Below are 255803 nucleotides of genomic sequence, written 5' to 3' on the forward strand. Positions count from 1 at the left end.
GTTACCTGTCCTTTGCTCTCTAGTTTAAGGACAGTTCCCTGATTGGGGGGGGGGGGGGCTCCTCCAGCACCAGATAGTTTCCCATCAGACGCAATGCCACCCTCGTTCCACTAAGTAGCGCGCCACTCGTTACAAGTTGTGGTGTGTAAGGATATTCAATATTTCACACATTAAAAAAAAACATCTGTTGATACGGTGTGTGTGGGGGTATGTATCGTGAGGCAGGGAAGGGGGGGCAGTGTACAGAGTGGTCCAGATTTATTGTGACCCACAATTAATTTACCTAACATTATTTTTTCCTGTGCATATTGAATTCTATTTTAAACTAACCTTACGTTAAATATATTATGTTTTTGATTATTAAATGGGGGGTCACAGGACATCTGGACCACGCTGTCGGTGTTGGAAGAACGTGTCTTCACGCATCGAGCAGCCCTCCTTTCTCACATGCCAACGTTGTCTCAACGTTTCCATGCTGATACAGCACTAGGACTTGTCTCCTCCCCAGTGGGGTGGCTTTTCCACCCAAGATTGGGGCATTAGTGTAGAGTAAATACTTGCATGAAGGTGCAGATACAGATAAACATTCACTATGTGAACAGTATTTAGTGCTGAAGGGACTTAATCCTTAATTTCTCCTTAACAGCTCATACAGTACCTGCCTAAGGCATGGAGCAATTACTTGGCCTGTGGCCCTAAGACCCGTGAAACCAGTTTCAGAGAGCATCTCGACTCAATGCTGACAATTCCATAAATTGAAGTGGAAGTTTTCACTGAGATATTAACAGAACCGGTCCATACTATTATTCCCACTCGGACGTATACTGCACTCCCCTTCATGTGTGAGGCAAATAAAAAAAAGCAACTCTTTAAACTTGTTTTTTTTATTACTGCTACTCTGAAACACACGCAGGCCTTCACCTCAAACGGGATTTGTGTTTTTCTCATGAAAATGAATAAAACAAAATTAGCTCACACCCATCTGCCGAGTGTATTCTTGTAAACACAGCCGTTAGGGGCATCGTTTTGCACGTAAGTTCAAAGCAGGATGTAAGGAGACGCAATGAGGAAGCGCGATTTCCCGTGCTCGTGGTTTCACTTTGATGGCCAAAGTTGTCAGCCCACACAAGAACATGTCATGACCACTACACCGATTCTGTACTAAAACATCCCCACGCCGCCGCCCGCTTTAATCGTAACAACTTCAGAGATTTGTTTTTTTTTTATCTCGTGCGTTTGCAACAACTCAACGTGGTCGAGGCGAGGTAAGTCGCTCACTTTCTTTAACTGCAGGTGTTTTATTTATTTAGTTCCTAAAGCGAACGTTCGCATCGCGGCTGCGTAACCTCCAAGCGACGCCTGCTTTGTTTATTTTCGGCGCCCACAAGTTCAGCGTTTGACCCCCACAAGTTCAGCGTTTGACCCCCACAAGTTCAGCGTTTGACCCCATCACCCGGGGCTCATCATCTCCGATCTCAAAAGCTAAGCGTGGTTTTTGTTTTTGAACCGATCTATTATGGGACGTTAATGCCTGCATGGGGGTTGGGTGGGGGGGTACGAAGGCAGTAAGCAGCAGAAAGCAGTGGAGCAAAGTGTAATGTTGTACTCCACATGTATTGCTCCCACCGCGCCTGCTCGTTCGCCTTCATTAAAACCCGAGCTGACCAGCGTGGTGAAGTATGGTTAAATTAGCCCCCCCCCCCCCCACCACTGTGACGCGTACCGCGTGGGAAGGGGCTCATCGAGCAGTGGACGCGCAAAGGGGGGGGGGTGGTGGGTGCAGGGTGCTCCAGATGTCTTGTGACCCACCATTTAATTATCTAGAACTTAATATATTGTTTTAAGGAAAACATAAATTAATCAACAATTTTCGGGGTCGATTAATTAGGGGTCACAGGACATCTGGACCACGCTGGACACGCACTTACGCCTGACAATGTATGCGCCACTGAAGCAAAGCCTCGCTCAACAAGGATTGTTGAGACACGGTGAGAATGATGGCTGGTGATTGTATTTACATAGAGCAATAACCTTATTCTTGTTTACATTTTAGTATATTATACAGCACCTACTATGGTAACGCACATCTGTTTAAACAACGCGTTTGGTTTCTCAGTAAAATGTAACAACAAGGGCTAAAGACAAATTGTACTAGTTTTTTTAATTCTTCTAAAAATAATCTTCCCTGTTTGTAAGGTTCAGCAATGTAAAGCGTATGAAAGTCCCGTTGATTCCTAACATACTTTGACAGTCCTTAATCCCATTCAAATGATAATTTAGCGCAGGAATTAATCTTTGAGTGGATTATGCTCATGACTCTTTTGTTCAAGGTGCCAGCAACATTTTAGACTGCAATTTTACTTTTTATACAAATGAGTACGAATACATTTGGATCACTGAAGGTCTGTCTGTTATTCTATTAATATGCCACCGTTCGTACTGCCATTGTAATCAAACTGTTGAGCAGGAAACTTTTTTTTAAATGTCATCAGCGCCTATGGATGCAGTCTCCAGCTCTCAATTGACCTACTGTCTCTCTGACTTCCATGTGCTGAAACGTTGACCATTATCTATTTTTACTTTAAAGGCACTTATTGACCAATTTGTTGAGTTGTTTTGTATCGTGTAAATGGTATGTTTTAACATAAATATAATAATGTTTTTTTATATATACCCGATGCTGTCAGTTAAGTACAAATTGTAAATAAAGTGTTGCCATCGTAAGCCCATACCATGGCATGCCAACAAAAACACAGGCCACGATGAAATACGTACAGTACTGTGATGCTGTCATTTAGTAACTATGAACGTACAACAATAATTATGCACATTTCAGTTTACGTTTGAGCTTTATATATCAAGAGGGAAATAAGCTTAAGCTCGGTGTCAGCTGTATGGGCACTTGCACAGCCATCAAGGCAATGTATTACTAAATCTTGAGGTGTCACGACATCAATCGGAGCACGACACTTAAAGACCTCTTGTCCGAGTTTGTACCAAAAATGTACAAATACTTTTAGAACTCGTTGAACGACATTGTTTAAACGCTCAGTGGCAGCGAGGAAGTTGCCGAATTCCATGAAGTGATTGGCGACACTCATAGTGAAACAGGGCCAACGTGGCACAACGTTGACACGTTTAAAGTGACGCCCCCCCCACCCCCCCACTTATAAGAGAAATACACTCCTCATGGTGCTAACATTCAGTATGAATGCGTTGTGATCCAAAGTGCCATATTGTACGTGTTTGTAAGGGCAAAGCTACGACTCAAAGTCAAAGCTCTTCTTAAAAAAATGAGCACAATAAGATGAGCAAAGGTCTGTGGGTATCTCTGTTGAACCAGAGAATTGCACACTCCTAAGCAGAGTGCCATTGTAAAATGTCCACTCCTCGGGCGACGGAGAGATAATCTACATTAGCCTTTCACCAACCTGCACTGACCAAGTGGTCAAATATAGCATAATAAGGAAGCCTTCACCCAATGTAAGTTTGGCAATCACATACAGTATATGCATTATACTTTGCGAAGCCTCACCGAGTCTCGGAATTATTGTTCAGGGTGGATCCTGCTGCAGTTGGGGCGTTTCGCTAATTGCAATAAAAACGAGTGTTTGGCTTGTAATAATATGAGCACGAATAACGATTGTTTGGCTTGTGTGAGAAAACCAGATCGTCCGGAGAAAACCGGAGTACCCGCAGAAAAACCTACTACGCACGGGAAGGGGGTGCTTCGCATATAAATATTTGAGAATCTTTCGATTTAAAGCTTTCGTGACTGCAAGGATTCATCTTCTTTGGTTCTTTCGGTAAAGTCACGTAGAATGAGAATAAAATAATAAATTGATAAAATAAAATAACACAATAAAATTCTCACGACGTTTCGGCCACAACACAAGCGGCCTTCATCAGGTGAAAGGACGAGACTGTCTGGAAGACAGCGCTGGAGCGAAAAAGCCAGGCTCTGATCGCGACCTTTAAGCTGTGTGAGAAGAAACAAAGCGCCTTGACAAAGGAATTAGCATAGAATTTAGCATTGAAATAGCTGAGTGATTAGCTTGTGACTGGTCACAAGCTAATTTTAATGCTAAATTCTCCTAGTTATTTCAATGCTAAATTCTCCTGTTTGATTTGTACTAGGTGCCTCTGTGAATGTGTATGCTCTGACTTTAACATAGCTATTTCTGCGACCAGTCACAAGCTAATCACTCAGCTATTTCAATGCTAAATTCTATGCTAATTCCTTTGTCAAGGCCCTTTGTTTCTTCTCACACAGCTTAAAGGTCGCGATCTGAGCGTGGGTTTTTCGCTCCAGTGCTGTCCTCCAGACAGTCTCGTCCCTTCACCTGATGAAGGCCGCTTGTGTTGTGGCCGAAACGCCGTGGGAATTTTATTGTGTTATTTTATTTTATCAATTTATTATTTTATTCTCATTCTATTTGAGAATCGATTGCTGTATTGTCCTTCAATCTCTTGGCCACCTCGGAGTCAGCTCCCGATCCAACAACATCTGCTATGTTGAAGCAGTCTTCAAGTATTAACCGGGTTCAACTCTGGCATTGTCAATAAAAAAAACTATGATCTGGGCTGGATAATAATACCACCCCCACTCACGGCAGGGGATGACAACTAAAGAGTGCAGCTCCAGGTAAATCCCCCATCTACCCCAGAGCACGTGCAGCCCGTTCCCACAGCGGCAGGCGACCAGAGTATCATTGTGGTATCATGCGGTGCTCATTTTCACAACCACGGAAAAAAATGATGGAGTTTTGTTAACCATACCTAGGGGGTTTGAAGGATTCGGTTGTGTTATAAATTGTTATCAGCATGCTTACACATATGGGTGGATTTGATGCGCGTTGTAATGTGCCTGCAATTTTTTCCGTGCGTTCTTCATAGATTAATGTTGGATCAACGCTGAAGAGGCTGGGAAGACATTTCAATACAGCTAATTCGCAAAGCAAGCAACATCATCATCATGGCTAGGCGATGCCACCTGTATGAGGAACTTGATATTCATGACATTGACCTTCACCTGGAGGTTCCCATTTATGAACTTCTGCAAGAACAGCTTAATGCCAAATTTGCAGGGCGAGTGGAATTTGTCATGAACCACAAGACGTCCAAGTTGAGAATGAAAGGAAGTGAAGATTACATTGGAAATGCAACACAGTACATTGCATCCAGCAATGAGCACATTGTCAAGAGCAGGTGTAAGGTTAATCATTTTCTCGAGGAATTTTTGCAGTCCACCGATCTCGCACAGTTTTCACAAAAGCATTTAAAAGAAAATGGGATCAGAGCAGTTTGTGCCAATGATGGTAACGGGGTGTACGTGTGGTCCCTAAAAGATCACCTCGAAAAAGCTGATGCCACGTTGAAAGAAGCCCTCAAAGCCTGGTCATTCCCACTTACAGAGGAGCATGCACGCATTGCAAGTGGTGAAGACTGGAGCAGATTTTTTAAACAATTGGAACACAAGTTTTCCGTGAGCCCAATGAGTTCGTGCAAATTCACTTTTGAGAAAAACAGTGATGAATCTTTCCCTTTTATATACATCGCTGGGAATACAACCGCTGTCTATGAAGCCGAAAGGGAGTTGGCCAACTTCTTTAAGCAGCACACCAATGGAGAAACAAACACTTTAAAGGACAAATCCCCATCTGTACAAGTGAACAACCATCTCGGACTCAACGATGGTGCAGAGTTTAACCAGTTACAAAGTGGCGTTATGGACAACAGCAGCCTGCACAATAATTATTTTCCCTTGTATGCAACAGTAAATAAACTTAAAGTACTAAAGGATGGTGCAGAGTTGATCGATTTCCAGGGTGGTTCTGTGGACGACGGCAGATTGAACGGTAATGATTACCCTTTATATGCAACAGTAAATAAACGCAAAGAACTAAAGGATGGTGAAGAGTTTGGTGAGTTACAGGTAAACAAACATCAAGGACCGAAAGACGGTGCACGATTCAAAGAGTTAGGAAACGGCTATGTGGAAATAGGTACGTTGAACTTGAACGAGGACCTTTTATATGCACAAGTAAACACACATTCAGGACAAAATGATGACAAGCAGTTTAGAGAGCTACAAAGTGACCCTGTGAAACCACACACAATTAAATATGAGCCACTGTATGAGTGCATTTCATTTTCAGGAAAAGACGAACATGAGGCTTCAAAAGAAAGTGAGGAGTTGAGTGATTTACAAATTGATGCTCTTCTCTCTCACATGAACCCCATTTTAAAGAATTCGTTACTGGTTACACATAAATTGCCAGGTGGCCGCTTCTTGCACTTGCACGTTGGAGACATGCTGACATTTCCTGTAGATGCCATGGTGAATGCAGCAAATGAAAATCTCGACCACATGGGAGGCTTAGCGAAAGCCCTGTCTGATGCCGCAGGCCCCAGCCTCCAGAGAGAAAGCAACGGTCACGTCAAGAGGCATGGCAAGGTCTCCTTTGGAGCAGTGGTCATAACTGGGCCGGGCCGATTGCCATGCAAGAAGGTGTTCCATGTCGTCGGGCCAAAGTGGACAATCCGAGAAAACAGCGCCAACAACGGACAACTGGGCATCAGTCGTCTGAACATGGCCATCGTGAGTGCTTTGAAAGCGGCTGACGAAGAGGGATTTAATTCCATTTCCCTCCCTGCAATAAGTAGTGGCATTTATGGATTTCCTGTGCCACTGTGTGCAAAAACAATTTACACAGCGATATTAGTGTACTGTGGGAAGACCAAGAACTTTCCGCACACTCTCAATAACATTCATGTCATCGATCTGGGGGATGAGTTTGTGATGGAAATGTTGAATCTCACGCAAGAAGACAATGATGATGTCATTCTGGCGCATGGCTTGTCCGACCACCTAGGTACAAAGCATGGTGATTCAAAAACCCAAGAACACAGAGGATTCATCGACAGTGGATTGCCGCAAAATCAGGGCTTTGTAAATGACGAAGAAAAACACAGAAGCTGGGTTGCTCCAAATACGTGCGAGAATGAGGAAAACACATTCATGACGAGTGAAGGAATAAAAGTAACAATTGCAACTGGTAATCTTGAAGACCAAAAGGTAAGTAGATTCCTTCGTCGTTTTGTTGGCTAACAACCAAGGATTGAATATCAAGGCTTTAAGATTGTGTTAAAGAGTGTGTGGGGTATAATCAGCTATAGTTTGTTTTTGGACTTCTGCAGAAAATGTCGCAGCTGTAATGTTTTGTAAAAGTGATTCCTCCAAAGTCATGTCACACCTGTCAACCCCTTGTCAGTGCCCTACCTTATTACAGACCAATTCGGACCTTATTGGACACACCGTGCCCTTATAAATCTCAACGTTCATCCTACAAAGTCCCATCACAAGAGAGAAACACAAACAAAGACTTTTCTTTTTGTTCCGGCCAGTTTGCCGGTTCGGTGCCCGTATTGAATCGGCTGTACGCCGTATGAACCTGAAAGCTCAATTTCCTTGTACAAGATTACGGGTAAACCGTATGTAATGTAGTGTTGTTGGGGTGTGCCAAACAGAGAACCATTTTACAGCCAATAATCAGCTAAGGGTAGGGCAAGTATGTCTTGCTGCTGGCGTTAATGTGTCAAGATGCTGGCTCCACCCACAGGCAGAGCTGACCAATCACGCTTTGATTCTTTCTTCCACGCACATGCTCGTGTGTCATTCGAATTTGCATGCAAAAGGGGCAAATACAGCAGACTTTGTTTTTATTTGCGAACGTGGATAAGTAGAGTCGTGCGTGAATGTGTGACTATTCTACACAACAGGCTGTTATCGCCTGCAGGGTTTCATGGTGGGCAGAGGGCAAATGCAGTAAAATCCATTACTGTATCGGCAAAGGATTGAGTCGACTCCCAACCAGAATTAATTTTTGTGCCTTTCAGTCGAGAGTCACGTCAACTCATTGCGCGTGATGAAGTTCATCCCTTTTTTTGTGATTTTCAGACGGACGTCATCGTGAACACGGTGTCCCCCAAGATGGATCTCAGCATGGGGAGAGTTTCATCTGCGCTCGCTCGCAAGGGCGGGCCGGACCTCCAGGCAGCCGTGAACAAAAAAAAGATATTACTTTTGCAAAACCATTTTGAGACAGAACCAACGGGTGATTTGTCCTGCAAGAGGGTTTACCACGTGATTCTTCAGCTTGCATACAGGGAAAACTGCCCTGAGGTAAAGTTTGCATTTTGGGTGTGATTAGCGTTGACGTGACATTATGCAGTAATTTACAGGTAAGTCGTGTTATCATTGTTAATAAACACAGGCACGGTTGGTGTTACAGGCACCATTTAACGTGTTTCTCCAGCAGAACTCCTCTTATCCATTCCCCTATTACCCGTGACTCCTATTATCCACGGTAGCTATAGGGTCAACGAGAACCCCTGTTAACTGTGGCCCACTTTTTCCTATTTGCGATTGCCACAATTTTGCTCAGTTCATAGCAAAGCTGCTTTGTTTTTACCCACAATTCTTTCCGCGGATGAATGGAGTCGCACCCCAAATTCATTTTATTACATCACATTTTCTCTCCGCAGATTTTCCTTCCACAACTAATGGTGATTTTGTTTTTGTATATTATGTCCTTTACACCGGGTAGTTTCAGAGCCCCAAAGCTCACTGTTAACATTTGAAAGGGCACCCCCAATGGCAGCTGCCTCTGTGGGCACAAGTTTGTCTGACTCACCACCTGACGTGCAAGCTTGCTGTAGCCTGCCAGTAGGGGAGATGATTGCCGTGTTTAATCACAACTGATGAGAGAGGCTCTATATGTATCTGTAGCTCTTTAGGATCTACAACCAAAACGCCTTATGCAGTGAGCTTGATCTCAAACGAAAGCTGGGTGCTACTTCCCAATCGTCCGAAATTTGCTGTTAACCTATTTAGTCTTGCTCATATATTGAGGCATTAAAATGGGCAGTCTCGGCATGATACGCAAATTAATGTTGCACGCTCGGTGAACTCGCGCTGCCATGTGTTAGCTGATATCAGCGGGGAGTGGTGTCCGAACCAGTTCTGAGTCCCCCCCACGAGCAGCATGCACTGACCAATATGGTGAAGTATGGTTAAACAACTACCAATGCTGACACGGTATGACCATTTGTATTTAGTACAAATAACCTCATCATAATAATGAGGATTTATAAGGCGCCCTTCTGCATGCTTCTCAGAGCACCTTGAGATTTCAGAGAAGGATAGTACTGTGTTACTAATGAAAACGTTTGTACTTTACATACAATATTAACTTGATAAAACCTTTTCTTACTTCAGGGGTTCAGAAACGGCAGTCGTCCACGTGGCACTGAAATAATAGTTGTCGCATACGATTATTGACTGATGACATTCTCCTGCTCCACTGCATAACAATTTTTTTCAGTTATCGATGATTACAGAAGATCTGACTGGGTAATCACCGCGCTTAGAATGCTCAACTCACAATCAAAAGTGTGTGAATTTAATTCCTGGTTAGTGACTAGGTCTGCTGTCCATCTGTGCTTGATCAAATTAATACCACTTTGGTGGGAAGTGGGTGGGTGGTGGTTCTATTGAAAAATTGACCCCTGCCAAGGGAAAGTGGAACCTCCTTAACTGGTTCAGGCATGCTCACGGCAACGCTCGCCATCCCATTGTTTACTAGGAAAACACTTTAATATCAACCAGTACTGTATTAACATGGAGATTTGAACGTGTGATTTTTCTGCACTCTTATAAGCTGAGGAAGACAGTGATTGGCTGCCTGAAGCGGGCACATAAGGCCAACATGAGGTCAATCTCCTTCCCGGTGATGGGCAGTGGCAAGCAGGGATACCGTCTGGAGGAGGTGGCAAAGTGCATGCTCCATGCTGCCATCTCATTCAGCGAGCAGCACAAGTTCTCCACGCTGCAGCTCATCCAGATTGTGACGCTCAGCACGGACAGCGCTGTCGTTCCCGTGAGTGCAATCTCACAGTTTGAGCTTGGGGAAAGCGCCGAGTTCAACTTTAATCTTAAGTGCCGAACAATTATGGCACTAAATGGAGGAATGTGAATGTTGCTATATCAATAGTACGGAAGATATAATAACATCGTCAAATGACGTCGCGAACGCTTATATACAATCCTTCACACTTGTGTTCAGTTAAACAGTGGCCCTGGAGAAGAATGAAAAGCCAAATGCTTCAGAGACTTATTTTATCTTAATGCTAAATGTTTATTTACCAACTTAGAAGGTGGTGCTGTGATTAAAAGCACTTAACTCAAAGTCACAATGTTGTGAGCTCAACTCATCCAGGGATCCTTCTAGAATCGATTTAATGAGCACAATATTGGGACATCAATGAGCATTGTGCCATGGTTTACTGATCCCCACCATATGAATGTGAAAAATCCACCACTCATAGAGATGAGAACTGCTGCACGCTTCGTTAACAGAGACACCTTGACTAGAAATTATCAATATTTTATTTCAAATTTTACCCCAAAGCTCACCATTAACAGTCGCTCGGCTGCGTGCGAGCCACTGTTGGTGAACTCGAGGCAGCGATGAGAGGGAGAGGCAGTATTGTAAACATTCGCCCAATACCACTCTTCCCCAGATCCATTGGCACAGATCGTGCTTTTTTTTTTGTAAATCAACAACCAGGGGAGCACAATTCAAGTGTAAGATCACGGCTGTCATGGTACAAGCATGCAGTGAAAGTCGAATTTGCGACCGGTGGTACATGAGAACAAAGCGCGGGGGTTGGGTTGCAGTAGTGCCGCTCCGAGATCGTTCGACTATGCTCGACGTGATGCAGACCACAATTCCCACACTGAAGGCGACATGGCTCCACTTAATACAAATGACTTGGAATAAAATAGTTTACGCTGATTCTAGGGGCTACATTTGTTTAGATTGCTAGCACTTGGCCCGGGCTGAAGGATGGGCCCCCCTACGTCTTGAGTATAATTACAGAATAGTAGAATTGTAACCATGTACCCATTAGCTCCTTGGTGCTTCCATGCATTTTGACAATTCTGGATCGCAATTCGATTCAGGAATACGGTCGATATATGTTTTAACATTGTGGTGAATGTGGGGGCATGACCGAATCGTAAGTTGAGTGCTCTTAAAAACAGTGCTGTCCTGGCTGGATTAATTAATATGTTAATACATTTGTTTCGGCAGATGTTCCAAAAGGAAATATTTTTCCTGAAGAATTCTTCACAAAGAAGCCCCCATCAGGCCCGACACTGGAAACTGTTTCCTTTCCTTTAATGAAGTGAGGAATTGCTTGACCAAGTAATTCACGCTGGAGGAAACAAATGGGGTGTACAAGCTAAGAGAAGCTGATTAATTTGATTTGCATATTTGTAGGTCATTAAACATACATATGCAGTATAAATCATCTGATCTTCAGCCTCGGTTCCTATTACCTCTTGGTCCTATTGGGTCCGTGTGTCTGCATTATTTTGTGTACCCCTATTCTTCGTATTATCCTCGTTCATCTTCTTCTTTGTGAATTTCCACGGATAAGTGGAGTTCATCAGAAAATTGTTATCAGTATCCATGTTTATCCACAAAAATTGTGTTCTGGATACGTTGAGTCAATTTTGCGGAGAAAATCATGGATAACAGAATGTGCAATGTTCAAAATAAGATTGACTCGAAATCTTAACTCAAACTATGTGTAGGCCATTGCAGAACGACTTCTGTGCTCTGGTCCCTGGTCCGTGTGTCGTGACATCACCCCGTGTAGTTGGTGGAGTTGATGGTTCGTGTAGTAGGTGGAGTTGATGGTTCGTGCATAGGTGGTGCTGCAACGTGAGTGAACCGCTCAAGGATGATGCTGATCTTCTTTTTGTTGCCGATTTACTTGTGTGGCATTTGGGAGTTTCCTCCTCAAAATGCGCGCGTTCTCTGCAGGCACTCTGGTCTTCAGCCCTCGTGTGAAATACTTAATAAGAAATGCATAAAGTGACCTGTGGTGGAAAAGTAGTTTTAATAATAAATTCGGATTGTGTTTTTTGTCAAAAGAAGTTATGAAGTTATGTTCCAAAGAGCATCACCATATTCTAATCAAGTAATGAATACTATTTTTTTCAACGAAAGTATAAGATCATATGATTATTTTTTTGCCTCTCTCTGTAAGATTCCAGTGACACCCACTTCTGACTAGATATTTTTTTACATATAAAAAACTAACACACTAAACTGTTAATTGAATCTTCTGCAAATAATTACACAGTATGTTTTATGACATCACAAAATATAATAAATGTATAGTATGTTCTTGTTGATGTTATAAATTTATGAAAATATTCCACAATATCTATCAATTCCGATTTCTGTATACTTCATAATTGGTGGTATTTCATTGAGACACTTTAAGATCCTTCGAATGTTAGTTTGGTATCTTGATAAACTCCCAAAAAAATTGCAGTGCTTTAGAAAAAAATGTGTTTGTTATGCTTGGTAGAAAATTAGTCACTTTTATTGAATCACTGCTCTTTGTAATCGCTTGTGATCTGGATGGAGTAGAGAAATTAAATTATGGGGATAAAAGTGACGAACATTTGCCTCATTCCTCAATGCACACACTGCCTTAAGATGGCCGATTGTTCACAGACGCATCCCCAGGATAAGCAATCGGACCACAAGTTCAAATCGCAGTCAGAGGGTACACTCAACTCATAAGCTAGCCCTCCAAGGGTCATTGAAATAAATACCACCTTGTGGGCAGTCAATAGTCGTCCTATGGGGAGACTTTGTCCCGTTAAAGGAATGTGGAATTCCTGCCGCTTTCTCAGGACCACCAACGAAGTCAAGTGCTGCCTGATTGAGCAGGAAGGCACACGTTGATGTGCCTTGCATCATTGGAAGATGCTGGCCAAGTGGGAATACCATGAAGACGAGGAAGGCTACATTAAAAAAAAAGGAATGCATAGTTTTTTTTGAATTAAGAAAATCGATGCCAGTTGTATGACGTGAAATTGCAATTGCGGAATATTTACTGCTGTGCCAAGCGTAGTCGGTCCGCATTGCTTGTAGTCGTATCGATTTATATTCTTGAGGCTACAATCAGCACTATTTGTTTGCTCGTGGGCTTTACACAAAGGGATTCTCCGCGTGTGGCTATTGCCGTGTCGGCCGTTGTCTTGTGTTGAGTTTGTGTTGAGTTTATTTCCATTGTACAGGGTCACAGCCTGGAACGCTTGGGTGAGGAAATGAGGGATCTCTATTTTAAGGAGTAATAAGCCACGAACGCAGCTCACTCAAACATCCAGGTATACACTCAGAGAGAGAGAGAGAGTCATCTGTGACACACGCAGATACATTCAGCCGTTTGCATACAACCCTTGAACCCAGGACTGAAGACCACTGCCAGTTAGGCATGTGTGAGTGTCCACCTCTGCAAGGACATGTGAAGTGGAATCAAGCTAGACAGGCATGGACAATAATTACATACATTGTGTGTGTGTGTTTTAGTTTATCGTACACTATGATACAATTTGTATTAATGTAGCATTTAAATGCGAATGTGTCTCAAGACGCCGTCCAAAATCATTTAATATGCATTATGGGGACCTTGAATCTTACGCAATATTTTTATGGTAAGGATGTGATTGAACACGCTTCATACAGAAAATAATCTAGGATGTACACTTGGTATTTCCAACATTCTTACAGCGCAAGGATATCACGAAAGCGCTGTTTCACAGTCACAACCTGTAGTAGTTTCACAGTCGGGGCAACATCGCTACGCGTAATCTCAACCGAGTAATTTCCAGGTAACCTTTTTAAGCTTGGCACACAATGGCCCACGACAAATGACATCGAGGGATATTTAATGTCCGCTGTGAAGCAGGCGGCGATACATTTTACGGTCGATACGCGGGGTCCAATGTCACCGAAAGCCCAAACGTAGAAGACATTAGAGGCAGAGGAGAATGGCAAAAGGGCTTCAGGACTGCCCGCGTGGAGGGAATTTCGAGACCACGGTGGCAGCAATGGGTTGGATATTTAACAGAAGAAGAACGAGACTTTGGTTTCTCGAGCAGAGAGAGGAAAGGTGTGACACAGTTTGTACTGAAAACGTGTTTAAAAGCGACTGCAGTTCCACAATCTTATACCATTCGTTATTTCAGTCGTGGAGAGAGATTGGTGAGTTTCACGGTGAAGTGGGAAGGTTAGAAAAGGCAGAGTGCTGGGGAATTAAGACGTTTTGTGTCTATGTTGTATGTTAAACTTCCATACTTGTCAAACCCATACGGTTTACCACACGTATTCTTGTACAAGGAAATTGAGTTTACAGGTCCATACGGCGTACAGCTGTTTCAATACGGGCAAAAACAATTGTCTATTTGTGTTTCTCCCTTGTGATGGGGCTTTGTAGGATGAACGTTGAGATTTATAAGGGCACGAGGTGACCAATAAGGTATAAATTGGCCTGTAATAAGGTAGGGCACTGATAAGGGGTTGACAGGTCTGACCTTCTTTGGCACCGTACGTAGCCAACCATATTCATCGGAGGTGCGATTATTTCCAAACAGCACACACAATCGTCCACCCAACCTTTGTGCAGTTTGTAAAAAAAAAACCCATTAGCAGTTCCAGCAGTTTCCTCGGGAACTGCTGATGGGGCGGGGGTGTTGCATAGCGCACAACGACTGCACGAGATTGCGTGTCGCTTGAGAATCGTGACAATACGGCTGCATCCACCATGGGGGGGGGGGGGGGGGGCTTCTTCCCAGGTCGATAGGGGGCGCTAGCTTTCCATTTTTTTAAATATGCAGAATTTTCACATTTGGTAGTACAGTACCAAAAGTATATATTCACAGATGGGATAAGTCGCTAAATTGACAAGACGAAGACGTACGAGCAAGTGGCTGAGAATGGTCAGTGACCTGGCAGAATGCGATCTAAACTATTATGAGCAGACAAGGCGATCGAAGATCGAACTCGTGGCGATAGCACGTGCAGAAACGCAGTTGTTATCTGATGAGGCCCTGGTAAGTCACACATTTGTATACCTAGGTCAGCTTTGCTGAAACGTTGGGTCATTACCTCAAAGGGAATACTCCAGATTCCCCATTGATTTTCACACATTTTGAATAGGGTTCACAGCAAAAGTTAAGTTTGGTACACCAATGCGAAATTGGCCAGCTTCCATTACCATTTAATTAGAAAAGTGGAGGCTATGTGGGTTTGAATATCAACTTAATATTTAACTTCCAATCAATTATACTACGGTGCATGCCCTGTAAAGTTGACTTGAACTTTCGATTATTGTTTGATATTCGCAACCATATCGCCTGGTCATTTCAAACCTCTACTCTTTCCTGTCCTCATCCTTAAAACATTAACCATCCTTCCCCTTCCTAACCTCGCCCCTCCGTTTTCCTTTCATCACCCTTCCCCTCCCCAACACTCAAATCCCATCTCTTTTCCCCATCAGCAAATAACTAATGTTCCATTTTTTATTATTGTAAAGCGCTTTGACAAAAGGTGTATAAAATTCCAGATAAGACGGTAAACTGAAGCTGACCGGTTGCGAATTATATCACAAATTAGTATTTTCTCATTCACATCAACTTGATAGAACCTGTGAGTAAACGGTTTTCTTTTTTCATGTCCACGTGTGTTTATGAGGGGCTTCACAAGCTAAGGTAAAGTTTATTAAATAATTCACAACTGTATGAAACATAATCATGTTTTACCCTTTTCCGGCAATAAAACAGGTGTTAAGATGTTCAAACACCAAATAGAAACCTTTTGCAAGGCATCAAGTCTGGTGTAGGCCAATCAGTTTCTAAGACAATGCAAACATTATCAGAGCATGTTTTGTTTGCATGTTCACCACAAGTACTCTGTGTGGTTAATGCAGTCACTCGATTCCTTGCAAAAGGTGTCTATTTGTTGTTTGAACACCTTAACAACTGTTTTGTTGCCAGAAAGGGTAAAACTTATTCTTATTTTTCATACTTTGATACCGGCTTAAAGGTCCCATGATAATTCACAACTGGTCAGCTTCAGACAACGGTTGGTGGATAAGTTGCAGGTGATGTGGTTTGCGAATGTCGAGTGAATATCAAAACTTCATACCAACTCTCACACGGTAGTCATTTGAGCGGGTTAATTCGCTCTAGTCTGTGAAGAGTGAAATCGATCAAAGAAAGGCACCTGTTTTAGTGCCAAATAAAATAACATTTAATGGAGAATTGCTGAGACCTCAAGGATGAAGCCTAAAGCCTATGATGTCTGGAGTGTTTTTTTTCTGCACTGCCATCTTCTGTCTACCATCATGCAGCCCTTACCACCTACAGGCTGGCACGGCACACAACTCACTGGTAAATATCAACAATAACAACCGCCATTCGCTACGAAGTGGCGGTGACTTTACCACGGCTCTAGCGCCAGGCCAGGTGTATTCTGAGGCCACGTGAAGTGTCGAAGGCTCGCTGACAGGAGGTCACGGGATAGATTCAGGTGCCATAGGTTGATTGAGATGACTGCCAGATGCACCAGCTGTGCCGCCTACTGTGCCAACACATACGAACACAATCATACAGTGGCAAGTTAAATGTGAAGCGATCCTGGCCACCTCCTTCACCAACCAGGATTGAGCAACCTGTTGAAGGTTATTGTTTAGAGAAGTGGTTCCCATTCTGTTGTCCAGGTAAGACCCACTGACCTATATGGCTCTTTTTCAGAACTCAACAAATTGGCTCATCATGTGGAAATTTATAGCAGCCAAATACTCTAAACGCATGTTAATTCTAATTGTGGAGGGGAAAACCGGAGGACCCTAAGAAAAATCCACGCGACCACATGGGAGAGAGACACGCAAACTCCAAATATACAGCAGGCGTCAGGGTTGGGATCGAACCCACGGCCAGACGAGAGAGTCAAATCTCGCCTGCCGCGACACCACTATGATTTAGAGGAGTTATGATGTCTAGAGATATGTTGTTTGACGCATGGTGGTCCACGAAAATATGAAAGGATTGACAGTGATCCTCGAGTTCACAAAGATTGGGAACAACAGAGAAGAGAGGTCAGAGAGTGCGTGGAGAGGAGCCGAATGAGACAAGAGGGGAGACGTAGGAGAGTGCGTGAGAGGGAGTAGGGTGAGATTGCATTTCTTGGCTACATTAAAGTTTGAAAAAGTTGGAGAGCCCTTGGTCTAGGGTTTATTTAGTAAACAGTAAATGCGGTCCTGTTCAAACAAGCAATGGGGCTGCAATGTGCTTCCCAGCCCAATTGGGTCTCAAGCTGTCTCATAATTATGTACCGTATTGCATAAACACTATCTCGTCATTTGTGTGAATCAAAAGAATCCCATTATCTATATTAATGTACTGTGGCTCAGTATCGCAACCCGGCATGTCGAAAATAACGTGCGTTTTACATTCACTGGTTGAGCCCTGTGTGAACTGTTGCCTGGCTGGGTCAAGCCACCCACGTGGACAGGTGTGGATTTCTGTGTGCGTCAGACAACGCATGGGGGTATGGATGACGAATGGCCGAGTTCACGAAACGCACGGGAAATTCCATCAACCCTCCGTGAATTGCAGTCGGCGTCCGATTGCGGCACTTAAGGGGGTCCACGTTTCACGCAACAAATACAACTTTGGTCGTGTCAATTATCGTTTGCCTGCAAATAAAACAAACACCGATTAACGGATGTGGCGATATCCCCCCGCCCCTCTACAATTATCAACAGTGTCACAATTCGCCGTCAACATTCATAATCGATCAATATAGGGATATAAATTCTTAAGATCGCAAAAAAAACATTGAAAAAAACATTGAATCATATATAATGGGTTCACTGACCTCCGGCAGCCACGAGAGGGGGAAGGATAACAAACTATTAGTCATTGAATATGATGTCCTATCAACTATTTACATTGTAAAGATTATGTGCCACATGTCAGTGTGAGTTTGGTAAAAAAGAAAAATGCATTATCAATGGAGAATAAATTAGGTACTCATGGTCAATGTATAAAATTTTTTTTATCATATTTTGCTGCGTGATAGCAAATGTATTACGTAATAAAATGTAGCAGCATCCTAGCACAACTGTTTGTTAGAAGAGCATCAAGCTGTGAATGTATTTTGTTCTCTGAGGGTGCAATGTGGTCACAGCTGTCTGACTTGCGGCATCATGGGTGCAATGGTTGCAATCAGGACGTCGGGATGTGTGGTGAAGAAAGTGAGTGGTATATTTTTCCACGCTTCGACTTCAGCCATTGTTGCTTTTGTTGAGATTCATTTTTGATGAGAGGCAAGTCGGCATGAAGCATACATCAGCAGACATAGGGATATATGTGGGAATAATGAATTCAATAGTTCATGGCGATAGTTTTGAAAAGTGCGTGCCCACTGGTTTCCAAAAGTGTTCATGATATAATCACAATGCAAACATAATTTGCATTTGTTCTGCCTAAGGCATATTCCTGTGTAAAGGAATTATTTTTTGTTGTCTTAATCAGCTATAAACATTGTCACGGTCCATGGTTTTTATTATATTTTAGCTTCAGAATGAAAACATATATACCAACCTTTTGCTGATCTGTCTGATTGTGCAAGGGCATTGCTAGTTTTTCTGATATGCTTGCCATGTCATGGCACAATCTGGAGATAAAAGATACTGCACGCAATTGCCAGAGAAGCGGCTCCATCATCTTGCTGTTTTGTTCTGAAATCTTACTGACATAAGTTGCAAAAGTATTAAAAGCCTCTTCAAGACGTTTTTTTGTGTATATGAAGGCCAATATTAACCTGGACTAAAATACCTCTGCACTCTTTAATCATTGCCATTTTTGACCGGGAAACTTTCTGCAGGAGCTCATGGCGACTCGGTTTCTTCCATTAGAGAGATTTGAACCTCGCAGCTTCGCTATCAGCGGTTCCATCATCCTGGAACTCGCTACTATTGCACGTTCGCGATTCTTCGCAGACATTTGACCATATCTGTATAAAATCCAAGACTGAACTTGTTAACACAGCTTACGCTGCGTAAACAGTGCACACTTGCGATAACCTGAATCGTAAGAGTTGCGTATTTATAAATGTTCTTCGTAGAAAAAAAAAACCACCCTATTTTAAACAATAAATATGGTTTCCGTTCTTCCCTCTCGCCATCGTAAAATTGCTTGTGTTTTATGGGCAAAACAGAAGCGACTGTGTGTGGTTTGTCTGGGGGAATCCTGTTGACCTACGGCACAACTTGAGACATTTAGAGTTCTGGTTTGGTGCAGCTTCAGACAGTGCCAGGATAGGAAGGAGCCTCTGTGAATAGTTGCTGGCAAGTTGGGGGATAATCCAGTTTTAGAAGTCTGTTTGAACACTTATGCTGTGCACAAGCAAACGTGTGGGAAAACGTTTATTCGTTTCGAAAACAATTGAGTTGAGTCTCTCGCTTGAGAGCATAACATCAATATTATGACCCGGGACTACGGTACCCACACTCCCAGTGTGCTTAAAGACAGACCGCGTGCAGCCAAGGAATAAGCAGAACGAGAGAAGAGCATCAGCAAAACTAACCGCATTTGACTCTCTGAGCTGTAGGCAAATCAAGTGAATCCTACAAAAATGCATTTAGAACAACAGTACTCGAATCAATTCATCACCACATATTGGACAGAAGTGTGAATTGAGATATAGAATACGTGGTTGTCTACACCATGGTTTATCTTTCACAGAATACATATGTACGTTAAACTTATTTTGCACCGTACATAGCCAACCGTGGGGGAAGGACAACAAACTAATCACAAAAAGCAGTTCTAAAGAAATCCGTTTTCAATGTAGATGATTAAAACGTGCATAGCATCGGTGTCTTCCAAATCTCGAAGGAAGGAAGAGCGTTCCAGACGGCCACAGAATCGCATCTGAAAAAAAAAACTAAAATCTTGGTCAGCTCAACACTAGTGGAAATAGCATGTTTAATGTTTTTTTTTACATTTAATCGATGGTAAAGTAGCCTTGTAGATGCGGAGCCAGAGCTGAAGGGCTGCTGAGGAGGGCTGTACACCACCAGACGTCTCTCGTTGTGGTAACCACCACGACAGCTCTACTGACACCCCCATCCTAGACGAGCTGGAGGTTGGCTTGAGTAGATGGCCCACTCACCCTTGTGAGGCAGTTTATTATTATTATCACGTATTATTTCACTTGTTTACGCAGGAAAACCTCATTGAGCCTCAAGACTCATTTTCAAGAGGGTCCTGCCAAGTTTTTCTTTCACGAGGGGGTTGATGTTGGGGGCCGTCTATGAAAGACGTCACGCACCTGGGGGGGGGGGGGGTCAGACATTTGTGACGATGTGTGACGAGAGGGGGGGGGGGTTGAGAAATGTGACGTCACATCAAAATGCGCAACTTTAAATAAATATAGAATATAACACTAACACGAATTGTTATAACAACACTCCTACAACATCAGTGTGCAGCGCCACATTCAATACTCACTACAATGACAATAGTTTAAAGCGATTTGAAGCATGTTTCATTTTCAAAATGGAAATATGGTTTGGGGGGGGGGGGCAGAGCTTTGTGACGTCATATTTGAGGGGGGGGTCTGACTTTTTGTGACGCCGTGTGACGAGGGGAGGGGGGGGGTCAAAAATCGTCTAAAATCGCGTGACGTCATTTATGGACGGCCCCTTGCTGCTATGTATAATCCCAATTGAGTAATTTGTATCCCAATCAGAATTGGGATATTTGGCCAGGATCAGATGCATTGTGTGTGTGTGTGGGTTTAGCCTTTGCGAGTAAAGCGGATAACCCAGAGGAAACGCACGTGGAGCATGGGGAGAACGTACAAACTGCATCCACGGATAGCACCCGAGTTGGGAATCAAGCCCAGGCTCCTCTTGCTGTACCACTACGCCACCCTAAAGCCCGAGCCGATGTTCATCTCCCTGTCGTGTGTAGCAAAATGGCCAAGGCGAATGGTCGCTGTAAACTAATGTTAAGAATTTGGGTCTATATTAGTTACGAATGTATGCTAATGTGTATTTGGCGCCATAGCGTCATTCTCTGACTTGTGTATCTTTAAAAAAAACGTGTATAATGCAGATATCTCTCCAAACCAAACGACAATTTCATCTTTTCAAAAAAAGAGATAATCAATGTCAATGTACTTTCACTAAGTGAAATAAAATACACTTATTTCCTTTATCTCAATAAGCCACGCCTGGTTCACTTGAGAGAGCACTGTATATAAAACAGGCTGGCTGTGCTTTTTGGCCCAAAAAACAGCCATGAAATGTGTCTCGGGAAAAAAAATCTACATTTGGGTGCATGATACAAGTACACAAGTGTTTATGCTTTCATTTGAGTTTTTTGTGGCTCTGTGTTCATAGTTCCTCCACGTGGTTTCTTGTCTTCGCGTCTGGTGATGGTGCCAATCTCTTATGGTTGTCTGGGCCTCAGGCATTTCCATTGAATCGACGGAATACGTTCATTGAAGGGAGTTTCGATTGCCATAAACTTTGCAAAAAATTATATAAAATGCTCTCACAGGGCAAGTGCAGTTATTGTCCACACATGCTGTCGTTTATTTTGTATGAATCTAAGAAAAAGCATCCCCCTGCTATAAACTAGTGTTAGGCAGTGAGCATCTCCACTGACAGCCTCGACACCACTGTTCTTCATTGCAAGGCCCGTGGGCTATTGACAGCCCCTGGTGGCCTTTAGTGTGGCCCACAACAATACACAAATTGTGTAAATACCCCCCCCCCCATCATCGTGCTGCTGTCAAACCCCAGTGGTTTCAAATGTGTGGCGGCCCTCAACACTGATGATGTCTTTATTGGCGAAAGTGGCCCCCTCTGAAATTTAGTAAAGAACACTGCCCGAGACAGTGCATAACGTATTTTCAACCTTTTGTATTTAATGGCTAAACATGTATCGTTCATTTGTTATTGCCGCTCGATCCAACTTTCATTGTGTAATATCGCCGTGTTTCACTGTAGCCGCTGTTGTAATTCTCGACTTGGGAGGTGGGGTTGTTGGCCCGCCACAAAGATTAAACGTGAAACATTCACCTGCAGGCCGGAAAGGTGGCTTCGAAAAGTGAAGTACCTGCGATTAGCACGGTTTGCTACGCAGGGTGCGAAGAGAAGGTCAACACACATGCATACAAGTACAGCAAGTAAGTTGTTGATGTATGTGCATTTGAGCGTGATTCCCCCTCATATGCACTGCATTTCCCGTTAATGGGTTGGTGCTTTGCAGGATAAATAAACGTTGTTTTTTTCTCAGTTACCATTGAGCACAACATATTTACATGCAAACTCACCAAATACCAATGAAGTACTCCTGAAGAGTAAAAATTATTTAACAAAATGAAATTAGCAAAACCTGTTCAAAACCCAAAGCATACGTGCATATACATCGTGAGTATTTCTATATTAGAGTTTATAATGTCATCATATACATCTTCATAAAAAAATAATGAAAATAATAACAGACCTACATCAAGACAGTGTACATTCGTTCATTGTATAATGATGGGGAAAGTTTGCCCGTTTCTCTGCACAGTACGTAATGTACGAGAGATACGGTCTTTGCATGGCCTTTGTAGAGTTTTCCCTGCAGTGGCTTTTGGATAACCATCGAACAAAGACGGTCACCGCATCGCGCGCTTTCAGATGCGCTTCTGCGGCCGTCTGGAACGCTCCTTCCGATATTAGGACACCACTAAAGCTGTGCACTTTTAAATAATCTAGATTGAAAACTAATATATTGAAAACTGCTTTTTGTGTTTCGTTTGTTGTCCTTCCCTCGCACCTCCGAGTAGCACGGTTGGCTACGTACGGTGCGAAAAAAAATCAATATACAGCACATGGGAGCTCTCGTTTTAAATCCATTGTTAATCCGTCTTGTAATGTTACAGCTAGGAACCCCCAAGGTCTTTTGAAGGATACGGTTCACGCCACAGTCCCAGCTTTGTGCCAATTATTTTGGATAATGTCTGGTGGATGATAACTAATTCTGAGTAAATTGTATATGTTTTACTCTTTGCAAAAAACATGTAATATTTGTTTTTATGCATGCAGTAGTTGGACACTGATCTGCAACTGAAGTCGTCTGATGGATATACCAAATAAAAGCCTTATTTTCAGCCCTATTCTCTCTGGAGAATGAATGAGGGTAGACGTCGTAGAGAATGAAACGTGAATGGTAATCAGATGGACGGACTACATTGTGTCTCAGAGATTAACAAAGTTATTCGCACTCTGCTTGGTAAGCTGAGTTACTATGGTAGTGGACTTGGTTGATCACATTTTCTCCGGGGGGGGGACCGTCGTTCAAGTTCTGGACTTTTCATACCACAGTACGGAATATTACTTTGACAAAAAAAAGTTTTGCTCGCTGGCTGGAGGGAGGGACGGACGGACTGGCGATCACGTCCAAAGGACGTGCGCGTTGCTCACGTTTATTTAAAGTCAAAGTGGTTCCCCACTCAATCGTGGGGCAGTGCTGAGATCATCTTTACCGCGTCGAGCGTGTCTCCATATGACCACTACCGTCGGCGTCGCACGAAGTTGCATTCCATCTACCCCACGCCCTGACCACGATTTCAAATTACAACCTTCCGACGATGAGCCGCAGCTCCAACCACACGCTCACCCATCTGGATCAACGTATCTGTATTTAAATAACGGAGGACCATATTTTGTCATATTTTGTCAATGTTAGGAATTCAAGTGAGAAAAATACTCGAGAGAGAAGTGAAAATGTGTCCTCTAATGAAAACGTTACAGAGCAAAGTATATCACAAAATTGGAATACATCCAAAGAAATTTAAATGTGCTTAGCGTTTGAATTTGCTCTGGTGTAGAAGATTTTCGTTGCAGTCTTGTACGTGTGTTTTATTGTTCCACATATTGTGTGGTTAAGTTAAAATGCAAGTACAGTGACCGTCCATTCTGCATTGGCAGCCGTTCACATTACTAATGAACGAAACATCGGGGCTGTTTTGAATGCCTGAGCTCTCTCTGTGGTTACTTTTACACTATGCAACCTCCAAGTACATACACAGCATTGCACTTGATAAATTATATAGTCACTCTGTATAGAAACACTTAGTAAATCGAGTCATTCAGTTTGTGTCGGGTAAGGCCAATTATGCTCAGAAACTCCTTCTGAATGACGACCCATTCAGCGTCACTCGGTGACCTGTTAAATAAAGTTGTATGCCATAATCAGAATATGTATTTATGCTGGATGAATCCGACGCACTATGCAGCGCTTTTTTCACAGATGTCCATCTTTCTTATGTAATGCATGTTAGCAATAGAAAGAGTCGTGTCTATTATAACATCACTCATCCTCACGGCTAGCACCCCACTGGACTAGAGGGCACCGTAGGCCTGGGCTCGGCATCCTGCGTCTCTTTAAGGAACTGTTTATTAAGGACCACCACGGTCTCGGCGTATTCACCACACAGTGCATTGCGGTACTTTACATTTTGAGATTTTTTTTAATCGAATTCGAAAAAAAATATCTCTTGTCATTTACATTGCCGACCACTGCTTTAGGCCAACACACAATCTTCTTCACGTTTTTGTTTAGGGGAAAATATGTAAGAACAAAGTATTTTTTTGCTCATTAAAACACGAAGTCGGAGTGAAAACGTTCATTGTGCGTGACCTGCAGATTTCGGATTTGTTTCCTGATGATAAACAGATCCCCTGGAAGAGAAAAAAAAACAAGAAAGGCTCCCCCCTGCTTGTAATCACAGCAGGTGTTTTTAATCACTCTCATGTCCACTGCCCAGACACCGCAAAGCTGTGCCGTGAGCTCATACGGGACGAGCAGGAACACACATTGCAAGCGTTACCGCTGAAGCGAAGCCCTTCTTAAAACAGCCGTAAATCTCGTATGCTGATAAATAAATAACGTCCCACCCCATGCCACATGCAACGCAGCTCTAACAAAACGTTATCTCGGGGTCCGGTGCTTTGTCAATTGGCGGACGCTTCTCTCGCTCTATGCGCCCTTGCCAGCTAGGCGGTGACCCACAACAATGCATCGATGCTAATGTAAACACGCAATTGCAGGACGGTCACAACTCTGCAACTACTTAAGCTTCCTTGTCCGCACGTGAAAATGCTCCAAAATAAAATTTGGTGTGACCTCCCGAATGCAGGGTGCTCTTGAAAATGTGCATCGAAGTAACATCGTTGTGGATATTGTAGTCGTTGGTTATAGAAATGCATAAAATAAAAAATAGGTGAACACTTATTCAGATAGTATGGCATTGAAAAACAAGGTCACAAATTACGAATACAATCTATCTCTACGAATTAGTTTTCATGAAAGCCAGGAATAAACTGCCAGTTGTGAGTTGCAGCGATGCCCTATGAATTGAAACCGGCATGCAATTTAAATCCTGGTGATAGTTTCGACTTCAAAATATCCGTCCGTCACAGTCATTATGTGATGGCTGGCAGTTTACAAAAAAAACAGTGAAGCAGCCAGCACTCAGAACTCGCATTAACCCTCAAACAGTGCCAATTATATAAGGGCCTATAAGAAACCACATTTTTGGAAACCACAGTTATTTGCACGTGTATATTGTATGTGGTAGCGTTGCTTCTCTCGCTTTACCACGAAGTTAGCTACGACCTTTATAGGCAAGTTAATAACATTTATAAAATTTCACACGTAGGCTTTCGCGAACAATATCCATGATAGAGGTTTTTTGGGGGTTAGATCGCGTAAATATGGAATGTGTCGTTAAACCCGCCACCACCCGACACAGCCGATTAGTGAGGTTTGTCACAAATCTGGCTGTCGCATCTGGCTGTCGCCTGATGAAGCTGGTTGTAAGCACTGGCGACATGTCGAACTCTAATTGTAATTGTTGTGGATTTACTCTCCAACACACCGGTGTGCTGTACTAGTAACGAATTGTCACGTTCTGTTTACGTGACAAACCTTACTAATTGGCGGTTTTGGGTGGTGGCGGGTTTAACGACACATTTTTATATTTACGCGATCTAGCCCAAAAAAACTCTTGTTTATATAATTTCCGGCTTTGTTCAGTTTATACTTTTCCTCCACCCTTTCTCGACCCCTTCCCCCGAAAAACACACACGTGATGAGCGCCCGTTACCACTGTTGAGTTCTGTTAATTAAGTTTTGTTGGCTTTTGTTCCTTTGAAAACGGATGGTCATTGTTCATTAACCAGAAGCACCTGATAACTATCACGAGCCGTGCACGTCACATCGCAGCGGCGGCGGCGTACGAGTTTCCACTTCGCATGAGCGTGGCTAGTCGGCCGGGGTCTTACAGCTGGTCTCAACAATTCACACCGAATGCTCACTACTCCCAGGAATACTCTGTTTGGGTAATACCTCTCACATTGCACGTAAAAGCATTTCCATTTTAACATCCAGAGCGTCAGCTAATAATATGTCGTGATGGCGTAGGGTCGTAAACGGGCATGACGTTGGTGCATGAATCCATCTCTCTCTCTCTCATCGTGAGCGCTGTTCGGGTGTCGACAAAGGGCAATAAAATCTGTGTGCAGATACAAATCAACTTTACGTAAAGCGTAGCCACCGTTGCCAGTCTGAACATTTTGTTGTTGTGATGGAGCTATAACTTTTTCCCTTTGTGTGCGAAGAAATTTGGAGATGAGATCTGAATTTTTTTTTAAAGATGCTACGTTTTCCGTGTCAAGTTTTCCACAAACAAATGAAAAAAAACATATCCTTTTTGCAAGATCTGCTTGGCACGATGGTTGGTGATGGGAAAAATGAACCACAGTTTTTCAATTCACAATTCCTTTTATGATTTTGATTTAAAGCTTTCGTGACTGCAGTAATTCATATTCTTAGTTTTTTCGGTAAAGTCACGTTGAAGAGAAACAACAAAAGAACAAAATATATATAAAACAATAAAAAATTCTCACGACGTTTCGACCATAACTCAAACGGTCATCATCAGGTGTGTCGGTTTGCATAAATTTATTTTGAAAACGGCATATTTATTTATTTATAAAAATAACGTTTGCGTCACGCGCAACGATTGGCTGTTTGCCAGGACTAGTCCATCTATTTTTTGAAAAGAGGAGGGGGGAGACGAAATTTGTTTTTATGTATGCTGTCTGAAAGCCACTGTAAGCGTGAACAATCAATCAAGAACTGAAATGATTTATCAAATCTTTCCAATGATTGCTAAGATAGAATCCATCTTCTCGGTTGAAATTGTCTCTGTGTTTGTATATGTGGATAGCCTCATGAACGAATCTCTCACGGAAGCCAGATGGCTTACAAAGAACCTCCGTCTTGGAAAAGTCAATGGCATGTGAGCCTACTGAATTAGAACAATGATCTGCTACGGCCGAGGTGTTGGTCCTACCGTGTTTAAGGTCTGCTTTATGTTCACGAATGCGGTCCGAGATATGGCGTTTGGTTTCTCCAATGTAACTACTACCACAGAGGCAACTTAGTTTGTAGACACCAGGGTATTGTATGTCCGGAATCACATCTTTTACAGACGGAACCAGATCACGGATTTTATGTAATGTGTTGAAACGGACCTGGATCTTGTGTTTATTCAAGATTTTGGAGATCTTTTTTGTGATCCCAGCAATGTAGGGTAAAGTGATGGTTTTGAAAGGCTCCTCAAGAGGGTTCTTCTTCATGGTTTGAGTGATAGCTTTGCGGATTGTATAGTCGGAGTAACCATTAGCCCTAAGAGCTTGGTGTACGTGCTTGAGTTCACTGCTTATGTGTTCCTGGTCGGATATGCATTGGGCTCTATGATACAGAGTCTTGATGAGCCATCTGGCTTCCATGAGAGATTCGTTCATGAGGCTATCCACATATACAAACACAGAGACAATTTCAACCGAGAAGATGGATTCTATCTTAGCAATCATTGGAAAGATTTGATAAATCATTTCAGTTCTTGATTGATTGTTCACGCTTACAGTGGCTTTCAGACAGCATACATAAAAACAAATTTCGTCTCCCCCCTCCTCTTTTCAAAAAATAGATGGACTAGTCCTGGCAAACTGCCATCGTTGCGCGTGACGCAAACGTTATTTTTATATATATAAATAAATATGCCGTTTTCAAAATAAATTTATGCAAACCGACACACCTGATGATGACCGTTTGAGTTATGGTCGAAACGTCGTGAGAATTTTTTATTGTTTTATATATATTTTGTTCTTTTGTTGTTTCTCTTCAACGTGACTTTACCGAAAAAACTAAGAATATCCTTTTATGATGTTAATAAGAATACGTGAGTTTCTACACACTGACACACGTGCGTGTACACAGCTGCGTCTCAGAGTTAATGTATCGATGTCAGCACTATGAATACATGTGTTTATTCACCCATTAATATAATATTTTACAAGTTGATCTCTTCCAACTGCAAACAAACCTCCCAGATTCAAATAGGTGATTGACATCCCTTCTGCCTTATTCGTGGGGTGGAGCGATGCCGTTGTGACGAGCTCATGACACTCATGAACTCAGCGATCTGAGTTCGATTTTCCAGATGCAGCTATCGCCATGTGTGTGGGATATCAGAACCCGTGCCGGCTACCACTTCATGAACCCACTCTGACCAGGGTGCAAAATATTGTTTAAAAAAAAACCCCGCGGATAAATATGACGTAGAGATGCCAATATACAGCAGTGGATGAACTCAGGGCTGTACATTCATTAATGAGTAGTAGTCTAAATTATAATACTGCATTTATGTACAGTATTACCAATTCTAACTTTTATTTAAAGAATACATGCTTGAGGAACGTGAGCTTGGAGATAAACCCTCACTTTCTATATGACTGCAGGCAGTCCCCTTGATAGAACAACCACTGATAACTGTAACATGAGCTGAGTCGACCCCATACCAGAACTTGAATACATAACCATCGTACTACGATGGCGGTTAAGTGTTCAAGTTCACATCAATAGCTGTACCTTAATATTGGAGCTAAGCCGAACATCAAAAGTGGCCCCGTTTTCTCAAACAAGCGTGAGTCACCGCCGAGCCCTCTCCATCAATTAATGTCACCGTATGAGGAGGTGATGTATGTCACCTGCCTACCCTTCGCGACTTTCCCACAACTCCACATGCATATGCAGTGTTGTAGGATGGTGGCGGTGGGGGGGGTTGGCCTGTGGCTTGGCAGGCACGTTGCTCACAACATGTGCTTGAGCGTTGCTTTTCAGCCCAGCCTCCACTCGTATGTCTCGAGCCCGTGTGTGTGTCTGTGTGTACTTTGGCCACCAAGCGTCTCCCCGGTGAAACTTTTTGACCAGACGCGCGCGAGAGCATTCCACGCCCTGCCGACTAAAGCCCGCTGCGCAGAAGGCACCGTGCAAGCGCCGGCGACGATAAATCGCGGGGCCACAGACGCACAATAAAAGTGGGAGAAAAAAATTGTGGTAAAAAGATGCCACTGCTTAAGTTATTAGGCGCTCTCGAATTGGCTGCGTGAAGGTGCGCCGGAGAATGCCAAAAAGCACTCTGCGAATGCTCATTGGTGAGCGCAAAAATGCAGTGGTGCAGTAATTGACGATTAGAGTGATTGTGGTGGTGGTGATGATGATGATGATAACGTTCGGTTGTAAAGGTTTCGATCGTCATTCTTATGGGGGTCAATGACACGAGTGCCACTTTATGGGAAGTCAACAGTGTCCATCCGGAGGAAAGACCTGGCCCCCACGAACGGAATGTTGAAATGTCACCGTTGACATAGGGGCTGCCATCACAGCTGAGAGCCACTCGACACCTGAATAAGCAGGGATACACTCTTGAATTGACTTAGACTTGACATGCCAATTGTTTATTTTTAAAGCTCCTTTTTTTTTCAAACGTATGTTTTTATTCAGCTCGCACATATATAATGCCTCTTGCCTCTTTAAGTGTCGCGTTTTCTTCACGTGTCTGTTCCTCTCTAACTTGCTCTCTCCCTCTGACTATCGCTCATAAAGTTCCAGAACTGAAGCTTTATGTAATCTCAAAGTAAACACATGTGTGAACAGAGGGAAATATAATAGGAATCCAAATGTTACGTAGCCTACCCATCCCAGTGTTCCGGATGCATGTGTAAAAATGTATGAAACATGTTTAAAGTTGCTTCCTATAACAGTCACATGGTTTATCTTTGTAACATCTGAATACCAATATTGTGTGGTATTGCATTGCAATGTTTTCTTTAGATTTCATAGGATTAAAGTGTAATATACTCTATTCAAATTTTCACAATGCTCAAAGGTATTGAATTGTTCACCAAAAGTGCATGGCGTGCATATAAAATAGTATCGCTCTTGTGTGAATGTATATAATAATGCATACTTGTAGCGTCCACAGTATTCGCTCACTCTTCAAAAGACAGAATGACTCACTTATCACAGACATGGGGAACCACAGACGAGCTGGAAGGCAGCCAGGCAGTGTGCCGGCACCAACAATCGCCAAAGCTCTGCAGCCCTCTATATATTCAGATGTTTTCGATCAAGTAATGACAGTTTACACATGTGGAAGAAACCGGGGCATTCTGTAGAAGGCCACGCATGCGAAGGGGCAACACTCAATCCCATACATATGGAACACCACCTTCTCCCGACGAGCCAGGGTATGACTACATTCGTGTGATCCACAGTACTGGATTACAGGCGTGCACCACCGCCTGGCTCAAATGATAATAATTTAGCATCGGTTAGGACAGCGAGAGGTTACCACATAGAGCACCGTTGAAATATACTAAAAATCATAAAGATGATAATAAATATAAAGAAAATAAATCACGACATTTCGATCACAACACAGTTACACTGCTGAATTATATTTTTTCCGTCCGGAGGACGACCGCTTGTGTTGCGATCGAAATGTCGTGATTTCTTTTATTTTATACCTACGTGACTTTACCGAAAGAACCAAAGAGTATGGATTCCTGCAGTCACGGAAGCTTCAAATCAAGATAAATATAAAGAGTTGCATTTCAAAGGAAGGTTTCAACCCACCATCTCTTTGGAGTCAACAAAACACGTAATATTACTGTGTGGAATTCTAGATTTGAAGCTTTCGTGACTGCAAGGATCCATACTCTTTGGTTCTATTCGCTAAAGTCACGTAGGTAAAAAATAAAATAAAACAACAAAAAATCACGACGTTTCGGCCACAACACAAGTGGCCTTCTTCAGGTGAAAGAACCGAACTCAGAACTGTCGGGACGACAGCACTTCAATGACCGCTGCTAAGATTCGCAGCGTCTTTTAAGCTCGGTGGGAGGAGCAGGGCGCCTTGACAAAGGAGTTTACACATCAAAAATAGCTGTGTTCAAGTGTTGAAGCAGCAGGGTGTTAAAGTCAGAAAATTAGCTGGGGGATTAGCATATTTTTGTATAGAGGATGCGGAGGATGGGTCACTGTGTGTGTGCAATAGAAACGGCAAGAATGTGCTGTGAGGGGAGAGTATAAAAAAAGGTTTAATAGAAAGTTCGGAAGGAATATGCTTGGTATACCATCACTTGAAATTGCTGTTAGAAATTAGTTGACGTTTGGTATTATTTAAAACGTCTTTCCAATGGTTGCTTAATTTGAAACCATCCTCTCGGTTTAAGTTATGTCTGTGTTTGTATATCTGAGTGGCTTCGTGGACAAATCTCTGGTGATAACCTGTAGGTTTACAGAGAAACTTGGTATCGGAGAAGACAATCTCATGATCACCCATAGCGTTGTAACAATGATCAGCCACAGCAGGTGAATTCGTTTTGCCGTGTTTCAGATCTGATTTGTGCTCGCGAATTCGGTCAGAGATATGTCGTTTCGTCTCCCCGATATAGCAATCACCGCAGGTACAACTCAATTTGTAAACTCCGGGGTACTGTAAGTCAGGGATGACATCTTTCACGGATGGGATCAGGTCACGGATTTTGTGTACTGTATTGAACCGGACCAGGATCTTGTGTTTGTTTAGAATTTTGGAGATCTTTTTAAGTAACGTCTGCTATATATGGTAGTGTGATGGTTTTGACCGGAGTATCAAGTGGTTGTTTCTGTATGGAGGGAGAAACAGCTTGGCGGATGGTACGGTCAGAGTATCCGTTTCTCTTGAGGGCCAAGTGTACATGTTTAAATTCACTGGTCAGGTGGTGTTGGTCCGAAATGCAATGAGCCCTGTGGTATAACGTTTTGATGAGAGAATTATTTTGAGCTGGGTGGTGGTGGGAATCAGGCTTCAAGTAGGAATCCGTGTGGGTGGGTTTCCTGTAGACAGAATGCCCCAATGAGCCATCAGGTCTCCTCTCAAACAGAACATCCAAGAATGGTAGCTTGCCATCTTTCTCCACTTCCATGGTGAATTTGATGGCGGGATGTCTGGAATTGATGTGGTGTAGGAAAAGGTTCAAAGCTGGGAGGCCATGTGGCCAAATGGCGAAAGTGTCATCCACATATCTCTTCCACAGGGAAGGTCTGAGGGTGGAAGTCTGGATGGCGTCTGATTCAAATTTCTCCATGAAAACATTGGCTATCACTGGTGATAAGGGAGAACCCAGGGGGGTACCCTCATTTTGTTTGTAGAAGGTGTCATTCCAAGTAAAGTATGTATTGGCGAGGCAGTGTCTAACCAGCGCAGGTGTATCGGGGTCTAGTCCGTGTTGTACCAAATTTTCAATTATTTCAATGGTATCAGGTACCGGGACCTTGGTGAACAGGGAGACCACATTGAAGCTGACAAGGATATCGTCAGGGGACAGTACAACGTCTTTGACCATAGAGACCAATTGGGCTGAGTTAAGTACTGCTGAGGAGGTCTTGCCAGTGAAAGGTAGCAAGGTATCTGACAGAAAACGTGCTAGCTTATAGGTAGGGGAGTTGATCGTGGATACGATGGGTCGTAGTGGAGTGCCTTCTTTATGAATCTTGAGGAGACCATAGAATCTAGGGGGTCTTGCAGCAGAAGGTTTTAGGGAGGGACGTTTAGTTGGTTCGATTAGGGAGGTCGAACTTGTGATGATCTTGTTGGTTTTTATAGTTAGGCTATTAGTAGGGTCATTTCTAATTTATTAGTAACTTCCATCGTTGAGTAGGTTCTGGATTTTGTTGTTGTACGAATCTTTATCCATAATTACAGTAGCGTTGCCTTTGTCGGCTGAGAGGATGACTATATCACTTCTGTTTTTTAAATTCGCGAGTTCAGAGCGTTCATTTTTGCTGATGTTGCTAATGGGTTTCTTAGCATTCTTAAGAATAGTGGCTATTTCAGCTCTCGCAACGTCTGCTTGGATGTGTCCTATGCCTTTGAGGGCTACATCGACTTGAGAGATGATATAATCTACAGGAATATGTTTTGGGGTGACAGCAAAATGTAGCCCTCTAGCCAGTACTGTTTTCAGATTGTCCGAAACCGGGGTGTTACTCTGATTAATGACGATTTTGTTAACGTCTAGTTTTGTTATATGTGGGACTGGGTTCTTCTTCGATAGGTGGTTGAATTTAGAAATCAGGTTAGCTTTGCATTTGACTGAAAGTGAATCAACAGAAGAAGCAGTCATGTTGTCTACGTGGTTCCAATCAGAAGGTGACATTTTTTGTGTTAACGTTAAATGAGATTGTAGGAGAGTCCTGTCTAAAGTATCGAGTTCAAAACGGAGTAGTCTTATCCTCTCTGAGATTAAAGATAGACTGGCCTTAAACAGAATCTGTTTAGAATTCGGTGAGGATACAGCAGCAGATGTGAGTGTGAAAGCGATGGTATTACCTTGTTGTCGCTGGCATCTTTTGAGGAAGGTCAGCGTCTCGATGAGATGTGACTTCTTGTCCCGTGGTCTGTTGAAAGCTCTAACAGATAGGTGAAAGCCCTCCCCGTAGAGGTTATCAATTCTAGATTTGAAGCTTTCGTGACTGCAAGGATCCATACTCTTTGGTTCTATTCGGTAAGGTCACTTGTTCCTGCCATACAAAAATGTGGAATTCTACAATGGTGTGGGTCACAGTTGCCAAGACAGAGAAGGCCTGCCCATTGAATAATTCCATGTGAATGAAAAACCAAACAAACACACTTCACACGACGTTCAGTCATCTTCGCAGCGACTTTTAGCTGTCCATTGAACAAAAATCGTTACCGCATCGCGCACTTTCAGATGCGCTTCTATGGCCATCTGGAACGCTCTTCCTACCGATGTTAGGAAGCCACTGGAGCTATGCACTTTAAAATCTAAATTAAAAAGTAATATCTTTAGAACTAATTTTTGTGTTTAGTTTGTTGTCCTTCCCCGCAACCTCCGATTGGCACGGTTGGTTACGTACGGTGCGAAAGAAGTTAAACGTACTTATATACATGCAAATAGCCGCCACAAGTATAGCCGTATCATCCTCCACCAAAACGTTTGTACCCGCACCACGTTGTGGGCACGTGGAGCGGGCTGCCTCAGGCGTCAGCTCGTCATCGCGCGTGCAGCCTGCAGGCAGCACCGTGCCGTCACCAAGCGCGCACCCAGAGGCTTCAAACAATTCCGTGCACTGCATTCCACAGAGCCGCACACACGCATGCAGACTTTTTTTTCGGGGGGAGGGCAAGTGCTGCTGGCGAGCACCCGAGGGGGGTGGATGGGTGTCCAGCACCACGCCCGGTCGTCTTTGTCTCCCTAATGGCGATGAGTTATTTTTTTTACACATTCTAACAAGTACTGGTTTGAGGCTGAGTCGACTTATGGGCGGCCCAGAATAATCATCACTGTTGTTGGTGGCCGTGAGCGGGAATCGAAATCGTGTCGGCAGGTTCGTAGCGCAGTGCGCTAACCCAACACACTGCCACTCCCCAACACACGTGCATCCACGCGTGCACACGCACACCAATGTGTCGTCGTCACACAAAACGCACATCAAACACCACACACACACAGAAAAAAAACACTCAGTGAGACAGTGGACGAGTAATGTTGGAAGCCAGTGGTGGCTCACAGATTCAATGTGGGAGGCATCAACATCTACTTTGGGTTTTCTCTTCTCAATTGATACATGCACAGGATTTAAAGAAAGGTCTGTCTCGCTTTTGATCTCATTGTGCTCTCACTTGGTTATGATTGCAGGTTATTTATCTCGATCTATTTATCGAGGTGAATCTCGACAATGGGAGCAGTGATTTCAACTCGATTTTTGTTTAAGTTCCTTTGAAGCTGTGGGGGTTGGTGGACTAGACAATGAAAGGGGCACGGTACCCGATTTTGCAATGTACTGGTCACGAGGCGCAACTGGTCGCCCGGTAGCTTGTGTGCAGAGTGGATGTTCAAGATGTCGTGCAGCTGTAAGGAGACCCTTAGAGGAGACTGAAATCCAATCCGTACAAAATACCAAAAAAACAGTAATAACTTACATAAAAAAGTATATTGAACATAAATTGTTTCTCCCAAAAGACTCGTAAATATATTTGCTTAGACTCCATTTCAATTTACTTAGAAGTAATGAAAGTGGATTTAATGAAAATGAGCTAGTGCTCTTGGTTGTGTGGGCGCGCACGCTATAACCGCTGGCGCTGTGCTGCTGCTGTTGGGTTCAATGCCTCACGCCTTTAGATGGCAGAGATTCGCGTGGTCAGAGCGGTGATTGGGCTGAGCGCGCAACGTGGGGTCGAACTTCGCTGCGGGTGAACACGTGCACGCCCGCGGGGCTCCGCAGTTTGGGACACGTGGCATCATCGCTGTCGACGCTTTGGTGTCGTTCAGAATTGACTCCGCTCTCACTTTGGAAGACGGGCGCGGTGCATGGATTTTTAAATGGATATCACCACGCGAGGCACTCCCAACATTTCAGGGCCACTAAGTCTTCAGTAGGAGGATGTACAGCAAGTAGTAGGTTGCTGACCGATCTGTACAGACATTTGCATGTTATGCTCTCATATGTGGAGTTTTTTTGGGGGAAAATCGTGTTCCCTGCCGTACGTAAAATGTTTTAAAGGAAATTCAACAAACAATTATAGTGCAAGAGCAGGAGGCTCCATGAGGTGTTCCTGTATAAACCATTATGATTAAGGATATATACACACACGCACACTGCATACTACATAATTATACATTGTACATGCCCAGGGTTCTCATATTTAGTTTTGAATGTTGGCAGTAAAGACTAAAAAGCATTGAAAAAAACATGTATTTATATTGCAGAGGAAAGAAATATTTTAAAGTAAATACCTGTGCACCTTACGTTAACGATTATACTGCAAATGGTGCAAGAGGCAGTGTCTGAATGATGGATGGTCTCTTTGAATCCGCACGCAGAACTTATGGGAGAGAATAAAAATCCACCATTGGAAGCGCCTCTGGTGTTCTGTTCAGGCAACGGTGAAGAGTTGCGTGTCCGGTCCAATATATTTGTTATGTTCAACACAGCATAACTCCATTAGGCTATAGAAGGTCTGTTCAAAAGGAACTGGTGGGGGGGGGGGGCTCTTGGCAGAGGAAAAAAAATTGCTGCGATCATCACACGCTATGCTGCACACTAGTGCAGCAGTAAATCACTGGCGGCACGGAAACTCTGGAATTGCGTGGGAAAGCTATTCCGGGGAAAATGTAAACGCCTCGGTTGTGTGTCGGCGCACGGCAAACGACCGAGAGACCGAGAGAGAGAGAGGGGCACTGCACGAACTGGGTTCTCTCGCGACTGCGAGGGTACACGGGGAGGTATTCGTTTGCATCTAACGAGACCGTTACAGGGAGGTTGGCACAATTCTACATTTGAAGCTTTCGCGACTGCAAGGATTCATACTCTTTGTTTTTTTCGGTATAGTCACGTAGATAAAATAAAATAAATTAAAACAACTAAATTGGCACAAGGTTCAGAGTATTTGGTTGCTATACATTTCCACGTGATAATCCGCCGTGTTGAGCTATTTAATTTGTCGCTTCTGAAAAAAGAGTTATACAGCTCAGTGGGCCTTTTGCTGGTGAAATATTTATATATATAGTTTTAGGTTTGGCGCTTGTATAGTACGTTGATCTTCTTTCGCACCGCACGTAGCCAACCGTGCTAATCGGAGGTGCAATGGCAGCACAACAAACTAAACACAAAAAGCCGTTCTAAAAAAAAAACACGAGTTGTTATTCTCGATTTAAAAGTGTATATAGCTCCAGCGGAGTGAAGTGGCCTCTCCTGCTGCTGGGTGTGGGAGTGGCGGAACTGCACCGGGGGGGGTCAACGAGCCGGATGGGCTCAATCGCCGGGCTGCCGAGAGAGAGAGAGGGGGGGAAGGGGGCGTTGGATGTGGCGGTCGACCAGGGGGAGGAGGGGAGCAATATTCACTCGTTGAACTGAGCGTTGTTGGAAGCGCTGGACAGTGTAGGAGGGTCGTGGTTAACACGCCTCTTCAATGTTGCATGGAAGGCGGGTAGGGTACCTCTGGATTGGCAAACTGAGGTTGTGGTTCCCATTTATTTTTTTTCAAAAGGGGACCAGAGGGTGTGCTCCAACTACAGAGGAACCACACTCCTCAGCGTCCCAGGTAAAGCTTGTGTCAGAGTGCTGGAGAGGAGGCTCCGCTCAGTGGTCGAGCCTCAGATGCAGGAGGAAGAATGCGGATTCCGTCAGGGTCGTGGAACAACGGACCAGCTTCTTTCCCTCTCACAGATATTTGAGGGGTCATGGGAGTACGCTTGACCAGTCTACCTTTGCTTTGTAGACTTGGAGAAAGCATATGACCGTGTTCCCCGCAATGTCTTGTGGGAGGTGCTGCGGGAGTACGATGTACCGGTGCTGCTTCTGTGCGCTATCCAGTCCCTCTATTCGCAGAGTGATAGCTGTGTCCGTATTCTTGGTGTTGAATCAAAGTCGTTCACTGTGGGTGTTGGACTCCGCCAAGGGTGCGTCTTGTATCCACTCCTGTTTGTGACTTTCATGGACAGGATATCAAGGCGCAGCCGAGGTATGGAGAGTATCCGGTCCGGGGACATGGAGGCGGCGTCGCTGCTTTTAGCAGACGACGTTGTCCTCTTTGCCTCGTCAGTCTGTGATCTCCAGCGTGCACTTGAGCGGTTTGATGCCGAGTGTGAAGCGGCTGGGATGAGGATCAGCACCCCCAAATCTGAGATCTTGGTTCACGCCCAGGAGATGGTGGAGTGTTCTCTCCAGGTGAGGGCCTTTCGTGGAGGAGTTTTAGTACCTCGGGGTCTCTTTCCCGACTGATGGCAAGTGGGAGAGGGAGATCAGCCGGCAGATCGGTGTGGCGTCCGCAGTGTTGAGGGTGCTGTACCGTTCCGTGGTAGTGATGCGTGAGCTGAGTTCTCCGACAAAGTGCGCGGTTTACAAGTCGATCTAGGATACCACCCTCACCTATGGTCATGAGCTTTGGGCAATGACTGAAAGGATGAGATCGCGGGTACAAGGGGCCGAAATGAGGGTTCTCCATAGGGTTTCCAGACTCACTCTCCATGATTGGGTGAAGAGCTCAGTAATCCGGTAAGCCTCAGAGTCGAGCTGCTGCTCCTCCGGATCAAGAGGAGCCAGTTGAGGTGGTTCGGGGACCTGGTAAGGATGCCCCCCCGGTAGACTCTCCCTGGAACGCTACCGGGCAGCACGTCCCACTATGCGAAGACCCGCGGGCCGGCCCAGAACACGCCGGCAGTGGAACAATGTAGCTCGGCTGGCCTGGGAACGCCTGGGAATTCCCCAGGAAGAGCTAGAGCCTGTCGCCAGGGCAAGGGAGGTCTGGACCGCCCTACTCAACATGCTGCCACCGCGACCCTCATCAAGGCAAGCGGACTGACAAACGAACGAACGAATGAACTGAGATTTGGTGCCAACTATGCTACGCCACTGCGGAGACAACATCACGGCACAGCGCAGATTATCGCAGTGTAATCACTTCATCAACGTGTGGCACGAGTCCATATCAGTAATAGGCCCGTGGCTTGCTAAACTGGTGGTGTAAATGATTTGAGCACTCTCTGCTGTATTTTATATTACAGAAAGCAAGTCCACTAGTGATTACATAATTCTCTCTGTCGTCCATATGTTACGTAACATATACCAGCATTTCATATGCTTGGCTTTAATCTGTCTGCCTCTGGGCGCATGCTAGCTAATGTAGCAGGGTTTGGGAATAAGGAATGTTCAAAGGTTTTTTATTTATTTTTTGATGAAATTAGTATCATGGCATTTATGGGATTAACATGTAAAACAAAGAGATATATAATTTATTTGCATTGCATATCAATTTGTGATGATACTTGCAGTTACTGATTTAAACATAATTTATCTATTCATCATCAACCATGTTTTATCTACTGCTGGATAAAGGTCTCTGCACGCCATCGTCTTCCCATAGTTTCGTGATGCACAATCCATCTCGCCCCTGCATATAGCCTATTTATCTCGATGGATTAGCAGACAATGTCTACTTCACATACTGTATCTGTCTCTGTACATACAAAAAATAATCTTTTACACAATACATCAGCCACACAGACGCCCATAAAGCCGTGGGCCAATAGCTTGTGTAAAATAAACTTTATTTTGTTTTATATATATGCAGAGACATGTATGGATAGCTTTCGTCTGCTTATCTAGTTTGTTCCCAATATTATGCACATGCATGGGTTTATCTGGGTGCTCCAGTTTCCTCCCATATGCAAACACATTAATTGGCCGATAGCACCTTAATATATAGAGGACCACAGAGCTTGGGAGAAATGTAATGTAACCACGACTGATATTTGTGTTACTTTCTCCAGACATAGCTCTTGTGACACCGCTGAATGAGCTGGTTGGCCGTATCGGGTGGTGAAGGGTTACGACACATTTATAAATTACGAGATCTAACCCAAAAACCTTTATTATGAATTGGCATATGAACTAAACTATTTTGTCTTAGCAAACCTTGAAGGTTAAACAAACATGTAACGGCGTATTCTTCTCTGTCTCGTGAAGACACTGAACTTAGCTCGTTCAGTTGGCGTGTTAACTTTGCAGAAGCATTGCGCTAAATTGGAAACACACCTTATTTATTCATCCAGAGTGAGTTCGTCTAATTCATTTTCCGATCAGGTGATGCACCGTGGTGGTGATGATGATGAGCTGTGTTTTGATGGCAGATGATCGCTGTGCTTGTGTAACATTGCATTACGGGCTGGTTGTGTATCGAGGTCATCTCAGGACTAGCTACAAAGTGTTGCCAATGTTTGTATACAGTAGTTGTGTATAACTTTTGGGTGCCTAAGATTGGTCGAGAGGTCAGACTCGCTGGCGCCCTCGGGCGAGTGTTGTACGCCTGGGGCAGGGGTGTCTGGAACTTACTCAAACAAAGGTCCTAAATGCAGGAGCGGCAAGGCCCCCCGTAGACAACAACACCAACACTGGACTGTATTCAGGAAGCCTGGGTTTACAACAAAGCGGGTGCCCGAGTACGCCACTGAATATTCACAGGCGGGGGGATTGTCAGGGATGTGACTCCACGGTGTTGAGATAAGAGCGTGCCCACGACACGGGCAAAAAATTAATAACGGGCCCTTTGGTATGCGTTTTTGTTGTTGTTAAGTGTGATGAATGACCGTGGCTGGCGTACACTCACATTAGTGCAGAGTATAGCAAGAACAATACCGTTAATATAGTGTCGAGGCCATGCTGTAAATATGCAGTACTGTAGTTCTGTAGATATGCTCTTCGCTCGCTCACCGTATTGCTCAGTTTTGTGTTTTGTTTTGGTCGATTTTTATTTGAAAGTAAAATTGATCAAATGCATCGTGGCAAAGTCTGGTATCTTTGCTTTTGCAAGATGTCGTTTAACAGTGAGATTGAATAACTTTACTTTTTTAAGTTTATGTTTGTTGGACTTTCTATAGGCTGGATAGGAATTATCTACTGATGGAAACATATTAATACGTCGATTCAAATGTGTCAATTGTCAACTTAAAGAAATTGTCTTAAATTTCCCAGGGCACCTTGGTGTCAAATGCTCTCTCCGAATGCAATCCAATCAATGTGTCCTCTTGTTCTGCTCAGGGGAAGGGCTATTTCCCAAGACGGTATTATTCTGGTACTGTATAACGCTGGTGAAGAAAGTGATAATTTTTATTATTGCATTATAATTTGGTTTGATATGTGAAGAGATTGTAGGGTGACATCATTTAATAGCCCTAAGTTAATGTTGGAAATTCCACATTCTCATGTATTGCAGGACATTCTCTGCATGGTATGGTGCACTGTGGACATCCCACGAAGTAGTATTCGTATTGCTGACTCCAGAAGGACGGTGGATGGAATGAGTACCCCTCACCAGGATTTATTTTTACAACCTTTCCATGGTGAATTAAACACCAAGTCCTTTTTTTAAAAATAAAGCTTAAAAATAAAGATTACTGCGCGTCCAAAAACCTGCAAACGTAAGTGGCCAAGAAGGAATGACACGTGCACTGGTTGAACAGGTGTGATTGGGGCAAAGCCGAATGTTTGGAATTCACCACTGAAGTTTCATCCCACGAGCTCTCCTCGTCACACCGAAGAGGGTTACGGGACGCCCCACCAGTGCCCGCTCCACGTTTTCCCACACGTGCTCAGTAAATCCCGCACATGTTTGATTTTACGCCTTTATTTCATTCTTTTTTTTTGCTTCGCTTATGTCTCAGCTATGTAGCGTTTTTAGGCTCCATGCCCAAGAATGGTTGGCAGCCCTGCGTGGCCAAGAGAGCAACGGCCTGCCAAGTGTAGCAACATCTTCAACATCGTCATCAGCTTCAGCAGCAGCAAGTGGCCGAAGCAGTAGCATGAAGCAAACGCAGCAGCATGTCGCGCTATAGTCATCGCACGCAGTGATCGCAGTCCAGTGTAGTACAACAGCATTTTGACACGTCTCTCACACACGCACGCACTTGCATAGACACACACACTTGCATACACACACGCAATGATGAGCTAAGGCAGAAGTAGTCCATTCGTCTACACAGCTGAGCCACAGCTGCAAGCCCCCCTACGCAATGCGTCAGACCACCTGAACCAAGACGGCCGGCAGGAACCCGGGCGCGCGAGCCCTCCAGGTGAGGGTGACGTTGGCCGTGACAGCTGTCACGGTTCAGGTGGGTGCCGTGCAGACCGCTGGGACTGTGATGCCACGGGGCAAGGGACACGGGGTCTGTCTGTGTGTGTGTCTGTAACACAGTGGCCTTTTACTGGTATTGTTGAGGTTACGGTCGGAATGAAAGCATGAAATGTGTGGCGTAATGTAAAACACGCATCTGCTCTAGTGAGTTGCACTGCAGTGTTTATGAAAGTTAAGCCTGAGTAATGTTGTTGTTTAAACCAGTCTCTGTTTGCCGTTGATATAATTATATATATATCAGAATCTACACAACGTTCCACGTGCACAATACATAGTATTGTATATATTTAATCCATATGCTGTACCCTTTGAAATGCATAAACGATTGCCGTATATGTATACAGCATTGTTACGTAATATAACAGAATATCAGCGACTGAAGTTGGCAACCCGTTATCTATTGGTAAAAAAAAGTCCACATTTCCATAACAGGATCCGATCTCTCCATCGGATGAAAAGGGATACATGATACAACATTTATACAGAATGTTGAAAATGCCTGGTTTAAATAAGGAGTTGTATCTATCCATGATCACTGGGCGTTAGTAGGTGTCTGCAGTCATGCTGTATAGGCCTCCGATGTGTTTTCAGGTTGTATCGGTACAACTTGAAAACTGAAAACACACGAAACAGCTATAATGATACGAATTCATCTTAGTAATGTGGAATTTCCATCTCTGGCTCATGACTGCCAATGGGAATGATTGACACCCTATTGATTGTTTGGGCATCGGGAGACTTGGATTTTCCTGTGTTAAGTATGTACTATACATTAATACATTTACCACGTGTGTATTACTTTATTACGTGTTGCAGTGTGGTTAGGCGGTCTGTGATTTATATTGGAGTATTGTGGTATCCATCGGTTGTATGAGAAATGTCGGAATTAATTTTTTCTACCAAGACTTTCACGCGAAAAACCCAGTAAGCCACGCCGCTCACCTAAATTAATTACATATGACTCGGCTAACTGTATCAGCATTTATTATCGAACGTTGTTGACCACAGCCATTTGAAATAGCTGCCAGGGTATTTTGACTCATGCTTAATTCTACCTCCTTAATTGCTATATTAAAGCTTAATTCAAGCTCCTTATTTTCTATATCAAAGCAATTAGAAACATGAGTGTGCCTTGCTCAAATGCGCGTAAGCTTCAGTCATTTGGTGACCATTCTACATTCCTATGGCCAGGAGAAGTCCTTAGGATAAACGCTGTTGGCTTCCCACTGCGTGGTGTGGCCTCGCCAGGTGGTGCTCATTTTTGCGAACCCAGGGAGGGACATTGGCAGGGATTTGAACTTGCACTCCCGTCGCTGTGATCCCTGCCAACTGACCAACTGAGCAAGAGTGCCGCCCTCACATGCGCAGCACACGAGACACAGAGTATAAAGTATATCCAGCAGTGTTATACAGATAGAGCATTCGGCCAGGCAGCGCTGTGGTTAGAGATAACACAAAATGAGCATTCGCGTCGTTGCGGAGAATATAAGTAACAAAGTCGATGAGCAGAAAATACGTCTCCCTCAAATATATGTCTCTCCACGTAAAATGTAAAAGTATTTTTTGTTACACAACCATCAGCCCCACGGCCTTCCGGGAAGTGAATCATTTCACATCGATGGTTCTAAACAAGCTAACTCTGGACCGTGTTCGACATACAGGTACATTGGTGAGACACTGAATGTAGAAGAAAATAGTCCAAAACGTGTCCTTAGTTTGCTTGGGTAGAATCAATGCCGCTGAAATTGTGCCCCCCACGGAAGTCCCAACACTACCAATGGAGATGAGCACTGCACCTTGGTAATTTGAGCAAGACACGCTGACTTCTATAATTTATTTTGTTGAGACACTGTCAAAACCAGTCCAAAGATTGTTTTTTGAGAATCGACGCTTCTTAAATTATACACTCCCATAAGGCTATGATGATTGTGTAAACAAAATCTTTTTTTTTGCTTGGAGAGACAGATATATAAAGGAGCCTCATTGTCAGGTTATCTATGTTGTGGTTAGAGAGGTTGATTTGCTGTGAGAAGGTTCCGAGTTCACGATGATGGGCATGCCCGGGTTAAGCTGCATTGTTGGGAGTTGGAGCCATTTCGAGTTCACCTTGGGGTGCGACAAGGATGTCCTCTGGCCCCTACAACTATTTAACATCTTTGAACCACCGAGTTTGAGTCGCCATGGCTGTACAGGAGGAATTAATTTCTGGTACAGATACAATGGGAGTCGGATCAATGCCTGGGTGTAGTCAAGGAATGGCTATCTATTGATCAACCTTGTTAAGTATGCTGATGACCTGGTAATTGCTGCTCACTCTGAGGAGTTGGAGATGCTGTTACTGAACCTAGAGCATGCTACAAAGAGTTACCATTAGTCCCACCAAAACTAAACACCTTCCTGTGTGTGTTATTTCATCAAACACTCCATCCCCTCAACTCTCCATGAGTGATGGGGCAGTTGTGGAGAGAGTAAACAAGTTTCCATACCTGGCTTGTATGATTATCACCAGCTTCACTTTGCTAGTGGAGAACTCACTCCGAATGAGTGAAGCAGCATTATCTTTTCACCAGCTGCATCATGCTTTGTGAAAGCTACATGGTCTATTGCTCCATACAAAGCTCCAGGTCTTCTCTGCCAGTTATGCGCTCCCTTCTCAATGCTTCCGATACTGTATATGTGGAGCCCTTTAAATGAATATTTGTGCCAATTTAGCACGTAGGCGAGATAGATCTAACCCAAAAACCTTTATTATGAATAACATTTGTGCCAGTTTGAAAAATTCAGGGTTGCCTGCTTACGATCCATCATGTGTTTAACCAGATTGGCTGAGGAGTTCATAGATCCTTGAAAGATCTGGAAACTGTCCCATCAGTGAGCTCCTCTGGCAGGCGAGGCAACTTTGGCTGGGTCATTTAGCCCGCATGCCCAAGCAACTTCTGTTTGGCTGGATAGATGGGGCAAATCGGGCATGGCACGAGTTCGAGAAGAGATGCACCGATGCGGTAAGAAGAATGTGTAGCTGAGTGGACTTGCAGATGACCGTCTCTTTGGAGGAGGCTCGTGAAGGACGCTGCTACTGGGCAGTGGGTGGCAGTCGCCCTCCAACAACAACGGAGGACAGAGGAGCGACGCTCACAACAACGAGCGGAGCGCCGGGCAGATAAAACGCGGCAAGCTGGCATAGTGGGGAGCACAGGTGGTGCATCTGCCAGTCATCTCAGTCGATCCACAAGCACCGAGGTCTGTCCCGTGACTTCCTGCCAGCAGAGAGCCTTTCACACTCCACGTGATGATTTAAAAGTACACCTAGCCTGGCACAAGCGCCTTGGTGACGTCACCGCCAACAACAACCGCTTCGTGGGCGCCAGCGGTTGTTGTTGTAATGCAGCTTGCTGTGTGCAGTGGTATAATGTGTACAGGCCAGCTGTGCTTTTGACTTGCCACAGTTGCCAGTGCATGTGTGACAGCCCTTACAGTATATGGCCATACAGTTTCCCATAAGGGTGATAAGTTTGAGATATATCCCAAAACGTGTAGCCCACGTACATGTCCAATGTTAACACATTGAATATTAACCACTACATTTTTGTGAGAAAAAAACCCGCCGTTTTTCACATTATTCGAGCATGATTCAATGCAACCGATGTAATGCCAAAGCACACTGTCACGACGGAGCTCGGGAAATCATTTAGAAGTGTGTTGCGGTGCTGTATAAGCTTATTAGAAATTCATACCAGGTTCGTGCAACATCCATTATCGCAAAGCATCACTCGCAGAGTGAGTTTAAGTTTCAGGAAGAAATGAAGAAAACCTCCATTTGCAGCGCTGTGGCCTCGTGGCTCCATTTTAGAGTGGGGCTCTTTCCCCTTCAAGGAGCCCACCGCAGCGGCTAACAAAGTGTTTTCTACTGCTCCAAGCTTGAACAAAGCTCATTAATATGAATTGCAAGCGTGCGCATTCAATAATTGTGCTTGCAGCTGCGTCTTTAGAGCTGAGAAATGCCAAACGATGGGGGTCTAAAACTTTTAAACACCTCCCACTTGTACCGCCGTTGACCATTCCAAATATACAAAAAGAAAGCAGCAAACTGCGGCGTTCTGGTGAAATGCGTTTTATGGCCACATGCTCACGAATGAGACTGGAGTCCATTTAGAAAGAGGGCTTTGGAGATGAATGGGCGAGAGAGATTTCAGCAGCCAGGAGCCTCGTCTGTGAAACATCATTCCATTCTTCCCCAGGACATGAACTCTCAATCGGTTGAGTCCTTTAGGTCCAATCTTAAAACACATTTGTTTTAACTTGCATACCACCCATCTGTTAAAGTTTACGTGACTTTTACTTTGAGTTGTTTTGTTTTATTCTGCTTAATTTGTTACGAATGTATGTGAAGCGATGAGAGGCTTTGTGTGAATGGTGCTGTATAATATCAAGTTTGATTTACAGATTATAATCTGTAATTATCACGAGGCGTCTTCAGGCTTCTGGATGCCCTTGTTGGCTACTGAGATCACGGACTCACACCCAGAAGGTTGCGAGTTTTTTTGTATTCTTGTCAGTGGTTGACTTAGCCCATCATTCCTAGTGGGTCCATAGATTAAATACTACTTTGTGGGAACGAATTTGTGGGCAATATTGGAGACATCAATTTGAGTGCAGACAGAAATGAGCGCCGCACAATCCACGTTTGAGCGGGGGGGAGATGTCTGTCATCATCGCTGCAGAAACCATGCGCAACTTGCAGCTGTAAAGCAACGGGCATTGTGACACAAAACATCGCACAGGGTTAGCTGGTAGGTGACAAGGACCCATTAAAAATTGCGACCACAAAAAGGAAAATTCTGCACTGTATCTCTTTCAAAACGGATTGCCGTGAGTGTTGCGTGGTTGGTGGATATTGGGGGAGGCAGACTCTTAATGAATAAGCGCAGATGTTTGCAGTGGGGATTTTTTTTTATCCGAGCATGTGCGTTGTGTTTATGGTTTACTTCAGCATCCTCGGTACAGTACTGCAGTTGCACCAGCCACCACACTTTAAAGTGGTGCAGTCCAAACTTAACCTCTCAGAAATATCGCGAGTATGCTCACTGCAGCCTTGCTGGCCCTGCTGGCAGTTGGCAATGTTCTCAGTTACAGTTCCTCGTCCCCAATCCTCCCCGATGGAGGCATCAATAATCCTAAACCCCACGATTCCTGGGAAAGTTGTCAAACTGTGACTCCAGCCTAACGGAGTCTGCCGTGTGTCGTATCCGTGTGTAATTACCCTCATACGTGCAGTACTGTCTCTAAAGTATCGTTCCCAGCGAGTATGATCTCATCCAGGTTACGGACGGCCAAATGTAAAAACTACTGCTTTCACCTGAAAGCATTAACCCACGCCCGACATGAATAATATTTCAATGCCAGCAGACGGTATTGTCTCCTGAAACACACGCACCCACAACTTTCAGGATGTTGAGATCTCATCACATATAATGACCAGGAGAGTGATTTATATCTCAACATTGAACAGATGACCAAAGAATAGATCACGATAAATTGGTTTTGATAAACCCCGCATGAAAAATAGATTTTTAAAAATGCAGGAAATAGCTAAAGGAGGCTTGCGGTGGCCAGCTGAGCTCAAGTATTGAGGCATTATCAGTGTCCCCCGGTGCTCTGCTTGGCCTGCTGCTGTTGCTGCTACTTTTTACGAGTACACATAGTGTTTTACTGTACTGTATTTAGGCTTTACATGACTTGTACATTATATAAAGACGGCATAAATATGTTTTTGTTTAATGTATTTGCGTGATCTTCACGGGTTTAGGGATTTTCCAATGTACCGTAAAAGGATGCCACTTAAAAGCGAGCAACATGTCTTTGTTAGTCTGAGGCCTCTTGGGATTGAGCAATGCCGATGTCAGCAGAAAGGCCTCAACTCTTTACAGGGCCACCATATTTTGTCTGCGTGCCTCCTGCAGTTTGTATTTTTTGCGCAGATCTTAAGCACCGATAGGACAGCTCTCTTCAGTCTCTGAGTGGTGCTCAGTTTGTTATTAAGAACATTGGCCTCGGCTTGTCCTGTAATGCCCTCTCCGCTAAGTTCAGTGCCGGGGATGGAAAGACGTTCTGAGATGGGTCCTGGGCGTTTGCGCGTTTTGTGGCAGTGTCCCACATGGCTGTCGCATTTCCAACTGGATCAGAACCCAACTTAAAGTGCACATTCAATGCACCAGACCTAGCGATACAACACGTTTCCATCGTGCGAATTTAGAATTTCAACCACTGGCTCAGGGCTGCCAACAGAGTTGAGGGACGCCTCAATTATTGTTTGAGCATGGAGCGACCTTGGCTTTGACCAGGTCGTACTATATTGCAGGAGCCAGCGTGCGAAAATTGAGATGCGACTTTGTAAATTAGTGTTGAGACCTCAAAAACAGACGGGCCACCACGCAGTGCCTGCGGCTACTGGGTGCAAACTAACTTCCACATTACTGTGAGTACTAACAGCTGCAATCTGAACTCTCTAATACCGGCTAATGTGTTCAACATTTGATACTTTTCCATAAACGAGTAACTTAGTAAGTTGTTCACCCCTTTTACTTGCGTACGCCAAGTTTCCTACTGTAAGCGATCAAACAAAGTGCCCTCTTAAAAGCACTCAACTTTACAAGTAACAGGTACATTTTGCCCGTGGGGTTGAAAGACGGCTACATCTTTTTCTCCAAAATGTGCCGCCTCTTTAGAGGCCACCATTCACAAGTGCTCCTCTGCTGCCATGCCCCCTCGCGTAGAGCAGCCAACCACAGCGCACAATCGGGTCACAATTCCCATTCATGCATCGGCAATGCCCACGAGGCACGCGCTGGTGAATCTCACTGGTGGACTGCGTTTACACTGGAATGGTGAATCTCACTGGTGAACCTGGATGGTGGACTGTATTTACACTGGAATGGTGAACCTAGTTGGTGAACCTAGCTGGTGGACTGTTTACACTGGAATGGTGAACCTCGCTGGTGGACTGTTTACACTGGAATGGTGAATCTGGCTGGTGAACCTGGATGGTGGACTGTGTTTACACTGGAATGGTGAACCTAGTTGGTGAACCTAGCTGGTGGACTGTTTACACTGGAATGGTGAACCTCGCTGGTGGACTGTTTACACTGGAATGGTGAATCTGGCTGGTGAACCTGGATGGTGGACTATTTACACTAGAATGGTGAACCTAGCTGGTGAACTAGGATGGTGGATTGTATTTACACTGGAATGGTGAATCTCGCTGGTGAATTGTGTTTACACTGGAATGATGCCAACTGCTTAATTAAATATTTTCAATAAAGACGTCATTATCCGTTGAAGGCACGCCGAGGTTCTGAAATACGTTTATTATGCCATTTATACAGTATAAACAAGGTGAACGAGTCCAGTATCCTTTTCCAGCCACGTTCCATATTTGTTAAAAAGGATAATTTGGTCGCTTTGTCAAATCAGGTTTTCAAAAAGCAGTACGATGTTTATGTGAAATATTTAGGTCATTGGTTTACGTAGGTAAAAGTGCAGTGGCTGAGTTGCTTTCTCATGCCAATGCTGGTGGAAGGACCTTCACTCGAGCAATTCGTCGAGTGCCACTCGAGAGGGAATTTGATCTACTCTCCCATGCCATCTTGATGTCTCGGAGATCAGGTAGGCTTACGCACACTTTACCCCCCCCCCCCCCCCCTACATGGAACCTGCCGATTCAACTAACTGTGCCGATCCCGTCTACACTGCTGAGTGGGCAGAGGCAGTGGGGAGGGAGATTTAAGAAACTAGCACAGTTGTTTCAACTGTCACACAAGGAGATTGACCCGACAACCTCTGGATTGCAAGCCCACTGTGCTAACCATTGCACCACGGGTTCCACCCCTTGCTTTCTTCTATGCGGTCCATTAAAAGCTTGGCTAGTGCAGGGTTGGAAATTGCCGTTTGGCTGCGTGTGTGGGTGCATATAATGCAGGCGGGGTTGGTTGATGTCGTGGAGATCATCATGGGAATCGCGCAACTGCAGGGAAAAAAAGCGCTGAATTTATTCATTATGATCCTGCCCCATGAATGTTTTGAGCAAGAAGACACTTCGGCTAAAATGCTACATGAATACCCAGTCCTCTTTTTTATACTACGAAATGAAATGCAAAGTTGTGACGTCCTCTTTAATCATAACTGATGAAGGAGCGCAGTTGGCACTCTGAAAACAAAAAGTGACCGATTACTGCAATTGATCTGCTACAAAATAGGCAAGGGTCTATTTAAAGCTTTCGTGACTGCAAGGATTCATCTTCTTTGGTTATTTCGGTAAAGTCACGTAGAATGAGAATAAAATAATAAAATAACACAATAAAATTCTCACGACGTTTCGGCCACAACGCAAGCGGCCGTCTTCAGGTGAAAGGTACAGACCTGTCGGGACGTCGGGATGACAGTTCTGCACCTTTCACCTGAAGACGGCCGCTTGCGTTGTGGCCGAAACGTCGTGATAATTTTATTGTGTTATTTTATTATTTTATTCTCATTCTACGTGGTGACTTTACCGAAAGAACCAAAGAAGGCAAGGGTCTGCTAAGAAAGTGCAACAGCCATCGGCAAGCAAACTGGAGGTGTCCCTTGGCCAGCCAAGAGATATGATACAAGCATATTGCAACTATGTTATCTTAAAGGCTGGGTTGATTGGAGTCTTCACCTAATAAGGCTTCACCCAATCTTACAAATGCTAGGTGATAGGGGGCGCACTTTGGTAGTTCGGACTCTCCCTACTAGCCAATGCTTCTTGGTGGTTAGTGGCTCCTGGTTAGATTACGAACATGATCTGTGACTTCAGCACTGAGCATGCTGTTCTTACCTTACTGCGTATTTCAGGATTCAGTTGTCAGAACAATCATAATTGGTCACATTGTCGAAGGGAGAAAAGCATAGACTCAAAAATACCATATTTGTACATTTTGTGTGCGTCTCTGAGTCACAGTGTGTGTCTGCTGCCAGAGGAGAGATGCAATGGCAGCGAAGTACAGTGTGGTAGTGGACATTTCGCCATTATTCAAGAGGGTCCCTGTACTAAATAAACAATCCATCAAGCTAAAACTAAGCAGAGTTATCACTGCTTAGGCGCACTGCCTAAATATGAAAGACTGTCATCCATGGAACCACTTGTAAGGCAGTCTTGATTTGATCTGGAGCGCTGATTGAAAGGACTCCTTGAAGAAAAACAGAACCCAAGCACTCCGGGACCGGTCCGTCTTCACGAAACAGTGGCTGCTCGTGATTATTGTTTAAAAAATGAGACTTAGGGTGTCTTCTCGTGATTTTTTGTGCGGTGGAGGGGGGATTTAGTTAAAATCCCGCTATATTTAAATAAGGGCAGACTTAAGTAAGACGAGGACGTGTTGGCGGGCTGCACTCCAAGTTCGCACAGCCAAACGTGAACGTGGCTCGCACGCTCACTGCGTGCTCACGGTTAAGGCCCCGTGGTCAGACTTGGGTTCTGTCCTGTTGGAAGTTGAACAACACCAGCATGCGCAACGGAGTGTTGTGTTCATGATGCTCGCACGCATTGAAAGTTGTATTTTTTTATATCCTTTTTTAATTAATTTAGTGTTTGGATTTTTATAGGGCGTTATATCGCAATGGTTTCTATAATGCTCGTGTCCTGCGATTAAGAAATTGCCTCACAGAACTTCGTCTCATATCCAGGGTCTCCTCTACTTACGAACGTTCGACTTACGAACTTTCAGAGATACGAACAAACCTGTTCGTATGTCCAGTTGCCTGTACGGAGCGAGAGTCGTAAGTTCAACCGTCGCGCAATCGACGGCGGTGGTTGCTCGTTGTCATTACCCAGCATTCCCAGCAGTTCTAACAAGGCAGCCACTATTGTTTGTTCTATTTCGGATTCATATAGCGGCCCTTTACCAGGGCGCTTTAAAATGCAAGCCGACGTCGTTTAGTAAGGGAGGTGACGGAATGGATGGAGCGACAGGGGCTGGGAACGGAGCCTCAACTACAACATTCCCTCTGTGTGCTGTTCACGAATATTATCATCCCCCATCATGTCTCAGAAGCGTCAGGGGTGGTGAAAGTATTGGGGGTGGTAGGAAGATGAACCAGTGGCGTGTACAGGAGATGATGCAACTTGTAAAGCCATTTCCCGTGTGTAGCGCACACGCCGTGCAACATGTTGGGAATTGACAGGAGTAAAGTTGTTGAACTAACGAACAAATCGACTGACGAACAGACCTCTGGAACCTAACTCGTTCCTAAGTAGAGGAGTCCCTTTAAATACACGTATCACTAAATACACGTATCACTAAATACACGTATCACTAAATACACGTATCACTAAATGCACGTATCACTAAATACACGTACCACTAAATACACGTATCAATAAATACACGTATCACTAAAAGACAATCGTGTCATTTACCGGGACCATTCCCTGACGAAAACACATGTAAACGTTTGGAAAATGTCAACAGCCTAGTAATAGTAACCCTCATGTCTGTAAACTTGGCGGGAGTATTTAAAATAATGCCTATTCCATTCATGCTAAATGTTTACACGTTCAAAGTTATATTTAGACTCACGTAAACGCTCCTTGCAATTTTAGAAAGGCAAGCATTGGCACAGTAATGCATTTAGGCTTATTGAAAGATAATTCATTGAAGGAGTCTGATTACAGCCATGGGAATGTGGAATTTCCACAAATGACTCAAGGCCACCAACGCAAATGAAGCATTGTCCCATCGTGCTCACTTCACCCTGAGCAACATCGTGGGTCAGTTTAACACGGAGTAGTAGCAGTAGGCTTTTGCGACGAATATTATCCATTATCGAGGTATTTTGGGTTAGATCGCGTAAATATATAAATGTGTCGTTAAACCCGCCACCACCCGACACAGTCAATTCGTTTGGTTTGTCGCGTAAACAAAACTTGCCAATTCGCAACTGGTACAGCACACCGGTGTGTTGGAGAGTAAATCCACAACATTTACAATTCGAGTACTGTGGGTGGCTCTCGAAAAGTAAAGTAATGGTAACAACAGCAACGAATTTAAAATATCCTGCTCTCAACCCATTTTGACTGTCCTTAATACTGTACTTGCACACACAGCAATGGAACACATCATGTTGAACAGCAGTCTGGGAGCTGTGAGCTTGTGATGAAGTAGGCACAAACACACCAGCTGTATGTCGGGATGGCCGCTGAGCCCTATGATTTATGTTTAACACGTAGGCTTTCGCGCTCAATATCCATAATTAAGGTTTTTTTTTTTTTGGGGGGGGGGTAGATCGCGTATATATACACAGCCAATTAGTGAGGCTTTGTCACGTAAACGTTAGTTACTACCCCTTCACCCCTCTAAACAAAATTATGGACCCCAAGTTGTAGGTTTTGCACGCAAGGGCGTGTGCCCTCTCTCTCTCTTTCTGCCCGAACACACAACACGCGACCACCACGGAGCAAAACCACAGCCAGGACCAGTGCCGTTGTTAAACGCAGCCTCTGAGGACAACGCTGCGAGTCGTCGAAGCAAACCTCCCGCTCGCTCTTTCGGAATCATACGATTTCAATTAATTGACTCTCGGGGCAACGGAATGCTTGGACAGCACATTGGCACGGTCAGCGTATTGTATGCTTGTTTTACATGGAGATTCATTCTCGAACATATAACAGCCATTTTTACTTTAATATTTTGTTCACGATTTTTTTTGTAAAAGTCATATCCCAATCACCAGCAAAAGATAATGCAACGTGTCCTTGCACCAGGATACACGTAATCATTTCCAACACAAACAATAATAGTGTCGTACTTGTACAGGAAATCCTCATTGAGCTGATTTGGATGTGTTGGCTCATGCATGTGGGAGGAAACTTGAGCATCTGGACAAAATACTCAAATACCCGTGCAAATATGCCATGAACACATTTGTTCTATTTCCATGAACTGACAATCTCCTAGATGTAGGGGTTAGGAGTCTCAATGATCACGATAATCTCTGCAATCATTAACCAAACCCACCTCCAAAGCACGTGATTGCAGGTACCACACACACACTATCACATTGGGCTACGTTACCTTTAAAGCTGTTTAGTTCTGTGTGACTGCATTTTTATAGCTAATTTAGAAACGAAATGTATGTACATTTGGGCAGAACTGGTCAAACACTGACCGGCCCTCCCAAAGGTCACCTGACTTTACCTTATTAGGTTAACCATAGGGTTGAGAAAAGACTATTGAAAGTTAACATGCACTCATGGGGCTGAGCCACACACGGACCTAAAATTGTAGGAGATCAGTGTATTGGCATGCGTGTGGAAAGTCTATGCAATTATTGTATGTAACACTGATCACTCAACATTAAGTATTCTCCTAACTGGCAATAGAGTTAAGAGTGCTCAACTTACAAGAATGTGTTTGAAATCCATATGACATTTGGGATCAGCTTCGTCCTTCATTCGTCCACGGTTGATAAAGTTAGTAAGAGAAGTCACACGTGGTTGTAATATCGTCCCATTACTTCATCTTATCGCACCTTGACGACTGCATCTCTCCTTTATAGACTCCTAAAATCCCTCATCGACAAAATAATCGTCAACTCCGGTGTCAACCTTCTTCTCTGCACCTGCAAACGATACCATATCACCCCAGGTACCACATCACCCCAGGTACCACATCACCCCAGGTATCACATCACCACAGGTACCACATCACCCCAGGTAACACATCACCCCAAGTACCACATCACCCCAGGTACCACATCACCCCAGGTACCACATCACCCCAGGTACCACATCACCCCAGGTACCACATCACCCCAGTCCTCACGTTCCAACACAGCGCCCAATCCTCATTTTCCACCACAATCAAATCCCAAGTCAACTAAAGGGTTGGCCTTACTACCATCAAGCTTCTCCGTGGATTCACACCTGCGTATGCCTACTCGTCTTCAAGAGTCTCATCAATCTGCTCCGTCCTATCTCGCCGGTCAGTGCCTACCGGCTTCAATAGACATCAAAGCGACTCCGACTACGATCCGCGGCTGGCGGCGACCTGCTGCTGCTGTACCCGCCGCGTGTGAACCTCGCGCGCGACGCGGCCTGCACTGTTTCGGGGTCTCCGGCCCAAAGACGCTGGAACACGCTGCCAGGTCATGCTCGGGATCCATCCCTGAGTCTGAGCCAGTTGTGCAAGAGACTGAAAAATGGTTGTTGTTGTTGTTGTTCTTTCAGAGAGCCCACTTCAACTTGTGATCGATGCGCATTCGTGATGGAGTGGACTCATAAGAGTGCACAATAACAGATGTTCTTACTTACTCACCTCGCTCTTCTCTGTATTGTTCTACTGACCATCAGTACTCTCGGCTCCAAAACATTCTTGTCTGGAATTCCCTTCCTAACCACACGCAGGTCCAGGCTCGATGCCTTTCCCTCTTGATCTCAGCCTTTCACTGTTTGTCTCTTCTCTGTGAAGTGTCTTCATTTGCACCTTATCGTAAAAAAATACCACATTTACCTCCATTTTTGTACTTCCTCGTGCACCGCATATGGCTATTTGTTTAATGTCTTGAGATGCACTTGTATGTAGATGCTATATATATCAATTTTATATCGTAGAGGAATGTGAAGTACAGTATTTATCACTAGGTCGGGTTTGCTACGGGAAATGATAACTGCCCCAATACTTCGAGTATGAGCAGGTGGACATTATTTTACTCGGCTAAAATTCAAGATCAGAACTTAAATTCAACATAAAAATAGAGAGCGAGTGACCTAAAGGGGGATGCGCATATTGGCGCACACCTGCGCAGTTCACCTGTGAGAGGTGATCCACGTGTGTGGGACGGCTACCACAGCCACGCCTGCTGCTTCACGTGCACCTGGTTGTAATTTGGCTATTCGGGAGTGAAAAATAGCTGCTTTGATGAAACGCAGTTGCCTGCTAGCCTGGTCTAAAAATAAACCACCCTCGCGGTGGCTGGCCACCCCACGCTGTGTCTCCGCATCCCATTGTGTAGCAGAGCAAGAGTCCAGTTTCCTCCCAGTATCCGCAGAGAAATGCCAGGCGCTGAATCTAAACCCCGTGAAAGGCGTGCATCCACCACCGGATGAGAGAAATGTTAAAGTTTCCGCGCAAAGTGTGCTTTCGGAGTGTCCCTTGATAGACGTCAGCCCACGTGTTTGGCGATTCCCATGAAGGGATGTGTTACGAATGCCATGCTGAAGCACATATTTATTATGCTTTTCAACTAAGGTTGAAACAGTATACGCTTTAGTCTTGTTCGTCCTTCTGTCTGTTGCACTGGGTCACAATAACTCACGTGAAATGATGCAGTTTAGGTGAGATTTTAGTTTAAGGTTGTATTGCTGTTAGGAATGTCCTGATAGAAAATCAGCTGCGTTGATTTGTTTGCCCAAAATATCGAAATTCGATTCTGTTATTGCATAGGACAATATGTTAAGGAGCTAAATGTCAATGTTGAGGTCTGCTATCCAGGAGAGGGCCTCATAGTTTTGGTTGCATGGTCAGAGTCGCACTGCTGTGGCTTGTCTTCAATTGCCCAGTGATGGAGGATGTGTGCGCATGTCGGCCTTTTGACGTTCTGATGCGGTTGATGGTTACACCGGTGTCTTCAAGAAATGTCAAAGCCAGGAGGTGCAATGTTTGGGTTTTCGTGAAAGAAAAAAATACTTCTGAGCACAAACTTATCTTGTAAACCTTTATAGCAATCTATACACATGCATGGTCTTTTGGCCCCTTGTCTTATATCTGGGGTCTAAAACAGGACTGCACTGCCTCTTGTTTTGCAATGCAGACCCTTTAATTAATTAAAATGTCATCCAAGCTCAACAATTATATTGTATTTGTCAAGTGCCTTGAGAGAAGGTGCTCCATAAATATTAATTAGATTAAAATACAATAAATGTGATACACATACATATACGTAAAAATCCCACCTGAATTATGTTAGGGCGAATAAAATGAGTACCACTGTGGGACATCAAGTGGTTGTCAAACGGAGGTACTGGCTGCAACCATAGTCATGTGGATTTCCCACCGCTCACTCACGCCTGAGCAGAGAGACAATGCACAGCACCTATTTACAAAGCCAGCTTTATTTAATCATATTTAATTTGTGTTATTCGTTGCTGGCATCGTTAAAGTAGAGATTTACCTCCGATTCATCGTGCACCGCCGGAGGGCAATGCAGGCTGGGATTTTTGAGTTGCTGGATTTAAATATCACTTCTCGTAGGGGAGCAGGCACTCTGCTTGGCACTCCCCCTGGCTAAAATGGGTGTCGATTAAACCATCACTGGTCACTGCTACAGACGTCGGGGCTGTGATCATTGCACGTAGCAGCCTAATGTTTGCGGGTTCCTGAGCTGACATTCAGCTAAGCCGCCGTGGTGACTCGGGTTCACGGCTGCACGGTAATTTCAGACGCGGGGGGGGGGGGGGGGATCCCCAGGGCGAGGGGGAATTACAGAAATAAGGAAAACGGTCATTATTTGGCTGTTTGGCTAAGCGCTCAAGGCAGAATGGTTACAGTGAATATGAATCCAACGAATATTTTACAAATCGTTAAAAAAATACTTAAAAACAGCTGTTATATAAACAATACACGCATATATTACAATGCCAGGGGAAAATTCTCTCTTTCTATTCATCTCCCCACAACGGCTTGATGTATAACAGACTTTCCTGATATGTAATTCCCAGAGCTTGCAGTGAATGCCTTTAAATTATAATACTTGATCCACGCAGTGGTACAAATGCATCTGCGTACATCGAGTACGACATTGTATCTACTGTCTACCTTAATCGATCGGCAGGTCGTGTGTGGTTGGGGTAAAGTGTGGGTACTTCTCCCTCTTCCAGCACGCCTGGCCTGCGTGGAGAGTCGGTGAATGTACCCTCTAGGCAGGGCCTTCCGCCAGCAGTGGTGTGAGTTGGTAATTGCGGCGCTGCACATTTACCTTACCGCTGTATGTCTGTATGCGTCAAGACAGCGGGTTTCTTCGGCAGCAACGATGAAGTTCCACCACTGTTTAGGATTGCCTTTAGAGGTGTGCACTTTCAAACATTTCTTTGACCAGGGACACAATTTGACTTGATTGGAATGTCTGATTAGTGTATCCATATATTGAATCCACAGTTAGTGAAGGTTGTATTGCACAGCACTGCATTCTACGTTATGGTTCAGTGGTAGAAATAGCGGCTCGCAATCGGAAGGTTATGAGTTCAAGTCCTGTTTGGGGGTTGACTCAGCCCATCATCCCTTCCTGGGAAATACAATACATACCACGTTGAGGTGATGTCAAAAGTGGTTGTCCTATGAATAGTCTCGGTAGGAAATCACTTGAACTTTGATTTATAAAATTGAATGATATTGCATAAATACGTGAAATATATTAAATAATGTAATGACAGTTTTTAAACAAAAGTTATTCGTACAAGATTGTATAAAGTATGTATATTCCCAATGACACAATTAGCAATAGTTATTTCTGAATGTATTTGAAAAGACTGCAAATAGAGAGTTCCACAAATTGGCTTTATACACAAACGTATATCTCAGTAATATAGCGTAAGGCTTCATAATCTAGCGCACCGCTTACCAATATAGCGTGCTGCTGATTAATACAGCGGGCTGCTTACTAAACAAAAACATCACCAAGTCGTCTCGGAACTGTGCACTTGACACAGATATTCTGCTGTGACTGTTCCACCTGAAGACGGAAGCTTGTGTTGCCTCCGAAACGTCGTGATTTAATTGTTTTATTTTATTTTACCTACGTGACTTTACCGAATAAAACCAAAGAGTATGAATCCTTGCAGTCACGAAAGCTTCAAATCTAGAAAAAAAATCACCGTGCCATTAGCTGCATACTTTTCACTGAGTCTTGCTCGACTTGTCAATTCTAAAGTTTTCTATTTGTTAATGAGCCCAATAACTTTTCTAATAAACAAGCGAAATAAAATACCATACCTTGCGTTTATAATAAATTGCATATACTACACTGTGAACATGGCTTACAGTGTTTATCAAATATAAAATGCTCAGCAGGTTCTGGATTTAATTTTGGAAATGGAACAATGAATGCCACCCATGGATGTCCCAGTCGAACTGCTGTTGGAAAAGCAATACAGTCTGATGTACAGTACTTTATGAATGTCAAGGTCTCTAATAAATTACCATGTGAGAGTCATGGTTAGGATCCTGTCCAAATGCAGCTCCTCTTTGACAAACGTGCAAACATTTTAAATGTGAATGCCAGGCGGAGTGGTCAGCGATCATGGCGTGCCTTGCCAATGAGCCCGTCATTCAGAGGTTTGATTATAGTCATTAACCATTCATTTATGTTGGAAATGACCAATTTCAGTTTTCAGTTTCATTTATGTGCTATAGCCCTGTGAGCGATTCGGCTCTTGAATCGGGTGCAACCGCAACAAACAAAAGACATGAACAAGAAAACATCTTAACCGAGCACAGAGCGGCAGCATCAGCAGACGGCACCTCGAGCCACCACGACGCGTCCACGAGAAGAGCCACGGTCCACGCTCACGAGGAATTGGCGCGCAACAACCCAGGGCATGTTGCTCCATTTAGAAATGTTCCTTCGTGAACGGTTTGGTAACACTGGCGAGCAGGCAGTTTTGAAGAGGTGTGCGTGCTGTCCACTGTAAAGTGAAGGTGACAGGCCCTGTGGCTTCAGGCACGAGGATATATTTACTGGGTGTTACTGTCATAGCCCAAAGCCAACATTTATCAATTACAATATTGTACGAAAATATCAATATCGTGATTATTCTCTCACTTGAGGCAATAAACTCGAAAAGGCTTTCACCCGATTCCATAAATGACATAGAATGGATTTCCAATACTGTACTTTATATGCTCGTAATACCAATGAAAAGGACAAAAATGATTATTTTGCACTGTAATTAAACCTAGATGATTTTTCATTAAAGGTTGCATCATGAGGGCACAGCGTTTGGCCATTGTCCTTGCCGTGATGTCTGGAGTTACTGTAGAGGAACAGGCCCTTGCATTATATCACCCCTTTTTGAGTTTGTGTAGGAACAGCCGCGTGAGGGAGAAGCACAGGCAGGCAATCGTTTACATGTTGCAGTAACTAATCGCAAACACGGAGAGAGAAACAACCTTCACCACTGCTGGAAAAAAAATCGTCTGCTTCGATCGTGCGGCTGTCCGACCAGACACTTCATGCTCGTCAGTTTGATGAAGGTCCACCAGCTGCTGGAACTAAATGAATGGACGGATTTTATTAAACACTACATTTTGTAAAAATATTTACCTTTTTTTAAAAAATGTAGTAGGCTAACACTTTGGGCAATTCTCCTTCTCTAAAGCAAGGTCAATTCAGCTAAATACGTTTTATTTTAGTTTACCGCAATGGCTAACAATTTATTTTCATCACCTTAAAAAAAACAAGAACATCCCCTTTACCCATATCACTGTAGTTATTCACGTGTAAATGTATCAGCAAAGTCTTTGCCGCAATGAAGTGACCGCTTTATACATAGTCTGCTCAAAAACATTGTAAAAACAAACACCAAATACATTCTTAGCAAAGGCCCTGAAGCTCATGTTCTGTCATCAGATATCTGAAGGATCAGAGCTAAGTTGATTTAATTGTTTTTTTTTTAAAGAAGTATTGAAAATGGTGAATTTTAGAGGCAGCCAGAGGTAATATTTACATTGAAATTTGAAACCATAGCTTTCATATTTTACATCGTTTTCTTTAACAAGCGGTTTTTTTGTGGAAACTGAGGCAGAATTGAGTGGTAAACGCGTACAACTGCAGAATACACCAACACACTTAGATGCTAATTTTGATTATTAATGTTGTTTTATAGTATTTTTTTACCTTTCTAAGATGCACAATTAAATATTACTTGAACAATGATCACTAATATTGATTTATGGAGTGTTTTGGGCCAAATATTACTCTTGTTTCTAGTGGCAATAAATACAATTAGACCACATTGTTCATAATAAAGGTTTTTGGGTTAGAGCGCGGCATTTATAAATGTGTCGTAACCCTCCACCACCCGACGCAAATAAAGTAGTGAACTATTTGTCTTTTGTCAACGTGACACTTTTTTGCTGATTGGCCGTGTCGGGTGGTGGAGGGTTACGACACATTTATAAATAACGTGATCTAACCCAAAAAAACCTTTATTATGAATAATATTGGTCGCGAAAGCCTACGTGTTAAACTAGACCACATTGCACGGAGGAAATGTAATTGATGCTTGCCAATATAAGCATTCCTTCTCAATAATGAACAATATTTTGCAGAGAGACATTGATGCCAAAGAAATCCATTAAATTATACAGGGGATCATGGGTCTGTTGTAAATTAATGCATTAAGTGAGGCTTAATGGTTTTATAATAATTAAACTTTGCAGTGCCAACTTACTTTCCTTGATATTGGTCACAGACAGGTGTGCAAAATATTTCAACAATAATTAGTGCGAAGTCATCACTCTTCATTACAGACATTACATCATGTAAAGAATGTGGAATTTCTGCCACCGACTTTGAACCACCAATATTTGAACGTGGAGGCCCTTTGACTTTAGATTGTATTGCCCTATACAGCATCACAGACGTTTGGGTATTTAAACGCACAGCATACAAAAATGGTGAAATACATTAGCGTCTTAGTGAAATAAATTGCGGTTAATGCCGTAACAACTCTCTCTTCCGACACAGACAACAACAACAACAACGTCAGCAGCAACCCGCCACGAGCCATCCGCATCTCAAGGACGCGGCAGCGGTGGCGGCGGGGGGTGGTGCTTGGTGGTTGTTGGCGACTTCAATTCCCGGCTCAGTAATTTCCCAGCGCCCTCGCCAAAGTGGGGGGCAAAGAACAGACGCCCCCCAGAGGCCGCCTCGGCGCCCTCACGCGCGAGACGTGGGCGGCATCGCCCGCACCATGCGGGAGGTCGCACCCGTCCTGCTGCTGCTCCTGGTGCTCTCCCTCGCGGCTGCGTCCGAGGCGGCCGAGGAACGGCCCGCGGTGGACGAGGGCCTACCACGCTTCATATGCAGCATCCCCGGTCCCCCCGGCCCTCCAGGCTTACTGGGGTCCCCTGGAATTCCGGGTCCCGCGGGGTCGGCGGGGATGCCGGGAAGGGATGGCAGAGACGGTGCCTTGGGAAGCAAGGGAGACCGGGGCCAGCCAGGTCAGTGGCACAAACACAAAAAAATAACCCGCCGTCATGAGCACTTGTTCTGCAGCAGGAAACCGGTGAGCCCTGAAGAAGGGTCATTACTCCGAACGTTAGGACTGGACATTTGTGAAAAAGAGCTTCATAGCTCATCGGATTCCTCCAGTCTAAATAAAGATTCTGATTCTGGAAAGTATATTACACGCTTTTGATGTTGTTGCGAGTCGTTCAAACGTTTCGCACTTGCAATGTGTTCGTGACCATGATGGCGAGTTTCTGTATTTTTGTTCACGACTGCCGATGGCAGTTCTTTAATTTGTGTTTCAATGTGATGCCCCTTGTAATGAGTGGCTGTCCTGTTTCACTCACAAGTGTTGTGTTCCGTCTTGTTGGAGGGCCTTAGGTTTGTTCCTGTCAGCTTTAATCTGTCAGAGAATTATGTCCGAATGGGATTTATTATAATTGTTGCTGTTCGCGCACTTTACATGAAACATGCTGCCTAATTTCAAATTGCTTTGGATCTTATCACCAACTTAATTGCATCACATTCAATCAATAAAATCGCTCGATTACACAGCTTGATTACACTGTGCCTATAACTAAATCAGACATCGGACGCTCAGCAGGTTTGAGCCTGGATAGAACTTGGATGGGCAACCACCATGCATAACAGGTGTTTTAGGCTATGTTGTGGGAAAACAGAGGACAGTGCAACAAATGTCATTGTTGTACTTCTATGCTCCCTTAACCATCCTTCCTACTTTCACCTCCCTGCACTGACCAGCGTGATGTATAATCAGAGATCCTCCATGACCCGCACTGTGTGGGGAGGCCCTCAACCCGCAGTGGATTGACAAAAGACTGCACCTGTACGTGCAACTTTGTGCATGCTATGGTAAATGGCGATTGCATCACAGTGGCTGACAAATGACACGAGCAACTTTCATTTCAGGCACAAATGGAAAGCCCGGTAAGCCGGGCCTTCAGGGACAGAAAGGACTGCGTGGAGCCTACGGCAAGGCCGGGCCCAGGGGCGTGAAGGGACCTCCGGGTACCGTGGGGCCCTCCGGCCCTGCGGGCCCTCTCGGGATGAAAGGGGTGCGCGGTGAGCGCGGGCCGCCCGGCAGCTGCAAGTGCAGCAACATCCCTCGCTCGGCCTTCACGGCCGCCATCACGGCCAGCTACCCGGAGGTGCGCACGCCCATCAAGTTCGACAAGGTGCTGTTTAACGAGGGCGGCCACTACAGCGGGCTGACTGGGAAATTCATCTGCGCCATCCCCGGTGTCTACTACTTCTCGTACGACGTGACGCTCGCCAACAAGCACCTGGCCATCGGGCTCATGCACAACGGGGTCTACCGCGTGCGCACATTCGACGCCAACACGGGCAACCACGACGTGGCGTCGGGCGCCACGCTCTTGCTGCTCAAGCCCGAGGACGAAGTGTGGCTCCAGATCTTCTACGCGGACCAAAACGGGCTCTTCTCTGACCCCAACTGGGCCGACAGCCTCTTCTCTGGGTTCCTGCTCTACCCCGACCCCGACTATATGGCTGACTACGATGAGTTATAACTGCACAGCGTGAGGAACTTGTTGGTAGGGACTGGTTTTGGGTTCGGGGAAAATGGTGCTAATTTCACTGATGGACTTATTGTGACCAGGCCTGTATGAGTTGTTGTGCTGGGAAAACTATGAAGCAAGGCTCAGCTCTCTGAGGTGACCACAGCAGCAAAGATTCAAGTCTTTGCCAGAGGTTTCTATGAGCAGGCCTTCATACTCAACTGTAAAGAACCCCATTAATCAGGGCCTGATTATCCAACAAATGGGGTAAGCAGCTGCCTTTGGAGCCATGAGGCTTAACGTTGGAAGTTGGAGAGATTGGAATTGATGGTAGAAAAGAGGCTTGGATCCAAAAACAAAATGAGGCAAAATATTATTTGGACTTAGTGTTCAGTGGATCCTCAATCCAGGTCTGATGAAGGCTCATTTCCACATCTTTGTCTATATACAGAGCCCCCAAATAATTGTTACATGCTATTTTAACCGTGTGTGCTGATACAGATTTCTGCAACTCAGGAATGAAGAGTTTTCAGAATTTGGCTATAGAATAAAGACAACTTGGAGTGTGGTGCTGTTAATTGCTTGCAAATGACACTAAATTCCAGTCATATATAGCAGGAGGACCGGTGATGTGGGTATTAACAGGACCATTCTCATATAGTGTAAACCTACAGTGAGTGGAGTGAGGGACTGGTGTTGTACACAGGCTGGTCCCACGAGGCATTAAATCCTTTCAAACCGTGTGTGGGGAAATAAAATATGTAAACCACGGAGTGAATATTAATAGCTCTGTATTGAATGTTTTCTTGTTCATCGTTCTTAAGGTAATGGAGAGAAAAAAAATGTGGTGAATGTGATAATCATTTGACTCTTCTGGTGAGAACATATTGCATTGTAGGTGCCAATCACCAGTTATAATCCACTCCATGTAAACCTGTTTTGATTTTGAGATATGGTATTGCAAACGTTTTCAGATCAACGCGTATCACCGCTCAAACAAGTGTGCGAGTGTTGGTGATGTTGAGCCCATTGTGGACTTCTACTTTTTTAACATTGAGGTTCCGTATATTCTTCGGACAACGACTGTTGGACTTTTCATGAAGTGGCACTTACTCTCTGAACACCCGAGGGGTTTGGGTTGAGCCACCCCCACCGCCCGCCCGACTGGAATTTGAACTTGAAACCTGCCACTGTGCCCTAGCCGTAGCATTACCAAGCCGTGTAAACTTTAATTTCAAAACTCTGTAAAGGTCATTTTCCAATATCTGACATCAGCCATAAATATATTGCGTAATGGACTTGGCTGGGCACTTGAGCTGGACTCGATGCATGACATAGATTATAAATGCCATGACCTGACCTGGATGGGCAAGATTGGTGCCCAGCACGGAATTGACTGTGTTGCTTAAATGGCATCGCGTAACAGTGCGCGACTTGTGTAATGCTAAGCCATTCCACATACACCATCAACTGAAAGCACAACAAGCCACTTGCACAAACATGGCATTTACGTTAAAGTAAGGATTTCATTGAGGGCCAGTTTTTTTTTATTAAAATGTGTTTTTGAAGAGTACAAAACAGTTTGATGTTAACATCAATTTATTTAGCTGTTGGTTATGGAACAGCTATAAAATAAAAAATATTTTCTCCAATTGTATTGATGTATTTTGTCTTAAGTGAAGTGATTCTGAAAATATTACCAGAGGGAATTGAATAAAGGGAACCCACATGTATGCACATGAATGAATGAATTAAATATAGACCCAATTTGGCAAAATCGTTTTTTTTAGAAAATGGTGAATTACCTAAAAATGTACCATTCTTTCTCAAATAGTTTGGCATTAAAAAATCCATAAATCAGGTCCTTGCATATACTGTACTGTATATCATACTCAACATAAATAAATAATCAACAAACAGGCAGGGCTGCGTTTTGATTCAAACATCCTATTTAAGTCCTGTCAATGTGCCTTTGGATGAAAGGGTTTTGCATTCGCTTCATCACGGTAACCCCCTCGACTGATTTCACTGCCTCTGGGCCTCATCAGTGGGTGTGGTCTGTTGATCAAACGATGTTGGGTTGCCTGCTGCTATAGGCAAGAACTATCCTGGAACAATGCGGTGTCCATCTAATGCAGTCCATAAACATTGTATCAGACTGTGTCGCTTACCAATGGGTAGTCAATAATTTAAGAGAGGGATATGAAAAAAAAAAATTAATACTCTGTTTTCCAACATAGTGACTCCCAACAGTATATGTTTTATATTGTATAAGGCTTCCAAATAACCATGACATAGCATGTTTGCAACATTATCCGTGTCTTATATAGTCATATATTTTTTAAGGAGTGTTGAGAGAGTGATTGAGGCGTCTAACCTGCTAAGGTTGACAGGTATTTAAAGACACATCCACCAAGTGCTGTAGTTAATTAAGAACACCTTTTGTTTCATGCCAAAAGCATTCCATCCCCAAGTCCTTTTAGACGGTGATCTCTGATCAGCCTGCCTGGATTCGGAGCAAACCAGCGGCAGGTCACGTCGCCTTCGCGTGGATCAACTTTGTTCACAAATTCCAAGGAAAATTCCACGCGCGTCTTGGGGCCTGTGGAACCTCATCACTCACCAGAATAAAAAAAAAACAAATGGTCTTCGCCAGTCACGACTCAGGCCGATCGAGGCATGTGTAGATTGGAGTTGGCCATGCTTGACTCCAAACCCACATGTACAGGAGTTTGATTCGTTTTGTATATTATTATTCTAATTGTGCTATTGATGCCATGTCATGAGGTAGAGCATTAGAATGCATGTATAGTTCGAAAGAAGTTCAACATACATGCGCAGTGAACTATAATTAAGAGCAGTACACATTAATGGAATGCCATTATTGTGTCCCTATAGTAAGGTTGATCTGTGGTTTTAATACAAAAACACGACGTTATTTTAAGAGCAAGTTGTAGCATTCATAACTGTTTATGAAAGATTTTGGGTACTGACTTAAGACAATTTATTAAGGCTGAAATATCCTCATTAAAACATGATCAATGAGAATGTCAAATGCTTATGTACTGTAAGTATGTACCATAGTATGGTTGCTGCTTTATAAAGCGCCTTTAAATGTACATTGTCAGGGATAGAGTGGTGATGCAATGGTTACCACACACTACACTATTAACCTGAGTTAGATTCACAAACCTGTCAACCCCTTATCAGTTCCTACCTTATTACAGACCAATTCAGACCTTATTGGTTACCCCGTGCCCTTATAAATCCCAACGTTCATCCTACAAAGTCCCATCACAAGGGAGACCACGCAAAAAAAATAGACAATTTTTTTACTCAATTTCCCTGTACAAGAATACGGGTAAACCGTATGGGTTGACAGCGATTGCTTCATGACGAGCATCAGTTGTGAGGCGATATCTGAACTGCTCCCGGGCCTCCCTTCACCAATCTTCACTGATGAGTCTGGTGAATTATGCTCAAACAACCCTCATGGCTGACACTGTGTGCTGATACCCTCATCTGGCAGTGGGTCTTTTAATCTCAATTAGCATTTCGTTGCACGGTGTCACAACACAGAGCAGTGGATCCGGAGTTCTATACCTCAGAGCTTTAGTCCCACCTTTCCATTTCAGTGGATTCAGAAAACTGCTCCAATAGAGTTAAAGGAATGTGTCAAACAGTATATGTAATGTACTGGAAAACAATCGATTAAAAAAAATCTAAATATCTACACAAAAAATACTTTTTTTTAAAGAAACTAAAATGATCTATGTTAAATGTTGCGATAAGAAAAGATACGAATTCAGGAAGTTCACACCAAGCCTCTCAGTTTTTCTGGAATTTTGGTCCGTGCAATTCTCCCTATTAGCAGCCAGCCCTCAGCAGGTGTCCCCACTGAAGCAATTTGCCCAAGAGCTGTTGGGCTCCATCAGATGCTGATGATTTTAGAATATGCTTTTGGATATCTAGGCTCTCGCCAATGCAACCTACATTCCACGTAAAGATACACGTGCCAGCATCACACACTAAGTCCATGTGCTCAGTGCACAATTGAAATTATTTACAACATAAAATAAATTTGCTACTTTGGATTTGGCAGTCAAACTCAAAGTGTCTGGCCAGGGTTTTATTTCATAGAACAATGTGGGCTTTGCCACTATTGGAAATATGATAATAATAATAATAGAAAATGCCTAATTACAAATGCAGATGACGGCTTGTGTCCAACCGGAGGGCAAAGGTGGCTTCTCACTGTTATGATATTAATTTTGACACAACACACTCCTCGCGCCGACGAATGTGATACTTTACTGCAAGGACATCTGAAAATATACAAAGGGAAAGTGTTAAACTTTGGTAGTCTGATGTGTATTCTACCTTTCTATTTTATGGGGTTAGCATGACTCTTATAACAGGTGTCCTTTGGCGTTAAGACGGGATTAGTATTTAGGTGATAACTGTCAACTGTAATATCTGTAATATATTTAAACTAATGGTTCACTCGAATGTACTACCTGGAATGTGTTGTAACAATGGGGCGTAGTACACACCAACAGTTATACAAGGCAAATATGTTAATATGCAAGTGACAGACATTCAGCACCACTAAATTAGGTGGTCCTATACATCTCATGCCATTGGGCCTTGAAGCAGCAGGGATTACGTTTTATACTCAAAAAAGAGATGTTTCAGCGTTCTTGGATGGATCATAACCTGACTGTGGAAACTGAAAAGACATTAAATTATAGTCACATTGGCAAACACATGCGTCATATTATGGCACATAAGACCAGTAGGCTTTCCATGGCCCCCTTTGAAGTGAGCCTTGGGTGTCTGTGCGTAAAATTGGCAGATTCCTACTAAAGGTGCTCGTACAACCCTGTGTTGAATTATGGGATAGCATTGCAGTGATGTCACAGCACTTCTTTATGGGAAAGTGGAAAAGTCATCACTATCAGCCACACATAACGTTTCAGTCACCACCATCACAAACTTGGCACTCACACATTTCCATTCCCATTATATAACATAGAGGATTGTTCTACGATATATTATCCTGTTACCCCTGTCACATTAGCTTCACAGCAGCTAGTTTGCAGTGTTGTCCTCATGAGTTATCCTAGTGCAGCATTGAGTAATATTCTTGGCTGCAGCATTGGCTATCCAACAGCTGCTGCTCATCTTCTTTGGTTCTTTCGGTAAAGTCACGTAGAATAAGAATAAAATAATAAATTGATAAAATAAAATTACACAATAATATTCTCACGACGTTTCGGCCACAACACAAGCGGCCTTCATCAGGTGAAGGGACGAGACTGTCTGGTAGGACAGCGCTGGAGTGAAAGAGCCACGTTCAGATCACGGCCTTTAAGCTGTGTGAGAGGAACAAAGCGCCTTGACAAAGGAATTAGCATATAATTTAGCATTGAAATGGCTGAATGATTAGCTTGTGACTGGTCACAGAAATAGTTATGTTAAAAGTTAAAGCATACACATCCGCAGAGGCACCCCTTGACAATGGAATTAGCATAGAATTTAGCATTGAAATAGCTAAGTTAAAGCATACACATCCGCAGAGGCACCCCTTGACAATGGAATTAGCATAGAATTTAGCATTGAAATAGCTGAGTGATTAGCTTGTAACTGGTCACAGAAATAGCTACGTTAAAGTTGCTGCTCAGTGCCCGTGTGCAGCTTCAAGTGAAATGTACTTTGCAATCTGTAATTTTTTGACTACAAAAAGGAGATCTCTACACCTGCAAGAACCTCGAGTATGTATTGCCATGGACAGTTGTTATTCCTTACCAACACTCACCTCTGATTAGCATGGTTGGCTACGTACGGTGCTATGGAAGTTAAACATACACTAATCTATTTTGAGCATTAAATAGTAAATCACGAACAAAATTACCCAAGTGTATTCAGTTATTTTTTGCATTTGTAAATATTTAATGTACAACATACGCAATTCAATTTATGTTATATACTGTATTTGTTTTGGTTAACTGGCATAATAATGCAGCATTAAAGTTTCCAATGAGTGTCTCCGGATCACACTAAAATGGACGCATAGCTATTCATCATGCGAGAGTCCTCAGAATAGACAATATGTGGTCTATTGTTACCTGCCTTAAAGAGAACGCAAAGCCACATGGTGGCTTGGGCGCTGATTGCAGGAGACATTTTAAGAATCACTATTACCACTCGACACCAGACGGAGATTAGGTGAGGTAGGAGAGCCACAGAACACTGTGTCTTACCACCAAGAAAACATGGAACACATTGCCCTCCCTCCTCCGGCATGGCTGGGCTCCATTTTCAATGTCAATACTCTTCGAGGTTGAGTTCATTTTGAAAACGCCAACACAAGTGATACATCAATTGAACCATGGAATTCAGTTATGCATTTTAAATACAACGAATGTCTGTTTTTAGGGCATTTATTTGTTAAAAGCCTGGATGTCTACACTGCCCAATTGTATATTCCCACGTGAGTCCACAACAACGATATCAATGTTCTACACTACGTGGAAAAATATGATAATTACATGGACAAGTAACGCATTAACAAAAATGTGAGAAAGTAATTGTGGGGGATAGGTATACAAATGAATAAGATGCAGCAAAATAATATATTTCCCAAAAAAGTTTGCAGCGTACTGTATATAACTGTGATGGCCATGTATGAATAGAATGGGCTTGAGTGTCAGATTTTAAGAGCTGTCACAGAGTCGCTTAACTGTCAAAATCACTACCCAAGGTCATGACTATTCAACACATGCAGATATGAGGGTTCTCAAAGCTGGAAATCTGTGAAAAAGAGCTTCATAGCGCATCGGATTCCTCCAGTCCAAATAGAGATTCTGATTCAGGTTAAAACTGCATTTTCTCTATGTTCAGCACCAAAAGTGGCCATTCATTCTGAGAATCGGCAAAGACCTTGGAGAATAAACTATAATCTCGTAAATAAATTTAACAGGACTATCACACAAGCACCCACTTATTCTCAATATCATCTTCAGCTCATTTTGATGCTATGCAGATGTCATGGGACAGCCTTCATACATCCCTCACTCGCATTGGAATTATGAGCCAGATTTTATAAAGATTTAAAACACAAACTAACCTTTAGGGTGCATTATTAAATGTTTTGTAGATGTGAGGATAGTTAAGGCAGTCTATGAATTTGAGTTTTATGCTTGCATTCTTATGTTGTAATCTAGTTATTAAAATTGCATTCGTGGCATGGTTGATGATTGTATTAAAACACGTTTATACAAACTTTGCTTTTTAATTCCTGGCATTATTATTTCTGGCACTAATCAATGATAGGGCAATTAATCAAATTAAACGTCCAACTTTATACACACATCCCATGTCACATTTCATACTGTAATAGGAGCCAACTGAATATTGAGTGTTTACTTTCACACACCAAAAAGTAGGTCAGTAACACTCTATTGCCAACCTGTGATAGCAATAACAACGCACAACTCTATGGAAAATGGGCAGTTGACCTGGGTGGAGTTGATAGGATCTCATCAATCTTCCATTAATACTGAAGCATCTTAAGTCTCTTTTTTAGGAAATCAACACGGGAACCTTTGGCAGAAACAACTGGTTTCATTGATTCAGAGCAGCTTTATTGATAACTTTGTTGACAAGGAGAGTAAGATAACGAAAGCAGGGTTTAAAATCTTGGGGAGTTAAAGTTAAAGAAAATTACAGCAGGAAATGATTTCCAGGTATTAAGCACTTGGTTTGTGTTGCTTGCTTTCCAAATCTTTCGACATGCTCTCTAATGCTTCACTAAAGCATATGCTATTCCTAACAGGGAACTTGCATGTGAAATATGAATACTTGATGAAGTCATCTGCTTAAACAGTTTAAGTCAAATGAATTAAAATAAAATGGAAACGTGTAAGATTCAGCGCCAATGTACAACAAAGATCTACATGGAATTGAAAATGTACTGAACCCAGGCCAAAGAACAGAATGGATATAACATTGAGAGGCTGTTGATATAATAATTCTGTATTTTTTTCAGTGATGTATCTCATGTTTTTACCTATAGTGGAGGGCCTTTAAATTAGTGTACAATTGGTGCTATATATGTAGTTGCGTATCTATAATCAGATCTATTTCAAAACAGCAAAATCATGGTAATAATTCGTTAATTAGTGTCTACCGAATAGAGTTCCAGTATTTCAGTCATGCAAAATAAAATATTGTCTAGCAGTACAAGATATTGCATTGTATAATTATCACCGTTTTGAATTATTGTTTAAACCTATATTTTATATTTAAAATGGTATTTTTTGAGAAACTGCCGAGCAGCGTCTTTCACGAGCCTCATCAGATGTCATCTTGGCACTGTTGGTGGTACAAGTCGTCAGAAAGTCCACACATCTCCAGGTCTACCTGCACCACATCAGCCCATCTCCTCTCTAGCCTGTGCAGTGCTCATTTAGCCCCCTCTATCCGGCAATATAGATCCTGCTTTGGCATGCAGTAGTTCGGCATTTAGGCTACATGACACGATTCAATCTGGAAACACCCATGATATAAAATTGTTGGTTTTTAATGCAAACATATATGAACATAGATCCATTTGGGTTTTGGAAAAAACACAACCAAATAATCTTCGAATTTATTGCGGATTAATTTATCTTTACGTGATGTGCTTCCCTCATAATCGATTTCTTTTTTAAAGATTAATGGAATATAGCAGCTAATTCTTTCTCTAAACTGTGGAACACTGTCAGCACAATGTTTTTGTGGATTATAGGTCAAACTGTGGTCTGTTTAATTTAACTTTTTTGGATATCCCTTGTACTTGTATATGCACAATCAACGATTGGTCTGTATGGATGTCTGTTGAAATATTAGGTGTGATTGCCAGAGTGATAATGAAGCCATATCTTGTTTCCAATTGAACCCGAGCTCATTACAGTTGATAATTTGCACAGGAGTGGTGGCCAAGTGTGGGGAGGATGTAGAACAAGAGGATGGTCATAAGCTCTTTAATATAACCAGAAACATCCCCTTCAGTGTTTTAGTATAACATGCTTAAGGACTGGACCATGCCATAAACATGTGAATTTACTCTACGCTTAGTAAGCCACGAATAGATCGTGGAAATAAGGAATGTGAAGTTGTTCAATCACTGTTTTAAACACGTTGACATGAATTTTAAGTTTACATGTTAAATCACTTGGCCCCCAAAGGGAATTTCCACTTTTGGCCCGGAACCTTTAAGGTTGGTTTTTGCAACACTGCATCCACTGTCATCAGTTTAATTCCGTTTGCCACTACGGTCCAACTTTAGTTTGGCGGTTTGAAACCTTCATTCAGCAGCAAAAAGATATTGGCTGATGATGATTTCCATTCGCCAAACATTTAATGATTGACACAACGAAAAATAGATGACCAAATACGTGTTTATTGTTTGCACTCAGTTTTGTTCATTGTTAGAATTATACAATTTACATAATCCAACAAAACATGATTGCAAAACAAAATTGCACCCAACCTATATGTTGAGCGTACGGAGTGGATTGCATTGAATTGCAATGGGTGAATAAGTTTGAGCTCTCCCACAGCGCAGCCACGGGTACGTGGGGATGCAGGAACAGCAGCGCTTCTACCAAGAGTGGAAATACAACAAAGCAGATCCAATAAAGACACTTCGTATCGGCCCCACGGCCTTTGACATGCAGTCTCTCATCAGTAGAGCCAGGCAGGCTTAAACCAACGCTGGGTGACCTGCCAGGTGGCTTTCGAGACAAGGACTGGTTTCAACATTCAGTGTCTCATCAGCAGAGCCAGGCAGGCTTGAATCAACGCTGGGTGACCTGCCAGGTGGCTTTAGAGGCATTGACTGGTTTCAACATTCAGTGTCTCATCAGCAGAGCCAGGCAGGCTTGAACCAACGCTGGGTGACCTGCCAGGTGGCTTTAGAGGCAAGGACTGGTTTCAACATTCAGTGTCTCATCAGCAGAGCCTGGCAGGCTTGAACCAACGCTGGGTGACCTGCCAGGTGGCTTTAGAGGCAAAGACTGGTTTCAACATTCAGTGTCTCATCAGCAGAGGCAGGCAGGCTTGAACCAACGCTGGGTGACCTGCCAGGGGGCTTTAGAAGCAAGGACTGGTTTCAACATTCAGTGTCTCATCAGCAGAGCCAGGCAGGCTTGAACCAACGCTGGGTGGCCTGCCAGGTGGCTTTAGGGGCAAGGACTGGTTTAAACATTCAGTGTCTCATCAGCAGAGCCAGGCAGGCTTGAACCAACGCTGGGTGACCTGGCAGGTGGCTTTTGGGGCAAGGACTGGTTTCAACATTCAGTGTCTCATCAGCAGAGCCTGGCAGGCTTGAACGTTGGGTGACCTGCCAGGTGGCTTTAGAGCAGTGGTTCTTAACCTGGGTTCGATCGAACCCCAGGGGTTCGGTGAGTCGATCTCAGGGGTTCGGCAGAGCCCCCGCCACGGAGGTCCGGACACACTTGAATTATTGTGTAAATTTGTGATGACACACACGGCCCGCTTGGCCATCACTGGCTGCAGATGATCATGCTACACTGCTTGGCCAATCAGCGCTGCGGGGAATTTAGTGCGTACTCAGTAGTCAACGTGTGACTGTTGTTGTCGTACGTCGTGTGATTTCTTTAATATTTTATCCATACTAACTATGTCGGGCAAAAGAAGAAAGTGGTCGGACGAATATGTACAACATGGATTCTCATGTATCACGGAACGTGATGGGAGTGAGCGTCCTATCTGCATGATTTGCAACGCCAAGTTGAGCAACTCTAGTCTTGCACCGGCAAAACTAAAGGAACACTTCTTGAAGCTGCATGGAGACGGGGAATACAAGAACACAACACTTGCTGAATTCAGGGTGAAGAGAGCCAGATTCGATGAAAGGGCCACTCTGCCTGCTCTTGGATTTGTACCTGTTAACAAACCGATCCTGACAGCATCGTACGAAGTTGCTTACCTGATCGCAAAGCAGGGCAAGCCACACACCATTGGTGAAACACTTGTGAAACCAGCTGCATTAAAGATGGCGAATCTGATACTCGGAACAGCGGCCGAAGGTAAATTATCCCAAATTCCCCTTTCAAATGACACCGTCAGTGACAGAATAGAAGACATGAGTAAAGACATCTTGGCTCAAGTAGTCGCGGATCTGATTTCAAGCCCGGCAAAATTCAGCCTTCAACTCGACGAAACCACAGACGTTTCTGATCTAAGCCAGCTTGCTGTTTTTGTACGCTATGTGAAAGACGACATGATAAAAGAAGAGTTTTTATTTTGTAAGCCTCTTACAACAACGAAGGCAGCCGATGTGAAGAAGCTTGTGGATGACTTCTTCAGAGACAACAATCTTTCATGGGATATGGTTTCTGCAGTTTGTACGGACGGAGCTCCAGTCATGCTAGGAAGAAAGTCTGGTTTTGGTGCGCTAGTAAAGGCCGATGCACCACACATCATTGTGACGCATTGTATTCTGCACAGGCATGCGTTGGCAACAAAAACCTTACCTCCAAAAATGGCAGAAGTATTAAAAACTGTGGTGGAATGTGTGAACTATGTGCGAAAAAGTGCTCTGAGGCACCGCATCTTCAGTGAGCTGTGTAAAGAAATGGGCTCTGAATTTGAGGTACTTCTGCTCCATTCTAATATTCGGTGGTTATCCCGGGGACAGGTGCTGAATCGTGTTTTTGCCATGCGTGTGGAATTAGCCCTGTTTTTGCAAGAGCACCAACACTGCCATGCAGATTGCTTCAAAAATCCTGAGTTCATTCTCATTTTAGCGTACATGGCTGATATATTCGCAGCTCTCAATCATCTCAATCAGCAGATGCAGGGTGGTGGAGTCAATATCATGGAAGCGGAAGAACACCTGAAGGTTTTTCAAAAAAAGCTACCGTTATGGAAACGACGAACAGAGAACAATAACTTCGCAAACTTCCCGCTTCTGGACGACTGTGCAAGTAAGATCGAAGATGTGTCTGGAATCGGAGATATTTCTGTATCCACGGAACTGAAGCAAACAATTGCTACGCACTTAGATGAGCTTGCAAAGTCTCTCGACGGATATTTCCCTACAAGAGAGTCATATCCAGCATGGGTGAGACAGCCGTTCACGTTTGCTGTTGAAACAGCAGATGTCAATGATGAATTCCTCGACGAAATCATTGAAATTCAGCAGAGCCAGGTTCAACAGCAACTCTTCAGAACAACAACGCTCTCAACGTTTTGGTGTCGACAAATGAACAAGTATCCAGTTATTGCTAAGAAAGCCCTGGATTTTTTATACCATTTGTTACAACATATCTTTGTGAGCAATCCTTTTCGAGGATGCTGGACATAAAAACGAAGAAAAGGAACAGACTTTGCTGTGAAAATGACATGAGAGTGGCACTTGCCAAGGTGAAGCCACGCATATCTGAACTGATCTCTCAAAGGCAACAGCAGAAGTCACATTGATTTCCAGGTATGTAATTTGTTGTGAGTTTATGCATTGTGTTGGTTTTATTCTTTGAACAAGGTAATGTTCATGCACGGCTCATTTTGTGTACCAGTAAAAAACATATCTATGTCTTGAATTTGAAAAAAATCACATTTTATTTTTCACTAAAGAGGGGTTCGGTGAATGCGCATATGAAACTGGTGGGGTTCGGTACCTCCAACAAGGTTAAGAACCACTGCTTTAGAGCCAAAGGTTTCGTTTCAATATTCAGAGCTGCCAGTCAACGGCTCCCCCCGGTCGCGGAGCGCTCTCTCGCCTCTCGTCGTTTACGTTTCCGATTACGACCCAACCGGCAGCGCTCGCGGAATTCTGGGAGCAAGATGCCCCACCCCCACCCGGAAGTGTCTCCATGGAGACGGCGTGCGGCTACTGCATGGGCGGCCCTCTTCGCCTTCTCTCCGCTGCTCTCTCCTCCCTCTGTCCCCTCTCGCTCTCCGCTGGCTCCGCTCGCTCCGCTTCTCTCGCCGTTGCTGTCTCTCGGTGGCTTCCTCGCGCGGCCGCCCGTCCGCGGTGAAGAGTGACGGCCCCGGGGCCTACGGAGCGCGCAGCTATGAGCTCGGAGTAGGTTGTCGAGCGGCCTCCTCGCGTCACGGTCGCCGTTTTAATTTTTGTTTTAAGGGGCCGGGTACAAATTATGTCACGCACCAAAGGGGGGGGGGGGGGGGTGAGAGATGTGACGTCACATCAAAATGCGCAACTTTAAATACATTTAGACAACACGTTCTAAATTTTGATTTAAAGCTTTCGTGACTGCAGTAATTAATATTCTTAGTTTTTTCGGTAAAGTCAGGTATGTAGAAATACCATAAAATTATATTAAAATAAATCAATCACGACGTTTCGACAGCAACGCAAGCGATCCTCATCAGGTGTAAAAAAAAACCAATCACGGAGGTAAATACAAGAAGATGAGAGACGAGAATTCAACAAACCTAAGAAAACATTGTGATGCACAACCAGTCAGGCCAACAACACAGCCACTTACCTGGCGGACCACGAATTTCAGAAGAGTGTTAAATTTCGTGTTCAACTGTTGGATTGCACATACCAGCATAGATAGAATGAAAAATACGAGGTACACGGTCAGTAGAAATACATATACAAGTCCACATACGTGACTTTACCGAAAAAAAAAACAAATGAGTATTTTTATGCAGTCACGAAAGCTTTAATACTTTATTATCACACTTCTACGGGGAAGTTACCGTTGTAATTATGTGTAAGATGTGCCCTTTTTTTGAGCTGCCGTTTTGTATTTACAAGAGGTGGTCCTTTTTTGAGCTGCCGTTTTGTATTTACAAGAGGTGGTCCTTTTTGAGCTGCCGTTTTGTATTTACAAGAGGTGGTCGGTCCTTTTTTGAGCTGCCGTTTTGTATTTACAAGAGGTGGTCCTTTTTTGAGCTGCCGTTTTGTATGTGTAAGATGTGCGTGGTTGAGCTTCCGCTCTCGCTCTGGCCCCTCCCCCCCCTCCAACTTTATTTCCTATTTAAGTTTCTGTTCATCCCTCCGGCCCCCCCTCTCTCTGCCTCCCTGTCCGTCTTTCCTCCCTCCTTACCTCTTGGTGGACTTGTATATGTATTTCTACTGACCGTGTACCTCGTATTTTTCATTCTATCTATGCTGGTATGTGCAATCCAAAGGTTGAACACGAAATTTAACACTCTTCTGAAATTCGTGGTCCGCCAGGAAGTGTCTAACTGTGTTGTTGGCCTGACTGGATGTGCTTCACATAATGTTTTTTCAGGTTTGTTGAAGTCTCGTCTCTCATCTTTTTGTTGTATTTACCTCCGTGATTTGTTCTTGACACCTGATGAAGATCGCTTGCGTTGTGATCGAAACATCGTGATTGTTTTGTTTTAATATAATTTAATTGTATTTCTACATACGTGACTTTACCGAAAAAACCAATGAGTAATTTTATGCAGTCACGAAAGCTTTAACACGTTCTACTTAATTAAGTAGACTTTGCAATAAATGTTTTCTCCTTCAACATCAGAGTGCAGCGCCATTTTAAATACGCACTACAATCAATTGTTTAAAGCGATTTTAAGCATGTTTTATTTTCAAAATGGAAATATGGTTTTTGGGGGGGGGGGGGCAGAGCTTTGTGACGTCATATTTGAGGGGGGTCTGACTATGTGACGCCGCGTGACGAGGGAGGGGGGGGTCAAAAATCGTCAAAAATCGCGTGACGTCATTTATGGACGGCCCCTAAGTTCCAAGCCACGTTTTGGTGCTAGACCAGAGGACGTCTCTGGTGTGGACAATCAGTTTCAAGGACAATGCATTTCTTATCAGAGTATGTTTTTTCGTTTGCATTTTGACCCACAGGTATTGTGGTTAATGTGCACATGATTCCTTGTAAAAAGGGGAAAACCCCTATTATTATAGCGTGCTCATACTTGCACCAATGTGAATATTGTTCACTGTCTTCTGCCAGAGAAGTTCGGGAGAGGTTGCGGCTGCGGCTGCGACAGAAAAACCTGCAGGGCGGTGGCCACGTGGCGAGTGCTGTGAACGCGGCCGACACCCAGGTGAGTGGGCAGGAAGTGAGTAGTCAGTCAGGCGAAGTCTCTCAAGAATTCCCACTTGTGTAGGTATCTCTCGGGGTTGTAGTGCGTCTTCGTTGTAGGACTTTATTACCGTCACAATGTTACATTGCTATCATGGTGCGGCTGGATAATTTATGCGAGTGAAATCGTTTTTGTCGTTTGGAGTTTTATTTATTCGTGGGACCGTCCAAAGTGAAATCAACATTTTCTCTCATAATAGCTATAGCGTGCGTTCCACCATTGTGGTTCATTGCTCAGTTATTTAATTTCGAAAGCAGAAAGATACAATTAAATGGCAGCAATTATTTATTCTGTAAAATGTAATGCATTTGCAATCATTAAAACCACTGCCTTTTTCTGATTTGAAGCGTTAGAATTTTAAAATATAATGGAACTGTTTATTGTTGCAGGTACAGGAATATGTGGAAGAAGAAACGGTGGAAAATCTGGCGGGCAAGGTTTGTATTTGTTTTGTTGTACAGACAGGTATTGTTGCTGTGCTCTAATGATTGCAAGTCACTGAATGAAGGGTAGCTCACAATGCGGCTTGTAAAAGTAGTGCTGCTAATGTGCCCATTTGCAGGATGACGAGGAGCAGGTGAACAAGCTAAAGCAGACCCTCGCTGCCAGGAGGCGGCAAAGAAAATCTCAGGTGAGGCCGTGCAATGGTTCACGTGGAACCTTTGGTAAGCGCTCGGCTCAATGTCTTATCTAAGCGAAAGGGCATGTGCTTATAAGCCTTTGTAACCTCTTCTCCGTGTTACAGCTTTTCACATGTGGACTGTGCAATGTCTAAATTGTATCTTCTTTGGTTCTTTCGGTAAAGTCACGTAGAATGAGAATAAAATAATAAATTAATAACATAAAATAACACAATAAAATTCTCACAACGTTTCGGCCACAACACAAGTGGCCTTCAGGTGAAGGGACGAGACTGTCTCGAGGACAGTGCTGGAGGGAACACAGCCAAGCTCAGACTGCGACCTTTAAGCTGTGTGAGAAGAAACCAAGCGCCTTGACAAAGGAATTAGCATAAAAAAATTAGCATTTAATTGGTGGACTTAGCATGATGAACGGTGTAGAGGGGGTTAACATGTGCAGACCGACGAGGGGGGGAGGGGGAGTTTACATATTGATGGTGTGAAAAGGGAATTTAAGCTGCTGCGAAAGTTTGGGATACCACTACTTGAAAAAATATACTGTACCATTGAAAATTAGTTTAATGTTTGGTTCGGATAATTTAGCATTGAAATAGCTGCGTGATTAGCTTGTGACTGGTCACAGAAATGGCTATGTTAAAGTGAAAGCCTACACATCCACAGCGGCACCTAGTACAAATCAAACAGGAGAATTTAGCATTGAAATATCTGAGTGATTACCTTGTGACTGGTCACAGAAATGGCTATGTTAAAGTCAAAGCCTACACATCCACAGAGGCACCTAGCACAAATCAAACAGGAGAATTTAGCATTGAAATAACTGAGGGATTAGCTTGTGACTGGTCATAGAAATGGCTATGTTAAAGTCAAAGCCTACACATTCACAGAGGCACCTAGTACAAATCAAACAGGAGAATTTAGCATTGAAATAGCTGAGTGATTAGCTTGTGACTGGTCACAGAAATGGCTATGTTAAAGTCAAAGCCTACACATTCACATATATAACGACTTATTGTTGGTAGCTTAGCTGATTGGAGAATATATAGAGTTTATTGATAACATTGAGGTAGTTTATATTTTAGTTTTTATTGGTTTACTATATGGTATTCATTATATAGTGTAGTGTATACCCAGTTACTGTTAATAGCTCAGCTTATTGAAGAATATATTGAGTACATTTATTATATTGATGTAATTTAGACTTAGGTTTTTTTCACATCGGTCAAGTACTAGGTGTCTCAGTAGATGTGTAGGCTTTGACTTTAACATAGCTATTTCTATGACCAGTCACAAGCTAATCCCTCAGTTATTTCAATGCTAAATTCTCATGTTTGATTTATACTAGGTGCCTCAGTGGATGTGTAGGCTTTGACTTTAACATAGCCATTTCTGTGACCAGTCACAAGCTACTCACTCAGCTATTTCAATGCTAAATTCTCCTGTTTGATTTGTACTAGGTGCCTCTGTGGATGTGTAGGCTTTGACTTTAACATAGCCATTTCTATGACCAGTCACAAGCTAATCCCTCAGTTATTTCAATGCTAAATTCTCCTGTTTGATTTGTACTAGGTGCCTCTGTGGATGTGTAGGCTTTGTCTTTAACATAGCCATTTCTGTGACCAGTCACAAGCTAATCACTCAGCTATTTCAATGCTAAATTCTCCTGTTTGATTTGTACTAGGTGCCTCTGTGGATGTGTAGGCTTTGACTTTAACATAGCCATTTCTGTGACCAGTCACAAGCTAATCACTCAGCTATTTCAATGCTAAATTCTCCTGTTTGATTTGTACTAGGTGCCTCTGTGGATGTGTAGGCGTTGACTTTAACATAGCTATTTCTATGAACAGTCATAAGCTAATCACTCAGTTATTCCAATGCTAAATTCTCCTGTATGATTTGTACTAGGTGCCTCTGTGGATGTGTAGGCTTTGACTTTAACATAGCTATTTCTACGACCAGTCACAAGCTAATCACGCAGCTATTTCAATGCTAAATTATCCGAACCAAACATTAAACTAATTTTCAATGGTACAGTATATTTTTTCAAGTAGTGGTATCCCAAACTTTCGCAGCAGCTTAAATTCCCTTTTCACACCATCAATATGTAAACTCCCCCTCCCCCCCTCGCCGGTCTGCACATGTTCACCCCCTCTACACCGTTCATCATGCTAAGTCCGCCAATTGAATGCTATTTTTTTATGCTAATTCCTTTGTCAAGGCGCTCTGTTTCTTCTCACACAGCTTAAAGGTCGCGGTCTGAGCTTGGCTGTGTTCCCTCCAGCACTGTCCTCGAGACAGTCTCGTCCCTTCACCTGATGAAGGCCACTTGTGTTGTGGCCGAAACGTGAGAATTTTATTGTGTTATTTTATTTCATTAATTTATTATTTTATTCTCATTCTACGTGACTTTACCGAAAGAACCAAAGAAGATGAATCCTTGCAGTCACGAAAGCTTTAAATCGAAAGTCTAAATTGTACTTTTGGTGTGGCCTGACAACACCCACAGCCATTGTTGTTTGAAATATTATCCAAATGCCACCAGGTCATGCAGTGTGGGAGTCCTCCTGCTCAGTGGTTTGTATTACACTCCATCAGGGCGGTCAAAATTCCTGGGCCTGTGCCCATAAGATGCTTCTTGAGGACATCTGTAGAGTGACCAAGTGGGTGCTGCTACATATCTTCAGGTGGAAGTTTAGGCTCGATGTCCTTGCATCTTCCTCGGCAGTTTAAGAGAGCCGGCATGCTGCTCCCTCCAACGCTGGTATGGTTTTGCCAGGGAAACCTAACAGTACAGTAAAGTGTGTCAGTGCTTCAGGTTATACAAAAATATAAGGTTTAGATAAAGATTGATTTTTGTAGGTGTTGACAACAATCTTTCTCCCCTCCCCATCCCTGCAGCGTACAGTAGTTAGGATTATGTTTCCCCTGTGTATGCCCGTGCAGACTTAGGCTGTGGGGTCGGGTCTTGTTGTAGATAGTTTGGTGGCCATATTGGGAGCGGATTTCCATAGTCTCGTCAAAACTACATCTGGTTTGCTGACATAGTACTCAGTGCTCCACAAGCTCAAGGACTCAGCTGGTTGTTATCCATGTCATATAACTTTGTATGGAAACCGAGTGAGGGAGAGCCCGAGCATCTTTATCGGTACATGTGGAGGTGGGACAGCCAACCAGAGAAGTTATCTCTCGAGTTTGGTAGCATCTGGAGAATATACCTGACAGTAAAAGCGGTAGGTGCGGCCAAGTCTATAAAATCCATCTTTACTTAAGAAATAAATCAGAGAAATAATTTTGAAAAATGGTAAACATGTGCCAGGCTAAAAGCACTGTTATTTATAGCCTGTGCTGTACAGAATTTCAAATGTGTTATCCGCTTGAAAGTCAACGATGCGTTTTTGTAATACCGCACAAATGCGTAAACTCGTGCAATGTCTGTCAATATCAGTCCCTGTGACATTTTTTTCCATATCAAGTTCATCTTATTGTCTACCAACTGATGGATACATGCTGCTATGCACTTGCATTACTGCATTTATCAACAGATATCTGATTTAGTTCACAGTGTGATTTTTTGTTTACAATAGGCTGGTGATGAGGCCATGTAGAAGAGTGAATGTAATAATAATGAGTGGATGTTTCTGGTCGGTGCAGTTTGTGGACCATGTAGAAGATTTGACCTCTAAGGAGGTTGTGGAAGAATCATCTTTTATGAAAACTCGGCCTGGTATGAATACCTCTTTATACATCAGGTTCAGGTTATAATAATTTTTAATACATTTTGAAGCGATCACGTGTGCCTTTTCATATACAATAGCTGCTCTGTAATATAATGACCAAAACAAATGTAATCTCAGCTGTTGCACCTTGTGTTTCTCCTTTTTAATCCTGCTATTGATTTAATGTTTAAACCATTCTTTTGAAATCTATACATTCATTATATTGTGGTATTTGTACCCATGTATATATAGTAGATAACTGCTTACTAAACTGACTAATATTAGCTCAAAGTCCAAGGATTGCGATATCTCTTTTTGTTTTTATTATTGACCTTTTTTCCAGTCCCTTCTCTCGAGAGTACTGCACTTGGTATGAGCATGAGGGAAAGGATGCGAGAGAAAATGATAGCAGCAAAGGTATGCAAGTTAGCATGCGTTAAGTTGACGTACACATTCGCAGTGGTAACAATTTATGACATCTGGCGTAAATTGTGACCGCTATGTTTAATTTGGTGAACATTGCATTTGTGCACAAACTCTATATCACAGATTATAGTAATTCCCTCTAACACACTCTTAATCAGCGCCATACACATTACTATCATCTAGCTCCTGATCGTGTTCAATACTTTTTGCTTACCATGTGTTTGAGGCAGACTGTCATTGGCTGCTTTGTGAGTAGCATTACCCAACTGTTCTGCATAGACGTGATGACTTTCAGAGTTAGGTGGCTTAAGAAGTAAGTGATGGATAACAACTGTACTATGAGTTATGATGCAACTTTTGATAAATATTCACCTTGAGCATATGACCAAACGTAATGCACCCAATCCCATCAGATCTCGGAAGCAATGTTGAGCCTGGATAGTGCCCGCATGGGTGCCCACCATGTACAACAAGTTTTTATTTGGCTGTCGAGCTACGTTGTGGGCAGCATGCTAATGTGTGGTCAAATAATCTCCATCCGCTCGGCATCGGGAAGCCCTCATCCAGCTGTGGATTGACAATAGGGTGCATGTACATCCATCTTGAACATGGCCATGTCTTGTTCGCTGTGGCTGTGAGTATGTTGTAATGAACGGGTGTTTGTGCGGCATCAGAGCAAGGCGGAGAGCTCGCTGAAGGATGAGGAGCGGCGAGCTTCCCTGGGGTCTCCTCCGGAACCAAGCCGCCGAAGGAAAACCCGGCTTGATTCCCAGGTACTGTTTATTTAAAACATATTGTGGATGTGTTTTAATGCTCACCATCCCAAAAAAGAGGGTTGTTCAGACCCCGTGGCAGTATATACACATGTGTGCATATATGTGTATGTGTATATATTGACAAAATAAGTAATCCATGGTTTTAAAATATTCTGCCAAAATTCACAGCTTGTTCTATATTTTGGGATCGACCGCCAAACTCATGTTTGGGAGCCAACACATTTGAGATTCTGCATTGGAAATGGCCAAAACATGGGAAATCACATTTGCTATTGTGAAATGTTTGAACTATTTATTTATTTGAAAAAGGCCACTCATTGAAAGTGTTTGAAGTAAACATATGAAATTAATAAATGTGAAAGCCACGTCTCCATTGCAGGAACCATCACATTTTCACATATTTACTTTTGGTTCGATTCAGGGAAATTGCTTAATATATCCATGTTTTTCTTTGCAAATGAGATATTGTTTTAATGCAATGGAGCAAAGACAGTGTTATAAGAGATAAAACAAGAAACAATATAAACAAGATAGTGCAGGCAAGACAAAAAGACAGTTCAATCTAGTCATGACCACAGTCACACTCCTTGAATACCTGGGAATGTAACATTTTTTATATCTCCAAAACTGTATGTGTGTGATGCTAATTGTGGGAAGCGGTGAGGGAGAGATTGTGGGCGGCTCGCTAAGTGGTATGTGAAGGATATCGTCACGCCCACCAGCTGTTCTGAGATGACAGGGATGTACCAAAAGAATGCTGGCTATTATACTGGCACAGCCTTCTCTTCCTAGAGACACATGAAGGAAATTAGTGCAACCAATTTGAGTAAACTTTCATATAAAAGCAGAATAAAATTGCACATTTATGAAAATATTGCACATTATAACCTTAAGAAGGTGTATTTTTTATAAATTGGTCAAACTGGGTGTTTTAAACCAATTTATATGATCATAATATGGTATATTCGAAAACGTTTTGCTATCTGGATTCATGCCCACCTGGCTTTATTTATGATGTGCGAGCAAGCGTGTTCACGGTGGTAACGTCATATCTGCGTGATGATGCATCGCGCTTCGCGTCATACCTCCCCTGTGTGCCACCCTCCACCCCAGCCATGCATCCTGTGCAAATGTGATAGAGGAGCAAGGTGAGGGAGGAAGAGATTGAGAGGGATGGGGAGAGAGTGAAAGAGCTTAAAACAAAGAGGAAAGGTAGAGAGAGTGAAATGGAAAGAGGAGAGCGAGGGAAAGCGACAAGCTGTGGGAGGGAGGATTAGGGAGATGTAAGGGAGATGGATACAGATAAGGGAGAGGTGGGAATAAGGAGACTGAGGGTGCGAGGTGAGAGATGAGAGAGAAACTGCGAGAGAGATAGGGAGAAGCAGGTGTGATACAGTGGAGGGAGGAGGGGAATACAGTATAGAGGGGGAGGGAGAAGAGGGGGCAGGAATAGAAAAACAGAAATTGAGACAAAACGATAAATAGAGATACTTTTGGACATACGGTACAGAAAAGGCAAGAGATATTGAGAGAGGCAGGGCTGTTATTAAGATTAAAAAAAAGTTTTGCTGACTGGGTGGGACAGATGGATGGTCACGTCCAAAGGAACTGCAGGTTGCTAGTCTAATTTAAAAAAAGTGCTTTTGTAGAGGCATGTAGTGATATCTTGGGTGGTCACAGATAACTTTCAGCTTCAATAGTGCTTGCATAATTGTAGTCGCTCAAGTTAAATTGTGCCTTGTCTTGTATAGTAGATTGGAAGATGTGAGTACAGTATTCGCAACAAACTCTTTGTCATTCGACTACCATTATACCACTCAACGTTCAAAGGAGAATGGATTGGAAACTTGCTCACACTTTTAGCCACGAATGAGAAACTCACACCCATTGCTCCTGGATGTTTAGCTTGCATGATAAGCACCACACCATGTTAGGATGAAGAGTCGCTTTAGTGTACTAAATAGCTTTATGATGGTAGATTTTGTTTTTATCAGCTCCAAAGGGAAAATGTCTCGAAGACTTGGTTATGTATTCATGATACAAAATGTATGTACATTGTGGTCATTGCATATGAGTCCGTTTAGAATAATGTTAATCAGTAAAACATGAGTCACAGGCTTGGCATGCATGCATCAGTTGAGACTTCATTGGCAAGGAATATGCTGTTGTTATAAAGTCCTCGAGGCTTTCATTTATAAAATAAACTTATTTATTTTCTCATATTTGTACCACACAGTTAAATAGTGGAATTGTCATATTCTTGGTTCTTTCGGTAAAGTAACGTAGAAGGGAAACAATAAAATAATAACAATATAAAACAATAATATTCTCACGACGTTTCGACTGCAACACAAGCAATCATCATCAGGTATTCACACCATCAGGTTTTCACACCTGATGATGATTGCTTGTGTTGCAGTCGAAACGAAGTGAGAATTTTATTGTTTTATATTTTTATGATTTTCTTGTTTCCCTTCTACGTGACTTTACCGAAAGAACCAAGAATATGAATCCCTGCAGTCACGAAAGCTTTAAATCAAAATTTAGTGGAATTGTCGTTCAGAGAATCTCAGCATAAGTTACTGTGAAGGTTAAGAACCTTGCTTTTGGCTGGTTAATGCACTAAATTATATTTCCAAAACAAATGCTGCACTGTCATTCAGTTGCATTGTCCCTTCTAAGTGTCAATTCCAATTTGCAGCTGATACAACACAAGGAGTTATTTATCCAACAGGAGATAGCGTGGCTAGTGATGGACAAGAACTTCAAATTGTTCGTGGATTGATTAGATTGGAGAGCTTCAAACTTAAAATATGGGACCATTTCACAGCAACCAAAGCAGAATGGGTTTCAGTAGTTCACCAGTGGCCTCCGTTAAGATCTTATAATCCCATTGATGGTGATGCTTTGGTTTAAAGTTATGGGTCAACAGGACACTCGAGTTTGTTGATATTCTGATCTGTTATTGTTTTCACACCATATATTTTATTTTTAAAAATCGATGGGATTGTTTGTGTTCACCTAAAACAGTGATATAAAAATCACGTAAAATCGTATTATCCATGCATTATCTAGGATAGTGGGGCTATGGTTATAAAATGTTGCTTTCTTCTGCCATCAAACATGACTGTATAGAAGAGCATTGTTACATTGTCCCCCATAGACTGAACCAAACTGCTTGATATGCTCATTAAAGATCCACCATCACTGATGACCCTTGAAGTGACTGGGTTTGTCTGATCCCCAGCGTGATGATGATGAAGATGAAGATGATCCTGCAGCTCAGATGAAGTTCCAGAACCTGGTCAGCAAGGTCAAAGCCAAGGTATTGCCTTGCTACAACCGAGGGATTGGATTGACGACGTATTCACTCTGATTATGTCTTCCCATTTGTTCTCCTTGTCATTAGCCCACTCTGCTAAAGACCAGCAGCCAAGGTTAAGTATGAAATTGATGGGACCATGGTGTTCTGCAGACAAGTTTTGGAGTGCCAGGCTTAAATGGCACAGATAAGAGCATGACCATTCTATACTTCTTGCCATGAGCTCTGAGTATGTTTAAGACCAGAAGTTAGCGTAGACTGTGGAAGTTATGGGACCATCAGATTGTGGGAACAAGTTTTGGACTGTCAGGCTCATATGGCACAAACCAGAGACCCAGTGAGTTGTTCTCACTTGAGGGCCCAACATTCCCTAATCGGGACATTCAGAAATCTATATTTCACGGTTTAATAGTGCAAGCTCCCCTGCATGTGGATTTCAAAGCTGACATAAGAGAGTTTACAAGCTGGGTCCCATATATTTGCAAGCTGGCATGGAAAACATTTACAAGATATTGCACATTTAGCAGCCAGTCTGCATGTCTGTTTCATATTAATGTTGTTATTAAGGGTTGGGAATTGTGCTGTGTCATACAGGTTTTGCATTAAGCTTCATACATAAGATATGCCCTTTGTTTAGCAATGAGCATCTGTCTTTTAGCACCCTTCATCAGGCCAAATCAGTACAATTATTTCCATTACAGGCAAGCAGATGGAATTAGAATCACAGCACATGAGTAGTGCTCCAATGTGTTATTGGTTAAAGAGGAATGCTCAGCATTGGTGAGTTTGATGAAAATGCAAATAATAGGACATCACTGTTACACGTATTGTGGACATTTAAAAAAATAAAGAAAAACAACAAATGACGTAATTGTTCAAGGCCATCCCTCAATATACCGATTTGCCCCTGGAAAGTTGTCCATAAGGTGAAATTCTACATCTCGAACCCTACCTTCCCATTTACTTCGATTATATAATTGGAGGTGCGTTCCTATGGAGCAAAGATCTGCCCGAAGATGTAATAAAATCACACTTAAGAATGCAGCAAACCTTTTTTCAAGCACATTTAATGGAAAATCGATCATTGTATCATAAAATACTTACAATACTCAAGATAGTTAGTGAAATAAAAATACTGCACACTACTTGCATCCAAGGTAATTGCTTTACAGTCTCTTTTTTGCGCTTCTGCTGTCACTTGCACTTGATGGCCTCTTTCCAGACATGTTGACTTACTTTTCCCTAAGTGAGACGATTGAAAAAGGGTGAAATCCTGCACAGTAACAGTACCATGCGTGATTCACTACAAAAAGCTGAACCAAAACGAGCCGAGCTTTGGTGGCATAAAGAGCATGGGAAGCCAGTACAGTGTAAACAGTGCACGCCGCAGACCACCTGGAGCAGCATGAAATGCACTCTAGGAGAAATGACAAACCCATGCATTGTTCCATTCTTCCCCCCCCCCCAAATTGTATAATTTAAAGATTAACAATTCCGTAAATACAAATTGAACGTTATATATTTCTAATTATTTCCCTCTTTGATAAGTTACGTTATCGCGACATTCTATATGGAATTGCTGGTATAATGAGGCATGGCTAATCTCATTGTTATTATTATTATTGAAACAATCACACTGAATTCATGCAACTTAAATTGAGATTAACACAGATTGATAAAAAAATTAGATGGTCCAAACATGCGTTTTCTGGTACAATTAATGATTTACTTAATGCTCTCAAAATCAGTGAACTCTTAAGAAGACTGAAGAGAATGGGATAGGATAGCAGTTGAAAAGTTACTGGTACAAATAACACTTTTTAGCTTAGAATGTGGGGGCAAATGATGTTGGCAATTGTTCAGACAAAACATGGCTACATGTACACCCACACAAAGTTAATTCACTTTTCATTACTGCCTTCACACAATTGCAAATATACTTTTACCTCTTAACTTCCCTAGAATGAGATTGCGATTAAAGAGGTCGTTATGGTCAGTTCCCTTTTAATACTATTTCCCTATCTCCTCTTCAAGATGCCATAGCTGTTGCAGAGTCACATCGAATCTGAAAGGTTCGCTCTTACAGTATCTCATCATATGGCTTCAATGACTGTTTCAAAAACCTGCCCTCTTCATCCTCCACAAGTGTCCCACACACCGTAAACTCCCTCTTCGTAATTATGTCTGCAATGCTTTCTTTCCACGTTGTATACTCACAAGGAGCATGTCAAATACATGTCTGAAAGAAGAAAGTTATAAAGCAATAAATTAGTGCATTACCGTGCGTTCTTTCTGAAAGACGAGCATGCATGGTAACAAGATCCCTCCCTGACACTGACGCGATCGAGTGCTCACAGAGCAAGAAGGCACAGCCGGTGGGGGAGGCTGCTGCGCCCAGCCGCGAGGAATCCTTCAACTTCTTCACGGCCACGTTCGAGGCGGAGCGGCCACCTCGTGACAGGGCTCGGGCACGGACCGAGGGGAGCGAAGGAGCTGCTGTGACCGAAAGAGAGGCTGCGGAGCAGGTTTTTCTCATTTTGTATAGGTTAAAACATTTACTGCTCAATTGTCTGCCTCCTCAAATGAGGAATGGGGCAGCAGTTATGTCCATCTGTGGCCCCTGACCTAGCAGTGGAAAAATTCCACATTCCCAGGGACCATTTTTTTCTGTATGATGATTTTTTTTGGTGACCATAAAGTGGTACTTATTTTATTGCTGATGGATGGATGATGGGCTGAGTTGATTCCTCACTACAATTTGAATGGGCAACCCTCCAAACGAGAGTTGAGTGCTATAACCAGTGCCACGTGGTCAGCTACACATATGTTATCTGCTAGAAGCAGGAAATCAACATTTTTTATCTTAAAATGCTCAACTCATTTAATTACATTATTTCCATTCACATGTAAAACTGCTTGACCTGTGTTCATAAGAACTTCCGCTCTCTCAGTTTTAGTGAGTGCAATTTAAAATGTAGTTTCCATCAAAACATGTATTGATGCACTTATTCTAGTTTTGGCTTCATTCCAATCATGCCGTTCGTCTTAAAAATTGCACCGTGACCAATGAGATTCACTCACATGCCACTCATTACACTCTTGTATCTCTGGCAGTGAGCTACTTTTGGCAAGAAATTAAGCCCACGTAAAATATTACTTTAGGTCACGCTCTAGTTGTTGACACATACATTTGACAGTTGGGCATGTGAACACGTTGACCTAAATCTGGTGAGTGTCAGTTCCTCTTTGTCTTTTAAACTGATTATTCGTGGAGAACATTAAGAATGGATAACATAACTTTGACAAAATGGTGATATAAATGCTGATGAAGGGTGCCTCTGTGGGTAAGTGCTGTGATTGAAGAAGGCCCCTTGTGCTTTAACTCTACTAAATATACTCTTTTGTTCTTTCAGTAAAGTCACGTCGGTAGAAAAAATAATAGATCACGATGTTTCGATCGCAACGCAAGTAATCGTCATCACCTGATGCCATCACCTGATGACGATTGCTTGCGTTGTGATGGAAACGTCGTGAGCTATTATTTTTTTCTACCTACCACGTGACTTTACCGAAAGAACCAAAGAGTATGGATTCCTGTAGTCACGAAGGCTTCAAATCAAGATTCTACTCAATTTAATCTTTCCTTTTGGGTTGATAAAGTTATAAACCACTCTGGGAAATCAACAGCGATCATCTTATTGAGAGACTGGATATCCATCAAGGTGAGCACTGCTCCATTGATTGGGCATTGGAGACACGCTATCTTGACTTGAGTTGCATAAAACATGATAACAGTGACATTTTACTTAATATATTATACTCTTTGTTTTTTTCGGTAAAGTCACGTAGGTAAAATACAATGAATTAAAATAAAATAAAACAATTAAATCACGACGTTTCGGAGGCAACACAAGCTTCCGTCTTCAGGTGGAACAGTCACAGCAAGATCGCTGCATCAAGTGGGGAGGCTCTGAGAGCCTCGAGCTTAAATACAGGTTAAGGGGGGAGGGAGGAGCCAAGTAGGGCACATTGATGTTGTGCGGAGCTAAGTTAATCCGTCTTTTGTTATGTTGAGGGTGCGGGGGATGCAGTGTGTCACTGCACGGAGGCAATGGAAAAATGTAAACAAAAATTGAAAAGTTCGGAAAGAATATGCTATGTGCTTATAAGGTAGCTAAAGTTTTGACTTGGTTTATGACATCTTTCCAGTGGTTGCTTAATTTAAAACCATCCTCTCGGTTGAAGTTGTCTATGTGTTTGTATATCTGGATGGCTTCGTGGACAAATCTTTGGTAATAACCGGGAGGTTTGCATAGTACTTTGGTATCGGAGAAAACAATCTCATGAGAACCCGCTGTGTTGAGACAGTGATCAGCTACGGCCGACGAATTCGTTCTGCCGTGTTTCAAATCTGATTTGTGCTCGCGAATTCGATCAGAAATATGTCGTTTTGTCTCCCCGATATAGCAGTCACCGCAGATACAACTCAATTTGTAAACACCGGGGTACTGTAAGTCAGGGATGACATCCTTTATGGATGGGATCAGATCACGGATTTTGTGTGCTGTATTGAATCGAAACTGGATCTTGTGTTTGTTTAGAATTTTGTAAATCTTTTTGGTAACGCCTGCTATGTATGGCAGTGTGATGATTTTGATCGGAGTGTCAAGTGGTTGTTTCTGTATGGTGGGAGAAACAGCTTGGCGGATGATACGGTCAGAGTAACCGTTCATCTTGAGGGATAGATGCACATGTTTTAACTTACTGGTCAGATGATGTTGGTCAGAAATGCAATGAGCTCTATGGTATAATGTTTTGATGGTGGTGGGAATCAGGCTTCAAGTAGGAATCTGTGTGGGTGGGCTTCCTGTAAACAGAATGTCCCAAAGACCCATCAATCCTCTCAAACAGAACATCCAAGAATGGCAGCTTGCCATCTTTCTCCACTTCCATGGTGAATTTGATGGATGGGTGTCTTGAATTGATGTGGTCTAGGAAATGGTTCAAAGCTGGGAGGCCATGTGGCCAAATGACGAAAGTGTCATCCACATATCTCTTCCCATAGGGAAGGACGGATGTCTGGATGGCATCTGATTCAAATTTCTCCATGAAAACATTGGCTATCACTGGTGACAAAAGACGGATTAACTTAGCTCCACACGACATCAATGTGCTCTACTTGGCTCCTCCCCCCCCTTTACCTGTATTTAAGTTCGAGGCTCTCAGAGCCTCCCCACTTGATGCAGCGATCTTGCTGTGACCGTTCCACCTGAAGACAGAAGCTTGTGTTGCCTCCGAAACGTCGTGATTTAATTGTTTTCTTTTATTTAAATTTATTTTATTTTACCTACGTGACTTTACCGAAAAAAACAGCATGAATCCTTGCAGTCACGAAAGCTTCAAATCTAGAATTAATTTATTATCTTCAGTTAAAGATAATGAAATTCTAATTTAAGGTATTTTATGGAACTAGCTATTGATATGTATTAAAAAAATTGTCTTGCATCTGAAATAATTTTGACCTTTTAAATTATTAAGATTTGACCATTATATTCGCAGTAAATAATCATTGAATACTGCACAATACGACATAGATATACGCACAAACACATACAAAAACAATTCTAGATTTAAAGCTCTTTTTCACATGCACACGTGAAAACATTCCCACACAAAGTAATACAAATAAGTGCGTGCGAACAATCACACATTACTTAACATGTGGAGCGATGATGTCACAGCAACCATGTTCCATTGCGACTTCAAGCTGGCCATTTTGCATGGGGGTTGTAATCTGGGCAGCGAATTGACTGGCTTGGCGACTACTGCCCTGTGCCCAGCTGTGCTATCTCGTTTAGAATATGCAAAATTACTCTCCATTTTATACGAGAAATCTCGGAGCCAATGACAGTCGCTGCCTGGCAGATTGTACATGCTTTTTTCTGTTCTTCGACCCCAGATATTGTATAATCATGATACCTTTGGGTGGCGTTCATCTAGCATGGAGCTGTGTAGATACTTAACATGTCCTATCCAGCCTCTTGCATCATGCAGCTTTCACATTGTACCCTTTAAGCTCTTACATGCAATACGCGTTTCTGGCCTCCACATGTTCAATGGTTCACGTGATCTAATTTCTGTTTCTTGTCCGGTTTACATGGGGAGCAGCCTGTGTCCCCAGAGACTCAAATCACTGGAGTCGTAACTAATGGGGAGACAGGGTAATGGGGATATGTGGCTATGGTCCGGGAGGGGGATATGGGGTCTTGTCTCCCACAGGTCGCAGTAGGGGCGGAAGTGCGAGTTTGGGAGAGTTGACTCATGAGAAGCAGACTCTCACTTGCAGCAGCTGTTGCCGTTTGGGTGAACTGGGAGCATTTCAGGGGATCTATGGCAGAGCCTGTTCTCCTTGACTGCCTGCTGGCATATTCTCTTACCGTTAATTTCTTTATACCGTTTAAGTAGTGGGAGGACTCCCACGGCCGGCTCTTGTGTTGTTTCCGCTGATGACCAATCTCCTTGGCTACTCATCATGGTGTGTGTGTATCTTACAAAGCGCCCCTGTCGAGCTGCCTGCCTCTGGTGTGCAATGTCTCGTCATGTTCTGATTTAGGATGATGTCCTTTTCACTAATGCTACAATGGCTTATTGGTTGAGATCCAGTTGGGAGTGTTGTCGGAGATATCTCTTTGAGGCTCAGTATTATTATTACTCTTGTTTACCCAGGAAAGCCTCGCCGCCGTCTGTAAACATTGCTGTGTGTAATCCACAATGAGTAATTTGTAGGTACATTTTATACGTTGGGATGTTTGGCCAATACCAGTTAAATCGTATGTTTCTTTTAGCTATGGCATGAAACCGGATGTGGGGATAACATGCAATCTCCACATAGAAGGGCCCTAGAGTCCAAAATCGAACCCAGGCCCTTCTTGCCGTGAGGCACAAGTGTTGCCACTGTACCACGCTACTACCCTGTATAATTACATTTATTACCAAATTACAATTTACCAGTTCAATCCCATTAAAAAATATATATTTTTATGTAAATGTGCTGTTATGCACTTTAGTAGAATACAAAAACAGATTTTATTGCCCAACCACAGGAATGTTTTTTGCCACAGCTAGTGCATAATCAGTGTCACACATGCAATGTCCTAATGTTTCCTCTTGTGCGTCGGACATGCAGGAAGAGGCGAGCGAGGAGAGGCCCCTGGTGGCCGAGAGGGCAGGAGATGAGGAAGAGGGGGAGGATGGAGACGAGGCCGAGGATATGGAGAAGCTGATCCTGGGCAACCTCTCTCCCTGGGAGGTTCTGGATGTGGTGCCTGCTGAGTACCAGAGCATCCAGAAGATCAGCGAGAACGAGCAGAAGATGCTTTACATCCCCAGCGCCATGGCAGGCACGCACACACACTCATCAACTTATCTACGACATGAGCTTGTGTTGGTGTTGATCTGACTGTACTGTGGCACAGGCTTTAGGGAAACACATTTGGACATCTGTTGGACCTCACTCACTGGAATCAATGTGTGGCTGATTAACAATCCTTAAAACCATAAACAGCACAGAGCATCTCAAGTTTAATATCTGGCTATGTTGGGCACTACTCTTTTCTTTGACCTATCGCTGAACATTCACAAATTTGCACAGCTTTGTTGTGCACCATCGCTAGCATTAGGTCCATGGTAATATAACCACCAGGATTTGCGGATAAGAGGATCGCAGGTAAGAGGATTCTCGTTGTGTCTTGTGTATATCTGCACAGTGCCTGTATCACAGAAGATGCCCCCGGATCAGGAAGTGCGGTACCTAGAGGATGAAGGTTTCTACGTCGGGCAGAGGCCCATGGTCACCCTCACCAACCAGAACATCATGGAGCACCGACTGCTCAAGATGCCCGGGGTCTGCGAACACTCGTGATCTCATGTCTGCATTACCCTGGCAGTCAGGGAGTCTCAGCCTCCAGTTGTACCGCCACGAACTGTGCTCCAAGCTACCTGTTTTAAATTATCATTGAAAAAACCCCATCTTCATAAGCTGTTTTTTGTAGCTAATAACCAGATTCATATGGTTTCATTTGTATTATAAAATTTCTGGTTTTGAATGAAATTGTGTATTTTATATTGTGGCAAATAATCTCATCGCTAGTGATCCATTATCATAGCCCTGCAGGTGGAATCCCTCAACCCTGCAAGCAAAGGCTGGTTTACTGGCAAGCACTGCCATAAAGGCAAAATAATACAAATACATCATAATGACTGTAAGAGTTATGTGTGTTACTGCATTGACTGTGTTAGACAAGTAAAGTTTCACTCCATCCCACACCCCAGTGAATCAATGGATGATCACAATCCACGGCCACTCAAATATATTACTTTGAGACTCCTTTGTCTCATTTGCATTGTTTTTCACTTGTTTGGGATGTTGCCTCCACGAACAAGTGCATGTCATGTGCATGCATCGTTGCATGACTACTGCCTCTCCGCCCATGCAGGGCAAAGATTGGTTCGGTGACGACGGCCGTGTCTTGGCTCTGCCGGATCCCCTGAAGCCGGAGGCGACGCGCCCACTCGATACGGAGTGGGAGGCGCGGGATCAGGGGCTGGAGCTCGTCTTCCAGAAGCCCGAGCTGCAGGAGGCCGACACCGGCGGTGTGACGGCGCCGGGAACTTGCGGCCGCTGCCAGCTCGACATGGACGTGTGTGGCGTCACGTTCCTGCACCACGCGCTCTTCAGCCGCGAGCACGCACTCGCCTCCCGCCTCAGCCAGCTGTACGCGCAGTACCTGGCGCGCCAGGAGGAGCGCCGCGCCGACATGCTCGGCGACAAGGTGTGGGCGCTGCGTCGTGGAGTTTTCGGGCACTGGTTTAATGATAATGACAAAACTTTCATTTCATATAGCATCATTCATGCCAACAACATCCCACAACACTGTACATTGGTTATATATAAGGACCAAATCCCATTTACGCGGTTGGCTATGCATGGTGTGGAAGAAGCCCAACACACACACATACGTACCAAGCAAATACAATTTTTAATTACCTGAGGATGCTTGGTGCAGTTTCAAACAAAACATCGCAACGAATTGCAAGTTTTTTTTATCTATAATAATTTTTTTACTTACCAGATCATTGTGGCCTCATACAAAAATTTATTACGAATCATAACAAAGAACATCGCCATTGATAGTTTAACTTATGATAACCTTCGTGTTAAATATTACTTAGATGTTTATCAGGACTTTACCTGGTAGGCCTTTGTTTCAGACACCCATTGTTAAACTAGCTTTTCAAGTATAGAGAGTTGATGGTCTAAGATTGGCAACCAATTATTGCATTCTTTGAATTCGATTTTAAACATTTAGCAAATTCCAAATCTAATAATGAAACAAATAGTTCAGACTGATGTTCGATGGATACTTTTTTCAGAGTACATGACAGATATGTTCTTCGTGTAAATAGAGGGACCTATTGAAGTGAGTTCAGAGAGGAGATCTGTGATGTTATCTTTTGAAGCTATGCTCTGACACAGGTTGGTGCACTGTGAGCTTGGAGAGTTCTGAATGGAAATATCGTCATCCCATCATGCCAATAGCATGATGAGAATATAGTTTTGGGAAAAAAAAGCTACATTTTTACATATAAAATATAAAATTTTATTGGTATCCATGCAGACATTGGACATGTGAATACTGTAAAACAGGTTAGTGCGTTTATAAATGTGCGTGAGCTCTGCTTACCATTTTTATGTTTCTTTGACTCCAACCCAAATTCTGATTGTCCCGCCACATGCAGCTGCGGGCCTTGCGGAGTGCAGTCAAGAACATCTCCACAAACATGGAGGTCCTGGTCCCAGCCACGCGCAAGAGGGTCCAGGAGTACACAAACGAGATCAGGTGTCGTCATCACCACAATTGCTGTCGTCACTGCCATTGAACCGCCTTCATCTCCACTCTCATCACCTTCATTGAGGTCTTTGTCATCCTCACCATCTTCGTTATGAAAATGTGCACCAGCGTTGTGAAGAGCTTATGATCAGTATTTTGTGCACACACTACAATGTTAATGATGTAAAATTATATCTTATGATATTGCATCACCTGTTTGCGCTTGGTAATTTTCTTGCCTGTGCATTTATAGCGAATACAAATCTATGCACATCCTCCCAAAAAGTGTATTATGATCAAATATGTCTTTGATTTTCAATTATGATTTCCATAGTGCCTTATGGATATAATGTTTTATTGTTGTCATCTCATACATCACAGGCAGACCCGGAGACTAAATGATATAGAGCTAGAGAAAGACCGAAACCTCTTAAAGAGCCTTTTGAAAACTTGGAAGGAGATCAAGAATTTGCGAGAATTTCAAAAATACACCAACACGCAGCTAAAGCTCTATATACGCAGGTAAGCACGCTCATACTAAGCCAGCGAAAAGGTCATGTTCCAAGTGAATGTTGCTTTCAGCATTTCCCTGTGCTCAAATCCCAATGACCTCGGTTGTTTACAATGAGGGGTGTGATGTTGTAATTGGTAAGCAGTGCTGTGTGTCCTGTGTCCTATTTATCACCCATATTACATATGCATAATTTAATCCATGTGAAAACAGCATTTGAATTGGCCACAGCTTCTTGGATCTTGCTGTGGTATGTCCTGTAGGTGTGGTGGAAATGGCCCTTGTGGACATGTATCTTGTGGTTATTAAAGCTGTCATAATTTGTATTCGGCAGTGCAATTTATTAGTGACCTGTTGATGTTGGTGTGATATGCTGTGCAGAGAGGAGAAGAGGCGGCAAGAAGATGAGTCACAATACGAGCAGGAGATCGCACATGAGGTGGATGAGATGGAGCAGGAGTTCCAGGAGGAGTTTGAGAAGCGGATGCATGAGTACCGGCTTCAGTGTGATGTGTGGAAGCTCTGGAGGAAAAAGCAGGTATCTCAAGAGTACATGTGTGCGACTTTTGTTTATAACTGTGGTTAGTGACATGTTGGTGTTCATATACTTAGGGAGCAGTGTTTAGGGTTGCCTTTTAACATGATCTTCTCTCTAGAAAGGTCAATTCAATTGGTGTCTGGCTGCGCCTCCTGTTGCCTCTCCTCACCTCTCCCAGGACCTACCCTTAACACACCCAAAGCCAAATTCAGATTTAATTTACATTGTCAGTGACGTGCATGGCCACGAATTGAACCTATGTTTTGGGGATCAAAGTACATTACTCTTGTCCTGTTTTTGTTGTCCTTCCCCTGCACCTCCGATTAGCATGGTTGGCTACGTACGGTGCGAAAGAAGTTCAACATACATATATTGCACCACTCGCCATATCACATGCAAATTCCTCTGCAACCCTCTGCTTGGCATAAATAACTACGTTGGTGCTGACTCCGTAACCTTATACCCTCACTCGCCCATCTTGCTACAGAGAGCACGTCTGAAGAAGAAGAAGAGCAAGAAGGGGCAGTCGCAGGGGGAGGATGACAGAGAGGGGCTGACAGGGGAAGATGATGAGGAGGAGGGCGGTGATGCAGGCGCTGAGCCCCTGGATGAGGAACCACCCAAACCCCAAAAGCCAGAAACGTTTGACCGCGCAGCTGCCGAGCAAATGGTCCGGGAAAAGGCCGCGCGCATCCGGCGCAAGCCTGGAGAGCCCCTTATCACACTCGAACTCTCCAACACCGCCACCGTGACACCTACCAACCAGTGCCCCCGGTAAAGAGCAAATGGATAGCTCAAGTTGTTGAACTTGTGCTGACAGAATCCTGCTGAGCGGTGCTGCCGTTAGAGTACACAACTCACTTCTTAAAGTTTGCTACTACAAATCGCAAGTTGACTCAACTTTTATTCATCCTCGATAAAATTAGTCTAACTTTTTAGGAAACCCACATTGGTTGCCGTAAATGCAGATGGGACTTCACCATTGGAATGTGGCACTCTTTCAGGGCTGTGCCACGCTTACTGAATTATTGAGACATTGACTTTGCCTTGATTCACTCACATGTGTGGGCTTTCTCTGAGGACTCCAGAAAATAAAATCCTAACGAAGGGCCCTCCTGAAAAAAAGATTTGAGGCTTTGCAAGGCTTTCCTGGGGCAATACATTTTCGTTATAGCGTTCCTCGTAATAACACGCTATTGTGCATATGCCATTGTAAATACATACTGACATGTGGCGAAGTATGGAGACTAGAATGTGATGCCTTGCCAGAGACCAATTAGCTTGTGCGGCCTTCTGTTTACGGTTGGTGCAAAGGCAGCGGTTAACACTCGCCTGGCGTCACCTTCCCCCGCCCCATCGTGCCTACTCAGCCCCGAGCAGCAGCGCCGGCAGGCACTGCAGAGGTACTCGCTGTTCGTGAAGGTCCTCTTCAACAACAAAGAGGTGTCGCGCACGACTAGTCGCCCCCTCAATGCCGACTTCTCCATTCACTTCGGGCAGATCTTCAACATCCAGATTGTGCACTGGCCTGAAAGCATCAAGCTGCTGGTGAGGGCTGCTCGTGGGTCTGTATCAGTACCTGGCCGCAAACAGTCCTGCCCAAGGATCACGGCTCTGATCTGGTTACTTAGGTGTTTAGTAGTAGAGTATTTGAACAAATATGCTCTCCTGTTTAATACATTTTTCAAATCAGTGCATTCAACCACATTGTCATTTAGGCGGCTGGGAGAATCTATATGTGGGAATTATGCGACGTAAGCCGTGTGAGAATTAGATGTTGAAATGTGTCTGAAACAACCACAGTTTAGCAGGTTATGCAATAGAATGTATTATAGTAAATGATAAATTCCTGAACATTAGCAGCCATCCCTCTTTTTAGTTAGCGCAAGATAAGTAAAGGTAGAAACAATAAATGTAATTTTGATTTAAAGCTTTCGTGACTGCAGGGATTCATATTCTTGGTTCTTTCGGTAAAGTCACGTAGAAGGGAAACAATAAAATAATAAAGGAACCAAGAAACCAAGAAAAATAAATGTTATATTGGTAATATATTTGGATTTAAATCTTGTTTAGCCTTTTCTTGTTGCTACAAATGTGCCAATAATATAGGTGGTATAGTTTACTTTTCCTTCTGTTTGCTTCTAGTATTGCATAGTGATTCCTTTCCTGTGATCCGTGAAGGTGTTCAGACTTATATTTACACTGATTGGTGCCATTGTACTGTTTTTATCAACGAAAAAAACTCAACAACAAGGAACATGTAACATCCGCAAGGCAGGCTGCAGATGAAAGTTGGTGCTAGATTTATTGGCATTCGAGATGGAAATGCATTTTATGCACCCCCCCCCCCACCCGATATTTTCCACCTTTGCAACCACCTTAGTGACTCACACGATCAATGCTGCAAACTGTACAAGTTATATTGCCTCACCTTATATTTCAAATCTTTTGCTTGCACAGCAGGGGATACAGTGCATAGTCACATAGTATGAATGTGATTGTGCCGAAACAATCACACACAATCACCAATGATTATTTAGCACTTGCACTTGTTACAGGTATGCGAGGATGATATTTACGTGTTGGTATATTTGTTTTAAAGAGTTCCTCTTCTAGTGCAGATATGCATATTCTTTCGGTAAAGTCACGTAGATAGATAGGTTCCTATCTATCACGTAGATAGGTTCCTAACATGTGACTTTACCAAAAGACCCAAAGAATATGAATTCCTGCAGTCACGAAAGCTTTAAGTCAAGATGTAGATATGCACTCAGGCTGTTTATCTTAGATTTAGTCAGGTGCATCATTACGGCACTTTAGTGATGTCACATACGTTTTAATACAATGTCATTGCACTGATGCCACTAGAGAACTATAAAAGAGCAATTGACTGATCTCAACAGTTTTTCTCATAAATAACCTTTCGTAATTGTGTTGAACAACCTGCCACACACACACAGCCTGGGTACATGCTTACGGATGCTAGTGTGTTTGTGTTGCGTTTTCCTTTAAGGAACATTGCACTGTGGGCAGCCTAAAACTTGACACTGTCCTTCGTTGCCCCATGCTGTGTTGTGCTGCAGCTGTTCGAGACTGTGGGAGTGTCGACCGTGCGGTTGGCAGAGATGTTCACTCGGCTCCCCGACTTGAACGTGGTGGCTGGGAACTGCCCCCTGCAGGAGCTGGAGTTTAGCAGCGAGCATCATGTTTCTTTCCCGCATGAGGGCATCGGCAGCAGTACGTCTCCTCACACAGCGGCCAAGGACTTAGCTCTCTCCACCTCTTAGCATGGTTAGGGTTGAGAGGCAAGCGTGCTAGCGACTAGATATGGCTGACATAGCACACGAAGGGGTGGTGGGACCAGCACCACACCCATCCAGTTTATTCTGTCTTATCAGCACCATAGTTGACACACAGACAAATTCCAGCTGCTCATGTTGTGCAGGGTTCACCTGGTGATGTCCATGTCAGACAAAATGATTGATTGTAACTGATTTCCATGGGCAGATCAACGGGACAGTTTGGCAGTGACTGCCAATGTTTATATGAACATAGAAACAGACATACATGTATTGAGGTCACCCACTGTTATAAATGATCATTGCTTAATGTTTAAAGCATACAAATGTATAATTACATTCATACCCAGTGTGATAGCCATGTGTCGCTATTATTATCAAGAGGGTGGTCTCACAAAGATAATTGACAGTAGCTGAATCATAATTTAGAAGTTACACTAGCACAAAAAGAGTAGTCAGTGGCAAGCTAACTTATTATTGACTCATCTTGAATATTTTCAATAGTTGGATGTGTTGTGCACTAAATTCTGGAGCAAATGAAGGTCACATGCCATCATGTGAAAGTCATTAAATGTTCACAATATGGAAGTCACAGTTTTCACTGATCATGCAACGGTTTGTTCATTGACCTAGTAAAATCAATCCATACACTGATGATACATGCAGAAAATTTCACGTGTGAAATAGATTACTGCATTTCTAATTTAAGTTAATTTGAAAATTATACGCTCATGGGGTGAATGAGACAACACAAAAAAATAGCGTCTGCGAGACCGAACACAGGCACGACCCACACAAAAAATGCAGTCTTGAATTCCCATTGTGATCTTGAATCCTGACACTTGGTCAAATCCAATGGGAGACGGTGAATCTTGACGTGCCTATTTGTTGCAACATCTTACAGACGTTCCGGTCACCCTGGGGGTGGACAAGGAGAGCACGGTGACGCTGCTCACGTCCGGAAAGTTGGCTTGCAGCGTGGCCTGGGGCGTAGGGAGCGACGGGATTCCACTGGCACCGGCACTCGCATCGCAGCATGGAGACGGCCTACACAGGTGAGCATGGTAGGCAATTGGCTAAAGGCAGCCTGGTGATTCTGGGACAAATTAGAGCCCTTGGTTGACAGCTGAGTAGAATTTTAGATTGGGAACCTTATAACCTTTAATAATAAAATAATAAAATATATATAAAATAATAAAATTCTCACGACGTTTCGACTGTAACACAAACAGTCATCATCAGGTGTGAAAACCAACGGCAAGAAACATTTGAAATAAGTGGCGGTTTGTATTTATTTATTTTTAAACGGTGTTTGCATTTTGATTTAAAGCTTTCGTGACTGCAGTAATGGTCGAAACGTCGTGAGAATTTTTATTGCTTTATATATATTTTATTATTTTATTGTTTCCCTTCAACGTGACTTTACCGAAAGAGCTAAGAATAGGTGTTTGCATTTATTTATTTTTAAGCGTTGGCACCATGGATAGCGATTTAACAATTTGTTTAGAAGGACGAGTCCATCTATGTTTGGAAAAGAGGAGGGGGGAGACGAAAATTTAATGTATGCTGTCTGAAAGCCACCGTAAGCGTGAAGAATCAATTAAGACCCGATATGGTTTATCAAATCCTTCCAATAATTGCTAAGCCAGAATCCATCTTCTCGGTTGAAATTGTCTCTGTGTTTGTATATGTGGATATCCTCATGAACTAATCTCTCATGGTAGCCCGATGGCTTGCAAAGAACCTCTGTTCTTTTATTGTTTTATATATTTTTTATTATTTTATTGTTTCCCTTCAACGTGACTTTACCGAAAGAACCAAGAATATGATATTTTCATTTTGTAAGATAGTTCAATGTAGATGGTAGTGAAGTTTTCGACTGCCTGTCAGCACCATTATCTGTGCCGGTAATTGAGATCAACATGCTCAACTCTGTTAGAAGGCTTCCCTGGCGTGCTTACCAGTGCAGTCATTATACAGTACTTTGTGTGATTTGCTCTGCAGCTGGTTTACCTGCCTAGTATGCTTATCTGTGCAGCTAGATTATTAGAATCCGTAATACTACTTTTGAAAAATTTGAAAAGTTACACAATATTTGAATGTAGCTCAGGAATTGAATAAAAATAAAAAATAAAAATATTTAACCCCGACTCCGCCACCACACGGCGAGCTGTCCAATAGCGTTGTCTTGTCGTCACTCTGCGTGATGTGCAAGTGCGGCGAATCAGGTGGATGCCATCGCGTCCATCGGGGCGTCCGCACTAACGGACGTCAACAAGCTGGCCGCGTGGGCCAAGGAGTCGCGGCTCGACCCCAACGACCCCAGCAATGCCGCCCTCATGCAGCTCATCACTGTGAGGGCAACGCCCGACAATCGCACTACCGCCATGGGTTTGTTGTTGCTCGTGATAACGCTGCCGCTTCGTGGGTAGAGGCAGCGTCTCACTGTTGGCCCCCACCGCAGGTTGTGACGAGCGGCGAAGTTGAGGTCACCGACTACTTCAGGTTGGAACAGCTGCAGGAGGAGTTCAACTTCGCAACGGAGGAGGAGATGTCAATGTCGCGCCGCCTGCACCTCCTTCAGATGCGTAGTCGCGAGGTTCCCGAGTTCCGGAACTATCGGCTGGTCCCACCACTGGACCGTGAGATCCCAGAGAAGGTGTTCCAGGTCGGCATGTGACAACTAATAAATACAAATGACCTTTGTTTATAAAGCGGCAACAACGAACTGAGAGCATAAGTCATATTTCAAAGGAGACCTGTATTTAAATAAATAATGAATCGCGCAAACGTATACGGGTATAAGGAATAAAAGGTGAATTAAATATAATAAAATATATTTCAATGTTCTGATGGAGTAGAAACATGTCAATGTTTTTGCCCAATGGGCTTTTTTTATGAACCATTGAAATATTAAATGTATTCAGAAGGATTGGCAGGGTTGGGGTTCATGCTGTTTGATAGTGCCAATTAAGACGGTGATGGGTGTTAAATTTATTGGAGATAATATGATCACACACATGAAATTACACCTTGAGATTTGAAAAATTTCCAAGCCATTCCAAAAAGAAATTGATTTATTGACATTGCCTCAATGAAGTGTAATGAGTCTTCAGGGCAGGAGGAATTCTCAAGGCATTCAAGAGGTTAACAATTGGGTTAATGCAGTGGCATCATTACTCTGGGTATGACTGACTTGCCATGAGACAAATTAATGCATATACAGATGCATTACACAACATTTGTATGCATATAGTACATACAACAATTTCACTGTTATCTTAAGGGACCATGTCACTTCTCATTATGCTTTTGAATAACAACAGGACATCATTGTGGTATTTGAAAACTGCTTTGCGAAGGTAGAGCCGATGATACAAACGTTATATATGTGTGGTCTCTCTTGCAGGAATATGAGAAGAAACAAAGGGAGAAGGATATCGTTGACACGACAGAGCAGTTGATCCGCTACAGGGCCATTGCTGCCATCTACATGAAAAAGGTACCATTTGTCACCTCGCTGTCTGTGCAGCAGAAGCAGCACTGTCCACTCATTAAAAATGGGGCAATATAGACCAGTGTATAAATGGTCCATATAGTGCAGTGCTATGTTTGTCTTTGCCTGGTGCCATTGGCTGGCTGCTGGATCATCAGCAGCACTCCAGACGAAATAAACAAAGTATTCTCAGCTCCCCCTGGCACATTTCCTGCACATATGCTGAATGGGCTTGCCAGCAAGCGTGAGTTCTTAATATCTGGGTGGGCTGTGTCTGCAGTAGGAAGGATGTAAATGTGAATTTGATTACTTTGTTTCTCTCACTTAATGCTGACTAATACATTACGTTGTCATAAACATTGCTGGTATATGTCACAATTATGTTAATTCTGTGCATTGTAGGATCTTGTATATAAAAAAAGATAACCGATCAATCTGGCCTTAAATTTCATTGCTAGGTCACGATCAGTTCTGGAAGGCTCACGATAAGTTGTATCAATCAGCACTGCCAAGGTCCAAATTAAAATTATTCTCTGTTTTGATTACTAATAATGCAGCTGTTCCTCTGAATAATACCAAATAACCCTATTACTCATATCCCTCTACTGGCTCTGCTGGCGGCTCAAAATCTAGCAATGGTTAGACAAACGCAGTCAGACAGGGTGCTAGCCCCACCTTTCTCGTGTACACTGCTGGTCTTAATGGGTCCTCACGATCATCTCAACAGAATATGAGGCTGACCCTTGCTTTTTGTGTCTGTGTGTATAGATTCGAGAGTCTGTGATGAGCCGTTTTGTGCTGGCGAGGCATCACTACGTGCTCTCCGACCTCGTCCTAGAAGAAGAGATGCCAAACATCGGGTAACCGCCTGTCCATCCTGTACCACTGTCCCTCCCTCACATCTGTCCTCGTCGTAGATAGTATGGAAAGATTGCTACTTTACAGCTAGGCCTGTCTCTGCCCCTAAACCCCCTCCTATGGTTTCTTTTGACCCTTGCCTGATCTAAAAATGTATTGTCTTAGCGCCAGAGTTGAGTGAGACCCACAATGCTCAGTTGATGATAGGTACTTGCTGACTTTTTGTTTTGTTGTCGTCACGGGAGCAGCACGCTGGGCCTGGGCCTCTTCAAGCTCACGGAGGCACGCCGCCCCCTCAAACCACAGCGCAAGGAGCGCAAGCGGGTGACCGCGCAGAACCTGACGGACGGGGACATTACGCTGCTCGTCAACATCGTGCGGGCCTACGACATCCCCATGCGCACGATGGCCACCAAGTAAGGTCCTCTTCAGGCGAGCCTCGCTTCCATATAATTGACTCACTGCCACCAGTTGCATTTGGAAGTAACTGTTTTTTGCGGTACGTGAGTCACAAGTGATGTAGAAGGTAGTGGCATGCAGTGACACTGGCAATTAATTAAAAATGCAAAACTAAAAATAATTATTTCTACATTATTGCATCGTCGAAACAACATCGATACAATGCAATTTGGCAGATGATATATCCTAAAAAAATATTCTGAATCGCATCTGAAATTGCAGTTCCCAGATCGGCTCCGAGATGACAGGAGTATGCCAGCCTATATTCGGTTAATATGCCCAGCTCTGACTACGGCCCATGCAGATCAGTGTTCTTCATTGCAAGGCCCGTGGGCCACTGACGGACCCTGATGGCCTTTAGTGCGGCCCCTGACAATACTCAAATGTGAAAACACCCCAACATGCTATTAAAACTAATGGTTTCCAATGTGTGGCGGTCCTCATACTGATATCTTATTGGCAAAAGTGGCCCCCCTCTGAAAATTAGTGAATAACACTGATGTAGATGGTGCGCTGGCTCCTTGTGCACCATGAGTGATGAGACCAGAGCAATGCTGCTCGATCGCACCATAGCAGCACTCCTGAAATTTACTTACATTTTCTTCTTATTAATGAATATTCAGACTCATTGTGGACAGCCCAAGAAATGTAAACTAAATATTTTGGCTGAAAATGCAAAGTAAAATGTGTTTTTTGAGGTGTCTGCCCTGGGCCCTCTTTGCTCATCCCCATGCTGTGTGTCTGCTCAGGCAAGCCGGCACCAGCAGGGCGAGAGCAGGCCGTGGAGCCCAGGACACGTTCAGCGCTGGGCAGGCCCACCACGACAACGAGGCCTTTTATAGCCAGGCAGGTCATGCGCCGCCCTGCTTGGGTAGTGGAAGCAACGTGTCAAGATGAACGGACTGTCAGATCCTCAAAGCGAAGTCGGATTGGACCAGGGCAATACCTGGATGGGCAACATGCTAGAAATATCTGTCAATCATACAACATCCCGCATAATTTCACTTATAGTTCAGGAATGTGAAGCTGTGTTGGATTCTACAAAATGTATGTTGTGTTGCCCTTCATAACATAATTATTCCAGCAACACCTATGCTGTGTTTGGCATGTGTGTGCCCTTTGAAATGATGTGTGAGCTCTATATGTTGTGTGCTGCGTATTGTGAGTAATATAACATTGATGTGCTTTGTATAGTGTATATATGGTGTGTACATGGTGTACCTCTCCTGTACACCGTGCATGGAATGCTCGAGCACCGGCATTTCGATTATTAGTATTGTACGTGCAATTTAAGCAGAAATTTTCTTGCAGTACTCCACTACCTCTTTAAGCCAAACCATATAAGTTATTATACCTTCGTGCATATATGTGTTTGTGTACACAAGTGTGGGCGTGGGGCTGGCAACCGACCTCTTCGTGTACCGTGCCGGCCTTCTTAGGTGCTCGCGAACAGCACTTGCCCCAACAGTCTATTAAGGCTACAGGGGGGGACCTTTGTCTTTGTATGTGTATGTATCTTAGGTGCTGGTGCGTCCATTCGTGGAGGTGTCCTTCCAGCGGGAGGTGCGCCGCACCACGACCGCCGACGGACCCAACCCCAACTGGAATGAAGAGCTGGTGTTGCCCTTCAAGTGGGCAGCAGAGAGCGTTGTCACAATATAACCCTTACACACATACGAGAAAATGCCATTGGTAGCCTGGCTAAACGGTTGGGACCAGTATTACCTGCTGTTCCATATTTATTCGGGTAGAGTTCTTTCATTGTTGTAGTAATAATACCACCTTTGTGTTACAATGCCTCTACCGGAAACCTGCTTAGGCTGAGTTGAACTAGAGGAGGTTTAGTCCATATATATTACAAGTTAGCATTGATGCATTGAAATGAATCAAAATACCACTCGGAAATGGACAGAAAATTTGCACTGCATGATAATCCAGTGAACTTTGAGAGAAAACAAGGAATTCATTAACATTGTCCCACGATCTTCTACATTCCTCAGAGCTTGCAATGGAGACTACAGCGCAGCTGGGCTGAATTCCACAAGAGATGACATTTTCATCAACATGTTTGACGAAATTGTGTATGACATCCAGGAGGTAAGTACCTTACTTGGAGTCAATTACCCCCATTGCACCTTCATAACTGCCCCCTATGGTCTAGATATTACACTCACCATTTATTTGCCAGTGTAGTGAATGTGGTGCTGCAGGCTCTATGTGTACCATTTACAAGAAATGGCAATATCTCCGTATATATAAAAGGCAAAGTTGTGATTATGTGTGTCTGTTCAAAATGTTTAGCGTACTTCCCGACATGCAACAAATTTGAAATTTGCCATGTGGGTACTTTCCAGACTGTACACCATGCAAAAATTATATAAATATACTTTTTTTATGGGGGGGGGGAGCTCAATAATGCATCTATTTTTGGCATGGCAAGTGAGCTGTGACGTCAAATCTGTCACATGACCAGCGCATGTGGAAACGTAACGCATTGTAGTGTAGCGGTAAGCGCAACCCGAGTTCGATTCCCGCTCACGGCCACCACCGGTGACGATTATTTTAACCGGTCCTGGGCCTCCGCTAGGTCGACTCAGCCTCAAACGAGTAACTGCTGTGGTGTGTGAACATCGCCACTGGGGAGCCAAAGGCGGCCGGGCGTGGTGGATCCAAGTCCCGGGGGAAGCCGGGTAGTACAGCTAGTATGAAATAAAAGGGAAATTATTCTTACACAGACAATTAGATGCCTTAATTGTGAGCTAAAGTGTGAATGCACCCGGAGCGTTTTCCCAATCGTGTGACTAACCCAGTGCGATGTGTGCATGCCATACGTGTCCAGAACGACCGGGAGGCCGGAAATGTGATCCACACACGCGTGGAGAGGAACTGGCTGGGCTCCATACGCATCCCCTTCACCACCATCTACTTCCAGTCCAGGGTCCGCTCACAACTCCCACTCTGAGTCCACATGCTCGACTGCTACTTCAGTATTTCACAATGACAAAAGAAGTTTGACTTTAACTGGATTTATTTGGATGAGACTAAAACATTGGCTGAATGTCTCTTCCGGCTCACTGATTTGCACTGAAGCACCCCTGCATGCGTTTTCTGCTTGCAGTGATGCATTCATAGTTCTTTTGCTGACAGAATCAGAGAGATTGGAGTTAATTTCCTGTTTATAATGACCTTTTACTCACTGCTTGTATTTGTGTCACAAAGCAAGCAGAAGTAATGTCACTCTCAAGGTTTATCTATACAAGCAGTGTCTCTCAACTACTTATTCTTTCTCACCTGCCATGTTCTCATATTTTTTACATTTTCCTGAACATGCTTCACATGTGTGGGGTAGGATTATATCTGTTTAAAAGTTGGAACTGAGCAAAAGTGAAATTTTAATTTGTTGACAGCGGGGGAATGGATGTTAGTCTGTAATGTTTGTAGATTTTGACTGCGAGCTTTGATTTGGCATGGTGGATCGGTGGTGTTTGAGAAGAGGTTTGAGATTTAAATTTTCTTGTTTTTGATAGAGAGAGAGGGTTGTTATGATTAGTTTGAGTCTACATAACTTTTGGTTTTAATGTAGGCATGTTTATTTTATTTTAGACATGATGGAAGAATTTGCTTGTTTTTTTTTTTATAAGCAGTGTGCTACATGTGGTGGTTTGGCGTGCCGCCGTTTGCCTGTCAGATTGATGGCACGTTCATGCTGGACTCGCCACCGGTGCTGCTGGGGTACAGCCACGAGAACGAGGGACGCTGGGACTCGATGGCTCCTCCCCTCGCCGCTGGAGATGCCACCTATCTCACCCTGTTCATCACTACTGAGCCTCAGCTTATCCCTGCAGAGCCTGTCAGAGAAAAGGTACCGCACGCGCCAATACTTGTTTTACAATTCCAGCAAAGTAACAAATTATCTCCCAGCTCAAACAAGCAATTTAGCAGCTCTCATTTCTACTCGCAATCCTGACTTGTGGACATCTCAGGGTGATGGCCATTCTCTCTGTAGGACAGCCACTGTGTATTCATATTTTCCTTGAATTACAAATCTACAATCATATTATTACAGGTCTCCATATGACCAAATCACCCAGGAAGCACCCAGCATCATAAAATATTGGAAGCTAAGCAAAATTGTGCCTAGTCAGTGCTTGAATGGGTTATGCAATGCACAAACAGGATGTTCTAGAGCTGCTTGGGATATGTGGTCGGCAGAAGAGCCCATTGTAGCAAAATCAATTGTTGTACCATCCTTCTATGCTTCTTCTAATCCCAACTCCAACGCACACTGACCATCATGGTGAAGTATGGTCAAATAACCCCCGCGATCTGCACAAGTGTGGGGAGGCCCTAATCCAGCAGTAGATTGACATCCACTGCTGGATTTGCTAATACACTTGACTTGCAATCATAATGATGGGAGTTCATACCCAGGTCGGGAGTCAGTTCGGTTTAGCATGTCTCCAAGGTTGATACAATGAGCGATTTTTATTAGAAAGTCAATGATGGTTGTCCTATGGAATGCATTAACCAAGGGCATGTAAAATGTCCACTTGGTTCAGGACCATCAGTAGAATGGAGTGCCATATCATTGATCATTCGAGCAAGGAGACAGTTTGACAGTTGTAAAATATTGCATTAATGTTGGTAATACGAATGTCGTGTATTATGCCTTTTAAAGTTTTGATTTACATATCGACATAGTATGTCAATTTTCCCTGATGTAAGAAAATTACATTTGTTTTTGTCAGTTACATAAGGGCTTATCACACAACTCGAGTTCATTAGTGTGTCCATCATAATGTCCGTAAAATGCAGTATTCATCAATTGTGGCAGTTTTACAACTTTATAACCACAGCTTTTACTGACAGTGAAGTTGATTAAATCTTCATTTGTCACAGACTTTTGAAGCCTTTCCTTTAAAATTAAAACAAAGTCAAAATGTCTCTATGCTCAAACCCGTGTGGACCAGTGCTCTCAACTCCATTGAATACCATGAGCGAATGATGGTAATTCCACATTCCTATGTTGGGGACCAGCCTCACTGTAGGAGAACCAATTGTCGAGTATTTACAAAGTGGTACTCCAGACGTATAAATAGCTGTGTGGACACCTGGCTGAGACCCATTGTGCATGCATATAATATCTGTCATATATGTGGCGTACTTCATACTTGATGCTTTCAATATGCTATTTGCAGTTTCAGTTACATTATTGTGCTGTTTGTGTTTTGTGTTTTCTTTGATCTTCTTTCGGCACCTCTGACCAGCTAACCAAGGTATTGAAGGTAACGGGGCATTCCCTCTAGTGTGAGTGGAATGTGCAGTGCAGCACTCTTCCAATTACTCCATGACCAGTAGTTGTTCGGTTGATTGAAATATATGTGAATAGGCACACAAGCTCTCATTATACATTACCATTAGGGATGTAGTGATGCATTTATTCATGTGTGAAATGGCTTTTTTATCCTCACGATAAATACATGAAATCATGTTTGTAAGGATCGATTACTTTCGTGTTGTATATTTCTTCATGTAGTTTGTTCATGTGATCTTTCACTACATTGTAAAAACAAAAAATATCCCAACAAATCATGACCTCGAATTGCGACAATTCATTGAATTGTAGAGCCTGCCCCTAATTGAATGTCAGGCAGGGAGCGGGGGTGAATCATGACATGCCTATTGACCACTCTAAGGCTGTGAGTAGTGGTTACAGAACTCTCAGGCTATCTCACATACTCCTCCTCTTCAGGTCCTCACTTTAGATTTTCCTCATCTCCTCTTTCCTCATTTCACTTTTTTTGCTGGATTTTACCGTATTGTTCTGTTCTACCCCCTAAATTATAACATCGGTGTAGAAATGTTCCCGCTCCTCTATTACTCTCCTTACCCGTTATTTAATTTCTTACCCCTATTATTAATGTAATTATATTTAGATGCTATATATATCCACATTGCGTTGAAATTAGTCGGTACATTTCTGCTGCTGTGTGCTTACTTGACTGTCTACCGTAGAGCTGCTCTTTCCTTGTAACATGGCACTCGTGTGGATGAGAGTGGAGTGGTAATGTGATCATGTACAACCTGCAAAGTTGTCTTCACAACACCTGGCATAGCAACCTATGGACACATCAGAATGTCCCCTGAAGCATACGGAGGTGTGCTTGCAATTGATGTGCGCGCAGAGCTGTATAGTCTACAAGGGAGTCCGAGTCATTGACTCTCAGGTCTCTTCGTCATCAAGTGCTGCCCTATAACCTCAACACTTTTGGGGTTCTCGAGCGGTTTTGTTGTTTTTAATTTGTTTAAATTTCATCAGATATTAACTTGTGAAGAAAGTGTTAAATCCCGTCAGAGAATCACGTTTCTGTTTGTGGTACTGTTCTAAAAATGTGTTTCAACATTATTCATTCTTATTTTGAGTGCCAATTTTATTTTCTTGTATATTCTTCATTAATATGATGTGAAATGCCTAACATATTGCAAACTAAAATTTTTTATACATTTTTTTTAAACGAGCAATTTCACCCTCTGTAAAATCGTGTCAGCCTATGCCAGGGTTATTTCCACTGTGTGGGTGGGCGTAGATTAGTCCCTTTTCATTTTGCACTCATTCTGGGTCATGTTTGTGCATGTGCCTTCCTGCAGTGATGGTCCACTAACCCTGCTGTGAAGCTGTGTTAAAAAAAAGTATTCCTGCGAGTGAGATTGTAAAAGCAGCCATGCTGGTGGGGATTAGTTAATATCTGTCCATCAACACAATGTGGATTTATACATAGCATCCATCTGGAGATGGACAGATATTTTTTTACGAGTGCGTACATTGGCTTTGTGCCGTTGCATGGCGACATCTCGCATGCAAACATCGCGTTCCCGTGAGAGTGGAGTGTGCACGTTTGCGTGGGTGCGGGTATACACGTGCTTTGTGTGCTGTGCATATCTCCCATGTGCTGTAGATAAGAAATATATGTATTCAGTTACTGTTCATTTCCGATTACTGACAATTATTGCAAAATTGCTCAAATTTCCCGTCTTGATTGTGCACCACGGCTAGGTGCACCAGTACTGAGCTGTGATGCAAGTCGAAACTTGACATGTTCAGATGATGATTATAATGATAGGCAATAGTCTCTAGTTCAGAGCCTCAACTTGTAGCATATACAGTGTGTTTTTAATTAAAAACAGAAAATTGTGGAGATTTTTTTGGAGTAATTTGAGCTATCCAGAGGTCAGCAAATGTTACACATGATCTCTTTGCCTTTTTTATTTGCTGCTCAGTAAGCCTGCATCATTAAGTATCACACTTGTTGGCGCAAATAGCCATCCAATTGCAAATATTTTAAAGATGCAGTCAGCTGTTAATTATCCAGGGTAATCAATACAGTTTGGATGGCCTGAATACAGCAAAAATACGGATAATGGAAAACATAAATGAAGCTTTAAAAACATGTGTTGTTGACTACATAGCATGGGGTGAAGGTGTTGAATATATCATCTGTTTTTTTGTTTTATAAAGTATGTGGGCACGGAGTTACTGTCCAGCATGAATTTAAAAGGTGGATATGAGCAAGGTTAAACCGCAACCCAGATAATCTGCCCACGGATAATGTACATGTCTTCCGTGTGCTGTAGATAAGAAATATATGTATACTTATGAGAGACTTTCCACCAGTGAAAAATTATATTATCAATATGAATCTGTTACACATAATTTGAAGGTAAAACCCTTGGTGTAGAGCAAAGAAATGCTTGTCATATATCGTATAGGCCCGTTGATCATCGACCATCATGTACAATCGCAGATATAGTACGTAAATGTCACAGAAACTAAAAAAAAACAACTTTAACACTTAATCGATCACTAATATTTCGAGTTCAGAATGCGAATAGGTTCTTGGAGCAGCATGTGGGCCCATTTGCAGACACGTGCGCCCGCAGTGGCTCGTGCGTGTTCGTGCACGTCGCATCTGTGCACACACCCAGCAGACAATCGCTTGTTGTTTGACACCTCTGCACTCGCTTCCCTATCCTGGTCACAGTTCGACTCGCAGGAGGATGAAAAGCTGCTCCGGATGGCTGACGCATTCGGTGCCCAGTGCCAGGCGGTATTCCCCACACGTCGGCTCGCCACGACTGTGGCCGACCTCAACGGCCAGGCCGTCTTCGTGTGCCGATTCATTCGTCCGATACAGCCGCCGGCCGAGCTCCTGCAGGCCAACCCTGGCAACCTGCAGCTCACGGCCGTAAGTCCACAGTCTTCCCTGGGGCCCAAAGTCGAAGTGGCACCCGTGAGCAGTGTTGATGGTGCTCGTCTCCATTAGGAACCCAAGGCAGTGGTGGAAGCTTCCATTGAACGACCTCTGCTGGGCCATATTATGCCCTCCTGTGCAGTAATAATTTTGTAGCGTGAGCATCATTGCCGCTGATGTGCAGACTAATGTAACTTAACCAGCTGCACATTCTAATCACACCAACCGCCAATGGATAGTATCACATGTAATTGGCATGTAATGCTGCTAGCCCTTAGGCAATCCAATTTCTTACGTCAAAGTTGGCACTGCTTGATTTGGGGCATTGGTTCAATGGCAGTGGTTGTTATTTGTGTGTAAGTACTGGGAGAATGTTGGTATAGTTATTAGCACATTTCCCTGTTAAAATGTATTTCTTGGCCATAATATACAACACCAGTGGCAAAGCTGTATCATCATGGCATGGGCCACATTAGCACAAATCAGCTTGAAATGAGTACACTGTGCGATGTGGTCTTCATTAGCCCTGGAGATAAGGCCATGTGGCATCCTTTTGTATTTCATGGGACCTCCTTTGCCAGTACCAAAATATGAGAAGAAGTTTTCCCCTTTTTTTCTGGCAATAAAGCAGGTGTCAAGATGTTAAAACACCAAACTGAACAGCTTTCTTTTGAGACTAGGCTCAAAATAAAGCTGTCTCTGGTGTGGACCAATCAGTTTCAAAGACAATGCATATATTATCACAGTACGTTCTTTGTTTGCATTCTGACCACAAGTATTGTGGTTTACACCATTGGAACCTCCTTTGCCAATAGCAAAATATGTGAATTGTTTTTTTACCCTTTTATCTGGCAACAGAACTGACATGATTCCTTGTAAAAGGTTTCAGTTTGGTGTTTTAACATCTTCACACAGCTGTTTTGTTGCCAGAAAAATAGGGAAAACCTCTTCTCATCGTTTTGTAATATGCCAGCTTTTATTATTGTTTTACTAACAGCACTTTTCCCTGTCATTTTATTTGGCTGAATGGGGGCACATTGATAGCTTTGTGCCAAGATACTTGTGTGGGTGTATGTGTGGGAAGCGGTAGTGTAGCAGTTAGCACGCTGCGCTACGAACCCGGCGACCCGAGTTCAATTCCCACTCACTGCCAACACCAGTGACGATTTTCTGAACTGGTCGTGGTCCTCCCCTGGTCGACTCAGCCTCAAATGAGTACTTGGTGTGGTGTGTAAACATCACCACTGGGAGGACAAAGGCGGCCGGGCGTGGTGCTGGCCACCCACCCCCTCGTGTGCTCTGTCGGCCTTCATAGGTGCTCGCTAACAGCACTTGCCCCAACAGTTTGTTATGGCTATACGGAGGATCTTTGTCTTGTGGTCTTTGTGCGTGCACAGGAGCTGCTGGCTCGCTACGTGTCCCTTATCCCCTTCATTCCGGACAGCGTGAGCTTCAGCGGCGTCTGTGACCTGTGGAGCACAAGTGATGTATGTCGGTCGCGTTGTCCCATTCTACTCTCGCACTCCGTCGAGTACACGTCACCTCAGGGATGATGGTCTTACAGGCGCACACACCCAAGCCACTTCTTGTTCTTTGGGAACAACTATGCTCCACATCCCATTGCAATGGTGACATTAACAAAGGCATTCTTTAAAAACAATCTGTTTTTACTGTGTTGATATATTGCGAAAGAGAAACAATGGACAGCCCAAGCTTTATTCTTTGTAGACTTAGGAATTTAAATACGGTCTTTTACCATTGAAGATATATAACCCACTCGAGGTTGTATTTTCTTATTTTTGGAAGGGGTGAAGAGAGTGAATTGCTCCACTGACTTGAGCCCCCATTATAATCAGGACGTTTTTTCTCTATTTTCATGGCTCGTGTTATTTAACTTTACTTGAGAAAGTGATATATGACAATACTTGTCAGAATTTAAATCAATATAATATAGTGGAGTTAAACTAAAGGTTTCAGGTTTGCATTAATTAATGTTTTCGATCATCATCATGATCGCCATCCTTTATAAGACATACCACATAATTAATCCCACGTCATGTCTGTGCATGGATTATGTCGACTTTCTCAATGTTATTCTTTGTTTTGGTCACTTTTTTTGTTTGTGCTTTTTGTTTTGGTGCCATTCCTTAATTTGTTTATTCATTTTATCTTGGCAGTAGGGTTGTCATTCGTGCCATGCAAAGCCAACTGCGTATATGGGATTTGGTCCTTATATATAATTAATGTACAGAGTTGTGGGATGTTGTTGGTATGAATTGTACTATATAAATGAAAGGATTATTGTTATTCTGGTGCAAGTTGCTATCCTGCAGCTGTATACATGTTCTGTGCGTGTCATTGTCCTTGCTGCATCAGCAATTCCTGGAGCTGCAGTGTGGGGACGAAGAGGAGCACGCTGTGCTACTGTGCAACTTCTTCTTGGCGCAGGGAATCAAGGCCTGGCTGCTGCTGGGCACTGCGGTGCCAGAGGTGAGCTCCCACCAACCGCTTCACTCTCTGCCACTCCCTGTCACAGCCCCTCACTGCGTGTACATTATTTTGTATTTTACCAGGTATGGCCCACTGAGCTATATAGCTCCTTTTTGAGAAGCGACCTGGCCATCATAAATAATAGCTCAACGAAGAGGCTTATCGCGTGGAAATTTATAGCGGCCAAATACTCTAAACGCATGTTGATTCTAAATTTGAAGGGAAAAACCGGAAGACCTGGGGAAAAAATCCACGCGACCACGGCGAGAACATGCAAACTTCAAGTGTACAGGCGTCAGGGTCGGGTCCAAACCCACGACCTCCTGTATACCAGGCGAGGTAGTTAACATCTCGCCACCATGCGCTGCTTCTATGTGTTCACTAACACCTCCTGATCATACACTTAATAAGGCTAAATGTTCGTGCTGCAAAACCTATCAATTTCAGTTTTTATTTCTGGCAATGGCTTACATCAATGGTGAGTGATATATGAACTTGTCCTGGACAAACCCCCGAGGTTGACTCAGCCATAATTGAGTATCTGGTGCAATGTGTACACATTAGAATTAGCGAGACAAAGGTTATTGGGTGTTGTACTGGTCACACCACTCACTCGCTGTGCCGGCCTCAATAGACGTTCGTTGAAAGCGCTTGCCATAACAATTTTGTTGTGGGGAGTAATGGTGTAGTTTTCACTCTAAGTTATAATTCTGGTGACCTGGATTTAATATCAGGTCATGAATAACATTAATGGAAAGTGGTATCTGAACCTAGATTGTCTCCTCTGAGTCACCTCAGCCTTAAAAATAATATATGGTGTCATCTGCAACTTAATACTTGGGGAGACAAAGGCATCTGGGTATAGCGTTGCTGATGCTGGTGTACTCACTAACGGCACTTGCGGTGTGTTTGTGTCAAGTATGTATGCTCAATATGTGTGTTGCCATGTAACCTGCAGGGTTCCACAGCCTATGTCCTGACCCAGGAGGAGGGCAGCTACAACCAGTTTGTGATCTGGAACCCAAGCACGGGGCGCAGCTACAATCAGCACGACCACTTCTGCCCTCTGCAAAGTGTGGGCTGCCTCATCAGTGCTGACAATGTGTGTGGTGACAGACTCCGCACCTCGTCCTGTGTAGCACGGAGCCAGTAGTGCAGCGGCTGCCCAGATATAAAAATAAAAAAAAAAGTTTTTTACTAGGTTAGGGCCACTGAGCTATATAGCTATTTTCCAGAAACAATCTGGCCACAAATGATAGGTCATCATGTGGAAATTTATAGTAGCCAAATCCTCTAAACGCATGTTTCTAAATGTGGAGGGAAAAACCGGAAGACCCGGACAAAAATCCACGCAACCACCGGGAGAACATGCAAACTCCAAATATATAGGTGTCAGGGTTGGGATCAAACCCACGACCTCCTGCATGCCAGGCAAGGGAGTTTACATCTCGCTAACAGATATGGCATGGATCAGGGTGCCATTAAATTTCAGCAATGGGAATCTTACGAATATGCAGGTAACAGTAAGATATTTACTCTTTAGGGTATTTGAAGTGTATTGTCAATGTTTGTAGAGCCATGTGTTTTCCCACTTTATTATTGATTGGATTATTTATGAAATTGCATTGCAATACTCCCCAGGAACAAGTGTCAATGACATGTATTCACGTGGGCTGGACTCACAAGAGGCTGAGAAGCCACCCATGAACATGACTACATACGGGCACAGCATCAGAATGAACCTTACAGAATTTGGTGTGACACTTTTTATACTTCAAGCAGTGGAAGTATAAAAATGGGAACAATGAAGGAGAATCATGATCTGTAGTTGAAATGGATCAAATACTGGTGGGCCCTCATCAGGTGCTAAATAAAGAATGCATGATTGTTTGGACTTTTGCTTTGTCAGAGAATAAAGTTATTATGGGATTTGTTTAAGAACGGGACTTACTGCATTCACAATGTGGACTGGCTGAGCCACTGGAGTAGAAATGGCACTATGTTTAGCATGGTCCTTCTTTCCCATAACTCCTGGCCAATTAACACTTGGATATGTCTCTTGAACACCACGTGTTGAGCACGTGAACCTGCTGGCGCACACCGAAACCTCCTCGCCTCTCGTCACCGCTTGCAGATCTGGTTCAACATCCAGCTGTACGACTTGCCCGCGCGCATGAACTTCGCCGTGAGCAACGCCAGCTTGTGGAAGCCCTTCTTCACGCGCAGCTTTCCGATCCCAAACCTGCCCAGTGTACAGGTGAGGCACAGTTACCAAATAACCATGAAAGGGGGCATAGGGACTGATGTACGTTGAACTTCTTTCGCACCGTGCATAGCAAACCGTGCTAATCCGAGGTGCGGGGGAAGGAATGGTACCTTCAAGCTTATGCAACCACTCAGCTTGAATGCCTCACCTCACATTACAGGCAGATGATCAGACAGCTGTGGGCAAAGGACACTTGCGTGTTTGTGTTCTTTGAATATATAGTTTCCATTCCAACTCTAATTACAAATTTGAAATGAATACTAGGGATGGGCCCTATGTTGTTTTATTGAAACATTTTTTCATATTTACCTTCATGTATTCAGTACAAACAATAGAGAAAACCATTTTGATAACTTATACAGTAAAAGGTTTCAGTTCATGATTGTTTTTATTACTGCTCAAACAACTGCAGAGCAGCAGTCATCTTCATTGGTGGCTCGGTGCTTGTGGTGGTAATTCCACTTTCTTGTGGATGCGGTCAGTCTCTCTATAGGTTGATCACTATTGTTAACCTCCCACAAAGTCGTACTTATTTCCTCAACCTTTACGTGGGTCAAACTCCAACCAGGATTTGAACAAACACCCTTCTGATTGCACTAAGCACAACACCACCTGCCCAGAAATTATCACTAATACTGCCGTGTTTTTGTTGCATGTTACATTTTAGCCAGCAGAGCTGAATCATGTGCCTCCAGACAAGACATCTGCGATGGAGCTGCAGGCTCGGTAAGACACATGCGGAATCAGCATCCCCGTGTATCCTCAATTCACTCCACACTTGTGGCCAGTGTGCGAAACCCACAAAGGCACGCCATTGTAGGCCACCTGAACAGCTGCGCTTTCTGCTGTATCCGCGCCACTTGCACCTATCATGAACGGCTGCCCCAGCTGTGAGAAAAGAGGCAGGTAGACGCACGCCTGCTCTGGGGGTTGAAGCTACAGCGGGAGTTGTGTGTGTGTGTGTGCGTGCGCAGCATTGAGAAGATCCTGAAGGAACGAATGATGGAGTGGCGGCCGCGGCAGCCGACGCGCTGGAACCGGCATGTGACGGCCGCGCTGCGCGATCTTTTGCCGGCACTCGAGCGCGGTATGGGCCGCGCCGTTGAGGAGCAGCACCGTGCCGAGCTCGCGCACACGCTCGCCGACTATCGGGTACACCATCTAATTGTGCTGCCTCAACACAAATGCTGCAGCATCATCATCGTCATCGCAATACCCCGCACTACCATTCGATATTGTGTAGGTTTCCAGCCAGTCACTTGTTCGCATGAATTCTATGAATTTGTGGGGAGCAGTGTTTAGAGCACTGTGTTATAACCTTTGAAGTGTCAGGTAGCTAATTATGTGTTATATTATGTAATATGTGTTTCTGTTAACTATTAATATATATCTTAATTGACAATTTGAAGAGAATGCATGATTATGTGATTTTGCTGGGCTACCACCAGACCCTTTTTTATGAGAAGCTACATGTGCCCATCTGGTGTGGAGGTTTCTGATGAATTGACTGCAATTGCATTCATTTTACTCAATTACTCCATCTGCGTGTTAGCTGAGATTTGAAAACGCGGAGTGGATATTGTTGCCTTCTAAAACAAATCCTGGGCCACATACATACAGTGAGGGGAAAAAAGTATTTGATCCCCTGCTGATTTTTTACCACTGACAAAGAAATGATCAGTCTATAATTTTAATGGTATATTTATTTGAACAGTGAGAGACATAATAACAACAAAAAAATCCAGAAGAACGCATGTCAAAAATGTTATAAATTGATTTGCATTTTAATGAGGGAAATAAGTATTTGACCCCTCTGCAAAACATGACTTCGTACTTGGTGGCAAAACCCTTGTTGGCAATCAAAGAGGTCAGACGTTTCTTGTAGTTGGCCACCAGGTTTGCACACATCTCAGGAGGGATTTTGTCCCACTCCTCTTTGCAGATCTTCTCCAAGTCATTAAGGTTTCGGGGCTGACGTTTGGCAACTCGAACCTTCAGCTCCCTCCACAGATTTTCTATGGGATTAAGGTCTGGAGACTGGCTAGGCCACTCCAGGACCTTAATGTGCTTCTTCTTGAGCCACTCCTTTGTTGCCTTGGCCGTGTGTTTTGAGTCATTGTCATGCTGGAATACCCATCCACGACCCATTTTCAATGCCCTGGCTGAGGGAAGGAGGTTCTCACCCAAGATTTGACGGTACATGGCCCCGTCCATCGTCCCTTTGATGCGGTGAAGTTGTCCTGTCCCCTTAGCAGAAAAACACCCCCAAGCATAATGTTTCCACCTCCATGTTTGATGGTGGGGATGGTGTTCTTGGGGTCATAGGCAGCATTCCTCCTCCTCCAAACACAGCGAGTTGAGTTGATGCCAAAGAGCTCCATTTTGGTATCATCTGACCACAACACTTTCACCCAGTTGTCCTCTGAATCATTCAGATGTTCATTGGCAAACTTCAGACGGGCATGTATATGTGCTTTCTTGAGCAGGGGGACCTTGTGAGCGCTGCAGGATTTCAGTCCTTCACGGCATAGTGTGTTACCAATTGTTTTCTTGGTGACTATGGTCCCAGCTGCCTTGAGATAATTGACAAGATCCTCCCGTGTAGTTCTGGGCTGATTCCTCACCGTTCTCATGATCATTGCAACCCCACGAGGTGAGATCTTGCATGTAGCCCCAGGCCAAGGGAGACTGACAGTTATTTTGTGTTTCTTCCATTTGCGAATAATCGCACCAACTGTTGTCACCTTCTCACCAAGCTGCTTGGCAATGGTCTTGTAGACCATTCCAGCCTTGTGTAGGTCTACAATCTTGTCCCTGACATCCTTGGAGAGCTCTTTGGTCTTGGCCATGGTGGAGAGTTTGGAATCTGATTGATTGATTGATTGCTTCTGTGGACAGGTGTCTTTTATACAGGTAACAAGCTGAGATTAGGAGCACTCCCTTTAACAGTGTGCTCCTAATCTCAGTTCGTTACCTGTATAAAAGACACCTGGGAGCCAGAAATCTTTCTGATTGAGAGGAGGTCAAATACTTATTTCCCTCATTAAAATGCAAATCAATAACATTTTTGACATGCGTTTTTCTGGATTTTGTTGTTATTCTGTCTCTCACTGTTCAAATAAACCTACCATTAAAATTATAGACTGACCATTTCTTTGTCAGTGGGCAAACGTACAAAATCAGCAGGGGATGAAATACTTTTTTCCCTCACTGTAAGCCACGAGATGACAAGTAGTATCTAGACCGGTCTTGGTCCATCTGAATGTCGATTTAGCCATGAATGAGTTCCTGTCTCAGTCCGTGCCTCTCGGTCTCTCCATCTCTTCCATTGTCCAGGTTTCGGGCTTCCCCATCCACATGGCATTCACGGAGCTGCAGCGTTTGGTGGAGGCTGTGTACGGCTCGGGTGTGCACAGCATTGACTTGCCGGGCACGGAGTTTGCGCTGGCTGTCTACGTGCACCCCTATGCTAACCACGTCATGTCTGTGTGGGTATACGTGGCTTCGCTGGTGCGAGTACGATAATCGTTCTGCCTAAGACCCCCCCCCCCTTGCTTGTACCGCCATCGCCTTTGGTGACTGAGGCCTCCTGCATTGAAGGTATCTGCTTGTCGCAGGCAAACTTGCTTAGTATAAAGCTTAGCTGTTTGACAGATTTTTTGTAGACTAATTTTTGGAAATATCTTTAACTTGCATATATTCTGTGATTCATGTGTTCCTCTTTCTGTCAGTATAATTCCAAGCATGCACCTCCCATTCTTTTTAGCAGACCTTTTAATCTTTTCCTCTATTTACTTTGAAAACATTATTAGTGGGCTTGGACAAGACATGGTTAAGACTAACAACATTCCGTCTAGGAGTTGCTAAATAGATTGTTGCATCGCAAGAGTGCGATATATGGCAATAGCTTTGGAAGGGATGAATCAAGCGGTGGGTATTTCATTGCTGATGATGATTTTGCGTCTGTATTTTTCGGGACTATCAGAGATGTTTGGCTGTGGAGTTCACTTTGGCAGAACTTCCAGGAGGCAGAATTCTGCAGTTATAATGCTAAGGTTTTCACCGTAGCCTATGATGCTCCAGAAATTAAATACATAACCTATTAGTATCATTGACTGGTTCCAGATTGCTTTGTTTAAATTGTCTGAACAATGAATGTCGGCATAGCTAGATACTTATGGTTCTTAAGTACAATGCATGCTTTTATTGGTTCAAACATATCGACTCTTCAGTCCATTTCTAAAGCTTCCAGTCCACAAATTATTGAGTCTTGCTCATGGGTTTAACAATAATGGCATTATTGACGGAATGATACCTTCATGATTCATTCAAATTCCAGAACTGCAATGTTTGCCCGTTTGGAGCTGTTAAAGTGCAGAACTAAATTTAATCTGGAACAATGAAATCAGTTCATATTTAAGGTATGGATTGTTGTAGTATCTGAATGATAATATCATAGGCTCTTGAGGGATGTGAGATGGAGCAAAGAGCACTTCATTAGCCAATAGTAGGGATGTAGCGATACATCGAGTCTTTCAGTTAACATCGCTTAGAGTGCATGATACGACAAATCATTGTTTTTAGATTTCTGAAAATTCTAGGGTACTAGATTGAACACATCTTGGAAAACATGACAGACAATTGCTGCTCTTTTTACAGGAACAGCAACTTCTGTATAAGCAGCGTTGAGCTGTATTTAAAAGCCACTTATTTTTATCTTCATTGTTTTTACTCAAGTAATCTCTCAAGAAGTATTCTTTGTGGAGATGCTGTTTTCCAACATAAGTATCAAATCACTGACGAGGAACTCTAGGGGGAGGTACCCTAGATGAATTTGTAATGCAATAAATGTAAATCTGTTCTACGGTGGCAGGAAGGGCATTGCAACAATGTTACACGAGTGAACAGTGTAAATCTAGCCTCAAGTGTTAGCCAGATATGATAAGTAGGCTTTCGTGACCTATATCATCCATAACACAGGTTTTTGTTGGGTTAGATCGTGTAAATTACAGGTTTTTTGGGTTAGATGGTGGAGATTACTCGATCTAACCCAAAAAACCTGTATTATGCTGATATGGTAAATGTAAATAGCATCTCTTTGATACAATATGTAAATACATTTTTAATTTATAATAAACACATTTATTTTCATATCTCTGTGTGGGTGTCATTTGTTGTAACCCAATTCCAATTTTCCAGGTGCACGGCACCTGCCTGTATTTGAGGTGAGCATTGAGAATAAATTATATACATCAGCTGGAATTTATCCCGGGCACATCACAAACCGTGATGCTATGGCCACGTGTAACAACATTGCTTTAAAAACATCCCAAAGCAATCCCAATGTAAAAACATGCTTTGAAATAACACTGGTAAAAAAAAATTGGCAGATGTTTTGTATTTTAACTGTAATGCTGCAATATAACAAACTCTCTAGCGCATTGTAGATATGTTTTCATTGGCGGCTGGTGTGCAGTGCATTCAAGAGTATTTAAAGCTGGTTTTGCAGTGGCCACTTTAACAAAGTGTACCCCAAAACCATGCCTGTTGTCCATGCTGTGTATAGAATGACTCATAGCTGAGTGTGTTAAATCACTGACGTTTACAAAATCAACCCGTCCCAAGTGTCAGATTGGTGGCTGTGGGCTATATTAATCCACTAACATAAATTACATACCATATAAAAAATTGCCGACGTCTAATGGTGAGCACACTGAACTTGCAATCCAGGTGTCACCGGTTTGATTCGATTTCCCTGAGCGGCAGTTGAAACAACGATGCAAGTTCCTTAAATCCCCCGTCTGTGTCCACGCACAAGTATAAATGGGTACACCGGGAGGGCCAAGTGTGGTGGGGTAGAGCGTGGGTAACTTGCATCTCTTTCAAGACGTCTGGTGAGCATGGAAGAATAGGCCAATGTACTCTACAATCGGCTCTTTTGAGTTCCCTCTTGTGGAGACCCTTCTGCCAACAGTGGCATGAGTAAGAAATTGCAGAGCTGCATCTTCACCTTTGACGAATCCTTCATCAAAATTATGTCAAATCTTGAAAAACCGAAAAAGTATGCAAGTAGTTGCCGTTGTGTAAAACAATATAACCGGCAAGGTAACATTGTTAAAGCCAAATAAAGTTCACAAAGAACGTGTTGGTTTGTGTGTGTGTGTATATACCGTTGGGCTGTATTGTACATTGCTGAAGGCCTCGTATTCAGCCAGCAAAGCAAGCCGTCCGCTTTCAGAATCCCATACATCCTCTAGATAAAAAAAACCCCTGAGAATATTAGAAATCCTCACGAGTGAAGTTGCAAATGTTTCCTTCATTTTCCTATATTAACGTAAATACTACCAGAATAGTCGTCTTTCTTTCGTATGGATTAATAGATTAAAGATGTAATTTTAGATTTCATAATACAGTGTTTTTTGGGTTAGATCGAGTAAATATATAAATGTGTCATTAAACCCGCCACCACCCGACACAGCCAATTAGTAAGGGGTTGTCATGTAAACAGAACATGCCAATTCGTCACTAGTACAGCACACCGGTGTGTTGGAGAGTCAAGCCACAACATTTACAATCTTGAGTACGACGTTTCGCCAGTAATTACAACTAGCTTCATCAGGCAACAGCCAGATGTAATTTTAGATTTTGTCGCCCACTCAATTGTCTGTCAAGACGCAGAGTGGATCTCGTCCATTCCTCCTTTAAAGGAATGAAGACGGCAGCAGCAGCGGCGGAGTGTTTACGATGTGGGTCGATGGTTTGGGATCCATGCCGTCACTCGCAGGCCGTCCAATCTTTGATGCGCCATTTGTGCATCAGGTGGCTGCATCGCCTTTGCCCGGTCCTGATTCGATCGATGGTCGAACATTGGCTGCGTCAAAAGTTGAAACCGGGAGGTTCGATGGTCGGGTCCTGTGTGAGATGTTTTTTTTTTATCTCGGCCGCAGTCCAGCCTTGCTTCCATCACCAGAATAGGACATCGTATCTGGGTTTTTTTGTGTGACTTCAACCGACATAAGGAATCTCGCGAATCTGCCTGACGTCCTCACAATTCAAGCACATTGAGCCTCACCATCCCTGAGCTGACCTCGGAGCCGCCTGGCCGCCCCGGCAATCTCACGATTATTTTGTGCTATGCATTGTGACGTTTAGCCTCGGACCCATATTAAACAGCGTGGGTTCTCGTCTATAACAAACATCTGGCAGTTCAGCAACATTTCGTTCAAGGGAGTGCAACTTTACCAATGGAACAATTAATGTCTAAACCGGTCCAGAGTTTGCTTGTGTTGAATCAATGCTGCTGAAATTACGCACTCCCAGAAGGCGCCACACGTGTGAGCCGTGTCGCTGATGGGATGTGCAGACGAAACACGTTTCATTTGCCACATCGAGGGACTTATATGTATGTGAAGCAGACGTACTATCTGCCGCTCTATGTTGTGACGACGTTCATTCCCCACGACCACGCTCATGATCGCCAAGTTGCGAGTTCATCTCGAGAACGGTTATAAAAAAAAAACATTCCCGGAATCTCTCAGAAGCCACAGCACTAGTGGGGGGGGGGTGGTGGGCGCACAGGTGGGGGCTGGCATCCCTTGTGACGTCACCGTCGCGGGTGGGGTGGGGGCAGGGAGCCGGACTTTGCGACCCTACATGGGCACGGCACGGGACGCGCGTGCGCCTCCCGAGTCGCTTCGCGTCTCCGGGACGCCCCAGAGGCAAGCGGCAGCGAATCGCTTCGCCTCGCCCGTTAGTCGCCCCGGGGGCGGAAGCACGCGCTTAGAGAGACAGTGGCAGGGAGGCCGAGTGGCGCCTTCACCCCGTCGACTTGGGGGAGCTCCTCGATAGGGGGGAGGGGACAGCCGCAGAGAGGCGAAGGCGCTGCCGCAGCCACCTTGGCCAGGGGACAAAGTTGCGCTCGCAAACTCCGGTGGGAGACCAATCAGTTTCAAAGGCAATGCCATTATGTAACATTATTTTCCAGAGCACGTTTTTTGTTTGTACGTTTACCAACAAGCACTGTGGTGTGTGGTTAACGCAGACGCGATTCCTTGCAAAAAAAAAGGTTTCTGTTTGGCGTTTTAACATCTCAACACCTCTCTCATTGCCAGAGAGGGTGGAACATTATTATACTTGGCGGACGAGCGCCGGGGGCACGCTTTCTGAAAACTTTGCCGCGTTCAGAAGTTCTCAGTGGAGCTGTTCACCAACCCCCCCTCCCCCCACCACACACCTCCCCCCCACCACACAATCACCCTCCCCCCACCACACACCACCCTCTCTCCACCACACACCTCCCCCCCACAACACAATCACCCCCCCACCACACAATCACCTCTCCACCACACAATCACCCCCCCACCACACACCACCCTCTCTCCACCACACACCTCCCCCCCACAACACAATCACCCCTCCACCACACAATCACCCCCCCACCACACAATCACCCTCCCCCCACCACACACCTCCCCCCCACCACACAATCACCCCCCCACCACACAATCACCCTCCCCCCACCACACACCTCCCCCCCACCACACAATCACCCCCTCACCACACAATCACCCTCCCCCCACCACACACCTCCCCCCACCACACACCTCCCCCCCACCACACAATCACCCCCCCCCCACCACACAATCACCCTCCCCCCACCACACGCCTCCCCCCACCACACACCTCCCCCCCACCACACAATCACCCTCCCCCCCCACCACACACCACCCTCTCTCCACCACACACCTCCCCCCCACAACACAATCACCCCCCCCACCACACAATCACCCCTCCACCACACAATCACCCCCCCACCACACAATCACCCTCCCCCCACCACACACCTCCCCCCACCACACACCTCCCCCCCACCACACACCTCCCCCCCACCACACAATCACCCCCCCCACCACACAATCACCCTCCCCCCACCACACACCTCCCCCCACCACACACCTCCCCCCCACCATACAATCATCCTGCCCCCCCCACCACACACCACTCTCCCTCCACCACACACCTCCCCCACCACCACACAATCACCCTCCTTCCCCCCACACACACCTCCATCCCCACCACACAACCACCCTCCCTCCCCCCTCTCCCCCACCATCCACCTCCCCCCCACCCCCCCACCACACACCACCCTACCTCCCCTCCACCACACCCTCCCTCCCCTCCACCACACCCTCCCTCCCCTCCACCACAACCACCCTCCCCCCACCACCTCCCCCCCCCCACCACACCTCCCACCACAACCACCCCGTACAAAGATGGCCGCCGAGTAGAGCGGCCGTGACGACGCCGCCGCCGGTTGGTCGAGGCGCGGCCCCCCTCCCTCCCCCCCGCCGGTCTGGCTGTGAAAGCGGCGCCTCAGTCGCTCCGCAGTGTGCCCGGAGGTGGTGGTGGTGCTGGTGGTCTTCCTCCTCTTACGTTTCCTCCTCCTTTCGTTAAGTTTTCCTCACGGCAGCTCAAGGGGGAAACGGCTCCTTCGCAACGCCGCGAGCACCATGCCCTACGAGCTGAGTGAGTCCGCGGTGCGGTGAATATGGTGAATAGGCCTGATGGAGGTCGTTCACCGGTCTCGACTAGCGGGGTTGGCCGGGATGGGGGCCGCCTTGGCCGGCAGCTCCGGCGTGTTTATTGCTCGGTGTTTTTGCGGTGAAATCCGTTGCTGTGTAGCCACTGAGTTGAAGGCAGAGGCGTCTGTTTGTGTCGACGACAACTCATCGGTTTATGGTTGCTTAAGTTAATCACGGGACGTACAAAGTACGTGCTTAGAAAGGGCCGGATGTCTCGGTTTGGGGTACGCCAGAAAGCGTATACAGTACCAATGTTTGTGTTTATTTAACGCGTAAGACGTTTAGACTGCAGCAAGTATGAGCTGCATCTTTGAGGGAATCTGTCTTCTCTGTTCCGAAGAAATACAACAATCTGCAATGTTCGATACTTTTTGCTATGTGTTAACGAAGAACGTGATGTTTTTTTGGGTGTATCGTTGGACTGCACCGTGCACGTATAAATCACTTGGTTTCATTTCTATGGTTAGGTCGAAAAAATGTTTAATTCGACTAAAACTCACAAAATCGACTGGAATGGCGAAACGAATCTTCGAACAGAAAGTATCACCACGGAGGACAAATATAGCTCCGCCTTGCTACAATGCGCGGAATTTAGAACAGAATGATGATGAAGACGTGTGGCGTTATTACAGAGCGTTCATTATCCCAACTCGTACGACTGCACCTGGAAACTTAGTGACTGCGTTGACAATAAAAAACATCGCATTTCCTTATTTTTTTGTTAAAATCCGACACCTTAGCTCATGTCCCTTCTTCCCACCCCTCCGGCGCTGATTTAAATGGCACGCCACGTGAATCGCGATGGAGGCGGTGTCCGCACGCAGCCAGCTGCTGCTGCTGTTGTTGTTTGTGTGGCAGAGCCGCGTAATCCGCTACGCGCGGCTTAGTCAAATATCGGCGACTTAAATTGAACGAGCGGAAACGTGCAGCTTTTTATTATTGTTGTTCGGCTTCGTAGTTCAACAACACCGCGGTGAGGTTGCTGAGGATTGTATCCTGCTGCGTTTAAGTGTTAAAAGCTCCGAGCTTTTGTGATACCTCGCTTCTCGCTTTGACCGCTTCTCGTCGCGCAGAACCTCGCGTCCGTGAATGATCGTCGCGAGTCGCACCGACATCCCCCGGTCCGTCTTAACAACACGAAACGGGGGGAGGATTCCTCCACAGAACGTGTCCGTCGACTGACGGCGCTCGCCGGTCGTTGATTGCTGGCGAAACGTCACCGCACTCGAATTGTGAATGTGTGTGGGTTTACTCTCCAGCGCACCAGGCTGTGTTGCTGTATTAGTAACGTAACTGCCACGTTGTGTTTACGTGACCAACCTTACTAAGTGGCTGTGGCGGGTTTCACGACACATTTATATTTACGCGACCTAACCTAACCCCAAACCCCCGCCTCTTTCGTGGATGATGTTTTGTCGCGAACCCAGCGCCCCGTGGCGATCGATTGAAGGGTCCCCTAGCGAGGTGGGTGATGAATAACGTGGCCCAGTTTCAACAGTAAAGCATGCGAGTCATGTGAGGGTTTTGGTTTGAGAATTATCTGCTCACGATGGGCTTCCTGTTGGCGCCGGCAGTTTCTTACATCCTTGTCGATGAGGTCCTAACCCTCCGATAACTATCGCCGCTGTGCGTTGTGGTAAGTGGCCGTAGTGTAATACTTTTTAACAAGCACAAGTTTCCCCAAATACAGCAGCCACACTCGATCGATGAGTAAGGCAGCTAAATTGAGACGGCGACTTCAACGGCATCACAAATGGTGTCGATACGTTTCGCTAAACATCGATTGCTTGAGTGGTGGCTGCAATTGTAAAGGTTGTTTGCAGGTGTACCAACAACGCGTTTGATTGTAAAGGACAAGACGCCTTTGTGATAACGATAACCAATCCCCTTTACGATCAAACGGGGGTGGGTGGCAGGTGGGGCCCGGGTGGGTTACTTTGTGCAAAACAATGAACCTGTTAATCATAACCTGTTGATGTCAGTGGAGGGGGGGGGGATTTAATTCTGATGAAATCGAAGTCGATGGAAGGGGCTGGGGGTATAAAGGCTGGGCAAGGAGGCAGTGGTTTGAGTTGTGAGAAGCAGAGGGCTTAGGGCGGCCATTTGGACGGAGAGAGAGATTGCGAGGGAGGGTGTCGGGGTCCACAGATTCTTATCGTGCTCATGAGCAGCGCTCCAAGCGGAGCTCTCGTAGGATATGTAACACGGTATCTTACTGAGCTCTCAAAGGATGTGGAACACGGTATCTTACTCGACGTCATTTCATCTTGTGCGAGTTACCGCCAGACACTATTGTGTCATAAGCTTATTCACTGGCGATTGAGCTGTATTAAATAAACTCGTAACAGGTTTCCCCTCCCTTCATTGTTTACTTTGCAGCCATTCAATCCTACAAGAAATATAAACTTTCAGAAACCGATACACTCTGATGTGGTCTCTTATTGACACGGCTTTATTTATCCGAGCACCTGCTACAGTGTTCACTGCAACTCTTAAGAGTCTTCAGAAGCAGAACAATATGCAACGTTCCTATGTGACTCTATTGCTCAAGTGACTTCATGTTTGAAAAATGCATTTACCAAAATATAATCTATATATAGCAGCGAGCTATATATGTAGAGTACGCCACTCCGCAGTTGCAGTGAGACGGCATATAGAGAGGGGAGGGCCTCTTTGACATTTCCGTAACCCTTCATCGTCCAAAAGTGTCAGCCCGGGTTATTCAGAGGTTCACGATCGGTGACGAGTGGATGGATCGAGCAGTTTAATGAATGACTGATGCCATTCGACATGCTGCCGTGGGATGACTCGTCGGGCTAATTGTACACGAGGTCGCGACTTGATGTGTTCTTAACTACTGGCAGTGCATTTTTTTTATTTAACACGTAGGGTTTTTTGCGACCAATATGATTCACGATAGATTGTGTCCGATCGCGTAAGTAAAATGTGTAATCGGGCAACTGCGTGACGAAGCTTATTGCTACTAACAGCGAAACGTCGTACCAAATTGTTACAAGTTATGAATTGCTCTCCAACACACCGGTGTGCGGAAGCAGTAATAATTCGGCATGCTTATTCACGTGATAACTTATTCATTACTTTTGTCGGGTGGATGAGGGTTTACGACACATGTTAATCACGCATTCTGACCCAGAATCAATTGTGAAATAAGGCAGTGCAGCTCTGTAAACCAATCTGCAGGGTGTGGTTGTGGAGGTTGTAGTTGGCTGAGCAGGATCGGGCAGTTGTTGGAATTGGAATGGGCGTTGGCAGTCTGGCTGGCAATGCCTTGAGAATGTCACAGCTTGGGTGTACAGTAGTTTAAGTAAAGGTTTTCATTTACAAATGCCTTGCGTGACATTGGGAGGTTATTTGCCTATGAAATGGGAAGAGACATTTGCAGTACTTTACTCTTTAATGAGTTTTTTACATTTATAAAAAAAAATTGTCTTCTTTCCTATTAGCAGATCTGAGGTGCTGAACCAGGGTGTGAATGTCGTTCTCTCCATAAGATAAGGTGATTGTTAATTTTATACAAAGTTGTACTCTTGTCATTGACCCCAACGTGTGTGGGGGGGGTGAATTCAACGGTGCCAGAATTACAACTCACAACTTTCCATTTGAGCCATATGCACTCACAAAAAGCCACTTGGCAGGATGTGAACACACAAAGTGTGTGGAATTGAAACGCGAATGTGCATAAAGTTAGGTTCGGGGAAAAAAGCCCAACTTGTGTTCATGCTTCGGCAAGTGTGAGGGCCGTCTTTTATCTTCCGTTCGAGCCCATGGCTGAAATTCCTCATTCCTGTTGTGACATGCAATCACGTTTTGACACACACCTTAAAGGTGTTTTTTTATTTGTTGGACGTGTTCACATTTCTTCGTAAAATGCACAATGTAAATGATAATTTCCAACAAATCAGTTTTAAAAAAATATTACAGGAAGCTACTGCTGAAATAATATTCGTTTTTAGTCAGTTATATAGATAAGCTTATTTATTTGGCATGTTGCCCATCTGCTTTCCAAAGGTCTGGGAACTCACTACATTGCACTTAAAACACATGGTTTGAGCCTTTTTATGAAAATAATTTATTTCTGAAAATTACATGAACTGTGCTTTATTTGATTATTTAATTGAGCAATGCTGAATGCCTCTTGAGTATTGTTTACTTAAATAATAATTGATTGTAGCTGTACAGGAAGCACTTGTAAATCCTTAGACTTCTTACAGAGCAGCACTTGTGTTTTTATGGTCTGTGCATGCATGTTGAACTTATTTCGCACTGTATGTAACCCCACCGCGCCAATTGGAGGTGCACAACGCTTGCATATGCTTGTTGTGCACTGCACGTTGGGAGACTAAAGACGGATGGGTGTCCGTGCTTCGAGGTTTAGGGTTTCACCGGTCTGAATGAAATCTGAATTAAATCTCAGCTGCCTGATAATGTGTTGTGGGAACTTTGTTGAACAAGCAGTCACCACCCGAATGTGTACTTGTTTGCAAGAGTGTAGGGTGTTGTGTGCATGCCGTGACCAAATTGAGTAACTGGGTTCCCAAAGCCTCCGACTCGCACTCGAATTGTGGAGTCGGTTTGCGAAATTGTGTGCGTTAAAGTTATTTGATTATTATTACTACGTTTGAAGCCTTTCGTTTAGTTTTCATACTCTCACTTCCTGTCATGAGTGGAAAAACGACAAAAACTAGGTGCTGTTGTGTTCACTGGCAAGGTCGAGCTGGGCTAAACTGCCTGTTGGTAATAATAGGCATTTGGTGAAGACTGTACAGTGTATGCTGCTTAAACCACAATTGTGAAAAAAAAAACTGCTGCTGCTTAAATGGTCCAGTCCGGGTCTGACTCTCAGTGAAAACACGTTGAGGCCGACCTACTCTTCATCGGTGACCAGGAGCCAGTGGTGGTGGACGTTCCACATGCAAGAGACGTAATTTATATTTTGTGTTTTCCCTCCGCCTTTGAAGGCTCGTCAGCAATATTTTTGTTTCCATTCGCCCAAGAAATGTAGGGGAAATGTCACAACGTAGAGAGTTGTGGCAAAAAAGTTGTGTTTGTCCAAATCTCAGGTAGATATGTTGGTTTGAAACAAGGGGGTATTGCACGGGTAATGGAGGGGTGGTGGTTGTAAAGGTCAGTGGGAAGGTCACTCTGTAGGAGAAGCAGTCTGCCCCTGCACTTGAAGCTGCTGTTGCAGCGTATCAAACCCCAATCCATCTGCGCACGCAAGGCGGCAGTGCACAACACGTCACACGCTTCACTCGCAGCCTCACAACATGCAGTCCACAACGCACTACTCTGGATTGCTCACAGCCTGACAATGTGCAGTGCACTCTCCACCGCACGCTTTTATTCACACCCTCATTGTGCAGCACACGGTCATATATACTGCGCACAACTACTCGCAGCCTCACAATGTACCGTGCACAATTCGAAGCACACGTATGTATGTTAAACTTGTTTTGCACCGTTCGTAGCCATATGCACAGCCTTAAATTTGCAGTGCAAGAGAAGTCCCCGTCACTGCATGTCATGGGTGTTCGAGATCGACTTACCTGCAAAAAATGGACATTTATTAGCTTGTAGATACCTCAACTGTGGGTCCTGAACTGTCTAATATATTTAACGTTTGTTAGTTATAAAAAAAACATTTCATTCCCTTTCAAAAATGCTCCAGTTACATTGCTCTGTCTTTGCTGCCATAAATGACGTACATCTCTCCGGGGATGTCACTGGCGAGCGCCTAACATCACAAACATTTTTATTTCTCATTCATGCAGCTTGCAACTGATGATTGGATATCCTGGAGTGCATAGCCGAGGTACTTGTATCAGTTAACAATTGTTTGTGTCTCGAGTTGTCTTCCTTTAAGCAGGAGATGAGACTAGGGCTCGCGGTATGAGGTGATGGGATTCAGTGTTCCGCACCTCCCGATTATCACGGTTGGCTACGTATGGTGCGAAAGAAGTTCAACATTCATACGCACATGCATTCATGTGTGGTTCCACGTGCCTGTGATGCAGTATTTTGGAGGTGGTGTTGCTGAATTGTGCAGAGATCATCACACGTGACAATCCTAGTCCGCTGGGCTTCACGACAGCCAATATATGACACCTAGAGCAAGTAGGTTGCTGGTCTATTTATGCAGATGTTTTAGTTTACCTCTTGTGTATGTAGTTCTTCATTGTACTCCAGTTTTCTCATTTAAAATTAAATGTGGAATTGTACAAACATTACATAGGTATAAAATAAAAATAAATCACGACGTTTCGATTGCAACACAAGCAATCGTCATCAGGTGGGAAAACCACAGCAAGATTTTTTGCTGTGGTTTTCCCACCTGACGATTGCTTGTGTTGCAAACGAAACGTCGTGATTTATTTTTTTTATTTTCTACCCACGTGACTTTACCGAAAGAACCAGAGAGTGGATTCCTGCAGTCACGAAAGCTTCAAATCTAGATTGGACAAACATTGCTCATGTAGTATCCTTGTGAATACAGTGAAGCACACACAGGGTTTTCCTGGATCCAATGAAGGATAATTATTATTTCTGTTATTATTCAATTTGGGCATTGACTCGCCCCATGATTGCTTTGGGAGGTTGATCAAATGGGTAGTGCCACTTTTGGGGTAACAGCAGTAGGTGCTATGAAAGACTGGGAATGGGGAATTGCCACCACTGGCCCAGGTCCACCAAGTGAGATGAGCACCACGTTACACTCGCTTGAGTAGGGAGACATACAATTTTTTTTATTACGGTTGGTTAATAAACTTGCAGTAAAAGCATCGGCTGCTGCTTTTCACAGCGCTGAACAGCTGGCCAATCACATGGGCTGTGTTTGTGCGTGTGACGTCCTTACTGTCTCTCGAGGTTGACTGCATTGCGCACACCACTCCTGTTTCTGTGCCTCACTGTGCTTGGTGACCCTTGTGCTGCCAAGCCGCATTATGTCCAGTAGAACAGTAATTATGCTCAGTGCTAATGTACAGTTGACAAATGCTGTGAATAGTGCTCCTTGTTCCAATTGCTTGCTTGTCACGTTTCAAACTGACTGCCTATTTGCTCTATTTACCAACTCTCATGTCCCTTATAATCCCATGCCATGTCCCTTATAATCCCATGCTATGTCCCATATAAGGCAAAGTGTTTCCTTGTATAAAGTTGCAATCATCTCCATTGGTGGACTTTTCACATTTATATGTCAGGAATTAGTCATTTCATAGGACTACTCCTGTTGCCTTCTCTCAAAGTGGTGCTAATTCTATCAGCCCCAGAGTGATTGGCTAAGTCCATCCCACAACCATATTCTGTGGTACGTGAATACAGTTGGTTTTTTTTCAGTTCGAGTAAGCATTGGTCCACTACTGATTCTCCGTGTTCAGCATTTTAAAAAGGCTTGCAGGTCTACTGGCTAGAATATTGATTTCTATATTCATCCATTTCCTCTCCCACGACGTTTAGGTTGCATGCATTCCAAAATTACACCTATAACTAATTTTGCATGCACTTGTCACCCTTGATTAAGTGTATACAACAAATGAAGTCGTTACAGAAGTCTTTGTTGCTGAGACAGGTTTGCCTTTGTGCAATGTCATTTAAACTAAATCTGGCCAAAGTCTGCAGCTGTTTTAATTTGCAGGATATTGTGTATATGAACCCTAATTGAAGTGTATTCTCTGCAATGGTTTGCCTGCTGCGTTACCGTCCTTGGGTTTGGCCATACACATGAGTAACAAGTACTTTTTGAACTTGACCTGGCCCATTCTTCGGTAAACGCTGCCCTGATTGAGTAACTTGTGCACTGTGCAACCGTCATCGCCGTGCACACAAGGACAGGCAGAATACATGCATGTTTCTGGCCACACCACCCCACCCGTATGCCATGCCAGCCTTAGTGCCCGTTAACATCACTGCTATTTGAATTTACGACCTTATTGTGATTGACTTACTCGATTCACAGCACCGCAGTGATTATATTGCTTGCATTTATGTGAGCACAGTACTTGTCTCATTGACACACTGGGTAGCTGTGAAACAAGCATCTGAAAGAAGGGCACAGTATCTAGTGCCCACCCCCCCGTTCCCCTGCAGTGTTTTTTTTGCCCATATGCTGAGCCGCTGTGTGTTCCGTGCCGCCCTCAGACAGCGTGTTTGCCTGCCTGCCACAAGTGGAACGTGGCGTGCCCAAGGTACTGGGTGGGGACCCCAAGGGAGTCAACTTCCTCTACACCAATGGGCGCAGCGTCATCATCCGCAACATTGAGGTGCAGTGAAAGTGGTTCGTGTTTTGTAATGGGCCTCACGGGGTCAGTGAAAAGTCAGTGGTTTCCTAGCTCAAGCCAGCGAGTGCCGATATTGAACTCCGTTGACAGCACTAAACCAGTGGTGCACATTTACACATTCCTGTTGCGAACAGCCATTCCCTCCATACGAAGGCCACCGATAAGCTCTTCCCAAGTGGTCTCAGGCATGAAGTGTTCGGTCAACCCCCGACCAGAATTTGAACTTGCAGCCTTCAGATTGTTAGCAGAGTGCTCAAATCACTGTACCGTCGGGGCAGTTCCCGTTGTGTAAGGTGATACGTTTAATGTGCAAGTGCCTTGTGGAGCTGACAGTTACACGAGACGTTTGACTACTCGCGAATGTTTACTCAACTCACGAGTCTTGCTGTTACTGTAAACCTTATTGTGTCATGTAACAGCTGTGCAACTGTTTCCTTTCTGTCTGCTGCTTCTGCCTCTTAAGTATGCATTTCCATGCTGTGTATTCTGCAGTATTTCCGCATGACTGCTTGAACATTGCCCCGCTCTCTCTGCTTATTGTGTTGCTTCTCCACATGTGCACTTCTTTGCTGCATGTGCTCTGTTGTTAGCCTTGTTCTCTGTTCAACATCTGCATTTGTTATTTCGCTGAGTTCCATCTTCTCCTATGTGACAAATTACGCTGCTGTGTGTTTAGCAGTCTGACTGTTTGCTTGCCCTGTTTTTTTTACGTCTCCCTGTGCGACGATCATTGTTCACAGAACCCCGCAATAGCGGACGTGTACACAGAGCATGCACACTTCACCTCCGTCGCCAAATATGCGCCCAGTGGCTTCTACATCGCCTCTGGAGGTTAGCACCACTGCATCTCTCTACAACACCAGTGTCCACAGATTTCCTTACAAAAAAATCATTGGGCTCTCTTGTGCAGAAACTTTATACGTAAAAAACTTGCCACGTTATTACCCCCACTGCCTTAAAAGAAATATACATAAGGCAAACGTTTCACTAATAAGGCCCTGATGCAGAGTAGGATGATGGAAAAACGGTCCAAAATCTTAGCCGAATGTATTTTCTGTGATTTAATCAGTTTTAATGACAAAACTTGTAATTTAATATAGATATTGATTTGTGCCAAGTCTCTTAATGTGGCTAAGTTTACGCACAAAGCGGAAGTGTTTCATTTTTAAAAATCAAATACTTTCAAAAAATGCAGTCGGTTCTCGGAGATTCGAATTGTCTCCTGATAAACCTTATATGGTATTCAGCATCCGTGCTGTAGCCCTCCAATGTCCGGCCATAACAGGCCGCTCAAAGGTGCTATTTATTGCCATGCATCGCATCAGGGTTGGCTGGCTGACAAATGTTTGCAAGGCTGCCTGGCTCTCGAGAGGGAGCGACCGTGTTCAGAATGTTCATTGATTCTTTCATTGCCTTGTTTGATCAGTGGCTTTTTCTATAATACCTTATACAATTGTATCAAATCTTGACTTAAAGCTTTCGTGACTGCAGGAATTCATATTCTTTGGGTCTTTCAGTAAAGCCACGTAGATAGAAAAAATAATATATATTTATAAATCATAACAATATCACGACGTTTCGATCGCAACACACAAGCAGTCGTCATAAGGTGAAGAAAAAAGCGATCGAAACGTGATCTTTTTATTATAATTTTTTCTATCTACGTGGCTTTACCAAAAGACCCAAAGAATACAATTGTATTACTTAATTTGAGACGCCAGCAGTTACATTTTCACCAATTAAGACTGAAGTGAAGACAGGCTTATATTTGAAAGCCGCACACTTAAATGTATGTGTTATAAAATGTACGATTCTTAACACACATGGCAGATTGCTTGACACATGTATCCAACCATTGCAGGACAAAATAGGCAACTCTGATGTGAGATCACTGTTTCATGATGAAATAATTATCAGTATCGGCTTGATTTTGGGCTCAAAAAAAATTGCTCAGGTGCTTCCCTGTATCAAGTGAAGCTCATAACAACACCAGAAATTGGGAATTGTCAGGGTATTCCCACTTCAAAAATACAAGCCGAGGTATGGCAAGCACGGAATCATCAGGTGACGCTGTTGTGTTGGTAATATTTCTAGAATATCCGGGATAATGAGGTTAGTCTTGCCCGATGCCATGTGCAGTGACATTACTCAAGGGTCTACATTAAGGCCAACGTTATTATATTAATTTTCCCCATCCTTAATGGTTGAGTAGCCAATTACTACATTGTTGATGGGATAAACATGTTGATGTAAGCTCTTCCCACAATCACTCGGCGAAAAGGGCAGTGGCTCTTGTGTTATCCCCACACCGCCCGCTCCTTGTGTGCCTTGCTCTGTCAACGTGTGTCGTGTGGTAGCGGCATCGGTGACACGCATATCGCTTTGTCGCAGACACCTCGGGCAAGGTGCGCATCTGGGACACGACCCAGAAGGAGCACCTCCTCAAGTACGAGTACCAGCCATTCGCGGGCCGCATCAAGGACATCGCTTGGACCGAGGACTCCAAGAGGATTGCGGTGGTCGGCGAGGGGCGAGAGAAGTGAGCCTCGTGGAGTAGCCCAGTTGCTGCGCAGATAATTTACACACTCTTCCTTCTATCTTTAAACAAAACACTGGCAAGACATGTATGTATGTTGAACTTCATTCACGCCGTGCGTAGCCAACTGCTAATTGGAGGTGCAGGGGAAGGAGAACAAACTGAACACAAAAAAACATGGTGACGATGTACGGGTGCGAATCCACTGACTAGTTAGTCACGTTCGAGGATCGTGCAGGGCGTGAGAGCAACGATGTGTGAAATACCCACGTGCCAGGTAGTGAAGGAAATAGGTTTCCGGCAGGTTGTGTCTTGAGGTTTTGAGTATTCTCAGTGTGATTTTAAGCTTTCATCGGGTTCTCTGATTTCCTAATGTGCAATACACAAAACATTTTTCCAACATCTGAACCCTGACACAAACCCTTCAGAAAAACTTGAGACTTTTGTATTTTTGTTGTTTAAACTATTACAATTATTAGATTATAAATATAAATGTTAAGGTATCTGGATGCATGACACTGTACCAAAGAACACACATTATAACTAGAACTTTGGCTTAACCTTTCATTTATTTGTTGTTGATAAAATAAGTATGACTTTGTGAGAACCTAGCAGTGGGTTGTACTAAAGAGTTGACTGGCCCTGGCCATAGCAATATTACAGTTGCACCATTGGATCAGCATTGCCAGCTGAGATGCCCAGCTCTCTACACAGGATTAAGCATGGGGATATGCCGATTCATAAACGCACCATGGCGTAAAGTAGTACAAGTCGCAGCATTTGGCAGTAACAAACCTGTGCCAGCAACTGCTTCCATGCATCCTCGTCTTCCTCTACACCCCCATCGTGCTACTTTCCCTGGCTACTCCTGCGTGCAGTTTTGGCGCCGTGTTTCTGTGGGACTCGGGCTCCTCGGTGGGTGAAATCGTGGGCCACAGCAAGGTGATCAATAGCGTGGACATCAAGCAGACGCGCCCGTACCGCCTCGTGACGGGCAGTGACGACAACAACGCCGCCTTCCTGCAGGGCCCGCCCTTCAAGTTCCAGTTCACCACGTCGGTACACAGCCTCCCTTCCGCTGCTGCGTCATGTCCTTGGCCTTAATCGGAAGTTGTTCCATGAAGGGTCAACATCTACTGTGAACCTAATTGCCATCAGCAGCACACCCAAAAGTAGCTGTCTGTCTGACCTGCTCCTTTCTGACCTGCTCCTCATCGGATTCCTCCAGTCTAAATAAGGACTCTGATTATGAGTAGTTAATTGATCTCGTATTTAAGAGCCTGCTCGTTGTAATTAGGTGGCAGGATGGAGGGAATATTTGATTTCACAGTTTAGCAATATTGGCGTGTGAAATTTTCATCATCAGGCATGATCAATCTACTGGTTGATGAAGGCCTTCCCGAACTTTTTCCACCGTTCAGGGTCTTACGATGCAACAAACAATCCGTTTTGGATCAATAAAATTACTACCACATTCTGGATAATTAACGACCTTCCCGTGGAGAGATTGGCCCTCAATATGAAAATGTAGAATTTCCTCCTGGCTCAATTTTGCCAATGGTTCCCCATTGCTGTATTGAGCATGAAAACACTTTTCACGTAATCATGTAAGTATTTATATTAAACTTGCCTCTGCACACCTTCCCTGTTTTTCAGGATCATTCCCGCTTTGTCAACAGTGTGAGGTTTTCGCCCAACGGCAACTTTTTTGCCACAGCCGGCGCAGATGGACAGGTACGGTCAAGGTGTTGAGTGACTACAAATGTACATTGCTATGGCATTAGGCTTCATTTACCTTTACACACCCTTTCACCTGTGGATGTCACGGTATAACGTTGGAATTTCATAATGCTTTTTCTTCTGTCATGTCCTATAAGCAAGTGTATGCGTTCACTTAAGGGGCTCTGGAAATTATCAGGAGCTACAATAGGCCACAACCAATGTTAGTAAGCTTTATAATGGTTGTGAAAGAGTAATGAGTTTTGATTTAAAGCTTTCGTGACTGCAGTAATTCATATTCTTAGTTTTTTCGGTAAAGTCACGTTGAAGAGAAACAACAAAATAATAAAATATATATAAAACACCTGAAGATGACCGTTTGAGTTATGGTCGAAACGTCGTGAGAAATTTTTATTGTTTTATATATATTTTATTATTTTGTTGTTTCTCTTCAACGTGACTTTACCGAAAAAACTAAGAATAGTAATGAGTTTGTTCGGTCCACAGAATAAATGCATTAACAGTGGCAACAGATCCCTGCTATTTTCATATGGTTTTCTTGCTGGTCCCGTGAGAAGTGGCAGTATAATCATAGACGCATTCCATGTATTCTACATCAGCAACTATACAAAAACAAAACTGTTCTCTTTTAAAGTGTGGCTGCGTTATTGGAGAGGGAGCAAACACCTGGCATATATTGCAGTCGCACTGTGCTTTGATGGGTCGTGGACAGTCTTGAGCAATGCAATGGGTTTTTTTTGTCAGATCTTTATATACGACGGGGCCTCCGGACAGAAGGTTTCCTCCCTGGGAGGCGAGAAGGCCCACGATGGAGGCATCTACGCGGTAAGGGGTCACCCTGCCCGCTACCCCCTCGATAGATCTGTGCAACTTCCGTTTATTCCATGAACGTATTTATTGTGATTACTGCATAATCTTGTGATGACGGTTATGTGAAAGCATACCCTGTGCATGTCGCTCTTTCACTGCACACTGAGGTCATCTTTTGAGGAGGCTTGTGCCAACATTTTCACACTGGCCCAGTATATCTGTATTACTGCAGGGTGCACAAACATTGGGGGATGAATATCCTTACCCAGGGCTTTAAATCACCTTGTTCTCGAATAAACCTGGCACCTCTGGGCTGTGGGTCCAGGATCCACTTAATGTAGTTGAAAAATTAAGCTTGATAGGAAGTCAACAATAGTTGTCGTACTTAGAGAATGGTCCCCCACCATAAGAAGGTAGCATCTACCACCATCAACCCAGGACCACCAACGAGACGACCACCAATTGTTAATTTGAATAGAGGAACACTTGGAATGTATTAACACTTTATTGGACGAGGTAGAGTATGAGGCAGAATCCACTGGACAGACAGAGCTCTAAACCTCGAAAGCTTTTCACGTGCTGATAATGGGATATCAGCCTTCCCATTTGACTTAATCCACCTATTTCTTTTGTCCTGAAGGCTGCCATGGAGCACTGTCAAAACACTGAATAATTTAAGCCTGAGCACATCAATGTTTGATGCTTTCCGAAGTGAACACTCCCTAAAGTGGCCTTGACTTCAGAGATGGGCAGCATTCTTGTGCCTGTGTGCATATATTTGCTTGCCTGTTTTGTTTGTGTTGCTTCTAAGAGTATTGGCTTCAGTTCGTAATTTAATGCTAAATCTCAACAGTTCGACTTAAAAACATTATGCATATCCCATGATCAATAATTTTTTTGTCACGAGGCACCATTTGTCCGAGCACAAGCTTACATTTTGGTCTGCGGTGAACTGAACCTATCAGATGAAGTTAATATTGGTTGTGAAATTTGAGATAATGACTTGCTATAGAAATGTAGAATTGTTACCACTGGCTCAGAGCCATCAATAGAGATTAGCACCAATCCAATGTTTTCTTGAGCAGGCAGATACTTGGACTTAATCATTAATGGTTATAACATTTGTGATTATGGTGGCAAATGCTTTTTATTTTGGATTAAGGGGTTAATACATGATTGAGTTCAGTGGAGCTCAGACATTGACCAGCTGTTCCGTACGTCTGTTGTCTCCACGTTATAGTGGGTCTAAGCCGTTCCGGCCTACACCACAGCACTGCCTCCCACCCTTCCCATACACCAACCGTCACTCTGAATCTACCTTTCCTTAAGAATGTTATTCTTGCTCAGAATAATATATAAATGCATAAGGATTTGAGAGCCAAGCACAATAACAAAAGAGCAATTGTATATATACGACTATGGATGATATTAAACGTAATTTATTCAAACTGCAAATAGCACAGTCATTTCTGAGTTTGCTAACACTAGCTTCATCAGTCTCCAATATTGACCAGGCTACAGTGAACCATATTTTTCTCCCCTTGCTTGGGGCTGCCAATGGAGATTGGCAGCGCTCAACAATCGTGAGCACTGAAGACTGCATTAAGATGCTCGACTTGTGATTAAATCGGTGCACGCCCTGCAAATTTGTAACTTTCTTTGCAAACACGGTAGGATGCTTCTTACTGATAACACTGAAACTAACAATATATATTCTCGAGACAGCCAAATTACCCTCGACAGTTACCATGCCAGGACGAACAGATTTACACACGGTTTGGTTAATCGACACCATGAGTCCATACTCTGGCAAGACGATGCTAAACACTTTGCACGTGGATAATGTCGGTGTGTGGGCGTAGGTTTGCTGGAGTCCCGACAGCACCCAGCTCATGTCGGCATCGGGCGACCGCACGGTGCGGTTGTGGGACGTGGCCGCGGGCCGCGCCACCACCACCTTCACCATGGGCGCCGAAGTCAACGACCAGCAGCTGGGCTGCCTCTGGCAGGGCCAGCACCTGTTGAGCATCGGCCTGTCTGGCTACATCCACTACCTGGACCGCAACAATCCTAGCAAGCCAATCCGCGTCATCAAGGTAACCCCACTGGAATCGCGAACTCTATTGTTATCATGTCATAGTCATTATTTTATACCTGTGTCTGTGTAGAACCATTTTGTTAAACGTGATAAATGAGGGCCCATGGTGTGATGTAATTTGACCAAAAATTCACCATACCGGTAAAAGTGGCGACCATAGACATGGGAGCATGAAAGTACAGTAAAACAATGCCGTCCACAAAAGTAGCCCATAACAATCTGCTGGCATGATCGTCACACGTCTAAAAAAACATCCATGCGCAACACTCATTAGATTTTGAGATCTGACAAGATTGGGTACATTCTGGTTGATTCGTTCATAAACTGTCATCATTTTCGACATAATATTCACAGTAATGGCCTTTATTGTCACTCGTCGTAGTGACTGCTTGTAATTTTCATCTTCCTGGCTATCTTTGTCGTCATTGTCAACATTTTCATTATTGCCATCATGATCGAGGATTAATAATCACCATCACCACCCCATTGATATCGAGACTCTACAACGTAGATTCATCAAAATGGCTCTTAAGCAAGGTGTAATAAATGGCTCCTTGAACAAGTGTCTTGAATAGCACCTGCAAGGCTGTAATTGTCTTTATTCCCAATGAGAAATCATTCCTTATGGAATTCCAATGGGGGTAATAATTTTGGGTTCTACGATAGACAAGCAACTTCGAGCTTGAAACAGGCATTTGATCAGATAACCCGAACGCATGACTTGTCATTTCCTTTTAAAATTCACAAATCAATTGGAGAGCAATGTTACGTCACGCCTGGTAGGCATTGACCAGCATCTTAATGCCACAGTAATTTTACTTGTCGAGTCTCTTGAAAACCACATGTGAAAATGTTTACATTTTTACAATTATAAAATACTTACATTGCAACAATTCTAATTATTTGCCCTAATTAATTTAAGTATTGTGGCAAGGCAAAAAATGGCCGGTTTTAATGATTACTTTTCTGAGCGAGCTGCTCCATTTACGTAAAATGACGTCACGCTATTTCTGCATCACCGATTAAAGCCGCGTTTGGTTCTTGCATGTGGTTTTTATTGCGATGGTTGCAGGGACACAGCAAGTCCATCCAGAGCTTGACGACGCACACCGGTTCGGGGTCTCCGACCATCTACTCGGGCAGCTACGACGGCCATATCAATATCCTGCTCGGAAGCACACGTGAGCGAGAGTGTGCGTCGATTTGTCACTCGGTCAGAAGTGGATACGGGGGTGGAGGGGTGGCAGGCAGGCAGGCAAATCCTGTATCGGAGCTCGTGTTGAAGTAGAATGTAGTGAAGTGACTATTGGGCTTACAAATAGAAATGCTTTTGCTGTGGTGCTGATACGGTGAAATGTTGTGGTGGTGGTGGTGTTGTATAGCAGCGCACACCCACAATCCAGCAACTTTGAATCAGGATTGGTGGATCGGGCTGAGCTTTTTCACGAGACGCCTATCGTCTAACCGAAGGGGTGCATGACTGCTTGAGGCCTCTGTAGGAGGTAATACATCAACTAACTTTCTGTAACATTGATGCCAAGCTTTGATTAGTCTCCCGTATACATTTAGTGTCTGCCAGCACACATGCAAAAGTAGAATTCGCCAACATTCTAAACAGGGCCCTCTATAAAATGTCTTAAGACTGTGCAAGAAGACGTCCCTGGTGAAAAATACTTCAACATTATTAAATGTCAACAGTGAATGATGGTAACTATTGCAAATTTAACTTAACGTTCTCAATGGTCATCTTTATATCCAGGCACATACATCATTGTCGTGTTTTATAGTGCAAACATGGGACGGTAATGTAACTCAAGGCTGAGGAAGTCGATTTATTGCTGTCGGCACACTGTGAGCTTGAGCATGAAAAGTCTCAAAGGGGAAACCACGTCCTTCAAGACCGATTAGAATAGCGGGTCACCGTTAATCACTCGACAGTGACGCAAGCAACGATGCTCAAAGAGAAACTTCAGCAGAATTAATGCAAGAGTTATGAAAGCTATACCTTGCCTGGGCACTTCCAGAAAAAAATACGTGAAGGAACAAATCACCTCCCGCCAACTTGGCAGCAGGCCATGAAGAAGGAGAGGACCAAAGTCATTCTAACACAAATAACATGTAAAAAATGAATGCATGATAATCTGTTTTCAATGCCATGGGATATAACTGACTCTAAGATACTTGACCATGATACAAGTTTCCCAATTGCTAATAAATCATAGTGTTTTAACATAAATACATCACAGATGCTGCTATAGTATATTGGATAGGATTCCTTCACAGGTCTGGTGGTGCTTTGATTAGAGCACCGTAGTAACTTAAGATCCACTGTTGGATGCAGCCCTTCCCATTTCATGTCGATCATGAGCATTGTTTGACCATACTTTACCGTGCTGGTCAGGGCAGGTTAGTAAAGTGGAGTGGGGGCCGTGACCAGGTAAAATATCACTCGCTACTGATATTAGCTGTGGCCGGGAAGGGGAACTCGGGTTGGCCGGGTTTATAACGCAGTGTGCTAACCCCTGTGTCACCACTCCACCCCATCATCTCCTCCCCATCATCTCCTCCCCGAGGTGAATAATAAAAGTCCCACTTTATGAAAAGTTAGTGGTCATTGAGGGAGACTGGCCCCAACCATGTAAATGCAGAGCTTTCACTACTCATTTGGAGCTTTGAACATGGATGAGTTGCCACCCGAATCCTAGTTTTAGCAACGAGACGTTGACGTTGGCTCACCCATGGGGCCGCCTGGCCTCCCTGAGCCACTCGAATGTGGCAAGTGCATTGTACTGGAGGAACCACGTGTTCTCCTTGACGCCTCGGTGCACATTATTGGGATGCGAAGACTGGCGTCAATGATGGCTTCTCGGGGCACGGCCACACCAACCAGGTGTCTAAGTTGGTGGTGGAGCCCAAGAGCAACACCCTCGTGTCCTGCAGCATGGACGACACCCTGCGCTTCACCGATCTCAACAAGAAATTGTACAGGTGGGGGAGGTGGCACATCACCAACTTGCGTATGCTTAGCAGTTAGCTGATATAAAATAAAAACCGTCTTGGCAGTGTTTTCACAAAAACTAAAACTGATCACCACCTACATGAACGTTGCTTTGTATTCAAAATCTTCTACTAAAAACACGCATAACTGTATGGAGGCAAATGTGCATGTCCGTGCGCAAGCGACTCATGAAGACGCGTTTGTGAGCACGTATGCAGCCCCGGGGAGGCCGTGAAGCTTGACTCCCAGCCCAAGTGCGTGGCCGTGGGGCCTGGGGGTATCACTGTGGCAACCTGCATCGAGCAGGTGAGGCCACAGCCTCATCCGGCACCTCCAGTGGCGCTGCTGAGAGGGGTCCCAGGGAGTACTGCACCACGCTCCCTCGGCACGCTCACTCTGCCTTGCTGAGTTCCATTGTCGCCGTTCGACTTTATTTTGAGTGTTTGGGACCAGAGCATTTATTGGCCCAGACAGAAGGCAGAGAGGAATCCATGCTTTTCTTTTGTCGGAACACTGAACCATCACCTGTGAGGCTCAAACCTAAATAAAACAGCGTGATGCCGTCCATCTATTAACCAATCACAGTGCATAAAATTACGCGAATTATTATTTTAATTAAAATTGTTAAAGTTAAGATTGCAGCATTATCGTGAAAAGGTGCAAAGTGAACATTTTTATCTACAACTTTGTAAAGATTTACGGAATTTGTTCTCTTCCTTGCAAAAGAACATGGCTTTCCATGAGCTCTGAACTGGATTAATAAAGGATGCTGCAATTGGGCTGTGCATTTTGAATGCAGGTTGTGCTGCTGAAGGACAAGAAGCGTGGCATTGGTTTGGAGAACCCGGGTTACGAGCCTGAGGTGGTCGCCATACACCGTGACGGGGTCACCGTCGCTGTTGGAGGCCAGGTGTTGCATCCACCCACACGCACACAAAGATCCCCAGTATAGACTGTTGGGGCAAGTGCTGTTCGCGAGCACTTATGAAGGCCGGCATGGCACACGAGGTGGTGGGTGGCCAGCACCAAGCCTGTCCGCCTTTGTCTCAGGTACTCAATTGAGGCTGAGTCAACTTAGGGGGAGGCTCAGGACAGGTTCAGATAATATAATCGTTATTGGTGTTGGCCGTGAGCGGGAATCCAACTTGTGTCGCTGGGTTCGTAGGACAGTGTGCTAACCACTGCTCAAACGCTCACCATACATGCAGTACAACACCAAAGACAATACAACACCACACATGCATACACATGCATGCAAATACAGAACACACAACCATGAACAACATGCTTGTGTGGTGAATAGCTAAGAATCGGACCTGAGTCAACAACATTGCATTGCATGCACATAAGCTTAAACATGCCCTCTGCATTGAACACAGAATGCCCATTTACTTGTCCCTCTCAGTGTATGGGTAAATGCACAAAAAATAAAAGTCCACAACATTGCCTTCGAAGACAAGTAAACATCTGCACTGTGCATAGCTGCCAAACATCAAACCTCGCGCATGACAGTGGCTGCACTGACTAATCATGTGACCGCATCACCACACCACAGGGTTGGCCAGTGGCTGCCTTTACTTCTCGCCCGGGTAATCGGCAGCTCTTGAATAAGCACCGGCGTGTATGTGAATGGGCAGGACTCCAAAGTGCACTTGTATAAGGTGCAGGGCAACACCTTGGCGGACGCTGGTGTGGAGCCCCTCTCGGTCCACGGTGCAGTCATGGATGTGGCCTTCTCGCCAGACGGGACGTTCCTGGCCGTGGGCGACGCAAACAAAGTGGTCTCCATCTTCAGCGTGGCCGACGGCTACAAGGCGAGTAGTTGCCTTCAGAATTTCGAGTGCCTCTGCAAGTGGGGTTTGTGAATCGCGCACAAATCCCCGTAGGCTTGAGGACACGCACCTACCTACAGAATGATGTGGCCCCATAGCATGCAGGACAGTGAGTACATTGCTTATTAGTCTGTCCAGATATTTTACTTAATGCCTGCATATGAGTGGGGTTTCTCTGGGTGGCCCAGTCCAATATCCATGCAAGTTAACGCATTATCTTGCATGTATAAGATAAAACATTGGACAACCTTTCATTACTGGACTCCCCTTTAGTGATTGATAATTTTCCAAAAAATATTGGACAAGTAAAGCACTGGTATCCCTTACCGTTTGGATTTTTTATTACAATCCTACATCCGAAATACTTATCGTATCGTACTCTTATGAAATAATTTTAGTGCAGTGCACTGAATCTACATCTTGTTTAATTAATCAAGTTCTTGTTTCACAAGGTGAACCCAATGTGTGTTGGTGCGATTTGAGGTTCCTCTTGCTTACCATTCTGATTCTAAAACCCCATTGTTAGGAGTCCAGATTACACCCTTGAAATTGCTGCTCCAAGTCCACACTCCTTACATGTGCGTGCATGTGTCATATTGCAGTTGGAGAATTCCTACTATGGCCACCATGCCAAGGTAGTGTGCTTGGCGTGGTCACCCGACAGCCACCACTTGGCTTCCAGTGGCATGGACATGATGGTGTACGTCTGGACGATCGGTCAAATGGACAATAAAGTCAGGATGGCAGGTACGGCCCCCATGACCCCTTTTGATGCAATGCCTATACCAATGCTGGGCCTGCCTTATACTGGCTGCAGTTCCCTGCATATTATTAGAAGTTTAACCACTGGTTGAAACCCACGAAGGAAATGTTGTTACCCTATTGCCAATTTTAAGCAGGGAAAATAATTAGATTTTAAACAAAGATTGCTTCTGCAGTTACATGCTGAAGGAAAATAATAAGGGCAGCGACTGGCATGTATGGTGACTGGGAAGTAACATTTTCCAACCATGATGCTACTATGGCTTTTCTTGTTATTAAAAAGATCTATTTTAATCCGTGCTCTTGAAAATATCTTCAGTGTAATACATATTAGAAGAATGGTTTTGATTAACTCTATTTTAGGATTCATACGTTCAAGATTGCTTAAAAACAAAATTTAGGAAAATACAATCATGAGAATTGCGTACTTTTAACTCAACACAATATAGTTGACAGACTAGCGCTGCTGTATCTGTAGCAATATTGTTCTTTATGCAAATATAGACAATGAAAAATTAAGTCTCAAGATTTTTTTCAGCAGGCACTTTCTGCGGATATTGAAAAAATATATATATTTTGGTGTGCAGCAGGTACTATTTACGAATCATAGAAACCATAGAATAGCAACCTTTCTGCTATCCTGCCATCTACTGGCCACGTCACACCTCTACAAGTGTATGTGTCGCATGGTGACCTCTCTACAAGCCACCAAATCCTCCATAATGCAGACTATAGGCGGCGTACGCCACCTTGTGCAGCTTCTCGGGAGGGGCGTTTGCCGAGAACCGCATTGTTGCAAGTGATGAAAGATTATATATTTAATGAAACGAACTAACACTCGCAAGTGCCATGCCACTGACCTCTCTCGTGGCTGCGCTCCACCCATTTTGGCAGACTGCCACCGCATGAACCACGTAAGCGGGCTGTCGTGGCTGGACGAGCACACCCTCGTCACCACTTCGCACGACGCCTGCATCAAGCAGTGGACCATCACCTTCAAATAATGCGCCTGCCTTCCCCTTCGCACGCGAGTGGAGACCCTGCACCCCCCGTCAAGTCTGGAGCCGCTCAGCCAGCCATTGGTTTATTTGTCATCCATGGATCACGACATCAACACTTCATAACAATAGGCAGTTTGGTAAACAAAAAAAGTGGAATATTTTATTCTGCCTGTCATCCTGGATAGATTGAGTACCAATTTATGCAATGTGCTCTGGTTGCAACGGTCCTTGCCTAATGAAAATGTAGAATTTCCGCTGGCTCAGGAGCACACCACCCTATTGATAATTTGAGCTGGGAGACACTTGACTTTTTACATCACCAATTACTTTCTTGAAATGATTAACTTTGTTCAGTGTGATTGTTGGTTAAGTGCAGGTGACTCCTGACTTTGTCTTGACTGCATGGGAGAGGTGTCTGGGGAGCGAGTTGTCTCGTCAACCTGAATCATGTTTCATAAATATGCATCGATGATATTTTTGTTTGCGTTTTTTCCTTGCTTTCTTACAATTTCTACAAAGCATTGATATACATTTGGAGAAAAAAATGTCAGTCATTGTGCTGCTTAGAATGGTGAACATTCCAAAGGGATATATTTTGTTTGGTACTCGGTGATTGGTGTAAACACTTAACTTAATTGATTGTTCTAATGGTTAGTGGTGAGAATGCACGTGGTGTGCAGCTACTGTATTTTTAATAAGGAAGCTGGGTTGGTGTGTTTTTGCCTGCTGTCTTGCTGGAGTAATGGAGTTATAGCACTACATCTTTAGAATGGTTATTAAATGACCAGATCTTGAAAGTGGCACTTGTGATATTGTTAACAGAATGTGTACCCCGAGTGATTTGCAACAATAAAATGCCATTTGTTCATTGTGGCCCACATTCTCAATTGTCGGTTGCATTCAGGACCTGAACCACTTTAACTCGCTGCTTTTATAAACTCACACGTGAGCCATGCATTGCTTGTTAAATGTCGTGGTTTACAAAGGCATTAAGTGGGAAAATTTCCATGGCAGGTTTTAGTTGGAGGTGGAAAATGTAAGATTGATTTGAACCAGCCAGTTTAATGCATTAAAATATAAATCTGCAATTAGCAGTTGCATATTTGTGGGAGAACTGTGAATAAGTGTTCAAAACGTCTTCAATGGACATGCGTGAGAAGTTGGATAATTTCAGTCCCAAAAGCAATATTGAGCAATACCAGTCCGCAGTCGTGCATGTCTGGCTGGGGGATACCATTACATTTTTGCGAACTGACAACTCGACATCAAGGATTGGTGCATCAACGACGCCGCCTAAGCTCATTTTAGACACCGGTATGTGTGTTCAGTCCGTCTCGCATGAGAATTAAGATGTTAAAGTTAATAAAGAACGTTATATTCACTACTGGGGGGCAGCCGATTGTTGCACACTCGAAATGAAAGACGTCGGCAGGTGCTCGAAATCGAGGGCAAACATTTATTGTGGTTAATCTGAAATGCAACAGCACGTGTCACAGCAATTCTTGAACCGAGTCGCCATTAACCCTGTGACTGGTGTACACGTCCAGTTAATCAATAAGTTTCTCTTAAACCCAATTCTACTACTGATGAACCGTCTTTGACAATAACCATTGCACTTCACTATTCGAATATTACTTCAATCCTAAGCTGTATGTCTATCTATACCATCCACTTATATCGGTAACTTACACCCATTATATGTACTGTATGTGTACAGTATAGTACTGTATTTGTGATCATTGTACAACTTACGACTCTACATGTGTTCTATTCTCAATAGCATTGCAAAGTCATACTCTGGGGGAATGGTTATAGAATAAACAGTATTAGGGTTAGAGAATTAAGAATTACAAGTATTAACTAGAGTACGTCATCCTTTACAATGCTAAAACCCCTCCAATTGAATATAGCACAACATTAAAAGCCAAGCTTGAAGTCTATAACAAGTCTAGAACATTTCTATAACGATCAAAAACCTTTGGGTCCTTTACCTGTCGTGTGTCATACACAGCAATCCGCAATCGCCACAGGCCCAACTTAGTCATCACATGCTGGTGTACAGACGTGCATTGATGTACCGCACAGCACATCATTTTTCTCTTTCGATTTAAAGCTTTCGTGACTGCAAGGATTCATCTTCTTTGGTTCTTTCGGTAAAGTCACGTAGAATGAGAATAAAATAATAAATTAATAAAATAACACAATAAAATTATCACGACGTTTCGGCCACAACACAAGTGGCCTTCATCAGGTGAAGGGACGAGACTGTCTCGCTCCAGCGCTGTCCTCGAGACGGTCTCGTCCCTTCACCTGATGAAGGCCACTTGTGTTGTGACCGAAACGTCGTGAGAATTTTATTATTTTATTCTCATTCTACGTGACTTTACCGAAAAAACCAAAGAAGATCATTTTTCTCGCCTGAAGACGGCCGCTTGTGTTGCGACCGAAACGTTGTTTTCTTTAATTATTTTTTCTATCTACGTGACTTTACCAAAATAACCAGAGAGTAAGCACATAAGAACTTAAAGAGTGGTCCATTACTGTGCCACTCGATCTATTGGTGACGTGACGCCTGACCATCGGATGTTCAGCAAACATCACTCAAATTACCGACCTGACACACGACGCCATGTGTCTGTGATAGCTATTTAACTATTTACACCAGTGACACATATTCATCATTCTTTCATAGAGATTTGAATTTGCCGCTTAGAATCCATCTCAATTCTCCCGCTTTCTAAACTACAGTTTCGATATTGATCGTCTTAATGCTGCTTACAGGCTGGCTGCGTTAATCCTCGTCTTGTTTTACGTGTAGAGACGTGTAGGAACGAGACGTTGCGTCTGCTCCTTTAGTTTTCTTATTTTATAATCTCCTCCACGACGCCAGTCAGTGGAGAGCAGAGCCGCAGCCTGTGAACTAAACAACATGTAGGCTTTCGCGACCGATATCCAAAATAAAAGTTGCGAGTTTACTCTCCAACACACCGGTGTACTAAATGGAACGTTTTATTCACGTGACAAACCTTACTAATCGGCTGCGCCGGGTTTAACGACACTTATTAACGCGATCTAACCCAACAATACGCAATATAACTTAACCGTGAAATAAACATGGTCCGCACCGGAAGTGACGTCACATCGCGGTGGTTACTGTACGCCCAGCATTTTGCCTAGCTCGCCGGAAGTGCCCCCCACCTCGCGTGGTGACGTCACGATGTCAACCGGAAACGGAAGCCTCTGTGGGGGTGGGAGTGCGGCGACAACTTCCGTTCGTGATGGCGGCCCCCGTGGTGTGCAGAAGCGCGGCGGGTGAGTGCCGAGGGGTCAAGGCCGCTCCCGGCCTTAGCCAACTCCTCTGCACCGCTCGCGAGTACCACGGGCTTCGACGGCACTCCGCGTTGGGGCGGGGCGGGGGGGGGTGACTGTGGGGAAACATTGCGCTGTTCGTGCACCCGATATTTGGGGTGGCACTGGACCCCCCCCCCCCCGGCATTGACACTGTCGCGTGTATCAGTCCGAGTCGCTCTGGACTCGGGACTGTTCGTGCTCTCGTGAACACTCGAGGCGGTGCTCATCTCCTGTGTACAGCCCCGAGGCAGGGGTTAGACATACCCACATTGCGTTGGTGGAGGCAAGTCTTATCCGTAGGACAACCGCTTGCTGTGCTTAAATACAAAGTGGCAGTTCTGTATCGATCGCCTCCCCACCACCAACCGACTGCGAGCCACTTGCTCTGCTGCTGAGCTACCTTTATAAATAAAAACACGGGGAAATTCTGTGAAGTTCTGCATGTGCAGCTCTTTTGTTAGTCCACTGCTGCACGAGGGCCTCCCGATGCCGTGCAGATCGCGGGGCTTCACAAACTTCACGCTGGGCAGTGCGGGTTAGGGAAGCCGGGGAAGCATAGTCCAGTGTAACAATTTAGCTGCATTGCCTTTTGCTGATAATGTAGCCTCGCACAGCAGCCTATACAACGCATGTTTGTGCCTTATGTTGCACAGCTTGCAACGGCTTACGCTAAATACGTGCAAAGTGTTTCATCCAAAGTACGCCAATGGCACCCCGCACTGAATACAATACCTGGCTTTGGGGACGGTCTTGCAGGTCGGTGTTTCCTCCCTCACGCGTTGCCTCTTGGCTTTCGATTTCGTCTGCCTGGTGTCGTGACCCGAGCCTGCCTTCACTCCTCTTCTACCCCCTCCACCCCGCGTCTCCAGGGCTGCTCAGGGCCGGCCTCCCCGCCGCGCGCAGAGCCCTGTGTCGTCGCGTCCTGAGTGTGCCGAATGTGCGGGGCCCCTTGCTCGCTCTCCCCGCCGCCCAACCCAGCCCTGTCGGTGTCCACCTGAGGGGGTTGTCAACTCTCCTGAGCGGTCTCCGCATAGGCACTGCCGTCTCTCCAAGCACGCAGGCGTGAGTATGCACAGAAAATATATACAGTAGCTATATTTCTTAACCCATAACCATACAAATAGCTGCTACCGAAACCATGTGGGTTTTCCTTGAATAATAACTATATATCCTAACTTATAATAGCAGCCTGAGGACAATATTTTTAACCTCTAACATTAATAGTTGATTCACTTGTTATGAGTAACGACCAATCATCAGTTCCGTTAATTTGCCAGAGTTCTATCAGGTTAATTATTACTGCAATGACGTTGTTTGGGTCTCTGCTCTCTCTCTCTCTCTCAATGCAGGAGCATTGGAGCTCTCCGCGTGCTCGGGCAGAATAAGGTAACGGGAACGCTTGGACAACCTCCTCGCCGGAGCCTCATCTACTTCAGCAAGGGAAGGGGGAAGCGCAAGACGGTGAAGGCTGTGGTGAAGCGCTTCCTGCGGCTGGACTGCGGCCTATGGCTGCGTCGTCAGGTGGGTGTCGAGGAGGGGAGCGGTGGTGTAGCGGTTAGCACTATGCTTCACGGCCTCAAATGAGTACCTTGTGCGCTGTGGAAACATCGCCAGCACTGGGGAGAGAAAGGCGGACAGGCGTAGTGCTGGCCGCCCGTGGTACCGGTTTTACAGGGGATCTTTGTATTTGGTATTGAGTGGGTGTGTCCAGAGCAGTAATGTAGCGGTTAGCAGGCTGCGCTACGAACCCGGCGACCCGAGTTCCATTTACGCTCACGACCAACACCAGTGACGAATATGTGAAGCGGCCCTGGGCCTCCCCTAGGTCGACTCAGCCTGAAATAAGTACCTGGTACGGTTTTTAAACATTGCCACTGGGATACAAAGGCGGCCGGGCGTGGTGTTGGCCACCCACCCCCTCGTGTACCTTTCCGGCTTTCATAGGTGCTCGCTAACAGCACTTTCCCCAACAGTCTGTTAAGGCTATGTGGGGGATCTTTATCTATTGAGGGCCACATGAAACATTTGCTCAATATTCTTAGCTCTTTCGGTAAAGTCACGTTGAAGGGAAACAATAACCCATAACCAACGTGACTTTACCGAAAGAGCTACGAATATGAATTACTGCAGTCACGAAAGCTTTAAATCAAAATTTGCTCAATAGTCTGAGATGACACCACCTTCGTCAATATCCACACCTATGTGCTCCTTTAACGCATCATGAGCACAGCTGTATGGGTACCACAAGGCACGGTTTGACAGAGAATACTTTGTGCTCTGTATACGTGTGGGCAGTTTACAAAGTAAGGTTAATTCTGATTATTATTGGGCCTCTCTTGAAGACAATGTAAGATCCCTTTTTCGCACCTTGGTGAGAACATTTATGACTCGAATCATTTTTACACACCATTTGATGTGTTTAATGTAATTGCAAGAATTAATTTTAATTGGTTAATTTTTACATGCCTAATAGCCAATGAACACAACAATACAACTCTGTTTGGATTTGTCCTCACAGAATTAATATGGAATTTACGTGACTGGTTCATGGCTGTAAACAGATGAGTGCTTCCTCACACTCGTCATGGATGGCATCCCCTTTAGCTTAGACACATATATTGTTAGATTATGTAGTGTCTATGACATCTGGCCTGCCATATATTTATTGCCTTGATATCTCGTATTCTTCTATGTAGACTGTACATCATCTCCGTTTGTTTTATTTGCATTAAATATATATAAACCAATTGTGTTATGCTAATTCTTCGTTTCTTTTTACGGAAAATGTAAAACACATTGGGTTGACTGGTTGTGTATATATAGGTTTTTATACATATTTAAGAATGAGAATGTATGCGTGAACATGTGTAATGAACCACGATTCGTATGAGTGCATGTGCCTCTGGCCCTGCATATATGTACTTCTTTGTGGGACTGTACAGGCATGTTTTGTGTGTATGTGGATCTGTAGATTTATACATGTGTGTCTGGATCTGCTTCATATGTGTGTGTGTTCACCGCTTGTCTCCTCGCACTCGTGTGTGTGTGTTTCGTACACTCACTTGCACGAGCACAGGCCGGGTGCAAGAAGCGCCTGTGGAAGAAGCGCAAGCCGCGCATTCGACGACTGCGTCAGCATGTGCTGTGCAACAAGTGGCAGTCAAAGTTGCTCGACAAGATGGTGACCGACTTCTGGAAGCGCCGCAAGTGGTACGAGAACGACCCGTACCAGCTCTACCATGAACGCACCAACTTCAGGGCTTGAATGAAGCTGACAGTCTGGGTTCAGTTGATTTGCACCTCGCTGATGGTACAGTATAGCGTGCCATGCCCTCAAAGAAAATTGGACCGATTCAGCAATGAAAGGTGCCACAGTGTAAAATTACTGAGAACTCACTATGGATGCTTTTTCCACCCGTGATGCCCCAAACACAGGTTTCATCTGTAAATTGCATGTGTACATGCTTAAATATCATGGCTTACTGGCTAAGTTACAAGAGTGCTGCGTGTTGCCACAGGATGTTAACTTTACATTTTGCAGACCTCCAGTACTGATGTTGCAGGATGGAATATTTACGCAGCAACAGAGTTGATTAAAACTCCCAGTGCTCATTTGATGCCATCTTGTGACATTTGATACACATGTACACAGTATAAACATGTGCACTGTATATATAACATTAATGTATTCTGCTATATAGGTACATAAATACCCCAAGTACATATATACAGTATACGTAGTGTACATACACGTGTGTGCAGTGTATACCAAAAGCGGTTGCACATTGCTAAGTCCACCGTTATGTTGCATTGACATAGTTGGATATAAGTTTTGGACAAAGACAACACCCACCATGCAATATTAGCTGTGATGCCAGAAACACAAGAAGTCTTACAGACACACATAACAAAGCAGCTCATCTTAGGAATACCCCCATATGCTCTATTCCATAAAGTCAGACCTTATAACACTTGCCATATTAAACACCAGCCCATTACAATCATCTTTGCTGTGGTGCTTATTAAGCACTATTGGAAATTGTAAAGGTAATGCCTGATAATGATGAGTGCATATCAAAAAACCCAAATAACGCTTGTTAATGTGGATCAACTTTGAACAGGTTACTCTCAAAAGCAGTTGCATTTCTGTAAACATTCATGAATGGTCATAAATATCTTGACAAAAAATCCTTCCAACTGAGTATGTGTTGTGCGTTGTGTTACAAATGTGCCTTTTAGCATATGCTTGAACAGTATATGGTGCATTGTGTGTGTACAATATATTATATTTTGAGACTTGAAATGCCTCTTGCACATTTACTTTCTTAGCAATGAAATGCTATTTCACCCAGCTGCTTTCCAGCTTCAGAGTCTGCAAAGGTAGTGAGGCTTGATTGGCAATGAGACTGAAATTACGTAACATTGGAGTGAGCCAGACATGGCTTGTATGAGTTGATCAGGGAAAGTGTGCCATACTGATGGTTGATAATAATGTCAACTTGTATCACTGCACAGTATTCGCTCTCACCAAGAGAACAGCTCAAGAGGCATGAGGAATCTCAGGAAGCCAACCAGGTGGTGAGATGATGCCAAATTCAGCCCCAAGTTCTGCGATTCTCTGTGAAGGTGGTATCGGCCAATAACGAGTTTACATATGGGAGGAAATTAGCACCAGGAGAAAACTGATGCATGCAATGGGTAACACTATCCCATATTTTCTGTACCGCCTTGTGGTGACCCAGGGTATGGCACCCATACCCAGAGGAAGGGAGTTTCATAACATTTGTGTCATACATCAAGCCTTGCCTTCAGTCCTGAATGACAGGCGTGGGCCACTGCCGCCCGTTTATGAACAGGACAAGGAATGTATTAACTAACTTTAAGATTGCCAGTTCATTTGTGAACTATGTAAGGTATTAGGCAGAGTATGAGTTGGACAGTAAGGTATGGATTAAATAGGACACTTGTGATCTGGGAGAGCATTCATGAGCCAAGGAGGGAATTATCAAGAGAGGCTATTGATGAACCATGCAAAACATTAACAATTTGGGCAGGGAACATGAGATCTGGAGGCAGCCAGAGGGGTGGTGGGCGGGGTGGCGGTGGCGGTAGGCGGGGTGGCGGTGGAGGTGGGCGGGGTGGCTGTAAGCGGGGTGGCGGTGGGCGGGGTGGCGGTGGGCGGGGTGGCGGTGGCTGTAAGCGGGGTGGCGGTGGGCGGGGTGGCGGTGGGCGGGGTGGCGGTGGGCGGGGCGGGGTGGCGGTGGGCGGGGTGGCGGTGGGCGAGGTGGCGGTGGCGGTGGGCGGGGCGGGGTGGCGGTGGGCGGGGTGGCGGTGGCGGTGGGCGGGGTGGCGGTGGCGGTGGGCGGGGTGGCGGTGGCGGTGGGCGGGGTGGCGGTGGCGGTGGGCGGGGTGGCGGTGGCGGTGGGCGGAGTGGCGGTGGGCGGGGTGGCGGTGGGCGGGGTGGCGGTGGCGGTGGGCGGGGTGGCGGTGGCGGTGGGCGGGGTGGCGGTGGCGGTGGGCGGAGTGGCGGTGGCGGTGGGCGGAGTGGCGGTGGCGGTGGGCGGGGTGGCGGTGGGCGGTGGGCGGGGTGGCGGTGGCGGTGGGCGGGGTGGCGGTGGCGGTGGGCGGGGTGGCGGTGGGCGGGGTGGCGGTGGCGGTGGGCGGGGTGGCGGTGGGCGGGGTGGGGGTGGCGGTGGGCGGGGTGGCGGTGGCGGTGGGCGGGGTGGCGGTGGCGGTGGGCGGGGTGGCGGTGGCGGTGGGCGGGGTGGCGGTGGCGGTGGGCGGGGTGGCGGTGGCGGTGGGCGGGGTGGCGGTGGCGGTGGGCGGGGTGGCGGTGGCGGTGGGCGGGGTGGCGGTGGCGGTGGGCGGGGTGGCGGTGGTCGCTGTCACCTCGGATCTCAAGGGAGGAGACGGACACGCAGACACCACGCGCAGCAGACCTCGGGGGCCACTGACGCTGGGACGACAGACGCAGCGACAGAGGCAGAGACAGGGAGACAGGCTCAGAGGCAGAGACAGACGGAGGGACAGAGACGGACAATGGCGAGGCGGGTGCTCGTGTACGGCGGGCGAGGCGCCCTGGGCGCGGAGTGCGTGAAGATCTTCAAGGCGAGGCAATGGGTGAGGCGATGAACAGCACGCGCGCCGACTGCTCTGTTCCTGGGGTCTGCTGTGCGCGCACAGGAACTTGCCCCCAGCAGTGTTGAGGCTTTCCGGGGGATCTTTGTCTCTGTGCGACCTGTGGGGGGGGGGAGCCGGAGTGGAACGTCGGTGACGGGATTACCTGAGACGGTCGGGCCTGGGGCCTCCCCTAGGTCGACTCGGCCTCAAACGAGTACCTGGTGCGCTGTGTAAACTTCGCCAGCACTGGGGAGACAAAGGCGGCCGGGCGTGGTGCTAGCCACCCACCCACCCGGGTTGGATTCCCGCCCCCCCTCTCTCTGTCATTAATATATTTTTTATATATATTAATATATATATTTTTATTTTAACCCCTCTGATCGTGCCGACGTCTACGGGGTCGGCTCGGCCAACATTCGTAATTAAATTCGTATTGTATCAGGCGCGGGGATGTTTTATTTCATGCTGTGCCTGCTTGTTCCATTCCCTACTTAATAGGGGCTCGCAAACTACACTTACCGGGTGGAATTTGATTTACATAAACGGTATATATTGATTGAAAATATTACGTTTTAGAGCATTAAATGGTGGGGTCACAAGACATCTGGACCACTCTGTACAAATGGTAGAATGTGTTGCTGCATTGCTTGTGGTTTTGGATTGCGTGTCTCCTATTTTACAGGTGTTGTGTCTCCTCCACATGGGTCCAGGATTGTTTAGTGTGTGTGTGTTTTTCCCGGTGTTATTCCGCTCGTGGTGTTACCAGTGTCGAGAGATGAGGCGTCCATCCGGAATTCGTGCACAGGCAGTGCCCGCATCACTTCTGTGGTAGAGGATTGGCTGTGTGCGGAAGGAGATAATATCACAGAACTGTATCTGAACACCTTTAAAATTACTTCCTTAAGCCACATATGGAACAAGGAAAATTGCTTTCCCTTGTACATGCCCTGCTGCAGACAAATATTCGTACTCTGGTAGTTAAACCGAAATATTAATATTTTAAATTCACTTCTGAAATTTGGCCAAAATTAGTGCAAAATCCTATTTCATGTGTGATATTTTTGTGCCATTACTGGTGACCAGGGTAAGACCATCAACTTGCCACACTAAAAATCCAGTTTGGTCACAGGTAGCTGGAGCCTGTATTTTTTTTACCGAATATCTTGGCATCACGAGCTCATTGCTGTGGCCCCCTGATCCGTCTGCGCCCGAAACGTCGTGATTTATTTGTATTTTATCTTTCACCTACGTGACTTTACCGAAAGAACCAAAGAGTATGGATTCCTGCAGTCACGAAAGCTTCAAATCAAGATTGGCCACCTCAAGTTTACTTCTCTGCTGTTTGGCGAGTCACCATTCTCATTGTCTGTCCCTCCTTTGCAGTGGGTGGCATCTGTTGACCTGGTGGCCAATGATGCTGCGGACGCCAACGTTTTGGTCAAGCCCAGCGACTCCTTAGCTGAACAAGCTGAGCAGGTACACTTCATGTGCACAGTAAAGTCAACCTAAGGGGGATGCTCAGGGTGTTGTAAGATAGCAATCACCACTGATGTCATTGGCCTGCGATTCAGGTCACCAGGATTGAAGCGCAGTGCACGAACCTCTACACCACGACACTCCATTCCCAGGCAGTCTTGTACTCTCACTCCCGTGCACGGTTTTAAACCCCATGGTAGCAATTTATGAGAAACGGTCATTCACACAAAACCTCACAAGACTGCCCATGTGAGTCTCGTTATCGGCAGAATGAACGACGCATTATTTGGCACTGTGTCTCGTGGTTGTGAAGTACCATTCTGGGAATTACTGGCAATTCAATGAAACCCCATAAGCCTTACTACAACAAAGTCCCTTCTCACAATGTGGTAGAACCTGCAACGACCAGGGGCAAAGGTCTTTCCTCCAATCCCTGCCAGCTATCTATCCTCACTACACACCCCCTCTGCTGCCTTCCCTCCCATCATCCTCTCGCGCATCCACCCACTGCAGGGGCCAATAGAAACGCACAGCGGCAATTTGGGACTGGAGTTTGCCAATAAACACATTGATTTTGTAAAGCAACACACCAAAGTGTGCATTGTTCATTGCACACGGTGGGGATCAGATTTAGATGGAGCAATCTGTGCAGGCTGAGACAAAGCACTGTGATGCAAGTGCAGCACTGGGCTGACAAGCATTATGTGTCGCATTGCTTATTTAAAATTACGATGAATACGATAGCTTAAGAGCACTATAATTGCACTCCGTCGCACTCTAAACGTATATTCGTGCGTTCAACAACACGCGCCGCAGTGAATGATGTCACGTGGCTTGATGGGAAATAGCCACAATGCGATATACACTTCACCGAAGCATATACGTGCCTATCAACTGCAACCTGATATGTGTGTGTCTGAGATTTTGTAAATCTGCCTATTTCTATTGGCTGCAATCTCCCCATTGACACCCCTATGATCCCCCTAGCTTTCACAACCTCCGCTCTTAGGCACTGGGAAGTCCATGAATATTAATAATGCCACTGTTCTCACAAGAGCCTCGGTGCTGGAGGGCACCTGCAACTGCTGTTGTCGGCGCTTCCCATTGAGTCGCACAGACTGCTGACGCCAGTGCGATATGAATCCCACACGGGGTCGTAGCCCGCGACAGACTGACGGAGCTGCGTGTCATGTGTCTCCCCTGCGTGGCGGACCATGTGCTGGTACTTGAAAACTGTAGCCATGTGTTGTGCAGGCTTCGTATTCAACGACAATGTTTAGACATTTATGTGGAAACATGCATAGGGTTGTATCAGGGCATTTTTTTTTCATTCTGCAGGGGTAAAAAATACTAAAAAGAAATTCACCAAACATCCCAAGCTGGGCCTCCATTAAAAGAGTCAGGAGGGCGTGTGGCACAGTTTGGCGCCGGCTATCATAGGGTGCGGTCATATCCCTACAGTTCTCTGCGTTGCGTACAATATCTTTAAAACAGCGGCGCTATGCCTCTAAATACAATTAACACTAACCGCTTGCGCGTTCCGAGATTCAGCGGTGAACGGGACCCACCCTGCAACTTGCAGACGTCTAGGAATGGGAAAAGGGTTAATATCTACTCACAGACCTTGCCCCCATGATAAGCGGGGGGTGGCTGTGTGTCTGTGCTGTTTTGTTCAACCGGATAGAGGGGGCTAAACGAGCGCAGCACGGGACTAGAGAAGAGATGGAGTGATGTGGTCTAAGAGGATATGGAGCTGAGTGGACTTGCCAATAACTGGTACAAGCGGTGTCAAGATCTGCTTCTGTGGAGGAGGCTCATGAAGGACGCTGCTACTGGGCAGTTGGAGGCAGACGCCCTCCACCAACAACGCAGGGCAGAGGAGCGACGCTAGCTGGGCGGCTAAAACACAGCAAGTTGGTATAGTAGAGGACACAGATGGTGCATCGGCCAGTCATCTCAGTCAGCCAACCCATGGCACCTGGGTCTGTCCTGTGACCTCCTGCCAGTGGGCGGTTGACACTTCACGTGGCCTTAAAGTGCATATAGCCTAGCACAAGCACTGTGGTGACATCACTACCACTTCGTGGCAAATGACGGTTGTGTGCTGTCTGTGTGTGTGCCATCTGTGTGAGCACTGCAGGTGGCAGGTGAGGTGGCCGCTCTGCTGGGAGATGCCAAACTCGACGCTCTGCTGTGTGTGGCTGGGGGCTGGGCTGGGGGAAGTGCCAAGTCCAAGGGTAGATGCGACAACACCACCACACTGATCTCTAAACTCTAACCTTATAGCCCAGATCATAATTGCCCTGTGCTCCTTTGATTACATTTGATAACATCGTAGTGTTTTTCCCTGTTCATCATCGGTACTGGGGTGGCACTCACATCATTGGTAGTCACATGTAGTTGACATTCCCCATTCCCGTGGCAGAGGATAGTTTATCCATATTATTACCACTGTTAACCTCTCACACAATGGTACTAAACTTATCAACTTTCAAAGGATGAATGTGTGATATGAAATCTCTTATGGAGATGAGTGATTTGTAACATAACCGTGCAGACAATTTTACCCAAGAAAGTTTCCCTGCATCTTACGGCTCTCAATAGGAAACTAAGCTAGCAGCATTCAAATCGTGAGTTAAGCATTGTTTGTGCAAATTGGTTAAATGAGGCTGCTTAGCCACTAACCCTTTTATCGATATGATGACCCCTGTTAACTTCCTTGCCCGCACCTCTGATCAGCACGGTTGGCTACGTACGGTGCGAAATAAATTCAATGTACATACATACAATGGTACTAAATTCATCGACCCTGGTGCTGTAACACTTCCCCATCACGTTTCCCCGTGTCTGTGTCACTGTCCAGCGATGGCTAAGAACACGGAGCTGATGCTGAAGCAGAGTGTGTGGACGTCGACCATTGCCGCCCAGCTCGCGGCCAAGCACCTGGGAGATTCCGGGCTCCTTCAGCTCACGGGAGCCAGCGCCTCCCTGGGACCTACGTCTGGCACGAGCGCACAAAAAAAACAAAGACACGTGCACACACACACAAAGACTCCCCATATAGCCTTAACAGACTGTTGGGGCAAGTGCTGTTAGCAACCACCTATGAAGGTAGCAACAGTACACAAGGGGGTGGGTGGCCAGCACCACGTACGGCCGCCTTTGTCCCGCTATTAGTGATGTTTACACACTGCACCAAGTAATCACTTAAGGCTGTGTCATCCCAAGAGCGTTCCAGGATAAGTTCAGACACCACTTGCTATTGGTTATCAAGTTCTTCACGGCCGCTTTATAGCAGCTGCTTTAAAATCACCTCAACCCAAGTTCTATTCCTGGCAAAACACCACACGAGTGAAATTAGGAATTCTGGACTTGGCCTGGATCTCCTTTTGTTCCACTTAGCTCTCATTGAGTACCTGGTGCTGTAATCAATTTCAGGAACAGGCATGGTGCACGGACGTGATATTAGTCACATCACCCTGACCTGCGTCTTGCCTCCCCTAATAGGCACTCGCTTTCAGCACTTGTCCAAGCAAGCAATGACACGTCATTTGTATGCATGTGTAGGGGTGCTATGGGGAATAAACACATGACACGGGAAGGTGTGGTTCACCCACACCTTGGTGGCTACAACAACGTCCGCTAAGGCTCCAGTGGGTATAAAGTGCGGGGAGCCAGGGAGCTCGGGGCAGAGTGTGGGGCCCGAGGCTGAAGCAACCAGTGAAGAAAGAAGGCCAGCTAGGTGAGACCCTGGAACTCCTGTGACCGCTGCCCTTTTCAGGGCCGGCACAGCAAGCCAGTGGTGCGGCCCCAGAGCCCCAGAGTCAGAGTCCTTCTAAGGGCCGGTCTGGTCGGCGGGGTGCCGAGATCTGTGCCTAACCAGGGCCGGATCTGATAGCCTCCCTTAGAGCCCTACCAGGAGGAACTGGGAGCCTAGAGCTTAGGCCAGAGAGCCTGGGGTGTGTTCCTGAGTTATACGGGTGGAGGGGCCGCTACCCCTTCTAGTGTAACCCTTGTTAAGGTTTAAATAAATAGTGCTGCTTCTATTCTGCCGTCTCCGTGTCCTGGAACCCACTACACATGTGTAACGTAGAGTGGTGTTAGTGTGTACATGTGTGCGCGTGTTTGTGAAGTGGTGTGCATGTCCGTGTAATATATGTGAAGTTCAGCGTGTGAAGGATTAATTTGTATCTTTTTGTTTATGTGTGCATGTGTACACTTGGTGCATTGCGTGTATGATATATTGTGCGTGTGTGCTGTACGTACAGGTATGATGGGCTACGGGCTGGCAAAGGCGGCCGTACATCAGTTGACCACCAGCCTGGCGGCCGACGGAAGCGGCCTTCCTGCCGGGGCCTCCGTGCTGGCCATACTCCCGTACGCATAAACACGCACGCACGCACGCATACACATGAATCCACGCATGACATACAAATACGTGCGGCCACACTCTCAAGCATGCACACACAGACATAGACATTCGAGTAAACAAAAGTGCTCGTATGCCGCAGGCACTTATGCATGCGGACAAACACGCACACACATACAGATGTGGCACCCAGAAACTCGCACGGACTCAAGCACACACAAACCCCTGCATGCGGACACACGAAATACATACACATGCACACATACATACAACAACAACAACCGCCATTCGCCACTAAGTGGCGGTGACGTCACCACGACGCTTGTGCCATACAGACACACGTGCACAGACATAGCCTAAATGCACGTTTCTACGTGCACCCATGAACACAGACACCACTCACAGCATGTGCACAAGACACGTGCTTGCAGATACGGCGACACTGAGAAACGGACCCAGGGGAGCGCGCGTGTCCAGTAGCGGCGACGACTTTCTAAGAGTGCCGTGTGTGTGTGTGTACAACCCCTCCCGTCCCGATCGCAGGGTTACCCTGGACACGCCGATGAACAGGAAGTCTATGCCCAACGCCGACACGGGCACGTGGACCCCGCTGGGCTTCGTGGCCGAGTGAGTGGCATGGCTCGGGTGCCAAGGGAAACCCCTGGGCTGGGGAGTGCAGCGGGGTGCTCGCTGGAGCTGTGTGACTGACCGTGGTGTTTGCGGGGGTCGCCTGTGGCGTCTGGAGTACAAAACCCATTGAGCCCAACTGTTGGGGGCAATCCTTGGGTTGAGGGCCAATCGAGCACAATTGGACACGAGTCCCATTAGAGTGAATACCTTACCTTTTAGTAACACTTTACACATTGTGGTATGAAAAATATTTGTTTAATAAGCCACTATTGACTGAATGCAACATATACTTATTTCATTCTGTAATATATAAAATACATTGTTACATTTTCTAAATAATGTTCCATACATACACATGTGTCATTTGCAACCGGGTGTGGATGGCAGATGCCTTTTCCACTATTTTGTTGGCAAAGGCAGGTGGATCATGGGGGATTTGCGAGCCTCTTAAACAAGTGGTTCTGGAAGGTGGTCGGGAGATGGAAAATATAGAAAGTTGGTTGGTGTGAAAGTTTGTTCTGACCGTGGAGTGTCGTCTCCTCATATAGTTGGTGGATCTTATCTCGTTGCTGGTTTCCTCCCTCGCACTAAACTCTGGCTAAAAACGGACATTGAAAATAACCCGTTGCACGACCCACGAAAACTAGACTTTTATACATTTCTGGGTAAACAAACATAAACGTGACAAATATATTTTTAAATACCAAACAACACGTAAATGTCCCCTTAGGGATGTGTTTTTTCATGTATGTATGTGTTTTGAATTTATTTTGTACCGTATGTAGCCAACCGTGCTAATCGGAGGTATGGGAAAGCATGTAGCGTTTGCTAGAATCATTCGTCCCTGCAGTCTGTAAGGCCAAATGGGGGGTGGGATCTGTCTGTTTGTGTGCAGGACACTGCTGAAGTGGGCTGGTGGGGAGGGGCGGCCTGCGTCGGGGAGCCTGGTGCAGCTGCTGACCGAGTCTGGAAAGACGCAGCTGCTAACAGTACAGCGCTGAATGCACACACACACAGACACCAAGACACACTTACACCGGGACACACAAACCGACACATCCACTCGCACACACAACTGCGTCCAACCCAGCCTCACAAGAACCAAAGTTAACGTGAACCTAATGACCCCACCAATGACCTAACACTGAACGTCACGGCCCAGTGCACATGCGAAACACGTGACTGTACAAACCACTGGATGACCCATGACTGGCGTCAAAGTGTACAGTTGATGTGACCTTGAAGATCATGTGATTAAGCGATTGAAATGTGATGCTTTTTGTGAGATGTATTTTGAACAATAAATGTCGCAAAAAAGTTAAATAATTTTAATCTACTTATTTTTGCATCTGCACACACAAGGTATAACTTGTTCATCTTTATTATAAAATGTTACAAACTAAATGTGCCTGTACATAATTGCTAATTTGCTTTAAAACATGCATAAAAGCTGATCAGACTGCCCAACAAAGCACATTGTCACTTTGTGGTGATAACCTGGCCATACAGGCAAGTACGCTGCTGCATTCTGATGTAGACGAAAGGTTTTCAGGAAACACTTAATTCACGTACAGACAGGGAGGATGGCTCATTCTGGACGGTTCATCTCACAACTTGTCTACAAATTAAATAACGAGCCGTCTTGTAAACCTCTTGAACTTCAAAACGATCTCAAACAACACAAACCGAGTCCTCTATTCGTCCGTCAGTTTCAGCTCACCGTTCAAGAGCTATTGTCGCGCGTAAACTCATGTAAACAGATGGACGCAGATGTCATGTGCAAAACCGCCTTTGCTCCTGGCTGGCAGAAATACATGCAGTTTCTGCGTACCACAAATTTTTTCTTGATTTATCAACACCGCCCAACCTCGCTTACTAAGTGACAAGATTACATCCTTGCCGAATGCTTTAGACGGTCAATACTTAACTTAGGTGTTTTGCACTGCATATGTTAGTTCTCTAACTTGTTCGCAAGAGACAGGTGACTAAGAACTGTGATGGCAGGGGGGGGGGGGTGTGCCCCGCACTACGCACACCCAGCCACCATACATAGATCGTTAACGACGGTATATGATCAGTATGTTTATGAAGAGGCATTGTACTGGTTTTAGCTGTCGTTAGAGTTCTCAACTCAATCAGAAGGTTGAGGGTTAAAATTCTAACTGTGATTTCACTCGGCACATTTCATCCAGGGCTATAAAACATTAATGTTGTGGGAATTTTAACAGTGACCTGTGGGAAGTTAACAGTTTTCTATCGATAAACCGACCACATCACTGGAATTTAGAATTTCCACCATGGACTTAGAGCCGCCAACAAGACCACCCAACACTCATTTTAGCAGGAAGATGCTGATTTTATATAAAAAAAATTAGTCTTGATTTGACCCTTGACTGGGATTTCAACTCTTCTGTTTGATGGTGAATTACTCTGACAACAGCACTATCTGTGCAGATATATGTATAAAATACAGTCTTCCAAGAGAACACATCCTCGAGTTAAAACTGAAATGCATCACTCGTAATGAAGCGTAACAGTTGATTACAGTAAGTGCCTGTCTGCACCGGCATCTCAAACACTTAGTGCATTTGATATATATATTTTTTTTTTAAACCTTCGCTTTTGCTGCAGAATTTTAACAATTCATCAGGAGTCCCGTAAGTTTGCAATTCTCAGACCCAGGCCAAGGTGAGTTTTGCCAGAAGCACTGAGCTTTGCTGGAGTGTTGGTAAATGGTTATGGTGGGTATGACCAGTGTGCGTAGTAAATCCAAGGCACACCAGCACCGTGCCTCCGTTAGCCGTTCTCAGAATCTTCTCTCTGCAGCCAGTTGTTGAGGGAACCCTGCGGGGGGGGGGGCGGGGGGCAGACTTTATATTACTAAGAGTTTTAAATTACTTGGTTGAGAAAAGAATCCGTGTAAGTGTTGAATTGTGTTTGTTGATGATGTGTTACAACATAATGCCCCGTGTTGCTTCAGAGTATGCGTGATTTAAACACTTCCATTGCACAGTGGCTGGTACGATTTGTGTTTTGACCATATTTTTTACCATAATGTGCACACCTTTATGACCTTCATGTAACAGATACCTCACAAATTCAAACTATAGTATATCATATTTATACACTTATACTAGCAGCACACATCCTTTTAATCCGAGCGACCATCCCTCCCCTCAGTCTGTGGAGTGATCTTGCAAATAACAGTAATTTAACAAGTCCGCATCTGCTGATAAGACCCAGAATGTCAAGACTGGGCCAGAGTTTGCTTGCTTAAACATATTATTCTGGATAATATTGGTTTGGACTTACATTATTTTTTCGTATCTATAGGTGGAGACGCAGAACAAAGTTCTCGTATACCTTTAAACCCTAAGTCTGGTCAGTTGCCAGATGTGCGCACCCTCTGACTCTCGCTAATTGACTTGTGTGCCTATCCACAAAGGCACTCGAGGCTGGCCGGGTGCCCAGGGCACATACCCACCTGCGTGAGTGGCGCCTCTCGCCGCAGCGCGGCGTAGAAACGCAGCACGTCCGGGTCGGCCCGCACCACGCAGGGGTCAAAGTCCACGACCCTCAAGCCCTGGAGCGAGCGGGCGCGCGACAGCGCCACGTACGCCTGACCGCACTCGAACACGCGACCCAGGCACACCTCCACACAGTCCAGAGACATGCCCTGAGGACAAGATCCACCACACCTTGTAAACAACAGGGAAAAGTGCTGTCGGAGAACATTCTAATGCCGGCACAAGGGCACAAGTGGGAGGTGTGCCCAGCACCACTCAATCTTGGCCACCATTGTTCCTGAGATGTAAATGGCCATGTTTTATGGGTGTGTTTATGTATAAGTGCCTCTTTGTGTGCGTTTCGTAGATCTCAACATGTTTCTGTCTTTGTGCATGGCTGTATGTCACTGTATCTGCGTGTTTCTCTGCATGTCTCCATGTACATGTTTGTGCGTCTGTCTGCATCTGGCTCTGTATCTGCATGTCCGTGTCTGTATCTCCGTGCGTGTCTGCTTGTCTGCTCGCCTGGCTCTTGTGAATAGAGATGGCCCAGGCCAGGCGCAGAGGCAGCTGTTTGCGGGTGATCACGTTTCCTCCCCCGGCACGCACCACCCAGCGCTCCACTTGCACCGCCTGCACCACGCCACATGCGAACCGCACAAGTGGCAGGCCTGCACGCCACAAAATACCCCACATACAAACAGGCCCACAACACACAACAACCGCCATTCGCCACTAAGTGGCGGTGACGTCACCACGGCGCTTGTGCCAGGCTATGTGCACTTAAAGTGCACACACACATATACACGTACGTACACAAACTCGCACGTACAGATACACAACAGTGGGAAAGGAATAGAACAACGGGATAAAGGGTCACAAGAGAGGAGGATGGGGAAAACAATGCTACAGAAGGGCTTCAACGATGAACAGAGCAGCGTCTATTTTTACAGGGGGCGGGGAGAGGAATTCAGAGTGGGGGTGGCTACACAAGTCACGTGAATGAAAGCTTGAGCTAATTTAGATATGTAGATGTATGTTTAACATCTTTCACACCCCACGTAGTCAGCTGTGCTAATCGAAGGTGCGGGATGTGCATGAATGCATGAGCATGCGACTGTATGGGTGCGCGCACCGAATTTCTCGGTGCTGAAGTCTGTGACAACCCCACGTGCGCCGTTCACCAGACCCCTCTGCACATCCAGGTTCTTTGTCAGCATCACCTGCGGGTGCAGTGGCACTCGCGTCACACGTGGACACGCCCACAACTAAACACGACCTCGCGATGTCGAGGCGGCACACTCTCGCACAACAACCCAATCGCAGGCATACGAGCGTATCCACCTTACAGTAATAGGTTTTGCCCTTTTAACTGGCACAATAAAAACTGACACCTTTATTCAAGGCATCATGTTTGCAATAACCACAACACAAGCAGTTCAAAATGCAAACAAAAGAGACAACTCTGATAATAATATGCACTGTCCTTGAATTTGATTGGTCCACACCCAAGCCAGCTTTTCTTAGAGCCTAGTCTCCACTGGTGTTGGACCAGAAGACGCCAAAAGGCGTGCCAGTTAAAAGGGTAAAACCTATTACTATATCTTGTTACTGGCAAAGGAGGTCTCATAATGTAAACGTATCCACCTTCACACAATGTTACACAACTGTATGTACAATGACACGCACACTATCATAAACGAGCAACCACAGTAGCACAGCGTCGGTGCACCTCAGTGTCTCTTTACAATGCAGGCCCTCACCTGTGCACCCCTGCGCAGCTGCAGGGAGGCTTCAACAGGACACATGGCATCCAGGGCTTTTGCCTGACTGGGGTCGCTGTCCAGTGCATCAAACATGTGCGTCTCACCTGAGACAAACAGAACCACGTGGCAACAATCACCGCCAATCACCTCTGACGCAATCAGGAATTTGTGCCTCCGCCACTGATGAAAGTGAACACAAACCCAGGGGTCTGTGGTATAGTGCTCCAACTACTGTGCCGCTGCTCCCCACCCCACACAAAGACAAAGCTCACCCGTGTAGCCTTTGATAGACTGATGGGGCAGGTGCTGCTAGCGAGCACCTATTAAGGCCGGCATGGCACACAAGATGGTGGCTAGGCCAGTTTCACACCCGGCCACCTTGTCTGTCTCGCCAGTGCTGATGTTTACACTGCACCAGGTACTCATTTTAGGTTGAGTTGACCTTGGGAAAAGACCCAGGACAAGTTTAAAAATAATCCACTGATGTTAGACCTGGCTGGGAATTAAACTCAGCTGGACAGGTTCGTCACGCAGTGTGCTAACCACTCCGCCACCGCTCCAGCCAACCTAGGCCATTGGGTTTGTGGCTCAGTGCATGGATCAGTGCACCGCGGCTCCGTACCCCCCCCCCCCCAACTCGTACCCTCGCAAAAACATTCACAATCGTACCGGGCAACTTGGCCAGCTGACAAGTATTGATGAGCTGCACATCGTCGCGATGAGTGCACAACCTCGTCGCCAGGATCCCGTCCTTCTCGATCGCGTTGTCCTTCGTGGCAACGAGGCACCGCGTGACCTCGTCTGTGCACCTGAACGACCACACGCGTGTACGGGGCGCTGCACGTGCGTGTAGCGGTGCGTAGTGGTGCGGTGAGCAGTGGAGTGGCGTTGCTGCGCTTGCCACGCTGTGCGAGACCCACCTGCCGGTCCGCACCATCTGCAGCACCCGAATGAAGGCCTGGTCCTTTTGACGATGCACTTGGGTCAGCTCCATCGCCAGGTGCACGCACCGCCGCCAGCTTTTGGCCTGCACGTATGCAAGCACGAACGGACCTACAGTGTTTGGTATTGCATTCACTACACGAGTTGTTTAATAAATGTTAATGATGGAATACAAGTCTTGCAGGAATCGCCAGCTCTAAATAAATATTCAAAATGTTCCACCAATGTCATGAAAGTGAGAAATGTCCTTTGATGTAGGATTGCATCGCATTGTATCTGCGAACGGCCGCTGTGAGACTTAGTTACCGGCTGCCACTTGGTGATTTATGGTCAGGAATAAAACCGATAATGTATGTTGAACTTCTTTCGCACCGTACATCACCAACTGCTAATCGGAGGTCTGGGAACTGGTGTGCTAACTACTACACCACCACTTCCCACACACACAGAGGTATTTGCACACGTACATGTGCACACTGGTACGTGCGTGCACACACCTGGAAACTGAAGGTGCGCTTGACAGTGCGGTCTCGTGATACAGGCGGCAACTGCAGGAAGTCTCCGCTCAGCACCAGCTGTATCCCTCCAAATGGCTCGTCACGACCTCGCACCGTCCTGACACCGCCACACGCACCACACACAGTGTGTCATGCAGAGAGCATTACACACCGCACGTACATCTTGTTACACACCACAAACACCATGCATTCATATCACACCATGCTTCCATCACACACCATGTATATATGCACTGTGCACACAGCACACACCATGCTTACATCACACACACCATGTACACATCAAACCATGTGTACACCACACACAGACACCATTTAAACACCATACATTAACCATGTACACCACAAACATTGCACACCACCATGTATTATACATCATGTACACATTACACACCATATAAACACTACACACAACGTGGACTATGTATACATCATTTACACAATGCATTCGCCATGCATATAATCTGCATGTATAGCACAACAATAGAGAACACCTGAATAGGCACATAGACTGTCCAAGTGCAGTTAAGCAAGCACCTATTAACGCGAAAATATAGTGTGGACTGCACCATGCCTATCCGCTCCGGTGTGTGAACATCAGCACTGGGGAAGCATCAACTCGTTTAAGGTTGGATCAGCTTAAGGGTGGCCCAGAATCGGTTCAGATAACACTCGCCACTGATGTTATCCACGGCCAGGAATCGAACTCGGGTCACCGAGTGCACAACACCACTGCTCCCCGTGCAAACACACACGCGCTCAGCTGCCCCTTCGTGGTTCACCCCTTCGCGCACCGGCGACTGTGCCCGCGCGTGCGCCTCACGTAAGCGCGTCCCATTCGAGTCGCGCGCACACGCCCTACCGCGCCACTGCCTCCATCTTGTCGAAAAAGTCTGCGGACACCATGGACACCTCGTCGATGATGAGGGTGTGGCACGATCGCCAGCGCTGCAGCACGCCCGGTCGCCTGGCCATGGTCACGCACTGCTCCAGTGGCCCCATTCCCGAGCCCATGCCTAGGCAGACAGATACATAATTTCCACGGTACAACCGAGAACCGCCTGCCTGGCACAGCTCAGGAGGTGCCAGGTTGTTTTTTCCGCTGCAGAAGCCGAGCCGCTGACATCATCACACACAATTAGTCGTGACACGAGTAGATGACCCTGTCCTGATAGTGGACTGACTTGTGTCACAATGAATGCGTAATTAGCCCCGCCCCTGGCTCTGCTTGGCCCCGAGCCAGATTGAGATATCTTGCGAGGACACTGTATCTGATATGAAACTACCGGTTCTGGCTCGTTATGACTCGGTTATGGCTTACAGCCAGTAGGGTAGAAAAAAGATGAGATGGCGTGCTGAAATCAGCTCGTGTGCAGTTGCTTTGTGGATTATTCCATCGTAGGATCGTGCCGTCAATACCAATATGCACTCACACGGTCAATGGCTCTCACCGGCAAAGGCGTGCAATGTCATGCCTCCGATGTGACAGGCAGCCACACCAGTGCTCGCGGTGGCGATGGTACTGAGAGGCGGCAGGGTCCCCATGATCCGACGCAGTAGAAACGACTTTCCAGTGCCTGACACATGCACATAGACACGCGATTAAACACGCGACTCGCACAACCTGTGGAAGGCTCAAGATCGCTCCTTCCCCTTTGTTCCTACATTGTAGACACCATTGCCTCGCTGTACTCCTTGGTATCAAACCACTCCAATGCCCTTCTAAATAACTTGTCCTCCACCTTAATGCTCCAGCAGCCTTCTGTGCCACATGCTATCAATAAGTATCAAGAGTAATGCACATGCATTGCTGGGTTTAAAACTGGGGAGCCTCACATGACCAAACCAGGTTCTCAAGTCTAGCGAATGCCTGGTTTCACCACAAATTATTATATGGGAAAAATATAAGTATTGAATGTGTCACTGAATCAGGGCTAGCTGAATTATTAGGAATAATATATAGCTCTTATAAGTAATTGTACTTACATGAAAAATAACACGATGAAAATGTCACAACGTAAAATTTATTTTGCTATGGCCTGGCAAAAAGTGGTTTGCATGATGCACGATCAGCACCTCCGATTAACACGGTTGGCTACGTACAGTGTTTTCGAATTTCAACATACATGCAGTGCAGCACCCAGTGGCTTGGCATTGTGAAACAGCGTGGCATTCCTTGGTTGTGGAATGGTGTTGGATCGTGCCACACAATGAAGACCAACCACACACTTCATATCTTTGTGTATACATGCAGTATTAGTGCGGCGTGGTTACCGGCGCTCCCCGTGAAGAAGATGTTCTTCCTGGCCATAACGGCTTCCAGCACGGCCCTCTGCTCTTGCGAGAGGCTCACCGAACCACCACGTCCTACGCGTGCAACCCTGAGGAGGTCTGGCAGGTTATCCGACGCTCCCGCGATGCTGCAGTCTCTCAGAGGTTTCTTGGGGGTCTGGAAATAAAATGAAAACAAGACATCGTTCCATCGCACAAGGTGCACACCGATAATGTGCACTTCTGTGAGCGATCTTGACATTCATTTTTACACACCTGCATTTTCTGGGAGCTTGCCATTTATCCAACCTTAGCTCTGGACACCAGTATTACACCCGTACATTGTTCACATCCAAGGTCAAAGAAAATGCGCTATCTCCCATATTTTTTTTAAAGCCCATGACCCTGTGCTTGACCCACTGTAAACACATGCGATGAACGAATGTAACAGTGATCATGTTCTTTTACACATCCCATCATATGGACCTGGAATTGATGCATTTATGCATTGAGAGCTGTTAATTGTAATCGATTTAGTTGTGGGTAACTTCATACGTATCCACGAGGCAATCCTGTGCCCAGCTATAAATCAGAAGGTTCGAAGTTCAAGCCATAGTTGGACAATGACTCGGACCACCATTCCTCTGTGGTCAATTCACTCATTCCTGAAGTTAATTTTAATTGGTTATTATAATCACTATATCAACTATTTATAAATCAATTGAAAACTGTAAGTCATGTTTTTCCCCCTCTGTTTGCAAGGCACTACACTGTAAATTGCAGCTATAATTATTGAATAACTCATGCTCTCTGGTCTGAAGAATGGTCATGATTTTGAAATATTGCCTCATTACAATATATATTTCTGTTCATATCTCTTTGTACTGTTTGCCTTTTGGTATTCTCTGGTCTAACATACTAAGACAAGGCCATAAAGAAGGCTTATTAGTTTAAATTTATGTTGTTTGCATGTTTTACCACAAGCATGTGTGGTTAATGCAGACTTAATGTCTTTGCAATGGGTATCTATTTAGTGTTTGAACATCTTAACACACTCCTGTATTATTTCCAGAAAGGGTAAAGTCTTTCATTATTATTTCTGTTATAATGTAGTGATGTAAATGGAGTCACTATGGTGTTAACACCAGCTACTGTCACAAGAGTGGAGCTGTGTGTCTTAGGCCTCTCTCGGGCACCAGAGTGGGTATGCCATGGAAGCGGGCCCTAGGGGGCATAGTTCTGGTGAATGAGAGAGAGGTCGAGCGAGGACATGACAGTCTGGGTGACCCCGAGAGGGCACGTGACCAGACGAGGTGGCAAGGGGGGCCCAAAAGGACGGGCGAGGGACACGTGATGTAGGGGCCAGAGTCTTCGGGAAGGATCTGGAAAGGGCCGTGGCCAAGGGCGGAGCCCGGCCACACCGCGGGCCCATAAAGGCCGAGTCCCGAGCCCCGATCCGGGAAGTTCTCTGGAATCAACCCTCGGCGCTACGTCTCTCCGATCTCCGGTCTCCGCTCGGCATCGTGTGTCAGTCAGGATATTACTGACTGACCTGGTTATGTAGTTACCCTGTTTGGATCTAGTTAGCATGTGTACGTTTATGTAGTTAGCCCTGTTGGGGCTGTGTAATAAACGTTTTGCCTCTAAGTCAAGTGTGCGCCTCCGTGAAGAACACTACAATAAGACAAAAGGGGATGGAAGCTTTTTGTTTACGTGCGCTTGTACACCACAGCTAGCGTTGTCGATTCATAAAAAAAAACAATCGTAACAATTCCTCTCCTCCTCCTTACCGACTCAACCTGCCCGTGGGGGCTGCGTGCCCTCTTGCTCGCCATCCCGGCAACTCCTCGCCCAACGTTCCCATCCGGACGGGTGGCCAGGGGCTGCCTCGCCCCAAGCGGGGCTCCTCCTCCGCCCCCCGAGCTGCCGCCGCCGCCCGCTTGCGCGAGCCGTGCTTTCTCGCGGGCCGCCTGCAGGTCGCGTGCCGACAGGGGGCTTACGGTGACGAAGGAGCGGGGTGCCTCTGACAGGAGTCGCTTGCGGTCGGCGCCAACGCTTGACACTCCACTGGGTGGATGCAGGAGAAGGGCACAGGAGTCCGTAGAGTTAGTGGCGGTATGGAGAGTTCAGGCATTGCGTGAATGCTTTCATTTTATTTATAAAGATATTTTAAGAAAATGAATGCAATGAAAAAATGCAATGGTAAAAAAAGGATGAATGCAATGGTAAAAATTATACATTTTAAATACACACAAAAAATATCGTTCACTTTTGAAGCGTACATTTTGTTTGTAAAAAAGAGCAATAATTTACCGTAGTTTTGTTTCATCTCATTGGGCACATGCAGACCCCATTCTAATTCTAATTTAGAAAAAAGAATTGATATTCTAAGATGATCGTTTATTAAATATGCATTTTTCTATGTGCAGATCATACCAACAGGCTCTAATCAGGTGTATTCATTCACTTCTTTATTGTTCGTGAGTACCATTAATAGTGTAGTGCACATGTTGCTTATCTAGTGGAACCAATTACCCCGTACACATTATGGAACCGCCTCGGAGTGCTGGGTATCGGCGTACCTCTCCGCCATGGTCTTGGCGGCAATCATGCGCAGGAACGCCTTGAGGCGGTCGGGGGGGCAGTTTGAGAGAAGCAGCTGCGTGCTGTGATGGGGCAGCCGCAGGCCGCCCTTGCCTTCGCGCGTGAAGCGCGAGTGCACCACAGCATCACGCAGCCAGAACCGCTCCGCGCTCCGACCAGGGCACAGTACCTGTGTGCCCACACACCAGAGTCCTTGATTGCAAGGCTCACGTGGCCACTGGTGGCCCCGGGTGGCCTTTAGTGCGGCCCCTGACGTGCAGCCCCCAACAATACTCAAATGTGAAAACACCCCATCGTGCTGTCAAATAAATGGTTTCAAATGTGTGGCAGCCCTCACACTGATGTCTTATCAGCGAAAGTGGCCCCCCTCTGAAAATTAGTGAAGAACAATGCCACACACAATACAGTGGGTGTCCTGTCTACAACGCTATCTCTAGTCAACCTATACTCAACGAAGTTAAAGTAAAAGATCACTGCGCATAAAAAGTGATACATCGGCCTATTGGCTTTCCAGACCAATATTATCTGGCGAAAATTGCTTAAGGAAGAAAATTCTGAACTGATTTCAACCTTTCGGGCTTCAATAGCAATCTGGCTTGTTAAAAAAAATATACTGCTGGGCTACCAGACATTTTTGTCAAAGAGCACACCATCGCATATATCCACGCTACACAACTCAATCCTTGCCAAAGGCTACCTGTCATGCAGCCTTCACGAGTGTGCGACGTATACACATGCACCTGTCCAGAGTTCAAAACGCTTCCGGAAGAAGGGTAACCAGATTATGCCGTATTCACGGAGCACCCCCCCCCCCCCACACAACCATTTGTTAACGTGGCTCTGGCCACCTCAGTACCACAACCCACATCACCTGCAGCTGCAGCTCTCGCACTTCACTCCTCCCCAGCATGAGGGTCGCGTCGCGCACTGCCTTGCGTCGGACCGACTGACCGGACTTGTCGAGCTGTTCGATGACCAAGGAGCAGCAGATCTGAGCCTCGGGCTCATCCATGCCTCCTTGAAGGACCTGGGCAGGGGAGATGGCGCAAGGAAGGTGGGGTGCACAGCAGTTGGAGCGGCACGTTCTCACGTCAAGTAGCTTTCAACTCTGTACCTGCTATCCGCACGTTGCAATACGTCACATAATGAACATACACTGAGCAGTAAGAGTACACTTTGTACGCATGAATTGTGTAACTTATATGACCATTTTGTGACAGCTTAATTAATATACACAGGACACAACTCATCAGACATGATCTATGCACTGCTGGATAAAGCCCCCTCCCCCGAAATCCACAAGCTCTCACACAAACCAGGCCTAAATAAAACACATTAGTAATAAATGAAAACAATTATTTACAAAAATGGAATGGCTGCACAGCTATTGCATAAAGAAAGAACAATCATGTTCAGGATTCGACAGAAGGCGTTAAGACTCGGAGCCATGCTTCTGCCATGGGTTATTCAAAGTGACATTCCCGAAAAAGGCATATGACAATGAATGGAGAAAATATGCTCAGTCTTAGATTTGCTTATGACGGTCAGTACAACAGATGGAATTTAACTACATGTAAACTCTGTGAAAAAAAAAACATAGTGAAGAAGACGGCATAGATGGGCTCATGATAATTGAGCAAAAACAAAGGTCACGTGCAGAGAGCTCGCTAACCAGTTGAAAATGTGTCACAGGGAAAATCATTGGAAAGCAAATAAGGATATGTAATGGAGTACCTAGGTCAGTTATTGAAGGCAGAAAGGGATGAAAATTCTTTAAAAAAATAGGCGGACGAGAGCAGGTTGGGGTACTTTTGTAAAGCTGGAAAATGAAAAGTAGCATACCAATGTACTTCAAAGAAGCAGATATTTTAAGCACGGTAAATTACTTGCAATGCCAATGGATCCGACGCATGGCCATTCACACATGACACTGAAAACCCTGGAAACCGCGCAAGGAATCGTGGACGTGCATGCTTGGGGTTACATTGAGAAACATCAACGTAGATTACAGAACGGGCCTACGGGGTTGTTTTTTCTTTAACAGACTTCTGTGCCCGTCGTTGTCGCTAGAACGCATGGGTTTACTACGGTCCAGAATGATAACGGGGCTGGCAAGCCAATGGATGCACGTGACACGTCAATGAGATTGTTGTCCAACGGGGAGATGGAGCACTGAAATCATCTCGATGGGCGAGGAGCCAGGTGGATTGTACATCGCAGGAGCGCTAGAGAATTGGGGAGTCCTCCGTCCAGCGGTGGACTGATCACGGCTGATTATGATCACACTTTGCAGGCGCAACGTGCGCGCCCAACGCCATACGAGATGCACGTGGACTGTCACAAAGCAAAAGATGTACGCCTGTATACAACATCACGATGCACGTTTATAACATTACTCTCAGTACGACACGTGTACACACGTGTGTATGTTGTGTCTGCCATGTATTATATATATACTCCACAGCATTGCGTGCGGTACACGCAGTCTAATATAGTGATGGAACTCACCTAGGGTACTCTCGTCACAGCGTGAAGCCGGCCTCCCCTCTTGCATGCGGCTCTCCCAGCTGCAAGCCACTTGGGAGATAGCACAGTGACTGAAATCAGGCTGCTGACAGGTAGCGTCATGCAGGTGGAGTGACTGGCTGGCTGGATGATTGGATATGAGGCAGGCAGGGTGGTGAGGTGGCTGGCTAGTAGACGGGATGACTTGTTAAAGAGACAAGCAATCACTGGGTAATCAGAGTGGTTGGGAAACAGGCAGGCTCGATGACTATCAGACAAAGAGGGTAACTATCAGTGAGATAGGGTGACTAGCAGACACACAGGCAGGGTGACTAGCAGACACACAGGCAGGGTGACTAGCCGACAGACGGGCAGGGTGACTAGCAGACAGACAGGGTGACTAGCAGACAGACAGGCAGGGTGACTAGCAGACAGCCAGGCAGGGTGAATAGCCGACAGACAGGGTGACTAGCCGACAGACAGGGTGACTAGCCGACAGACAGGCAGGGTGACTAGCTGACAGTCAGGCAGGGTGACAAGCCGACAGTCAGGGTGACTAGCCGACAGTCAGGGTGACTAGCCGACAGACAGGCAGGGTGACTAGCCGACAGACAGGCAGGGTGACTAGCCGACAGACAGTCAGGGTGACTAGCCGACAGACAGGCAGGGTGACTAGCCGACAGACAGTCAGGGTGACTAGCCGACAGTCAGGGTGACTAGCCGACAGACAGGCAGGGTGACTAGCCGACAGACAGGCAGGGTGACAAGCCGACACACAGACAGGGTGACAAGCCGACAGTCAGGGTGACTAGCCGACAGACAGGCAGGGTGACTAGCCGACAGACAGGCAGGGTGACTAGCCGACAGACAGGCAGGGTGACTAGCAGACACACAGACAGGGTGACAAGCCGACAGACAGGCAGGGTGACTAGCAGACACACAGACAGGGTGACTAGCCGACAGACAGTCAGGGTGACTAGCCGACAGACAGGCAGGGTGACTAGCAGACACACAGACAGGGTGACTAGCCGACAGTCAGGGTGACTAGCCGACAGACAGGCAGGGTGACTAGCCGACAGTCAGGGTGACTAGCCGACAGACAGGCAGGGTGACAAGCCGACAGTCAGGGTGACTAGCCGACAGACAGGCAGGGTGACAAGCCGACAGTCAGGGTGACTAGCCGACAGACAGGCAGGGTGACTAGCCGACAGACAGGCAGGGTGACTAGCCGACAGACAGGCAGGGTGACAAGCCGACAGTCAGGGTGACTAGCCGACAGACAGGCAGGGTGACTAGCCGACAGACAGGCAGGGTGACTAGCCGACAGACAGGGTGACTAGCAGACACACAGACAGGGTGACTAGCCGACAGACAGGGTGACTAGCCGACAGACAGGGTGACTAGCCGACAGACAGGCAGGGTGACTAGCCGACAGACAGGCAGGGTGACTAGCCGACAGACAGGGTGACTAGCAGACACACAGACAGGGTGACTAGCCGACAGACAGGGTGACTAGCCGACAGACAGGGTGACTAGCCGACAGACAGGCAGGGTGACTAGCCGACAGACAGGCAGGGTGACTAGCCGACAGACAGGGTGACTAGCAGACACACAGACAGGGTGACTAGCCGACAGACAGGGTGACTAGCCGACAGACAGGGTGACTAGCCGACAGACAGGCAGGGTGACTAGCCGACAGACAGGCAGGGTGACTAGCCGACAGACAGGCAGGGTGACTAGCCGACAGACATACACACACCGGTATGAACCTCAGCACCGGGCTGCTGCAGCTGCCACCAACAACGAGGGGACATTTAAACCAAAACTCCGCCCTTGCAGCTCGCTAGCCAATGGAAGAGCAGCGCGCTGCACGCCAAGCCAATCAGGCAGCTCGGCGTGCTGCTCTCTCAACCAATCAGATTAGCTTTTCCCGGACCGGCCAATCAGGGGGTAGCAAATTTGAAATCGCAACGGATTAAGTTGGGCGGGGTTTGGCCGCGCGCAATGCGGCGCGGCGATTGGGTGAGGGGGCCGCCACGTGATCGTGGCTCCGTCACGTGCGCGATATTAAATGCTGCCACGTCGTGACGATTATCGCGATAACGCGATGTTGTTCTCGCGACACGATATTGAATGTTACGACGTGACGCCTATCGCGATATCGCTTTAACTCACTACATGCACGCATTCATGTCACTGACGTTGTTCAACGATAGTTCGCTCAATATAAGGCTGCTGTTTTCAGCATGATGTGTAAAAAAACCCCATCAACGCATTCGTCAGTAAGATAAAATACACAATCATCAGAATACAAAGTCTGTGTACTGGAAGAATCCGATTGGCTAGACAGCTCTTTTTCACAGATGTCCGATCATACAGAATATAAATCGGCGGCATTTCGAGCAACGGACCGTCATGTGCTATGAAGAAGGGCCATTGTCCGAAACGTCGCTTATAATTACATAGCTGTCAACCCGTACGGTTTAGCCTGTATTCTTGTACAGGGAAATTGAGTTCTCAGGTCCATGTGGTGTACAGCCGTTTCAATACGGGCAACATTTTATTTGTCTATGGGGCCGTCCACAAATGACGTCACGCGACTTTGGACGATTTTTGCCCCCCCCCCTTCGTCACACGGCGTCACAAAAAGTCAGACCCCCCCTCAAATATGACGTCACAAAGCTTTGCCCCCCCCCCCCCAAATAAATAAATAACAACATTTTCAAATCGCTTTAATCTATTGTCATTGTAGTGCGTATTTAAGTATATTTAATTAAGTGGAACGTGTTGTCTATATTTATTTAAAGTTGCGCATTTTGATGTGACGTCACATTTCTCAGCCCCCCCTCGTCACAAATGTCTGCGTGACGTCATTTATGGACGGCTCCCTATGTGTCTGTGTTTCTCCTTTGTGATGGGACTTTGTAGGACGAACGTTGAGATTTATAAGGGGCACGGGGTGACCGATAAGGTCTGAACTGGTCTGTAGTAAGGTAGGGCACTGATAAGGGGTCGACAGGTTTGTACTTGAAGCCGCTGACGTCACATAATTCCCATGAAGTTTTACAAATAACAAAATCTATGGATTATACACGGGAAATTTTTATGTAGAACCTTAATTAATAATCTAATCTTTAGTGATTACAGATTTATAACCGTTGTCACGATACACGGATTGAAGTAAAAAATCCAATCAGCAAAGATGATCACGATAACGATATTTTGAAAAACTGACGATACAATTATCGCGGATCTGAAATGATATATCATAGGGTTGTGCAGATTTAACATTGTTAAATGATATACCTTTAAGTTTCTTTTTGGTACTTATTTATAACTTTTTCTGCAAATTTTGACCCAAAAAATTACCCCGGGGAACGTATACTAAATTTATATAATCAAGTCAATTGTAAAGTCTGGTTCGATGTACGCTGTTTCGCCTAACGTCACGTTTTCCAGGAATTCATCCCCGACGTAGAAGACTTACTGCATTGAACTCATATTCGAGGGTCATTCCATTCAGACTTGTCAACATTTCTTTTCTCAAAGTGCACGGGCAGCCCACACGTCCTTTGAACGTAACCGTCCCTCCCTCCAAACAGCAAAGCTGTTTTGTATGTATATAATATAGTATGAAGTATGACATATAATATTGAACGAGGGTCCCCACCTCTCCATCCCTGGGTGCTACCCAGGGCATTTAACTATAATACAGTACTACACAATAACGTTTCACTCTCCTATTATAACGACTGCAAGACCACCACAATAGTATTGATACAGTACACTAATATATACACTATACTTTACTACTATTCTTGCTACGGTATAGAAATGTAATTATGTCAGTGCAACTCGGAGAGTCAAACCTAGTTCAGAGTTTGCTGCTGTAATTATTCTGGAAAACATTCCAGGAGGCTCATAGGCGAATTAACCTAAATTTCAATTTTTATGGTGAACCAAAGCTCATTTCTATACAACGTGTATATTACCGACTATCCACCAAGACTGCACGTACTTTTGTACAATGAATGGACGCGTGATTGGGTAAAGATATTAATGGATTGGTGAATGACAGTGCTGGTAAATGAATATATGACCGAATACTTGGATTGATACACGAATACGAACAATAAAATGGTGCATTAACAGGTGACAACGTTTAAATTGCTTTAAAAGTGAGTGAATTAATAAATTAGTGAATGAATGAAGGCATTCATCATTTCACAGTATGATCAGGTGACAGCCCGTGAAATAGAATATGGCTTGACCCTGCTTTGCACTCTCGCCTCCAAAGTGCAAGTGGGGCCGCCCTGATTCTCCACCACAAAGCTTGGGCACCCATTGTGACCTGGGGTCTGCAGGTGGCGTCTCTGAGCCGCCATGCGCCGCACCTTGCCCTGGGAGCACGTGCTTGCCATTGTATAGGTGTGTCACGCAGGTGTCTCTTTAAACACACGTGCCCCGCAGGAACACGTGGAGGGGGAACTCTGCCACATAGTTTGTAGCAATAATGCTAACTTGAACACCAAGGTTATTAGTCCCCCCCCTGGGTGAAATTCTTTGCCAGTCATTCTTGGATTTTAAACTCGCCCTTCAAAGTGAAGATGTGTGGACTGCCGATTGCTCAGGGCACATTCTCTTTGAGTAATCGTTTGTGTTTAGGTTATAATGAGGCACGATTTTGTGGGCTATTTATCCAACAGCTTTCAGCTTAAATTTCACCCTTAATCTAAAGGCTTAATATTTGTCGCCAATATCCTGTATGACTGAGCCACTTTAAACCCGCCACCATCCGACACAGCCAATTAGTATGATTTGTCACGTAAACAAAACATGGCAATTCGTTACTAGTACAGCACACCGGTGTGTACATGTGAAGATATTACATTTATTCCTCTATTTAAGACGGTAACAGGATGATTTCTCCACAAATCTGGCTGTCGCATAATGGTGCTAGTTGTAATTACTGGCGAAACGTCGTACTCGAATTGTAAATGTTGCGGGTTTATTCTCCAACACACCGGTGTGCTGTACTCAGGGCCGGATTAAGATTTTGTAGGCCCTTGTGCTGCAGGTACTGTGAGGCCCCCAGTAATATTTTCAAAAGGAAAACAAAGATAAAGAAAATAAATTTTGATTTAAAGCTTTCGTGATTGCAGGGATTCATATTCTTTGTTCTTTCGATAAAGTCACGTAGAAGGGGAACAATAAAATAATAAAAATATAACGTTAAGAAAAAACCGCCACTTTTTTCAAATTTTCTTGCTGTGGTTTTCACACCTGATGATGATTGATTGTTGCAGTCGAAACGTCGTGAGAATTTTATTTTTTAATTATTTTATTGTTTCCCTTCTACGTGACTTTACCGAAAGAACCAAGAAAAAATAAAATACAATTTATTTTTACAAGGCTAATAACAAATATAATTCAGCATTCACAAATGAAATAACTTTTCACTTAATCTCTGGAGGCCCTCCAGCTGGCAGAGCCCCCTGGGCTGCAGCCCCTAAAGCCCCCATGCCTTGATCCGCCCCTGGCTGTACTAGTAACGAATCGGCATGTTTTGTTTACGTGACAAACCTTACTAATTGGCTGTGTCGGGTGCTGGCGGGTTTAACGACACATTTATATTGACGCGATCTAACCCAAAAAAAAACCCTCTATTGTGGACAATATTGGTCGCGAAAGCCTACGTGTTAAACTGAGCCACTTTATACATAGTTGATGGTTCACCTCCCTCAGATGTCTCGTGATGTTGAGGTGGAAATCCAAAAGCACCCTTCAGCTCAGCTATAATGTGTAATATTAAGGACCAGCGAGTCATTCACAAGAGTGAAAGGAAAATGTATAACTACTGATTATTACTTGCACTAAATCTGTAATGATAAATTATCCATACAATGCTAATTTACCGGTTTTCCTTTTGTTACTACAGCGACTCAGTGGAATTATCACATTGTTAAGTAAATGTCCTTGATAGTCTTAACCGTAGCTGTGCGTTTACTTGCCAGAGCTGCCACTGAGACCAGCCAATGGGACATTCCTTTGGGTTTACACATATGTACATTCTTCATCATAACCTAACCCGGCTACTCCGAACTGGATTTAGGAAGAAAAGATACATACAAAATGATTTCGCCTGCTGGAAGTGAAAAGTGACACTTATGTTTTTTTACTCGCCCTTGTGGAGATTATCAAAGAGAGAGGGGGTGGTGGGTTGGAGTGGGGTGTTGGGGGAGGAGGTCGGAGATAGCTGGGTCGATAGAGTTGGTGTCGGTGTGTAATGTAGGCGTAGGGACAGGTGTGTAGTTGAAAGGTGTGTTGGTGCTGCTAAGTAGGGCATTATATAAGTGAAGGAGGATTGTATATGGGCGGATGTACACAGATGTGCGTTTGTACGTTGTAATTCAACACATGTGTGTGCTTGACTCATTAATCCACCTATGTGTTCAATCACGCAGGTTCATTTATGGACTCGGACCTGATATTCATTCCGTTCGTCGGTTCCACCCAAGGTGAAAAAGTGTTGTTTTAGCCGACATGTCTAAAAGCTAAATAAAATACTCTATTCAAGTTATGGTTTGAAGAGTGATATTATTATTATTGACCGTATACATAAACTGGTAACACTAATGCTCTCCCACCTCAAGTGCTACCCAAGTTTCTGTTCTGACGGATCGACCAGGTAGAAAGTAATCGTGCAGGTCTGGGGTATGGTGGTATACTCTGTCCTCACCCCATTCAGCAGAAACAGGCGGAGGAGGAGAGTGACTCAGCCAACCCAGCCGCACACCACCAGTTGCCCCAGAACCAAGCGAGTGTCCAGGTCACACGTGAGTGCCTCGGGGGACGGCGGTGAAGAATGATGATGGGGGTTGGGGCAAAGTTGTTGGTGGGCGGGCGGACAGGTGAAGGGGATGGAGGGGGGTTGATGGTCCTAGCTATTTATTGTGCCGCCCCTGACGCCTCGCCTGCAGTCTGAGTGATTTGTCGCACGCCGGGCGCGTGCCACGGGGGCATCTCTCTCCTTTCTCTCTCTCCTCTCTCTCTCTCCACCCTCCTCTCTCTCCACCCGGGCGCGGCTCACACGCGCGCACCCACACACGCGCGTGCCGTCTCCCCCTCCCTACACTCACACACACGCACGCGCACGCACGCACGCGCGCACACATCCCGCGCCGCTGCCGCCGCACCTGCCCGGCAGGTATGGCCGTCTACTACAACGCGTTCGCCTCCTATTCGTCACTGGAGCTGACTGCGCAAGCGGCGGGAGCTCCTCAAGTCCCCGGCTGGGATTCTCCGCCGCTCACCCCAGCAGCTGCCACCTCATCGACGACTTCGTCCGCCCCTGCCTCCTGGCTCCTGCACGGCGGTGCCAACGCAGCCGAGGTGCAGGGAGGCAGCCCAACGCCTGCTGTGCCCCCGCCTCCGTACGGCGTGGCGGGGGCAAACTCCTCGTGTTACCACCACCAACAACAACTCCAGCACCACCACCACCAGCAGCAGCAGCAGCAGCAGCCCGTGGGACCCCACGGCCTCCCCGCGCCGATGATGATGACGGCTGGGGATGCGGTGGTGGTAGCGGCTGCTGGTGGTGCTGGTGGTGGTGGTTCGGGGATGAGCTGGCACTCGATGCCCGGAGCGTCGCAGGCGAGCCTGGTCCGCATGGCGCGGCCTCCTTACTCCTACTCGGCGCTCATCGCGATGTCCATCCAGGGTGCGCCCGATCACAAGCTGACGCTCAATCAGATCTACCAGTACGTGACCGACAACTTCCCGTACTACGAACGCAGCAAGGCGGGCTGGCAGAACTCGATCCGGCACAATCTGTCGCTCAACGACTGCTTTCGCAAGGTCCCGCGCGACGAGGATGATCCAGGTGTGCACGACACAGCGAGTGATGATGGGCGGGGGGGGGGTGCAGCGTTAGTCCGAGTGCGTTCGCGTGCGCGCGCGTGTGCGCGCGTTCGTGCGTGCGCGCGCGTGCGTTCGTGCGCGCGCGTGTGTGTGTGCGTATGGGCGGCGCGCGATGGTGAGCGTTGGGTCTCGGAAGTGCGTGAGACGTGCTCGCCTCAGTGTTTGTGCGCTGGTGTTCATATATGGATTGTGAGTACGAGAGAGAGCCCGTTTGTGAACGTGGATGCGAACTCTCACGCACGCAAACGTTCACTCTCGTTTGTGAAAAGTCGCGTGCGCGATGCGACTGAGTCGGCGTGCGTCGAGGAGCGCCGTGGGTTTGTGTGAGTGGCGGGGCGAGTGTGCTCGCCACACCGCCACTGGGAATGCATCAAGTCTGTTCGCGCGTGTGAATGAATGAGTGCCCGTGAATGAATGAGAGCGTGTGTAGGTGCAGCGGTGGTGGAGCGGTCAGCGCGCTGCGATACGAACCCAGCGAACCGAGTTCGATTTCCGTTCACGGCCAACACACAGTGACGATTATCTGAACCGGTCCTGGGGCCTCCCCTAGGTCGACTCAGCCTCAAATGAGTACCTGGTGCGGTGTGTAAACATCGCCACTGGGGAGACAAAGGCGGTCGGGCGTGGTGTTGGCCACCCACTCCCTCGTGTACCGTGTCGCTCTTCGTATGTGTTCGTTAACAGCACTTGCCCCAACAGTCTGTTACTGGCTATACGGGGGATCTTTGTCTTTGTCAGTGCATGCGTGTATGGGAGTGCACGTATCAGCAGTCGCTTGAACAGTTTACAAAGCCAACGAGGGGAATCTTTGTGCGTGAGTGTTTGTCAAAGTGGGTCAAGGGAAATACACATGGGGGGGGGGTTATTGTTGTGGAAAAAGAAAACTGTGAAACGCTCACTCCAAAAAGAGTGCACTGTAGCGTTTAACGAGACTGTGACTCGTGCTGAGAGGGAGGACAAGGAATGTGTAATGACATAAGCAGACCGACCTGACCTACAAGCCCGTGGCACCACGTGGGGGGGGGGGGGGGGGTGGATGTTTAAACACCACTTAGGCCGCCCCTGTTCGTGTTTCGTTGCTGAATATCACTGGCACTCAGTGCCCCTGGGCATTTGGCTATTTGCCAAGGATTCTCCGCATCCCGTCTGCCTTACATTGATAATTATTTGTCATTTTGGTTTCCCATGGCATGTTGGTTTTTGCAGTTTTTAATACAATTGCATTTATTTACTGAATTTAAATGTTTCTCGGACTCATGTTATGCTTGTCAGCAGTCGACTCTCCCGTTATCTCTCTGGCCTTTGTCTTCGCATGAATACAATGGTGCTTGCCATAAGAATGTGGAATTTCCACTCACGAGTTAGGGCCATACATACAGGTAGATGAGCACTGCCCAATGCTCGTTTGACAATGCAGACACTTAACTTCATTTTGAATGTCATTGAAGTATTTTTCCAGTGTAAATATCTTGAAAGCTCTGCTTTGACATCACTTTAACACTGTAATGTGTAGCAAGTGTGCTGCAATTAAAACGCTGCTGCAATGTTTTATCTATAGGCAAGGGAAATTACTGGACCCTGGACCCAAACTGCGAGAAGATGTTCGACAATGGCACATTCCGCCGCAAGAGGAAGCGCAAGGGGGCGGATAGTGGCGCCCCCGCCCGGCACTCCGCAGTGCCATCCGCGATGCCATCGGCGTGCGACAAACCCCACGAGCCTGCACCCTGTGCCTACGGGAGCTCCGAGATGTCCCCACCCTTGCCGTCTCAGCTAGGCGGCATCGGCCCCGCGCCGTCCCTGCCGGACATGCTGGGAGCGCCCGGCACGGTGGCACCGCCGCCGGTGACAAGCGCGGCGCACCTTCCGCAGGCCCTCGGCGTTGGCGTCAGCGAGCTGCCGTCGCCGGGGCTCGGGGTGTCGCCGCCGCCCTGGGCTGAGCCCGACCCCACGGAGTCGTGCTTCTCCAGTTTCGTTGGTGGTGGTGGCGACGGCGGAGGTGGTGGCAGTGGCAATGGCATGGAGATGGAGGACGAGATTTGCGGGCGGATGGGTGGGCACAATGCCAGCTCGCCGCTGTCGGCACTTGCCCAGTACCCGTTTCCCGCCACGTCTGCACCCTTCTCTGACTACAGCCTGGCCCTGTCCATCGGGGGCCTCCCGGGCTTCTACCAGCACAGCCCCCGGACGGCAGAACAAGGTGGTGCAGACCACTTCTTCCCCAGCACCTGTCGGGACAATGGACTGCTACATTACTCGGGCGGGGGGGAGTATTGGTAATAAATGTAATTATATTATTGGTTCTTTCGGTAAAGTCACGTAGAAGGGAAACAATAAAATAATAAAAATATAAAACAATAAAATTATCACGACGTTTCGACTGCAACACAAGCAATCATCATCAGGTGTGAAAACCTCAGCAAGAAAATTTTCTTGCAGGAAACACCTGATGATGATTGCTTGTGTTGCAGTCGAAACGTCGTGATAATTTTATTGTTTTATATTTTTATTATTTTATTGTTTCCCTTCTACGTGACTTTACCGAAAGAACCAAGAATATGAATCCCTGCAGTCACGAAAGCTTTAAATAAAAATGTAACAATGTTAAAACTAAATGAAAGTCCTGGGGTGTTATAAAAATTCAGACAAAACAGAGATTGGTCATCACACCGCAGAATTAGAGTGATGTGTATTTGGCGCTTACAAAACAAGTCACGCAAGGTATTCAGGTGTGCTGTGTGTCTTAAATTTCCTGTACATTTCAGTGGGGTTTATAAGATTGTATCGTGAGCAGGGAATTAATTTGAGGCTGCATGCCCCTCTGCACTGAACAGCATGCTCCTCGGCTTAATGCCCCATGTCTGTGCTGCATTGTAAGTGCGGTCATAGGTGACACACATGGGTATTGTGCACTCAGTTGAGCTGGATGTAAGTAATTACAACAACGTATTCACAATGTCAGTCTTTTGTCCATATTGCACATACCTGCAAAAATATATTTGTATATACATTTTTGTAATTGTTTTTTTATGTACAGTTTTATTTAGTGCTCAGGAATTCAGGTAAATCCATGAGCAGTTGTGATGGTCAGGAAGAAAGTCTGAAACAGTTTGACCGCGAATAGAGACCAATCGGTCGAATGTTAAGCCCCTGAAATGACTGCCACCTGATGAGAGAGACACACACATATGATGCTTGCATTGCACCCGTGTGTTGACATCAATAACACGTGAATAAATGTTCTACACTTATATATATTTGTAATGAACATTTCAACAATGTCTGTATCCACTTCTAGTTTTATTAAACAAAGAGGACATTTAAACTCTAACTGTAGAATCATTGATTATAAACACCCAATATCATGCCAACTGATCAGGTGGCACTAATTAGAGTACCACTCAATTGAAAGGTGGCAATTCCAATCCCGTCATAAGTCAACTCGGTTCATCATCTCTCTGCGGTCAATCAAATGAGAACTAATTCATGTTAAGTCAACAGTGGTTGTTTTAAGTAGTGCCTGGCTTCCGGCATAGGAATGCGTACGTTTTGGACAGCTACGGTGATTGATTGAAAACCATTCACTCAAAACGTGCATAGTTACCTCAACTTGCTGACCGGTGACTTGAGTTCTGGACCACATTCTGGAAAGATGGACGCAGACAGGTCCGTGATGCCCAAAGGAGACCATGCCTGCTGTAGTTGATAGATTTGCTGTTGGGATCTGTTGGGAATTTCGTGTCGTATCGAGTTCGGTTTGTTGCTGTGTAATTACGACTCTTCCGTTGACGGGCTGCTATGGGTGGGGTGACTGCACTATGCAATTTGTACTGTACTCGCATTTCATAAATGGACTTTTTTATCCTGATTTTTATTTTACGAGGAATGTTATTGTCGATGGTAATAAACATGCATTTCTAAGCAATACTTTGGTATAATTTTTACAGCGTTAAATGTCATTGTAAAATTTGGTTGATGTTCATTGTACGATCCAGGCTTCACATTTACGCTCTATGCTTCCACTGCTCACCTTTTGACGCACACGGTCACGTGTTTGTATCTTCCAGTAATTCTCTGCTAACAAAACGCAGCACTCCGATGCAATATTGAGTGAATCCAAATGCACTATGGGGGGTGGGGGGGGTTAGCAAATGAACACAAGGAAGCGTTTGTTTTCTCAATCTGACCAGGGACATGCAAATACTGACAATTTGTATGTACGTGCATACAATACACATCGTTACCACGTTGCAAACAGTTGATTTCTGTCAATTGACAACATTGCCATAGGGGACTCTTGCTAGAGACAAGCACATCATTAAAAACAAATAAGACTGTCAGGTTTATGAAAAAAACAGTGTCACAATTGGCCTTATGAGCTTTTGAAGTTTGCAAGGGGAAGGGCAACTTTATGTTTTACCCTACGGTGGAAAATATCAAAGGGTCAGATTAACACCTTGACGAATGACCAATGAAGCATATGAAACATGTTTCATTGGCCATTTGCGCTATTGGTGATTGTCATAGTTTCGTCCAAAAATTGGACAAGGATCATTTGCTAACATGTGTTGAAATTAATCGTTTTTATGTTCATAAATCATAAACACTCGGTGATGAATTTTAACATTTAGTCTCATTCTTTTGGCTACACCTGCCAGTAACCCGGTTTCATCCTGTGCTTGGAAGACTCAAGTGCTTGTTTTCAAATAGATTTCGAATGGTGGGAAGGCAAATGTGTTTTGTTGCAGTCCCTACACTTCAAACTCGACCTGCAATGGTATCCCAAACAAGTCTACAAGCACAGCGAGTCAATGGGGTTAACGGAGAGTGGGTGTTGTTCATTTTGTAGAAATTGCGGCAAGATTCATTTGGCTTAGTTGGGCACCGAACAATTGCAGCTTCTCACCGTCATTTAGTCGGCTGAAGACATTGTACTGTGGGCCTGAGGGCTATACAAGAACTTTGCATGTTATGAAAATACGTCAATTTGAGAACGATTCAAGTAGAGATGAGTGTTTGGTCTCAATGTGGAGATCTCATAAAATGATCCTTTCTATTTATGCATGATACATTGCTTTTCTGTATGAACTGTACCATACTTTTAAAAGGTTATGGGTTTGAGATTAATTATTACGTTATTTTTTTATTACCACATGTTCTATTTTTTCACTTTTACGTTTTGCACACATTGCGGAAATTCCATTAAAATGAAACATTTTGAATGATGTTTTTCCTTTTCACCTGTGGGTTTATTCCTGTGTTTTGCATTGTTGGAAGTTGTTGAAATTTCTCGAATAGCAGCCTTTCAGATAGCGGGACACGACGAAGTAGGGTGAGATGCAGGGTGTGTCATAGGCAGCCGCAGGGCTTGTGACACAAATATTATACACGTCCTGAACCGACTTTCATTGAAACAGTTGTCAAATTTGACAGACGGTGAAAATAGGCTATTGCATAATGGTGTTCGTTTTTATGAAGTCACACACTTGTTGCAAAAGAATGTCAACATTTTTCTTGAAAATGCAGCCACTTTGTACACAGATTCGGACAAAATTAGGTGCCATTGAAAACGTTGTCCAATATAACTGAAGTTAGAGAAGTGATCACGCATTACTGATCAAATTTTACACTTGGAAAAGCTTTAGAGATATATCAGTTAAGTGAAAATAAAGTAGGAAAACAGTATTTTCTTACTGAGGTGGGGAAAATATGAAATTAGAATTGAACTTTAATCAACTTTCGAGCCTAGAAACAACAATTTAATGTTCTAATTTAATGGTACGTACAACATGCGATCGATACACAAGTTGTTCACAGTTCATGAGTAACTATGCAGTACATCGTTACTAATGCATTGGATATTAGGTTACTGGATGCAATACTGTTATGCATGACACGTTTTACATATATTCTTTCCTAAGCAAATGTATTGAATACGTGGGAAATAATTTCATTCACGATAGATCCGCATGGTAAATTTTGACTGGCTCAGGGCTGAGAACAACATGAGCACTGCCTCAATGCTCATTAGAGCAGCAAATCACCGTGACTTTGCCGCCCAAATCAACTGTAAAACTGGCATTTAATCATACTAGGGACAGATGAAGAGCAGTTTAAAGACCCTAAGACAACGGGAAGCATACCCAGCAGAACCATAGCCACGAGTTAATTACACAGAAGCTGTCATTGCTGCCCACGTGCAACGGCCACTTCCCCGTATCTAGAACACCCAGGATGGCCACGTAGGGATGGGCCGGTGTGGCACAAACTGTTAATTAATCGGAATTGAGCTAGGGTTGGTGGATCATCCTAGGATCATTATGTTTGCGAGGGAGTCAGTTTATTTCGGGTGAGGCCCATTGAGACAAGAAGCCCTTTTTCAATGGCGACCCAGACAAAGCTACAGGCGTTGCAAATGGGAATGGATGGTTTACAGGAGTTGCGTCGAGAAAAAAGGGACATTTTTGTTTTAATAAACATGACTAATATGATATGGGACCTTTCTTTCCAGTATTAAAATATAACAATAGCTTTTACCATTTATGGCAATGAAACAGGTATCAAGATGTTAAAACACCAAACGGAATCCTTATTCAAGGAAGGCAGACAGGATACCTTGAATAAGGATTACGTTTGATGTTTTAACATCTTGACACAACTGTTTTATATCCAGAAAGGGTAAAACCTATTGTTATATGACTAATATGACTAATGAACATGACTAATAATAACTAATAATAACATGGCTAATACACATGATGAATAAACAATAATATTCAACAGCCAGAACTATGTATAATGGACAACTAGTCAACAATCCAAAATAACATTGTCCGTGACACAAGTGAGATGAACTCACGTTCACCTGCAAACAATAGCAAGGTTCCTATAGGTGGTAGTACAATAAGTAGGTTGCAGACCTATATGCAGAGTTCAGTTTTTTTCCTCATATAGGTTTTCTCTAAACCTGCATTCACCGCACACACAAGACGTGTCCATTCAAGCTGTTACATCTCATAAATCGACACATAATACACATTGTGTGGCACAATGGATTGGATATGACACGTGGGTAAGGCTGCACAGCGAGATTAGGGAGGATGTTGTGGGGATGGAATTGGAGATTGACCATCCTAACCAACCCGGTGTATTCTAAATCGATGCACTGCATACATCCACACGCATGTACCGACGACACAAACCAAAGCCATTTTTTGTTGAGGGTATGGCTCATTATTTCAAAAGTTCCCCTTGATTCTTGACAAATGTTTTAATCCAATTGATCATCGAGCAATGCACCTGGGGAGAGGGCGGCTTGCAGGCAAGTCGGACCAGGGGAAGGAGAAGATGAGGAGTTAGGTGGTCGAGGAGGGGGGGGGGGTGCTTGAACTTTAATAGATCTTCCTTTTACAATTATGGAATGTCCCCTACCCGGTCGGCGACAAGAGAGGGCCCTGCTACTCGCGAGCTCTGCTTCAGGGCGTTCAGGTGCGAGCGCAGCTCCCAATTGTGTGCTATTAGAGCATGGCCGGCCCATCTCAATCGCCCATGTGTGCCAGCACCCTGCCCGCAGGCCACAGCTTAATTCAATCTCTGGCACCTTCTCCGGGTCAGCTCAGCCTAAAATGGGCACTCTAAGAGAGCCACTGTGGGTCGGATGAGTTACATGGCTTGGTGAGAGCCTCCCCTGGATCGAGACTTGGATCGAAACGAGTTGGTGACAGTGGTTTTAAAAACAATGCTATAACTCTGATTAAATATAACAAGCAGCTCATGAATGCAATCTCTTCAGATTAAAGTTGTTAAGATTATTTTCTGTAAAATAACTTCGAAAACAATTCTTGGCTGGATTGAAACAGTACGGGACTAAAATGGTAACATGAAGGAGGTGAACTACAGGAGGATGGAGTTATTTTCGGAAAGTTGACTTTGATCAACCAGAACACATAGCGTTCTTAATAAGTGCAATGTTACCTGGCATGACATGAGAACCAGACACGTGGACATCGACATAAAACAATAGACCGAAGCTGAAGCATAGATGGATGCATTTGTGTGTGGAATTATACTGAGAGACAAACACAAGTTGGAGACACCAGATTAACTGGGAAGGAATGTAGGTGGGCTTGGGCAGAACACATTGCTCGGAGGGATGACGACCGAATGACATGTTTATTTTCAGCACTTAACATTTGTAACGGGATTGTAATCTTATTGTGTCACCCCGCTCAGGTGGTGCTGTTGTTATAGCGCGCGATCCATCATCAGAAGTTTTGCGAGTTCAAATTCTAATTTGAGGTGAATTCATTAGAAAAATCAATACATTCTGTAGTTATGTAAACAATATCCAGCCAAATGTTCACTCATCTTTCAATATGATCTTCAATGCATGGAGAATAACACATTTATAATAAATTATGCAGAACTGAATATGGAAATGACTGTGATGACTAAGTTGGTCAAGTCATCGGCTCGTGATCATGGTGCCTTGAGTAGAAATCCTGGTCTGGGCTAACTCACCCCATCTTTCCTTGTGGGGGGTTAGAGAATTGAGAACCATCTACCTACTCTTTGTTTTTTTCGGTAAAGTCACGTAGGTAAAAAATGAAATAAATGAAAACTAAATTAAATCACGACGTTTCGGATTCAGACTGGAGGCCACGCTTTCCCACCTGATGACGGACGCTTATGTTGCGCCCGAAACGTCGTGTTTTAATTTAGTTGTTTTCGTTTATTTTATTTTTTTACCTACGTGACTTTAACGAAAAAACCAAAGAGTATGATGAATCCTTGCAGTCACGAAAGCTTCAAATTTAGAACCATCTACCTGCTGAGGCTGCAACACTTAGAGGGAAGCCAACGTTCGTAGACCTTTGAGATGATTGGTCCCTGCAATTGAAACATGGAGTTTCCGCCACCAGCTCAGGTGAAACCCCCTTTTTAAATGTCGAAAATAGTAAAAAAAAAGACATTTACTTTCAACGGACCTCTGTGTTAGTGGGAAACAATAAACGCATCAGCAGCAGTATCCATAAGTTTTAACACGAAATAATCAGCGTTGTTGTGGAGAATACAAGTAACAAAATGGATATGCACACCATACGTCTGCTTCATAAATTTGCCTCTCCACGTAAAAAAATAAAAAAAATCTTTTATACAACGCAGCTGCCACACGGCCTTCTGGGAGTCAGCTCTGAAGTCAAATGTCGGTGAGGGAATCCCCTTCACGATGGGAGGCAAATGAAACGGTGGAGACTGTGCCATCCCTGACATCAGCGGAGACCCACGTGGGCAGGTTGGGCACCTCACGCATCACTCAACACCGTTTAATGATGAATGAGTCACAGTTGAATCAACCACATGCCTCCAGGGCACACTTATCTCCTGAATGGGTGTATGCTCTGAAAAAACTAGATATAATACAAAGACATCTGATTGAGAAACCCACACCAATTATTTGTATTGCTTCGTAACTGAGTTCACCATGCTATGTCAGAACGCTGACATGGTATGAATCAGCTATCTCGCTGCTGCACAGGAGTGGATCTCATCGTTTTATCTCCACAGCGGTCATCCTCACAGCCAAATTGTCTCTTTTGGCTGTCGTTCTGTCACCAATCTCGCCTCAAACTCGCCTATTAGCCATTTAAAAAAAATGCATATAATGTATATTGTCATATTTGTACCAAAAACAAGGCAATCATATTACAGTGGGGGGGGGGGGGGGGGGATGGAAAGTTGTTCTTGAGAATGCATCATGTGAGAGTAAATGAGATTAGTTATATTTTTGCCTCATTTCTTCTGAGTCTATTCCGTAATGCACCACTAACACAAGCCAAACACGAACGCACCGACTGACGTGCTGCCATTTCCAACGTGCGTCTTGTGACCCTTGCAGATGGAGAGATATGACAGCACCTCGGCTTTTTTGTTCTGCCATGAACACTTGCATGCCCCTGCCCATTAAACAACGGTAACCATTGTCGCTTCAAAGGAATAAAGTGCACATTCCGCTGTCTGTTTCTCCCACCGAGATGGCCACTGGACGGGGAATGTGAGCGCGATTGCGTTTCGTTTGTCAAGCCGGTGACAGCGATAATTTATCTCGATCAAATTCTCCCTGCGTGTGCCGCAGTTATAATGAGCGGGGCGAGTGGCAAAACGTCCACGCATAGCGGATGTGCCATTGTCAATCGTAAGGGCGGTTACGGCAGGACACCGTGAGAACATAATCTTTTTTTTTCTTGGAAGTTTTGCTGATTGAGGCTTTGGGTGCACGATGCCCGTGACAAGTAGCCTTGCCACGACGTGGCTTTGAGTCGTGTCGAATGCTTCCACGAACAAGGTGGCCGAGAATCAACCTCGCTTGTGGTTTTTTTTCCCTAGCTTTGAAACTTTCGTGACTGCAAGGATTCATGCTTTTTGGTTTTTTCGTTAAAGTCACGTAGGTAAAATAAAAACTAAAATAAATGAAAACTAAATTAAATCACGACGTTTCGGAGGCAACACAAGCTTCCGTATTCAGGTGGAAACCGTCACAGCAATTTTGCTTATTTTACCTACGTGACTTTACCGAAAAAAGCAAAGAGTACTCGCTTGTGTTGAACTGCGTGCCGAGGAAGGGGTCTGGGATGCTGTCAGGGAATACGATGCTCTCTGCTGGCTGAGGGATTTTCTTGACGATGCTACTTTCTGATTTTTTTCTGCATTGAAAATGTGGATGCAAATTGGGTCATTTAATGAGAGCAGAGACACGTGTTAGCATAGTCATACATTTGACAGGCATTTTTTGGACTGATAAAAAAAGAATCGAACAATAATATCTAAAACAAGCAAACGTGTTAATGTCTCCCTGCTCCAAGTCGAGTTAGGCTGCGCTAAAGTGGCAATTGTTTCATCAGCTCCATCGTGCGCGGAAGATTATCTTACAACACCGGAGGACGGGAGAACTGCACGGAAACGTCTTGAGTGTAGTATTATTACGCGACTGACAAAAATAAGCGGGACCTTTAATGTTCTGGGAAGACTTGCAGACTTTCCGGGACGGTTACGATTCTATAAAAATCCAGGACCAAGGTGGCAAAACCCTTGCATCGAGTAGGCGGTGTGGTGGTGGTGGTGTGGTAGTGGTGGTGGGGGGTAGTGGTGGGGGGTGGTGGTGGTAGTGGGGGGTGGTGGTGGTGGTAGTGGTGGGGGGTGGTGGTGGTTGGGGGTGGTGGTGGTAGTGGGGGGTGGTGGTGGTGGTGGGGGGTGGTGGTAGTGGTGGTAGGGGGAGGTGGTGGAGGTGGTGGTGGTGGAGGTGGTGGTGGAGGGGGTAGTGGTGGTAGGGGGAGGTGGTAGTGGTGGTGGGGGGTGGTGGTGGTGGGAGCCTTGAGACTAAATGGGTTGGCGGCTGTTTCTGACGCCGCAGAAGTGCCGCCACCTGCTGGCTCAGCCGCTCTCGATGGCTGCGGGAATACATCCCCCCCCGCCCCCCCTCCCCCCGCACCCCCCGCTCCCCCCCCCCCGCTCCCTCCCCCGCTCCCCCCCCGCCCCCCCCCTGCTCCCCCCCCGCTCCCCTCCCCCCCGCTCCCCCCCCCGCTCCCCCCGCTCTCCCCCCCGCTCCCCCCCCGCTCCCCCCCCGCTCTCCCCCCGCTCTCCCCCCGCTCCCCCCACCGCTCCCCGCCCCCCCTCCCCCCGCTCCCCCCCGGCTCCCCCCCCCCGCTCTCCCCCCACTCCCCCCCCCGCTCTCCCCCCCGCTCCCCGCCCCCCCTCCCCCCCCGCTCCCCCCCCCGCTCTCCCCCCGCTCCCCGCCCCCCCTCCCCCCCCCCCCGCTCCCCCCCGCTCCCCCCCGCTCTCTCCCCTGCTCCCCGTCCCCCCTTCCCCCGCTCCCCCCCCCCGCTCCCCCCGCTCCCCCCCGCTCCCCCCGCTCCCCCCCCGCTCCCCCCCGCTCAACGCTTGGACACGCCGGCTCCGAGGCTCCAGCCAGGACCGCGAATTCAATTCCTTAGGATGCGGCCACCCCCCCCCCCCCCCGCAAGTGTCGGCTGAGGCTAGTGCGGGGCCTGTAGCATTTGTAGAGCCGTTAACTATGCACTGTTCAGTAACCTGCATTGCCACTAGGTATCAAGGTGGCAGTGCAGCGTTACCTCTCTGTGTACATAACGGTTGGGGTCAGACGAGTTGAAGTGGATCGTAGCCACAGTTGGGGAGAAGGGCCCTTGAAAGTGTGGGGTAGCTACTACATATGTAGCTACTTTTGCTCCTAGGAAAATCAAGACTACTGTAACACCGAGACATGTGTACCCATGCAAACCTCAATTAATTTCAAGGCTGTTTTTCAGCAGAATTTTGCCCGGGAAGTTTACTCAATTCCATAGTGCCAGGACAAACCCCATACATGTGTAATGAGCGACTTCCACGACAGGATCATTCCTATTCATATTCTTGGTTCTTTCGGTAAAGTCACGGAGAAGGGCACAACACAGGCCAACACTGGTTCTTCCTCCCCCAGAATATACTCTAGACAATAACACCTCTATGGGCTACACGCACAGCAGATCACTCGGCATGGTCCCCTCGCCCTCGTCTCCGCCGCTGGCTGGCGGCGTGACGACGACGGCGGCGATGGAACCCACGCAGGAGATCTTCCACGTGGCCGGACGACGGAGAGAGATGTGGGCGAACAGCGATACGCCAGGGCCCAAGACCTCACACACGAGCCCCTAGCTCCGGGTCCGCTCCCCCTTATATCCCCCCAGGCGTGGCTAGGCCCCGCCTCCGGTCACGCCCTCTCGTGGAACCTTCGAGCAGGTTCCCGGAGTATCTCGGCTAGCCCCTCCTGTTACCTTTGCCCCAGATACGCCCCCTTCCCTGATTGGCTGTTACCTGTGGCCGTACCCGTGAATCCCTTCCCAGGCCAGCAGGTGTCACCATGTCATGTCAGCAGGTGTCACCCTGTCATTACACATGCATGGAAATAGCCCTCTAACTTCACATAGATATGAAGATAACCTACGTTTGTGCACTGCATCCCATGGACACCTCTGCCACGTTGCAGGTGGGTGATTCACACACAACGAACCCATGTTTGCACATTTCATCAACCTCATTCTGTATTTTTATACATATGGAAAACAAGGGAGTTGCAAATACATTTTGAGTGGTGCTGGCTTCCATTTTAAGGGCCTCAGCCATTGGTGTAAATTCCGCATTTATATGGCAGGGGCAAATTTTTTTCACATGAATTGGCATGGCCATGTCTTTGCCTAACGGCACGTGCCGTTTGTCAGGAGTGAGGCTTTGCTTTACACCGCTCTTGGCTGCATCCCTCGCAGTGTGTGCTGGCTCAGAGGAAGATACCTTTACCGTCATTCATTAATTTAAGATTTAATTAAAAATTTGGCAAGGCACATTATCCCTACCCCTTTTTATGCACTACTCATCAAACCACAAATTAATGCTTTCTTGGCAGACTGGTGAAGCATAACTACACTTGAATCCGCTACTTGAGATATTTATGAAATAATAGTTCATTTCCAACACTTGATTCATGAAAAATTACATATTAATCTTTTAAATAACAATTGGATGGAGCGATGGTGCAGTGGTTTTGGCGCGAACCCGGTGACCTGAGTTCGATTCCTGACCATAGCTTACATCACAGCCAACATTATTGGCGAGTGATAGCTGAACCACACCTTCACCAAACCACAGCACGGTCAAACCCCATGACTGACAGCACGGGAAAGCCTTCATCCGACAGTGGCTTGACAAAGGGTTGTAATAAAAAAATTCTTTAAAATAAATAAACTTTAATAGATGTACATTTTCCTTCTGTCAAAAGTCATTGAAAAACGTGTATTTTCAAATGAGTCTTATCTCCATAGATCGCTCTGGAATTCCACATTACCGTGGTGGGAGCCAATCTGTTGATGTCTTATCCCACGTTTCAGCTTCATCAGTTGGTGCTCAATTACCAACACCAGAAGAAGATGATGACGACTATATTCATGACGGGGCTGAGTCAACTGTGAATTGGGATTTGAATCCATGGTGTTGTCATGCTGCAGTCTTTCCTACTCAGCTGTATTCTGGCCATTCAACCGAAGTGCCTCCCGTGTCAATGTTTCAACCGCACTAAAAGAGAAGCACAATAACGTGAGGGGACACTCACCAAGCAAAGCACCTTGCAGGTTGTGAGCTTGTCCCAAGATCCATGCACGCATGAAGACTCACGGCCTCCAACACCTGTGATTAAAGAGGTGCATAATAAAGCTGTGAACACACATGCTGCAGGTGAGCAAGTGACAGTGCAGGTGCACGGGGGTTCAACTCTTAGAGGTGTTTTGGAACAATACAGCCAGCGCTCTTAACCCGTCCATCGCTACCTGACCCCTATACAACTTATTTGCCAAGCTATTCGTCTGCAACGCATGGATCATAGAATTTGCAATGCTTTCATTATTAAATCAACAATGCAAATGACCCTGAAACACGCTGTGCAATTTATTTACTCAGGAACGTTTCAATATTCTTTGGTTCTTTCGGTAAAGTCACGTAGAATGAGAATAAAATAATAAATTGATAAAATAAAATAACACAATAATATTCTCACGACGTTTCGGCCACAACACAAGCGGCCTTCATATTATTGTGTTATAGCTACGTTAAAGTCAGAGCTATTTCTGTGAGCAGTTACAAGCTAATCACTCAGCTATTTCAATGTTAAATTCTATGCTAATTCCATTGTCAAGGGGTGCCTCTGCGGATGTGTATGCTTTAACTTAGCTATTTCAATGCTAAATTCTATGCTAATTCCTTTAACAAGGGGTGCCTCTGCGGATGTGTATGCTTTAACTTTTAACATAGCTATTTCTGTGACCAGTCACAAGCTAATCATTCAGCCATTTCAATGCTAAATTATATGCTAATTCCTTTGTCAAGGCGGTTTGTTCCTCTCACACAGCTTAAAGGCCGTGATCTGAACGTGGCTCTTTCACTCCAGCGCTGTCCTACCAGACAGTCTCGTCCCTTCACCTGATGAAGGCCGCTTGTGTTGTGGCTGAAACGTCGTGAGAATATTATTGTGTTATTTTAATTTATCAATTTATTATTTTATTCTCATTCTACGTGACTTTACCGAAAGAACCAAAGAAGATGAATCATTGCAGTCACGAAAGCTTTAAATCGAAATTTAACGTTTCAATAATTCATAAGACATTTTAAAGGATACTATAAACTATATTTTCCATAATAGAGGTTTGTGGGTTAGATCGCGTAAATATGTAGGTTTTTATGGATGATATTGGCCGCGAAAGCCTACGTGGTAAACAAACTATATTTCATTTTACCTGGGCACATGATAAGCCACCGAAGTGACCAAATAATTTAAACGCATGTTTCTATATGTGGAGGGAAAAACCGGGAGACCCGGAGAAAAATCCACGCGACCACGGGGAGAACATGCAAACTCCAAACAGTCAGCATCCAACCTACAACCTCATGCCTGCCAGGCGAGGGAGATAACATTTCGTCACCGTATTTGAGATGTTTGGTCAATTGTTTTTCGTGGAATTGTTGAAGGCAGAAGGAAACCGAAAGTGCCTTCACAAAGCCCACGCATGTCGGAGGAGAGTGGCAAATCGTTTCAACAGACTTTTATGGAGCCCACTTACAGTATGAGGCTCCTCGTTGCCCATTCGGACGGGTGTCTGCAACACAGGTAACTAGGAACAAATCACCAACCAAAAGCCATCTCCAATTTGCCGGTTGACAGGTGCGCACCAACACGCCTGGCCAAGTGAAGCTGTCAGCTGAAAGACATACTTGGGGGGGCGGCTGGCGGGGGGGGGGATTAATGAATAGAGAGGTGAGCAGTGGTTGAAATTAAGCACTCGTGTACATTTTCAGTGCAATAAATAAGCTATCGGGTGGCTGTGTACAGTAAACACGGATAATTGAGTGCCCTTCACCATGTGCAACACCTTATACCCCGTGTGCACTTGGCAAAACCTTCACTTTATGATCATTACGACAATGCACCAATAAAGGGCAACATCTCAAGTCATAATAATAATGATGGCAAGCAAAAAGAACACACACAAAGTATTCATGCAGCAGACACGCGTTTCACCGGTGTTTACTGTAAACTTTGGTGCACGGGCATGGCAATGGTAGAACACAACAATGCATCCGACAGCCACGTGGCGCGTTTCAACATTGCTCACTGCCAACAGCAACAAGCTTGCCCTATGGGCATGACTTCGGCCAATTGGACTGGGCGACCTCGTCCACTCGGGTTTCTTGATAATTGATTAAAAAGTAACGTTATGGAGCAATCAGATAACCAACTGTGAGTGCCTCTAGTTCTGCATCATGACTCTGTAATCGTCATTGCTCTTTTTCTTGGTGCTTTCGGTAAAGTCACGTAGAAGGGAAATAATAAAATAAATTTTTTTGTTACGTTTCATATTTATTATTTTATTATTTCCCTTCTACGTGACTTTACCGAAAGAACCAAGAAGATGAATCCCTGCAGTCACGAAAGCTTTAAATCGAAATCGTCATTACTCTCTTTTCAGTGTGTAATCAAAATACCATCATTCAGCATCGACTGGTTGATTACTTTTTAAGATCATGCAATTTTTGTTTTATTTTTTCCATTATGTATTACAAATGTATTATATGTCATCCTGTAATGAGACACAGTATTAATTCAAAATTATTTGCAGAGCAGTCCACCCCCCTATGTGAGAATGGCCCAGATTTCTTCAAATCCACTGCCACCCACACCGATATATGTAGCCACATCATCCCAATACATTGATGCCTCCATTGGTTCCCAGTGCGGTCCTGGTTCAATGAAAAGATTTCCTTCATAGTCTACAAAATGCCCCATGGATTCACCCCTGCCTATCGCTACCCTCTTATCTTAATTCTACTACCCATCGTGTGCTCTTCGCCCCCAAAGTCTCTTTTCTCAAAGCCACCAGTGGACATTTACTCAGTGGTAAGTTTGATCTTCCTCGTCTGCTCTCCCCGTAGTCTTGAACGCCTTTCTTTCAGTCATCCATTCTCTTGACTGCCTATCCCTGTTCAAGTTCATACTCAAGACCTTCCTCTTCTCCTCTACCCATGAACAGACTCTACATTACGCCTCCTCGTTCCCGATGATGAACATGTTGCCACTGCTTTGTACAGTATCTTGCAATTCAGTTGTGTTGTAACAACTTCTGAGATCCTTCAAGTGCCATCCTGCTTTAAAGAAACGTTTGTTGCATGGCAGTCAACCTGATACTTTTATCAGAGCCGAAATATTTCTAAATTAAGTAGAAATAAAAATCACATTAATTTTGACAGCCTGTTTTTATGTACTCTATGGCGACTTGGCTGAGACCATCAACACCCTATATTTGAGAATCAGTTTTAGTTGAAAGTGGCTGAAACTCGAGTTGGAATACAGGGACTCGGCAGTGCTGGCTATGCTCAGTCCTCGGAGGTACCGGGTCACCAACAATTGTAAAAAAAATATATGATTTTTGAGAGACACCAAAATGTGAGGACAGAGTTGGCAAATTTGTATGAGCCACACAACAAAACCTACAATGAAAAAAACACATTCACCACATTGGTCATTACTGCTGCCTTATAGCAGATGCACTATAGCATATAATCACAGTATAACCATAACACACTGCAGCTCTTTCCAAGGTTATATCAACAAAATATGTATGTTACATTCAAGAGGGCCACCATAACAACAATCAATTTATCATTTTACTTTGTTTGAAATGTAATGAGTAGGAATTAAGTTACAATGCTTCTAAAATCTCAAGTAATTACTTGAGATTTTAGAAGCATTGTAACTTAATCTCAAGTAATTACTTACGATTTTAGAAGCATTGTAACTGACTATAGTCAGTAAACAAAAGGGTAATTACTTTTCCAAATAAGCCCATTCAACACTGGGCAGAGTACACCCATCTGGCTGGGTGGTGCGACTACTAGTGGACTCTGTGGCTTGTACTCAGTAGGGTATAAGCAGTGATAATAACCAAAGTGATATGCATGTACTCCTCGTGGGTCCATCACACCTGAGACCATCACCCCAAGCTTGTGAAGCACTGCAATTAGAGCTACAACAAGTTGATAGAATTAAACATAAAGAGAAATGTCACTCAGTGTCAATGGTAAGGTTTGTTCAATACCAATATGTATTGGTGTTATATATGCTTGGTTCTTTCGGTAAAGTCACGTTGAAGGGAAACAATAAAATAATAAAATATATAAAACAATAAAATTCTCACGACGTTTCGACTGCAACACAAGCAGTCATCATCAGGTGTGAAAACCAACGGCGAGAACATTTGTTTTTTACACCTGATGATGACTGCTTGTGTTGCAGTCGAAACGTCGTGATAATTTTATTGTTTTATATATTTTATTATTTTATTGTTTCCCTTCAACGTGACTTTACCGAAAGAACCAAGAATATGAATCACTGCAGTCACGAAAGCTTTAAATCAAAACATTTATTGGTGCTGTCTCACTGTTGGTAGGAGGGTCTGATAACAAAGCAAAGCTCCACATTTTTCAAATCACTGTTGCAGCTTAAGGTAAAAACGTAAAAAGTGCCCCCATGCCCAAACAAGCATGGGACTCGTATTGATTGGCAGCCTTCAGAGAGTAGTAAAAATTCCACATTTTTATGGTGGCGACAAGTCCCAAACCACACAATGAAAGTGGTAAAAGGATACTTCAAATAATAAAGGATGAAAATAAGTATAAAACAAGACTAATAATAGTAAACAATGGCACAAGAGACTGAAACACAACATAAACAAATCCTCAAATAGGGATGGGTTTATAGCTGATGTCAGCACAGAAACCGGTAACCAGACGTAAAAACAATAACAGTCGCAATCATTATGTTGAGTCACGTGCATTGGTACGACTTGAGCCCCATCTTTTTGATATTCAATGTTTCGTCTTTAATTTTGCTTTTACTGAATTCTTTTTCGCAATTCTAACTGTGCCTCTTGGTGTCGTTTATAGGACAAAGACTTTTCCATCTGTAACTCTCGCTGTGAGCAGTGCAACATCTGCTCGCGTTAGATGCAACCTGAAATCACTTTAAAAGGTTTCTCGTCCACACTCGGTGGCAGACACTTTATTATGCCCTGAAAATCATTCATCGTGTGGCAATTATACCAAATTGTTTAGCAAAAAAAAAGGCAGAATACAAATAATCAATTGACAAATACATTTTGATTTAAAGCTTTCGTGACTACAGGGATTCATACTCTTGGTTCTTTCGGTAAAGTCACGTAGAAGGGAAAGAATAAAAAAATTGAAAAAAACCCGCCACTTTTTCAAATTTTCATGCTGTGGTTTTCACACCTGATGATGATTGCTTGTGTTGCAGTCGAAACGTCGTGATAATTTTATTGTTTTATATATTATTATTGTATTCTTTCCCTTCTACGTGACTTTACCGAAAGAATCAAGAATATGAGAAATCAATGTTTACATACATGTAAATACACATTTGTTGGCATTCGTGTCTAAGCATACACAAAAAAACACCTTTGTCAACAACACCTGATAACAGAGAAATATACAGAAGGAGTATGCTAATTGTGAAGAAGGAACATTTACAAAAAAACATGTATTTCTGTTATAACCCAGTGAAAATGCATTTTTGCAAATTAACATGATGGGTTTGATTCTGTTAAAAAGTAATTGGTGACAAAGCTGAGACTGTCAACACCTTGCTACAAGTTACTTCTCGATGAAATCCCTAGCGTCTGGAACCCCAACTCAAACCCAGGACCTCAGCAGTTCTGGCTCAGTGCTCTGGACACAATATTAGATCACTGTGCCCACTGACTATATCTCAAATTGAGTGTCACTTTGAATGGCTCTTGTGATAGCATCGGAGACACTGGAGCACACAATGCCACCATCAGAGAACAGGAGGATTGATCGCATGACTCAAGATAAGCGACACTGAAGCCTGCCTCGTTTGAGAGTGCAGTGCAGTACCCGTGCGGCAGCTGTGTTTATTTTCTTCCGCGCTGTTTGAAATGTTGTTTTTTTGACACAGGACTTCAAATGCAGAATTTTAACTCGTGAACATTGGTTTAAAAAAAGGACCAGGGAGGGTGGCATGAACTTTCCTTCAAGACTCAAGGCATGGACTGTTGCAACCTGGATGCTGGTACGTCACATGTTATCAACAGGCGAGCACTTGAAACTCACATTCTGAGACAACAGCCAATATGAAGAAATCAGTGATGGCGGGGAGGGGGATGTCCCTGATGCTCAACAATCGAGCATGTGGTGAACATTCCACAATGCCATGGTGGGGCCAGTCTCTACACAGGAAGACCACCTGTGTACGTCACACTTAAGTTATGTTCATTGCATTGTCCCAGGAAGGCTTAAACCAATCATGACCGGGGATTGAACTCTCAACTTTGTGATTGTGAGTCAAGTGCTGTAACCACAATACCACCTGGCCAGATAATGAGCAAAATTAAAGGTATAGCGTGCATTGTAGTGCCTAAAGCCTACAGTAAAAGTAAGCGATGCACCCTCAAGCAGAAGCAATTGGAAGGTTGTTTTATACTGGGACTGTAGTCATTCTGGGGTTAAAAGTAGACATACAGTATAATGATGTACCGATTCATGGAATAAGATCGATCCTTAAAGCCCAGGATGAATGCACCACATTTGCGTGTTTAAGAATTATTTTTTTTTCAATGCGTACATGTAATATGCTCAAGTTACATTGAGGCTAAAGAAGCGAATACTAAAACGGTACAAACAAGACATGGAACACAACAAGCAATCCTAACGAGGCACTCGACGAGAGATAAGCAAAAAAACATCGACCCTGACTCAGCGAGTTCCGGGGGAGTGAGTGGTTATGCCCCCTCTTTCGTGGGATCGTCTTTGGTATTAATAATAATAATGCAATTTATAACGCGCACAAATGTTTGCGGACGTAACGGCCGCAACTCAAAGGCGCGGAGCCAAGCTCAGAGTCGCTCGAAAGCGTGGTTATAGAGGTGAGTTTTTAAAGTGTCCCTTGAAGGAGGCGATTGAGGTGATGCTGCGAATGTGCAGAGGGGTGATAGCGTTCCAGACTGTTGGGGCTGCCACCGAGAAGCGGCGCATAGACAATGACCATCCTGGATCTTGGTATCAAGAGGGGGTCGTGAGTCGCGCAGCGCAGGCATCTGCCGTGTGCTGAGCTGCAAGTCGTCAGTAATGGAGAAATGCACGGCGGACAGGCAAATGTGAAGGAATGGTGGCAGAGGCAGGCGATCTTGTATATGACCCTGCTGGCGATGGGTAGCCAGTTGAGGGCACGGAGACAGGCAAGTGAGTCGAGTCGGGGATGAGTGTGGCCAATGACCAGCATAGTGCACCGCACACACACACAGCTCCTGGATGCTGCCAGGTTGGGGATTCCAAGGGGTTCAGTGGCCTGAGAAAAAATATATCGTCACTTTAACAGCTGAGCAATCCAGGGCTGCGTTTTTTTTATATGATGATTAATACTTTGTACGAACAGTATGCACACCACCAGCAGCAAGACATGTGGCCAGGTGGCGGCACTATGGGTTGACTGCTTGACCTACAGAGGTCAAGTTTTTATGTGGGGGAGGGGGGATAAAATAGGTAATGCTTTGTGGAAATCACTCTCTTGACCGCACTGACCTCTTAACAGGGCAATGTGAACTTAAATCCACTTGCCCGAATCTAGCAGCAGTGGGGCTCTGAATGGGAACCACCCCAACACTCGTTTGAGCAAAGGAGTCAAGCCTTTAACTTTTGCTGTCTTCGTAATCTTCATATATTAATTACAATAATAATAATAATCGCTAAGCGTACAAAGAAGTCTGTGTTTATGCAACACAACCTTATGGTGGGGTTGAAGACTTGTTGTTTTTGTTTCTGAATTATTAAAGTTTGACAACTTTTGACTGCACGGCACTGTTTTTATTTTAAACCAGACCACGGGCAACTTGATATACTGTATGTGTTTTCAGCAGCACTGGCACGTGGGACTTATTAAAGTAAATAAAGATAATACACCACTTTTTTTTTATTGTTCCGTCAAAAGCTGCCGATCTCTATTCAAATCACCAGGGCTCGTGCTAGGCATTGTGCGCACGTGGGTGAGCACAACGAAAGGTGTCAGAATGCAGATCGAGGGAGACACGAGTGGATGTGCGAGAGTGTCGTCCGGTGTGGATGTCTGGGGTGTTGATTGTACTGTCAACGTCTTATTCAAACAACCGTAACGCCTTGCTGAGCAACAATAAATCCCCCATGATTGTGAACATCGATAACAAATACAAACTCTAAAACCAACGCAAAAAAAACCCCAGACCTTTAAATATGTTCTCAAATACCCCCTAACATTTACCATTTGAAAAAAACACTGCTACAGGCCAACTACTGTGAGCAGTGCACATTATTGCCTGTAAATCTTACAGAACTTTTTCTAATGTAGAAACTGTTACGAGTATTTATTATGTTAGAAAAAAATAAATTGCGACAAAATAGTTTAGATATCACAAAGGGGAATGTCTCCCTGTACAATTGAACACTGGGGCAGTGTTTGTCTCTGTTTGTAGTCTTGAGGAAGTGGTGAAAATGCCACATTTCCTCATGGCCACTCATGAGGTTGTATGCATTCAACAGAGTGGGCCATGTGAACGCTGCCACTTTCCACTCCTGTGATATACTGTGAATGACATTGATGACAACCGTGGGCAACGACGGAGAAAATATAACGACAGCTGAAAATGACACAAAGAAGCGTGGAGAGATGCTGTTAAAATTAAACTTAGAGACATAATTAGGAAGTCATGGATCAGCATAAAAATACACGTGAGACAAAACACTTTAAAAAATGTCGGTGGGATTGGGAGAACACCAAAAGGGGATGAAGACTGATGGAAGAGACTGGCGATTGAATTTCAGCTGAGAGAAGAGAACACGTCTTAGAGTCCAATCACCGCAGAGATGGAGCAAATAGATCAAATCCTATGCATAAGTGGAGATGTAATTTATTGTGGTATTGCAGAGATGCCTACATCCAGCAGTGGCTAGACAAAAGCTGATGGAGATGATGACGATGACAAAGATTGATGTCAATGTCATCACTAACAAATACTCTCGTGTATTAGTATAAATACAATTAATTTTACCTGAAAAATAAGAATCAACGCAGCACCTGTTCAGAAACCATAAATACAACAATGTTGAAATTGAAGCACAGTTAAAAAATCATAGACAAGGTCGTCTGCTGACGACTTGACCTGTGAGTATGTTTGTGATCTCAACGAGACGAGAATGTACACATCTGGCCTGCCACAGTAACAAATTCCAAAAGTTTATGATTGTTTTTTTTTATATTGCTTAAGAGGAGACGCACGCTTCATTCAGAGTCTCAAGACGCTTTTTTAAACTCGGTTCTACTTTGGGCCGTTGGACAAATCTTTCTTTGTGTTTTTCTTTCATATTATTGCATTCGTATATATATTTTTTAAAATCACGTCAACCCTATCCCAAAGGGTACACCACATTCAGTGAAACATCAACACGTAGACATGACTACTCTCAGTCGTAAGTTCGGTCTCACGCCTGGCATGTCCACACCTGGTGAGTCCATAAAGATACAAACGTAAATATACAAACATGTCACCTCCTGTGAGTTGGGCCCTGCTAATCTCCAATGTTAACCCTGATTTAGCAGAGAACATTCTGAATTCCTATGGCAGAAGCCAGTCATTCCATCTGACAATTATTGACTTCCCAACAATTGTCATTCCTGAGCCAGTAGGCATGGCTCTCAGCCAAGATCTCGGGTTCGAAAGTTAAACGAAACAAGTACACATTTTTCAACACGCGTCTCAACCTTACTACACTTTAACCATTATTCTCTAAATGGGCAACTACAATTAACCATTTAACGTACAGCATAGAATGTACTTGGAAAAAAAGATTATTTATATCAATGGGTCCTCACATGGTTAAATACAGGACTCTGAAATAAGAGGAACAAACGGTCTCATTGAAACGAACATCTGAACAGCATCAGAGAAGCTTCCTGCTCCATGAATAGGCGTACACGAAGCGTGCTGCGGCGCTTGATAACCATGGTTGTTTGTTTCCATTTCTCTTCATTGCTCTTCTTTCACGCTGGAAAATACCGCTAAAGCGTTTCTTTCTCCATTACTCAATTTCCTCGCACTTTTTTCCCCAAACATTTTCTCCTCAGTCTCCGCCATCCTCCTCCATCAGTGCTGGCATGTTTTTTTTTATTTTTGTTGTTGGTATATAGCATCTCTAAACCTCCGGACAGAAAGTGTAAAAAAATAAATTCCACATTTGACAAAGCGGAGCCCAAAAAATAACGTACAGTTTTTTTGTTTCAAAAGAAGCTTTTATGATTCACGCATCACAACATGTAATATATATAAGAATAAGAGCAATGTTAGTTGTGCACAACATTTCACATTCTGATTGCGCTCTTCACTATATTGTATGCTTGTTCGTCCTGTCTGGATGTCACACGAGGGCTGTTCTCCCCTACCCATCTTTTCTCATCAGTTTGTAGGAGGAAATAATAATTCCGTGTCCAACATCACCTTGCTGTTTCACTCACCCTGGAATTGCTCTCCTCTGCTACAGCGCCTCGATAGCCGTCTAGTTTTGACTGAATAACCTCTATACAGTGAGGGAAACAAGTATTTGATCCCCTGCTGATTTTGTAAGTTTGCCCACTGGCAAATAAATGATCAGTCTATAATTTTAATCGTAGGTTTATTTGAACAGTGAGAGACAGAATAACAACAAAAAAATCCAGATAAACGCATGTCAAAATTTTTATAAATTGATTTGCATTTCATTGAGGGAAATACGTATTTGACCCCTCTGCCAAACATGACTTAGTACTTGGTGGCAAAACCCTTGTTGGCAATCACAGAGGTCAGACGTTTCTTGTAGTTGGCCACCAGGTTTGCACACATCTCAGGAGGGATTTTGTCCCACTCCTCTTTTCAGATCTTCTCCAAGTCATTAAGGTTTCGAGGCTGACGTTTGGCAACTCGAACCTTCAGCTCCCTCCACAGATTTCCTATGGGATTAAGGTCTGGAGACTGGCTAGGCCACTCCAGGACCTTAATGTGCTTATTCTTGAGCCACTCCTTTGTTGCCTTGACCGTGTGTTTTGGGTCATTGTCATGCTGGAATACCCATCCACGACCCATTTTCAATGCCCTGGCTGAGGGAAGGAGGTTCTCACCCAAGATTTGACGGTACATGGCCCCGTCCATCGTCCCATTGATGCGGTGAAGTTGTCCTGTCCCCTTAGCAGAAAAACACCCCCAAAGCATAATGTTTCCACCTCCATGTTTGACGGTGGGGATGGTGTTCTTGGGGTCATAGGCAGCATTCCTCCTCCTCCAAACACGGCGAGTTGAGTTGATGCCAAAGAGCTCCATTTTGGTCTCATATGACCACAACACTTTCACCCAGTTGTCCTCTGAATCATTCAGATGTTCATTGGCAAACTTCAGACGGGCATGTATATGTGCTTTCTTGAGCAGGGGGACCTTGCGGGCGCTGCAGGATTTCAGTCCTTCACGGCATAGTGTGTTACCAATTGTTTTCTTGGTGACTATGGTCCCAGCTGCCTTGAGATCATTGACAAGATCCTCCCGTGTAGTTCTGGGCTGATTCCTCACCGTTCTCATGATCATTGCAACTCCACGAAGTGAGATCTTGCATGGAGCCCCAGGCCGAGGGAGATTGACAGTTCTTTTGTGTTTCTTACATTTGCGAATAATCACACCAACTGTTGTCACCTTCTCACCAAGCTGCTTGGCAATGGTCTTGAAGCCCATTCCAGCCTTGTGTAGGTCTACAATCTTGTCCCTGACATCCTTGGAGAGCTCTTTGGTCTTGGCCATGGTGGAGAGTTTGGAATCTGATTGATTGATTGATTGCTTCTGTGGACAGGTGCCTTTTATACAGGTAACAAGCTGAGATTAGGAGCACTGCCTTTCAGAGTGTGCTCCTAATCTCAGCTCGCTACCTGTTTAAAAGACACCTGGAAGCCAGAAATCTTTCTGATTGATAGGGAGTCAAATACTTATTTCCCTCATTAAAATGCAAATCAATTTATAACATTTTTGACATGAGTTTTTCTGGATTTTGTTATTGTTATTCTGTCTCTCACTGTTCAAATAAACCTACCATTAAAATTATAGACCGATCATTTCTTTGTCAGTGGGCAAACGTACAAAATCAGCAGGGGATCAAATACTTTTTCCCTCACTGTATCCCCTTCAGACGTGTATATCTACAGCGATATTGTCAATCGGTTGCCGGGTAAGGGCCTCGCGATGCCACGCAGGACGTGGGGAATATTTAACCGACGGTGCCACGCAGGCCAGCGCTGGTTGGTGAAAGAAGGGAGCGTAACATGGGAAAGCACAGAAGTGCAGTACAATGATGGATTTTTGCTCCACTGCACTGGATTACCCACAGGGTAGCTCCGCAGCCGCATATAACCACCTGGTCTGTGCACCGTGCTCACACATTCGGGCACTATCCAGGCTCGCTGCTGCTTAGCTTCTAAGATCTGACGCCAGTTCAGGCACATTCCAGTCTAATTTGGTCAAAGGCCGTCTTCAGATAGTAGTTGTTAAATCTTATCATTTTGCCCATAATAGAGGTTTTTGGGTTAGATCGCGTAAATATATAAACGTGTTGTTAAAACCCGCCACCACCCAACACAGCCAACTAGTAAGGGTTGTCACGTAAACAGAACGTGGCCAATTCATCACTAGTACAGCACACCGATGTGTTGGAGAGCCAAGCCACAACATTTACAATCTGAGTACGACGTTTCGCCAGTAATTACAACTAGCTTCATCAGGCGACAGCCAGATTTGTGAAGTCTAACTGTTTCGTTCCTTATATAGAGGCGTAGATGTGGTGACCACCCTTCTGCGCTCTTGTACAATGTGGGGGGGGGGGGGGAATTACTGACAACATACATTATGCATATGCATTATGCGAGCCCTTTATATTTTTACGCGGTCTAACCCAAAAACCTCTTTTATGGATGATATTGGTCGCGAAATCCTCCGTGTTGAACTGATCATTTTGCCTCTCTCTATTCCTCAACTCGTCTTTGTGTATCAACAAAATGCAAATGTAGCTTGAGATGCTGCACGGACGACGAGGACGGTGGAGGTACGCAGTGACGCAGTGTACGCTGGACTTAAAAGCATTTTACTGGTAGGAAACGTAGTGGACTGGAAGCCCAACCGGGATTAATTCACAGGAGGCAGGGGATTAATTGTGTATGTCTGTGGATCTCAAACACAACTGTCGGCAGTGGCAGAACATGCTTGTCAACAAGGACACTCAATTGATTTTGACAATGCTGGCAAAGACTAATTAGAGAATCCATTGAAATTGAGAGGAACAAGAATAACTTTAATCGCTCTGACAGCTACAGGCTTAGTGCGGCCTGGAAGCGTATTATTAAATAATACACATTACATTTTGATTTAAAGAATTACTAATCTACAACTCATTACTAATCATAACCAATGACTGATTACTAATCGATTATCAAATTACAATACCCCCCCCCCTCTGCCTCTAATCACTGCACCTGATATGAGTTAAGTGATGACGTCACCCTGCTGCTCTATATAAAACCGGGAGCAAGCGAGGGCTTTACCATTCTGGCGAATTGCCCGATGATGCTGGATGTATTTACCAGCGAAACGTCGTACTCAAACTGTAAATGTGGATTCACTCTTCAACACACCGGTGGGCTAAAGTAGTGAATTATTTGTCTTTTGTCAACGTGACACTTTTCTTTTGCTGATTGGCCGTGTCGGGTGGTGGAGGGTTACGACACATTTATAAATAAACGCGATCTAACCCAAACACCTTTATTATGAATGTCTGTGGATGTCTGTCCACGTGTATCCGGACACCCGGATATATAAAAACATCGCCACCTAGCGCCCATTTATATTGGTACTGGTAGGAAACGTAGTGGACTGGAAGCCCAACCGGTATTAATTCTCACAGGAGGCAGGGGATTAATTGTGTATGTCTGTGGATGGCTGTCCACGTGTATCCGGACATTCGGATATGAAAAAAAATGGGAGGGGTGGGGTTGGGTAGAGAGGGGAAGGTAGGGAGGGGCTGGGTGGGGAGGGGCTGGGTGGGGAGGGGAGGGTGGGGAGGGTGGAGAGGGGCTGGGTGGGGAGGGTGGGGCTGGGTGGGGGTGGGAGGGGTGGGGCTGGGTGGGGAGGGGCTGGTCACCCCGTGGTGCCCTTATAAATCTCAACGTTTAACCTACTCACGCCGGCTTGTGCCGGCCCTCACAGTCGGGCATATTTGCGGAATACACCACGTGGTGCCGCCGTTGTTGACCCTGGCCACTGACCGAGCAACCAACGTTCCTACCAGCCCCCTCCGCAGGAATGTGTTATACAATCCTGCGACAAAATGGTGACACGATATGCTGCTGTAAGCTCGCCGTACGTGCCTCGAGAGTCATCGCCTTCCCCCGAAGTGAAGGAGAAAACGCTTGAAGTTTCACAGGCAGAATCAAAGTGAACCACTAAGCCTCGTGTTACTAAGTTACAGCAAACAAACATTAAAGGGCGAGTGCTCAATCAATAACAATCCACCCCCAAGACAGGCACGCCAGATAGAATGGCAATGCTCTGCATATTGACGTCACCCATACACCTGGCTTCCTCCACCAGTGTCTATGTTGGTTATCAGTGCCGGATTGAGCTAGTGCGGGGCCTGTAACATTTTTTTTTTATAAAGGGGCCCTAAATAAAACAAATGTATTCAAACACAATTTTTTTTACTTGCATAGTAAAGTAATTGCATTTTTTCATTTGCTATACAGCAAGATAATACGACACATCGCTAACCTTAAACACCCAGTCGTTCATAAAAGTTGAAGGCACTATAGTACGATAGTAATAGAGCAAGTGCAGAATCATTGAACCGGAATTAGCGCGGGGCCCTTGAAAGTACTGGGCTTGTAGCATATGCTACTTTTGCTACTAGGGTAATCCTGCAATGCTGGTTATCATGCGAAGGCCATGTAGCATTTAAAATGTTTCATTTATTCGGGATCCATCTGTGTCGATCTGTGTTTAGAGCATTTGGCTAGAGCGAGTGAGTTAACATCCCAGGAAGAATCTGAATCAGCTCATAATCTCTTTGGGGTTGATACACTTAGAACTGCTTTGGGGCAAGTTAACAGTGGTTATTATTTGGGTAGAATGGTCCCTGCCTTAGGAGCGTGGAATTTCGACCTCTGTCTCAGGTTCCTCCAAAACACAGATGAGCATTGTCCAACATTCACTTGGACAAGAGAGACCTTGACTCTTTGTCCATAAAAAAACTTCCACCGAGTCTCAAAACTTGAATGTTGTTGCAAAGAGCACCCTGCATTGGGACGTTTGATTAGTTCGTCTTTTAACGAGTTGTTATTTTCCCGTGGGAGGAAGCCACGACCCCCGTATTGGTCACAGTCCCCAATGTACGTGCTGCCATATTCTGGCCAACTCACGTGAGACGATTATTATAAGTCGTGGGACCTAGGACGCTTTGTCGCCAGAGTATGGCGACATTGATAGGCGGCATGCTACACTACGCACGACCCCTTGCGACCACTCTTCATCCTGGACGCTCCCACTCCGTCCTGCCCAGCACCATCGCCTCCCCCAAATTCCTCCCCTCCCGCACACCTTCCGCGTGCTTTCACCTCTGTGAAAGTCACTTAAAAGGTGTCGGATATTCGCCGACGGTGGCCACTCGCCTTGTCATCGTTGCAATCGAGTCAATTGGCAGGTGAAGACAAGCGTGCCGAACCTCCAGCTCGACCTGAAACGGTGGCACATCAGCGCGTGGATCCAGCTGGCGTATTCCAGTCTCGCGTGGTGCACGATTTTGACCGCGGACACGTGTCTCCCGTTGTCTGCGTGTGTGTGAGGGTCTTCACGTGCATGGCCAGCAGTGTGGAAGGTCTGACGAAGGCGGAATCGGCCATTGCCTAAAACTTTATCTCATTATATGCGGGGTGTTTTTTGTTTCAACTATTTTAAGACGACGTTGTGTTACGTGCCGCTATGTCGAACTTGAAAGGTACTCATCGTATGAAGCCAGAGCTTGTCATATGGCTAGTCACACCTTGTCAAAATTGTATTTTCTGATATCAACTAAGTCCTGCCATTGTGATGTGGAATTTACACCACTGGAACTGTCTGGCAATGAAGATGAGCACTGTCCCATGAAAACAGCATTGCCTATTTTTGAGCAGTCACCAAATGAAGACTCCATAAGCAGTGTTTGCCAGTTCATCAAAAGACTGTAGCAATTGTAACATTATATCTGTGACCACAACTGATCTACCGGCAAAGGGGATTCCCTGGCCACATCACTGGGAGACAGATACACTCCATTTGGCCAAGTCAATGTGTCTCCAGAATTACACGCAACTACTGATCAAGTGCTGCGAATATTCGAGCGCTGTGGTTTGAAGATTTTGTGCCGAGTTAACTATTTTCTTAACACCCGCAAAGGTTGTCAGAAAGTTCATTATGGCAATAACGATGACAATACATTTTCTTTAAAGTTCGGTTATGAGGTTTTTAAAAAGCTATTTACAATGGTGCTAGTGATGATGAATGGGTTGCTTTGAGGTTAAACCACAGCTGACTGACTTATATATGCTTGTATTACCTCAAAGCTAACATAAAGCACCTATTGATACGAGTGCTTTGCCTTTTGGACAAGGAACTTGATGACTGAGGGAAAGTATGTCTTATCACCTCTTTGCATGGGTGCTTTGCATCAGGAACTCATGAACAATCAATCACACAAAATGTACGCATTTAATCAGCATCAGTAAACATCGTACATATATTTTATATATTTTTTTTTCAGTAAAACTTGCTTTTGAAAGAGGACCAGGGGGATAATGTTGCTTGTGGAGTTGGGGGCAATGTTGACATCACTCGCCAATGTTTCATGTCTTTCTTCTTAAAGTAAAAGTGTGGCTTCCTCAGACCAGATTAAGCTGTGTTTTATGCATATGCTTCAACATTGCAGTCCATACGTATACCAATTATTTTGAGTTGTATTCATTAACTATATTGCAACCGTGCCATCGGCTTGCCTGTATGCCTATATTGGCTTTTAGATACAACGTGAAAAGATATTCCATCATGGAACTGCACTAGTTTCAAGAATGGGCCAGAAATCCCATTGCAGGCATTTGTATGACATCTATCGAGGATTAGGGCCGACACCTTTCTGCTGTGCCGGTATGGCGATCGTCGGTCTGGCGAACGCCACCTCAATATTGGGACTTGGCCGTCGTAAGTACTGAGCAGGGCCGGGTGGCTGCATGGTAGAGAGAGAGAGCGGCCCGCAGATGGAAGGTTGCAAGTTGAAATCCTTGTTGGCTGGAGAACTCAGCCCATCATCCCTCCAGGTTTGATTAAAAAAAAATGAGTACCACTTTGTGAGGAAGTCAACAGCGGTTGTGCTATGGTCGCACTCACCTGCAATGAGCAATTTCCACTACTGGCTCAGGGCTGTAAATGGGATATATGCGCAGGACATCACGTTGGCTTTAAAAATAAGGTGCAAACCATCTTTATGTAACAAATTGTAGTTTGTTATTCGTGATTATAGTGATTGTATTTAATGGCTGACCTGACCATCAAGCGGCACTTAAAAGCACAATTTTCTGATGATGAGTTGAGCGCTGTGCAACAGCACCAACCACACAGTTATTGCCCAATATACCGCGATTTCAATATTGCAATACTAACACCAAAGCAATAACAACATCCAGGCCACAGATGCAATCAATGGCGCGTGTGACCTAAACCAGTCATGCCCCCCTCCCCCTGCCACTACTTCACCAACCCGCATCAGCCAGCGTGAATTATGGTCAAGCAATCCCGATGACTGACGTGGTGTAGAGAAAGGTTTATCCAGCAGTGGATTGACAAAGGGCTGATCATCAAATAACACCAGCAACCGGTGCCACCCGTCCAAGTACTATTGGTATTCGATACAACGCATGCAATGTTATAGTCCAGCACGTGCCCATCGCTCCACTTAGTATAAAACACTGCGGTCTCAGCAGCATCAGCAGCAGCTGCTGCACCAGGCAGGTGCTCTCCCGGGAGCAGGCCGCTCTTTGCTCCAGGGGGGTTCCACTTGCCCCTGGGATGTCGGGAAGAGCATTGAGCGAAAGAGAGGACATGATGACCGGGGGGGGGGTGGTGCAGGGAGGGCGTGGGTGGAGCCGAGGAGATCGCCTCGCCAGCAAACCAATGCACCTGTCCCAAAACACCACCACCGCCACCCGCACCATCCCTCGTGGCAGAACGAGACGCACGCGACCGCCACGGGGACAAGAGGCGGCTCCAGTTACCGTGGCCCCCCCCACCTCCCTCGCTGCTCTGTTGGGTAAATAGAACGCCACGCGAGAGGATTCAGGTGCTGACAGGCGTGGTGTGGGCCCGGCCAGAGGGGCCCCCCCGCCTCGTCGGCGTGGCTCGTGCCGGCCACGCCGGAAGACTTTCAAAACAAACGCCCATCACCACTACCACCACTACTACTACCACCACCACTACTACTACCACTACTACTACCACCACTACTACCACTACTACTACCACCACTACCACTACTACCACCACTATCACCACCACTACTACCACCACCACTACTACCACCACCACTACTACCACCACTACTACCACCACCACCACTACTACCACCACCACTACTACTACCACCACTACTACTACCACCACTACTACCACCACTACCACCACCACTACTACCACCACCACCACTACCACCACTACTACCACCACCACCACTATTACCACCACCATTACTACCACCACCACTACCACCACCACTACTACCACCTCCACCACTACCACCATCACCACTACTACCACCACCACTACTACCACCACCACTATTACCACCACCACCACTACCACCACCACTACCACAACTACCACCACCACCACTACTACCACCACCACTACTACCACCACCACCACTACTACCACCACCACTACTACTACCACCACCACCACTACCACCATCACCACTACTACCACCACCACTGCCACCACTACTACCACCACCACTACTACCACCCCCCATAGGCCTTTGTGTCTCGAGAGACGATTCTTTTTGCGCCTTACGAGGTCAGCTGTAGGTTTTGCAGCACCTCGAATGACTTAGTAGGCCAATCCTTGAGTGACAATCCTTGCCACAGCAATTGCAAGTGAATGCGGTGGCAGCTCCAGAGGTGTTTGTTGCTTTTTCTTTACGTCGCTCCCTCTTGGTCTGCCAAGCGGTGTGTCTTTTCTCCTCTCCTGAGGCCTGTTTTCACAGCCTGCTGCCAGCTGAGTCGGTCGCCGGCAGTTTTCTCCCAGTCATTTGGGTTGATGTCGCAGCTCTTCATGTCCCCTTCACAGACATCTTTGAAGCGCAGGACCGGGCGACCAGTGGCCCGTGTGCCTGATGCCAGCTCGCCGTACGAGACATCCTTGGGTATTCTGCCATCCTGCATGCGGCACACGTGTCCAAACCATCTCAGGCGCCTATGACTGAGTAGAGAGTACATGCTGGGAATGTTGGACAAGTTGAGAACTGAGGTGTTGGGAATGCGATCTTGCCATCTGATATCGAGGATGCGCCTGAGACATCGGAGGTGGAATGTGTTTAGTCGATGTTCTTGATGGACGTAAGTTGTCCAGGACTCAGACCCATAGAGGAGGGTGCTAAGGACGCAGGCCCGATACACTTGTACTTTGGTGTTGAGCGTTAGGGATTTGTTCTCCCACACTCTTTTAGTCAACCTGAACATAGTTGCAGACGCCTTCCCAATGCGCTTGTCAATCTCTGTGACAAGGGACAAATTGTAGGCGATGGTAGAACCCAAGTAGGTGAAGTCCTGAAGGACTTCCAGGGTGTAGCTGCCAATGTTTATGGAAGGGGTGTCTCTGACATCCTGGCCCATGACATTGGTCTTTTTTAGACTGATTGTCAGGCCAAAGTTGTTGCAGGCATTGGCAAGGTGGTCGATGAGTGTCTGCAAACCTTGTTCTGTGTGAGCTGTCAGCGCAGCATCATCAGCAAAAAGGAGTTATCTGATGAGGACTTTGCGGACTTTGGTTTTGGATCTGAGACGGCCAAGGTTGAAGAGTTTGCCATCAGATCTTGTATAAAGAAAGACTCCCTCTTCTGCTGTCCCAAAGGCATGTGTGAGCATAAGTGAGAAAAAGATGCCAAACAGTGTTGGGGCAAGCAGGCACCCCTGCTTTACACCGCTGAGTATGGGAAATTCCTCTGAGGTGGTGCCGCTGTGCTGTATTGTTCCTTTCGTGTTGTCATGGAAAGAGGAGATGACTGCCAGCAGCTTCGGTGGACAGCCGATCACTTTCAGGAGTTTCAAGAGGCCTCCCATACTGATGAGGTCAAAGGCTTTTGTAAGATCAATGAATGCCAAGTACAGGGGCATTCTCTGTTCTCGACATTTCTCCTGTAGCTGACGCAAGGAGAAAAGCATGTCAATTGTAGACCTTCCTGCTCTGAAGCCACACTGAGCCTCAGGATACGTCCTCTCAGCTAGTATCTGTAACCTGCTGAGGACCACACGGGCAAAGGTTTTCCCCACAATGCTCAGCAGGGAGATGCCGTGGTAGTTATTGCAGTCCCCACGGTCACCCTTGTTTTTATATAGGGTGATGATGTTGGAGTCTCTCATGCCTTGAGGCATTGCTCCTTCTTCTTAGCACTGGCAGATAAGTTCATGGAGTTTTGTGAGGACGGCGGGTTTTGCACATTTCAGTACCTCAGGTGTGATGCCGTCCTGTACCGGTGACTTGCCGCTGGCTAGTGAGTTGATGGCGTTGTCAAGTTCTTTCAAGGTTGGAACATTGTCCAGTGTGTGTATTGTTGGTAGGGGCTTTACAGCAGCAAGGGCAGCTTCTGACACACCGTTGTCTCGTGAGTAGAGCTCTGAGTAGTGTTCTACCCACCTGGAAATTTGCTCGTGTTTATCAGTGATGATGGCCCCTGTGCTGGATTTAAGGGGGGCAGTCCTCCTGATGTTTGGACCAAAGGCTGTCTCGATGCCTTCATACATGGCACCGATATTGCCAGTGTCAGAGGCGAGTTGGATCCTACTACTGAGGTTCACCCAGTAGATGTTGGCGCAGCGTCTGGCGGTCGTTTGAGCTGCACTGCGAGCAGCTTTCAGAGCCCTTAATGATTCTGTACTTGGGACTTGCTTGTACTTCAGGAGCGCCATGCGTTTGGCTTGGAGGATGGGTTCCAATATAGCCAGGTGTTCCTCAAACCAGTCTGTGTTCCGCCTTGTCTGCTTGCCGAAGGTATTGATGGCTGCATTGAAGATGGCGTCTCTGATGTATGCCCACTTTGTCTCCACGCTTCCATCTGGTGTGTCGTGTAGGGACTGCTCAAGGCTGTGTTGGAATAATTGAGTGAGCTCTGGGAGGGATGTCTTGGCAGAGTTGATGCGTAGGTAGCGCTTTTTTGCATTTGGCTATATATTTTTAAATTAAGAAAACCACAAGAAGCCTTCTTTAGATAAAATTAAATTTTCTTAAATTTCTTACCCAAATCTAGGCTATTTAATCAGAATCAGAATCAGAAAGGGTTTTATTCGCCATAAAAATTCGCACAGACAAGGAATTTACTTTGGCAGGAAGGTGCATACATTCAACATATAGTAATCATAAATCTAAAATAAGTGGTATGCAAGTCTAACTATACTGAAGGTACAAAGTCTAACTAACAGTAAGGGACTAAAGTATGTAAAATTTTGAATAAATATTGAATATAAAGTAGCTATAAGATACCATCTAAAATACAAAAGATACAAATATGGTAAGATAGTGTAAATATGGCAAGGTGTCATTTTGTAGATAAAATGTTAAAGTCAGTGTAAGCCCTTGGCCTTGTTGAAGAGGCCAGCAGCAGATGGGAAGAAACTGTTTTTGTGGCGTGAGGTTTTGGTCCTGATGGACCACAGCCTTCTGCCGGAGGGGAGTAGCTGGAACAGAGAGTGTCCAGGGTGGGAGGAATCGGCCACAATCTTCCTCGCTCGCCTCATGGTCCTCGTGGTGTGTAGGTCCTCGAGGGTTGGCAGATTGCAGGCAATCACTTCAGCAGTGTGGATGATACGCTGCAGTCTGCTCTGTTCCTTGGCAAGAGCAGCTCTCTTGGTGAGGGAGCTGATGTTCAGTTCCCACTTGAGGGCCCGGGAGAGAATAGTGCCCAGGAAGCAGAAGGACTCTACAGTTTTGACTGGGGAGTCGCACAGGGTGATGGGGGTGAGTGGGGCTGTATTCTTCCTGAAGTCCACAACCATCTCAACTGTCTTTAGAGCATTTAGCTCTAAGTTGTTCTGGCAACACCAGGTCACCAGGTTGTCAGCTTCCCGCCTATAGTCAGACTCATCCCCAGCAGAGATCAGCCCAATGAGGGTGGTGTCGTCCCCAAACTTCAAGAGTTTGACGAACGTTGTTTAACTCAGCTCACTCAGAAATTTGAGAGGCATGTTGAAACAGTAGCCAATAAAAACCAGGTATAGTAATTAAGTTTACAGCTGGAAGTTGTTATACAGTCCGTTACAAATAGCTGCCTTTATTACCATGTGGAGTGGCGTTTCTGTCATCCCACATTAACGGGTAAGCTGTCACAGAGTGATTTAAAAATATAGCCACCTTGCACAGCTTAATTACAGGAACAGTACCCAAACACTAGCAAATCAGGCCCTATCTTTTATCAAGGATGGTTGGGAAATTTTCTATCCTGGTGACAGAAACAGTAACCACTGTGATTTATCTACGGATAAATTGAATTACGGTACTTTAACTGGAAAGCACTTGCATCAAGTGACCATATGTAGTGAGACCGATTATCGTATTTTGTGATATCTGCTACAAGGTTTAGAAATGTTCTAACCAGTGTACGTAAAGTTATAATATTCAATTAATAAACAGGTTTAAATACAACATCAAGGTGCTTTAAATGGCAGATTTCATCAATAATAATTGTCCCTGTTTGCCCATCAGTAACATGAGTACCCATCGATCCAATCAATCCAATCAGTGCTTTGTAAGAGAGGGTGCCGACTCGGGGAGGCCTTAATTTAGAAGTGGATTGATCATGGCTCATGATGAAAAATAATGATGATGAAAAGGGATACACGGGGGTAAGTTGATTGGCAGATTGTTTGTGGTGGGGTAAAGTGTGGGTAATCCCATCTCATCTAGACAGCATAATAGAGGCTATCCTTATGTTTTACAAGTCGAAGTGGGCCTACTCAAGTGAGCGTGGAATGGAATGTATGTCCGTTGGCGGGCCTTAGTCGAGCAAAGAAAGTCCACAGTCCTATGGCCATAGCCAGTATCCCTACAGAACAACCGCTACTGACTTTTTACAAAGTGGTACGCACTTTATTGACCCCAGATGAAATGATGGGGTGAGTCAACCCCTGACCAGATTTAACAGGTCCCTGCAGGGTGGGCTGGGAGGACAAGTCTTTGCGCTGTCTATTGCTGATTTTACACCCAACAGCACGAGATTTCACTTCGTTAAAGTATTGAAAGCGGACGGACGGACGGACACATTAATCTATTGCAGGCTGGTACACTCAGTTTACAACTTCGTTCCTACCAGTATAACAACAACCTCAAACTGTGAGCTGAGCATTGTACTAGTTACTCAGCCAAATGTAACAATACCACAACAGTTGTCAAATTCAACCATTAATTTTTGCAGGTCGACCAATTACACTTGATACGACCAAAGCATTCCTGGAACACCAAATACAACCCCCCCCCCCCCCCCTCCATCTATGTCAGTGGCACACTCCAAAATGAATGGCCTGCTTGGCTGCATGTAATGACCCATGTATCACAAAGGCGCATCTCACTATGCAACAAACAGGTCCTCAATTTCACTCGGAAAAGGGATTGTTAAAATGTGTGGCTTGGACGGACCTCCCCTGCAATCCATCCCAATAGCTGCGGACGAAATTTTTGCCGTGTATCAGACATTACAGCAGGGCAACTGGGCGAGGTGTGACCATGTGATCAGTACTGCGATAGAAGAGGCAGGTGCAGGCTGTCAGGGAGACACCGCCCCAAGCGACCTCGACCCGAGCGGGTTGTGGCCTGGCTCCCGAACAGCACTGGTTGCACACATCGGGGCACGTTCAGGGTCATTATGGTAATGTTTACGATGACCGTAATCTCCGAATTGTCAGATGGCTCCTGAAAGTAAGAAGCGCCTCACACTTGTGCTCAGTGTCAATATAATTGTAGAAGGGAGGGGGGGGGGGAAAGTGGATCTTATCATCTGGGGGATACCATTTTTGTTTCCCCTTTTCAAGATATCGTGTTTTGTGTTTTGTGCATCGGTACAGCTGCCAGTAGATATAGTCTTCGTAGTGAAATTCATCAATAAAATATCATCAATCGATGCATAATAATGAATAATAGTATGATCACACACAAAGGAGTATCAGTACATATTTCAGTACATCTTACCTTTGCTAATGTTACCATAGTAAGACTTTCAGGAGGTTTCTGCATCGGAATGTTTGATTAATGCCGTTGATTCTCGTTTTGCATATAGAGGGATACCAGAGCATTGAGGTAAAAGCGATGCAGACAAAAGTATAACATGCAAGGTTTCACAAAGGCAAATTCAAGAATCCCATGCTGCACGGCCATCTAAAGCAAGCTAAACAATTTTTCTGTTCAAAAGACGAAACAATTTTTTTTATTTTACCAGATAAGGCCCACTGAGCTATACAGCTCTTTTTTCAGACGCGACCTGCCCACAAATGACAGCTCAACGAAGTGGCTTGTCTTGTGGAAATTATATCAGCCAAATACTCTAAACGTATACTTCTAAATATGGAGGGAGAAACCGGAGGGCACGGAGAAACATCAACGCGACCACGGAGAGAGAGAGAGAACACGCAAACTCCAAATATACAGGAGGCGTCAGGTCGGGATTGAACCCACGACCTCCTCCTGCATACCAGGCGAACAAGTTAACAACTCACCACCGTGACGACACCGTGCAATAACACGAATTATTAACACTCGGCACCATTATCGCAAGGCGATTTAGATCACTGGAGCTGCCATAGTCGATGTCGCCAGAAGACGTGCACGTATAATTTCCGACGCTCTGCACTTACACGCGTGTTGCAACGCGATACCGCGTGTGCACTGCTGCAGAGAGACCCATGTTTCCCCCGGGGCAGGCATCATCAGCAAGACAGCGTTAAGACCCCTTTGTTGACATCTCGACTGAATTGCCTTAAAGGACCGATTGTTGGCTCAATTTGCTTTCCACAATAGAGGGGTTTTTTTGGGGGGGGGGGGAGGTGAGATTACGTAAAATATAAATGTGTCGTTAAACCCGCCACCACCCGACACAGCCAATTAACAAGGGTTATCACGTAAACAGAACGTGCCAAATCGTTGCTAGTACAGCACACCTTTGTGTTGGAGAGTAAATCCACAACATTTACAATTTGAGTGCATTTGCTTTCTTTGCTTTTGGGACCAATGCCCCGGGAGCAAAAAAATGCAGGGCAAGGAGGTAAGATTACAGAGGTGAACATATTAACAAAGGACAACACAATCGCTCGTGTGTACACAGCACCGTGTTTAAACGATGGAAGTTATTATCCTTGATTTAAGGTCACAAGACTGCTGGAGCTCGCGGATGCTTGTGTTCACAGTGAACACCTTCATGTTAAATGTAGTTTTAATTTGGATATGGTAATACCGTGATTATTTGTGCCATGAATGTATCTTTGAGTGAAGCATATAAATTGGCTATTGCCTGCATAATGAATGATATATTACATGATGTTTTTGATATGTTAATGATGCTGTTACTATTATTGTTTTTAGAGGCACAGAATCAGGTTCGGACACTAAATACTGCGGAGCAGTGCTATGCCAGGAATTGAACTCAAATTTCCAGCATTGTAGTGTAGAGTGTATTAATTATTGTACCACATTTGTACCCACTACACACACACACAAACCCATACCACTACAATATTTACAATTAACTTAGCTATGGCAGTTATCATGAAACAATCGTGGTGATTTGCCCTTTATTGCATTTCAAGAAAAACCTAACAGTTTCAGAGTTAAATATACGTAAAAAAGCGAAATTGTCTGCTTGTTTACATATGCAATGGGGCATCACTATTCCCCATTGGTCGTCCTGAGCCAGGGGTGGGCATTCCTCATTCCCTTGGCAGTGACTAGAGGCTCGCCACATCACGACTCGTGACTCTTTAACGGTCCTCTCTTGCCGACTATGAGTCGAGCAAATGTGCCACTGGGCTGAACAAAAAAACACAAGAGAGCATTGAGGCTAATTTTTGGTAATCTCAAGGACCCAACAACATGCGCTCAGTACAACCCCTATATCCAGGGAAAGACCATAGAGGGGCAGCAGTGTAGGTTTACAAAGCCAATGCCTCTGCTGGACACGCCTGGCATAAGGAATTTAGGCAACCCGAGGGTGGGTTGGTGGTAATACCCAAATTGCAGTTTACGTCAAGCGCCATGCAACAAAAAACGCACCCCCTGTTAAATAAATAACGTCGAGTAAAACCAGAACACTAAATGCTCTAATTATACACTTAATGTACTGCAGGGAGCACGATAACAAGGGACAACTCAAAGAAAACTCATTAAAGTATTATAAAGGGGCGCTGTAAACGATGCTGAGATTTACTAAGGTGTGTCGGGCCGTACCACTGGAATGCAGCGGGGAATGTGAAGTGAGCAGTTTAAAGAAAGTGGGATCAACATAACCTTGCGTTCACATTATAATGTAAGCATGGACGACTTCTAATGTAAGCTTATTAGCAGTCAGCAGGCAACGCTGGAGATCAAACGGTCACATATCTTCATTATCTGCAACAATACAGGCACCTTCAACAATAATAGACGACTTTTATGAATCCAGCAAAGTGCCTCTGAGTCTTGAAAACATTTTCAGAAAGGTCCCTGCATTGGGGTGTTTGACGGCCAATGCGTTTCTAAGGAATGCTTTGCGTGTAGCGTTCTGGACTTTCCTCTTGTGCAGTGCCATTTGTAATCTTGTTATGACAGAATGTCTGCAAAAGTATCTTCATGCATATACATCTACAGCACTTTTGTCAATGAGCAGCTAGATGAGGGCCTCACCACGCCACGCAGAATGTGAGGATTATTTGACTGAACTTTACCATGCAGGCTCGTGCTGGTTGGTTTAGGGAGTACACATGTGGCAGCACAGAAGTACAGTACAATGATTGGTTTTGCTCTACTGAACCAAACACCCTTCTACCCCTAACATCCCCTGATCTTTGTGATGCACATATAACTGACTGCTTTGGCAGCTGTGCGTTATCACAAAAATGCCACGGACTGGAGTCACTACCTCTTCATGAAGGCGTCCAAATTGTCCCGATGCAGTAACTAAAATGTGGCTACTGACATTAATGCTGAGTAACCGCAGCTTCCGAGTATTTTTTAGGAACCAGGAAAGTTTCCCCAAGAGCTGTGCATTAGCGCACCTCCGATTAGCACGGTTGGCTTCGTACGATGCAAAATAAGTTAAACATACGTACATTGACTACTTTAAGGCTTTGTGCTTGCCCCGTACCTATTTAATGTGTATATTTAGATATTACATGCCACACAGCATGAAGGACATTTATCTATGCAGATATTGTTTTCTTCTTCTTCCTCTTCCGTACGGCAGCTGATGTAGACGCAGAGCAACAACTGTAATTTCACATTCAGGTGGTCAAGCCCAGATAACCGGCGTCAGGAGCAGGGAAGTGTATCGCTGTGATGTCTCCTTCGTATTTGTGGATTGGCTATTGAATGGTTATATGCTGTATGGTCTGTTCTGGATTAATTTAATTTGGACAAAATATTCGACGAGAATTGAATTTGTGTAGGAAGGGCAGATATTGCCGTTACTGCATCCATAAAACATTCAAGAGATAAGCCACACACTCACCAACGACATTGGCAAATCTGTCCAAAGTGATCCAAGACCGTGGTTACTGCATTTATGTTTGAGCAACTGGCCAGCAAATTTGACTTTTTGGGGTAAAAAAAAAGTCTGGAAGGAGCTTGACCAACTGAGAGCATCTGGTGAAGGCCTGTTAAAAGACAAAGAACAGAGCGAATCTCATCCAGAAACCTGCACGCACTAGCACGGGAACACACTCCGTACTGTCGCCGTATCCTGAGCGAGCTCCACAGCAAGGTACTGTGCTCCCATATGAGTTGATGGTTACCACACAAAACAAATTGTCTCTTGAGTTCTTCCCTGTTTAAACAATATAAAATTTAACGTAGAGACCACGACAAAGTAAATTACTTTAATATGGTCATTTCGGCTATCAAACATTCCTCCTCCTGAGATCTGAAGATAGCAAAGAGCATTCCACGAATACAGCCTCATCCAAGCCAATCCTAATCTGCCCATACACAAAGGTCTACAAAAACTACTGAACCGTTGAAATCGCGTAAATAAGTTTTTACCACAATTTGGGCCCTTGTGGATTAAGGCTCTAGGGCCTCAAATTAATTGTGACATTTCAGCGAACACGAATATTCAAAACAAGCACCTGATTGCCACTGATCTCGCTGAAGAACTCCAGGATTTTACCTACCTAAAAAGCAATGGATCCACATTAAATATAATCTGCACTTCTGACAGCAGATGTGCTCTTTACCTTTACAAGTGGAAATTGAAATAAATCCCAGAATGCAATTACAGAAAAATTGAACCAACGCATCAGCCACATGGTGAACCTCTGCCAAACTCTTACATTAAATGGAGGCATTGATGCAATCCACTACACATCAACTGAAGCCATTTCTGGACATAGACTTACAATTTGCTATTCATACAGCCATATGCAAGAAGAAGACTGGTGCATTCTTATTGCCAAGCTGAATTTTACATCCATAATGCAAGAAACCAGAGGCTTAAAATGCGGGGGTAATTTGTGGCCAAAGTAGCAGTGTTTTGATTTGCTGCCTTGTGGTTATATGTATTTAAATAGGTGCGCTTAACACAATGGTTCGCGTCTTGCTGTGTTTTCAACATACCGTTATTTTCTATGCTGTAACTCACTACCTTGGGGTAGTGTTTTAAATATCTGCTGTTCTACTTTCACTCGTTTGAGTTATTGGAGGGACTAGTCTCTTCCATATGAATGTGGAATACCAGGTATAAACACATCCTGAAGTTTAGCTGTCGACTTTGCAACAGTGGCATTATATGGCAGTAGGAAGTAAGTGACGTCGAGGTACAGTGGCATCAGCAATATTGGTTGTTAGTATCTGCCAATCTGTGTCTTCAATGATGCCCTTTGAATATATACCGCTGAAGATATGGATCCTAAAATAAAAATCATACAATGGCCTCTTAACCCAGACTAGGATTATTCTAAGCACCATGAACGGAGTAGAACATTTCACCTTCTAACAATTGTTCCAACACCTCGCAGAAATAAAAAAAAATAAAGCTGCTATTACCCAAAGCATCGTACACGAGGGTTTATCTTTGCACATAATCGTTGATATGCTGCTAACCTTATTGATGTTCATGCAAGCATGGCAGTATAATATCGTACACAGCCCATGCATTTTTATTTCGGATCTATGGCTGTGTTCCAAAAGTGTGTTTCTTTTCCAACAATAGAGGGCTTTTGTTGATTCTCAAAAAATAAGTGTCTGTTTGAATACAGAGAGGGAAAAAAGTATTTGATCCCCTGCTGATTTTTTACCTTTGCCCACTGACAAAGAAATTATCAGTCTATAATTTTAATGGTAGGTTTATTTGAACAGTGAGAGACAGAATAACAACAACAACATCCAGAAAAAGCATGTCAAAAATGGTATAATTGATTTGCATTTTAATGAGGGAAATAAGTATTTGACCCCCTCTCAAACAGAAAGATATCTGGCTCCCAAGTGTCTTTTATACAGGTAACAAGCTGAGATTAGTAGCACGCTCTTAAAGGGAGTGCTCCTAATCTCAGCTTGTTACCTGCATAAAAGACACCTGTCCACAGAAGCAATCAATCAATCAGATTCCAAACTCTCCACCATGGCCAAGACCAAAGAAGTCTCCAAGGATGTCAGGGACAGGATTGTAGACCTACACAAGGCTGGAATGGGCTACAAGACCATTGCCAAGCAACTTGGTGAGAAGGTGACAACAGTTGGTGCGATTATTCGCAAATGGAAGAAACACAAACGAACTGTCAATCTCCCTCGGCCTGGGGCTCCATGCAAGATCTCACCTCGTGGAGTTGCAATGATCATGAGAACGGTGAGGAATCAGCCCAGAACTACACGGGAGGATCTTGTCAATGATCTCAAGGCAGCTGGGACCATAGTCACCAAGAAAACAATTGGTAACACACTATGCCGTGAAGGACTGAAATCCTGCAGCACCCACAAGGTCCCCCTGCTCAAGAAAGCACATATACATGCCCGTCTGAAGTTTGCCAATGAACATCTGAATGATTCAGAGGACAACTGGGTGAAAGTGTTGTGGTCAGATGAGATGAAAATGGAGCTCTTTGGCATCAACTCAACTCGCCCTGTTTGGAGGAGGAGGAGGAATGCTGCCTATGACCCCAAGAACATCATCCCCACCGTCAAACATGGAGGTGGAAACATTATGCTTTGGGGGTGTTTTTCTGCTAAGGGGACAGGACAACTTCACAGCATCAAAGGAACGATGGACGGGGCCATTTACCATCAAATCTTGGGTGAGAACCTCCTTCCCTTAGCCAGGGCATTGAAAATGGGTCGTGGAAGGGTATTCCAGCATGACAATGACCCAAAACACACGGCCAAGGCAACAAAGGAGTGGCTCAAGAAGAAGCACATTAAGGTCCTAGAGTGGCCTAGCCAGTCTCCAGACCTTAATCCCATAGAAAATCTGTGGAGGGAGCTGAAGGTTCGAGTTGCCAAACGTCAGCCTCGAAACCTTAATGACTTGGAGAAGATCTGCAAAGAGGAGTGGGACAAAATCCCTCCTGAGATGTGTACAAACCTGGTGGCCAACTATAAGAAACTGTGATTGCCAACAAGGGTTTTGCCACCAAGTACTAAGTCATGTTTTGCAGAGGGGTCAAATACTTATTTCCCTAATTAAAATGCAAATCAATTTATAACATTTTTGACATGCGTTTTTCTTGATTTTTTTGTTGTTATTCTGTCTCTCACTGTTCAAATTAACCTACCATTAAAATTATAGACTGATAATTTCTTTGTCAGTGGGCAAACGTACAAAATCAGCAGGGGATCAAATACTTTTTTCCCTCACTGTATGCTGAAATTGACTTGGTAACAGCTGTATAGATATATTTGTTTATATATAACCTGTACTCTGAAAGCATACATGCGGGATTAATCCTCATAGAAATAAGACGTATATACAAAGTTAAAGCGTGTAGCTCAAATAAGTATTGGGGTGATTATCATCTCGTTTGGTATACCTTAAAGTAGTGGTGGAAATGTCACACTCCCACATATGCTTCCAGTCACTATAGGATTACCAATGTTGATTTTTCAACGAGTACCAATGTTATGTACTTCTTCCAAATGAGACAAGCTCTCTAACCATAGTGCCACACAATTTGACAGATGCATATGACATCTAACACCCTAGTACATCATAAGACTCGCTATTGAGGCAATAATATACCCTATAATGCATTCCTAAGCCTTACACTAATCATACCCACCCCGAACTTTGCCATTTTCCAACGAATTACTTTTTTCACTGAAATGACTTCTCTGTCGCAAGTAACCCACTTTCCACTTTTAAAAATATTCCATGTATTCATATATTGCGGTAAAGATATGTGGTGCAGTGGTTATCACATTGCACTCTGCGAAATTCTGACGAGAGTTTATTTCCAATGACAGCTAACATGAGCAGCGAATGATATGTGAACTGGTGCTGGACCTCCTCTTCACCAACCCACATTGACCAGGATGGTGAAGTATAGTCAAATAAACCCCCAAGACCAACGGGCGGGGGTGGGAAAGACTTCATTTACCTAGGAGCAGATTAACAAAGGGCCGCAATGAATGCATTTGAATTTTGAGTTGTATCCCATTGGAATGTACAGAATTAATGCATTATTGTGCTTTCCATTTGGCAACATGTTATAGCCGCCTGAGCAAGTGGTGAAAACGTCCATATTTTTTATGGCAAAGGCCATTGCCGTCATCGTACAACCAATGATGACACTCGCTCATGTTCACAACCCCTGATGGCAGGCCAAGCCAGGGTCGGGATTTGACCTCGCAACCTTCCCAACCGTGGTGCCATTGTCGCCGCCGTCTCGGGAACAGCGCCACCTCCGTCGTAACCCGCTAAGGTGAATCCACTCTCCATCCCTGGCCAGCCCGGTTGATGGGGACGGTGAAGGGGGAAAATCGCAGTGTGCAGGGCTCCAGAACAGACGCGCAACATAGAACTGCGCAATGCCACGATCCGCTCCGCTGCTGCACCTTGTCACGATTACGTGAAATTGTAGTCGTTACCACCGCATTCTATTCCATTCCATTTCGGATACGTCAGCGATGCGTAAGACGGCGGAAGAATGGCTCCAGTGGCCATCAATTTTAGCAAGGGGCTGTGCCCTCCGAGCGCGCGCGCGTGCTAAGAGCGAGCGGCCCGCGGGGGGCCCCGGAGCTGTCGCGCCGCTCCCCCCGGCACCCCCTCGGGGCTCGCTCCGCGTGCTCCCACAGGGGGCCCTGCTGCTACCCACGCCTGCGGTGGTGGTGGTGGTTGTTGTTGTTGCTCAGTTACCATGGCGGGGGGGGGGGAAACGAGCACCCGAGCTCCGAAATGTGGGTGAAACCTTTGTGTAGTGACCGAGAAAATGACCCCAAGGCATATTCAGCCTGACGGCTATTTAAAAATAAACAACTACCGTCTCCGATTGGAAGAGGCCTCCACGGTGACTGATCGGGAGGCAAACTTGGTGATTCAGGGTTGAACGAGAAAACATAAATGATGCATTAAAGGGAATGTGCAGGGATTGACTCAAGGTTAAAAAAAGAAGGTTCGAGAAAGGGGACTGATGGACAAATATAAGGGGAGAGGCACCACGAGGAGTGTGGGCCCTTGGAAGACGATTCAAGCAGGAAGACAAGGACGAGGCCCGTGGACCCATTATTGTGGACGTCTTCAGTCGGGCTTCCTGAATCCTTATTGTGGAAGTCTTCAAATAAAAGTGGCTCTTCTTATTACTTTGTCGGCGGAGTCGTTAAACATTGCGTCCTTTGCAGCTTCGCTCTTCACTTTGACCCCCTTCCACGTCGACGCGTTTTCGTTAGCACGAGGTCCACGTGCGACGTTGGTTTTGAGTCATTCGTGAAATTGTGGTGGCGGTGGTGGGCGCGAAGGGGGTTGGGTTTAGCCACGAGGGGAAACCTCTCTTATAGCTTCCTCGTGTAAATACAGAACTCTAAATGCCGTCACATTTCCCCATGCACACAAGCCCTCTCTTCGGCAGCCGTCCATTGCGTTTCCGTTTCTATACATTGACGTGTGTGTACGTTCTTAATGCCTACTCATTGTATATACAGCGTATTCAAAGGCACATGTATACACATTCATTGAAGCACGCGCATGGTTGTTACTATATGTGTTCAACGATGATATATTAACTTGTATACGTGTGCTATGTGTCTCTGTGAGCATATTTACATCCTATTGTACGGGTACAATTGACAGAACACTGCGTTGAGCATCAAACGCGACTGCCACGTGTTTTCACGTGTGAGGCTGGGCAGTTCTGGCTCACACCTCCTGCTGGGCAAGTGGAAGGCTCTTCTGCCTGTCAAAGACCCAGGGCTAAGGGGTTGCTCCTCTCATCTCATTGGCTGGCTCACACTGACTGGGATGTCACCAGGACATAACCGTGTTTAATTAATCAAAAGCAAACGTCTGTAGCCTCCCAACCACACCAGTGACAGCCCCTTCAGTCGGAGGCCAATCTTGGATTTATAGCGTGCACATGCAACACATTCACCCGCGTTCGCTACCCAGGCAGTCCAAGCGAGTGAGGAGGGATGGGGGTTGCACTGAATGGATTTTGCCACCCCCTTAAAAGCAGAGAAGTGGAAGATTCTGGTCATGTGACAGCAGAGTAGATAAAAGGGGCAGACGGAAGAAACTGGAGCACTTGAAATGTCTCAAGCCCGAGGTGGAGCGGCTTATTGCAGGCGAACCAGCGAGGCTGCACTCGATATTTTGGGATTTACTATCCCATGGACATCTGAAGAGTCATCCAGAACGGGTAAGTTGTGGACTTTGTATCTCATTTGGCTTTTGGCAGGACTATGGACACTGTATAGAAGACTTGCAAATGGCTACGTTCTCCTGCATAGCACTGTTGGACTAAAACGTTTGCTTATATTTTCAATGTGGATGCACCAGGTGAGCACTTTTTTACTTGTACACATTTACCATTTTGATGAAAGTGTGTTGCTAAATCATGGTATATCGTGGTGGAAACCATCAAGAGTGTCAATATAAACGAAGGCGCCACTCAATAGTGTATTGTGAACTGAGATTTGAGAGTGAAAGCAACAACAGGTGGGCCCTTGTAAACCATAATACTGTAATGTATTGCAGTAAAGGGCTTGTTTTTTCAGGCCTGTAATCCATACAGAGCCAGAAGGGTGTTGCAAGAACATCAATCAGATACATACAATATCAACATTTCAATGTCAAGTTCCAAGAAAAACGTAATTTCTCTTGACAGGTACTGGAATAAGTCATATTTCATTGTACAATGAGTAACCACCACCTGGCAGGGCCTGTCAATTTGAAGATCTTTTCCTTTGATCTAAACTCCCGTGAGCTAGGGATGGTCTTCAGACGTTTATTTTGGCGTCAGCTCAGACCAAAGGAATGATGAAAACGTCAAGACATCACTTCTTCTCACGCTATGGTCTATGAATTATGCCTTGGAGACGTTTTCTTGCAAAACAGAGCCACCTGCTCAGCCTATCAGAGGCCTGGGACCACTTTTCAGGCGGTTTGTGGCTTCTGAGCAGGCTTGTTAAACCATAAACACACAATAGTGAGGCATGCGAGCATAACCAAGCACATACAAACCCTCTGGCTGAGTCTCTTTATTGCATTTTTTAGAAAAAATATAAATCTGTGTGGTTTAACTAGAACATTGTGGCCTTATGAGAGAAACAGGTGGCCTGGGAGGTCCCAGACTTGAAGTCTCCACCTGGATTTCTTGGACGGAATGGAAAACAGTCTGCCTCAACATGTTCCAGAAGTCCATTGTTTGCAGACTACTGAGTCTAAAATCACCAATTTGCCTAACTTTTCTCAAGATTTATTGGAGAATTCACAATGGCGGCTGGCTCCATGGGATGGCATGGCACGGTGCAATGGCAGCAGTAGGCTGTATGGCTTATTTTGGGACGATTTATAGTGTGCATTGTAATTAAACCCATGGGTTTTAAGTCCACGGAAAGTTATAAATAATACATAAAACATCTCCAAGAGTTAAAAACGCACAATTACACACACTAGTGTGGGGTGCATTGGACATTCTTTTTCAACTCATCAAGAGGCAATTGGCGGGGTGGGAGGGGGGGTAAATTTAAGGGCACATTTCTTGAACAGAGGGTGGTTACAACACAAAATCACGATGCCATGGCAAAACCTCGGCTTATTCATTTTATTACACACCCCCCCCCCCCAAAAAAAAACTTTATTCGGACAAACGGTGAACAAGTCCACGGACCACAATACTGCAATCCATGCTCGGTGTGACAGCGATTGCATTGCTGCGCCTGTTGGTGGTGGGTGCGGGGTTTGGTGTCCGCGCGCGTCTCGACGCGAGACGGGGGTGGGGGAGGGACGCTCTGCTGTGGATGGAGCTGAGACAGCTGGCTGCGCCGCGAGATATCGCGCGTGACAAGCAGGGCTCGGCGTTGTGGCGGTGTCTCTTCTCGGCTCTGTGATGTGTTGGAGAAGCCAGCCCGCCATGGGCCCCGGCACTGTACGCCGCGGTTCGGGGACCCCAGGAAGCTAAACACGCCGGGTGACCCGGAAGCTCTGCCGCCGCTCATTCCTGCGCCTCGTCTCCTCGCTCGTCATCATTCTCCGCTTTTGTTTTCCACCTCTTCTGGAAGACTCGTCTTGTCCCGCCACCGCCTCCGGAGGGACGCATTTGGCTGCGCCGCTCTAGGAAGAAAGGCGATTGTGTTCCCACCCCGCGCCGTCTGCGCTGGCGGGCGAGGCGAAGCGCTCGCCGCCAGCCCGCCCGCCAGCTCCGGCTCTGGCTCCTGCCGCTTCTGGAAGACGCGCGGCGTGGCGGCGATTGGGGGGGGGCGGCTTGAGACTGCGACGAGCAAGCGCCAGCGAGGGGGGGGCTCGTGAGGGGGGGGCTCGTGAGGGGGGGGGGGCTCGTGAGGGGGGGGGCTCGTGAGGGGGGGGGGCTCGTGAGGGGGGGGGCTCGTGAGGGGGGGGGGGCTCGTGAGGGGGGGGGGGCTCGTGAGGGGGGGGGCTCGTGATGGGGGGGGCTCGTGAGGGGGGGGCTCGTGAGGGGGGGGGCTCGTGAGGGGGGGGGGCTCGTGAGGGGGGGGGCTCGTGAGGGGGGGGCTCGTGACGCCTCTCGCGAACTTTCTGTCTCACGCCTGCACCGGCGCCAAGCCGCGCGAGCCGGGACGGTGCGTGGAGGAGGGTTGGCGATGCGCACGAGAAGCTGAACGCAACAACAACAACAGCAGCAACAAAAAGAGCAAGATATTCTTGGTTCTCTCGGTAAAGTCACGTTGAAGGGAAACAAAATGAGTTCGTCGCTCGAGACGATGGCGACGGCGAAGATTTCAAAAGCGCGCAGCTCCCGCGGCTGACTGAATCTCGTGGGGGGCAGGAGGAGGAAGCGTCCCTTGTGGCTGCATCGCCACAGCGCCTTGTGTGCGTGGTGGTGGTGGGGGGCTCTACAACTCACCGGCCACGTTCTGTTTACGTGACAAACCTTCCTCCTGTATCGATAGGAAAGTGTGTCTGCAGTATGGGCGGGGAAGCTAATGTTTATGTAGTTAGACAAGTAACTCAAACGCAGCGGGTCTACAGCCAAACGAAGGGGGCGCCAGGCAATCATTGCACCTCGCTCCACACACACCACGCTGCTGATGGTGGAGGTTCACAAGAAAACACAAGTCGTGACCCAGAGTGGTTGATGACATCTTTACAATGATTGCTGAGTCTATAACCATCTCGGTTGAAATTGTCTCTTGTGTATATATGGATGGATTCATGAACGAATCTTTGTTGATAGTCCGTAGGCTTGCAAAGTACCATCGTCTTAGAGAAATCAATTTCGTGTGAGCCAGCCACATTAAATAATGATCGGCCACGGCACAAGTATTGGTCCTGCCGTGTTTCAAATCGGCCTTATGTTCACGAACACGGTCTTGAGACGTGTCGCTTAGTTCCCCCAATGTAACTACTGCCGCAGACACTGTTTCGTTTGTAGACGCCGGGATATTGCATGTCAGGGATCTTATCCTTAACAGATGGGATCAGATCACGAATTTTATGTTGTGTTAAATCGGACCTGGATCTTGTGTTCATGATTTTGGAAACTTTTTTGGTTACCCCTGCTATGTATGGCAAGGTGATGGTTTTGATTGGATCCTCAGGTGGCTCATTCCTCACGGTTGGGGTGATGGGTTTGCAGATTGTGATCAGTTTAAAGTTTTAGAGTAAATGATTGTGCAGTACTCTACACTTATGTCAAAGTCAACTAAAATTACATTTTAGAGCATAGCATATTGACTTGCCTTTTGGAGCAATGCTTTCCAGTGACACTTCGCAGATAAATTGTGTCAGGTTTCAACTTTTATATAGCTCATGAGCAGTGTTGTCTTAACAAAATAACGTCTGGATGATGATGTTGGTGGTGGTGTTTAATGTCTATCTCGGATCAGATTGCCATGCTGACAGCAAGGCCAACGGGTATGGCAAGAGGCACTTTTGGTGAATCTGCCCCTGCTTGCAGATCCTCTTGTTGACATCCCTTATTCCTCCCCACCCGAAATCACTCCCACCACCACCCCCCACCACCACCCCCCACCACCACTTCCCACCACCAACACTCGCTTACATCGCTGGACATCCCTGGAGGCAGGTTTGGCGAGTGAGAGGAGGATAGCTTAAAGCTGATCCTCCCGGTTTCAACAGTTAACATGTAACAACACAGCAACAGACATTCACTGTGAAATCAATCCTGACGGTTTTTTTCAAGCCACAGTAGTGTTGAGTGTGGCCATGCAACCCACAGTATGGACAATATATTGTAAACCATTTGTGCTCCTTCAATGGAGGAGGAATAGCAAAACGACACGAACTCTCCTGTAGCCCTCTCGTGGCCAGCATACCTCCACGTTGGCATTTAGCTTCTGAACATATTACTGCCATCGTACGTAAGAAGAGAATGTTTTTTTTTACTTAGGTGAATCACTGGACATGCTGTGTTTTATTTGCAAATAGAGCTATAGCAGCAGTTTCATTTATAAACGATATGACTGGTCACAACTGAGTGTTCCTGTATGATAAATAACTCATGAAGACAAGAGTCTCGCTCATCAAAATAAATAACATTTGTACCATCAGCCTCCTGCACCGATGCTTTCCAGCAGCATTTGTTTGAAACAGCCAAGCTTTAGAGTCTCATCAGTGTCAGGCCTGTATAAACTCTGGCTATATTGTTTCAATGACATTCCTGTTTGATAAGCAACTATTTGACAAATGTATTTTCTTTCTCTGCACAGCATTTCAATTCCAGCACCTGTCATCTTTCAGATGTGTGTCGTGTTAACATTTGGCCAAATCAAGTATAGGCACACTCCAGGGAATGAAGTCAAAGGAATAATTGCAACATGAGTGCGGACTTTGAAATTCCATGGGGCATTCCTGGACAAGAGTGGCGATTTAACTTTTTGAATCATAAGTTGCAACCCCAGGGGCAAACAATTTAACCACAAGCCTTTTCGGCTATTAAGAAAATAAGACCCATAATATAAATTAAAATGATGGTCAACAATACACAGATCCAACAATCCACCTCTTGGGTAAAGTTAAAACTTGTTCGTTAAGGTCCCTTTTGAGGAACAAACTTAAAAAGTTGGGTTAAATGATTTTGCTTTGGTATCAGTCAATATAAATGGCTCATGTTACATGTCATCTTACAAAATATTAACGCACCGTAGTGTTTATGGAATTACTGCCAGTCAGATCATAGTTAAGTCTCTGCTTAAGCAATTGGGTCTCTTTCATAATTGATGGTTGGGTTAGGCCACGTATGATCTGACCAACTCCGTATTGTTAAGACCCTCCACCACCCGGCAGAGCCGAACAAATGAATTGTCACGTGTAAAAGCATTTAACGTGACAATTATTGTTTCCGCCCACTAGTAAGTTAAATCACAATGCTTACAACCGAATTAAGTGGGGGTCAATGTTTGCATTAAACAACCACTGTTGACTTCCCACAAGACAGGACTAATTGTAAATTTCGATTTAAAGCTTTCGTGACTGTAGGGATTCGTATTCTTGGTTCTTTCGGTAAAAAAAAAACCCAATAATTTTATTTTAAAACAATTGTTTTATTTTTTATTATTTTATTATTTCCCTTCTACGTGACTTTACCGAAAGAAGCAAGAATATGAATAGGACTAATTGTATTTGAGTTAACCACTGATTACAATTTGAACTCAAACTCTTCCGATTGCTCTAACCACAGCTGTACCTTGCCTGATACAGTTATGCACGGAAGAATAGGCTTAAGACAACTGCGTGTATCAGAAAAACCTTCATGATAGGACTACATACTGCCTCGCCTATTGTATATGGACACCATTGACTGCAGTGTATAAAACACTGGTCACTTATTAACACGAGTAGCGATGAGGTGTGCCAGATCCAGACATTGGCTATGATTGAGTCCACATAAAAACAGCTATTTGGCTTTAAGTAATTTTCCTAAGTGATTTACATGTTCCATATCTGTCATTAACTTGAAATTATCTGCTGCTAATGAAAGTCAAGTTCTGTCAAACCTACTCTGGCCAACGGCGCAGCCACTGCAGGTATCTTCAGTGTCCAGATGCCCCGAACATTCAAGAGGCGACTGAGAGATACCCACAAATTATTGTACCCCTGGTCAGCACACAAACGTGCTCAATACACGCAATCTGCACGCAGACACACACTGAGCACACATGTATGGTCAACACACAGCACGTGCATACATACACACCATTTACGGTCAGAAACCGCTTTGCACGGATGCATATGAGTTGAACCTGCGCTGGCAGCTTGTGCAACGCAGGTGAAGCCACACGTGGCTGTACGACTCCCCACTTGAGCTGGGCTACGAGCTGACTATACTAGCGCGCTTGCTCCTACTAGCCACGTTTTTCTCGGCTAAGAGGAGTCACGTGGCAAAGTCATCCTATCATTCGTGTTTAGCCACGGCTCTTAACTAGAATTCCATTTTCCTAGCTCTTTCGGTAAAGTCACGTTGAAGGGAAACAATAACGTGACCGAAAGAGCTAAGAATATGAATTACTGCAGTCACGAAAGCTTTAAATCAAAATTTAGAATTCCATTCCTTAATAATGTCCTTGGTTACTCTCCCATCTAAATCACTAATTGATGCTGTGTATATATATCAGGACAATGTTTGAGTAACTTAATTTGTAATAATCTGAGCTGACTCGTACTGCAGGGAGTTTATTGTTTGGCATTTGTGTTTGTGCAGCGTTTTCAACGCCTCTTTGTTCTCATTTATGTTTACTTCATTGCTGTACTTTTTGTTTTGCTTTTGTCATTTTATTGAGGCAGGTCACTTGCAAATGAGACTAATTCTGGTCCTTCGAGTTCTCAACAACTGGTTAAACAAATAAACGTGAAAACTTGACATTGGTGCCTTTTACCCCCACTGAAGAAATAATCCATAATTTGTTCTTATTATTCACAAGTTTTGACAGATAAGAGGAGCTGAGCAGCAAATTGATCATCTGCATTGATCTAAAAAAAAATTATGTGGTGGATAATTGTAGTAAATAACACATAACCCACACAATAGGAACAACTGTCATACACATGGGCATAGATGGGAGGAGTTCACCTGAAACATTCATGGAGACAGTGTAGGATTGGAACTAGGATATCTTTCAGACTCCCAAAGACTTTCTTTGCATGGAAATTAAAAGGGGAGAGTCGTAATTAAAAGTATCGAGCAATTTGTGCTATTTTGTCGTTTGAGTTTTTTTCACAAGTGTATACTGCAGTAGTTTCACAAAAAAAGTAGTTAACCACTTGTTAATTATTGCATTGGTCAGTACCACATGAAGGTGGCAACGGTAATTAATTATCGCAATGCCAAATAACAGGTCACTGCATCTATAATCTCACATATAACCCCCAAGTAACTATTCGCCTTGTTTTGAACACTTTGTCAGGGATCCTTAACATCCACTGTGTGTGTGTTTTATGATTAATAGACCCGCAGCATTAACCAGGGCAGCCTGTCGGAATGTAACCACAAACCTCTGCAACAAGTGGCGAATGCGCTACCGCTTGGCCATATATGTATGTTGAACTTCGTTTGCACCATATGTAACCAAACGTGATTATCGGAGGTACCGGGCAAGGGCAACAAAGCAAACACAAAAAAACAGTTCTAAAGAAACGTGTACCTACTCTATATGCTTGGTGCAGGGGTAATCAATGCCATTGTAGGGGAGACAAAGCCAGCCACTCCTTGCATTGACCTTATTAGTTGCCCACTAAAAACACTTGCGCCATCCGATTGTCTGTATGACTCTAAGCATATCTTTATTTTGTTTTTGCACCCACATCATGGCATGCGTGCCAGAAAACCTTAACAAAACTTAGCGCACACACTCCATAGTGTATGGCCCGCTGCAAGAGATGCTATATTGTGACTGAAAGCCAGATAATTGCAGAACATTTATCGGAACGTTTAACAAACGTAGTTTATACGGGTGCACATACATGTAGATTAGAATTGCAACGCGCTGCTGCACACAGATGGGATAGTGATGCTTCAGATGATATTTCAGGACAAAACCCCTGAGCACCTAGGACTCTTACTTTGCATGACAGCCCCTCCTACTTCATGTCTACATGCTCTAGTAAGAAAATGGGCGGTGATCATCTCTGTGGCCCTGAGCCAGTGATGGAAATTCCACATTCCCATGTCAATGGCCAATCTCTCCATATGATGAGAGCTTTTGAATTCCTAACAAAGCAGTAGTGATTTTATTGATGCTGAAAGGATGATAGACTAAGTCGGTCATGGTCGAGATTTTGACTTGCAACCAACCTTTAAACAAATTAACGGATTGCTTGTGATGGGTTAAATCGTGGGCACCCCACCGCCAATAGCATGAACACTGTGCAGTTGTGTTAATTAATTTTGTGAAATTAACAATGGAACCATAAATAGAGCAACAGTTTACTGAAATTGTGCAAAACCATTTTTTGTTTAGAGGGCGCACTTCATGTAGTCTGAAATTTTCCTCGGCTTAGGGTTTTCTAGTATTCCTCATAGCACGTTAAACCAAAGGCTGCTCGGCTCTGAAGTTTTGTACCAAAGCGTGACCTTCAATTCCTCCCTCTGCCTAAAAATTATCTTCAGCTGGAAAAAAATAAGCCCGTTCATGCACAGCAAAGTTTAAGCGAGATGATAACCGTGACCACCTTGTGAATTCTATGTAATTATGTGCCTCTGACTGTAATAGGTGGGAGGTTACCTGTTGACTAAGCCTTGGATTAGAGCACACTGCCGGGAACCCCATCAGTATTCTTTTAAAGTCACCTTTAAGTATGTGGTGTGCTTGTGGCAGATGTGTGGGGTGGCACACATGCATGTACACCAGGGTTTCATGTTTAGCCGTATAGACCGCAGGGACAAGTCCTGTCCACGAGCACCTATTAAGGTGAGAACAGGACGCAAAAAAGAGAGCGGTGTGGCCAAAATCTCTCCCGACTCCCCAGGCTAATCTTTAAACATCCATGGCCATGTATCACTGGTCACCAGGACCATAGTGCAGTGCACAAATTACTGCACCGATGTGCATATTTCAATGTAAAACGATTTGCAATTGTTCCTTCATTACTACAGCAACAAAACAACAAGTGATAGCACCCAAGAGTAGAAAATACAAAGGAATAAATTCACCACATACAGAATGCAGCTACTGGAGGAGATAGTGGGTTGTGGTGGGGGCGGTGAGCAAAGAAAGAAGGGGTGGAGGGGACCATGAGGGAGGTGCAGAAAGAGATGGGAGATTGAGAGCGATAACAGGTCCAGCCAGGACTCAAGCGAAGCTTGAAACCGCACGCGACCCAGGAGGAGGTGTGGCAAGGTCTTGGCGCACTATCGTAACCCCAGCGCCGCATGCGCATGTAGAGTCGACTGAGTCCACCATGTGCTCTGCCTTTTCTGGCTTGAAAGCTGATTGGTAAATTATACTTTATATCTGTTCACCAATTTATGTGTTTTATTTCATCACCATAGGTTGACTTGGCCTACTATTACTCTCGGCTTGATAACATGAGGAGTACCGCGTTATGACAAGTCAACATATGTTGCTCTCTAGGGACTGTTCAACATCACAGGAACATGGAATTTCCATTATTGACTCAGGGCTGCCATTATAGATTAGTGCTCCATCCCCTTATTGTCATTTGAGCAGGGGTTCTCCGTGCCTTACTCTCTGGCTTGACTTGATATAAAAAATATATGTTTAGGATGACATGGCTTTCATTTGAAACAAAAATATTTTAATGGCAACTTTTGTATAAAATTATTTATTTTTACCTTAACCAATGGCCAGTTTGTACTATTGGAGTTATATAATGAAGGTGAAGATATGATGTCGTAAAACTATGGGCCTGCAGTAACAGGCCCATAAAAACACAGCACAGAACTACTGGATAACCTCATCATACTCACCCCGACTATATGAATGTGGTATGTACATACAGTACCTCACTGAAGGCTGCAAATAAAATATTAGCACCGTTTCACGCACGTTTGAGCAATAGATGTGTTGACTTGATATTTGGTGGGAAAGTATAGTAGATAAAATGCTTTGTTAAATAATTACTCCTCTCGCAATTACGCTGCGTGTCTGTGTACATCTCATTCGTGGAGTAACAGAGCAGCAGGACAATGGATACAATGTCAGCGATGCGGTTTTATTGTAGTCATGTTGTAATTACAGGTATCTGTGCGTATTGTGACTGCGCATTGCAGGATTACACAAGTAATGACATCGTGCAAAGCACACCTTGGAATATTAGTGAAGGCAAAGGCTCACCGCTGCACTTGCCTCCACTCGAGAGAGCTCTCCAAAGAGCTCAGGAGGGTATTTTGGCCCACTCGTCTTCGCTGGCCAAACATCTTGGAAGAGGTGAGAGTGCCCACACTTTACCCCACCACACGCACTCTGATAATCAACCAACTTTAGTCTAGCGATATATATAGTGCTGGGTTTACAGGCAGAAGGGATTTGAGAATCTTGCCCATTCAAATGTGCTGGGAGATTGAACCGGTGGATTGTAAGTCTAACCATAACACCACGGTGGCAAGTATTGCACTTCTTTTGCACCATACATAGCCAACCGTGCTCATCGGAGATGCGGGGATGGATAACCAAATAAACACAGCAGCATCACCAAAATTAACACCGATGGGCTGATTTATTTTTTGTGCAGAGATACAGAACAGAGGTCGATTTTTTTATTGTGTCACCTAAAATGCATTGTTTACATTATTACGTTTATGCAATTTCACTCCTATGATCAGATTAGCAAAGGCAGGTGCTGGTAATCTTGTATACAGTAATCACTCTCTGTAGTCTGTAATAAGGTTATTGTTACTTTACATGTAATAGTTAACTTTAATTTTTAGAAAATAGATGAATTTTTTTACCAGGAATAAATTATTCCAACAACTTTGATTAATGTAAAGACAGCGGCAGAGAGTGAAAACAGATTGTGTTACACGACTGCTCTGAGTATAGGTCACGCTTGTTCTCTTCATAGGTTAAAAGTCAAGTCTGTGCCGGCATGCCCAAACGAGTGTTGGGAGCCATTCATCTCCACTGGTGATCATGCTGCCAGTTGTGGAACTTCCACGTTCACATGGCAGAGGCTATAACGTCACGTCTATTGTCTTGTTTGACCGCAAATAAGGAAGATGGACTGAGTTGGGCCTCAACTGGGATTTCATCTCGCAATCTTACAGTGTCATGAGTCAAGACCTCTTCACTACAGTGCCCCTCAGACACATGCGTACACGTTGTGTGCATGTGTATGAATAAGCGTACACTGCAAGCACTTCTTTTAAGTGTGCACACATATGAAATCCAAGCAGATGGGACGGTGGTGACTCAACGGCAGCATATTGGTGCAGGCTGTGGCATTAATATTGATCATACTTTAATAATAATGCCGCTTTAAAGTGTTTAGTCAAGATAAGCACTTTAGATAGAACGTCTAAATTTCTCATATGCCTCCAGTGTAATTACTGTATACATTATGAGCATAACTGTCAGCAGGGTATTAATTTCACACATGCCTAGGCAACAGCAGGAGACACTCCAAGCCTGCCAGTAAGCCAGGCAGTGATGATAAATACACCAATCCACTGGCCTTCCAACGGCAGGACCACAAACTAAAATAGAGAAATCTGGCACCCAAGATATTGAGAGAAAATCTTTTTTGTTCGGGGGATTTGACTGTACACAGAAAATAAATGTGTGATTTTGGGAACAGGTTGGGGCACACCATAAATTTTTTAAAATCTAAAAAGCGAGACGTTTTGACAGAAACAGTGAGGCCTTGGCCGTCATCAGCCTGACATTTCCCCACCGTTGTGAAATGAGTAATCAGGTGCAGAACCACTTCGGAGAGAGGGATGAACGAGATGGATAACTCTGTGTGCCATGCACCTCGATGTGCAGTCCCACCCAGGGCTCCTCGGCATTCTCGGAAACGAAATGGTTGTGATGAAAAAATGTGCACCTGGAAACCCGCAAATGCACACACAAAGGGGTGCACACGTTAGATGTGCGCACTTGCACCCACAAGCACATGTTTTTACACACGTGTGTTAAATGTGCTGGTATGAGGCATGATGCAAATTTTTTTAACTGTAAAAAATAATTATTTAATCAGCACGAGACTAACAGAACATCAGAGAAATATTAAATACTCCCAAATACAACTGTCAGCAGTAGCAGAACACGCGTGCCAACAAGGACACTCAATTGATTTTGATAATCTTGAAGTTCCGTACAAAACTAGCTACCACTGGCCAAGACTAATTAGAAAATCTATCGAAATTGAAAGAATTTAGTTTGCAACCGTTCGGATAGCTACCGATTTCGTGCTGCGTGTAAGCGAATCATCAAATAATACATTGTTTAAATACATGCCTACACAGGGTTTACCGTTGGTACAGCTATTTTAATACACAATGGGCAGGAAGAACAAGATCAAAGGACTCGTATCATGCACATGCATAATGTACGTTGCCTCAGTAATCCCCCACCCCCCACTTTGCGCAAAAGTGCAGAAGCGTGGTCACCACATCTACGTCTCTATATAAGGAACTAAACAGGTGGAGGACTTCTCCACAAATATGGCTGTCGCCTGATGAAGCTAGTTGTAATTACTGGCGAAACGTCGTACTCGGTTTGTAAATGTTGTGGCTTGGCTCTCCAACACACCGGTGTGCTGTACTAGTGACGAATTGGCCACGTTCTGTTTACGTGACAACCCTTACTAGTTGGCTGTGTCGGGTGGTGGCGGGTTTTAACGACACATTTATATATTTACGTGATCGAACCCCCCCCCCCCAAAAAAAAAAAACCTGTATTATGGATGATATTGTTCGCGAAAGCCTCCTCCTACTAAGTGTTAAACTATTTTAATATTTGTTTTTATCTTTCTCCGGTGGTGCCATTGGGAGTGTGCTGTGCATTTTAAATGTTTATTAAAATAATGTTTTTTCGGGGAGGGGGTCATTTAAAAATATATATTTTATTACCAATCATCTTCTAAAACTATACTAATATGGACATTGTTATTGGCAAGCTGTGTTAAGTATTGTAATTGGTTTCGGGATTTTGTGGTTTTCATGAAAACATGTCAAATGTCCTCATTCAGACATCATTCTAGGGCATAGTAAAACATTAGGGATGCTGCTGAGGTGTAGAAGTAAACACACTGGACTTGCAATCCAGAGGTCTCCAGTTCGATTCAGTATTCTGGTTGTAACCAGCCCCGTCCTCGTGTCGCTATCTTTAACCCGGTCGATTTGGGGAAGCACCGGCCAAGTTTACAATTAAAAGATGTTGAGGTTGCGGTGTGGTTAAGCTCCCAATTTCGCCTGTGAATGCTTTGCTTATATCAGTAATCATGGCCATATACACAGCCGGCAAACTGCCACGTGCCACAACCACACGATTCAATCCTCCTTGCACTTTACAGCTTCTTCAGAATTTGTCATTTGTCATGAGCTCCGTTACTAATACAATATTAACTTCTTGGGCGAAGCTAGGCTCGTACGTGGGAAGTCGTAATGCAGCGTCGTCAAAAAACGTCGCCTCCAGTGAGACGTCAACAGGTAGCGTCATCACACCTGCTCCACGATGCAACAGTTGAAACACTCGGCGCGTTTATTGAATTCCCATGCCTCATGTCTTACCAGCAGTGTAAGTGTGTACACCAGTCAGTCAATAGTTAAGGTGGTGGAGTAAAGTGTCGGTACTCCCACCTCCTATCAAGATGGCTGACCAGCGTGGAAGAGTAGACCAAAATACTCTCTAAAGATGCTTTCTTGAGTGTCCTCTGGTGGAGGCCCATTCACCAGCATTGGTCTGAGCAAGTAATTGTAGGTTGCACCTAGAACTAATTCGCCTCTAAACTCCCTTAAAAACACCCACAAAGTCTGTTTCTATGCATGCAGTTCTCAGTGACACGGCCAGGCAGTTCTGTATTGAGAGTTAGCCGTGCGGCTGACCCATAAAGAGGGCACAGACCTTTAGGAAACATCGAGCCTTATGCTTGGGGGGGTGGGGAAGATGTTTCGACGGGAAGCTGTGAACTTTCTCCACCCGTATCTTTCCATCTCTCCCACTGGACTTTGCTCAAAGGATGCTCCTCAAAAGACGGCATTCTTCACGAGCTGTTTTGTTAGGCAATCCGCAAGGTTGACTTGAACACAAAAGATAAGAACAATTTTAAACAAACCTCATTCCATAAATAAAATTGCTTTAGATTTTCAGGTGCAGTGATGTAAAACAAATGCCAGCGCCAAACCACAGGTAAAGCTTCACTCAGAGAGAACAATAATGAGCTCCTTCACAGCATTGTGAAGACATCAGCCAGCAACCCACCCATGTCCCCAATTCTTTCTAAAGCTACAGACCTACAAAGCAAGCCTGGTTGCCTTGCATCCACCAAGCATACACGCTTGTCATTTGTGTGCTTCCCTGCTCGAAGGAAATGGACACCTTCATTGGCAGTCCTGAGCCAGCAAGGGGAAGTTTACAATTCTCAGGGTAAGAGCCACAATCTTCATGGGATTGGTGGATTTCCACAAAAGAGGTCGCTGATGTATTGACCACAGGGATGATGAGTCTCATTTTGTTCCTCTTTGTTATTTTTTGCCACTGGGGTCTTTAATACATTTATTTTCATTCATGGTGCCTTGAGACGTGATGTGAAAGGTGCTTCATTATCTATTACCCTCAAGGAGGATTTGAAATCACAACGTTATGATTGTGGGTCATGCGCTTTGCCCCAGTGCCATCCAGACAGATAATGCTGGATTCATGGAAGGGCTCCAAAAAAGTCGCATGGATAATATGAATAACGTAAAACAAACTCGTGGACTTCTATAGTCCACGAGTATTCCGATAGGATTACCGTTACTCCGTTTTTTATGCGTTTAATCTGATTACTATTACTGAGCAAACATCCGGTGATTACATCCGGTAAAATTTGAAGAGATATTCAGCCATCAGTTATGAACTTCCACTGACGAGTGTGATGAAGTAAGAGTCGGTCAACCTCCATGACCAACACAGTGTGGAGGTGCGTCCATCCTGTAGTGGATTGATAAAGGGCTGAAAATCTGCCATGACGTTAACTTGATTGATCCCTGTCATAATATCAGAGCCATTTTGGGTGAGATCGCGTACATTTTGATCTGTCGTTCAACTCTCCTCAAATGGGACCGTAATGTTTTTCACACGCAATCCTGAGCAACCGATGGAAATGTTACATTCCAATAGTGAGGGCAATCTCTCCTTCGGACATTTGTTACTCCAGATAAATAATGGGGTGGGTCAACTTCTGATTGGCATTTTAACTTTTGACATTCATCATCTGCAAGACGAAGAACTGTGACCATAATTATACATGATACTTTGGTACAAGAGCGTGCAAAACCTTGGGGATCATTGATCCACAGCTCTCATTCTCTTTCCATACTGTATCTCACATTTTCAAGACTTAATACCTCTTAAACAATATTTCTTGCATCTATACTCCCCTTAATCTAGCTGCTGCTGAGAACCTCCGTCCATGCTTTCGTCACATCCCGAGTCATCTACTGCAACTCTATCCTCTGTGGCCTCCACAAATGCCTCTTCTTCACACTCCAGATGATCCAACATTCACCCGCACTCATAAATGTGACCACCTCACCCCGATGCTTCGATCTCTCCACTTGCTCCCAGTCCAGTCCGGCATCAACTTCAAGGTTCCCTCGTCGACTTCAAGATCTTCCACGGACTCGTCTCTGCCCACCTGTTCTTTCTAATCTCACTCTACTAAACACACTGTACACTCTTATCAACCGAGGCCTGCTGTCAAGGCCCCAAATGAACCTTCGTTTTGTAGTCAGCTGCCCTCAAAGTGTGAAACTCCCTCCAGCTGTCCCTGTTGTCGACTCCCTGCCCCACGTGGCAGCCCAAACACAAGGGGCCTTCTCCTCTGCCTGCGGCTGTCTCCTTCCCTCTATCAATCGTAATTAAACAGTCCTTTCAACCATGAAAATAAATTGTATTTTCCGGTGAGATTGTATACAGTTTACGTAACAGAAACTCATGAAGGTTTTGCGTTGATTGTGCAAAGTCGTTGGTACCCGGTGGATGAATGTGCTTGGTTTGGTGACATTAACACAGCATTGGTCACGATGACCTTTTGATCTTCAAGAGGCGAGGTGATAACCCCAATACCGAGGCCACAGCATTGGCGAAAGAAAGTGCATGAATAAACAGGCGAGCGTCACATCACACACACACTGCATTACTCATAGGTGAAGGCGCAATCGGTACATCTGCATGTCTGCACGTGCAGCCCTGCCAGAAGACACCACGCCGAGCGAGAACTCCTGGCCGCAATCGCGACTCGCATTACAAACGCAGAGCAACCTCAAACGGAAGAGGGCTTCTCACTCACACGCCCGCCTCTCCACACTTGATTGACGGAAAGTTACACAAACAGAAGAAAAAAATGGATAGATTTCGATTCAAAGCTTTCGTGACTGCAGGGATTCATCTTGGTTCTTTCGGTAAAGTCACGTAGAAGGGAAAAAATAAATAAAGAAATATGATGCTTTTATTCCATTATTTCCCTTCTACGTGACTACCGAAAGAACCAAGAAGAGAAAAATTGATAGCTAAATATGCACAGCATCCACGCTATAAATTGTGCATAACGAGCATTTGGTCTGTTTAAACTCATAGCCGCAGCACATTCCTCGAGTGCTGTGTTTGTGGGGCCGATATTACAAGTTCAATGCCATGGATTTAAAGAGGTCTCGGTAAAAAGAAAATCCTCTATGTAGTAATTATAAAGATGTGGTTTTAGTTTCAGGCCACATACAAGCACTGCCTGCGGGAGAGGAAAGAGATCACTTCGAGTCCAAATTACTTAGCCAAAGTTTGACATGAGCTTGTTTTATGGTGGTTCCACGCATATAATGGTGTTAATAGTGTCTCGATTGTGTCACCGGTCTATAGGTTTTGGCAAATGCATAATGGAATTTACCGTGTATTACTGAGAAATAACAATATGGAAACTCCGCCTTTCTTGCACATGAGCTTTTGTGCCTTCCAGACCAATTTTTTCCAACAATGTATTTAAGTAGGCCAAATGTGGGTCGGTTTGGATCGTCAGAGTTTCATCGGCAAAGTGATGGGTTTCTTATCCGAGTTAAAACTTAATATGTTTAGAGCCAACACTTTTCAATTTAATTGTGTTGCATTCCAAAGGAGAGAATAAAAGTATATTTGATGCATGTGGTCTACACATATATAGTGGCTGCTACAATATGAAAGTGTAACTTACACCAGTGGCTCAGGGCCAACAACACTGCCCAATTCTTGTTTGAGCATGGGAGACACTTTGAAGTTAACAGTGGTGAAATATATCAAAAGAATAATGACACGTGTTTCTCTAAGGAAAACAATAATATTTCTCTTGTTATCATTGCAAGTTAATTGCGTGTCGTACCAGCACTCATCCGAGGTCATTCCAGTGCCAATGGGTCCCTGCGATTGTGTTTTTTTTATATACCAGACCTATGATGGAATTAGTGTGTCAAACCTTTGCTGGGGTGAAGTCACTTTTTGAACAGTGCTACCCCCTTACAGCTTTGCTGGTCCCAGAGAAAATGGTGTCAGTAAACTCGCTCAGCCACTTGCCAGTTTTAAAGCTACATTAAGATTTAACCTTAACTAAACGTAAGCCTAACCTAATCTGTGTTTACTTTAAAGGATTGTCTAAAACGTACAAAAATACATTGTTACCTCGCCGACTCTCCAGCCCAGTGAAATTGTTTTTTTCCCTCTTATGTAGGGTGCAAGGAGCAGAAGGGCATGGGCGTATGAAGAAAACGGAGCAGGGGAGATCAAGCTGGGGTTCATGGGAACGTGCTGTGGCCTGGGATTAGGCCCCAGCTCAGAATTGCTCTTACAAAATAAAACTGCTCA

At 44.9% G+C, this 255803-nt stretch overlaps 8 protein-coding genes and 1 long non-coding RNA gene across 18 annotated transcripts in view; 8 read left to right on the top strand and 1 right to left on the bottom strand.

Annotated features, from left to right (window-relative positions):
• Nucleotides 1-874: 874 nt before the first annotated feature.
• Nucleotides 875-12533, top strand: LOC116940463 (uncharacterized). 3 transcript variants are annotated; one of them, XM_032950318.2, is made up of 6 exons: nucleotides 875-1265; nucleotides 1889-1988; nucleotides 4897-7078; nucleotides 7961-8185; nucleotides 9723-9941; nucleotides 11157-12533. In XM_032950318.2, the coding sequence occupies exons 3-6, from the start codon at nucleotides 4976-4978 to the stop codon at nucleotides 11244-11246; spliced, it is 2637 nt and encodes an 878-aa protein (XP_032806209.2). In that variant the 5' UTR covers nucleotides 875-1265; nucleotides 1889-1988; nucleotides 4897-4975; the 3' UTR covers nucleotides 11247-12533. The 3 variants fall into 3 exon arrangements, with proteins under 3 accessions (XP_032806209.2, XP_032806207.2, XP_032806210.2); XM_032950316.2 differs by lacking the exon at nucleotides 1889-1988 and having other exon boundaries at nucleotides 878-1265; XM_032950319.2 differs by lacking the exons at nucleotides 875-1265; nucleotides 1889-1988 and adding an exon at nucleotides 4398-4645.
• Nucleotides 12534-37255: 24722 nt separating this feature from the next.
• On the top strand, nucleotides 37256-65478 carry LOC116940462 (complement C1q tumor necrosis factor-related protein 7-like). Of its 2 annotated transcripts, none has more exons than XM_076065941.1 (4): nucleotides 37256-38086; nucleotides 41130-42024; nucleotides 61806-62281; nucleotides 63219-65478. In XM_076065941.1, exons 3-4 carry the CDS (start codon nucleotides 62032-62034, stop codon nucleotides 63836-63838), a joined length of 870 nt encoding a protein of 289 aa, XP_075922056.1. In that variant the 5' UTR covers nucleotides 37256-38086; nucleotides 41130-42024; nucleotides 61806-62031; the 3' UTR covers nucleotides 63839-65478. The 2 variants fall into 2 exon arrangements, with proteins under 2 accessions (XP_075922056.1, XP_075922055.1); XM_076065940.1 differs by having other exon boundaries at nucleotides 37256-37460; nucleotides 37861-42024.
• An 11209-nt stretch (nucleotides 65479-76687) lies between these two features.
• CC2D2A (coiled-coil and C2 domain containing 2A) lies at nucleotides 76688-125019 on the top strand. Of its 3 annotated transcripts, none has more exons than XM_076065938.1 (37): nucleotides 76688-76922; nucleotides 78802-78895; nucleotides 79324-79371; nucleotides 79497-79565; nucleotides 83224-83296; nucleotides 83632-83705; nucleotides 84389-84487; nucleotides 87738-87815; nucleotides 90161-90337; nucleotides 94999-95212; nucleotides 95579-95715; nucleotides 96308-96643; nucleotides 97611-97711; nucleotides 98084-98224; nucleotides 98595-98751; nucleotides 99239-99525; nucleotides 100122-100299; nucleotides 101835-101988; nucleotides 102955-103105; nucleotides 104266-104404; nucleotides 104515-104718; nucleotides 105460-105552; nucleotides 106315-106406; nucleotides 106653-106820; nucleotides 107613-107709; nucleotides 108385-108494; nucleotides 108864-108960; nucleotides 109703-109801; nucleotides 110552-110725; nucleotides 114903-115106; nucleotides 116510-116599; nucleotides 117489-117602; nucleotides 118561-118704; nucleotides 119737-119859; nucleotides 120536-120594; nucleotides 120843-121020; nucleotides 123205-125019. In XM_076065938.1, exons 1-37 carry the CDS (start codon nucleotides 76912-76914, stop codon nucleotides 123391-123393), a joined length of 4953 nt encoding a protein of 1650 aa, XP_075922053.1. In that variant the 5' UTR covers nucleotides 76688-76911; the 3' UTR covers nucleotides 123394-125019. The 3 variants fall into 3 exon arrangements, with proteins under 3 accessions (XP_075922053.1, XP_032806202.1, XP_075922054.1); XM_032950311.2 differs by lacking the exon at nucleotides 76688-76922 and adding an exon at nucleotides 78500-78660; XM_076065939.1 differs by lacking the exon at nucleotides 76688-76922 and adding an exon at nucleotides 78501-78660 and having other exon boundaries at nucleotides 90170-90337.
• A 4211-nt stretch (nucleotides 125020-129230) lies between these two features.
• Nucleotides 129231-151862, top strand: LOC116940459 (WD repeat-containing protein 1-A-like). The gene is made up of 15 exons (XM_032950308.2): nucleotides 129231-129393; nucleotides 137607-137728; nucleotides 138487-138577; nucleotides 140138-140285; nucleotides 141161-141341; nucleotides 141939-142016; nucleotides 142767-142847; nucleotides 144695-144928; nucleotides 146003-146090; nucleotides 147759-147918; nucleotides 148147-148234; nucleotides 148728-148838; nucleotides 149566-149742; nucleotides 150363-150507; nucleotides 151417-151862. Exons 1-15 carry the CDS (start codon nucleotides 129378-129380, stop codon nucleotides 151524-151526), a joined length of 1830 nt encoding a protein of 609 aa, XP_032806199.1. The 5' UTR covers nucleotides 129231-129377; the 3' UTR covers nucleotides 151527-151862.
• A 2867-nt stretch (nucleotides 151863-154729) lies between these two features.
• MRPL35 (mitochondrial ribosomal protein L35) lies at nucleotides 154730-158347 on the top strand. Its single transcript, XM_032950307.2, has 4 exons — nucleotides 154730-154835; nucleotides 155744-155936; nucleotides 156224-156395; nucleotides 157951-158347. Exons 1-4 carry the CDS (start codon nucleotides 154802-154804, stop codon nucleotides 158137-158139), a joined length of 588 nt encoding a protein of 195 aa, XP_032806198.1. The 5' UTR covers nucleotides 154730-154801; the 3' UTR covers nucleotides 158140-158347.
• Nucleotides 158348-160739: 2392 nt separating this feature from the next.
• QDPR (quinoid dihydropteridine reductase) lies at nucleotides 160740-168795 on the top strand. Its single transcript, XM_032950306.2, has 7 exons — nucleotides 160740-160994; nucleotides 162378-162470; nucleotides 164611-164707; nucleotides 165334-165474; nucleotides 166739-166847; nucleotides 167383-167466; nucleotides 168365-168795. The coding sequence occupies exons 1-7, from the start codon at nucleotides 160914-160916 to the stop codon at nucleotides 168468-168470; spliced, it is 711 nt and encodes a 236-aa protein (XP_032806197.1). The 5' UTR covers nucleotides 160740-160913; the 3' UTR covers nucleotides 168471-168795.
• A 39-nt stretch (nucleotides 168796-168834) lies between these two features.
• On the bottom strand, nucleotides 168835-183500 carry PIF1 (PIF1 5'-to-3' DNA helicase). 5 transcript variants are annotated; one of them, XR_004402546.2, is made up of 16 exons: nucleotides 183341-183488; nucleotides 181585-181653; nucleotides 179948-180103; nucleotides 179055-179245; nucleotides 178263-178539; nucleotides 176476-176650; nucleotides 175653-175778; nucleotides 175064-175217; nucleotides 174181-174298; nucleotides 173662-173768; nucleotides 173411-173550; nucleotides 172739-172845; nucleotides 172111-172198; nucleotides 171501-171608; nucleotides 170954-171145; nucleotides 168835-170313 (listed from the first exon to the last, which is right to left on the bottom strand). XR_004402546.2 is itself a non-coding variant. In XM_032950303.2 (16 exons), exons 3-16 carry the CDS (start codon nucleotides 180086-180088, stop codon nucleotides 170266-170268), a joined length of 2010 nt encoding a protein of 669 aa, XP_032806194.1. In that variant the 5' UTR covers nucleotides 180089-180103; nucleotides 181585-181653; nucleotides 183341-183481; the 3' UTR covers nucleotides 168835-170265. The 5 variants fall into 5 exon arrangements, 4 of the variants coding, with proteins under 4 accessions (XP_032806194.1, XP_075922057.1, XP_032806193.1 ...); XM_032950303.2 differs by having other exon boundaries at nucleotides 171501-171646; nucleotides 183341-183481; XM_076065942.1 differs by lacking the exons at nucleotides 168835-170313; nucleotides 170954-171145 and having other exon boundaries at nucleotides 171160-171646; nucleotides 181585-181643; nucleotides 183341-183500.
• A 4938-nt stretch (nucleotides 183501-188438) lies between these two features.
• Nucleotides 188439-194730, top strand: LOC116940455 (uncharacterized). Its single transcript, XM_032950301.2, has 2 exons — nucleotides 188439-189463; nucleotides 191060-194730. Exons 1-2 carry the CDS (start codon nucleotides 188791-188793, stop codon nucleotides 191779-191781), a joined length of 1395 nt encoding a protein of 464 aa, XP_032806192.1. The 5' UTR covers nucleotides 188439-188790; the 3' UTR covers nucleotides 191782-194730.
• A 45614-nt stretch (nucleotides 194731-240344) lies between these two features.
• Nucleotides 240345-255803, top strand: part of LOC116940452 (uncharacterized) — a 17893-nt gene continuing 2434 nt past the window's right edge. The window contains exons 1-2 of the long non-coding RNA XR_012941353.1: nucleotides 240345-248204; nucleotides 248839-255803. The exon at nucleotides 248839-255803 is cut by the window's right edge and continues 2434 nt beyond it. This is a non-coding gene — a long non-coding RNA (uncharacterized LOC116940452). The remainder of the gene's footprint in view (nucleotides 248205-248838) is intronic.

The sequence above is a fragment of the Petromyzon marinus genome, chromosome 9, assembly GCF_048934315.1.
Source record: "Petromyzon marinus isolate PM22_M1 ecotype Great Lakes invasive population chromosome 9, UKy_Petmar_22M1.pri1.0, whole genome shotgun sequence".
NCBI lineage: Eukaryota > Metazoa > Chordata > Hyperoartia > Petromyzontiformes > Petromyzontidae > Petromyzon > Petromyzon marinus.

Coding starts and splice junctions, on each gene's coding strand:
- LOC116940463 (XM_032950318.2), top strand. CDS start 4,976: ATGGCTAGGCGATGCCACCTGTATGAGGAACTTGATATTCATGACATT. Junction 7,079..7,960: donor GTAATCTTGAAGACCAAAAG/GTAAGTAGATTC, acceptor TGTGATTTTCAG/ACGGACGTCATCGTGAACAC. Junction 9,942..11,156: donor CGGACAGCGCTGTCGTTCCC/GTGAGTGCAATC, acceptor TTGTTTCGGCAG/ATGTTCCAAAAGGAAATATT.
- LOC116940462 (XM_076065941.1), top strand. CDS start 62,032: ATGCGGGAGGTCGCACCCGTCCTGCTGCTGCTCCTGGTGCTCTCCCTC. Junction 62,282..63,218: donor GGGAGACCGGGGCCAGCCAG/GTCAGTGGCACA, acceptor CTTTCATTTCAG/GCACAAATGGAAAGCCCGGT.
- CC2D2A (XM_032950311.2), top strand. Junction 90,338..94,998: donor AAAGAGAGGCTGCGGAGCAG/GTTTTTCTCATT, acceptor TCGGACATGCAG/GAAGAGGCGAGCGAGGAGAG. Junction 118,705..119,736: donor GCCTCATCAGTGCTGACAAT/GTGTGTGGTGAC, acceptor CACCGCTTGCAG/ATCTGGTTCAACATCCAGCT.
- LOC116940459 (XM_032950308.2), top strand. Junction 146,091..147,758: donor CAGCTACGACGGCCATATCA/ATATCCTGCTCG, acceptor GCCTCGGTGCAC/ATTATTGGGATGCGAAGACT. Junction 147,919..148,146: donor CTCAACAAGAAATTGTACAG/GTGGGGGAGGTG, acceptor GCACGTATGCAG/CCCCGGGGAGGCCGTGAAGC.
- MRPL35 (XM_032950307.2), top strand. CDS start 154,802: ATGGCGGCCCCCGTGGTGTGCAGAAGCGCGGCGG. Junction 154,836..155,743: donor GGTGTGCAGAAGCGCGGCGG/GTGAGTGCCGAG, acceptor CCGCGTCTCCAG/GGCTGCTCAGGGCCGGCCTC. Junction 155,937..156,223: donor GTCTCTCCAAGCACGCAGGC/GTGAGTATGCAC, acceptor CTCTCAATGCAG/GAGCATTGGAGCTCTCCGCG.
- QDPR (XM_032950306.2), top strand. CDS start 160,914: ATGGCGAGGCGGGTGCTCGTGTACGGCGGGCGAGGCGCCCTGGGCGCG. Junction 166,848..167,382: donor TCCGTGCTGGCCATACTCCC/GTACGCATAAAC, acceptor TCCCGATCGCAG/GGTTACCCTGGACACGCCGA. Junction 167,467..168,364: donor CCGCTGGGCTTCGTGGCCGA/GTGAGTGGCATG, acceptor GTTTGTGTGCAG/GACACTGCTGAAGTGGGCTG.
- PIF1 (XM_076065942.1), bottom strand. CDS start 180,088: ATGGATGAGCCCGAGGCTCAGATCTGCTGCTCCTTGGTCATCGAACAG. Junction 173,551..173,661: donor CAGATGGTGCGGACCGGCAG/GTGGGTCTCGCA, acceptor GTGGTCGTTCAG/GTGCACAGACGAGGTCACGC. Junction 172,846..173,410: donor TCAGCTGGCCAAGTTGCCCG/GTACGATTGTGA, acceptor TGTTTGTCTCAG/GTGAGACGCACATGTTTGAT.
- LOC116940455 (XM_032950301.2), top strand. CDS start 188,791: ATGGCCGTCTACTACAACGCGTTCGCCTCCTATTCGTCACTGGAGCTG. Junction 189,464..191,059: donor GCGCGACGAGGATGATCCAG/GTGTGCACGACA, acceptor TTTTATCTATAG/GCAAGGGAAATTACTGGACC.